This window comes from Hirundo rustica, chromosome 12 (genome assembly GCF_015227805.2).
Source record: "Hirundo rustica isolate bHirRus1 chromosome 12, bHirRus1.pri.v3, whole genome shotgun sequence".
NCBI lineage: Eukaryota > Metazoa > Chordata > Aves > Passeriformes > Hirundinidae > Hirundo > Hirundo rustica.
Genome location: NC_053461.1, coordinates 18,434,003 through 18,698,290, shown reverse-complemented (window position 1 = coordinate 18,698,290; position 264,288 = coordinate 18,434,003). Strand labels below are relative to the sequence as shown.

The 264,288-nt window shown below is 43.8% G+C and overlaps 1 protein-coding gene across 2 annotated transcripts; it reads right to left on the bottom strand.

The window, feature by feature from the left end:
• Positions 1 to 21,275: 21,275 nt before the first annotated feature.
• CNTN6 (contactin 6) lies at positions 21,276 to 144,660 on the bottom strand. 2 transcript variants are annotated; one of them, XM_040076140.2, is made up of 23 exons: positions 144,324 to 144,660; positions 122,155 to 122,292; positions 101,628 to 101,754; positions 96,212 to 96,336; positions 79,888 to 79,983; positions 73,039 to 73,242; positions 70,915 to 71,017; positions 62,210 to 62,394; positions 59,748 to 59,884; positions 55,761 to 55,890; positions 54,644 to 54,794; positions 39,157 to 39,284; positions 36,937 to 37,112; positions 36,472 to 36,589; positions 35,518 to 35,676; positions 35,276 to 35,425; positions 31,684 to 31,754; positions 29,309 to 29,543; positions 28,688 to 28,803; positions 26,619 to 26,805; positions 23,351 to 23,463; positions 22,446 to 22,614; positions 21,276 to 21,752 (listed from the first exon to the last, which is right to left on the bottom strand). In XM_040076140.2, the coding sequence occupies exons 2-23, from the start codon at positions 122,207 to 122,209 to the stop codon at positions 21,619 to 21,621; spliced, it is 3,069 nt and encodes a 1,022-aa protein (XP_039932074.1). In that variant the 5' UTR covers positions 122,210 to 122,292; positions 144,324 to 144,660; the 3' UTR covers positions 21,276 to 21,618. The 2 variants fall into 2 exon arrangements, with proteins under 2 accessions (XP_039932074.1, XP_039932073.1); XM_040076139.2 differs by having other exon boundaries at positions 21,282 to 21,752; positions 96,212 to 96,387.
• Positions 144,661 to 264,288: the final 119,628 nt, after the last annotated feature.

Sequence of the window (264,288 nt, the reverse complement as noted above, 5' to 3'; positions counted from 1 at the left end):
CCTCAGTTCTGCACGACAAACTCAAGGCGATTCTGCAAATTCTGGCTGAAATTTATAAACTTTTTTTTTTTTAAAGTTTGAACCAATCCCAATGAGCCATTTTATTCGGATTTCTAAAGCTTCTGGCCAGCAGGACAGGGCACTTGGTTTGTCCTAGGAATGGTCACCTGGAGTTTTTCCCTCAGAGGAGCCTCCTGGGTGAGGGATTGCCCAGCTGGTGGGTGTGGGGTCACCCCAGGGCCACACCTTTGTCTCAACAGGGTTTTTGTGTGGTCAGCTGTTGCACCCAGAGCTGTTTGTGTTCAGTGACTCCTGGGGAACACAAAGGGACTCCAAAATTATGGATAATGTGTAATAAAAGTAAGAAATTCCTCCTTTTTGTAAAGAAAAAAACGCCGTGCAGAGAAGTCCAAGGATAAACTTGTCAGAGCTCTTGGCTGAGCTTCTCTGAGCCCAAGGTTGGATTTGAGACCTCCTGAGGCCTCATCCACTCTCACTTATTTTGTGCTCCCAAAAAAGTGGCAGAAGAAGGACAATTCATGATTTTTAAAACCCTAAGAAGCTCTGAGAAGAAACATTGTGTTGGCTCTTCAAGAAAATGCAAATTGTTGTGATTCATCTCAAGTCTCCCCTTCCAGAGCAGCACACAGCTCAAACCAATTAACTTCAATCATTCAGAATTTAAGAAATGAGCTTTCATGATTAAAAAAAAAAAAATTTGGTTAAAAGTTTTAATTTAGTTCACCTCTTCTCTCTCAGGAGATGCATTCCACAGAGCACTGAATTATGCATGTACACGGACAAGGGGGATTCATTAACTGGGTGAGGTTTGGGGACTTTCCTCTGTGTTGTTGACACTTCCTTTCATATGGAAAATCCAAGCGCCAAGTCCTCATCTATTCATGTTGTGGCACCCCTTGTAAAAGTCGATATGTCACTATTTTCTGTGTGTCAGCCCAGACTGATGGCAGCGCTGACTTTCAAGACAGGTCAGGAAGGCACCAGAAAAAAAATAAGCAACAACCTTTGCTGAAGCAGAGCGATGCTAAATGTCACAGAACAAAGATTTAGCTGCAGATTTTGAGAGCTGACATGCAAAAAGTGGCCATCGTGGAGCGCAGGGGCTTGCTTAAATCCCAAAAAACTCCGCAGTGTTGTGCCCAGACACCTCAGTGCTTCCTCATTCCCCTCCAAAGCCTCAGTCCATCTTTGAAGGACTGGGATCCCTGCATCACCCAGGGCAGTGCTCCCTGGAGTTCTGCAGCTCTTGTTCATCCCTCCCCAGCAGCTGGGAGTGCATCCACTCACACTCACTTTGGGATATGGTCTCCTATCCCATTAGCCCTTCCCTGCCAGTGGATCCAGACTAAAAGTTTGCCTCAAAACCTGATTTTGGCTCCCCAGTCCAGCAGCTTGAGCAGAGAGCAGAGGCATGGGCAGGAAGTGCCTCAGACCCGGGAATTCTGTGCTGGCATCAGCTCCATTTCCATTCCCTGTCTCCTGCTATTTTTTTAAAATTCATGCACTACCATAATGCTGCGAAGCACTGCAGAAATCCATCCTCTGGCTTGCCTCCAGCACACGGAAACTCGAGGCAGGGAGCTGAGCTGAGCCTCATTTTCACAAGCAATTGTCATCAGAGCGAGCCATCCTCCTTGCCGGGATTGGGAGGCAGAGATCCCTGCCTGGGACATCCCAGGTTTGGGATCGATTGATTGATTATTGATTGATGGATTGGGAACCAGAGGATCTGCAGAAATCCCTGCCTGGGACCTCCCAGGTTTGGGACTGATGATTGATTGATTGATTGATTGATTGATGGATTGGGAACCAGAGGATCTGCAGAAATCCCTGCCTGGGACAATCCAGAGGTCACTGTTTGGGACTGATGGTTTGGGAACCAGAGGATCTGCAGAGATCCCTGCCTGGAACATTCCAGAGGTCACTGTTTGGGACTGATTGATTGACTGATTGATTGGGAACCAGAGGATCTGCCTGGGTACAGTTTCAGATCTGTTTTTTGTCTGCTCTTGCCTGTGACCTCTGCTGTGGTGCCCCTATTGTTGCTTCAGTATTGGAAATCAAAGGACAAGCACAGCCTAAAATTGCTTGAGCAGAAAAAAATGAGCTTTAATAACTTGGTCTTGCCTTTGCATTTCAAAGGATCTGTCACATCACTCCAAGAGCCACACGTATTTGTGATAATGCCACCTTATACCAGAGACAGGATTCAATTCACCCCAAAATTATTGATTTTTTAAACTGAGCTGGAGTGAAAATAGAGGTGAACAAGATGCTCTCCAGTCCAGTGATACATTGTAGTATACATCAGTTGGAGGTCACATGATTTTATATGTATGTATGTATGTATACATGCATACATATATATATATGTGTGTGTGAATCTATATAAAATATGTACAACCAAGCCTGGAAGTGGCAGAGCAGCTTTGTCACCTGAGTGTCATTAGTTCCCAAAGTTTTCCTGGATATTAATGTAGGATTCTATGAGATCCTACTTGCAGGAGCATTCAATAATTCCTAACAGTATTCTGTCTTTTCTAGTTCCATGCTTCACCTTATTGGGAAAGTATGAGAACAAACCCAGTCATTTAAAACTTAAAAAATCAACTTTTAGCTTCTTCTAACATTCCATTCCTCGCATCTTATATCCAACATTTTGAGAACTTTGATCAGCACAACAACATCTGTGAGATTTTCTGGAACTGGAGGATAATTTCTAGTTGCAACTTGGTTCTTAAGATACAACAGATTGAATAATTGTGAGTGACAGCCATAATTATTTAAACTATTGCACTGTGTAGCCCCACCTCCCCTTTAATGGTTCAGGGAAGAATATATGTATCAAATTAGCATAAATTTAATTTAGTGTCTCATAGAAAATGCAAATCAAGAAGGCAAAACTTTAAGTAGCATTCATTTAGTTTTTCATGCAGGACAAGGATTCTTACCTAGGGTGAGGCAGAAACAAATCAGCATAAACTTTGTGAGTAATTTGAATTTATCTGTGATGGTGGAGCAGAGCACTGAGTGTTCCCTTTATGGTCTGGCTGATGCTTTTTTGGGAATCCTGAGTTTCTTGTTCTTTCTCTACCGGTTTTCTCAAAAGTGCTGGGGTTCGTCCCTCCTCAAATTCTTTTCTAAAACCCCTTTTATATTTTTATTTTAGTTCTGCTCTTCAGCAACACCAGTGAGCTCTAACTGAGGGTGAGAATTCCCCAAATATTTCCAATCTGAGACCAAGATTCATCCTTAACTCTCAGTGGATGATCCATTTCCTTGCTGGGGATGATGAACTCAGAGCAGTTATCAGGGACAGGGGGGTCAGCAGCCAGGTCAGCACCTCACCATCCCCACTCAAACCTCCCTGGGCAGATGCTGCTCTCCTGTACACAAAAATTCCCCTCAGAGCATCTTTTTCTGGCAAATCTGGGAAAATAAACAGGCTTTGAAGCACACCCTGAAGTTCTCTCCAAACTGCAAGTCAAGTACGACTTGCTACAGCATGACAAGATTTTAACATGATTCCTATGTTTATAGAGATCTATATTTTAAGTCAGAGTTCCTTATTTATCATAGGATTTGAGAAACAAAGGTCTCCTGCCTTTGATTTCCTGGGAGAAAACATTTTACAGATGCCTCTAGAGAGTTCTGAGGGTTGTTTAAAGTCATCTGCTGTTTTTAAAGATGGGAGTTCAAGGGAGATGATTTCAAAGGAGCTCAGAGAAGAGAAGCTGAAGTTGGCACATCTTCTCATTTGTGTATTCCTCAGCTCTGATTTGAAGGAAGGAAAAGCCTGGTTGTTTTGTAAAGACAGAAGGACTGAAATTGCCAACAAAATAAATCGGCTCTGAAGAAAGGAAGGTTTTCTTCTTTCTATCACCTGGGTGTAGATCCCACACAGATGGAACAGCAAGCAGAGGTTAAAGGAAGAATGCAATGGCTGAACCTCTGCAGCCCCATCAATTCTCTATTACGGATGCAATTCAAGGAGAGGCACTGGAATAAAATCTCTCAGGGAAGCATCAAACAAGGCTGAAATGTTTATGGAAAACAGTGGGAAACAGCTGTTTGTTTTTTTTTTTTTTTTTTAATTTTCTCAGCAGTTTTCACTGTACATCCCCATCTGCGTTCAAAACACTCTTCTTATTATTTCCCCCCATTTTTAAAAATTTTTTGGAGATGTTGGGAATGCCTGGTAACATCTAGGAGATTTCCTAGGGTTGGAGGATAATTTCTGCTTCTCATTTACTTTTTTAACATACAAATAACACTTCTGGAGCAGAAGAAGTGGGAAAGAGCATCCTGCAATCCTGTAATCCCTTTCCCCAGGAATCACTTGACCTTTGGAGCAGACCCAGTCTGAGAGGTTGCTTCTCTTCAGGGCTCTGCTTAGAAACAAATGCTGCACAAAGGTTCCTGAAAAATGTTTATTTAATTCACCTGCAGCAGCAGCAAGAGACTTTATAAACAGCCTGCAAGAGGCCTTGCTGATAATTTCTGCTTAGAACATCACCTTAAATTGTTATATCACACCGTACTTGCAAAAATAAGGAAAGAGCTTAAGTTAATTAAAATAAATTGATTGCCTTTCATTTACCGCTGGCGTGTTTACAGTTCCCTCATCTTGTGGCACCTCCTGAACCGCTCACAACACGACACAATCCTTTCAAAGAGGGGGAAGCGATTGTGTTATCTCATTTAGAACACAGTGGAATCACGGGAAGGCGGATTATCACACAAAATGGTGTGCCAGCTTCATTCCTGAGAAAGAAGAGTTCTGGAGATGATATTTTCCATCAGATCTGATATCTGCTGTTCACAGCAAGCAGCTGCATTTTTTGCTTGATCACAGTTGATTTTTTTCAGCCTTGGCCATAATTTCTTGATTGCCACAGAAATATCTTTGTTATTCTATTATCTGTAAAGCTGAGATTGTCTCTCAACTCCATTTATTTGTGTCTTCATCTAGCTCCATGTTTTTCCCCGACATATTTAGGGCTCAGTGACTTCAGAATCCTCTCCAGAACACTCAAGGCAAGGGTTTGACTCAAGCAAGGGTTTGACAGCTCATTTTAGACCTCTCCAAGCCAATCTTCTCCAGCCTGCACATCAGGAACCTCTTGTCCAACAGCCTGGATCAAGCCAGACCCTCTTTGAATTAAGTTGTTAAAGACACCGTGGGCAGGAAATGCCTTTGACAAAAATTTGTGTAATTTACAGTGATGGTCATAAATGCAGTTTAAGGATTCCATTTTTCAGAGATCATTTTACAGAATTTTACCAGCACAACAATGTCCAAGGAGTGGTTTTGCTCAGAGCCCTCACTCATTGCTTTCCTGAGCCCCACTTGTCATCTCACCCTCTTGCACCTGATGTTAGATCGATATTATGGGAAACCTGATCTGGTTGTCATTGAAAACACAGCAAAACTTTTTGTATGTATTTTATTTTATTTAACAAGAGAGTTTAGAGATAAGTCTGTATGTGGCTTTATTTGATGTGGTGGTGCCTTTCCTGGAACTCTCACAGCCACATCTCTGAGCCCTTTCCATGGGAACCAGGGAGCAAAGCAAGAGAAGGATAAAACAGCTCTGAAAATGTCCCCAAAACAACCAAAAGTACAACTAATTAAATTACTTTATGGCAGTGTTTAATCTTTTCAATTGATTTGAGGTTTGTTTTCCATCTCCTTCCCTGGTGGTTTCTCTGAGCTATTCGACATCAGTGAATTCTTTGTCCGTGTTCTTCCCCAGACTGAATAAAACCCTGGTGAAAGTGTCTAACCCTGACTTTTATAATCCACTTTTGCAGATTAATATCTGAACTGAGCGGTGCTTTCTGCCCAGCCTGTCTGGCATTCTGTCTGCTGCTTTCAGTACACCTTCAAATAATCACTGGTCCCAAGGAAAGGATTAATCTGTCATTTCTTATTTAAATCCTTTATCAATAAATATTTGAAATTTAGACAAATGTGATAAATAAGGGATTTAATTAACAATGGCGTTTTAGTGTTCATTTCCTTTCAGGCTGGGTTTGGCCTTTATGCTTTCTGAAATCTGTGGAGATTATTCAGGTTCCCTTGCAATCTTTTAATCTCTTCTATATGAAATATTTAAACTTTCAACATGTAATAATTACTAATAAGATTAAGATTGGATCTTGGAGCTACCTAAGGTAAATTCTTTCATTTCAGCTAGTGATGGCCTGAGAGCATTCAAGTTGCAAAATCCACATTCTCCTGTTTCCTTTAAGGCAATATTTTCTCTGCCTCTCTTATTTCAGTGTTCTCATTAAATATTAGACTTCCTGACTGAAAGAGCCAAACTCCACTTGCTTGATTTGCCTGTAAAACCTGATTCTTTAATTTTTTATTTATTTTTTTTTTCCCCTGAGATCTGGGTTTAGGAGTCGTTGGGTTTCTGAGTCAAGTTCTAACTGGACTGTGAAAGGGCACAGAAAATTCTGTTGCAGAAAATGGGACTGAGGTCCTCAAAATTGCAGTGCATCCCTCCCTCCCTCCCTCCCTCCCTCCCTCCCTTTCTTCCTTCCTTCCTTCTTGCCTTCCCCTTTTTTCCTCATGAACAGCCTGAACACATCATTATGCCAAGACAAGGCTCCTTTGATGCTCCTTTTTAGCACCTCAGAACTTTTTACGGTGTGGATCGTTCCTTCAGCAGGAGCCTTCCTTATTCCAGCTCCGAGGCAGAAACACACCATTGAGTTTACACAGAGTTTTAGTTCCTCTTTCGTTCTCCTTTACCTTCACTTCAAATTGGGGATGTAAAAACAGCAAATGTCTTCTTTTTGTTGATGCCAGTTCCAGCTCCGTGTAGGGAAAATTCTCCCTGGTTTTGTGGCTTCATTTGAGATCTCAGTCAATATTCTGCTGTTTGATCTTTTTTTTGGTCAATAACAGGAGTAGCTTTGGTGACCCTCTCTCTGCTCCTTATCACGTGCTGTTTAATATTTGCGATCCCGTGGCTTTGCTGCAGAAAATGCAAAGGACAACAAGGCACATTCAGAACACCAAACCACCAAAACGGGGTAAGGGGAACCTCCTGAACAACACTCCCTCTTCTGCTGTGACCCTCACTCTCCTTTTGCCCAAAAAGCAGGGGGAAAAGAGGAAAAAAATATCTAAAAGTTTCCCTTTTTTCCCCTTTTTTTGGTAAACTTTGTTTCTCCCTGCCTGGCAGGAGGCAGAAGCAGCTAATGTCTCCCTGCTGAAAGCATTAACTGATTGCATTGTTGCTTGAGCACAGCAGCTGTCCTTATACATTTAGACTCCCAGTGACAACAAAATTAAGGCAGCCTCCCCTTCTGTCAGGCAATAAAATGATTTTCTCAACTTCTTTATTTCTTCTGAGAACTTCTCAGTGCCTGCCTTCCTCTGGCTGCAGCGAGAGGTTACATCCGAACTGATCAGGACGGAGGAGACCTTTTGCTCAAATCTTTCCAAAAAGGAAGAACAAAAAACCCCAGCTGTATTCCAGTGCATCCTGAAGGTTGATTTCCTCCACTTTTCCACTTGCTTGGTATACGTGGGTGGGTGTTTAATCTCATTTATGCCACCAGTGCTCTGCTCAGTAATTGCCCGTGGCCCTCTGGTGCCTGATGAAATGGATCCCGCTGTGACGCCCATGGAAAAGAGCACATCCCTGTCTGGGAGGACGGAGGGTGCTCCTGGAGGGGCTTAACTCTTTCATTTTGGAGTCTGGAAGGCTCCTAAAGCTTTCTGCAAGATGATAAAATGCAGTACCCAGGGCTGTCTGGCAGGCTTTGTGTGCCAGCGTTGGCAGCTCAGCCTGGCACGGGAAGGGCTCCAAAGGAGCCAAAAGCCGCCTGCTCTCGCTCTCCTCAAGGAGACAGGGAAGGGCTAAGCGGGCTTTGGGATGTCCTGTGTCACTGAGACGTGCAAAGCAATCACACGTAGACAAGAAATTTCGCAGGGCAGAGAGGTTCCTCCGTGCCAGCTTAAGGCTGAGTCAGGGCGGAGAGAGACCTCCTAGTTTATTTCTTACTTCTTATACATTTATGGGTCTGGCTAAAGATTGGCTTCTGGGGTTAAACACCCCTCAGCCTCAGTGGCCAGACCAGCTGTCAGTTACAATTGTTTTCAGGTTAGAAATATGCAAACAAAGGACAGAGAATGAAAAACAAAGGATTTGTTTATGTTACATCTGTGGGAAAAAGGTAGAAACTGCTCATAATATTGTACAGTAACTAAAGATCTGACTCCATTTTATGAACATTCAAAAGGCTATAAAAAACTCAGAAAAAACAGGGTAACAGTCCTGCGACGGCCGTGCTGGTCTCCTGGGCTCTGTCAGAACGCACCCAGTCAGGCAGGTTTGGGTTTTCTGTCACGTCCCCGCCGGCAGCAGTGCCAGAGCTCTCGGAGGCACACCAGGCCAGGCCTGGGCTTGGAAATCATCTCCAACATCCCACATCCCACCTCCAACATTCCTGCTCAGCAATTTTCGCCCTCTGTTTTTCAGGGCCAAAGGCTCACTCTGACTCACCCAGAAATCTGGGCTTTTTTCTTTCCATTTTGCCCTTTTTGCCTGACAATGGTGTGACAACAAGGCCGCCCTCAAAGGACAGGGAGAGGTCCCACATAGTTTCCCCTGCCGGGATCTTAGGATGACATGGAAGCAGAGCTGAGCAAGAAAATAATTTTAAACTCGGTCTTTTCTTCTTTCAATGACCTATTTTGGGTGCTCCTCCTGCAGCAGCCAGCCCACCTGCAAGAAGAGCACTGAAGGTGTCTCCCTGTTGCTGAATTGCTGATTTCCGTGGTGAAGAGACCTCTGCATTCTCAGCTGCTGATGCTATGCATATTTAAACTTAAATATTCATTGTTTTAAATGGGAAAATCACCCTCCAGTGTTTTAATAACTTTTTTTTTCCCCAGGTCTGATTGTGTCTCTTTACAAGCAGTTGCCGCTTCCAACTCAAAAAACACCAACTCTGCTATAACTTATAGACTACAGGGCAAAAAACCCACAGCACCAGGCTACATCATCCAAATTTGCCACAGCAGGATCCTTCACCTATTTTCAGAAACATTTAGTTTTATTTTTTCCTCTCCATCTGACCCTTGCAGCTCAGCATTGGTAATTAGCCCCCTGCTTCTCCCGTAGCTACTAAAAACCAGGGAAAAATAAATGTTTCCATTTGAAACTATTATTGCAAAGGCACTGCCGTGGAACACTGGAGACTCACTCCTGATCTAAGGGAGATTTTCATAAAATGACACTCAGGCATTTGGGGTTTAGCCTTCAGAATTAAGAACAGTATATTTTCTTTGTTTTGCTTTTTTTTTTTTTTTTTTTTTTTTTTTTTAATGAAAACTTGAGGCAGTGCCACTTCTGTGCTTCAGAGTCTGAACTCAGCTGTTAAAATCTCAGCTTGAGGTGCTTTCATCCTAAAATCCCTAATAGAGACCTCTCCATTTTGAAATAATCAAAATTACTATCAATGTAAGCAACAAAAAAAGTCTCTGGGAGCATCATCTCTTCTGCAATGGTACCCAAAGGAAAGGATGTTTATATGGAAGAACGGTCAAGCAATGATTTTCTTTTTTTAAACTGGTACTGCAGGAGATCTGCGAAACAATTTCCCATCACACGTGGTCCTAAAAGTGCTTGGAGATTTTTGTAGCAGCTCCCTTCCCCAAAACATCCTTCCAATTATTCCAACTGCACCTCTCAGATCAAACTCAATGTTTAAGGATCCAGGAAAAAGTTGCATCAGCTGCTCAGAGCTTTCTGCAGACGGATACAATCAAGCTGAGATTTATCATTAAATAACCAAATCAAACCCGAATTTGCCAAAGCCTCACAGGAAGTGTTGAACCTTGTTAGCACCAAATCTGCCACTCTGCCTCTTGTTCAATCTATGGATTTAAATTTAAATCCTGTTTTCTTCTTTCTGCAAGGGGTATATTAGAACAGATGTTATTGACTGAGATCCTAATCCTGCAATGACACTGTGGCCAACTCATCCAATTTTCTTATGAAATCTGATGGTTTTCTTTAAGCTTCAGCTGCTTGTATCAACCACTTGTTTAAGGAGCTCGGCCTTTCGTTCATTTCAAGGGGATTTCTGACAGGCAGGATTGAGGGCTGGGGTTCACACTGAAGGTTTAAAACCCCCACATGTCCAAACATCAAAATTATTGCCTGCTTTGGGTAGCAATTGTGATCTTTTTAATACTTTCACCCAGAAATAAAGGGGGCTGACAGTTCAGTGCTTGCTGGTTGGGGCTGAGGAGGAGCAGCACGGCCCTGAGAGCCAAAAATGGGTGTTAATTCTTGGAAGAGACTGAAACAACAACCAGAAAATCATGATGAGGGAAGGCTGGGAGAACTGGGATTGTTCAGCCTGGACAGGAGAAGCTTTGGGGTGACCTCACTGTGGCCTTCCAGAGCCTGAAGGGGATGCAAGGAAGAGGGAGAGGGACAATTTATTAGGGATGGAGCGATAGGACAAGGAGGAATGGCTTCACACTGCCAGAGAGAGGGTTTAGATGGGATTTTGGGAAGAAATTCCTCCCTGGGAGGGGAGCAGGCCCTGGCACAGGGTGCCCAGAGCAGCTGTGGCTGCCCCTGGATCCCTGGCAGTGTCCAAGGCCAGGTTGGACATTGGGAACAGCCTGGGACAGTGGGAGGTGTCCCTGCCCATGGCACTGGATGGCCTTTAAGGTCCCTTCAAAACCCAAATCTTTTGGAAATCCTGTTTCTCTCTGCTGAGAGTTGCTCCAGAGCGCCTGAGCAAGACCATGGGTTTGGGTGTGAATGCCACAACCCCATAATTTCACAGTGCCCATGGCTTTTCTTGAAGGCTCTGGTTCCAGTTCTCTCTTCTACACTTTGGATTACCAGAGACAAACCCAGACCTAACGTCTCTTTGTGTGTTTTATTGAGTTCCCCCTTTCCCCATAAAGGTTTTATTTACTCCACTCCTGACTTGGTGCCACTTTACCTCAGAAATTCTCCTCAACTTCGACTTTTCTTGCAGCACAAAGGCAGCGGGAGAGCCCCTAAAGACATCATCAAAATCTTTATTTTCATGCCTTCCAAAGCCCCTGGAAATAGATACTACACATCATTGTAAATAGTATTTCTCTTAATGCAATGATCTCGTTCTAATCTTCCAGTGGTGTGAATATGCTTAGAGAGATGGATGCTAAATAAATTAAAATGAGCTAAGAGAAGATGCTTCATAACCCTGGAAATATTGCAAGCATTATTTAAAGTAGTTAATATTTTTACTGCCTCGTGAATGCTAATCTCTGAGAAATCTCAGGTACCAAATATAGTTTTAATTCTCAATTTTAGTTCTCACAAACTGGAACTGTAAATTAATTTCAACACTATAAAAAGTAATAGAGACGTTTATTTTCTTAAGCAATCTGCCTCATTCAGCTGCAGACTGGATCTGAATTAATGGTCCTGGAATGCTGAATACAAAATTAGTGATAATGTGAAATGAATGTAATGATAATATCTGCTGCAAGAGTTATAGTGCTGGGGTCCAAATTTTTTCTCATTAATCTTCTCCATTACTATTAAAATAAATGATACTGAGCATCCTCTCTGGCACTTGAGTGCTTTTATGGGGGTTTCTTTATAAAAAATTGTTCCTTTTGCGGGATGAGTGTAGCCCCAGCGCGCTTCAATCTTTTGGGGATGTTTTAAGTGTAGAATTAAAGTGCCTGTAGCATTTCCATAATCCAATGTCAGGACAAGATAAAACTTGGGAGAAGTCACTGGATGTGACTCTGAAGTTCAGTCTGGGGAAAGAAGAGGAGTTGCTAAACACTTCTTTTACTCAGAAAAATTGGGAAGAACAGAGATCCACAGCGAAGGCCCGTGCAGCTCAGTGGCAGCACCCACATTCCCTGCCCCACAAGTTCCTTGGATTACAGCCTGAGGGTTCACATGGATCTGCAGGAATGTTTGCAGAAGCGCCAGGACAAGAGGTGAGAAGCAGAGGAGTGCAGGAGGGGACTGAAAATGTGATCAGGGAAGGAAGTGAAGAGAATCAGAGGCTGTGGGAAGTACACGAGAAGAAAAAGTGGCTTCCAGTGATCCTGTTGCACCAGAAACCAAATAAAAAACATTTTATTTCCTCTTTTGTTTTATTCATTTTGTCTTTTCATATTTCCTGTGAGTGATTGGGCATTGCCAAAGAGATTCAGTGCTTGGTTTCTGTCCCTAGCAGGAGCACCAGGCTTCCACTGTCCCAGATCATGTTTATTAAGGAGTTTTACTGCAGTCATGGGGTTTATCTCACTGTACCTCTGGCAGTGTCCGGGTGAGGCTGGGAGGTGTTGGACCTGTGCAGACCCGGTGGAGGGGGTGGGATCAGGAGCCCAGATCCCCCCAGGGTGGGCTCAGCCCACGGTGCCTCCTCCAGGACCTCCAGGGCTGTTGGGCAGCTCTGGCAGCAAGGCTGTGAATAACTCAGTGCCTGTGGCATTAAACAGAACTCAAAGCAAATAGCAAAGCGAGAACAAACTTCTGCTCCAGCATGAAAGGGGAGCTGCTTTAACCTGAGAGTGTGCAGAGATTCCCAGGGTCACTGGGGCTGGAAAAACCCCCCAGGGTCATCGAGTCCGACCTGTGCGCAATCCTGGAGCTCCGAGTGCCACCTCCAGGAATTCCTTGGACACCTCCAGGGATGGGCACTCCAAACCTCCCTGGGCAGCACCTGACCACCCTTTCCGTGGGGAAATCCCTGCTGATGTCCACCCTGAGCCTCCCGTGGTGCAGCTTGAGGTCATCTCCTCTTGTCCTGTCTCTTGTTCTCAGAGACAAGAGACTGATCTCTGTCTTCTTTCATTTTTTCTTGCTGTGGGAGCAACTGATAGCCCCAAAAAATTCCAGGGATGATGCTGGGGAGACTGGGCTGGAGGTGGGGATGGCTGCCTGATGCAGTGGTGGCACCTTCTGCCTAGAACACAGTGGCTTCAAAAGGGTTTTATACCTTACGTGCTGAAAGTGAAATATTTTGTGCTCAGCAGCGTTTATTTTGTTTTCTTACCTTTGGACTAACGAGCCTGAGTCAGGAAACCATGCGGGGAAAATCAGTATGCAGAGTGCAAGCATCAATTTAAATCTACAAAGTTGCAGTGGGCTATATAAAGATTTATTAATCAAAACATTTGCAAAATATTGACTGTGTGCGTACGCTGCGAGGCCTGAGAGATCATCTGCAAAGCAAAGCTTGAATTAATCACTTCTTCTCACCCATTAATCTTTAAAGAATTAAAAAATTATCTAGAAGATATTTATGGGTATTTCCAGAACTAATTTCATTCTCTAATCTCAATTTTTTTTTTTTTTTTTCCACTCAACAGTGGTTGTGTAGAGGGAGGAAAGAATAGCTCATGGCAATCAGCCATATTTTGGCTCCCAGAACAGGGGATGTTTTGGAGAAGGTTATTCCTGGATCCTTCCCATCCTGAGATGTCCCTGAGCCCAAAAATCCTGAGGGGACAAAACACAACCACAGCATCACACCAAGAGCATTTTGGCTTAAATAGCTCTGGAAAACAGATTTGGGGAAATCTGGTTAGAAGAACTTGGCAGCCCCCGTCCTCTGCAAAAATAGATGTATTACAAGAGGGAAAAACAGAAGACAATGTGGTTTCGTTGGAGGAAAAACCCCCTCATGCTTTAGTACCCAAGCAAAGAATACCAATGGATCCACAGTCAGCATCCTGCCCACCTGGAATGATGCTGAAAGCCTTGTCAGCCACTGGATATCACAGCGATTAAAACCCAGAGGCATAATTTGGGCTGGGCTCTTTTATTTCCTGAAATGCCCAGGTAGGTACCAGCACAGCCCAGAGGGCCCATGAATCAATAAATGCTGGCAGGCTTATTTTACTTAAAGTTGTGAAGTGCCACAAAGCAGCCCTGCTGTGGTTGATGGCTTTAATTTAAAGAAAATAATCAATTTGTAGGGCTGGCAGGATGGGGAGCACCGGCCATGATTTCATTTCAGATGTTTCTCTGAGTGGGTTTATGAGGATGTTTTATAAACAAGGCTTTAAAGCGCAAGGCATGTTGTTATTTTATTTCCTCCAACAACCAATAAGTGAGAGAGCCAGGGCTGTATTTATGGCAGGATGTGTTTATGGAGGAAATCTTGCAGCGGCAGGAGGAAGGAACACACAGATCTCCTGATGCAGAGGAATGATTGGGAGCTCCTGCTTAGGAATGTGGTGCCAGAGCTGAATTAGATAAATTATTCTGGGTCCTAGATAGCAATGTCTGTGCTCTGCCCTGCCTGCTAGGGCAGGATCCCTCCTGCGATTCCCCTCCTCTGGCAGCCAGGGAAAATCAGAAATGTGCTGCTGCTTTCATTACACAGCTCTCTATTTCTTGCTCCTCATGTATATATATATATACATTTCTGAGTTTGCATATAACTATATTTATATCTATCTATCTATAAAAATTGTATTTTATATACTTATTTTATATATATGTATGTTATGTATTTTATATATTTATATGTATGTGTGTGTGACAGATCACTCATTTTCTGACCTTTATTTTTTAATTTTATGCTTTTGTCCTGAATTTCCTTTTTGCTAAGTGCACTCACGTCCCCTGTGTGAGCCAGTGTTGGAGGTGGTTGTGCACCACATCTTGCCCCAGGTTATGGATTTACATTCCACGACCCCAGGCTATCCCCTGCCTCAAATCCATTGCTCCATGGAATAAACTTCACCTTTTGCCAAAATTACAGCAGCAGAAGGCGAAGCTCCCTCCTAACTGTGGTGCTTGGATATGGGGAGAGAGGCATGTGCATGTTAAATAGGAGAAAAGGTTTATTTTACAAGTCAAGATTTTAAGAGAGATTTTAAAAGCCTTGTGAAACTAAATGGCCTGGAAGAATTTTTCTGTTGGAGGGTGTTTCTGAACTGCAGCAGTGTGGGTTTTCATGGATGATTTCTATAGGAGCTCTTAATTGATCTGTGTTAATTTTATTTTACGTATTTCACTAGAAAATGCAAACATACAAATGCATAAATATGTCTAAAAAAAAGATGAGTATAGCAATTCTGACTTGTAAACTGAAAGCAGCACAGTTGATGACATAAAGTAAAAGTGTTTCACCCTCCAGAGAGGGAACTGAGATGTTTGAAGGGCTGTGGGGAAGATGCAGCTCTGCACCCTGGTACTTGTTAAAAACTGGAATTTCCTTGGCCTGATGGAGCAGTTCCACCAGAACAGCTCAGAGCTGATGTGATTAACAGCCCAATGCTTCATGGGCACAGGGCTCTTCCCTCAAACTGGGGAATCCTTGGAACAGCCAGGCTCAGTGGCTGTTGAATTCACTTTGTGGCGCTGCAAAGCCAGGAGATGCTGCAAAAAGCAACTGCAGACAGCACCTTCCCTAAAACAGCAGGAAAAGCACCTTTGGGGGCACAAAGGATTTTTAGCCCTTCCTAGGGGCCCACCTGCAGCTCCCGTGCCTGGGGGACAGTGACATCAACTTTAGGAGCAGCAGAAACCTCCCAAAATCTCGTTCAGGCATTGAAATGAGAAGAAGGAAGAGCAGGTTCATCCTCCTCCTCCAAATCCAGATGCCTGCCTGCCTGCCTTTTTGCCATCCCAGCCTTCCAGCTTCTCACCTGGCCAAGTCTGGGGGCTGGACTCAGCCCAGGCAGGGTAATTCCAGAGGGGTTAAGCCTTGGAACTTCTTTCCTCTGCTCTGCAGCAGCGTTTGTCTCCTACTTTGCTCTGCTGGAAGCAGGAATACAAAATAAAGCACTTCCAGCTCAGCCAGTGGATGATTTTTATCAGCTCATTTTGGTCAATAAAGAAAGAAGTCAATCACTCCTGGAAAATAGCACTTTCCAGCGCTGTATAAACCTGGCCAGTACAATTGCAGAATAAATCAATAACTGCATTAATCAATACGATGTAAACTGCTGATCTCTGTGGATAAATTGTACCGGTGTAAGAAGGCTTTCAAATAAATTCTAAACCCACTCAAACTACACAGGCTTTAAATCTGCTGAGGGCACTGGGACCCGGGGAAGATTTGTGCTGTTCCTCTTTAAAGGCTCTGGGACAGCAGGGCTGCAGAGAAATGTAATTAAATCATGGTAGCGGTGCTCCCACAGACCACTGCAGTGAGAGCTCCAGAAAAGATCTCTCAAATTTGCCAGGAAAAGGAGATTTCAGGGCGAGTAGGGTGGGCAGGCCCGGGCACAGGGTGCCCAGAGCAGCTGTGGCTGCCCCTGGATCCCTGGCAGTGCACAAGGCCAGGCTGGACAGAATTTGGAGCAGCGGAAGGTGTCCCACCATGGCAGGGGTGGCACTGGACGGGATTTGAGGTTCCTCCCAACCCAAACCATTCCATGATTTCCACAATTCCTGTTCCTGTGATTCTAAGAACAGCAAATGGTGCACAGGGGCTGCTCTGCCAACTCCTCACCTGACAGCCCCAGGAGCTGTAGGAGGTTTGGCCTCTCCAGACACCTCCATTTTTTTATAAAACACTTCATTCAAGCTCCTCAGTTTTTATTTTGCTTCTTACCATACCAGTAACCCAGTGCAAGGCCACCAGCAGAGCCTATGGGTGGTTTAGAAGGGAAAAATTGGATTATACCTGAGGAGATGGGACCCATGGCAGCAGAGTGAGCGGAGCAGAGGGATGTGGCTGGAAAACCAGCGCAAGGAGACAAACAGGAACGTGGACGGGGAAAGTTTGTGTTGGACATCTCACTGAAGGCAATCTGGAGAAAACAATTCTTAGGAGGTGCTGTCTCAAGTGCAACAAATCCATTTATCTTATTGAACACACCTAAAAAACTTCTGCTCTTCTGGCATCCCTTAGCCTTTCAGAATTATTCCGGTTCATTCCATAAAGATGACAAACACTTGTAGCTGCTTTTCAGTACTGGAATATATTGGTGCCTATAAAATAGGTTAAGTAAAGAAACTGTGCACACCAGTATGATTAATATGACATTTTAATTGCTACGTCAGACCTATTTTCAAGTATTTAGTGCTAGGAAGTGACAAAAGAAGACCCTAATAAAGAAGCCGGAATGATTGAAGCCATTTAGAGGCCCTCATTGTACTGTGCTGTCAAAATGTCCAACTGACCTTTTCCTCATGGTAAATTTTTCCAAGGAAGATTTTATACAGGCTATTTTAATAGTGCTGATTCCCCACGCTCTCCCTCTGTTTTTAGATGAGATAATGGTCAGAGCCAGACAAATGTCAAATCCTTACCTAGACTCCGGATTTGGCCAGGGGCATTCCGTGGGAAGTCTGTGGAACCTCATTTAAATTTTTAGGTAGATGTTTCTGAATGCATCACTTGTCATTATTTTATATTTTCGGGTCAGAGCAATCCTGGAAGTGTTGGAAGTGTTATGTCCCATAAATTCAGCCAGGAGCAGAAGGAGCATATGGAAGATAGCTCATTGGAGGGAGGCTGGAATAATGAACAGGTAGTGTGGGAGTCCTGCTGTACCTGGGAGAGCTCATCATCCCTGTGGGAATAACTCTGTGACTGCCACCAGACCTCAATCCACCCATTCCTAAGGCCAGCACGCCCCTGGAAGCGTCCAAGGCCGGGCTGGACAGGGTTTGGAGCACCCTGGGACAGTGGAAGGTGTCCCTGCCACGGCAGGTGATTTTTAAGGCCTTTAATTTTGTGATTTCAAACAAACCCAGTGTACCACATTTCATAGTGCAACTAACCGCATAAAAGCACAGTGGAAAGTGCAAACCCGGTTTCATTGCGGGAATTAGACAAACAAAACGTGTCCTTTAGGCATAATTCTGCTCCTTTGGTGTAAATCAAAGACTGACTTAACAAAGAAATGTAGATAAAACCCAGGTGAGAATCAGAGCTGGTCATAGAGCGGAAAATCCTTTTTCCCAAGGGCATGCCTCCTTTGGGACATGGACTGGGAGTGGATCACCCATGGCACTGGGTGATCTTTAAGGTCCATCCAACCCAAACCATTCTGGGATTCTGTGCTTCCATGACATTGTGGCTGAGCCTGCAGAGGCACCTGGAACCTCATTTTTGGGAGCACTGAGATGCAGCAACCCTTGGGCACATCCTGGGCAATTTTATGGGATGGTGTCTTGGACATATCACTGCTGGAGGGGAATAAACACGTTGGTTTATGCAAACTCTGACATCTTTTGAGCAGGGAAAGCAAAAAACCCCTTTGGTTTATTGAAGTGCTTACATCTTCTGTGTTCCCTGAGCAGACAAAAATCCATGGAGGGGGGCACGGAGGGAGCCAGGATCCCCTGGCCCCACCCACAGCACCCCAGCGAGTCCCAAACCCCCAGGAGCAGATCAATCCTCTCCTCCTCACGGACCCTGCAAACCACTGCAGGGGGAATTCTCCACGACTGAGGCACAGGCAGAGATTAATAAAATCTTCCTTGCACATTTACAACACATTTGTTCACGGGTGTGATTTAGAGCTCGGCGTCGAGGCGTCACCTGGGCTGCATTCCAAGGACCCACAGAAAACAGGGAGCTTCTGCACTCCGGGATAATGTTGATTTAGGGGCCGGTACAATAACACACGTGGGCTATTTTATTTTGTTTCTTGGCATTCCTATTCAAAAATTGCCCCATAAAGAAGGGAGAAGATGTTAAATAAAGTTTAAATGCTCATAAATCACGAAGAAACATTGTGCTTGGAGTGAACGGAAACATTTGGAGAGGCTCAAAATTGCTTTTTTCATGGGGAAATATTTTGTTGATGTGTTAAATTCAAAATGAAAATCCCTGACTGTGAGTCTCTTTCATGTTTTGGTACTTTGCTTAGGTTATCAAAAGAAAATAGGTATTATTTTCCCAGCTGTCTGAAAACTTTGGCTAGTCAGTGATTTTCTCTAAAATCTGCTAAGTCTGGGCCCAAAATTCCTTTTATTGGGCACCTTTAAATGGGGTTTTTTAATTCATTTTTTTCAGGTTCTTGGCTGTTAAAAATCAGGAGCACTGCAGGATTTTTTTGTTGTTTTCATTTCAACTTCTGGTTTTTGGGGATTTGTGCTGTTCCTATTTCCAAAGTTTTTCCTGCAACTCTAAGTGACAAAACTCCTTTTTGACCCTTTCTCTTTTCTTTTTAATGAAAGCTGCCAGCCATGTGAACTCTTTCCATTTCAGCATCAGCTGCTTTAATAACATTTTCACATAAAAAAGAGTCGGACTTTCAGTGCTTTGGGCTGCTCAGGCTCAATTTGTCCTGGTGAAACAGCAAAAAAAAAGACTGGGGAGCTGAAGAGGAGAAACTGAACCTGAACAGGTTCTGCAGTGATTAAGGGAGGAAGAGGGGAGCTGGATTTAAAGTTTTTCGCCTTAAGACTGCTTAGTACCGCTCCTGAGGCAGAATATTCACCCTGGAAGCTCCAGCTCCAAGGGAATTCAGCAGGGGAACAATCACTCGTATTCCTGAGATTTCTCAGTTGTCCCTTTTTGTAAAAAGGGCTGCTCCCATGGGAGTGACAAAATGGAGAAATGCCGAGGTTAAAGAGTCTGATTTGGATCTTCCACAGTGAGAAAAGAGCATCAGTGCTGCACAGAAATGAGAAAAAATCTGAAGAAGTGGTTCATTGTTGACTTCCACAGCAAAGAAAATTGTTTCTACTTTGTTAAGGTATTATCAGAATTTTTAATAGCACATTCCCTTATTTCTAAACCATTCTCCTCTTTTGAAAGCTGTGTTAAACCTCTTCCTAATAACTCCTGTGATTAGCAACTTTGTAGAAATCCCAGAGGACAGACTTCTGAAAGTGACATTTTATTTCCAGAGCCTTCCTGTAATTAAGCACCTCTCAGACCTTCAATTGAGCTGCAACTGCTCTGCAGAAAATCTCTTTTCACTTGAATAAAAAGATGTTTTGGGTAAATCTAGCAAAGAATTACGTTTATGCTATGAAGTATAGGAATTTCAGATTCAGTTTAATGAAGGGAAATTAAAGGTACCTGTTGTTTAATGGGCACAGAAGGTCTGGGAATGAGCAGAGGTCCTGCTGGACATGTGCTGGGAAGGGATGATGCAAAAAAGCTCTCTCAAAACCAAATAGGAGTGACCTCCATAAAATATTTTATTGAATTCGTGTGGGGGTTATTAAATATCACTAGCTGTAAGTGATCTTTAATGTCCCTTTCAACCCAGACCATTCCATGATTCTGTGAAGGGTTATTTGCTTGGACATCAATCTCTACCGTGTGGTTTCGCAATGATTTTATAATTTTTGAGTTTATTTTCTGCCAGACGATCCCTTGGGCTCTGTGAGGAACCAGAGAATCAGAGAAAGGTTTGGTTTGGCAGGGACCTTGAGGAGGTACCAAAGTTTTGGAGCTTCCTCTATGGATTCATATTCCCAAGCCCATGGATAACAAACATGGTTTCACGTGTTCTTTGAAGGATTTCCACGCATGTTCATGCGCTGACACATCCTCACCCCCATTCCAACAGTCCCCTTTTCAAAAATACTTGGGGTGTTCGGTTATCTTGTACTTATAAATGTTTACAAAGGTGACACAACATGGATCTGAAAGTGGAGAAAAGAAAAAGAACTTCAGAGCAAAGTGAGAAGGAAGAAAAGATTTCTCAGTAATGACGTCAGGCAAGGAACAGCTTTCATCAGTTCAAGTTGGCAGGAGCGTGGCTTCAAGTGTTAAGCCGCATCTCCTGACTTAAAAGCCAAGCTCTGGGGTTTAATTTGTCATTCTGGGGACTCAGGAGATTGAAAAGCTTAATTAGCTGCTTTTATTTATATTTCAAGATGATGAAAACCAATGTTCTTCTAATTTACCTTCACACCCAACCCAAAGATGAATCTATGCTTTAAAGCCACAGCAAAAACCAACAAAATCAGGAGAGACCAACAGATCCTGCTGAATGAAAGATACATTTCAACCTTCCCTCAAAAAATATTCAGTATCTCTGGAAGTTTTGCTCGTCAGAACAGTCTTTGCATGGAAAAGATCAAGGCCTGCTGATGCCACTGAAATTTTTTCTGTGGAACTCACTGAGCTTTGAGTTGGTCCATAGGAGACTCCTTTTATTTAAGTTTCCCTTTTCTGCAGAAAATTGCACAGGGCACTTCAAAGAATGAGTTTTACGACACCTCCTCCAATACAGACCAGTGCAAAAAGTAAACAAATAGCTTTTATTTAATCGAAAGTGTGTTTTTTTAACAGGATACATTGATGAGCATGAGATAAACAATATACACATCACAAGAGTTTTAAATCTCTTCTCCCCTCCGTGGCGTCAGCTTACAGAGGTTGACATTCCATTAAAACGCTGCTCCACTAAAATAACAACTACTTGGAAAAAATTTGAGACCACCCGCGTGTCAATCCCAAATTAGGTTTGGCACCACTCCATTTAATTAATGCATGTTGATTTATCCTTTCATTTCCAAGCCTATTTTTAAAAATTCATGGAATATCGATACCTAATATTTTCTTAATGACAGACAACTTCCACCTCCCTCCCCCTCCCCAGTGCTGCTTTTGCTCAGGAATGTTGGTTATGGTGAAGAATTAAGATAAAAACTACACTTTTTATTTTTAAAAGTCCACAGCTGAACATTGCTTGAACCAGCAAGGAAAAGGGTTTAGAAGAACAGAACTCAACAGCAGGATCCCAGATGTCAATGTATGGTTTATCCTTTGGGATAATTTCATTGCTCCAGAGCTTAAACCTGTAAAAATATAAACAGACAGAGGGAAATATGTGTCAAAAATTAGCTTTTCTTTGCATTTTAGTTTAACAGCAATCCCTGTTCTCTTTTCAAGATGAAACATTATCTACAAATGTTATTTCTATTTATTTATACATTAAGTTTTAGTGGCCATTTTGTGGAGTAGGGTTTGGGATCAACATCCAACCTTTCCTGTGAGTATCTTCTTTAAGAGGGTGCTGACTATTTTGTTGCAAAACAAACTATGATACGTAAATATAAAAATACTCCTTCTTCCATGAATAATAAGTTATTTATGAGAGCAGAGGCTGCACCCTGGACCACCACACCCCAGCCATGCGACAGGGCTGAGATCTCTGTCCCAGCAGCAGCTCCAGAGCAGATTTAGGGTCACATTATGTGTGAGAACTTTGACTTTCCCAAGAAATCTTATCCCTGTGTCCTTCCCTGAGCTCTGCCTGCCAGGGCAGTGGAGACCTGCATGAAAAATAAAGTGCGGAGCAAAACGTTTCCTCCTCTAATTAATGTGAGAGTATCAGAGACGAATTTATAGGAGCCAGCACCAAAGAGCACCAGGAGGGAGGACACCTATGGCAAGGGAAAAGCTGGGAATCTGTTGTGCTTAGAGGCACAGATTTCTCCTTATGCAACAGCATTCAGAGAGGGGGGAAAAAAAAAAAATCTCTCACTTACTCGATATTTTTGGAATCCTAATTTCCTCACTGCTGCTGCCATCGCCACCGTCGCTGACGGTTCTTATCTCGATGAGATAATCTTCTTCAAACGGGACCAGGAGTTCAGCTGAAGTGTTGTTTGTCTCCAGGATATGGGCTTTGCTGTGCCTGTTCTGTCTGTACAGAATCTAAGCAGAAAGGGATTGGAAAACAAGAGTTATTTCATTTAGTTTTAAGTTTTAATGGATTTTTTTTTTTTCTTTTTTTTGGGGGGGTGGAACTGAGAGATTCTTCTGTTGTGTCCCAAAGTTTTCTGAGCACTCTCAGCATCCTACAGGGCGTTATGAGCAATTTAAAACAGGGGAATAAATTCTGCAGGGTTTTGGGGTGGGTACCACTGCAGGAGGTTTCCTGGAACCTGAGGATAATCAAAGAATTCTGCACTGTAACCAAACTTTAAAATATATTTGTGTTTCCTTTAAAAGTAGATTTATGGGAGTGCTTTGTAGTTCATTCACACAGATCTTTGTGTATCTTCCAGACTCTTTTTTAAAGGTACATTTATGAACCGCCAGAGAGTGAGAATATTTAAATGTGGTTTATGGCTGCCTTTAATGCTTAAAAGACTGTTCTCTATTTCTTATATATTTGTGAAACTCCTTCCCTGGAGATGTGAAAGCAAGAAACTTTTGGTAAGTAAGATTGCAAGGCTACAAGAGAAATGCAGGACTGGGGACAGAAAATCCCTCTGTTGGAATAAAGAAGTCCTACTCTGAACGAATATTTGCATAAACATCAGCCAACCAGCCCAATAAATCCAGAAAAAAATCTGTGTTCCGGGTAATAAACCCTCACCTTCCACCAAATCTCTGTACCTGCATTGTAACCAAAATATCTGATTAGTGAGATGAAGAAATCACTTACTTTGTAGCCCAACACCTCAGACTCATTCTCCATTGTTTTCACATGCTCCCAGTTCAGGCAGATTTTGGAATTTGTCAGCTTCCAAGCGATGTTCGCTGGAGGTTGACTTGGTGCTTTCAAAAAAAAAAAAAAAAAAAAAAAAGGATGATGATAATAACGAGATAAACTGAATATTAATTTTCATGGCGTAGCTGAATGAGCTGCTGATATGGGAGGAGCAAATGCTTGGGTGATTCAAACCTAAAAGAGCAAAAAACCATTTTCCAGTCCATCATTGCTCTGGTATTAGTCAGAATAAGGATCTATTCATAGCACAGAGCCTCTCACTGTGAGACTTCATTTGCAAAATTAGGCACAGCCTGACAGTGTCTGACAGTTCAAGTTAAATTTGAGAGATTTTGTGGAAGGAAAATGTTGTTCCTCTCTGTACTTCCATGTCCTAGAGGATGTTTTGCTGTCTGGATCTCAGAAAAAGCTGAAACTGAGAGCATGCTACAGAAGCCAAGGTTTCCATCAGCCGGGACAGGTTACAAAGAGCTGCACATGAAAGCCTCCATGTGATCCACCATGAAACATCGCAGGATTTTAGAAATTCTCAGCACAATAGGCTGAGAGCAGCTTTTTTCAAAGGCTTTTTATGGCTAAGTGTGAGGACTTTGAAAATTTGCCTACAAGTGACTGGAATCGAATCCCGTGTGAACATGAGAGGGTGGAACTGTGCCTTTGAACTGGAGCTCGGATTTAGGCCAACAAATTCTCTCCTGTTCAACGGCACGTCCTCCTGGGCCCTGCTGGGTGGTGGCACAGGAAAGAAGGGTTGAAAGAGAGCCAAAAATGAGGAGAGTTTGGGAGAAACACATTCCGGCCCTGATTTTAAATTGTTTAACTCTGGGATCCTTCTCTTCCCCCCTATATGTCGGTGATTGATGGATGTCGCTTGGAAGGAAGAGTTGATTTGGTGACAATTTATTTAATTTCCCACAGAGATAAAACAAATTGATGGGCCCTGCTGTTTCATATCCCTCTGCATCACGACTCTGGAGAAGTTTAATCCACCCCTCTGGTAGGGTATGAGGTGTTGGTGGAGCTCCCAGGTGAATATCCAGGGATGTCCTTCCATCAGCCACACTGTCAGTGTTGGAAAAGATTCCTTTCATTGTGAAGATATTTCTCTACTCTCACATATATCTAACTGCAAATTTATTTAAATATGGCTTGGAAGATCTTTGTTGCTTTCAGGAAACATTTTATATAAGGAATTGGATAACAAAATAGTCACAAGAGGCAAAGTATGTCAAATACTTCATTGGCTGTGCACTCTGAAGAGGTTTGAAATCACTCAAGAATGGGTGAATTATGGCCTTGTCCAAAGCTTTTTGACATAGAAACTTAAAACCATCTTAATTCATGATCTTGGGGCAGAGAAAACACCACAGGGGGATCTGCAAAACAAAATTATCTGGGTTTTTTTTCAGCTGGAAAATGGAATAAGCGGTAAGAGCATTTTCCCAAATCCATAGGAATATCTGAAACAAAACCAAACAGTTCCAGGTCTAAGACTGGAAGATTTTTCCCTCAATTAATTTCTTGTAATCAACGCTATCAAGAATAATAGAAATCCCAAATATCTGCTTAAGTTTATTGAGGTGCTGATGTAATTGTCATGGTTTAGATAACACTTGGCTTTGCTGCTTGCACTGAGCTGAGGTTTATCCATGCAAGTATTTCTAATGTCTACATTGATATATTTTGTGTGTATACAGATCTATTTGTAAGGGAAAAGAAGGAAGAGGAAGGGGAAGGGGAAAGAGGAAAGAGGAAATCCATGCCATATAATTAAAGAACCAGAAGAGAGCAGCTCCTCATGGAGCCATGTCCATGGTTTGAGGTCATCAATTCCACCTCCCTAAGTACTTTTAACTTAAACCAGGATGTCACCCTAGACCTTACATCGATCTCAGAGAAGCACATTTCAATCAGAATTGCACCTCTTGGGCAGAAAGATCATTTCAGCTTTGCTGAGTCCCTGCAATAATGGGATGAGCAGAAGGCTGCAGGAATCCTGGATGCTGAGCAGGAAGACAGAGCTATTACTTTGGAGCTCCATCTCCTGCTCCAGATGCACATTGTTTATATTCTCTTGACATATTATCTCTTCTCTTATTGCAAGTGCTTGCATCTTCCACAGACAGAGCTTGAAATTTTAATCTATATATTTAAATATTAAAAAGGTTATTTTGACTTTAATTTTTAAATGAGCCATTAGCACAATCCTGAATTTGACAGAAGATAAAGTAGATGTAAAACAAAAGCAAATTTATTCCTTCTCTGTTTTGTCATTTGACTGCCATGTCTTTAACTTGTCTTTCATACAGATGCACATAGGAATAGAGGGAAGAATTCCCAGGGATGAATCTATTTTCCATTGAAAAATGGACTGTGAGAAAACTCACAGAATCACAGAATGCTTTGGGTTGGAACAGCACTTAAATTTCATTTCCTTCAGCCCCCTGCCATGGTCACAGGCACCTTCCACCATGCCAGGTTTCTCCAAACCTCATCCAGCCTAGTCTTGGACACTTCCAGGGACGGGTCCTGTTTGAGCCCTTCAGAAATATCTTCTCTGGCTTTATCTTTGATTGTTTTATTTACAATAAATATTGGTTTTGTGGCAATTAAAAATCAATTAGCTCATTCCCCGAGTTGTTCCTGTCTTGCACTTGGAGTAATGGCATGGAACAGCATATAGAAAAGAGGAAAATTCATGCTAAAGGGCTGATCAATAATTTACTGGGAAAACTGAGTTCAAGGAAAACAGAACAGCAGAGGGCTTCACTTCTAGTATTACCAAAAAAAAAAAAAAAAAGGCGCTAAATTGCATTTCTATCAATGTATCCGTTATGCTGCCCTCTGCAATGCAAAGTTCAGAGGCCTCAAAACCCCTCTGTATTTGGTGCATTCAAAAGCTTCCTTTCAAACCCCCAAACACCAGAGGCTCTTGTTCAACCTGTGGAACACCCTTCCTTTATCGACTCTTCACCTCTGAAATCCCCTGAAATCAAGGGGGCTGCTATTCCAAGGAAAACAGAAACCCTTCCTCGCGGGCACTGATTTAGGACAAGAGGAAGTTTCCCAGCCGCAGATTTTGTTGTCTGATTTACGCAGAAATTTGGGATTTAGGTTCTCTTTGCTACTGAAGCATTTGGCAGCAGTGGGTCACGGTGAGCTGGGAATTTGGGACACTTGTAGCACCAAATCCAATACTCACGGGATTTTTTGGTGGTGACATTCACCGGGGTGCTGGAGGGCCCTGTCCCGGCAGTGTTGTAGGCTCGGACTGTTGCAAAATACACCGTGTTAGGTCTCAGGCCCGTGATGTTTTTGGCTGTCACGTTCCCACTGACTCTGACCTTCCCAGCTGTGCTCTCCTTGGGATCATCTATCCAATATAAAACCTAAAAAGCGAGAACAAAGAACAGGCAATTCGTTGTGTTCCAGCAATTAGAGGCTTGGCTGGGAAGCAGGCATGCTGACAAGGAAGATTTCGAGGAATACAGGATTTTTTTTGTACTCCAATCTAGCAGGATGTAGACCCAGGCATGAATATTTATAGAGCAGAAATAACATTTCAGAGACTGAATCCCAATTAAGGAACTAAATGAAATCCCTAAATTTACAGATGTCCAGAAGGAAACCTTTGATAAGGTAAGGAATGATAAAAGCTTTGTTGGTTTTATGGTTGAACGCAATGAAAGAAAACCTGAAGTGATACAAAAGAACATTTATCTCAATCATCTAAAAGGTTTTTAATTATTTTGTATCCTGGTTCTAATTCGTTGCAGTGGCACCTATTTAGACCTGCTATTTTTTTCAGTGAGTAATTTATTTAGGAAGGTTTGTGGACTGCACATGGCACTTATTACCTACATTTGTACATTGCAGTGATAGGACAGAATTTAAAGTGGTTCTGACTTGTTTTCCTCTTATCTACAAATTAAAAAAAAAAAAAAAAAAAAAAGAAAAGAAAAGAAAAAAAAAAAAATTGCTTCACTGTGCAAGTAAAATGACCAGGAATGATATCTGACATTACTTAACCTTAAAATCACAGAATCATTTAAGTTGGAAAATATCTTAAAGTCCAACCAACAATGCCAAGGCCAGCACTAAACCAAGTGCCGCATCTACACAGCCTTTAAATCCCTGCAGGAGTGGGAACTCCACCACTGCCCTCTTCAAATATTTGAGTGAATGATTGGACCTGATGGTCTTAAAAGTCCTTTCCAGCCTAAATTATTTTATGATTCTAAGAAGAGGAAGAAGTTAAAACCTATCAATGCCCCTCAGCACAAGCTCTGGGTAGCGCTGGAGGTTGTTTATCCTGTCCTGATCTGTCAGCAGTGCCACATGTGCCTGACCCCAAATCTGAGCACAAAAATCTGGGACAGTGCTGCAGGTCTGGGCTGTAAATCTCCTGATTATCTCAGGTGGGTTGCTGTTAATGAGCATCAGGGGAAGAGCTCCACGCTCTGTTGACTTGGAAGCAGCGGTTTGTCAATTGGGAGGAGGAACCAGGAGATCAAAAGGATTCTGGACAGGAAAGGGACACCTTCAAGGTGTCAGAGCCCCTCAGCTCGCAGCCCAGCCCCTCACCTTGTAGCTTCCTGGGGTGACTTATGATGCCTGTATCCCCAGCTGTCTGTTCTCTTTATGTCAGATATTGTGTCCTGTACCTTTCAGACTGGTTCACAGAACAAAGGGAGAGACAGAAGCAGCACGGAGTTAGTTTTGAGAAACTGCTCACTCCTACACATTCTGCTCCTGGAGTGTGCTCATCTGCAGCATGGACGGAGAGCGGGACAGAGATTGCCTTTGCTTTTAGTTAGTTTTTAGCTATCTGAGGCAGAGAAGTTCCCTGGACTGTTTTTTTTTTTTTTTTTTCTTTTTTCTTGGGACTGTTTAAACTTGCCCTGCACTGAAAAACCCAGAAGAGCACCAGGAGCTCACACCTGTGGCCCACCAGGGTCCAGGACGGCATTTCCCAGCACTGGGAGAGGCTGATAAGAGACTGGCTGAGCTGAGCTACAACCCACACCAAGGACTTTCTCAATTTACCATCTCTCTTCAGAATGAGATGTTCTATTTTTCTATATTATTCATTATTTATGCTCGTGGGAAACTTTATTTGCTAAAGAAATATTTTCCCACTTTTCTCTAAGGAGATTTTTTTCCGGGACCAGCAGGGGGAGAGGATGCTTGTGTTCGCTTCTCCAGAGGGACCCCATTCAGAGGTTTCCTCCTGGATTTGCCCTGAGCCAGGACAGCAGCCCAGCCCCTCACCTCGTAGCCCAGCACCCTGCCCGTGTGCCGGTTCCAGGGGATGGGCAGCCAGGACACCTCCACCGCCGCCGCCGACACGCTCAGCGCCGAGGCTCCGGCCGGGGCCATCTGTGGCTCTGGGACAGGGAAAACACAGCTGCTGGGTCATGGCTGTCACCTCAGAGACCGTGCAAGGGCAGGAGATGCTGCGGGGAGCAGCGGGAAGAGCCCCTGGTGTAACCGTGGGCTTTAAGCTCTGCTGGAATGCCAGCAAAACCCGTGTTCAAAATTGGTCATTCCCCGTCTGCTGGAGCAGATTTTCAGAAATAGCTGCACTGAGTGGTCTGAGGAACCAAACCCTCTCAGAGCAACACCTTGGAGTGTCTCCCTGTTTTCCCAACACACTCAGTAGAAACACCTTGGGGACAAAGTAGATGAAACAGGCCCTCTACTGAAAATCATCCTGAAAATTTGCCCCTTGCTATTTTCACTTCAGATTCCCATCTCCCGCCTCACGTCTGTTATGAATATCCAAGGAGCAGGTCTGAGCAGGGTCCTTAAAACCCCTGTGAGACCTGCCTGATCATATCCGTGACCTGCTGCTGCTGCACACCCATTACTACTAAGAGTAACTCGTGTTACCATCCTCTCCCGAGTAGATGATGGAAATGGAGCTCAGGGTGCCTTCTCCTTCGTTGTTGTAGACACCAACTTTCACCTCGAAAGGAGAGAGGGGTGTGATACTCTCATTCCTGTACACGTATTTTCTGGATTCCACCGAGGCCACCGCAGCTTTGGTCCAGGTTGTGGAGCCAAGGGGACGGAACATGACGATGTAGCCAAAACCTTCCCCGTTTTGGAGCTCTTCTGACACTGGCTGTGGTGACAAGGCAGTCAATAAAGGTCTGCATGTATCCATGGTTCTAATTGAATCTTCATTCCCTGAGTATATTTTAGTGGTATTGATTTAGCTGGCTGTGCCTCGGAGAAGATAATAATGTTTGCCCCATCCGTCAATGTAATATTGAAATGAAAAATCAAAATAATAAATCTATCGGGGCAATCAATTTAGAAACAAAAGATCAGATCAGCTCCATTAAAGCTGTCTCTTTCAGGCATGAAGTTTGCAAAATTAAAAGCATTTCACTCAGTACAAGTTGTAGCTTGTAGATTTCCCCCCCCCCCCCCCCAAAGGGGCATAGGAATGCTAATTTTAAATAAATGATTTTAAAGGGAAAAAAGAGTTGGGAAGGAGAAAATGTGTACAAAGAAATGCATGTCAGTTGTATAATTGCCTGCCTCTGAGTACAGTACTGATGTATTTTTTTCAGCAAGAAGAAAGCCTCAAATGCATGAACATATTCTTATTTAAGTTCTCGGAACAGAAATGTTCCTGCAAGTCAACATGGCAAAATTAATGTTTCTATTAATAAAATCTCATGTCAAGATACGTATGAAAGGCTTAAACTGAAAAGGCAATTACAGCAACACCGTGTCCAGCATTAAGTTTGGTTTTTCATGGGATAAAAATACCTCCACATTCTCAAAGCAAAAGGACACTTAGGAAACAAAATCAGGATTAAATGGAGAGAGGAAGTGGTTCTCAGTGAAACTGCATTTATTTCAGAGGCTTGCGACAAAGGAAGGGGCATGGAAAAGAAGGCATGGAAAACGGTGCAAAAAGACGGAAAAAGGGTCAGGATCTGACCCTGGCTCCAATCTCTTCTGCAAACTCTTGGGAGCACAAACAGTGTGAGATGATAGGAGAGCATCTGGAAGCACTTCAGAGGATTTCAGGGCACTTATGTTATTTTTATCATAAATTCCTTCTAATTCTAATAATGAAACAATGATTATAAGCCTGCCCCAGCATTTATAACACGTGCATTTCCTTCAGTGTTGTACAAACACCCAATATTCAATTTTTCATCTCTTTTCCAGTCCTGAGAGAGTTAAATGTAAGGGATGATGGCTCATTGGGGATTTATAGGAGTTCAAGCTACTTTCTAGAGCATTTAATTTGTTTTTGAGGCTTCTGTGACCTCAGATTTAATCAAGACATTTAGTGAGTTCATCACAGAAAGCCGCAGAGTCTTGTTCAGTGTTGTTAGCCGGCCATAATTAGGATTTCTTCTGATTGTTTTTCGGGACACACTATGGAGTCCAACAGGATAATTTGATTGAGATCTCTCAGGTTGTTTTCGATTTTCATGTTCTTCTGCTCCCAAAGAGGAGGAAATGAAACAAAAGAGTGAAAGGTGCAGATGGAGGAAAACTTAGTTCAGGGAAGGTGGAATTTCACTGTTGGCAGCACGGGGAGGGGAAAACATCAGCAGTGTTATTTATCTTGTAGGGATTTTTTTAAAAAAATTCTTTTGATCTGATTTTTCACTTTTTGACCAAGCAGCTGCCTCATCTCTTCCCCGGCTTTGCCAGAGGCTGTCTACCTTCATTCCCTGTGGGAAGCTGCTGGGAGTCTGGGAAAGGAGGCTCCTTCCCGCAGCACTCACTTTCTACTCTCTGAAATGACCTGCACTCACCCTTTGCAACTTGTCTGGCATTAACTGCTCTGAAAATGTGTATTCTTTGCTCTTGCTGGAGTGCTGGAGAATTAAAGGGCTCATCTCCTTTAACGCATAATAGGATATGTCTTGTCAGCACCGCGTTCCAGAATGGAAAACATGTAAACAAAAGTAGGAAAAATGTAAATGCAGAAAATGGCCAAGCAGATTAATGTGTTAAGCACCTCCTGTACAATGGAGATAAGAGGGTTATGCAGACTTCTAAACATCTTTACAACACGCCTCTTAAACTGTTTATTTTTATAAATTGTTCCCTGTAACACAGAAAACTTGCTGTGCATCTTACTGTTTGCTGTTTGCTCTCCACATCCGGGGTGAAATCCAGGCTTGACCGAAGCCAGTGACCAAAAGCCTCTCTGGATTTCAGCAGGGCTGTGGTTTCCCCGGTGGATTCTCCCCCCTTAGAGAACTGAGGTTAATTGGGCTAAGAATTACCTCCCAGGTGATGACCAGCTCGGAGCGGCTCCCTCCTCCTCCGCTGACATTCGTGGGTGCCACCACAGGAACTGGGGAAGGAAAGATGTTGGTGCTTGCAGCTGGTTCCCCAAGGCTCAGTCCTGGGGCCAGCCTGTTCAGTGTCTTTACGGCTGATCTGGACAAAGGGACTCGGGAAGTTGGCACTGATTTCGGCGGGAGAGTGGATCTGCTGGAAGGAGGGATCTGGGCAGGCTGGATCCATGGGCTGGGGTCAGTGGAGTGAGGCTCAACAAGGTGAAATGCAGGGTCCTGCTCTCGGGTCACAACAGCCTCATGGAGAGCTCCAAGATGGGGGAAGAGTGGCCGGAAAGTTGCCCGGCAAAAAAAGGACTAGGGAGTGTTGGTGACAGCAGCTAAAGATGAGGCCAGGTGTGCCCAGGTGGGCAAGAAGGCCAAGGTCACCTGACCTGGATCAGCAACAGTGAGGCCACAGGACCAGGGCAGTGTTTGTCCCTCTGCACTGGCCACACCTCCAGTGCTGTGTCCAGCTCTGGACAAAGCTGTGATGGGCCAAAGGTTGGACTCAGTGATCCTGGACGCCTTTCCAAGAGGGTGATCAGAGCATTTCTGACCTCACCTGCAGCCATTCCACTTCTTAACAGGTGGGACAGGGATTGCACTGCACAGCAGCCCATTTGAAATGAACTGAGATGATGTTTACACATTTTCTAAGGCTGAAGCCATAGATGCATTTGATACACGAGTACCCTGGTTCAAAAAATTAATTAAAGAGCTGGGAGCATCAAGTATCTGACATTATTATGCCTCATCAACTAATTGGCAAAATGATGTTCCATTCAGACTGTAGCTGCAACACTACTGATTTACTAATTATGCATTTGTTCAGTAAACATGTTGTTGGAGCAATATATTAATTTTTTTTAATTGGTTGTATGCTTTTCTGAGAAAATTCAAAACTCACAATTTGCTTTTCTGCTTCTCCCAAGATTGTCAGTGTCCAAAAGTTGGTTGATTAGAGTTGGATTTCTCCAGCATTCCACAGGTGTGTGGCACCAAAGGGAGAGGATTGAGATCAGGGAACTTTGCTGAGGCTGAAGGGGCTCATGGTGGAGAGGCAAGGAAAATATCAGCATTTCCGGCCTCTTACTTTATGTTTCTTCTTTAAGGTCCCTTCCAACCCAAACCATTCTATGATATCTGTTCTTTTTCAGCTGCTGGAGAAGTATAAGAGAAGAGGACATCCCTGGAACGGACAGAGACAGGAACCCTCTACAGGACATTTGTTGGTGCCACCTCCAAACCCTATTTTCAGAAATTTCAAGATTGTTTTGTCGTCTTCATTCAGCGCTCACTATCTGAAAAGCTGATGTGTAGGGTGAGAATTAGGTGGGACATTTACATCTCAGAAGCTATTTTTCAGAGATTTTTGGCAGGTTTTGCCATATCTGCTTGTCCTTCCCACTGACAAATGCATTGACCCCGCTCCAGGGGTGGCAATAAAGGCAACAGTGCTTAAAATTCACCAAAACAAATGATGCCAACCCATTATCATTTCCAGATTCTGGTCCACATATAAACATTTATCTGATTTCTTCTTCTAGAAATGGGAGGACTTTCAGGATAACTTTGCTGTGCAGCCATGAGAGTGAGTGCAAGTGCAAACAGCCTGGGCTCTTCTGGAGGGTTTTGCAGTGCTGGTAGTTTTTGTCACCCACAATCGATGTCTTTGGGCATATCAGAGGCCAATAATGTCAGACTGACAAGAACTGCATGGAAACAGGCAAAAGAAACCTTCAAGCCTGGTGTTTCACTGCTTCATGAACCAAGTGATGCTCAATTAGCTCATGTGTTAAATGTGTTTGGTACTTACTACATTTGCACGGGGAAATTTTTTTTTGTGCTGCGGCTCAGCAGAGCCTCAACTGGGTCAGGGCTGAGAAACAGATGAAAATTTACAGCTGAGTGCACCAACAGAGGCTCAATTAATTCTCAGCTCTATTTTAATGAAATGAACAGTGGCTCATTTGCATCCACAAATCTACTAATGCTCAGGTTTCAGCTGGCAAAGTAGTTATTACAACAGCAGAGCTCAAATTCACCCCTTCCTGGGCATGTATTTGCTGTCCACACTGCCCTGCTGATTTCAGTTTCCTATCTTGATTGAAAAATTAATAAAAGCTGACATTGTCCCACTGCACTGCGAAGTTTTGAGACAGAAGGATTTACAGCAGTGCAGGAGTTAAGCAGCTAAAACCTGAAGTGAGTCTTTCTGTCCCTTTTGTTAAACTTCAGACAGAGCTGTGCTGTAAGGAAATAATCTTCCTTGTGTTATTGCCATGATAAATAACAACAATTTTATTGTTTCTTTCTCCTCGTCGCCCCAGTCTAGTGAATCCCTCTAATAAATAAATAAAAGCTTTAAAAGATGAAAGCTTTCACTGACTGTCTGGTTTTGAATATCCCACTTTACAAAGCCCCACGGTGTTAACAGCAACAAAAACCTTCACAAGATTAATTTGGTCTTCATGATCAATCATGTAATGGAGATTTTTTTTTAAGATACTCTGCTGGGAAATTTAAAAAATCTGACCTTCTCTGGAAGGTGCTGGGGGTTGGAACTAGATGGTCTTTAAGGTCCCTACCAATCCAAACCATTCTGGGATTCTATTCCCAGAAACAAATGGATTCCACATTCGAAAAGAAATGTATTTCCTTTTGTATAATGTACAATACTGTATTTTGAGTTCTGTCCTGAAATGCAGCTTTCCAAACTTCAGAGCTTGGCAAATGAGATAAACAAAGAGAAAGTGGACTATAAAAGCTGCTTCCATTTTACTGCTTTCCATCCTATAAACACTGATTTTATAGGTGGGAGAGAGTTGATAAGCAGGAGGCTGGGAGGAACATAAAACAAGCCACAGGTTTGGGCTGCAAATAAATTGTACCAAACTGAGCAGGTCAAAGGACTGACAGTGCTGGTCACCCAGGAATGAAGCAGCTTCCCGTGAGGTTCCAAGTCCCAGAAGATAAATGAGTAAAGGTGAGGCAAACAGAAAGGATTCCACTCTGGAGTCAGTAGAAGCTGTTGGTATCACTGGGCTTTGGATGCTGTCATTTATTTCCTCCAATGTCCAAAATTAAAATTATCCCGTTCCTCTAGATGCTCAGATATCAAACACCTCTGCAGCCAAGGGATATTCAGAGAGTGGTTATCACTCCACGTGCCCGACTCTGAGCAGGGTAAAAAACTTGGATTTAATTGGGAGAACAAAACTTGTTCTCCCAATGAATTGCCTGAGTGAAAGGTTGGTTGGGACACAACCAAGGTAGGAACATGGGCTAACTCCAGCTTTTCTCATGGAATGCCAGGATGGTTCAGGCTGGAAGGGACCTCAAAGCCCACGCAGCAGGGACACCTTCCACGGTGCCAGGGTGCTCCAAGCCCCACCCAGTAACCCCTTCACGTGGATCACAATGGTTCCCTGCCTGTGGAATTGGATAAATAACCCTGCAGGAATGAGTGGCTCTGCTGCAGTGAAATTCCCACAGCTGGGAGGTGGGAAAACCTGGCAGGAAGCAGGGCCCTTACCTGCTGCTTTGGTTTTCAGGAGAGCCGAGGGCCTGCTGGGCTCCCCAATCCCAACGCTGTTGCTGGCAACCACGCGGAACTCGTACTCAACCCAGGGGCTCAAATCCACCACGGTGGCCTTGTGAGTCCTGCCATTAATGACCTCGGGAGCTGAAGGCAAACAGGACACCAGCAGTGGGTTTTTGAGGTTATTAACGGCACATACAAAATAAAAAGTCCAAGAGAACTCCCGGATTGCTCACCTGTAGCAACCGCCTGCCATCCCACCGAGAAGGGAGTCCTGGTCTGGACACTGTAGATCTGCACTGGGCTGTTGTTATCTGCTCCAGGCTTCCAGGACAGCCCAGCAGTCGTGCTAGAAACATGTTCAACTTTAACATCTTCTGGTGGACCTGGGGGGCCTGACATGACCAGCATTTTAAGAGGAAGGCATTGGGAAGAGAAGATTCACCGCTGGAATGGGTGGGGCAACTCTTACTTTCTCAAGTCAGAGGAATTATTCATGAAGCTGCAGTGTCATAGAAACTGCACAATCCCTAAATGATGGCTCCATGCCTGGATTACATCTTTATGAGTCAGGAAAATTAATGTCTTGATGTCGCTAACATGAAAACTACAAACAAAGGAATGATTTCTTTTTTGTGTCTGTCAAAGCAAGGCACCCAATGTTGTGTTTTGTTGAACCATCGAACATTTTGAGAATTCCTACTGAATGCAATCAAGAAAGAATGCAGGATGGTGCACTACACGTATTTCTGATTTCTCTTGGGGTTTACAGATCTGCTCCCGTGACAGCCTTTCCTCACTGCAGGCAGTAAAAAGCTGAGTTAGAAAATATTATTTTATATTATCTCCAAACAGGGGAAAGGAATGAGGTCTTTTGATTTTCCCAGCCTGCACGGTGACCCAGAGATGCCTGAAGAGAATAACAACACTGCTGAGATTATAGGATTTCCCTCTGATCTGTGTGGCCCAAAATTTTTGCCAAAGAGACCAGGGCAGGACTGTAGAGGTTCTCCTGGGTTGGCTGAACACCAGGATCATGCTGGCCACAATTTTGGGACCAAGAGTAAAAGAAAGAAAGCACTTCACTATTGAGATGTGGAATGGACATCCTGAGAATCATTTAAACAAGAGCTGATGTTAAAAATTCCTGATTCCTCTAGAAGATATGCGTGTCTCCATCACAGACATACCTCTCACAATTATATCTGCTGCTGCAGATTGTCTGTCTAAAGAAGTTTGCACCGTGCACATGTATTTCCCAGAATGGTGCAGCTGAATATTTCTTATCATCAAATCTCCAGAAGATCCCTGGAGAGATACAAAAAAAAAAAAAAAAAAGTAAACTAATCACTCACAACATGCTTTCTTGTAGTGGGTATTTTAATAAATTGCTCAATATTAATAAAAAATTCAGCTTTTAAATTAAAATATTCATAGCTCTCATCAGTTTCTTTCATGGGGACATTTTTATTATGGCTTCACAAATAACTCAAGCGCCTTTATGAAATTTGGGGAAGAAAAATAAATGGCTGCAGCCCTTCTAAAGAAACAGTGATTTGCCAGGCATATAAGCAGCGAGGGAGGAATTATGATAAACATTGGTGTCGTGTAAAGGCGGTGGCAAAGAGTTTCATCAAGGAGCTTGGGAAACTCACTCTTCCAATCCTTTCAAAGTGGTGGATTCCCCTGCTCAAGTCAATCCTCTGGCCATTGAATGACCACGAGAAGACCACGTCCAGGGAGGGGTCGTGGGACACCTGGCATGGCAGGACAATGCTCTCTCCAACTGTTGCGTCTGTGTCAGAGGGTGGAATAGTGATGACAGTCCTTTCTGAGGAGACAAAAAAAATGAGACCTTTTTAAATTCAAATGCTCACAGAAATGGTGGTTATTGAAGGAGGTTTGTGCCATTCGGGAAATGATTTCAAATTGGCCCAAATGTTCTGTAATAAAGGGGATTCTCTCTAATACAGTGATGATTTTAGACCATCCTATGGCAGCACCAGCCCCACGACCAGGTTTTGTGCCTGAGAGTGAGCAGATGTGAGAGAAACACCTTAAATCAATTTATATTTATATTAGGAACACCCTAAATTATATTACTTCATAAAGCCCATAAGCAATAGTTATGATTTCAGTCCAAAGGTACAGTCTCCTCTTAAAAACGTGTCCATGGTTCTTCAAAGCTGAAGAATTCTCCTGGCCGAAAACTGCAGCAAAAAACCAAAATTGCTGCTCACCTCCACTTACTTTAGACATCAACATCCTTAATCTATATTAACGTCAGTGGTACTTCACTCCACAGCGCTACTCGAGTTACAGCTTCAAAGACGTTCCCAGGCAGGAACATTATTTATTTGATCGTTTTTAACCCATTACATCGAGACCCAAACTTGCAGCTCGCTGAAGGGGAAAGAAATGGGTTTGTATGGCTTCACTTTTGTTGATATGACTGGCAAGACAGATTAGAGATAACAACCACTTTGTTGTAGGCAATTCCCTTGAATAAAGCTTTTGTGCATGCAAGTGTTATAAAGTGGTGAGAATTTAGACACATGTAGAAAATGAGAGCAGAATCACTTCAACAATATTAATGTGATCTGAAAATAATCTGGGAGGGGGAGAAGGAAAAGTGCACGAGCTGGGTTGGTTCAATGCTCATCACAGTTTAGCTCCAGAATTTAGGTGATTCTTAAACCAGAGAATTCTGGGAAGGTTTGGGTTGGGAAGGACCTTAAATCCCATCCAGTGCCACTCCTGCCATGGCAGGGACTCCTTCCACTGTCCCAGGCTGCTCCAAGCCCCAGTGTCCAACCTGGCCTTGGACACTGCTGTTATCATAAGAAATCTCCTTTATTACTGGCCTGAACCTGTTTATCTCCCCCAAATAAATATTGAAAACTGTCCTTTTGAGAATTACACTGGATTTGGGCATGAGGTGTGTTTTTTCGCAGTGATAACGAAAAATAAATTAATTTATTATGGTATTCCCATCCTCTTACACCTCTGGCTATATCCTCCTTATCCCCACTACTGCAGAATGTTCACTTGGGTGATATTTTTACTTCTTTTATGGGCTTGTCTTCAAAACTTCCACCTCAAATATTTTTAAAAGCTTCTTAAAAGCTCTTGGTTCTGCCTTATCCATCTATCTTGCTTAGCAACAGCAAACATGCATTATATGACAAACTCCATTCCAGAGGAGAAAAGAGGGGAGATGTGAGTGCTGGAGGTGTAATAAAGACTTCTCCCACAAAGAATAAACAACTCAATGAGCAGCAATAAACTTAATTTGCACATTAGCTATGCTTTCCCAAGTTCTGACATTTCAGTTGAAAATAATGCTGAAGCAATGAGGCCTATAATTGAACAGCCCAAACTTCTCCAGAGGGGAAACAAAAACAAATGTTCCCTGCAAACAAGATCATTTTTATACCGTGTAGTTATTCGGTGTTTTAATAAACTTCCTAAATGCCAAACAAAATAATGGGTTTTTTTTCATGTTTTAATGGGAGGTTTCCATATTGCCACAATGCATGGGACATGTGAAAGGGGGAAGAACCTTAATGAAGTCAGAGCTGCTGAAACCCTGAAGTTCTCGGTGTTCTCACTGCCGGCTGTGCTGCAGCACCATCACAGGTCACACTCTGAGCTGTGTCAGTGCTAATTGCTCTGTCAGAAGGTGAATATTAAAAAGATTTTTGCCAGATTTGCAAAGTTAAGGATGAGGTCTCACCGCAGGCCACGTCAAACATTCTGACACCACTGAAAATGAGGATATTTTTTAAAAAAATAGTTACAAAATCAGAGAGTCTTGGGTTGGAAGGGTCTTTAAAGCTCATCTCATTGCACAAAAGAAGGAAATGCTGAAATACCTTTCACAATCAGGTTCCCTGAGTTTCTGGCAGTTCCAAACTGGTTCGTGGCAACACAAGTGTAAACCCCAGCATCCACCTTGGAGATGTTGGAGATCCTGAGGCTGCCATCCTCCAGGAACACCACCCTGGGGAAAAACAAACCAAATGGAATCCCAGAATTCCAGACGGGCTTGGACTGGATGGGATCTTAAAGCTCATCCCTCCCCCTGCATGGACAGGGACAGCTTCAAGCATCCCAGGCTGCCCCAAGCCCCGTCCAACCTGGCCCTGGGCACTGCCAGGGATGGGAAATCCACAGCTTTCCTGGGCAACAACAGAAAAACAGAAATTAAGAAAAGACTTCTGGAAGGGGAACAGTAACAGAAATGAAGCACTGCTTTTAATATTTAAACACTGACATTATGATTTTTCTCTTCTACGGCAAGCTGAACATGTGTTAACCAATTTTCACCTCTGCTGCTTATTAATTTCTGTATTAGAGATGTTTTATTGGTGAACTGGGGTTGATCATTCACTTTTCCATGTGACTTTCTTACAGCAAAAGCTGGAATCTCAAGACAAAGTCAAAAGACTCAACTTGCTACTTACTTGTGTTCCATTTTACCATGGTTTTGTGAGGTTTTTTTATAGATCCCAGTGCTCCTAAGCCAAGCTAAGGTTGTCTGTGAGCCCAGCTGCCCGTGGAGTGCTGTCAGGTTTATTAAAAGATATTATCAGACTGGCTGAGATGCTCAAATGCCACCTCGCAAGCCAAGGAACCAAATCAAATCCATCACTGTCTCACAGAGCCCTCAAAGCACCTTGGAGTCACTGAGCTGTTTGTATCAGTTTGCAGAGTACTGGGGAAATTGCATTTAATGGTAATTTCAGGACCACTCCTGGGTTTTATGGACAAAGTTTTGGTTTGGTTTTTTTTTTAATGTTAACAAGATGCTTTGGGGTGTAAGTCAGGACAAGGATTGGATATGATTTCCTTGGATAAGCTGTGCTTGGCACCCTTCTGCTGTCACATACAAGGGTAGAACTTCAGGATTTGGGGGATTTCCTACAGAATCACATAGAACACTCATCTTAAAATAGATTTTCAAATCAAAGCTGAATTAGCAATGAACTTTAGCACAGAAAATATAATTCTGTAATATTTTGGGGTCTTTTTTCCCCAGTTCTTCAACATCCACCTCCTGCACTTGGTAAATGTAGAACTTGTACAATTTTTTTTTCCTGAGTTTAGAAGAAATTTAGGACATAAAGGTCCTGGAATTTTCATGAAAATGGGGTCAGGGTCTCTATGTGCATCTCCTCTTGCCACAAAGCTCAGTCCTCAATAGGCATCAGAGAATCTGCCTACCCAAATGCCACATTTCCTTACACTCAAAAAAATTCACTGCAAGCCACAACTCCACAGAAAACCAGGCTCCATTCACTCACAGCAGCACTGCATCATTTTTTATATCCCTCATTTAACTGACATTTAACTCTAATACAAGGCTCCTTTCATAAAATAGAAAATATCTAATTCATGCATCACAGCTTGGGTATTTAATATTTATTACTAACAACATAAGATTGGGTGATGTACTGAATTATTAAAGGAAATGAACAATCACAAGAGCAGAAGTCAGAGCTGGCAGTGGCATCAGAACCATTAAGCACACAAAAAAACCAACTCCATCACAGTGTGTTTCTGTTTCCCATTCTGGCATTTCTACATTTGTAACTGCAAGTGGAACACGCGTCAGACCTTGTCCTGCTCCTGTTACACCCTCCCAACATCTCAGCTGGGGAGGAGGAGCACTAAGCTCAGATTTCTGGGGATCTTCTCGCTTATATCCCCCTAATTTCGTGTCTCCCACACTCAGCTGACCTTTCCCTGCACGAAGACCTGCTCCTGAGCAGGGCAGGGTGGCTCCAGGACCGGGACAGGCAGAGATGTCCCCGTGGTGCTGGGCACGCTGTCACCGGGGTGTGCAGCTGAGAGGGGAAGGGATTTAGGCTTGAGTGAAAAATCTTTGTTTCCTTGGCAATAATCACCAGGTACTGCAGCAGCTCTGGGTTTGCCACTTGTGGTGCAGCCAGGAAATAAGTTCAGGTTTAATAATCCGCCGTGTGGAACTGGAGCAGAGCGAAACAGGAAGGAGCAAAGTGCCTTCCTCAATCCAGGGATGCATCAGCTCAATGAGAGGTTTTGGGCAAGGAAGGATGAATGAAGCTGTGTCAGGTCAGGGACAGGTTGGATTTTTGGGAAAGGTTCTTCCCCCAGAGAATGCCCAGGCTCCCCAGGGAATGGGAACATTCCCAAGGCTGCCACAGCTCCAGAAGCATTTGGCCACTGCTCCAGGGGATGCCCAGGGTGGGATCTGAGGTGTCTGTGCATGGCCAGGGCTGGATCCACCATCCCAGTGGGTCCCTCCCAGCTCAGGATATTCCACAATCCTCTGACCCCATGAACAGAGCTGGTGTCACCTCAGTGCATCAACACAGCAGCCCTGGGTCCTCTCCCTCTCTGTGGGGACACACCCATGACTCTGTTCCAAAGGCAGCTTTGAATATGAAGAAACATTTCCAAGTATTCCCCTTCAGCCTCTGCAATATTTTTTGCATTAATGATGCATTTCTTCCCATCAGCTTGCACCAACCACCAGAAAAACTGCTGGTGATAAAAGAGGGGATGCAATCGAGTGGCTGGGTAACGTATGGTGTTCATCAGGCAGTATCCAAAGAGATTCCAGTGTGAATCAGCAAACGTTCATGAATTGGCTACCTGAATAATAATTCATAACAAGCCACCTCCGTGTCTTTCTCTCCATCAAATATTGATGACCTGTTACTTTTACTAAAAGATCTTAGGTGCAAATTAAAATCCAGAAGTGGCATAAAGGATTAAAAAAAAAAAAAAAAAAAAAAAAAAAAAAAAAAAAAAAAAAGGACAATCTCCATTGCCAAAAGCTTCAATGTAGGTAAACACACAGGAAAAAAAAAAAAAAAAAAAAAAAGAAAAAGAAAACACTCTGTAAAATACAGAATAGCAAAGGGGAGAAGCTTTGAAAGCTCTGTGTTAGCCCCTGTGGATTCTGGTTACAGCTTTTTCACTGAAGTTTGGTCATGCCTCCGATTTTTCATCCCTGCGTTCTTCACGATGAATTGAGACCTTGATAATTCCCATCTCTCTCATTTAGCCACTGAGAGGGGTTTGTACCCACACAAGAGCTGACAGTGTCACGTTTGATCTGAGGAAATGCTGTTCTGAAACAATATTTCAATGGCTGGGCAGGCTGAGGATGGAATGGCTCTTTCAATGGATCAAAATGGAGCTTAGCAGAGAGGAAATCTGCTAAATAAAAGCTCCTGAGTTGTTTGAAACAGGTCACGCTACCTAACGACAATTAGAGCGAGCAGTAAATAAGACACTCAGGCAGAGTTTGTGTAAGAGCACAAAGGATCCAGAGTAATTAGTTTAGTGGGGAAGAGAATTTAAAAAACAAAACATTAAAAAAAAAGTGAGAAATTTCCAGCTGTCCTGAGGTCTGTGTCAGGAGAGGGATGGGAAGACAGAGCAGAGCAGAAAATCAAGGCGATGTATTTCAGATGCAGGAATAAAAACAACAACGCCCTGTGAAACGCTGCCCCTGGTGCCAAGAACAGCAAAGTTGCCCCAAACTCCCTCAGAGCCAGGACTTTGTGCCGTGGGTGTGTTCAGAGGGGCTGCACTTTGTGCTCTCCCATTTCTCTCTCCAATCAGGGAGCTGTGATGCAGAAGGCAATGGGAATATTGCCCTTAATGGGCTTTGGATCAAGCTCTGACAAATGGTTTAAGAAGAAACTGTGAAAGGCACGTCTCACCTGCTGAAAGACTTGCTAGAAACCATTCCTTTTCGCATTTGAGGCTGTGTGAAGGCAATAGATAATACTTCTTAGCAGCTGCATCACAAGACAAGGTAATTCCAAGTGCTGTGAGGAGACAGAAAAGTTTAACTTGTCCAACACAATGCGAGGAGAATATTTTGTCTGCCAGGAAGACCGGACTTCTCTCAATAAGTAAATAAACGCCTGTCAAAGGCCCAAAAGCACAAGACCTGAAGCAGATTTGACAAATGCAGCCCTGTGAAAGAGGGAGGAGAAGGAGGAACTCAGGGCCCAGCTGTTCATAAAGCCCTGAGGCAGCAAGGGATTGCCTAAGAGGGGCCTAACTCTAGGCATCTCCGACTTACAAAATCCTTAAATCCTGATCAGATTCCTGCTGCCTCCTGCCTGGTGCTACCTCTGGGTGAACAGCTCAATTGAACCACGCTGCTGTGAGCAAAAGAAGAGATGGAAATCCAGCTCTGACTGTTCCTGCAGAGTTCCAGGGAGAAATTGGAACACACAGAAACGTTATTCCGTATAGAATCATGGAATGGTTTGGGTTGGAAAGGACCTCAAAGATCATCCCGTTCTACAGGCAGGGACACCTTCCACTGTCCCAAGCTCCAAGCCACAATTTCCAGCCTGGCCTTGGACACTTCCAGGGATCCAGGGACAACCACAGCTGCTCTGGGCACCCTGTGCCAGTGTTTTGTCACCAGCAATGTAAAATATTTCTCCTTCATTCTTAATCTAACCTGTCCCTCTTTTCCTTCAAACCCGTCAAATATAAATATTGAAATTCCCCTCTGAGTGGCTCCACCAGGAGATGAGACGAGCACCAGGTGCAGGGAGGGAAAACAAACATCTTCCCTGGGATCTGCTGGAGTCAGAGCTCCGTGTGATGTTCAAAAAGAAGAGTTTGCAAAGTTTGTGCAGGAGCCACGAAGCTGTGGGGAAGAAGTGAGAGCTCATTAAAATTGTCACACATACTTTTTAAGTAAAGAACTTGAGAAATCAAGCAGGGATGATAGGTACAGCTTTTAATTAACCAGGCCAAACAAACCATCTCCGAACGTGTTGTCTCATGTGAACAAAAGATTGTTGATGGCTATTTGCTTTGATCTTAAGAGCATGAAAGAGTAATATGTATTTAGAAAGGCTGATAGAAGAAATAAAATCAGAGAAAAGAAAGAGGTGTCAAGTCATTAGATTTAAAAGTGCAGCAGGGGTAGCTTTGTGCACTGCTGCATTGTTCAGACAATCTGTTTTTTGGGAGAGAGGCGTTGTTAATTCATGGATATGAAATGCATGGATTCGAACAGAAAAGGGCTTTGAAATCCCCATCACCACCTTGAGCTGGATCGGTGGAAAACTGGGTGAATTCTGCAGGTTTCAGCACTGCCAGAGGGACAGCTCTCCCTTCAAGGGTGAAATTCTTTTCCAAATAAAGTAACCCGGATACTTTGTAAAGATTCCCTGTCCTTGTCTCCCGCCTGCCTCTGACATCTGACACCTCCCAGAGTTATTGAAGCCTCATCGCGGCGCTGCGTTGATAAAAAGGGAGGAATCTGGATCTGATGAAATCAGAGGCAAAGTAATTTTTATTATCTGAGAAATCCGATTTGAAACCATGTCTGCTCAGCCTCCCTCTGCTGCTCAGGAGCAAACCCCCTCTTTTATTTCCAGGCTGTGCAAAGATATATTGTTTATAAATTTCTCCAGACACGCTGCCAGACACTGAGACAATATCTGACTCCTCTAATTTTACCAAGATTGAGGAGCAGGAGAGGCTGCATTAAAAACTACAAAGGGAAGCGAGCGAGGGGCAGAAAGATGAGCGCAACTCCCGGGTGACTCGGAATTAGCAGTGATTTATGCAGATGGAAATGTGAGTAAAGTTTGGCTGAGTGAATGACTTGTCCCTGCTGCTGACAGCCCTGGTATTTTTGAAAAGGTCCCATTGAATCCCATCTGAGATCTGACTGTCTGTATCATATGTTAATGATCTTTGTACCTGTTTATTCTATTCTGAGCACAATTTGTATGCTAATGGTGTTGCCATTTAATAAACTGTGCTTAAAAGATTTTCCTTATCTGCATGCTGATATAAATGAGCTTCAGGGTTGACTGACAATTAACTGGAAATCAAATAAATGCCATTATAATATTTTAACTATTTGGATCAAAACAAAATTACACAATCCAGCTGAATAGTCTTATTAAAATATTGTGGAAAAGAAAATTATTAGAAATTATAAAACATGACGCTAGAATTCTTCCATCCTATATCTTAAAACTCTCCTGTCATCCTAAAAATAGAATTATTTTTGCATCCAATCCCTGCAATTGGGACCACAAATATTTATTTATGTAAATATATACAGCCATCTGAACAGAACTATACTCCATCATACAGATTCCAGAGAAAACAGAGGATTTTTCAGGAGCTGTTACTGCCTTTAACACAAAAATAGCAAAAAAATTGTTTTACCCTGTCTGTAACGCACTCAAGGATTAAATGTGAGGCAGATGTTCCTCTGTGATGGCCAAAGAAGAAAGGGACAAAACCACCCTGTGCCCAAATGTCTTGTAGTGACACATCCCAGAACTGGCAGCCAGGGAATACTGGGCAACAGCACCTCTGTGTGCATGGGGAAGAAAAGCAGAAAAGGAACAGAACTGCCAAGTAAAACAGCTGCCAATTTCTTTATCTTCCAAGTTCTGCTGGTTTTACGAAATCTTTGTAACTCTGCTACATCACACAAAAGCTCTTCCAGAGCTGGATGGGATGGCCACACTGCCGCTTTCCTAATCCCGCCATTGATCATCATTTTTATGATCCAGACACCGTCAGGAGCTCTGACTCAGCCCTTCACACAACTAAATTCACTCCAGATGTAAAACTAAGCCCTTAATATGGGATTTAAGTAGAATTTAAACAGTACAGGAGGCCCTCAATTGCCCTCTGTGTGGGAGTTTCATTCACTTGCAGGAAGCTGCTTCCCTCTCTGCCTGTCAGAACACATTTCAGAAGCACAAGGACAATAAAATCTGCTGGTAATCTTAAAGAATTCTGTCCAGACAACAAGCAGCTGACACCAGCATGGCCCTGGTTGGATTTCAGAAACCCTGGAATAGAATCAGAGACCAAAAACCCCCCAAATGGAATCAGAGAATGCCAGGATGGTTCGGGGTGGAAGGGACCTTAAAGCTGATCCCATTCCACGCCCTGCCATGGGCAAGGACACCTTCCACTATCCTGGCTTGCTCCAAACCCCATGGTGATGAGACCCCAGCCAGGTCTCATCACCTCTAATTTCTTGTGCCTGTTGGTTGGGCTCCCCGTGGACCTGCAGGAAACCTGGGACAATCCTCCCTGGGCTGGTGAATTTAACCCCAGGCTGAGTGACAGTGATGGGGACTGGGTGTGGTTCACTGAAGCCCCAGACCCACATCCCTGCTCCAAATAGCACAGAGCATAGAGAATTCCTGTCTTTTTGATGTGTTAGTCGCATTCTGCCACTTGTGCGTGACCCTTCAGCTTTTCCTTTTCTTTCCCAGATTTCCCTGTCACTGAAAATCCGAGAAGAATTTTAGCTCTTGGTGAACAGGAGCAATGAAAGAGCAATATTCCTTAGTCCCAGAATCCCATGGCTAAACCAGAGTTGTTTGTGGCCTCATCTTTCAAGTTGGCCAAGCATCAGCCACTTTTCCAAGGTGCTCTCACCCACATGAACCTTCCCACTCCAAATAACCCCAGAAATCCCTCCATGGAGGATTCTTTGTTCCTCATGCCTGGAAATTGCCTGGCTCCAGTCCCTGTGCCCACCACGCTTGTCCCGTGCAGGGTCAGCAGCTGGACTTCAACGCTCCTGGTGCATCCCTTCCAACCTGGGACATTCTGTGATTCCTTGCTAATCAATCTTACTTTATATCACCTCCTCCACATACCTTGATCTTCCCAAATTTGGAGCATGTTTTCCATATTTGGAGCATGTTTTCCAAATTTGGTGCAAGTTTTCCATATTTGATGCATGTTTTCCAACCCAAACAGGCATTTTTGATCCTGCAGCAATTCCCCCAGCAGATGTGCATGGCAGCACAACTTGGACTGCAAGAGAAGCACAGAAGGTTGCATTCTCTCGTTACTTTTTTTCCTGCAAACTCCTAATTAGGAACTTTGATTCCCAGCCTGCTCAGTGGAAAAAAATCCAGCGAGATTATCTGGCTTTGGATGGAGTCCTCAGCATCCATCAGAAAATGTGCATGGAGCAGGGACAGGACATGAGCTGGAAGGGGGAGAGGGCAGAGCGCTAACGCTCCCTGGGGTCGGGATTATTGCAATTCCTTGTGGCAGGGAGGAGTGACAGATTTCCTGGGACACCTCAGCATGCAGGACAGCCCCTTGGAAAGGCTCCTTTTAGCAAGGCTGCCATGACTTGAGTGGGAACGATTTCAAATTGCATTAGAGAGGTGCCCTGCGGAGGGGAGTTGTAATAAATCCTTCTTTTTTTCACGTGAGAACATCTGCTTCATTTCCTTCCTCCATGCTCGCATTATCTGCTGTGCTAAACACTGGCACTGAGCACGCAGCAGTACAGGGTGAAATTAGTTTTTTTTTGGCTTGTTCCACTGTGAAGCTCTCCAAGAAGAGAGAAAAGAAAGGAAAATCCCTTTTCTCCTGCCTTCCCCTGCACCGGTATCCTCTGGCTGCTGCCTGGGTCAGGTAGCAATGGGGGTCCCCTTCTGCCTCCTCATTACTCTGCAGTGCCTTGACTTCAAATAGAAGCAGGACAGAGAGAGAAGAAAGAGAGGAAACAAAGGAAAATAAGATGAAGAAGGAAAAATAAAGTATTTTTTTTTCTCCCATCATCTGTGCTTGTTCTTCCTTTTCCTTATCTCTCTCCTCATCTCTCAGTCAAGTTTTCCATTCCCCTGCCTTCACTCTCAGCGTGGGGAACAAGAACAAAATAACCAAAAAGACGGAGGAGACTGAAGGTACTTCAGGAGAGTTTGGGGAGTTTTCTGACAGCCCTTTGGTTGTAAAACTTCTCTTATGTCAGTATCACCAGTTCTGGAGATTCCTGTGGGTGCTGCCATGTGTGATGTTCCTCCCAGATCCAGTGGCATTGTTCAGGGGGTAGCACTGGAAAATGCCTGCAACCAACACCAAAGCCAGACAAACCCCTAAACCAGGCAAACTTTCCTGCTGAGAGCAAATAAATCCTCAGTAAATACATTGGAGCTGCCTCTCCCAGTTCTCTGCAATTCCCTTCTCTTTTCTGTCTCAAACCAGGACCACTGTGGTGCCAGCACTGGATATTTTTAGCTAGAAAATACTTCCTGCAGCTCTCAGCATTCACTGAGGAATGGTGTGATGGTGAGGCTTGTCTGGTTAGCACCAAATGTGCTGTGACACTCGGGCTTCAAAGATTAAAAGCACCTCTAAACAGCAACCCCAGGCTTTGTAGGAGTTTTCGTGTCTTAGAGTGTAACTTCAGACCAAACACTGAATGCAAGCAGGTAAATCTGTGCTTTGGATTCCTGTCAATCTGTTCGTAAGCAAGGAATGCAGCCGAAGTGATTAATCAAATTTAGCAGAGGTGGAATCAATCCCATTGCTTTCTCCAGGCAAAAGTGGAATTTCATCAACAGATAAGCTTAATTTGCATTCGTGTTGACTTTCAGCAGTGGTGTCTGAGATAGCTGGAATTGCTCTGATTGCTGATGCCCACACTTCAAGTGCTCTATTTAAATACTAAAATAGGAAATGAACTTCTTTACAAGCACACAGACACTGATAAGATAGAAGGGTTAAGGCATCTCATCAAAGCTATGCAAAGCTCCTCGTGGTAGAGAAGCAAGGAGGATAAAAACAGAGACCCACTTAATCCAGGCTTCAAAAACCAGAGTTAGAAAATAATATAATGGTAAAATTAATATCCCAGCGCTATTCACCCAACTGCATTGCTGTAGAAAGCTGGAAATAGAATAGTAAGTTCTGGAATATCCTAAGAAAAAAATAGATTTTATACCTGCATGCAAATATCTGGGGTATTTTATGTGCCAGCAGTGGGTGAGGAAAGCAGGGTGGTTTGTGACACTAAGCAGCCTGCCAAGCAAAACTCCTCTTTGCCTCTGCTACTCATCTGCTTTGACTTCAAGGCAGTTGAGGGTTTTTTCAGACCCTGTGGATGGGTTTCATTCCCTCAGCTTTGTTTGTCTAAGTTTGGTGTCTCATTTGAGAGGGAGGCACCTGCCAAGAACAAGTAAATAACTCCCTTAGGCTGCATATTGACTTCAGCTGAAGAATAGTCAAGTGCCATCAATCTCCTCCTTTGTTAGCAGACTAGTGCAAATTTTGGAATTTTCTATCCATTTGGTCTTGATTCCTCCGCAAGCTGATTTTTTTTTTATTTATTTTTAAGGATAACGGACATTCTGAAGCTAAACCAACAGTGTTTGACATTCTGGTAATTGAAATGTTCCCCTGAAGTTTGCTGAACTGTCCTGACACATTTCTGCTCAAATTGGTTGGAGCTGAGATGCTGTGTTCACAGACAATGCATTTTGTGTGTTGTATTTAATCAGGGGATGGAGTGAAGGCTTCTCCTGTTTACCAAATAATCCCAAGAGAAGCTGAGCTGGGAGGGACCCACAAGGATCAGAGTCCAGCCCCAGCAATCCCACCCTGGGCATCCCTGGGAGCTTTGTCCAAACCCTGCTGGAGCTCTGGCAGCCTCAGGGCTGTGCCCATTCCCTCTGGGAATGAAAAACCTTTCAGGGAGAAGAACCTTTCCCTAAAATCCAACCTAACCCTGTCCAGCTCCAGCCATTCCGTGTCCCTGCCACAGGGAACACAGAGTGGAGCTGCCCCTCAGGAGAAACCGCACTTTTTTAGCTCCCTGTTTGTATAATTCCATCCACAGGCACAAAACAATCCTTTTCCCAAATAACAAAATGGTTTAAATGTGTTAAAGTGCTCACGGTTTGGGGATCTGGCTGTGAACGGTGGAGGAGCAGATGGAAAGCACAAGCAGGAGGTGGCCCAGAGTGCTCAGAGGGTGGTGGGAGAGCAGATCCCAAGGAAACCTGCTGGGTCCTGGCTGTTCCCCTGGGAGCAGGAGAACCCCTCGAGACTGACAGCTCCAAGGACTCGGCAATTCCCAGATAATTCCCCCTCCCAGCCACAACATCTGCTCCGTTCTCCTTCCACAGTGTTGATGAAATACAGCTTCCCACATCACTGTTTTCCCATGTTTCCTCTGAGTAATGGCAATAACCTGAGTGTAAAGCCCCGAAACCAAGTGTGCCACAGGGCACAGAATTCACCAGCTTTATTTATGGCAGAGGATCCATTCCCACCCTTCACAGAGCCGGGACTGAACTGTTTCCTACAAGCAAGACTTGGAGCCAACAAGTATTGAGCACATTTTATGATCTCTAAATGTACTTCTTGCCCGGGCCCCCAAAAACAATTTAAATTATGAATATTTGCTTATTACTGATTATTAATGCATGGAAAGTGCTGTATGTGACTAATGCGTTCTCGCAGCCTACCTCATTTCTCAGTTTTCCCTCAGCTCTCCTCATTGAAATTCCAAGTGAAGTGAATCCCATATGTTTCTATGCATTCACTGCAGCGCTCGGGGATCCTCAGCCCAGGCTGGGGGAACAGCACCTCTCTCTGGCAAAGCAAAACCAGCCCCAATTCCCTTTCATTAAAATGCTTTCATCAAAAGGAATTTTGTTGTTAAATAAGATTTCCACGAGGGGCCCGAGTCTGAATTCGCTGAAGGCACGAAGACAGACTTTTGTGATGAGATCGGTGTCTAGACTTGAAAATTTGTTTTATTTAATGTATGAATTGTTCCTTTCTTCTCTTTCATTTCCTCAGTTGGATACGAGAGGATAGAAGCAAGAAGTGAGATGAAGAAAACTCCTGTTGCATGCACTGAGGATGTGACACACATGAAAATAGCTGAAATCTGTGTCAGGCTCCACGGGGAGGGAGTTTGGAGCATAAAGCTTGGGTTTTGTTGTGTTCCTTGCTGCGCTGAGCTAAAACCCCCAGCACACGCCAGGAAAAGTTCTTTATTCCACAAAGGTCAAACTGCTGTCCCTTGGAGAAGAGGCATTGCTCCCCAAACACCATTTCTCCAGATTTTGACCCAAAGGAGAAGGATTATTGCCCAAGAGTGGGGAAAACCAGCCAGGATGAGCCAGCTGTGGGATTTCTTTTGGATTCCTGCAGCTGATAACATCAAATTCCCTCCCTCAGGTGCCAGCACCATGGGCCATGGATAAATCCCATTCCTCAGGGCCTGAGGGTGGAATGGAGATATCTCTGAAAATTTGAAATCTCTCAGTGGAGAGAGATGGAACAATAAACAGATCTGGTAAGGTTGAGGCTTTATTTCACCATTTAATGTTAAAAAAAAAAAAAAAAATCGGCATTTTCTGCAGGATTTACATGTGTGCTTCAAGTGCAATAAAGTATTTTACAGAAATGAGAGCAGACAAGCTGCTGAGGAAGCTGAGTGATGGTGGGTTTGAGCCACAGAAAGGATGGGAAAGACAAGTGGGGCTGGAGAAAACTCTGCCCTGAAAAGGGGACTGAGGGCTGAGAACCTTCACTGCTGAACCCTGGCAAGAGACGCAGAAAATTACCCTTCAAAAACTTGTAAGATATCTTTCAGATAGCAGGGGCCCAAATACTCCAGCTTTGTAAACTTTAAAATGACCTCAAGAACTCAGAGGAAATCTAATTAAAATATTTAATGGTGCATCTATTAATATGGAAAATCTATTAATTAGTGTTCCTATTTAGCATGCTGCTCTTCACACGTTTACAAACTGAATTTAAAATAAAGTTCTCTTGTTGTATCAAGAGTTCAGCTGCTCAGGGAGAGTGGTTACCACATATTCAGGATTATCAAGAATAAACTATTATCAGGAATGAAAGGAAAAAGGTGAAAAAGAAGGAATATTCTTCCCCCTTTGGGAGGAATAGGTCTGGGTTCACTACTTCATTAACAAAGGATTAAATTTATCTAAATAATTGAAAAGAAGCTGTGTGATCTGACTTATTTAGGAGTGAGCCCATCACAGTTCAGCTGCCAGAACTGGATGGGATCGGTATTTCCTTTTTTTAGAAACTATAACCCTACCAAATATTTCTAAAAAAAGGCCAATAAAAGAGCCCATAAAGGTTATAATTGCAGCACGATAAAACGGGAGCAGAAATAAGGCTTTGTCAGGGTTTAATCATATCTGTGGAGAAAGGCAGACCATGTTCCCTCTCTTTTTATGTGTAATTCCAGCACTTTAATTAGCCGTGTACTTTACAGCCACGCAAACCCTTTTCTCATTTTGTTTTCTGTCAGGGAGATCTCTGGACTAACACTGTGCTGATGATTTATCCCCCATCCTTTTAAACCACGGCATTAGCCAGTTTGTCATTTAATAATCAAACAGCCTCATAAATTCCACTTTGCACCAGTGGCCACACTGGCAATAATGTGCATGCAGAGAGTTGAAACTCTGTCTCTTTTGTAAATCCTGCTCCTGTTATTTGCTCCTGCCCAGCAGCAGGAGCCTTCTGGGATACTCAGAAATTACAGTGTGCTCGGAATGATTGTTAGTAAATTAATACAGGAGCACAAGTAAACACTGCACGGAGTGTGTATATATTTCTTTTATCACGAAGTCAGGTGGGGGATGTCAGAGTAGTGGAACCTCAAGATCCAGGCTTAGTTCAGCCTCTGGAATAGGCAATACAATCAAAATGCAGTCAGAAGACAAACAAAGATTTGATTAAACACTGTGTAGAAAAGCGTTTTCTATCGTGAGCGGTTTAAATGAAAATAAAATTGCCACAGCTAAAGTGGGGAAAAGCCATTGTAAAGTTCTCTATGGCCGTGGAATGGATTGCTCACCTAAATTTCCCTGTTCCATTGCCAGCACCTATGTAAAATTCTCAGGTTTGCGCCTTCTTTCATAAATACTCCTGTGATTTATCTCTACTGTGCATCCCTGCAGTGAGGCATAGGGAAACAGCTCCTTGTGTCGCAGTTTGGGATGATGTCCTAGAGAATTATCATCATTTTAAGTCTGATGTGACCCAAAGTAACCTCCTCGAGCAAGTTGTCCTGTGTGAAAATCTGGTGTTCAGTCGCCAGAGCTTTATGAATTACTGATTGTAGATTTTGAAGGCTGACAACAGAATGTGACAAAAGAGGGTTGCTGTTACATTTGTGACCTCAAAGAAATGCTGAGAAGGACTCTCAGACATTCTCAGCACTTCTGAAGGCACTGCTGGCCATTTCATCCATCTGTCTCCGTTTGTGTATGGAAATATCCTCAGGGCTGTATGTTGCATACATCATCCCTCATTTCTGTCAGTAAGACCCTTTGATTTTAATATTACACTATTTAATTGCCATTAGTGTGGAATTACAGAATTATGGAAAAGCCTGAGCTGGAAGGGACCCATAGGGATCATGGAGTCCAACTCCATGGGGCTGTCTGTTGGAACCTGGAGGATGAAAATTTCAGGCTGTCTGTTCTAAAGGGCTCTGACCGTCAAGTAGGCACTGCATTTGACTTGAGGCCACGGAACAAGCTTCCAAAATTGAGTGATGTCACTGGGGTTGTGGGTGGTGTAGTTTGAATAGAATTGTGTGATCGCACAGAGTGAAAAACTTAGATTTGGGATTTTAGTACATAGTAATGTATGGGGTAAGATGGAGGATTCTGCATTGTCTAAGTCCTTGTTTTCCACCTTCTTCCTCCTTCTTCTCCATGGGTTTGGGTGGTTTTCTATAATTGGGTGAAAAAAGCCCACATTTCAGACCTTGGGTGGTCATTGTTGGGTCAGAAGTATAAATAATATAGGTGTCATCTCGTTATTGGTAATTAGCACTTAAATAATCTCGGAAAAAGTTAGAAGCACTCCATTCTACCTCGCTCCTCTAACTTGCTAGTTAGAGCTCAAGGCTTATGAGTCTGTAAATAGATGAGAATTCATAAACATCCAAGTCCGAACACGAACTGCGACTCCAATGCACTAATCCTGACCTTGGCGGAGAAAAAGAAGCCAGAACCCTCACAATCGTCCACCCCAACCATCCCACCCTGTGCCTGAGGACACTGAAATATAATAATGGAGGTGCTTCCTGGCAGCTCAGAAGTAAGGAATTGGTCCTCAGCAAACCCCTCCGGACCCAAACCAGTTGGTGAAGGCGCAATCCTGCCTAAACGCGAGCGACAGGCTGATAGTGCCGGGGGTGATTGTACAGCCAGTACAGCAATTATCCCTCAGCTGGGGGCACATCCTGGGCCTCCAGTGCTGTCTCCTCGTGAAGCTGATTCCCTCCAGCTCCGTGGCTGGCCATGGAGTAAGTGATGATGAGCACAAACGTATGGATCACACGATCGCCCGCGTGGATTCGCTCCAGCTCTGTGCTCGCCGCGCTTTGTACCCACGGAACTCCACGGCCACCCTAAAGGCAAAGAGGCCTCTGGCGTTTCCATCAAGGAGCTGCCAAAAGCAATCCTGAGCCAGCTGTGCCTCAATGGGCTTTAAATGATGTTAAAACAGAAAAAACTCAGCAGACCAGTTGCTGGTTGCTGCCCGTACCTTTTGTTCTGGCGCAGAACGTCCGAGCCCTTTCTCCAGGAAACAACAGCTCTGGGAGAAGCACTGGGCTTACAACTGATTGTAACTTCCCCTCCAACTTGAATAACAGACAGCTTCTTCACAGGATTTCTGGAAAAATCAGGGGCTGCAACTAAAAAGAGAGAAGGAAAGAAGAAACTTCACGAAATGAACTTGCCAAATCCTTCTCTTGGAGTTCAGCCAGAGAATTCAAGAATTGTTTTAGTTTTTAGATTTCTGCAAAAGTAAATAAATCTAACGTTAAAAATGTATCTAAGTACCAAAGAATTCTAATTCTGTTTCTAAAGCTGTCTACCTGAACGGTGTGCTCTGACAAATTTCCCTGAGGAAATCTGGAGACTGGGAGAACTTGTCTATCCATGATGGAAGACAGGATTCCTGAGCAAGATAAACTTCACACTCCTGATCCAGCCACACTCATCTGTAGGGAGTATTCTGTCACAAGCACAGTGCTACTCTGGCTTTCTTTTCACAGACCTACTTTGTTTTCTGAAAATATGTTTATTTTTCCAGCAGTTTATGTGAAAATTCACTCTTGGAGAAGGAGAAAACACAGGACACTGGGCGCTCCTGAAGTCTGTGTTTTACTGGTTTCGCTGATATTTGGCTGTTGAGAAAACTCTTTACATTTTGAAGTCTAGAACAGAATGCTTCTACAATATATGAGCAAATTCCATTCATGTTCATCTGTGGTTATCATTAATGAGATTCCTTTTCCCATGTTATTTGTTTATGTCCACGTTTGCCATATGCTCTTTGTTTATAGCTCAAACTCCTTCCCCTGCTTTCTGAAATAACTTAAAAAACCTGCAGAATAACTATTAATAACTCAAACTAAGTGAGAAAGAACATTCATTAAACCGGTGTATATGTGATAATAAAAAAAAGACCACGTGTGGATTAGATTCTTCCCCAAAACAAGCCATGAAATTAAACTAAAAAAACCCCACATTTCCATGTAGATGAAAAGCAAAGAAATGCCAGGTTTGAACTGCCAGATTTCATTAAATTCAATTTTTTTTTTTTTCAATGAGTGTCCTTTTTTCTTGTACGTTGCATTTTAGTGACATTTACTCACCAATCACCCTCAGCTCAGCATTGGCATAAATGGTGTCATATTTATTTTCTGCCACGCACTGATAGAGGCCCGAGTCTGACAGATTCAGCATGGGGATGAGGAGAGTCCCATTTTCTATTTGAATTCTTTCCTGATAAGAGAAAAACAAGGCAAAACATCGACAGAGCCGATGAGTGAACAAATAAAAGGTTTTTTTAGTATCACACTGATGCACCTGATCAGGATTCAGAAGCAGAAATGTTGTTTTCTTGGCAGCAATGAGGATGGATACATCAGAAATGGGATGTGAGCCTGGCTGTGTGCTGGTGGTTGTATTTCCAGCCCTCTGAGCTCTTCCAGCATTTCAGGAAATCCAAGCACACGTTGCAGTAGTGGCTTTGAGCAGGTTTGTCCGGGTTTTCCATGTGACTTCCATGTGTTTCCATGTGTTTCCATGTGTTTCCATGCACTGCTGAGCCGGGAATCTGAGGTTATCCTCCATGAAGGTGGCACAGAAGAAGCTATCTCAGGGCAGGTAGGGATGCTCCACTGGGAGCCTGGAGCATTTCCACCTGGATCCTGGGAAGCAGCACCTCATCCCTGGCTGGTGGAACATCTATTCCATCATCCCATCAGATAAATCTGATGGTGATAATCCTAGGTGATCAGAAAAGCTCCACAGGAGACAGAGGTGCTCCAATAACAGGAACATTTCGAACATCACCCCACCCCGAGTCCCATCAAAAAGGAGCCACAGGAAAAGCTCCACTGAAAGCCAACACTTCAATTCTACTTGGAGAAGCCCCAGGCAGCTGCTCAGAGCACAGGGAGAGCATTCTACTCCAGGCCTGGATTTCTACACACTCAACTTTCTTCAGCAATTCTGCTGAAATAGAGGAAGCTGCACAGCGGGTAAATTTGGAGCAGAGCTTGGAATTTGGTGTGTTAAAAGAAGTTTTACTTGCTCTGCTTTGGAAAACAGAAAAAAGCCTGTTTCATGCTGCAATCATAACTTAAAGCTAAATATCTTGTGATTTTACAATTGCTACCCTCTGGAGACAATGATAGCTGCACTGCAAAGTGGAGCACTCAGGAGGAGAAAAAAAAACAACATTCCCCCAAACAGATGAGTTTGGAAGATACCCACGGGGGATATAAATCCCATCACCAAGTGCAAGCTTGAACAAAAGATATCACTGGGAGAATGCTGCTACTCATTTAGCCTGGCTCTCCTGCCGCTGGAGCAGGAATGGAAGAGTTTGGAGTACAGTGTTAGGGGATGCAATCCAGTGTTTGATGTATTTGGGAAGTGCTAAGTATCTGTCATTGAATCCTAGATTGGGTTGGGTTGGAGAAATTCTAAAGTTCATCCCCTTCCACCCCCTGCCATGGCAGGGACACCTCCCACTGTCCCAGGCTGTCCTCAATGTCCAACCTGGCCTTGGGCACTGCCAGGGATCCAGGGGCAGCCACAGCTGCTCTGGGCACCCTGTGCCAGGGCTGCCCACACTCACAGGGAGGAATTCCTTCTTTATATCCCACCTAACCCTGCCCTGTGTCAGTGTGAAGCCATTCCCTGTGTCCTGTCCCTCCATCCCTTGCCAGCTGTCTCTCTCCACGTTTCCTGTATCCCCTTCAGGCTCTGCAAGGCCACAGTGAGGTGACCCCAAAGCTCCTCCTGTGCAGGTGAACAATCCCAGCTCTGCCAGCCTTTCCTCCCAGCAGAGCTGCTCCATCCCTCTGCTCATCCTGGAGCCTCCTCTGGGCTCTCTCCAGCAGCTCCAGCTCCTCCCTGGGGCAGCTCTGCAGCTGGGGTCCCACCTGAGAGGGGCAGAATCCCCCCTTTCCTGCCGGGATCAGCCCAGGGCTCGGGCGGTTCTGGGGTCAGCACACATTTCCAGGGCATGTTTTCCACCAGCCCAGCTTTTCCTTGGAGGTCCCCAACACGAGCTGACCCAGGCCAAGCTTGTTTAGCTTGGAAATGTGATGAGAGCACAGCCTGGGGCTGCGAGGCTGGTGTGTGGCAAACTAATTAACAGCATTACATCACTCAGCCACTGATAATTTTTTTCAAGGCTCTCACTACAGATATCTTTTGCATACTTAGTTCTGCCTCCAGGCTGTTTGCCGTCCTCTCAATGCATTCTATTTTTACAAACATCCTTTGAATACAAAACCCCTCTCCGAAGCAAGGCTCGTGTTCCATCCTTATCCCAAATTCCCCACCGTTCTCTGCCGGCCCTTTTGAGCCGTGCAGACAAAGGGAAGAATAAAGCACACGGTGTACACAAGCAGGGAGAATGCTGGCATGACCAGCCAGGTGGTCAGGCAGAGAGGTTTGACAAAGAGGAGACAATCAGGATCAGCCCCAGGGTGAAAAGCATCTGGATGTTATTCTTCCTGGGAGAATTCCGACACACAGGGTGCTGGGACAAACTGAATATTTTATTACATCTCCCTTGTACTTTCCCCTCCAACGTGTCCATCCTGTCCATGGAGCAATAACATCCAGCACTTTGTTGCCTGAAGAATTGCATTTACAGCACGCCGTAAGTACTGAGAAAATGCTGGTTGAAAATGTGTCTGCCGAGCGCTTCATTCCTCTTTATTGAAACTGCACAATTGAAGGGTGACAGACTCTAAATATTGCTGCCTTCAAAGAGAGAGAAACAAGATAATCTCGCTCAGAAGAAGGTGACAATGACTACAATGAGCAGGTTCAGAAAAATTGCAGTCCGGGTAAATTCTGGCTATTTTCCCCAGATGCAGGTTGGGTCTGTTTAGGACTGATCCAGCAGAAAATTATATGGAAGACTGGACCCCATTCCAACTACTTTAAATAAGTACAACTAAATCAAATAAATGCTGGCTCTGCAGCCCAGCAGGTGCTAATTTAGCCCATATGTTTTGGAAATTCTCCTGTACGTGTTCTTGCTAGGCAGGAATTAATCACGGTATTATTTTTTTCCATCCAAGTGAAAATGCCTCGCAGATGAGCCACCGTGTGCCCCAGAGAGGCTGGATCAGCGCCATTAAAAAAAACAAAAAACAAACAAACAAACAAACAAACAAACAAACAAACAAAAAAACCCCACAAACCCAAACAAACCCGAAAAACAAACAAACAAAGAATAACATGGCCTGAGAAGAATGCAAAGGGTTTCTTATCACAGAAATCCTTCTCCCTGAGGCTGAAGGCTGGAGGATGGATGTGCCAGAGCTTGGCCACCACAGGAATGCAGAGGCTGTGCCTGGAGGCTTCGCTCTCAAAGACCTGCCTGATGAAGGATATGATGGTGGTTCTCAAGTGTTTGAGCTCCGAACTTCCCCCCTCTTCCTGCTCTCCTACTTCCCTTTCCACCTGGTCCTTTTCAGTGACATTTTACACTTATCCAGCTCTTCCTTTTACCTTTACACGGCTTTATTTGGATTATCCTTCTACAGAGCACAGAAAACATTGCCTTCAAAATTAGCTGATGTTCAGAGTTGGTTGATTAATTAAGGTAAAGGATTAACTCAGCAGGAGAGCAGCCACACTGCATGTGACCAAAGGTCCACCCTGCTACTGATTTGGAACAGAAACAGAAGAAAAGTGCACTTCAACGCTGAGCATTTTGCAATTCCAGCTCCGGAATCCTCTTCCAGTCCTTTGGCATCCTACCAGCTCCCCAAACTGCAGATTAGGTCTACAAATGTATTTAGTGTTTCTTTCACCAATCATAATTCATATTCTTAAGCCCTTCTACACCTACAGCCATATCTAGTGGCAATTAGATAATTCACGTGGAGAAATTGGTGTTTTTCTCTCTCCCTAAACCCCAACATTCCCAATAAAGATGAAGCCCAAGAACTGAGTGTTGCAAAGAGTTCGTGCTATTATATTTATTTTTATATATTAATCTTCAGCTATTTTTAAAGCTTATTGTGAAATTAATATAATGACTAAATATTTTTTTAAAAAATGCAACAAAAAGATGGGGAAGAAATCAAAGGAGATGGGAATCTTACCTCTGACAGGAGGGGTTGGCCATTTTTTAACCAGCTGTAGGAAGGGCTTGGTTTTCCTCTTGCCTTACATTCCCAAAATAAACTGTCATAGAGGGACAGAAAGGCATTTTGGATTCTTTTATCCCATTCGGGGGGTGCTGAAAAAAATATGCAGAGCATTTTAAGCAGGAGAAAAGTGATTTTTCTTGAGGTATGCTGACATTAATAAATGAACTGAGCAGGGCTAATTAATATCTGTTCAACACATTTTTATTATGCGGCAAGTGAGTTCTGAACAACAATTCCCTGGCATGAAACTTTGGGGCAAGCTTGGGAAAAAGTTAGAAGTGGTTCACGGGTAGGGAGTTTGGTTGGGATTTTATCCATTTTTGGAGCAAAAATGTGAAGAAATGGTGATTTTAGATGCCTGGAATCCAGGATATCTGTGTTGAAAGCACCAAGACACGCAATTTCTGCAAAATCTTCCTCTGAAGAAACTTGCTGAGGTGTAAAAAGCAGAATTTGCAGGAATCACCCAAGAGCTCTGTAAACAACCGAGCCCCAAGTGCCGAGCTGAGCAGGAATTCCCCTGGGGAAGGCTGACATTTACATAGAGGATAGAGATGGAGAGATGGAGATGGAGAGAATAAATAACACCTCATTCCATGGGCAGGGACACCTCCCCAGTCCCAACCTGGCCTTGGGCACTGCCGGGGATCCAGGGGCAGCCACAGCTCCTCTGGGAATTCCATCCCAGGGCCTCATCACCCTCATAGGGAATGATTTCCCCCAAAGTCCCATCCATCCCTGCCCTCTGGCAGTGGAAGCCATTCCCTGTGTCCTGTCCCTCCATCCCTTGTCCCCAGTCCCTCTCCAGCTCTCCTGGAGCCCCTTCAGGGGCTCTGAGTTCCTGTGAGGATGAGGTTCACCCTGCTTAAAAGCACTTCTAATTACATCTAATTTTTGCTGCTCTGGAGGCATGACACACAAAGCAGTGTCCAGGAAAGAATCCCTATTTTTTGTGGAGACAACTTTCCTCCAGAGGAAAACCCCCAGAGAGCAGAAAAGGAGCAAGAGGAAATCAATTACAGAGATAATTCACCAGCACACTCCTAATATGACAAAAAAACCTCATGCCAAGGCTTCATGAGTGCTGTTTATACATTGCACTATCAACGGCTATTAATTAATGTACAAAGCACAGCTAATAAGCACATTGTTTTAGATTGAATTAACTGATCGTAATTTTATAATTGCCTGTGCTGTTATCAATCACGGCCAGGTAATCTACTGAACTTAATTTTAATGGAACTGCCTGATTGACTTGGTGAAAAAATTAGTGAGCCACGAGAGCAAAATCTACCCCCTGAAAGCAAGGAAATAATCAAATATTTAAACCAGCAGCAGACTGTTCTATTCCTGGCATACATCTTGATATTAGCCATGGCTGCAGGAGCCTGGTAGCTTATCAGCAAACCCTGCATCTCTTCATTAGAAGAGACTTAGTTAAAAAAAAGAAAAAAGGAAAATAATTGCCAGAGTCTTCTCAACAGATGTTAACTGGAGGCTCAGTCTCACTTGCTGTGGTTTTTGTTTTTTTTTTTTTTTTCCTCCTCTCTGTTATGTTTATTTATTTTATTTTTTTTTTTTCCTTTCTCCTTTGAAAGATTTATGAAGTAAAGAAAAGATCTCTCCTCTTATTCCTGTCAAAGTATGTTCACAATTCCACTAAAGAGGCATAATTCACCCCGGCTATGAGGGACCATCCCGTGTGACTGGGACTGCAGGGAATCGATGCACACTGGGAGGGACAAGGACAGGGAGAAGATTCCCGGATTATTCTCCACTCTTAGCCAAGCTGGAAGGACAGGGAGGAATGGAAGGAGTTCCCCCTGTTTTGTACTTTCTGTTGCCCTATACTATTGGAAGCTGGATTGTTTATTTCTGGTCACCTCTCATACTTTTCCAGAGTGCTATCCCGACTGGAAAAGCTGTCACTGAGCTCGTGCCTGCACCTGCAGACAGCTCTATTCAACAGGAATTTCAGCAATTTTTTTTTTTTTTAATGTCAACAGAGGAGGTGAAATCCAAAACAGACAAAAGGTTCCTGAATCCTCCCCTGCTCCGCATCTGCTGCTGAATGCTGATCCTCCCCTCATTTCACACAGATGTACAGGGATTCCTTTCTTCCCTTCATTAACTTTTCCCACTTCTCACATTTCCAATCTGAGCTTTGATGTGAAATATCTTTATTTGCTGAGGCTGTAAATCAGGGAAGGTCACCGAGAGCCCCTTATCAGTTTTTTTATCATTTTTAAATCAGCTTTAATCAGTTTTTTATCAGTTTTTTATCAGTTTTTTATCAGTTTAACCTGACCTGCACCTTCTACCTCCAGGAAGGGGCTGAGAGACTTCATCTGCCCCATACAGCTGAACACCAACCTGCTCTCCAATAAAATTCAAAATTCAATAAATCTGCTTACCATAGACAAATAATTGACCTCTTGCCACATTTATTCCTCGAGTGTTTCCTGCGATGCACTCGTAGGAACCTTCATCTTCCTGCTCAACGTTGGGGATTTCAAGAACTCCTCTGCTCCTGTTGTGTTGGATTTTCTTTGCCAAGGAGTTTCCATCAGACCTCTTCCAGCTAATACTCGGGACAGGACTAAGGAATTGCATTTATTGGAGAAAAAAGAGACGGCATTGGTTACAGCAGGGGAAAAAAGAATGTAAAATCCTTTCTTGAGAGTAGTAATATTTTTTTAAAAAAGGAAAGATTTCTAAGCATGACATACAGAGGTTCATATAAGACTGAGATTTTATAGCATGTCAAATTTATTTAAGGGCACAGGTTCAAAGTGGGATGAAATCCTCAGTCAATTCTATCATTTCTCCTTGGGCCAATTTGTATTTTCCCTTAGCACCTCTTACTCGGGGCTCTAACCTGTTTTTAAAGCCTGTGACACTGAAGCAATGACTTTGCAAGTCCAAATAAACACCACAGAAGTACTGAATTATTGACTGCTTCTCCCAGCGCACAAATTCCCTGTGGCAGTAAAGGTATTTTCATACCCCAAAATAGGAAATATTGGGCAAGATTTCAAAAGATCTAAAAATACCAGTAAATCTAAATATAAATAATGGGAGCCAAAGTAGAAGAGAGCAGACAGAGATTTGTGTGAGGAGAGGAAAGAACAAAACATTGAGGCTGGAAGGAGATAGATACAAAGAAAAAGAATATTCCTTTTTTCATGTTTTTGAAGCTTCCTATCATTTTCATATATATTTGGATCAATGTATCCCATACAACACAAAGCAGTGAAGTGTGAAGGCAGCTATAAATACATCTTGGATTTCTGGTAATATCACAAACCATAGGAGCCTCACTTTTGTGATCTATTATGTCACCAAGACATTTTGAAATATTAATAGTCATGGGTTTCACAGTTGTTTGCTGTTTCTGCAAATAAAAGTAACTAGCTTTTTCTAACAAATTCAAAATTTGAGCTTTTTACAGAAGCTTTTGCTAAATGCTGAATTTTTTTTCCGCTGGAGGTAACATCCACAGCAGCTGAAAATGCAACTTTCATGGAAATTACAAAAGTCCTTGTTTCCAGTCTCCAAGGTCTCTGCCTGCAGTGCTGACTTACAAAGGATTTATTCCTTTTTAGCAGAGACTGGAACTGCTCACACCTTAAATTATTTAAGTTCAAGTCCTTGTTTAATGAACAAAGAAATCAAGTCACAAATACAGAATGGATTAATTTCTTAATAATTCAGGAAGTCTGGGCCAGATTTCTGCATTTTGAGTCTGTGTGTCTGTGATGTTCACAACTTCCCTCTAATCGAGAAGAGCCAGGATTTGGGAGAAATGTGAGTTCTCTGAACAATTTCCTACAAGCAGGAGTGACTGGGACATGTCAGATATTGTTAACTAGTGAAAGGACTGCAAAGCAAAACTGAGATTTTATTCTACTTTTCCCCACTTTGGTTCAAGTTGTAAAAAATTCCAGATCTTTCCGGACAACATCCACTGTCACCAGTGTCCTTTCCAACAAGACCAAAAGTTATTCCAGATGTTGTTTAACACCATTCCTTCCTAGGGGATTTATAAGGGTTTGTTTTTCCTGAGTGAACGGTTAAAAGGCGCTGTCTCCTCCAGAAACCTTGGCACAGAATCACAGGATCACTCAGGCTGGAGAAGACCTCCAAGATCATCAAGTCCAACCTCCCACCTGCTCACTAAGCCATGCCAGGAGGTGCCACATCTGCTCGTGGTTTGAAGCTTCCCAGGGCTGGTGGTTGTCGGAATTCTGGGAAATTAGAGTTTTGAGGTTTGGTATATTGTGGTGTGTGCGAGGCAATGTGGAGGACTTAAGGCGTTGTCTGTCTCCTTCTTCTTCACCTTCTTTTTCCCTCTTCTTCACCTTCTTTTTCCCTCTTCTTCATGGTTTTGGGTGGTTTTTTGTAATTGGTTAGTAAAGTTCTCATTGCGGACTTCAAGTAGTTAGATATTGGGTTTAAAGTAAAAATAATTTAGATGACATTCCATAATTGGGTGGATTGTCCTTGAAAAGACCTTGTAGAGACAGAGAAATGTTCCATTTTACCTCAGTTTTCTAATCTGCTAGTTAGAGCTCACAACTCGTGAGGCCGTAATACAGATAAGAATTAATAGACATCGAGTCCAAACATGAAACTGTGACTCCAGTGTATTAATCCTGGTTCTAACACGAAGAAAAGAAGATGTGAAACCAGCAGGTAACTCCATTGCTTCCCTGGGCAGCCCTTCCCAATGTTCCTCTGCTTTTTCAATGAACCAATTTTCCTTAAAATCCAATCCAAGCCACTCCTGGTGCAGGTAGAGGCTGTTGTCATGTCAGAAAAACTCATCCTCATGTGGCTCAAGTTCCCTTCAAGCGTTTGGAGAGGGCAAGGCTCCCGTCGAGCCTTCTTTCCTCCAGACTAATCCTGCATGCCAGCATTCCCATGGGATTTCTCCACAGCCAGTCAGTTTCAGCTATTTATTCAGGTATTTACTCAGGTATTTATTCAGTTATTACAAAGTAAGCTGCTTTCAGCTGTTTAAAAGGAGCACAGCTCCAGTGCAGACTGAGTCTGGCTCACGATTGCCATGCTTCAGGCAGGAAAATGGCCAGGGGAGCTTCCCATCCTGATCCACAGCAAGGAGAGCGATCCACAGCAAGCAGAGCACGGCTGGCTCTTCAAATCCTCCGGCATATTCCACACTGGGTGAGCAGCAACTCTACAGCAGCCTGCAGAATGCCAGGAGTGATTAACTATTTTCTTTAAAGGAGTCTCTCCTGGATTTAATTTTATTTTATTTTTAATGTAACAAAGGGAACCAACAGGCATATGGGAGAAGGTAACAATAATTAGATGCATTCTGCCACCTGAAAGAGCTTCATCTCCATGTTTCCTGTTCTCTCAGCCATTTGTTTTCTCTCAGCACTGGCTGTTCATGAACAAGGGAATTCTGTGCTGACACTGAGGCCAGAGGCAGCGCTGGGTGGGAAAAGGCCCCTTCCGTCAGCTTGGCCCAGGTTTGAGCAGAAGGCACTGCCCTGTTCTCCTCCACACCACAGGCTTCTATCCACATCCTTGAGGATGTTCCCAGGCAAGCTCAGCTCACTTTTGGCCAAACATGGAGGCGTTTGAAACTCACTCCTGAGGTCAGCGGAGTAGAAGGGCAGAGCAAGCTCAGAGTTCATCAGCTCTGCTGTGTTTAAAGACAATAAATAGTTAAAAACGGTTTGTTGTCCCACCAGGGAGCCTGGATTTTATATGGAGAAGGAATTCCTGTGTCAGGACAGCAGCTCCACCTGAGCTACAGATAAAGGAGCAGAATCCGGGAGGATCCATAACTCAGCCAGTTCCATGGGATGGACATTTCTAGAGAATATCTGCATTTCTTCATTGACACCACATGGCCACAGAATTCCCAGCATTTCAGTCACTGTATTTTGGAGAAAAGGTTTTTTTGGCTGGTTTCACTTTTTTCTGCTGCTAGTTTTCATCTTTATAACCAAATCTCTTAGTTGCAACTCTTGCTCAGGCCATGTGAAACGTTTCAAGGTTAAAAAAAAGGAATAAATAAAACCAGTTCAATTAAATTGGGTTTTGGAACAAATAATTTATTTAGAAATTGATGCTTTAAGGAGTGAAACTTTCCTTTAGATGTAGGTAATTGTGTATAAAACCTAGTCCAATAAATGCAGCCTTGTGAATTTTTGAATTTTTGTGGGATTATTTTGCATGCTCATGTTCCTTGAGTGGTCAGGAGCTGACTTTACTGCACAGAGCAGTGCCTGCCCATGCAGGTTAGGGGTGGCCCTGCCCCTCATGGGACTTTCTGTCATCCATTCCCTTCCAAAAACCAGATTAAAAACAATGACTGCTCGGGTCTAAAAAGTTTTGGAATACATAAAAAAACAATGAGTGCACTTCCCAAATTTATTACACTTCATGGACAAAGTCTGGCTTTCTCCCGAGTAAATAAGAAAACAGTGCATAAATATGAGAGTGTCTTAGTACATAAATCTGCAGTTTATTTGAAACCTTCAGAGCATCCAGGAGCACTAATTTAATTTATATTCCACCATACAGGCAGCAGAATCACAAAACCATAAGTTACTAACTGGGAAAGAAAAGGAGATGGAAAATATTTTGTGGTTGGTGACAAGCTCTTGTCACAGCGAACGCGAAATTAATTTGTCTGCAGAATTAGAACCCACACCGTGAGGGAGGTTTCACCCTTTTCAGTAAAGATGATGCATTGGGACCGTGCCTCATCTTTTGTCCTGTGCATCTGGGGGCTCTTCAGAGGGAAATTCAATCTGCATTTGGGATAATGAAGCCTGTGGTTCGTTAGACAAATGAGCCCGAGCTGAGCTCTGAAAGCCGCATCGCTGCTGACACCAGGAAGAATTAGGATGCGAGGAGCACCATAATTAAAGCGTTTAATTTTGGACCCTCCTGATGGATTACCTGAAAACAGCAGCTTTCTGCAAGGTGTTGAGCGCCACTCTCCTGGAGGCCCAACCTGAACTGTGTGAGAGGGGATCTGCTCATCCCCAAAGGGACAAATCCTCAGGCCTTGCTTTGATCAGGGATGGGGCTGGAAACGTCACTTGTGGTGCCAAAATATCATCCCCATATCTGGGATTTCAGAATCCCGTAACTGACCCTTTTAAAGCCTCCTACATAAACAGCTTGAGAATGTACCAGAGGTGAAGCCTGGGATTTTTTTATGTAAATTTAGTAAAAATGGTTATTTGGAACCCCCTTGGAGCTGTGTGATTATCTACTTATTCCAAGAGCTGCTATAAAAAAACTGCTTCCATGAATACACTTAGGAGAATAGGTGGGATCTTTGAAAAGTGAATATTCTAGGGCTAAAGGAATTTTGTTTTATATTATTCACATATGCTTTTTACAACCTGAGCTGGCAACAGCCCATCTGCAGGGATTGTGAACTGATTATTTCCTTTTCTTTGAGAAGGGAATGAAGAAAAATATAAACCACAGACGGAGTTTAATAAATACGTGCACCAGACATGGAAACTACTTTGCTTATTTTCATTCCAGGGACTATTCTCATTTGTGCAACAGGAAAAAAAAATAAAGTTATTTTGAGAGAAATCTACAGAAAGCAGCACAGCATAACTCAACGGAACATAATTCTTTCCATGGTACTCAATCCCCTGAAAGACAGGGAACAATAATTTGGATATATGGCATGATTAATAGAGCTTGATCCAAAGCAGGACTTTTAATCCTGGCATAATATTAAACACTGTCATCGTAATGAATATTGGTGCAGAACACAAAGTCTCATCTCTTCTATTAAACTGCCACAGGCTGCAGGAGTTGAAATAGTGGAGCCACTATTTCATATTTCAGTTTTCCCTCTTTCAAAGGATTAAGTATAAGGTGCAGTTTTTTGCCTGTTTAGATTCATCAGAGAGATGCACTTTATGTTGCATTTCCATCACAGCGAGCACTAATTTGCTTTTCAAAATCTTCTATTTGTGGTGTCTGCTCTATAAAATAAGGTTCAAAGCCAAGGACTGGCCTGAGATCCTTTGTCCAGTTCTTATTTAACCCTTTATTTTCCTCAAAACAAGGAGAATTTCTAAGGGTGGTGGACGATTTGTAAAAATCATCAGTGATATTTTAACGTGAAGCAACAAAAGAGCTTTGCAACAGATCTGTGGGAAATCTACCTACCCCAGGGTGCCCCACAGGAGCATATTTTGGGTGGCTTTGAGCTCTCCCACGTTAAAAAAAAAAAGGCATCTTTAAGACATTTTAAACCAAGTTTTAAACTCGGCCGTGCGTCCAGCCTCTCCTAGCGGCGTTTGAACCGCGGAAGCGCCTTTTGAGCGAGGCCCAATTGGTGTGATTTGCTGTTCCACGCAGAAAAAGAGATGCTATTTCTCTAAATACCGCAAAACTGCTCTCATTTAAGACTTCTGCAGACCAAAAACCCCAGCGGGTTGCCTATGATCTGCCTTCAGCGTGACGGATTTCTGCTATTCACCGTGCCCAGGTAGCGGCAGCCGCGGCATCGGCGGAGCCGGCGGCCTAACAGTGTGAGTACAGAAAATTACGGATAATGGGAAAGCGGTTCTGAAATCCGAGCGAGATAATAACCACCGGTGCTTGTGGCGGATCAGAGGTACAGCTCAACAAACGCTGGGCTGAATTGATTTTAACATAAACAGACAATAGCGGGGGCCAGGGTTTTAGCGGAATTCGGGAGTCTGAAGGCGCGGGCGGCCCCGCATTTAGATGGTTCTGCCTGCAATTGTAAACAGTTGGAGGCAGGAAACTTCCAGCTTTTCACAATGCCGCTAATCACCTGCATACCTCTAGAAATCTGGCCTTATCTAATAAGTTGAGAGTGTTTCACCGGCAGTCTGTTTCGCTTGCTCTATTCATGTCTAAATGCCAGCTCTGAGATAAAGCTTTTCCACTGATGGACATGTTGGTGAAAATGTGGTTTAAGGTGGTTTTTTTTTCTCACTCTGTTTAGAGGAAAAAGAAACAAAAACAAACAAAAAAACCACCACAGACTGAAACCTGTGCAGTTCTATACGAGACATGTAACTTCTGAAAATAAAATTTAAGAAGAGGAATCCTGAGAAGTTCTCCAGTATCACCACCCAAGAGCCTCTGCTCCCAAGCAGCGCCTCCAATACGGGCTGCACATCAGCAGTGTGACCCCAGAGGGTGTGTGGAAAATGGATTTTGGCCCATGGATCCCTGGTGTCTAGGCAGGATAACTCCAGGGAAGTCTGGCAGCACTGCTTTCAGCTGCAGTCCTGCACATGAAGAAGAAAATCTACATTAAAGCTGCATTAAACCTCTCAGGCATTCCTAAGCACTGCATACAAGGGTCTCCCTGAGGGACCTCATTATCCATATGTCCTTTCAGTCCCCTTTTTTCTCCTTAAGATGTTCTTAAAATGGCAAAATCTGTTCATCACATTAACATGACCCATCTTTACCCCTTCACTGAGATGTCAGTGCTTTGTACATCTCATTTCCCATTTTTTTCTCTATCATTGTTCAATGCTTTCCATGCAGCAGATGGAAATAAGAAATGACAACTTGAAATGCAAAACCTGCACAGGCCAACACACAATTAAGGATATATTTAAAAAGAAGTAGCTAGACAGTATTTGGGAAAGAAAATCAGCTTTACCCAGAGTGCTAAAGCCTGGTACTGCTTTTGGGCCAAAAAAGTGCATATACCTTTAATAAAAATTAGCTCTAGTATTAGTTTGTATAGAAATCTCGTCTGAAAGGCAAGGCCATTTCAATCTTATTAACTTTGTATTTGCTTTATTTTTCTACTTGCCAGCATAGGTTCCAGAGGAACATTTGATTAATTTGTGCTGTCTGCAAGTCAGGCTTTTAACCTCTGGGAAAGCTCTAAACACTTTAAAAGCTTACAGCCTTAAAATGGATTGTCAAAGTGAACTTAAACTAAATAGAGGTCAACAATCTAAGGGTTATTTGGGCTTTTCCAGGGAAAATGATGCTCGTTGGAAAGACTGGGGTTTGTGGGCTGGTTACAGTGATTCAGTCCTCCGGCTGCTCCCTGAATGCAGAGCAGCTGCCTGGGCTGCCACTGCAGCTGGGGAACACGCACAGCAGTGCAGGAAAACACAGAAAAACGCAGGAAAATGGATTTTTGGAAGGAAGGGCTGCTGCTGGGTCTTCCCAGGGCTCCTCAGCACTGCTTTGGAGACAGGAGGGTCAGGAGATCCACCCCACACACTCTTCAAACATAACCTGATTCCCCACGTTTGATTTTTAGCAATGAGAGAACCCAGAGGAGGCTCCAGGATGAGCAGAGGGTGGAGCAGCTCTGCTGGGAGGAAAGGCTGGCAGAGCTGGAATTGTTCAGCCTGGAGCTGTGGCCTTCCAGGACCTGAAGGGGATACAGGAAACATGGAGAGAGACAATTGGCAAGGGATGGAGTGATGGGACACAGGGAATGGCTTCACACTGACAGAGTGGGTTTAGATTGGGTATCAGGAAGAAATTCCTCCCTGTGAGGGTGGGCAGCCCTGGCACAGGGTCCCAGGGCAGCTGTGGCTGTCCCTGGATCCCTGGAAGTGTCCAGGGGCCAGGTTGGACACTGGGGATTGGAGCAGCCTGGGACAGTGGAAGATGTTCTTGCTGAGAGCAGGGGGCTTGAAACTTGATGAGCTGCATGAGCTTTAAGTTCATCAACCAAGCCAAACCCAAAATCCAAACCAGTCTGTGATTCTGTGATGTCACACAAGTGAAAAAACCCCATTCCTATTGTGATATCTCTCAGGCGTGAGTGTGCAGTTACACTGAGAGCTGTCGCCTGGGGTCTGGTCCCATCTCAGAGTCAAAACTACTCTCAAGAAAGAAAATCTTTGTTGCAGTTTTCCCTCCTCTTCCCACATTCCTTCCCCCTGCTTCAAGCTGTGCCCAAGTGAGCTTCAGCTACAGCACAGTGCTCTCTCTCATCTCCTTGGGAACACATGGCACAGAAACAATCAAAGCAAGGTTAAAAAACCCCACAAGATTCACAAATCCCATTCTGACCAGAATAATTCTAAGGAGAATTATTGAAAGGAGCAGTGTGAGACCCCACGTTTAATAAAAACAGAGCTCTTACTTTCCCAGGGCGAAGCATTCCAGTCTGACAGAGGAGCCCTCCGCCGCGTAGGTTGTTTCTGGAAAACGCACCTCAATCTTCGGCTCATACTCCCCCATCACACCTGTGGAACATCAAAACAGCTCACTCCAGCTGAGCCCCAGACCTCGCGGTGCAACAGAACTTCAGGGTGAAAGGAAGGGTGGCATGAATCACTTCAGAGCCTTATGTTCCACCCGTGGTGAGCGGCACATGAGGGAGCAGCTTTAACCTCCTGGGTGGGGTTCAACCCCGTGCTGAAAATTCTGTGAATTCTCTCCGTTCCCTGCATTCAGGAGTTGAAGAGCGTGACATTATACGAATTTTACATCACAAGCCTGCCGTGCGTCAAGGTTTTGGAGATAATTTTGGGTTCACGCCTCTTATCGAGCAACGCTTCTGCCACTAGTCACTCTCAGGACACTATGCTGATCCTATGTGCAAGAAAATTAGAAATTCCCATGTCTAAACTATTTGAAATACTCTTAAAATTTCTTTAAAACATCGAAATGTGAGTTGCAGGCTTGAGGAAGGCCGATGTAATTAGATGGAATTATCATATTTGAAAATCTGGCTGAGCATCTGATAAATCACAGATAATCCAGTATTAATTTAGGGCATTTAATTTTGCAGCAGGTTTGGGATGGATTTAGGAAACTAAACTTTTAGCTGAACTTCTTGAATATCTTTCATGTGTCTCACAGCGGAACTCATTCCAGCCGTAGGGATGAAGATAAATCAGGTATGTTCCTGCAGTGTCTTTGCCCAGATCCCTCACAGAAAATGAACCAATTCTTGTTTTATATTTAACAGGCATCTGGATAATATTGCATATGCAACTTCCACTGCTGTCTCAGATGCTGCCAGCATTGGAACCAGTCCAGAGGCCACCGCAGTGAATGGGAGAAGATAAAGAGACTGATAGAAGGAGTCTGAGAAAAGGAATAGCGTGATGGAAAGAAGAAAAAAGGAATCAGAAAAGATCTTAAGCATTTGCAATCAGAGTTTGTGCCAAATTATTAACTTTGGAGCTGAGGAAGCGCAGCTTTGCTTTGTGTGATGTGCTGATGCTATTGAACAGCACAGCCTCGCAGTGAAAGCGCTATTCCAGAAGGCACAGCTGAGTTTTGTTTATACTCCAAATCCAACTCTGCGCAGACTTTTGTCACTGATTGTCGCCGCTGCTTTGCAAACACCACGAGTATATTGAAATTTGGGTGGGCAAACTCACAAAACAAACTTTGTGCACGGATTTCCAGGTCTGTATTTCTCCCCGTGAACATTTAATTACAAATGTTGCCAGGAAGGTGTTTGTACATGTGCAGGGGACTTTCTCACCTTGAAGCAGCTCTCTGGATTTGATATTTGAGCTATACTTAGATGACAAATTTAGAAAGATTTGTCGGATTTAAACCTCAACACAGGCACGAGGTGGGAAATATTAAAGTGCCACGTGACATTCTCTTGTTGTTCAGTGACATTGAGAACTTTCTTTGTGTGTTCATCTCCTCACCCCTGTCCCTGACAGCTCAAACGTCAATGATGCCTCAGGATTTCAGCTTTTGTATTTTTCATATATTTGTAATCCTGCAGTTCTTTAGTGTAGAACTCTAAACTCCATACAGAGTGTTAGGTACTGATTTCCCATTTTGGACACAAGAGTTCAGGCCTGGGAATAAAGGACACCTCACTGCCTCAGGCCCGAGAGATGGAAACAAAAGTGAGTTGGGGGCAGCAAACTTGGGGTGAATGACTTCATTACCTGGAGCTGTAATTGGGAGATGAACCCCCAATGTGCAAATGGACCAAACTGATCAAAGTGTGAAAACCCCTGAGCCAGGGTCCATTTTTGGGTGCAGCCCCTGGAGGGCTTTGTCTTCCCTAAATGTACCTGAAGGCCCTTCAATAAATAGAACAGCTTTTTATTTCCTTAATTCTGTCCGGCCTCTGTTTTTAGGTAGTCCCAAAAGGCATCATCAATGTGGAGCCGTGTCCTGCTGCACAACTTTCCCCGGGGGACTTTTCCCTCCCTGGGGGTGAATTCCCAGTGCCTGGAGCAGGAGCAGTTGGGTGTTTTGGGGCAGCCAAGCCCCGCTGTGGACTCACCATCCCCTCGCAGGGTGAGGGCAGTGGGGGGCCCCCAGACCCGGCGCTGCGCCTGGGCGCTGCTCACGGCGCACGTGTAATTCCCCACGTCCCACGGCTCCACCTTGGCCAGGTACAGGTTTCCCGTTGCCTGGGAGACAAAGCGCCGGCTGTCTTCCTGAAGATCCAAGGTGTTATTGTTGAAGATCCACATGTAGGACAAGCCTGGAAAACACCAGACACGCGTCGCGCATCCCTTCCAGCGGAACCCGCTGCCCCGCGGGGCCGGCGGGAAGAACGAGGGAAAACTGCTGGGGAGGCACAAATTAGCACGTGCCACGTTAGCGTTGCTCAAGTTTTTGACTCATTTCAAGCCGCTTCAGGAGGTCACAGCAGTTTCTGTCCCTTGCTACTTCTCATTTTCCTGCTTAGCCTTCTCCTAAGCAGGAATGGCAGCGTTGCAATGGCACGGGAAAGCTGCTTTAGTAAATAATTTCTGTTTATGGCAGTTTCCCTCTGAAAATCCAGAGGGCAAGTTGCTGCTCGGTGCTACAGCTCCTCTCTTCACTCTCAACATGGAAAAATTAAACTGGTAACATGGAGCTTGATAGCTGGATTTTCAGGGAGGGATGTGAGCTGAGCTGCACAAGAGTATTTTGGAGATGACTTAAAATTTGATCCTGTTGCACATTTGATAATGAACATCCCTTTATCTTCCATACTTCTTGCCCCATTCTCACTTCCTGTCCCTTTTCTCACACGTTGCTCCACCATGCAAATCTTCATAATGTAGATCTATAAGACCAGGCAACTTAAAACTGATTTAGTTGACCAGTCCACTCTGGAAAAACAGATATCCTTACGAGTTTACCATTCCCTGTTTTTGGGAAAGACTTTTGGGCCAAGTCTCAGGCACTGAGGAGCAGGGTCAGAGCTGATCCTCCAGTGTGAGGTCACTCAGGGTGTCCTGCCACCCTCTCTGCAGCTGCTCCACACCCAACAGCAGGGGCAGGACTCAAACCCTGTCTTTTACAAGCCACGGTAAATCAAAACTTTCCAAATCTACCAGTTTAGCCCCTCTTAATTAAATGCATAATTCATAAGCCAACAGTCTTCTGCCAACAGCTTCATTTTTACACATTTCCCCCATCAACCACGCCGTTCCAAAAAGATTATTTACGTTGCTTGCCCCCCTTCAGCTCCGGCTTGGGAGCAGTATGGTAATAAGTCTGCAAACTCCAGTAGTTTTGTGGAGTTTTATGTTATCAGCTTCCAGCATTTTAGGACTCTCATTAGAAATGATGCATCTCCAGGGAGCAATCAATGACACTTTCTATACTTGGCTAAACCCTGCGACAGGCTCCGTTTTACTGCAGATAAGGCGAAACTTTCCCGTGCTCTGCAGTAAGCCTGGGACATGCGGCGATTAATTCTCAGTGTCACGCGAGGTGTGTGCAGGTCTGTGTGCTCACCCACGAGATCAAAGCCCCACGCTGGCACATTTACCTGCCCATGGACTTTGAGGTGCTTAAAGCATTTATTTACAGAGGAACATCTGGACAAGGAGGGGTTTTCCTACAGGAAGGATGAGAAATAAGGGCTGTAGCCACGACCTGCTCTGTCTTGAAGAGATGCACAGACTGTTTCCCTGTCTCAGGAACAGATTTTGCTGACTGCAGACTGTCTGGGCAAACAGACCAAAGTGTGCAAAATTCTGATTTCAACTCATTTTTTGAATGCTTCTAAGCTGCAGAAAAGGGCTTTTTCTCCTTTTCTGCAGAAAAGGCTGAAGATTCACAAGGTAAATACTCTAATCTACACTCAGTTAAATGTTGTCTGCATTTCTGTGGAAGAAATACTCTGGATCTGCCCTCTCCCCAGGTTTCCCAAAGCACTGAGGGCTGGTACCCCAATGTGCTTTTCCTGCCAGCTGGAATTCTTGCCTTCCTCCTTACTGAGACCTGCCCTAAGGCACCTCTGGGCAGTAAAGCCACTCCAGGTGCTTGAACCTGATGTTTGGATGCCCAGATTTCCGTGCCAGGATAGTATATCCACGAGAATCTGGAAATAATTTCAAGAATGAGTAACGGGGAGAAAGCAGTTTGGAATTTCTTTGCCAGGGTTCTGGTGGTGGCAATTACAGAGCTGAAGAAAGTCCTGATCCCCTCTAAGGGCATCCCTGTACCTGCCAAGACTCCAAAAGGATTCCCAGGAAAGATCTTTTAAACATTTTCTGGCATGGAACCAAAACCCAGACTCCAGCCGTGGGAGTAGGTGATGCAGCTGAATTCTCTGTGCAAGACAGAATAAAATAAAACTCTATTAAAGCCAACTTTGTGCTGCACAGACATTCTTCAGGAGGTCAATCTGTGAATTAATTAATCACTAGAAGAGAACCAGACCTTTTCTGTCCTGATTTCTGTTCTCAGGGGGCTCCAGCTGACTTCATTTTGTGCAGTTTCTCCCTGCCTGCTCCCCACCATCGCTTCAGGGACTATTGATGAATTTCCCCATCAACAGGGAACAAGCACAGGGCCCTCTTAGTCATATTTAAATCCATTTCCCCCCCCCAGTATGAGGGATATAAACACTCGTAACTGCAGGTTCATCATCACCCATCCGCAGGCCATCCTTGCCTAGAGCCTCATTCAGCTCCACTAAATTCTGTAGAAACCCTAATTTTAATTGACTTCAGTGGGAGTTGGATGAAATCTCGAGAGGAAGGAGCCAAACTTTGGAGACTGAACTTTTTTTTTTTTCATGCTTTTAAGGCATAATACCAGCAACCTACTCCCTTACTCAGTATCTTTTCTTGGAAAGTTACTACAGCAACAGGTAATAGAGTAAAAAATCCAGAACTGTGTTATAAAATCTTCCATTTTGGGTCACTTGGAATAAATCAGATGAGCACATCCACTGAATGAGCCAAAAAAAAAAAGGAGAAAAAGCCCTTTTCTCTGGCTTTTGTAGCAGAGCAGGAGTTATTTTATAGGGCTGCAACATTGGGGTGTGTTTGTTTGGTTTTTTTTTTTTTTAAATCCAAGGGAAGTGATTGTGGTGTCAGTGTCCCTTCTCACCCCAGAGACCCCAAAAGCTGGTTAATCCACCTCGCCTTCCAGGTGGGCAATTCCTGAGCTTGGCCAGGCTGGAGAGCATCTCCCACCTCTGTCATTCCTGAGAGTTTTCCTTCAGAGCTCGGCTGGGAAGGAGGAGCAGCTGATAATCACCCCTGAAACACTGATCTGGGGCACCGAACATCTCAGTGCTTCCCTCAGCCCAAGCAAACCCAAATCGATGCTGCTGGATGTGCAGCAGAGCAGCTCCAGGCTGGGCTCAGGAGCTGGGGGGAAGCTGGATTAAAGATTCCCAGGAGTAGAGAGAAAAGGACTCTCAGCCCATGACTGAGGCACTGGGTTCTCTGAAGGGACAGACACTTCAAACCCTCCCCTGCAGATTATGCACTTTATCAAGGGCATCCTTTAATGGGAAACGCAGAAATCAAAGGCCCTTTCCCAGCGCTGCTCGTCTCATCGCATCCCATCCTCTGCACACACCCAGATTCGAGCTTCACCTCCTTCCCCAGCCTTCTGCAGACCGAGAATTCGGAATTTTTACCCGCCCAAGCAGGTCCACAGGGCTCCTACATCCTTAGGAGTGTTTTGGGGTTTGTTTAGCCTCCCTACAGCAACGTCAGCACAGAGGAAAGCTCAGAGCCTCCGTCCCTCTCCCAGCCCTGGCGCATCTTCCACACAAATAAATGCAAATGCAGAGCGATCCTGCTGCTCCTAACAAGATTAGCAACTTCCTTAAAGCTCTGCAGGGAGCCAGCTCGGAGGAAACAGCCTTTAGATCAAGCTTCACTTCTAAGGAAATAAATGAACAACAGTCCACCCCACAGTCTTGTGTCAAGCATTACCATTTAGGCAGCAGCTTCTTAAGCACAGGAAGGTCAAGCTCGTGTGTAGCTGCAGAAATTAAACCTTCTCCCAGCTTCCTCCCTACCTCAGAGCTCTCTAAAAAGCAATTTTTTTTTTTTTTTTCCCCCACTGGTAAAATATTACTGTGTGCTGATTACACAGAGGGAAAGGGCTGACTTAAAGAACTGCAAGCAGAGACGGGATGAGGTTCAGGAAAAAAACATCCAGCTCACCTGGTCCCCTCTGCCCTGCTGAGCCCCGCTAACAAGCAGAGGGATGGCAGAGCTCTGTAAGGTGTGGTAATGAGCTTCATAAATAACAACAGAGACACCAGCGCACATCTCACCGAGCAGGGGCAGGCTGAGGGAATAAAAGTGGTTTTTTTGGAGGGGCAGCCTTGCTCTTGCTTTAAAAACTAACTACAGGCTGTGATTCTTTTTTTTTTTTTTTTTTTTTCTTTTAACTGTAATTTTTAATGTCCTAACTGATAAGCACGGGTGGATTCTTTTTTTTTTTTTTTCTTTCATGCTTGTGTTTGATCCATCCTGAAAGTCCTAATATTAGCTCACAGCAATATGGAATTCTCTTTTTGTTCTCCGAGGTGGTTTGAAGCTGATGTGAAAGCTGCTGGAGCAGCCTTTTTGTACGTTTGTTTGTTTGTTTATTTTTGGTTCATAGCTGACTAATATATTTCTGTCCTCTATTTAAGTGAATCGCTCATTTCTCTTGTGCAGAAATAGGTTAGCAGTGCTCTCAGTTAAGAAACCAGCACACAGAAAAAGAAGCAGCACATCTTTCCTCCCGTCAACTGTATTGGGAAATTAATTCCAACTGAGCTTTAAATATTTTAAATATTGTTGGCCATGGACCAACACTTTTGGTGTCTGATAAGCAGCTGAGTGTCCTGATGAGCTCTGCAGAGGTTTCCTGTGAGCTGGAGGTTTAACTCCAGTGCTGTGGCGCAGGACCTGATAAACTTGGCAAGGTGAGAAAGGGAAGTGAGACACTGCACTTCCCTATGGACTTCTGCAGCCCTCGTTCCATCTTCTTGGTGTTGTATGGGAGGAATTGAATTAATGAATGCTCCTTGTTTTCCAGTCTATTATTTCTATTCCTCTTCTTCTATTGTTATGCTGACTTTTAGAGGCTGGCAGGAGGTTTTACCCAGTGCTTCCTATTTCAAATTTCCTATATTAATAGCAGCTGCTTCAAACAACTGCTGTACAGAGGGTTCCTGTCTTCCTTCAAGTCATTACATCACAGGAAAGGCAACTCTTTCCCTGCTGGCAGGGCTTATCTCCCAAATTCCTTGACATCTCTCTAATTCCTGACACATTTAAAGTGCTGCACAGAACTCTTGTAACGTGAAGCACAGTTTGTAATCCTTCCTCCTGCAGGTATTGTGCGGTGGAGGCAAGGGTTTCAATTAAAAAAATACCTATATATACTAAATATATAACCCTTTTCAACAAAAACAACTTCCCAAGCACCTTGAAACAGTCTCCGACTTATCGTGGCTTGCACCACATACTTCATCCCCGTGGCATATAATTTTGGATCCTAAACAGGGTGCTTAGGGAGGACAAAAGGACTCAGGCTCTGCTCTCTGGGGAGTTGTTTTTGCAGGGAATGGATTTTCCAGGCCTGTTGGTCAGCAGCTCCCAGCCCCAGCTGCAGGAACGCTCTGGGACCGGCTTTGCTCGGGGATACCATTTTGTCAGGTCAATTAATCTGGGGGGAACTCACCTGGTAACGATTTATTTGCTCTGAATGTTTTCTTCTCCTCTTCCCTCTTTGTCAAATCATAATTTTTACCCTGCGGCAGGAGGGGAATAGATAGCTCACTGGCTCCAGGATGGATGTGTTGTCTTTCTGCCTGTCCCACTGATACATTTGAGGAACTCTTTGAAGCATTTTGTGCCCTTAAGGACCAGGTTTCAGTTGTCTCCTTGATTATATCCTCCTTTCATATGGCTGTAAACACCCAGTGAACTGACACTTCCTCTCTCAATAGGGCTGGAGGGGTTTCTATTGATTGATGGGATTTTCTCGCCCTCTGAAACGCTGCGTCCTCTTTCTACATCACTATTTACCTTCTCCTGGGGGTTTGGCTTATAACTCTGTTTCTTTAGGAAGGATTGAGGGTGGCTGGGGAGCAGGACATGGAAAACTGCAGCTCCTGTGGGTGTGTGGTCGCTGCTGCCAAAAGCAGGATGTGAGTCATCCAAGAACTGCTCGGTGTTTAAGTCCGAAACGAGACAATTTGGTAACTGTGTCATTGATATATCCCCTCTCTTAATAAACATTTGCTTTACTTGGGTAAAATTTTCACCTGGGTTTACCCCACCCAGAAAGGAAGATCTCCAGTTGAACACCCCCAAATAATTCATCAGAAAACTCCTTTTCATTCCCCATCTGAAGCACTGACAATAACTATGAAACCCGATCTAAGCTCTCTTTAATCAGGCAGTTCACCTCTCCAGAAACCCCTTCCAATCTAAACAATTCTCTGATTATCAGGAAGGAATAAAATCAGGGATTCAAGAGCAGCAGCCAAACCTTCATGAAAAACCCATCGCGTCTGATGAAGGATTCAAAGGGGAAAGGAGCCAATGCATGCAGGCCTGGAGTAGTTTTGGTGCAGGAAATATTGCTGGGGGCTGCTTTTCTGCCATTCCATGAGGACCAAAGCCCTGGGATAACCAGGAAGGTCAGCAGAGAGTCTTGGACACCTTCATGCTGTGTCCCAAGGAATGACAGATGCTACCCCCTAACAAAATAATAAAAAAGGGCCTCCAAAAAAGGGTGAACCCCGTGTCTTTTGAAGAAAAAAAATCCAAATTTTTTGTAAACCCAGGTAACCGACGCACAGGCAAATTCCAGTGCTGACCCCATGGGGAATTCTGCTCGTCCCGAGGCAGAGCAGGGCTGCTCAGGCTGTCCCTCACCGTACCTCCGTGGTGGGGGGGAGTTCCACAGAGCAGGACCACTCCTTGTCCCTCTCTCACTGACACCGGGCTTCTCGCTCTCGTCTCGAAGTCTTCCAGGTCTTGAGGGCGAAGGAGAAAACAAGGCCTGGTTATTATCCATGATTTATTCCTGACTGCATCCCAATTCACCCAATTTATTAACTCGAGAGCGGTCACGTATCGGAAGGCGGAATTTAATTCCATTGAGAAATTGTACACAAAAATAGCTCGTCCAACCTGATCTCATGGAATTACAGGATCATTAAGGTTGGAGAAGACCTCCCAAATCATCCAGTCCAACTGTTACTGAGTCTTTTGGCATTCACAAAATATTTATTCCTGCAGCAGCTCTGCTGCAGCTCTGGGAATTTGTGTTTACAATTTCTATTTGCAAAGCCAGTCTATTATTCCGCGACTTTTTTTCCAGCATCATTTTTTCGAACTTGCAAGACTTAATCTACATGAGTTGGGAAAAAAAAAACCCACAACATTTTTTAGTGTTTCCTTTTCTATAGAAATAGAGAACAGCTGTGTTCTATATATACAAGTGATAATTAAAGATCAGCAGGACTCCCACAGAGTGTAGGTTTAAATGATGATAAAAATATGTTGTTTTCTTTAAGATTCTGGTCTGGCCTAAACTGGCTGCAGTGCTTGGATATGTTTTGATTTCTGGTTTTAAAAGGGAGGAAGAGGAGATTTTCAGTGGGAAATCTCCTGTCCATGCCCATCTCCCACAGGTGATTTTTATGGCTCTTAATGTCTATTTTTCACCATGTCTAATGCCACACTCAATCTGCTGCTTCCTCACGTTTCACTGAGGTGTTGAAGAATTATCAGCCTGATTCCTGGTAATTCAATTACAAAACATGACACAGAAGATGAGCTTAAAAAAAAAAAAAAAAAAAAAAAAAAGTTTATTTACTTTTTGATCCAGTTCTCATCCTAATGAGAAGCCTTCCCATTTTCTTAGAGCCATTTGGGAAATGATTGCTTGTAACACATTCAAAATATGCTTTAATACAATAAATATCAGCTTCCCCCTAAACCTCTTTATACCACAGAGCTGTAAACTGCCTGCCCTAAGCTCATTTTATTTACCTTGCTGCAGATTCTTGTTTCAAGCAATTGTTCCATTTTTCATCAGCTGAACACCAACCCGAGCCAGAGTTCAATAGAGAGAAACAGCCCTCGTTGGTCAGAGCAATAACGATTACTACCTGTACAGCCTCAGCTATTTATGTCAATATATCAATTTTCTCCCCCTTAGCTGAACTTTACACAGTTAATTTTTTCTTTTCCTCCTCTTCATCTCCTGGAAATTGGTCTCCTATGAAGACATTGTCTGCTCAGAGGGGGCTGGATTGAATTAAAGCACCTGTAGCACCTCCTCGTGCTGTCATAGCACAATAGATGGGGCCTGTCAATACACGGGGAAAGGGTTTTAAACTCTGATGTTCTTTTAATTGCCTGCTGGCTACAGCTCTGCCATGGATTATGGGTAGGCCAAGGGGAAAAAAAAAAAAGACAGAGAAAAGGACAAGAAAAAATAGAGGAAAAAAAATTATTTAGTTGTATTCCATACTGTAATTGTAAATGAAATATAGTAGAGAGAGGGCGTATTATGATTAATTAGAGTTTGGCTTCATACTTAGTCCAGTCTCTGAATTTGTGGGTTTATTTGTTCATTTTCAAAATTCCGTTTGAGAAAATTTGCCACATTTTCTTTCTTTCCTGGCAGTTGTTTTCTGAGAAGAAGAAGGCCAGCACCAAATATCTGTGTGGAAAAGGTATCCCTGGTATTCCTGTCAAGATTTGCTTGGGATGCCTGGTCTAAGGCTTTGTGCTCTGGGACAAGGGGAAAAAAGTCCCTCAAATTCTCATATTTATTATATTAATTAAAAAAAAATAGAAAAATTCAGATTTTCTTAGGATTCAGGTGCTAACAACAAAAATTATCACAGTTCCCTTTCCTATCTCTTTTCCTCAGCTGTTAATATGAAACAAACTGCAATTTCTGCTTAAAAATAATTAACCCCCCAAAAAACTCTGGGTCAGTATGGAAAATCTGTGCAGTCTAAGTAATTCTTCCCAATTTTCACTGCAGAAAATCAGCCCCTTTTTTTTTTTTTTTTTTTTTTTTTTTTTTTTTTTCCTGAGAACAAAATTTCAGTTGTTATGAGACATCCGAGAAAGGAGGGAGAGAAAATAAAGGAAGCGCAGTGCAGCAGGAGGAAAAGGTTTTCCTGACAATTGAGAATTAACCGTGTAATACCTCGCTCTGAAATGGGAATAGATTTTGGAAAGTAATGAGCTGCTGGTAGCAATTTTTAGTTTAATGACACAATATGTCATGTTTTCAGTTTTACTCTCATTTCAGGTGCTGTGTCACCTGTCCGTGTCTCTCCATTAAAACCGTGACAAGTGTCCCTGACTTGAATAATTAAAAGGAGGAGGATGAGATCTCTTAGGGATCCACTGCTTTATAGGGAGCAGGACCATTTTTTGGTTGTATCACAGAATCATGGAATGGTTTGGGTTGGGAGGGACCTTGAAGCCCATCCAGCCCTACCTGAGACATCTTCCTCTGTCCCAGGCTGCTCCAAGCCCTGTCCAGCCTGGCCTTGGGCACTTCCAGGGATGGGACTGCCACAATTTCTTAGGGCACGCTCTGCCAGAGCCTCCCCACCCTCACAGGGAACGATCTTTTCCTAAAACCCCATCGAAACCCACTCGCTTTCAGTTGAATCCATGTGGAGAAGAAGTTGGCTGTGCCTTTTCAATCTCCACTTTTCGACCTTGAGGATCAAAATCCGTTGGTGGGAGTTTGGGCCCTTTCATGGCACGTTTGTAGTTCTGTTGTACAAAGCAACTCAGCTTTTCCAGTGCTGGAGAGGAGATTTCCATCCCTTTATGCTTATTAATCATAGGCATAAAAAAAGCAGTTGTGGAGGCACATAAATCATCATTTAATCTCTTCATCTCACCCACGACAGGGACAAATATGCAATGTCCTTATTTAACCCAGTTTTTAAAGACCTTTAGGAAAAGACATTTTCTTTAAAGAATACATTCCACTGTTTAACTCTGAGATCTTAATCGCTCTGCATCCTTTGGAAACCCTCACCTCCTCAAAATTTCACAGGCCAAGCCAGAAATGATCTTTTGCTTTGATTGGTTTTGATAGATAATTGTACAAAGTAAATTTATTCTGTGCCTCTCTCTGCAATAAAGAATCATTGAAGAACAAAAGAACCCCAAACCTCTGAGAGACCAAACCAAGGCAAAACAGATAAAGAGAATTCATCAGCTGAGTTGGTGTTGCTTCTGTTTTCATCTTTATTGGACTCCTCCTCCAGGCACGCAGCATCTCCCACGGAATATTGTGACATCTCATTCAAATGGGTTCAATAATGAGCTATAAAATAATCTCCTTTTGCTTTGCATCCAGGTGGATGAGAGAGGGAAGAGGTGGACCCTGAGAAATAATTTTTGTCTTTGCCACATCTATTAGATGGATTTCTCCATCTATTTTCCAACCTACAGGGTTGTATTTTCAATGACATATTGCAATTCAAAATGTGTTAAGTGCATACACGTTGGGAAAAAAAAAAAATATTACTTGATTATACAGATACAAATACAGATATTCTACTTTGTTCTTGTTATTCTGAAATTCTGGCTGCTGTCAAAACCCCTTCTCCTTGCCCTGGGTGTTCATTGACACCAAGAGAGCACAACCACTGTGTTCTTCCAGCTCCTGTTCCCTAGCACAGCTCTATAACGTAACATGACATAACCTAATAAAGCAGAATGTTGCCTGTCAAAAAGAGTATCAGCTAAGAAGGCTAAGATCAGGTGTTTGGCACACATTTAGATTGCTAATATGCACTTAGGAATAAGATGACTATTTAACAGATGGTATATTTGCTAACTTCAGTGTTTCTGCAGAGATCTATAAATAAATTATCACCTAGTTCCTACATAATTCCTTTCATTCTTTGTCTGTATTTATCTCACTTGAAGAACAACGAGTTCCCTCACACTCCATTGCTCTCTCAGCTGCGAGTTTTAACAAAAAGCCACTTTTTTTTTCCCCCTCCCCGGATCTGTGCACGTTGGCAGACTGCTCTTGGTAGAGCACGAATAATCAGTTGGATGTGATAATGAGGTCGTGGAGGCCAAGCAAAATGCTCAGATGCACAAGTGATCCTTCCCAGGGAAGAGTGGGAATGCATGGACTCAGCTGCGTGTGGCACGGCCTCGTCCCTGGCTGGGAACGCTGCAGAGCTGAGCGAGGAGGGGCTGTGCTCACAGCACCCCAAACATATGGCATTTTGTGGGGTGGAGATAGGGAATGGCACGGATGGTGTCAGAGGCTGTCAGCTCCTTGCTGGGAATGAGGGCAGGAACGGGGAGAAGGGATGGGTGAGAGCATTTTTCACCTGGTGTAACCCAGCTTTACCCACTGGGGTCAAGGATGTTCTCATGGAAGTACTGAAGGTTTGGGTTTGAAGGACCTTAAAGCCCGTCCCATTCCACTCCTCACATGGGCAGGGGCACCTTCCACTATCCCAGGGTGCTCCAAACCCCATCCAGCTTGCCTTTATCCTGATTTATGGCCTGAAATCTTCCAGGTTGATTTTAAACAGAATAAAACCAGAGGTTGAGAAGAATATCAGTGTTGGATGAAGGTGACCATCGGTGTCACTTTGCTGAGCACAAACCTGACAGTGACAGAAGCAAACCCAGGCTGGGTGAGGTAAAAAGTGTCCACTGGAGGTGGAAACAAAATGGAAGTGATGGACAGAAATCTTTCCTGCTGAGGCACTTCCATCAATTAATAGGTTAATTAATAGGTTCAGCCACACATTATTTTTTCCTTAATGTTTCAAAGCTCATAATAATCAAGCAAATCATAAATCCCAGAGTGTTTCGGTTTGGAAGGGGCCTTAAAGCCCATCCTGTTCCACCCCCTGCCATGGGCAGGGACACCTTCCACTAGACCAGGTACCTCCAAGCAACAACCAGTTGCTGACTGCTCATTAATATATTTGTTCTAATTTCCCCACTGCCACTGTTCCCCATACATCTGGGGTTTTGTTTGGTTTATTTTAATATAAAACTGCCTTACATGTGCCAGAGTAGCAGATTTAACTAGAGAACAGAGTGAAAGGTCAGTTTTCCTGGGATTAGGGAACGGCTTTTTAAAAATGTCAGGTAGGAACAAAAACAAAGTCACAAGCAGCAACTCGTCCATTTCAACCTCTCAGTCATGTGTTTGAAATTCCTGAACCTGCTCAGGGGCAGTCCATCCAAACCCATCCATTCCAAGCCAGTCCATCTTAAGAAGGAGCACAGAACTTCTCCAAGGAAACCAGGGAAACTTGGGTGTTTTAATATATAAAATTGTTACAGGCAATTAGAGAAACTCCAATTTATCACCTTGCATAATTACCACAGTTCATCTGAATTAATGTGATTTCATGCTTTCTTGAACTTTTGATTCCCCTCCCCCCAATAAATGTTTTGTCATTACATAATCTCAAATATAATGGTTGTAATTACTTGGTATTGAAATGTGCAATGAATGTTAAGGCATGAGGAGCAAGAGCTCCTTACAAATTAGCCATGCTCCTGAGGACAAATCAATACAATTCCTCACATTTCCACGTGCCTGTGTCAAATTGTGATAGATCACTTCTATTCCTTTTTATTTTAATTTTTTTTTTCTCTGTCTCTTATTGCCTGTGATATATTGCAATGGGAGAGGTGCTCCTGCAGTGATGCAGCAGAACAGGAATTTCCTCACAGGGAAATGGGGTGCAAAGGACAAGCTCAGCACTTTTCCAAGGAAGCTCCTGGTTATGATTTGCTGTGAGAATTTCCAGCAGTTGTGTTATCAGCTGACCATTAGTTACCTTCTTTTGCTCTGGCTCTGATGAATTAGGGGCCCCATTTGGGCCTGAATTTGGTGCCCGAATCAGAGAATTTAGGTCTGTTATAACTACAGATAATAAAAATGAACCCTACTGAATATTTTAAATTATCTCATATTCCGGAAGGCCCCACAATTCCAGATTTTGGGGTTTTTTTTGCTTTGTGTTTTTTTTTAATTCTCTCACATCGAGGAAGTCCCAAAAAAATTGGGGTTAAAGCTCTTTTAGCTACAGGCTGTGCTTATCCAGACCACCCCAGACCTCTCCTGGACATCAATCCCAGGTTTTATTGCTTCCCCTCAGTATTTTTGTACTGAATTGCTTCACAGGAGATGAGCACCAGTCTCTTGCAGCCTGGATACTACAGGGTGTGTTATGGAAATATCCTTCTCTCTCCAAATATCTCCCAAAGGAATAGCTAATCTCCTTCCCTGCAACTTCCACTGCAAAGTAAACTCTCTTTTTCAGCTTTCCAAACAGCACTAAACTTGCTGAACAAACCCTCTGACGGTTCCTTTGTCTTGATAATACTGTCAATACATTAATCTTTTCCCGTTAGCATCTAATCTCAATTTTTTAAATGTTCTAATTGATTTTCTATGAATTCAATGCTGAGATTAAGAGCGGTGTTATCTCTAATTAAGGTGTCTGAAAGCTGCTTAGTATTTCCCATTTCCTGCCTTTTAAAAACTTGGATTTTCTCCTGAACGCCTGCTGAGTTGTACTGCTCCATTTGAAACACTCGTGAGCCTTTAACACGTCAGGTCTGGAAGATCTGGAGCTCAGTCAGCCTGGACAATGTCTGAGTGTCTCACCAGCACAGGTTAAAAATCCACTGGAATTCCCACTTTTGTTCCCACTTCCACCTTAGGGGAACACTGCATCCATCCCAGTGTGGGTAAAGGGAAAGCAGCCCTGTCCCCCAAAATTCCCTGATGGAGCTGCTTGTCAAAAAGGAGAGGGAAAACCACAATCACCGGGTCCTGTCCTTCTCCAAAGCTGTGTAATCATCCAAGGACCTTCATCAGCGCTTCCTTATTTCGTTAAATTACTTTGGAGCTTCCAAGGGAAAGGACCTGTAATTTACACTTCGGGATGAACACAGGCCCCGGGTCCTCAATTCAGCTTAAATGATCTGAATGGCCAATCCAGGCACTAATTTTCAAGGTGGGGAACAATAATTCCTGCCACAGGCTGATTGTCTTATTCAATTAAGGAGTGAAAATGCCCTTTACAAAGTAATATCAAGCTTCTCTAGAGGAAAAAAGTGGAAGGTCACAATTAAATTAAAGAGGGAGGGTGAGGTGAGGGAGAGAAAAACCCTGAGCTGGCTTGGTTTTTGTTCGTGCACCGAGAAACCCAGAGCACAGAAACATGCTGGGAAGCTGTAGAGCTGGTCCACATCTGGCCTTTGTTATTTTTCCCCCTGCTTTTACAGAGTTAGCAGCATAAAATATTAAATTTCTCTTCTGAGCTGAGCACAGGACTTGCTCTGAGCAGTAAGTGTTGACACAGCCTTAGAGCTCCTGCTCCCAAGCCCATCTGCAGGCCAGAGGCACCGCTGAGGAGCTGCCCCTCTCCCAGGGAGGGGCACAGAGGGAGTATTTGCTTAATATTTTATATTCCTGAACAGTTTTCTCACTTGTCATGGCACGGTTCATTTGTCACCTGTCATCACCAGAGTCACTTCGCCGTCTGCAGGAGTTTTCTCCAGATTGGAGAGCTCTTAAAGACAGATTTCTCTTTCTGGGCTGAACCTCGAGGGTCGGATTTATCCCTGCCACAACTACACTGACTTCCACAGGAGACAACCCTGGCTGCTGGGGAAAATGTCCTTTTGGCAGGGGGCTTAATTCTTATCCAAACTCTCTTCTCCTTCATATTTCCCGCTGCTCCCACAAAAACATGTTTTTAACTTCATGGAGATGGTTCAGGAACTTCTCCCTTCCCTCAGACCTTGACCTTGTTTTGGGGGTCAGGTAGCTGTACCCTGGTCCTGCAGAAGAACCTCTCGCATCCCTGCACTGGGTTCTGATGGACACAGTCCCACTTCAGGCCACTAATTCTTTTTATAATGTTTCTACCAACAAAATAATAATCAAGGCTCGTAATACACACAATTAAAAATGGCAAGGAGGAGAGGAAAAGTGGCAAGGAAGAGAGAGCTCTCACACACTGCTGTCAATGTCCCTGCCTATTTCAGCTCTTCCCAAATTCCTGCCCAGCCCTTTGGAGATCTTGATCCAGCACAGAATTAATTCTTGTAGAATTACCCTGAACTACCCCCAGCCCCTTCTTTACCTCCCTCATTCCAGCTGCAAAGCCCTCAAAGAATTCCTTGCAATGGGAATTTCAAGATTTACCCGAGCAATTGATGAAGGGGATCTTGTCAGTGGGATTTCAGGTGTAGGTTACACTATTTGTTCTTGCTGTAGCATTTAGAAATGGATATTTACAGCTCAGTGCATTCTCTGTGCCAGATGTGGTTTTCCTGTTGAAAAAGGCAACGCCTGTGACCTCATTCCTTCACTCCATGAAAAGTCAAAATGTTACACGCTGTTCCTCCTTCTTCAATATCAGCTACAGAATAGACGACAGCTACCTTAAAACATTACACAGGATCAACCTTCACTGCAAAAATAACTGCTCAATTAATTTCATTATTTTTATTAGGGAAAAAAAAAAAAAAAAGCCAATCATTTATTCCAAATAATTTAGTTCTTTTTTTTCTCCTTGCAAACCTCCACCATAACTCCTTTTGTCACGGCAAAAAATGAAGGATCTCACGTGAACATCATGGATATTTCACTCAACAATCTATTGGAATCTACATCACCTTGTCTGTAATGAAAGGAGAGCAGATAAAATAGCAAATCACCCAAACTGCAAACATAGACCGGTTTTATCCTTCCCAAGTATTAAATTTTATCAATCAGAATCTATCAGCTCCGGGACCTGTGGATGCTTTGTTCCCCACCATATCTCAATCACATATATTGCTTTTCCAATACAACTGGCAATGGGTTGATTTAGGATAAACACTTTTAAAGGATCTAAAGAAGAGTAAGTAATATAGAACTAAAAGATAATCTTCAAATACTTCTGTGTTCCTTATTACTACTTTATCTGCCTGGTTCACTGCCTGTAATGCTCCTTACAACCACTCTGCAATGTAGATCTCTGTTTCACAGATAAAAAAACTCCTTTTACAATAAAAGTCTGAGGAACTAACCTGGAATAAAGCAGCTTTAACCAAGAGCTGATAGAGCAGAGCCTTGAACACAGTGGTGAAGTACTTTGAGAGAGATGCTTAAACCGTTGGAGGGGCAGAAAAGTGGAATTTCTGATGTGCCTGGTCTGCTCCAACATAAAATAAACAGGGAATGTTGCTGCCATCATCTTCAGGATGTGTTTAACAGGAGAGAGGAGGCCATGAAGACAGCTCCTGGTGTCAAAGGACATCACACCGGCTCTGAGGATGCAGAGGAGACTTAAAGAGGGAACGATGGAAAAGCAAACCCCTTCCTTATGGAGACACACCCACATCTTCTGGTTTTAAGACTCCAGGCTGTTCTTTGTGTCTTCAGGAATGTCAGGAGATTTGCATAATCCCATTCTTGTGATATCAGGGCTCTAAAATAGAAGCTGTATTATCACCCTGCCTTGTCCTGTCAGCAGGCAGGTGAAACCCTTCCACGCTTCCTGCTTCATCACTGCTGACTGGTGGATCCTGCTTTTCCTGGGGCCTGTGAGAGGCTCTGTGTGCACAGAATTCTGCAAAGAAATAAACTCTGGGAAGCTCAGCGGGGTTACGGGAAGATGAGCTGAGCGTGGTGAGGTCTTACAGCAGTTCTGGTCTTGGAGTGATTAAATTCCATCATTTTAGAGGGAATCTCTGCATGTGTTCTGCTCAAAGTAGCCTTGAAGGATGCCCAGTGCCCCAATTTGGGGTGGGTAGAGCAGGATAAGGACCCCTTAGAGATCCCTCCCTGCTGGAACCAGCCCAGAGGAGGCCACCAAGTTGATCAGAGGGCTGGAGCACTTCTCCTGCGAAGACAGCTGGGAGAGGTGGGGCTGTTACCCCTGGAAATACGGTATTCCTCACAGCAGTGGTTCTCACCAGGTTTTTACTGATTTTCTGAGGAAACTGTGAAGTAAAGGGGCAGAAAAAGGAAAACTTGCCTGAGGCTGCTGGGTCTGCTCTCCATGGAGAGCATCCATTAAGGAAAGACCTTGGCGTGGTCTCCTGCCACGGGAACTGCTGCAGAGAGAGCTGCAGCATTGGTACAGAGTGTCCATAACAATCAGAAGTGAAAAATGAGAGTTCTCCTTCTTTTCACTCCAAGCAGAATTTTGTCAAAATATGAGGTTTATTCCCTGTATCTCCTTCTCTCCGAGCCTGGCCCTCAGCTCCCCACACCAGGCAGGGTGGCTGCTGCTGCTGCTGCAGTGCTATTGGATTCTACCTGTGCTTAGAAGCCCAAAAGGCAATTTTGAGCTGTGAGCCTGTTTCGTGACATATGGAAGAGATGACAGCAGCACTTCCATCCTCCAGACAGGATCGATCCACAGCAAGTGCTCCCACTGCACGCTGCATTTTTTCCTCACCCACTGAAGGGAAGATGCAGACTGGGAGGTGTTACCAGGATCACCAGGAGGGCTGTGCAGAGCATGCAAAGGAGAATTTTGTGGCTGATTCTCCACACATCTGCAGCTGAGATGTGTTTCTGCATCAGAGGAAGATGTTCCTGCCTGTGGGAGTGGGGCTGAAATGAGACGAGCTTTAAGGTCCCTCCCAAACCATTCGTGGATTATATAAAGTCCACCCTTTTAAAACAGAGAGCTGGGGTCAGTGCATGACTCAGCATGTGTAGGGCAGAGAGTGGTGTTAGAATGAGGATAGAGACTGAGAGAATCGGGATTGTCCAGCCTGGAGAGGAGAAGCTTTGGGGTCACCTCACTGTGGCCTTCCAGAGCCTGAAGGAAGCTACAAGAGAGATGGAGAGAGAGATTTTGGAAAGGTCCTGGAGGGCCCAGACAAGGGGGAATGGCTTCAAACTGACAGAGGGTAGGGTTAGATGGGATATTGGGAAGAAATTCCTCCCTGTGAGGGTGGGGAGACTCTGGCATGGGGTGCCCAGGGAAGATGTGGCTGCCCCTGGATCCCTGGAAGTATCCGAGGTCAGGCTGGAGAGGCTTGGAGCAGCCTGGGACAGTGGGAGGTGGCAGAGAGTGGAACAGGGTGATCTTTAACGCCCCTTCCAACCAGGCCATTCCATGACTCTCTGTGGACAGAGGAAAGTCTGTGGCTTTACCTGATACCTCCCTCAAGCAGAAAAGGGAATCTAGAAAACCAAGTCAAACTTTTGGAGATGCATTTCGTACTTTTGATGATGACCTTTTCCTGGCTCTGGCAAGCTGAGCTCTTCCTCCTTCCTCAGTTATCAGCTGGTCATCCCTGAGTGCCTGTTGGGCACTGAACTGAGCAGTTTATGCCTCCTTTCGAGAAAGACAGGCGCTGCCAGAGTTCATTCCTGCAATCCAACTGCCAGGGAGCCTGATCAGTATTCCAGCCCTCATGTGCTGTGATGAATTAACAATCAGCTTAAAGACCCAGAGAGCTTTACTCCAGGTGGTAGTTACAACAGCTAGCACACCTTTTAATCAAATACAATTGTTACAGAGGGATTTCTGGACACACACAGCACCACAACACAACCCAGCCAGGAGTGTAGGTGCCATTTAGCCTTAAATTCATGCATGTCCAGACCTTGCAAATTCAGCCTATCTGATCCAAGCCTATTGATTTTTCCATTTTCTGTTTCAAAGCATACACTGCCAGTGAAAAGGGTTATGACATCCCGAGGCTGCCGGATTGCTTTGTGATGTTTCTGTAATTTGTGTGCACTCGAAGGTAAATAACACGATGAAGTAATCAGATGAAAAGTGGGCTTTCATGCTGGCTGAGCATCTCCCAGCCAGCTCCTCCAACAGGGCTCTGCTAAAGCTCAGCCTGTCACCATCCAGCAAACACTAAATGGGTTTGATTTGGTTTTATATATTCCTCCCTGAAATGGTTAAATGCTAATGGTGGACTGTTATTTTTTGGGTTTCAGAATGGCAGAAACTCAGTCCAGGAGGAATTATTGCCTCTAATTTGTTATTTCAGCAAAACTGTGTCTTCTGTCTCTGTCAAAAAGCACGTAGAAGCTCTTGGGAGCTGCAGATTTCATTCCAAGTGCTCCAGCACTGTCACTCTCAGCCACATTGCTGTGAGCACATCAGCACTGGCCAAGAGCAGGGAGGGTGGCAGTGTTGGGAAAATGCTACTCAGAATAAGCAGCAAGCAAAACCCTTGAGCACCACTTTGAAAACCAGGAGAATGTGGTTGGAGCCCAAAAACTCTGAGGAGAAATCCTTCCTGGGTCTGTAGCATTGTGCAGAACTTTAAAATATGGGATCTAATGGCTCCACCGTGTGCCCTTCTGTGTGGTTCAGGGCGAAGTGACCAATTTGAGGCATGGAATTAGATTGTTGTCGTTGTTTCTCAGAATTTCAGGTCTGAGAAACCTGCAGTCATCATGCCTTTTATCATCAAAGGTAGAATTATTTGACTGAGAATCTAATTTAAGATCCCTAAGCTACAAGATGCTCTCAATTGATACTGAATTTTCTGGGTTTAGGCCCTGAATAATTATGAATTAGTTTTGAATTTGATTCTTTTTTCATTGTGGAATCCTTTTTTATTCTAGTTTGCTTAATTGCACTTCTTATTTCTCCTGCATGTCCCTTAATGCCTCTGCTATAGATGTTTTTGAGAACTAAAAGAACAAGTAACGGGCCTGGACAAGCTGTTTCATGCAGCCTGTTACGGGGATTTCCCTCAAGACCAGTTGTTTGCACACAGTTATTTTTGCTTAAAACTGAGGAAATAATTAAAGCAAATCCCCTGTGTGCCTTGGGAGAAAGTTCTGGTTGAAGCCGTATTGAAGCAGTTTTCCCTAACAGGTTTTTTGTTTGTCTTTTTTTCGGAGGCATGAAGTGCCTCAAATAAAAATGCCTTAGGAAAAATTTCATCACTGAAAGAGTGGCCAAGCTTTGGAACTGGCTGCTCATGGAAGTGATGGAGTCCCCATCCTCAGAAGCATTCAAAAAATGAGTAGATGCTGCGTTTTGTGATGTGGTTTACAAGCAGGGGGAGATTGGGCAAAGGCTGGACTTGATCTCAAAGGTCTTTTCCAACCCTGTTAATTCTGTGATTTTGTGATTCTATGATTCGAGATGGAAATGACCTCCAACCTATGACCTAACACCACCTTATGAGCCACACAATGGCGTTGTGTATCTCACCCAGTCTGATTTTAAACACCTCCAGCGACAGTGACTCCACCACCTCCCATTCCAATCCAAACCAGTCCTTCTGTGAAGAACTTTTTTCCCAATGTCCAGCTTAAACTTCCCCTGGTGCAGCTTAGAACTGAATCCTCTACTGGTTCCGTGGCTCTCAGTTGTGCAAAAGCCGAAGGAAAAGCTCTCATGTCCTCATCCCCTCCCTCAAGCTGACTCGGGCCTACTTCCAAGATGAACTTCCCAAGGCTTTGACTTCCCTTTAGGCTGGCCTAAAGTGTTCCAGGTGACCTTGTGCTGGGTGTCAGCACTGACCAGGAAGAGGAAAAGCCCTGTGGATGGCGGCCGTGACTCCAGAGTCCAGCCTGGACAAGGGCCCCGCTCCTGCGTTTGGCTCCGGCTGCACAAGCCGAGCCCTGACACCAAAGCTTTACAACAGCTTCCACCTCGACAAAACACGCGTGGGCTGCTCCAAATGTGCTGCTGGCAGGGGAGCGGGAGACGTGCGGGGTTTATAAGGAGCTTTCAAGTTTATTTATGACAAAACAACCCTTGTGCAGGGAGCTGGGATGCCAAGGGCCTGCCATCCTTGCATCCCGCTAATGCATTTACGTGCTCCCTCTGCCTGACGCTGTCTCTCATTTTCAGCTTGTAGCTTTAATAATCTATGCCGCTGCCTTCTGTACAATATTCCTCCTGCAGCTTTCCTTTGACAGCTCTGGTTTTAATACAGGATAAGCACCAAACTCCAGCTGAACCTGAAGACATATTTCTAATCTTGTCCCGCATTTTATTTTGCTTCTCGGAGAACTTCCCGACTCGAACCGAGGAAAAAAGTATTTTTCACGTATTAAGCTGACATGTTGAATAGGTTTCTGGGGGTATCATTAATTCAAACTCCAACTCAGAGTTAGTTGCCTTGTAGTAAAGAGACAAATACACATAAACCCTGGTACTTGGATAATAGGTTTGATTCAATTGTTTATCAGGCAGATTGCAACAATATGCCAAGCATTCCAGTCCAGGGAAGAATCCCGTTTTTTGAGGTGTTGAATGGAAGTGTCAGAACAGCAACGTGCCTGCCTGCCTGGATTTTAAGATATAGCCTGAAGTACTGGTTGAAACAAAGAATTAAATTGGATGGCAACATGAAAATAAGAAACAAGGAAATGCTGACTGTGAAATAAGTGTTTCAAGGTAATTTGTTCCGCTATTCTCATCAGGTCATTATGACATTTTCCATGTGCTGTGGTTTGTTGGCTTTTTTTTCCCTATTGTAAGACAACTTAAAACTCCCAGTTCTGCAGTGATGCTGCTAAATTGAAGCATTTTCCTGTAAATTTGTGCTTGTCAGTGTAAATAACAGCCTTTGATTTGTCTGTCCTCTCTCTTCTCCATGGGGAAGGATGTAAATATCTGTCACCACTAGTGGAAAAGTGGTGCAGTGCTTGATTATGGGATAAATTTAGCATTCCATGGTGCTGTTTGAGCTGGAGGACTGGAGCAGGCTGAGCTGGGGGCAAAGCTCGCCCAGCTCTGGGATCTGCTCCCTGCAGGAACTTTGGGAAGTGTTTGGTGGGGGTATAAAGCTTAAATAAAGGAACTGCTTGATATAAATTGCTGAATAATCCCCAGAGCTTGCTTTCTGCCGGAGATATTCTTGCTTTCTTTTCTCCCCCCTGTTTTTTTTTTGTTTTGTTTTTTTTCACCTTGTTTGTGCCTTCATTTAAGGATATTCCCATTCCTTAGGTCTCTTCCTGGCTCTCTCCCTGGCCTGCCTTGGTTCCTGGGGGATTCCAGACTCCATGGACAATTTTGAGGTGGCTGTCTATTCTTGCTCCTTTCTAAAACGGAATTTGTTCTGTCACCAAACAACTCCCACCTCCAAATCTCGAAAAATTTTCCCACACAGGAAGTCTGGCTTGAAGAAATGTTTCAGCAGAAAAAGTGGTAAAATAATGATTCGAATTTTTATTCTTTTTACATTTGACCAGCTCTTGGAAATCAAAGCTGTTTGAGGAATTCAGGGTAAAACATTATTAAGTGAGGTACCAGTGATACACCTTTTGATCAGCTCTGCTGAAAGAGACTCTGTGAACCAGCCTGACCTCTGGTGTCCCCTTTGTGTAACCCCTGTGACACCAGGTTTGCTATGAGAAATGGAACAAGATGAATAATTAATCCATTTGCTGGTGTCTGAAACAGTGACACAAGGTTGGCTTTAGTCACATGTTTTATTAATGAGCTTTGAAAACAATTGCTTTCTCCCAGCAATAGACTGCTCTGAGCTTTAGACTGCAAAAAAAACCAAACAAAAAAAGGGCTGGAGGGAATATCTGGAGTTTTTTTGGTTGTCACTGTTGTTCCCCCCCGTCCCCAAGGCATTCACAGAATTCGGTCACTGCGTCCAAACCTTGTGAAAAAAGGTTGTGAAGTTGTGAAGAAGTGAAACGGGGAGCAAAGATGAAATAAATTTTAAATCATCTCAAGACATTCAACGTGCTCAACCTGAGGGAGCTGAAATATGAAATATTTTGGAAAGCAGCTCACACTTTTACACATTGGGTAAGGAGAAAGAGTGTTTCTTTGGTAATGTAAAAATCAGCGTGCCAATTAGGGGAACAATGTTTCTGTGTCTCAGTTAGACCTCATTAGCTACAGAAAACTCAAAGCCCAACTTTTTGCAGCAATTCCCCCCCCCAGCTGTAGCTACCTGTGGGATAACAACAAAACCACTGTCCTAAAAAGTGAAAACACCTTTATTAAGTGAAGATAATTGTGCTCATCTTCCTTGACCTTTCAATTTCCTGATTTTTATTCTGGCTCCCAAGGGCAGCAGCCATCAGATGTCTGGTTTTGTTATTAATATTTACTAGGAACATCCTGGTTTCTTTAGGAATAAGCAGTGCTGAAGGAAGTAATTTTGGACAGAATCCCCAATGATCCTTTAATCACCCAATAAATTACAGTGCAGAATTATTAGGAAAATAATGCTCCAATAAATATGATCTTCCCAACTTACATGCAAATTGAAGCTTTGCCTTCCTGCTCAGAATTGTTCCAAATGAATTTGTGGCCAAACACTGGTATGTTCCAATATCCTGATTTTTATGTGGGTTATTGATTGCCAAGCTGCCTCCAACCAACCTGTAGTGATAACTCATGGTAAGATCAATATCTGTGCCATTTTGCTTCCACCTTTGAGGGGAAAAAAATCAAATTATGCTTATAATTTACAGAGCCTATTCATATTTATCTAAAATAGTGTGCTGTAGCATACCTGTAATGATAAAAATGTAGTTAAATATCACAAAATTAGATCATTTTTCACACACGACTGCTTCTTACATCAATCTTAATGGTAGCAATAATGGTATTCTTTGGAAAATCTTTACTTTAGTCACCAGTCTTCACCCAAATGTCCACAAAATGTAATTATAACTTATTCACACAAAAATATCCACTCAGTCAGGAGGGGGTTTTATACCTTGTCTACAGCTACATTATTTTTTACAATATGAGTGGTACCTGAGTATGCTTTGCAGTCCCTTGCAAATGATTAATCAGGGATTTGGCAACAAAAATGCTTTGGAGATGTAGATCAGGAAGGATTGCACTTCAGAGGGCAGAACAAAAGCTGAGGGGGAAGTTTTTATACAGCAAGTCCGAGACTGATCATTTAATGATGAGAATACTGCTATTTTAAATCATGATTTGTCCCTCTTAGTCCACTAAGCAGAAAATGGATTGTGTCTGCAACATTACCCAGCTGTTTACAGATGTCAGAATACAATTTCTCTTTCAAAGAAAATAACTATAATGTGTTTCAGGAAGGGAATTTTTGTGGCTTTGCCATTAGTCATGCTAGGGTTGAATTTTCCTTGCTCATGTGAGGGCCAAAGGAAGGATAAGGGACTTGGGTTTGGGGTTTGTTAATGCCACTTTTTTAGGTGGTCAGCAACCCCAAAACTGCGCAACCAGGTATTTTCTTCTCCTGGTTTTATATCAGAGCCACAAATTTATTTGTTAATTTGATTTTATCAAATTTTATCCTTTGATCTCTGGGTGTGATTCCAAGCCCTCCATCGGGTGGAAGGTTCATACAAAAACTGCCAATGGGCTCCTGGCAGTGCCCAGACCAAGGGCAGTCATCTCCTTCTTAATTATCTGAAGGATCACAGCATAAAAATGATCCATTTCTGCTTTTTTGCAGAGCTCCTGACAGTGAGGGCAGTTTCCCCAGGTAACAGATTGAAGCAAACTCACACTTTACCCCTGGAAATCTGACCTGGATGCACAGGACTTTGTCGGTCCCCTCCCAGACCTCTCTCCACATGCTCACACTGCTCGGGAGTTGTTTTTGGGCAGGAAAATTTCCACACTGGGCTGTGGAATGCAATTCTGTGCTCCAAGGGAAATCTCCACAAGTACAGGGAGTGCCCTGACCTCCAAGTGAGCACTCGTTGTTTTGAAAGGTAATGGCATGATAAATACGAAATCAATGGAATTCTGTGAGCAGATTCTAATGACATGAAATGGTTTCTTTGGGTTGCTGTCTCCCCTTTCATGGCTGCATCCACACTGAAAAATTTGGGTGCAACACTCAACTCTCTGGAATTCTTCCTACAAATTCCAGCTGAGTTCTGGTGTTTCTGCACCTCTCCTCGATTCCTTTTTAATATTTGCTTCAGTTGGCCCAGGTTTTGCTGTTATTTTAGAGGATTAGCATTCACATTTTGCCATATTTCAGGATTTACATATGCTCCAAGTTGTCTAAAGCTTTCCATTTTCTAATCTAAGATATTCTGGTATTTAATTTGCCAGTTCTCTTTAATTTCAGAATCAATCACTGAAATAACTGCTGTCATCATTGCATGGCTCCCAATTAAGGCCTATAATTGTTTTTCCAAACAAATGCAAAGACGTTGGCTTAGTTGCAGCAAATGAATTCTTCACAGTATCCCCATAATCATTCTAATCACCATGGTACAATGATTATTAAACTTTGCATATAGATCAGGGGTTCAGCTCCTGGTGTGGGCTTTTTCCCTAATTAATATGTTTACATCACTGAAGGAAGCGAATTAATGAATTCATGTGGTTGACAATGATTTAATGACTTTGTGTGTTCTGCAGTGTATTAAATCACAGAAATCTGGGTAATTATTTTAGGGAATTTTTAAGGTAAGCCCACCAAGGCAAAGATCATCTACGTATTTTTCTGAGTTTTTTCATGCAACCATTGGAAAATATTTCCCCTCAATTACAGGAAATACATCCTGGATTGTTTTTCTTTGACAAATTGTTTCAGAGCCTAAACTTTAAAAAAAAAAATTCCTGTATTCTGATGGTGAATTGATCAGTTCCCCAGGAGCCCAAGGACTGTGAGTGGGTATATGCTCACACGATTTAATAAATCATCTTTTCGGTGTGCCTCTGTAACAAAAATATCAATATCTTTATGACTTCATTGTGTTCTATATTTCTTAGATTATTTGCATCCAAATGGAAATGTCCTGCCAAGCCACCTGAGGCTTTCTGGTAATTGGGAAGAGGACTTGCAAAACCCCCGTCCCTGTGCAGCACTTCCAGTGAGGAGGAAAATGGGAAGCTGAAAAACTCTTCCCTGGAAACAAGGCAGCAGGAGGTGAAGGAGCTTTTAATCCCACCCCACTTCTGAGGGAGAATCTGCGCTAATCCAAGGAACAGCATTCCAGGGAACAAGGACATGAGAGCAGGGCTGCAATTTCTTTGCCAAGGGTGGATTTTTGGGATTACTGGGAATCGTTCTCCAGCCTGATGCAATGATTACTAACATATTTGATGCCATTTGCAATCCTTGTAGACTTTGTGCACTGTTTCCTCCCTTTCATTTTTGTGTTCCAGTTATCCTCGTGCGGCTTGGATTTGGATTGGATTTGAATCTCTTTATCTCCTTTTAGTGCAGCACTCTGTGTTGGGCTGAAATATTAAAATGTTGTTCTGACGAATGCTGCTTGTGCTGCCTTTGGATTTATTTATTGGTTCCATTGACTCCTCTCAGAAGATTATTGAGGAGAAAACACCCTCAATTTCCAACCTGCATGAAAATTCAGGATTGTGGGATTGCTCTGGATATTGAATGGAAGTGAAGGAAAAGAGAGCACCTGAAATCAAACAAAAAAGGTCAAAATACTGCTGGATGCACTGCAGGGTGTTCATGGATAGGCTGGAAGTAAAAAAAAATGTTTGTAAAATTCATTGAGTTGGTGATAAACCCTCTGGTGACTATAACCAAAGGAGCTTAAGTGCCAAAAATGATAAATCTAATTTAAAAGTTGTGTTTATTTACCACCAACATCACACCAGGAAACACCTGGAATAATGTACCTGATATTACAGACAATTTTGACTTCATGAAAAAGGCATAAGAGATAAAATTATATTTCTCAGAACATTTATATGGATCTCTTAATGGTTTCAGAGATGCTTCCACCCATATTTTTGTTTCCAGTGTAATCTGTGTTCTCTGTTACTTCCAAAGGGAAAACTGTGTCTCATTTTTATTACTCAGCCCTTCCACCTACAGCTGTACACAACTCTTGCACTGTGCTTCTCAGACACACAATATTTTGAGGAGGAGTTGCAAAAAATTATCACCACATTCGACAGGTCCATAAGAATAAATGAGTACCTAGTAAAATAAAACTTTTAGGAAATGCTAAGCATTCTTTTTTATTATTATTTCAAGTAAAGACATTTATCAGCATATTTCTTGATGTAAAAAAAATGCTAAATAGCAAATTAACTTGTATCTAACTTTCTTCCTGTTGGAGTGGTTCTATATTTCTGAATCAAAGAGAAACCTCCAGCAGTCCTTGCTGTTCTTTGCCATCACTCAGCAAAGCAGACGATTAAAATTTCATACTGGGCTTGATTTATCTAAAATTGTTGGAACTTTAGAAATGTGGACTCAGACCTTATCTGACAAAGCCAGCATTAGCTGTGGTGAAATCAAAGAAAAGTGAAAATCTCCCTGCTCCTTCCAAGTCGTGGTGTAATTGCAGCCGTGATTGCCTGATAACTTTTAATTGACCTCGGGGCTCCAGGATCCACCCCCAGATTCTGATCTCGTGTCCCCGGAGCCCCTGAGGTTTTGCAAATAAAAAAAAAAAAAAAAGAGTAATGATGAAAAAAACCCCGACAATTTAATTAATGGGTGGGTAGAAAAAAATTAAAGGTTATGGATAAAATTATGGATCTCAAATATGGGATGGGGGACACTTCCCAACTCTCCGGCCTGATAGAAGCTGCTGCCTCTGCTCTTTGTGGATGTGAGGAATCCAGGGGAGGATACAAGAGTCCAGGAATTTTCTAGGAAGCTGCTCAAATATGAAACAGAAGGGTGGATGATCTGGAAAGACTTGAAATTCATAGCCTGAACCAGCTGATGTTCATGTTGAGGACAGGGAGAGCAAATGGGTTGGGAAATACATGAGGATTTCTACTTGTAGGAGGAGAAGTTGCACTGTGAAAAGGAAATTAAGGGCTCCTTTCACAAAGGAAAATAAAGAAAATAAGGGTTCCTTTCATAGCACAGTGTCTGGGGACAAATCAAGCCATGAAGTCCAAAAACCAAGCTGATAACCAGAGATGGCACTTTCCAGGGAAGGCTGTGGCAGGAGCAGTTAAAATCTCTTCAATAAAATATTCTCTAAGAATTTGATAGGACAAGATTTTCTTTCATGTCTTGCTTGAATGATTTATTTTTATATGTATAATTTTCCTTCACCTCCATCATTACTCTCCTCATTATTTTCTGAAGAAAGCACAACGTCTTTTTGTTTTGTTTTGTTTCCTTTTCCCCCTAGATTCTCAGCTTTTCCTCTTATCCAACTTGGATTTCCAGATCCTTGGGGCACCAAGTTATATAATAAATGATGAGTCCATAATTACTGAATAAACAAAAAATCCTCTGTACCACGGGTTTTTTAAGTGACTCTTCTAAGGTGTTGGAGCTGTTTCTCTAAACAAACACCATAAATAAGCACATGGAAGGCTGAAATTAGAAAAGGGGAAGGATGCTGCTTTTCTGCTTTCCAAGCATTTATTAATAAATGGAAAATTATAAATTTTATCAAGTGCAGATACTCCATGCTTCCATTTTCCCATTTTCCACAGCTGCTCTGTGGATGCAGAATTAATTCTGTATATACTTTTTTTTTTTTTTTTTAACACTTTGGGGATGATTTTCAATTCCTTTCTTTTCCTGTGTTAATTTTCTTTACAGCAAAGCGGCAAAAATATTTTTCCTTCATTCCTCAGATTTACTCTAAACTTTGTATGTCCTTGCTGTGAGCACTCACCAGATTTTGGGGTGTTTATTTCTGGTGGTGCAGTGACTAAAACACAACTCAAAGAGCCACAGTGAGACAGTATTTCCCCAAGGTTGACTTCACCTGTAGTACGGCAGTGGATATCCTTTAGCTGTGCAGTTCAGGAGGATCTCTGCATTTGCTGAGCCCATGGAATAAGTGATATCATATGGCTCTTGGATAAAAATAGGCCCGTGAAGGGTTTCTTCGCCTGCGAAAGAAAAACAATAATTTAAGATTAGATGTCTTTAGCGTGTCCTTCCACATAAAATTGTCCTTTGGAGTCCTTTGCTTTCAGCTGCAAGTTAAAGTCTGCTATTACATTCAGCAGAGAATCCGCCTCCAGACACTGGACTGTTAAGGGGGAAATATTTCAAGGCTGATTGATAATAAAATCCCAGAGCTCAGGTGCTGCTGATTTATTTTGCAGGTGGCAGTGAAGCTTCTTTGCATATTTCCCAGGGAAGCACTCTGGCCAGCTGTTTAAAGGTGCCCATCCACCTCCTCCTCGTGCTGGACTGGCAGCAGGAATTGTGGAATTGCGGTATTGTGGAACTGTGGTCTCTGTCACAGCACAGTCATAGGGAAACACTCACCTCCTCCTCCTCTAACCCTTCCCATCCCTTGAGAGATTATTTTTGTATATTTGATGTCTACTTTTTTTTATACAGGGTTTAGGATTCTTGATTTTTTGTTTTGTTTTGTTTTGTTGTTGTTTGTTGGTGGTTTTTTTTTTCCCCTTCCCTTTTTCAATCCTTTTAAAATAGGAATAGCATTACATAATCAACTTTTATTTCATATCCAAAGCTAAATGACTGATTGAAGGAAAAGCAGAACTATTTCTATATTTCATGGTGATCTCCATTGTTCTGAGGAGCAGGGGAGAAGACAATTTGTTCAGCAAACCACGAGGGCAAGGCAGAGCAGCTCTCTGGGATGGTGGCTGGGAATTTGAAGACTTCTTTTTTCACTCTCTCTACAATTGACCCTTTGACTTGTCTTTTCTTTGGGAGGAATTTTCTTCCCTTCTGGGTTCATTTCCTCAGTCCTTCTCGTTACCTTCCCAGAACTGCCAGGGGAGAAGTTGTTCTGAAGTCACAAAATGACCCAGGGATCATCATTCTGCATTTTAAATTCCTGTACCAGCCTGGGCCAGTAGTGAACTGCCTGATGTACATAAAAACACCTACTTCACCTCATAAAAATGTAAATATTTTGGTAAACCTGGGATTAATTTCCCATGTTTTATCCTAAATGGAATTTTGACTCATTTTTCATTTGCAGAATATTGAATACCTTCATTTTATATCCCCTTTCCCATGTCCTTAATGCAGCAGGCCCTTAAAGTGTGGAATAGGAACACAATATTTTACAGCTCCTTTCCAGTGGACATGTCACAAAAATACTGCCCGTGAATTTTAGTAAAGGCAGCTTCTTGCTGTTGTTTTGTTTTCTCTTTAATATCCTTTCCTCGCTGGCTGATCCGCAGCAGAGAATAACATCAAATTTGTGAGAAATGATGTGCACTCTCAGAGCCAATGGTGTCCTAGGAGTCCATCTCTTATTTATAGAAAAGGTCAGGCTGGTCATTTCTAATTTCCTGATGCATCCTTTTGTGTTTCCTATAGAGAATGGCCATATATTTCTTCTCCATCCTCCAGGTTCAATACAATCCCCATTATTTCTCCAGAGATACACATGACAAATGCGTTTTTGTGGGGCTGTTTGCTTTTGTTAAGATTTAAATAGTTCAGATTTTTTTGAAAAATCGATTGGAATATGAATATTTGATTAAATGTATTGTTTCCATACATAAAAATCATGTGTGAGTCCTCAGAGTGGTGCTTGAAAGTAAATATAAACTCTAGTTATGGAATGTTTGATGAGAAGTTAAAATGTATTTATTTCTTTACGATGCCAAATCAGTTTGATCACCATAAAGACCATAATTACGCCAGCCTGAATTCAAAGCTGAAGCAGGAAAATGAATCATCATTCCTTCTTTCATTACATGATATTGTCTTCAGCCAATGCGGGGATGAACACAGCGCTAATGGAAGAGGAGGAACGCTGGGTTTTCCATAATTATGGAAGAACAGGGGGTGTCCCAGTGCTTCCCAGTCCCTGGGCAGCGGGTGGAGATGTCACACCCTGATATTCCTGTCCAGTGCAGTTTAGGAGGTTTTAGTCAGCCATAATAAATATTTAAATATTTATGCTCTGCCTCATCCAGGCAGGGAGGAAGAAGAACAAATCTGGAGTTGCACTTGAATCAACTTAATTTCCTAGCAAATCCTGCTCCCTGTTCTTCCCTGGTTCTGCCTCTGGTTGGATTCACATCCAGCTCCTTGTGAGGTCTCTGCCCAGCTGGAAATGCAAAGGAGAACATCCCAAGAGCAGTTTAGGCTGGCCCAGGCCCAGCCTCTAGTGTGAGTGTGGATAACTCCACAGGCCAATACTCTAAATTAGCTTTTATCCCTTTCCTGCACAGATCTCCCTTCCCACTGGGATTTTTTTGCAAAGTGGAGATGGAATTACCATTACTCCAAGCTGCTCGGTGATAATAGCAGATAAAATCTCTTTGGTGAATCTTAGAGCATCCCAGTAACTTCATGATCTACTTGCAGAGAAAGAGTTTAGATTTGCCTGGGAGAATCAGCTCCGAGGAGCCAAACTCCAGAAGATTCACTGCTCCAGGACCAGGAATGGGGAATTCTGGTGGGTTGGGAGCACAGAGAAGCTGTGCCTGCCCCATCCCTGGACATGTCCAAGGCCAGGTTGAACAAGATTTGGAGCAACTTGGAATAGATCCTTAGGAAAGATCATAAGGAGAAGCTTCTAAATGCAAAACTGTCATAATTCACATAAGCAAACCAGATAAGGAGGAATTTATCCAGGCTATTAAGTTCCAGGAAGGCTGTAAATTCCAGGGGTAGTGAGTTTCTAATGAATCTTTCTTAATGTGCCTTAGATAGAGCTTCATATCTGATCCAAAACATTAATATGACTTTATGGGCCAAAGCTGACACCTGATTAAGAGGCGTCTTTTAAATCAGTGTGTTAATAAAACACCTGTCAGCTCCAGCAAAAGGGATGGGACAGGTGAATTTGACCCTTCCCCCTTCTAATGACAGCAGAAAAATTATGAAAGATCCAGCTTATTCAAAGTCAGTTTAATTTTCCAGCTGAAGATATGGGTAAATTTTAATTGGAAGACAGGGAGTTGATGGGGTCCACAGATTTTTGAAAGCCATGGAGTATTTCCCTGCAAAGAGCACCGGGGTCTTTGATTGAATCTTGTCAGAAGCAGAATGAAATTATTATTTCCCTTCTCAAAGGCCTGGACCAGGGAGTTCAAGGACTTTAAAAGGAGCCTGAAAACGAGAGGTAGTGGATGAGACGCTGCTTGGTACCACCTAAAGCAACACACATCCCTTCAAGGAGCCGGATTTTTACACTGGGAGAGAAAGATGGGAAAAGATGAAGCATAAAAAATGGCCATGAAAATGTTCTGTGGGAAGAGAGCACAGGAAGGATTCCCTCTGCCCATCCCCATGCCACACAACTCTCTGAGAGTGAAGCAGCCACGCACAGAAAGGCAGATCAGATCTCATGGGTTTGAGCAGGAAGCAGCAACCTAAGACCCGTAGGATTTTTCCCAAAGGGCCTTGGACTTTCATGTGTTTTCTCCCTTCAGATGTTGATGTGCAGAGCTCCAGAGACACGGGGCTCCTTTCAAGTCTCAGCTTCTATGGAAAGAGTCAAATCGGGGGTACTGGTGGAATTCCACGGTGTCTCTGTTAGCAGACACCAAACCAGGGAGACATTGATCTCCCTGTGATGTTGGGAGAAGGGCAGGCAGTGGCAAGGCACACGGGGGGAAGCCCTGGCACTGCTGAAGTCGGAAAAACCTCTCAGTAATGATGGGAATCTGGCACTCAAGCCCAGGGTTTATAAACGAAACTGTCTTTAAAATGACAGCCAGGAGCACAAGGGTTCCCTTTGACAGAATCCTGGATTCATTGCAGCTGGAAAAGACTTCCAAAGCAGCAGATCCATCCATCCCAGCACCACCACCACCGCCTTCACCAGTCTCCAAGCGCCGCATCCACACTTTTGTTTGAACACTTCCAATGCTGGTGATGCCACCACTGCCCTGGGCAGCCTGTTCCGATCCTTCAGAACCCTTTCCGCAAAGAAATTTCCTCTAATACCCAATCTAAACCTCCCCTGTCTCAGCTTGAGGGAGTGGGAAAATCGTGCCACTTCCTTAAGATCTGAAAAATAATGAGAGCAAGCAGATGAAAGGAGGCACAGCTGGAATCTGGCATTTCCCAGGAGCTGGCACTCCAAGTGTCCCTTCCTTTGTCCCCTCTTCCCATGTGGGATGGATGGAAGTTGCCCTTGACTCACACGGAGAATCCCATTCTTGATTTGGGTTTGGAGATACAACTTTTATTTAATCAGGGCTCCTCCAGCACTAAATGGCACAAAAACTTGAAGCGTTCTCAATTAGTTGGTTCTGCATCCTGTCAATTGTATTCCTGGAGAAATGAGTCAATTTTTCCTGTTATTTAAACAGGATCTCTGTGGTGGGGCAGGCAGGGTGAGCTGAGGTAGATGCGGCAAAAAACTTGCTCTGGTTATGGACTGACTGCACATTTTCCTTAGGTGTGGAAACAAGTAATCAAGCTGTAAAATACAGATTTAATTCCTAATATAACTGTTATTGTCAGAACCTAACACAGAAATTTAAGGTGTAATATATCACAGGTGATAATTAAGGAAGTATTGTGCAAAACCCATGATAGTCATGAGAATTATGAGTCTTATTCAATTAAATATATATAGTGACAAAAGATTTTGTCAAAATGTGATACTCCCAACTTTTTTTTTTTTTTTTTTAAGAGTTCTATAATAACTAGTATTGCTTCAACACTTTCTAGGAATATATTTGGGTAGCAGGGAATTTATTACTCATCTAACAGACACACACATTCCAATCCCAAAATAATTTAGGATGGATCCCTGAATGCCAAAACACGACGTTTTCGCCCCGAGCACAGCAATCAAACCTCGGATTTACAGGATACCGTGCTGCACACAAACCCCCAAATATTCCCTAAAGATTCCAGACCAGGAGTTCAAGTTGCAGAGAAGGAAAATTGCTCCTAATGGATGGGTTGTGGAGAGCACGCAGTGGAGCTGCACTGATTTAAGCTTTCGACGGGAGATGAGCACAGATTTATGAACAATTCATTGTGGGGATGTGTGGAACAGTGCTCCAGGAGAGGGGCTATAAATACACAATGTGTCACCTGCATTAATAATGGAATATTTCACTGAAAAATAAACAAACATGTGAGCAACAGTGCTGAAAATCCTACCTGGGCCTGACTTCTTTTGGCTTCATGAAAAGATTTCCCGAAGACTTTGTGCTGTTGTGGGAGATGCAGACAAGTGAAATAAGAGGTGAAAACCAGCTTTTCATTAGTGTGGGTGATTTGTTTCATGTCATGAACTTGGGCATGTCCTTCAGATGGAAAACTCTGGTGGAACAGACACCTAATTATGGAGACAAATATCCCTGATGAAGTTGGAGGGATGTGCCCTTCTGATGGATACTAATCCTGACGTGCCCCCTTCTCAATGAAATTTCATCTTTTTTTGTGTTGCTGGGCAAGATGAATAAATAATAATGAACCTTTTCCAATCTAGCGCACGAGCATTTTGTTCCCTGTAATTTCAGTTCTAAGGGAGCCCCAGATTCAATGACAGATTCTGTTTGCTGCATTGTGCTCCTGTAATATTCATTTGGCACCGCTGCCAAGCTGACTGAAGGCTTAATTCAATAATTTATACTACAGGAAAAGATAACAGCTATATCATTTAATATCCTGCCACTTAAATAAAGCCAGCACTTTGTTTTCTTCCTAAATTTCTCTGTTTAAAATGTGACTGTGCTTTGCTCTTTTAGAGGACGGGGAGTAATTAAGCTCAGATGATTTTTGTCACTGGAATTTTGTGCGACGACTCCCAAATTTCACTGATAGATGCTCCGTCTTATTAATGTGAGAGAGTGAAACATTGTCTTGAATGAGCACATAACAACTTGAGAAACTGCAGTTCTGCTTATACAGAAAACAAGGAAGGAAAACAAAAAAAAGGAATTGGGGGATATTTCGGACCCATTTGAGTCTTTATAACATTTTGCTCCCACCAAGTGACTCTGGAGACAGAGGGGGACAAAGGAAAAATGCTGCACTCAAAGATCCAGCCACTCTGGAATGGAGAGAAAACATGGAAAAGGCTGGTTTGCAAACGGTTTGGAATTACTAAAGCAAGCAGGGATACATCTTTGTTTCCAGAGGCCACACTTGGTAATTCCCACTTACGCTCGACAGGAAAATTGTTGTAATGTGAAGTTGTACTTAGGTTCTGCAGCACTGAGAGTCCCAGACCCTGTAGAAATCCAGATACAATCTCCATTCTACAGCACTATAATGCAGGTGGGTGTTTAAGCTGCTTGTACAAGTTGTTTAAATTTGGTTTATTTATTTTGAATAACTGGAACAAAATGGCTCCTTCGCAGATGCTTGTTTTTCTCACTAGGGCTGAAGTTAGAGGCATGAATTAAACCAGGCAGGAATTAGCTGTAAGACCCTGACATAAGCAGTGATTTTATATGTAGATAACAAGGTTTTTATCCTGGGATAACACTTAGAAATAATTGAGATCATGAAGATAATAGAAAAACATGTGGAGACCATTTATTTTTGTAGCCCAAATTACTGCCACGGCAAAAACTCCTCAGGACACAGAAAGATCTGATATAGGAATTTCAGGCTGCCACCTACTTCTTGCTTTCAGATGATTGATAGCTCAGGAAGAAAATCTTGGGATATAAATCATCTCAAGCAATGATCCAGGCAAGATTAAGAAACTCTTTATTATCTTACATATAATTGAAGAGGAATGCGAGGGATATTTAAAACATTTTAAACCTAAGGCAGGTCCTGATTTAAATTAGATTATTCAGGCAGGATATTATCAAAATATTTATTGTATTGACTGACTGATTTGCATACATTTGTCACCACAGGACTGGCATCCACTTAAAGGACCAAAACTAAATCTGGAACTTAAACTTTTAGAAAAAAAATGGTCTTTCTTAACCAAAAATCAGGTTGTGAAATTGACAACTGGCTAGTGAAGATCTACATGCGATAGATCAGATCTTGTGTGGCTCTGTTGTGGGTGTTTGGGTAAGATGAATTTTCCTGGCCAGCAGCACTTGCAGATGTGAGAATATTTATGTTTAATTCTTATTTTGGCATCCTGGAAAAAAAAAAAAAAAAAAAAAAAAAAAAACCCAAAACAAAACAAAAAAAAACCAAAAAAAACCCCAACACCACAAAACAACAACAAACAAAACCAAAAAAACCCCACCTCAACTATCATGAGCAGCAGAAGAGAGAGAGAGATTTAAACAGCAAAATGTGGTTGGGATTTCAGAGGATATGTTTTTTATCCTTTGACTCTTCCTGCATTCCAGAAACCAGCTGAAAACAGGGAGCTGCAATCGCTCCCCAGGAAAAAGCAGCAGCATCCTCTGTTGTGGAAAATATCAGGCAAGGAAAATATAATTAGCATTGTATATTCTGTTATTGTGTCTGGCACGCTGAAAGCTCCCAGGCACTTTCAAAATAAATAGAATAAACAGAGATGAATGAAACTGAACTCTGCTAAATATCATCAATGAGGATCTGCTTTATTACTGGCAATTAAGAAGGGAAAGTCAAAACACAAGCTCTCATTATCACTCATTGATTAAAACCCAGTTAGAACATTGCCATCCCAACCAGCCCACTGCTCTGCTCGTTCCGCATTTCAGCACAGAAAGCAGCACAATACTTCAGAAATAATTAGGAACACAGAGTTAGTGATCAGCCTTAATGTCCCCCAATAAAATTGCCAAGGCAAATGATTATGGATCAGCCAGAAGACACCATTTGAAGTAATCATCTTTTGTGGCTGTTTAATACCTTCCTGATGATTTTTTTTTTTTTTTTTTTTTTCCCTGAGCAAACACAAATTAAGTTAAAATCCTTCCAGTAATGGCACCCTGGAATTTAGCAGAAGCTACAAGCATAACTTTGCAAATGTTCTTTTTTTGGGAAATGACTGCCAGCCATTGAGTTGCTCAGGCAGTTTTTTGTCTCCACCCTCTATTTTAAAGGAGCTAATATCAACATTTCTGGTGCGGAGCAAGCTTGGGATGTCTCACTGTCAAAATTACTGTGCTTTTCCATTCAAGGAAAAATGACCTTTATCTGACGTGCTCTCCAAAAAAAAAAAAAATAGAATTGACAGCATAAACAACAAAACAAAACCCAGCTGAAAGGAGGGGAGGAAATGTAGGCTGATAGGGCTGCACTGAAATTCTGCCTTGGAGCAGAGAGGGAAAGGGAAGGGATCAGCAGGAAGAGCTGCCAGCCAGGCACACTGGAGGTGGAAATGTTGCTGGCCGCGTCAGCAGGCTGAAAATCCAGGGAAAAGTAGAAATTATCCCATCTAGACACTGCCTTTCCTCTCCTAATGCCGATGCTTGGCACCGTTTTAAAGCTGCACAGAAACAGCAGCAGCCCAAAAGTGGGGTTTGAGGTGCCCCTGTCGACACTTCCCGAGGCTCTCACCCCCGAGAGGAGCCTGGAGAGCCTGGAATGCCAGGCCATGGGAAGAGTTTGCACCACTTGTCCTTCTGTGTCTCCTGTGCAAGTTTCCAGAGGGAAACCACAACCTGAAATGCTTTTCATAGGCAGATATGAAAAATTCCATAACTCTGGCAGCTGTTCCGTGGCCAGCGCCGGTTCAGCTGCTCCGTCACCCTCTTGCCTCCTCCTTTTTATCTCTACTTTATTATTTGTTCACATCCAGCCATTTTTAGGAAACAGGAATTATTTATTATTACAAATTTTCTTCAGCTTTTACAAGTTGTAATTTCCATTCAAGCCTTTGCCTATTCTACCATCAAAACTATTCTGCAAACCCATTTTTTTTTCCAGCTGGGATTTACCTTGATCCCTCTACACTTCGGTTTCTACCCTTGCCCATTATTTCACTTCAACTCCCTGCCTTTTAAGAAGCTCTAAAAAATTAATTTATGTCTTTTTCCCCAGATGGAAATACTCAGAAAGGACACGAGTGCGGGAGAAAAAGTGAGTCCAGGTTTAGGACTTCTCAGTCCATTGAGTTCTCGGTGATTTTGTAGAATTTTGCTGCTTGGGTTGGAAACAGAAATAAAAACCAGACAATCTACAGTCAGAATGGCCTGATGGGAGCTTTAGCACCGGGCCAATAATGAAATGCAGGGAAAACATTTCATATCTATTACTTGGGGGTAATTTTTCTCTAATCCAAAAATCACAAAACCGCTGTAATTCTGCGGAAATCTCGCATACTTGGCTGGCATATTTTCCCCAGCTCTAGTAAGAACCGATAACAGGCTGCTGAATTACTGCTTAATAAACCACTAAATGAGTGCCATCCAAGATAACGGGGCATTAAATGACGGCTATTCAGGGAAAAAGTAGAAGTGCAGAGAGAAATGCAAGAGGACTCTCTGCATAGAGGGAAATTGGATCAGTCATCTCATCCCTGCCAGTGGTGGAATTCCAACTGCAGCAGATTGGAAAAAATAAAAAAAGGGGAAAAAAAAAAAAAGGGAAAGTGTTTTGATGCCAAAGAAAGGAGGACACTCGATGTAGGGGCTGCTTCTCGTCGCTTGAGCTGGGACAGAGTGTTTAAATTGTGGGGGTAATGTGAGCAGTGAAATGTAAAAATGCAAAGACAAAAATGAAATGCAAAGATGAAATCCAAAAAAGTGAAAATAATATTTGGATGAGATTATAAATCCAAATAAATTGAGAGATGTAGAGGTGGTGGAGAATTTCAGGACGTGAAGACAAAAGGGCAAGCGTTGAATTCAGGCTGGATCATAGAATCATTGAACACAGAATGGTTTGGGCTGGGAAGGACCTCAGTTCCATCCAGTCCCACCCTCCTGTCGTGGGCAGGGACACCTTCCATTATCCCAAGCTGCTCCAATCTCTATCCAGCCTGTCCTTGGGCACTTCAGGGATGGGCAGCCAGCACTTCCCTTCTCCCCATATTTCCAGGGCATTTCAGAGTAGAAGCACCTGTCCTTCCCTGAGGATTAAACCCTGATCACAGCACAGAGGTGTGTGAGGAGCTGCCCTGTTCCTGCCATCCATCACAGCCTGGTGCCATCCATCTCCAGCAGAACTTGTCCCACAAGGCTGGCAACACATTTGCTTGACTTGTGGTCGTTGGGAAATCGTCTGCTCCTGACTGATGGTCGCCGTGCCCACGGCGCAGCTTCGCCAGCAGAGTTATGACAAATCTGCTCAAGGCCATATTTCTGGGGAATGACATAATCAATGATGGATTCAGCTCTAATTTCAGGAGATTCACACTGCAGAGTGTTAAAGCGAAGAGAGGAGAGTGTTCCATGTCCCCTCTCCTCAGTAATTGCATCTGGCTGAATCTACAGCACGTAATTTCACTGCCTTCGTTTTCTTTGTGTTGGTGTTTTCACATCCCTAATATCTTGTAAACTATGCAGACATCTGGGTAAAATGTCAGTGCAATACAATAAACGCTTTTTTCGTTATTTTGACTAGCAGTGGACATCCACCTTCGGGCTGACAACAATTCTCTTGTCTCAGTTCCTCCTATAAATTAGTTGTGCATATGCACGAGCATCTTACACATATCAAACTGGGACAGAAATCTCGATTCAGGTTTGGTTTCCTTAAAGCTTGCATGAATTTCTGTTGATCATGTGGCTCGGATTTTTATCCGAAACTCTTAACCCGAGTTATTTCAAGGTACAAAATGTGAATCAGGCTGGATTCTGTTCAGAGCATTTTGTTCTTTTCCATACAAATTCTAGGTGCTCACCTTTCAGGTCACTCTTAATCTGTAAATATATATATATATATATTTTTAATTAAAAACTTGGGCATTTCTCTGGGAAGGAGAGGTTTAATAACACATAGGTATTTCTGCTCTCTAAATCTCACTGTGCGCTCTTAGTTTTATGTGATTATTCTCAGATTCTCTGAAGAAAAGACATTGTTGTTCCCTGCCAGCGAGCGCTGAAAGTCAGTGGCATCACTGGCAATAAAGCCATGTTAATTTGCAGTCAGGCTGGTGGGATATTAATGAGGTTTACCTTTCTTTAAGGCAAATTTGTGGAGTACATGTGCGGCACCATTTTAATTGCAGCACCGCACATAATTTTGTGTATCGCCAACTTATCTCCTGGCGAGGCTGGGGGTTAATTGAGTGAATAAAATAAATGTAGACTAATTAGGAGATGACAAGTTATAGCTGATAAGGTCACTTGTCAGGCAAATATGAATTCAATATCTGTTGCATAAATGGTTACATTTTCTCCGGCCTGGAGCAAACTATTTGTGTTTTGCAAACTCACAAATGTACAAGGAAGACCCAGAGAAAAGTCTTTTATTTCTACCATATGCAGTGTAAATCAGAATAAATCTAAATAGAAACAGCAGCTGGAGGTATCACATCATATTCTGATTTAAGTTCCTTTATATCATCAGTGATTTTAGTAGCTTTAGACTAATACTACTGAAATATGAATCTGATTAATGCTCAATAAGTTACTAGAAATTAACCTCTACAGTTCTGTTGACATTGCATTGATACCCATTTTTTTTATAAGCCGTAGGAAATATAATAAATCATCAAAAACTATTTGGCATAAATGTATGAAGTGAGACAATGTTAGAGGATGAAGAAATTGCATTCCATAAATCACATTGGGGCTGGGGGGAAAGGTTTTCTGAGCACGTGAGCCCAAGTTTTGATAGATTTTACTCCAAAGTACTCGAGATTTTCCTGTGTGAGCTCAGGGCACTGAGCTGGAGACACTCCTAAGGTTTGGGAGGGAGGAGAAGCAGCAGCCTGGGATGTGCTGGGCAGTGGAACAAAACAAACCCCAGTCTGGCCAAGGGCACCCAGCAATTCCACAAAGGAGAGGGACAACGTGCTCTGATTTTCTGACAGGCTGCTGTTTCCCCACACAATTCTCCCAAACGATAATGAGCTTTGCATCTGCTCTGAAGGAAATCTGGTGGCAAACAACCCACCCAGAACGTCCAGAAATGACCTCCCATGGAAATAACCTTCCATTGGCTCCGGAATGATGCTGGAGTGATGCCTGAATCCCTGCCTGCCTCGGAGCTTTCCTCCCGGGGATGCAGGGATGCTGTTGGAGCTGGGGGTGCTGAGGCCCTAGCACAGAGCAGCTGTGGCTGCCCCTGGATCCCTGGAAGTGTCCAAGGCCAGGTTGGACACTGGGGCTTGGAGCACCTGGGACAGTGGGAGGTGTCCCTGCCTGTGGCAGGGAGTGGCTCTGGATGAGTTTTAGATCCCTCCCAACCCAAACCACTCCATCACTCTGTGATTCCACCACAAAAGAGAGGTGAAGCTGCCCATGTGTGCACGGGTTTGTTGCAGAGGAGCTCCAGCACAGATATCTGCACTTTGTACCCTCCCCTAGAATAGCTGCACAGAAAGAATTGCACAGAAATAACCCCTTTTTTTTTTTTTCTGCTTTTCCTCAGACTGCTGCACTATTCAGGATATGTCAGAGGTTCTGTCACTGAGAGAGTCCTGCTAATGCCTGACACACACCAGGAAGCCCCTGGCCATTAATGCGAGTTTTCACCCGTGGCTCAAGCGTGACCTTCATGCATCTTCTGTTTGTTTGGCAGCCAAAGTGAGTAAAGTTCCCAGGCAAATAACGAAGTGATGTTGCTTCTCCAAAGGAAATATTACCCCAGCAAACAGTGTGACAGATCTGATCTCACAGACGTTCTCTGCAGAGAAGACAATTTAAAGCCACAGCGATTTCCTTGCTGATACCTTGAAGAGTTGGAATTTCTCAGCCATCTTTCACTTTTCCCTCAGAACCCTCCTCCTTCTATTGTGTTTGGAAGCACTGGGGACAATTATTCTGTTTCTAAGGAGCTCCAGGGCTGCAGTGAAAGGTGCATTTGTCATTACAAATATCTTTGTCCATGAGAACTTTTCATTCCCGCCAAGAGCAGCTCCCACCACGGCAAAGCTCAAAGGAGTTTGATTAAAAGACCTGATTTCTAAGTGGAAATGAATGAGTTACAGGTAATTAGAGCAGGCTGAAAAGCAGGACGATGATGTTTGGAGCTAAACAATGTCACACACGGTGCCTTAATTAGCAGCAAAAGTGATTTAGCAAAGTAATATTGTAATTCCAATGCAATTGCTACAAGTTATTAATAACAATAAGCATGGAATAACCAAGATGCACTAACGATGAGATGCAATATCTGCCACAGGAAAACATAGGGCCCCTTTAATAATGAGATTGTAATTAGAATAGAACAATAAAGCAGATATTAATATCGGACACAGGACAAAATACTGGTTGTGCTATGCAGAAAGGGGAAAAGTGCTATCACAAAAATCCTACAAGGGTCTAAAAATCATATACATCAAAATCAAGTTTATGAATTTTCCTCCTGCTGCAAACCAGGAATTTAGGCAGTGTCTGACCCACAGGACAAGAATTGGCACCTCTGGGTGACCTGGCACACAAAGGGAAGCAGAGAGACCCAGGGAAATGGGGGCTGCAGGTCCCCTGTGTGCCTCAACTCTCCCTCCACACCCAAAATTTGCCCTCTCCTTCCCCTCTCACCTCCTGCAAGAGAAGCCTCAGAGAGCCTTTTCTGCCTCTGGATGTTAATTGTGGTAACTGTGCCAGCAACCACAGCAATTACTGACATAAATCCTTGCACGGTGTGCGTGAGGCTGTTCCTCCAGTTCCTCAAGCTGTGTGATTCCGTGCCAATTAAACATTGCTTTTCATTTTTAACTTTTCTTAAGAGTTTAATCGCAAATATGAATGGAGTAATAGAGAAAAGGGGTGTTCTGGAGGGTGAAAAACAAACAAAAAATAATCCATTCACGTTATTACGGGCTGGTGCAGGACTACAGCTCAGTCTCCTGGGAAATGTGTGGTTGGCCTGCGATTTTGATTGTTTTTGGAGCCAAAACTGGGAAAACTGTGGGATTTGAATATCACAAGAGCCATGAAAGGAGTGCTTTCCACGTGGCCCAGCTCTGACAGCTCCAGTCAGAGAACAGCTCAGAGTTATCCGGGATATTTCCATCCATCCAGCCCTCACACACGGCCCCTCAGGACCAATCCATCCCCATCCCCACCAGATTGTCCCAGAGCTGCTTTCCCATCCACACTCCACAAAGCAATTTTTTGTGGCACTCACAAGATTTCCTCTTGCAGACAGGGATGAAAAAACGCCTCCCAACCCCAAGAGGTTTGTTTTTGTAAAGGAGGCACGATAACCACGGCCTAAATCATCCTGAGGGCTTGGAAATGACTCCGGGAGCTCAAACCCTGTGACAACCACTTTTTCTGTCCCAGGCAAGTGCCAACCATAATAATAATACATTAAAAAAAAAAAAAAAAAAAAAAAAAAAAAAGCTTTTTGGGTATGATTTTTTTTTCTGCCAAGAGGGCAGAGGAGAAAACACCGATTTTGAACCCCCCCCCCAGTTGGAGTAGGATTGTGGCAGCAAGATTTCCCCAGGAATGTCGAGTAGGTGGGAACGCAGTGAATTCCAAGAAGTTTTCAACGTTAATTCCTGCCCAACAAAAAAACACCCACACAAGCGGCAATCAATAGGCGCTCAATGAAAAAGAAGTGACAAATCAATAACCCCAGACGTTTGATTTTCCAGCTTCTGCAAACAATGGGTGGGATGACCAGCCTGTGATTACGTGGACATCGCAGATATTGCTGCAAAAAAGCTTGTGGGCAAGGTCTTCACCAGTGTCAGGGGTTTTTGGTTGTTTTTTTTTGGTTTGGGTTGTTTTGGGTTTTTTGGTTTTTTTGGGGGGAGGTGGTTTTTTTGTGTGTGGTTTGGGGTTTTTTTGGGTTTTTTTTCTTCTCCCCAGGATGTGATTTCTGGGAAAAAAAAACCCAAACAAAATTCTCATTTCTGTTAGTGGAAAATTAGATTTCGGCTGAGTTTCTCTCTATTTCATGTAGGATGTAGATGATCCTTGAGGTCCCTTCTTCCAACCCAAACCCTTCAGTGATTCCATGATTTTATGGCCATCATTCTCTCCATAATAAAATCTAAGCTTTCAAGTGTCAGATCTTTAACTGAGGCATTGGTTGTGGAGATAAGAAGGGAGTGGACTTGGCTCTTAAACTCCAAAAAAATCCATGTTGGTAATTCTGAAACAGGGAATCTCAAAATTCAGCTTCTGTGGGCAGCCTGTGCCAGGGCCTCAACCCTTTTCAGGGAACAATTTATCTCTAAAATCTGATCTAAACCTACTCTTTGTTCAAGCAATTACTTAAAACCAGCAATTTTCCTTGAAAATTTTGTGCTTCAATAAACTGTTTGAGTAATATATTATCGTGCCTTCTTAAGTTTAATTTCTTTATACTTAAATTTGCCATTGTTGACAATAGAAAATGCTCAAAATATTTGAAGTGCTTAATCACCTGCTAATTTCAACTTCTTGGCAGTGATAATAAAGTAAAATTGAATTGTCTTTGAAGCTGTTGCAACAAAAAAAGTGGGAAAAAAAAAAATACTTCTGAAGTACCAGGATGTTATTTTAAAAAGTTAATGAGCCTTTTGTGCTGGGAGATGAAATGGTTTGATATGAAACAGGAAGACTCGTGTAAAATTTAAATAAAAGAGGAAAAAAATAATGTAAAGCAACTTAATTGAAAAGATTGGGAAGAAATAATTATTTAAACCTGTGTAAAAATAGACAAGGCCTTTCAGACTGGAGAATTTGGAGACTAAAACCACACAGAAAACATAAAACTCTGGTGAATTCACACCCATGAATCCCAGCATCTCCCCCTCACTCCAGGAAGTGTAAATAACATTTCCCTGACAGCGAAATCGATGCAGGCTCCAATCTCAAAGCTCTCACCTCTTCTCCACCACTTTTCTGCACTCAAGGGAATTCCAAAAAAAGGGTTTTTCTGGGAGGTGAAGCACAATGAGGAGATTCTGCTGTGGAGCGAGTCTAGCCCGTGGTAGGGAGCATTAAACACAATTCCCTGTCTCCAGGTTTGGGGCGGTGTGGAGCCCTTGGGAGATATGAGAGTGGCACTGGGGTGCACTCAGGGCAAAGCTCGGAGGTGGGTTCATGGCTGTCTGGTGGAAAGCTCCAAACCCCTTCACATTCCCTAAATGCAATAAAATTCTGAAATAGTGATGTAATAAATGCAGTGGTGCATCTTCAGGGCATGAGGTTCCCCTCTTTGCTGGCTTTGTTGCACCAGAAGAGGATGGTGGCTCACTGATGTTGGGGAATGAGCTGAACCCCCTGGAACCCCACAGCATGGAAACAAAAGTTCTTCAAACCTCACCGCCCCCTCTCCTGGGAAGGCCATTGCATGTCCTGCCACAGCCTTGTGAGTCATTTACAGAAATCCAGCTTTTTATTTCCCAGCACCACGAAAACCTCCATGCTGTCTAAGGGACACCTAATTATTCCCAGTGTCTGACTCATCAGCAGATCTCCAAATGCCTCTGGTTGCTGGGGGAAGCCTTAACATTTCCAGGCTGGACTAGTTCATCTCCACATTCCGCTGTTAGAAATAGCAAAGATGTCACTTGTCTTAAAATATATGGTCTGCTGTTCCATCCCTAAAGGTGCTGTTATGCCAACAATAAATCTGCGAGACACTGCAGGCAGAGTGTGGGATGCGATGTATTCAATATTCATCCTGCTGTGACCCAGAGGAGGACCGGGACACTTTACATCAGGAAATGTCTCTCTCTCTAATTTAACAGTTTCAAAAATGATGGGGCCAAAAAATCCAGCCCGGGAGGTTGTGGCTGCATCTTCGATTGATTTGGAGGCAAGAAGCCAAAGGGCTGTGTAAAGACACAGTTGATGCCTCGTTTCCAAAATGCAGCTCAGACTGGCTGGGAGTATTCCTGCTGCCCACAGCCTGATAGAATTCAGTGTTATCCTGCTTTTTCCTTGTATTTAATCCTGGAAATCCCCTTTGCTTCCACGGTGGGGCCGAGACCACCAGCAGAACAAAGGACAGTCACAAAGGCCACCTCTCCTTGCGTGGGTTTATTTGAAGGGAGGAATCCTCCAGGAGTCAGGTCAAAGAGGTAAAATTCCCTTTAGGAACAGGAGGGACACAGGAAATTTGGATCAGCTGTCCAGGAGGAAGATAGACCCTTGAAATAATCAGAACTTAATTCCGTATTGACAGAGGAGAGAATGGAGGGACCAGAGAGAGAGAGGTGAGGAAATTTCCTCCAACCTGGTGGAGAACCTGACCTGGCATCCACACCCAAAAAGCAGCCTAAGGGGCATCTGATGGATGCTTAGGACAGAAATATGGTATTAAAAAGGAAAATAAAAATTTCCCTCATTCAGATATTCTTGGCAACAACTCCAGAGGAAGCAGCACAATCCAGGAGAAGCCACAGGAGGAAAACGTGAGAGAGTTTTGGTGTCAAGAGAAAATTATTATATTTTATTGAGCACTTTGGACAGGTCTGTTCATTTCAACTCCCCAAAACCCTGTCTTCATCTTTAATCCAGAAAGTGAAGGCTCTTTCCTAACATATTCATATAAAATAATGTTTAAATTTCAACGATGTCTGGGGATGGTTGTTGTACATCCCAATAGCAAGTACACAGAATTTAAAGTAATGATCTCTGAGTTTATCTTCATCACCCTTCTTGCCTCTGGGGCTCTGCTTAGATCAGATTATCTCATTTAAATAGCAATGGGTTATGGAAATAAAAAAAAAATCTAATCTCGCTGTGTCACCGTGCATGCATTACTTCATTTTATTTTGTCCCCTAAGGCACTGCAAGAAAACCCTAAAGACCCTCGTTGAGACACATAAAAAAGCTCTGATGGAAAATAAGAGTTGGAGGGAACATTATTCTTTCCACGATTTTTGCCTACAAAGAGAATATAGAGGGCAGTTTGATTTTTGAGTAATCGAATTACCATTTTGGGGGGTTGTAATACCCAGCTCTTCTGCACGGCACACTGAATCCTGAGATTTAAAAATTAATTTATGGGTCAAAATCATTTTCACTCCACACGTCAGGTAGAGGTGAGGTAGAAACAAGGAGGAAATGAGTGACCAATGCCATCCAACACCCTGAATTACCTTTCCATCCCCGGCCCACAAAACTGCTCTGCTCAGCATCGGGGCTGGCTCCTCATCTTCCCACTGCTCTCTGATATCCCCAAACTGATGTGAAGCTTCCACGAGGTAATTCAGAGGAGTTTTGCCATAAGTGCTGTTTGACTGTTGCCATCAGACATATTGCAGAATGCCGTGGGGCGAAAATCAGCGGAGATCCGCCGAAATCAATGGAGTTAATTTATACCCAGGCATAAATTAACTTATCCCAGTGAAGTCAGTGGGAGATTCTGCTGTTCCTTTAATTAAGGAACAGGCCAAAAGTGCCGTTGTGAGCTACTCCTGGTCCCTGGGAATATGGAACATTTACATTTTTAGCTATTTTTAAGTCTTTAAAAGCTGAACATGTTCATCTAGGAGTGAGCTCCCTGTACATTTTAGCTCAGGTTTAAAGCCCAGGACTGGGCTTGTTAAAGATGATCCTCTGGCAAGAATGATGAAGATGACAAAAAGTTTCAAAAATGAAAGCCTGGGGGGAAGAAAAAGGAAAAAAAAAAAAAGGATAAAAAGGGGGAAAGGGAGAGGAGGGGAAGGAAAATGTTCTTTTTGGAGACACAAATAATGGGTGTAAGAATATCTTGTCCCTCGCACAGCTGCCCTGCTCCTCCAGTGATTCAGATTCCAGGACCACCATCTATTTCCCAAGAAATCAAGGAACTGCAGGGGAATCCTGCGCTCTCAAATGCTGGTACAAGTGCTTTACTCGGAGTAGTAAAGAAGGGAATTATCTGTGAGCGGTGCTCGAGAGGACTGAGTGGGGCAGTGGGGAATTAAAGGGAAGATTTGGGTCCTGAACATGTGGTTGTTGAGATTAGTTCAGCAAAGCTGGGCTTAAATGAGTGACTGCTCACTTGAAATATCTTATATATCACAGTATTTTATATATTCCAACATTTTTAGTCCTTAACACGCCAGTTGTTTGTTATTGAAATAGCAACTTTGTATTGATTTAACAGAAAGTCTGATCCTGAGATTTACGATTTTTTAAATTTCTTTTTTTTTTATCCTGAGGTTTACATTTCACATTTAGATAAAACAGCATCGAGTTTCATTTAAATTGTATTTTAAAATGCTACTGAAGTCTGCCCTCTGCTCTGTTTCTTCACTTCAAACAGCTGCTGACTCATGCACTACATAATTAATTTAAGTATCATTTGAGGTTACTTTAATACAATTTCCTTGTAAGTACATGAGTAATATCCTGGCTATTTGGAGTTCAATGCATTAATTGGAGACAAAAGTCAGTTGTCATGGTTTCTATCACAGCCAATTCAAAGGGTCAGTCCATCCCCAAATTCATTATAACCTCAAAGAGTTCAGTTCCCATTCAGTGCCTGTTTGGAGACGAGGCTGTAATGAGCCACATGAGTTAATCCCATTTTTATGGCTTTATGAAGCAGGGTTGTCAAGTTATATGCTTTTAATTGGAAGAAAGGTTCAGAGAAGGAATGAACTCAGAGTACCAAACCCTCACCGTGAGCAATGCCCAGCCAGGCAGAAAAGAACATTTTACCTCACAATATGTTGCAAACTGTTGATATTTTAATTAAGCGTAAGGGATATTCAAGAAGGAGAATGGGGGGACTCATTCCTGCTTCCCCCAACCGCACTTTGTCCTCTGATCCCAGCCTGAGGAGTGTCAGGATGCCCAGGGTGGGACGATGAGGGTCCATCAGCACTCCGGCAGGAGGCAAAGAAGGAATGCTTGTATTTGCTTTGGGCTTTAAGCAAGATTTTCCTTCCTTTTTCTGTATTTTTATTGATAGTCCTTATGATTCTCACACTTTTTTTTTTGACTTCATAAATAAATACTTTAATTTGCCTTTCAGTTCACTGTGATTTTAGGACATTTCATTCGTATGGAAGTGCTTGAAGGGTGTGATGTGAAATGTGGAATCCAAACTGTTAATTCAGTGCTCCCAAACAGGTTTGGTTTTCAATCCAGCTTCATTTGCTGATATTGTGACCAAGAAATGTTTTCATGATGCTGTCACCCAAGTAACAATTGTTTTTTTCTTTCTCATTGTTACAGCTTAGGCTATTTTTTTAAAGTTTTACCTGGATTCCAGCTTTCTTATGATCTTGTAAAGTGTTTTCCTGGTTCAAAGGCAGCACCTGGAGTTCTTTAAAATTAAATTGTGTCCTAATGAAAAGCTCCTTTGTCACTTGTTCATACAAAAAAGGGCTGTTAATTTAGGTAATTGCTTCTGCTTTCTCCAAGAATTATGACACTGATAGAGATTTATCAATCACAAACACTAATAGTGGAACATTTTACCTGTGCTGCAGCTCATGAATGGCAGCAGACTTATTAGTTTCCATAGCAACACCATCTCCACTTTCCAAGGTCAAAAATTCCTCCCATCCAATCAGTGGAAGAAAGTAAAGTGTGTCTTCCTGTGACTACCTGGATATTCTGCAAAAACAGGAAGAGATATTGGGCAATTAAAGCACAGACTCCAAAAAAAAAGTACCCCAAATTTCCCCAGGTAAAATCACGTTCTACTGCAGCATTTGGAGACTCAGAAGCTACAAATGCCATAGGATAGGATCATCCCGACCTTAAAATAATTCCAAAAGGACACAAGGCTGGAATGGAAATCAGAGGTAATGTTGGGGTTCCTCCCATCTGCTCCACGTGGCACAGAGATCTCCTGGATGGGAGGGAGCTTCTCCAGGAAACAAAAATCTGCCTGTGGTCCCTCTGCCACGCAGTGCTGGGATGGAAGAAGAGGTGTTTGGGAAAATGGGCTTTCCCCAACTCCTAAATGTTCATCAAACATTAAGATATTTCTTGTTCCATCACTCCTTTCCATGGACCCAGGCTGGGAGAGCTGGGAATGTTCACCTGGAGAGGAAAGTTCCAGGGAGAGCTCAGAGCCCCTGCCAGGACCTAAAGGGGCTCCAGGAGAGCTGGAGAGGGGCTGGGGACAGGGGGTGGAGGGACAGGACACAGGGAATGGCTTCCAGTGCCAGAGGGCAGGGATGGGTGGGATGTTGGGAAGAAATTGTTCTCTGGAAGGGTGGGGAGGGTTTGAGATGGAATTCCCAGAGCAGCTGTGGCTGCCTCTGGATCCCTGGAAGTGCCCAAGGCCAGGTTGGACACTGGGGCTTGGAGCAGCCTGGGACAGTGGGAGGTGTCCCTGCCATGGCAGGGGGTGGCACTGGATCTTTAAGGTTCCTCCCAACCCAAACCAGTCTGGGATTCTACAGCTCCACAGTGGTCTGGTTCTGATCCCAGCCAGGATCCTTTGGTGAGTGTGCTGCAACGAGAGCAGATCCCGATGCAAAATGATTGATCTCCCACGGGAGGAGAAGGGATCACTGTGTCACACACACCCCATGTGAAAAGAAAAACCCCACCTTTTCTGTGTGAAGTTTTATCCTTCAGAAATTAACCATCCCCCCCGTAAGGATTTACATAACAATCTCCTCTAATTTCCTCGGGCATTTCAGTCAACTGAGGATGAATTGAGCCAGGAGAAAGGATCTGTTTGCCTGTACTCCCAAAGGGCAAACCCGAGATTTACTGGGGGGGATCAGTTCATAAAGCAGCTGAAACCAGAAATCACTTAATGAAACGAGTTTACAAAATTGTCAAATCATCCCAAACCTTTTAAGTGCTGAAAATTTTCCGCTGAGAGATTACAATTATGAGCCACACTTATGGATCCATATTCTCTTCTCACTTGTCTCATTTTTCACGGCAGTGTGAAAAATCTCAGCCAGGGTTGCCCTGGAACTTATTGCTGACAGGAGCGGGAGAGATGTTTTTTAGAAAATTAAGAAATCCAAATCTTCTGGAAGTCATCCCACTTCTCTAAGGGACTTAATTTTGTTAATATTTTCTATAAACATCACCTAAAAAATTGCAGGTGGTCTCTTAAAAACCCGAGGAATGACCAAAACCTGACAAGCTTCTAAGTTTTGGGAAAAAAAAGGATGGAAAAACCGCAGAGTTTCTTTTGGCCTTTCATGATGTCCCACTTCTCACACAGCTGTGATCTACTGAAGAACATCTGCAAAATTTATAAGTGTTTGAAAGGAAAAGGATTAAAAAAGCACTAAATTATAATTCTGTCAAAGTAGAAACAGAGAAGGATGAGCTGGGTTGTACCTTTTTATATCAACCCAGCCCCAAGCAGCAGTAACTGCACCTAAATACCCTCAATTGATATTTCCTTTATTTTTTTAATACTTTTGGGTGCTCTTTTAGATCACTTGCCTTGGGTTCAGGTTCCACTCCAACCCCTCCTTTAAACCACCTGTCGATACTGAAGGCAGGCATTGATTATTTCTGCTTCAGTGGAAAAACCTGGTGCTTTTCCTTATTGAATCACATCATATTTATTTCACACCCTTTCTCCTGCTTGTCAATATTTGTCTCGAGGCTCGTGTACATATCTGTGATATCTGAGACCAGAAAAAAAAAACCAAACAAACCTCTTTAAATTTGTTTTCCCTTGTCCTTCCTGAACAGAATGTATCCCTTCAGATCAAAAAATGTAACTTAGGATTCTAATTAATTACTTAGATATCATGGTACGCCTGTACTAATTTTGTGACTTTACCTGTGGCCCAGTTTTAGCTTTTTTTTTCGTGGTTCTAGCTTAGCAGGAGCAAAAATATTCCCCAAGCACGCCGGACCTGTGTGTGCAGCAGCACCACGGGGTGAGGGGGCTCAAATTGAGCATTTGCTGAGAAAACATCCTGGTGGATGCCAAGCTGGCTGTTAGCAGATAACAACCAGCCTTTGTCTGCAGTTTATCCCCTTTTGCTGGAGTTCTTGCTGCAAGTTCTGCACATTCCCACATGTTTTCCTTGGCATTTCTCTTTGGATTTGCCTGGTATTTTTCTGTGGTTGTTTTCTTGGACAGGGAGCATTTCCCAGCGTTGGTCCCACCCAGCTCCTTTTCCTCGAGATCTCTCAAATATATCCAGTTCCTGGTCCTTGCACATTGGGTGTGTGAGTTGTTTAGTGCAGAAATCCCTTCCAAAGGTGCAAGGGTTGCCAGAGGAAATTGGGAATGGACTTTGACCATCCGGAGTTACTCACATGCTTCCTGATAATCCCAAGAAAAAATTATCAATAAAAGCCAAATAACTGACCAGCCCCTGCCTTTTCCAGGAGGACAGATCCTTTTGTTTTGCAAAGAAATATCCTTTTGAAACCCTCCCTGCTTTCTATTCTCCTCTTGTTGTGTTCTGGACAAGTCTTTTGGAACCCTGAAACGAGAACCTGCAGCTGCCAATATCCAGAATATACAACCCCAAACTCTTTGTATTCTCACAAAGTATTGATCAGTCCTCAGAACTGTAATTCTTCTGCCCTCAGGACTGCAAATTATGGGGCATTACTGTAAATACACACACACAAACACACATATTTCCTTTAAGTTACCCAACTGTTTTACTCCCTTCCCTTTGACAAACACAAGGACCGAACGGGCGAGCAGACACTTAATAATTTTTACAACATCTTTCCAACAGCAGCTTCCATGGGATTATTTACTGTCAAACTAAATCAAGAATAAATGAAAAAACTGAAATATTTATAGCATAAGAAAAATCTGGTTCAGACCAGAAATCCCAGACTGGCGTTAAATCAAGAAATGTAACAAGATAAATTCTGCCATCATACCCTTTGTTTTCTGGATGTGCTGCTATCACTTATTCTAATTGTTATGCCACAGTTTGAGCAGGGAGATGGATGGAAAACAAAATATGTTAAATATGATCATGGGGGAAACATTACATTTCCCCCTAAAAATCCCGATTGCGTGTCCATTTGTCAGCAGGATGTAATTTATACAAATATGTTTGTTACAGAAGTAGGCAACATCATTTTTTTGTTGTTTTCCCATTAAAGAAAACAAGTCCATGGGAAAGAACTCAGTCCTCAGATAGTTTATATCTATCATTTTCACTCCTTATCAGTGGGGGAAGGAGAGATGTCTGCCCCTGAGACACCCAAATGTGTGGGACACCCAGGGATATACGGGAGGTGAAAGAATGGAAAAAGGTGGGGAAAAGGTCAGCAATGGCTCCGTGTGGATGAGTTGTGCAGCACCTGCTTCTCCTTGCAGGAGTAATATCATGGAAAGAAAGCACACAGAACTATTGCTGTCATCAAACATTCCCTCCTGGACCTCTGGGGTATTGAAAAATTCAGTCTAAAAGTGGGGTTTGAGCGCTGACTTGGCACTTAGCACACGGAGGAAAAGGCTGCTCTGTTGTGAGGCTAAAGGCTGTGGTTGTACAGCTGTTTTCCTCGGAATTTGGAAGGGAATAGGCTGTGGATTCATTTATTAATTAAAATAATCTGACGTATATTTAACACATTAATGTGAGTGCCAATTTTGCTCTTTGCTGAGCCCAACCTGGCGCTGAAGCTTTGGTTTTCAAGACCCTTAATTCCTACAACCACTTATTTTTTTGAGTAACAAAACATTTCCGAGACCAAATCTGTGACGAAAGACAAAACGCTTTTCTGGTGCCATCTGAATTTTCATGAAAATAGGCCCCATTTCCCACTCCTGCCACAGTTTTCTGTCAAGTTTTCTGAAAGCAAAAGTTGGCTCAGGTGGTGATGTGACCTTGAGCTGGGGTAAAACCTGTCAGGCGCTGGGAATGATGAGATTTTGCTCTCAGCTAAATTCCAGCAAGCTGACATTTTTACCCATGGCAAAATGTAGCTGTGTTTGCAGAAAAAGCAACTTTTTGACCCGGTGGAAGGCAAAATGTTTAACAACAGGGACTTGGGGCCAAATTCCCCAGTGGTGCTGGCCGAGGAGCTTCACTCCAGGACGGGTTTATTGGGGTAACCACCTGCAGAATGAGATCTGCTGCACGGACGGGAGGAGAAAGGAATGGGAATGGGGAGGGAAAGGCTCTAATCCAGGGAGTGCATGCATGGCCTTTTCACCCTGCAGCCTCAGCTCTCCCTCCCACCGGCTTCCACACATCTATATTATCTTCTGAATTTGGCCTTCCACACTTCTGCATTCCTCCTGTGCCAGGAAATCTGCCGAGCCTGTCCCAGCCAGGCTTGTATTCCTGGCACACCCTTGCTCCTGATCTCTCTATTGTCTCCTGAGCGCCCGATTCGAAGGCATCTAATGTGAATTTTCTCATGAATGCCAATGATATACAGCTACATTTTTCTTTTCAAACTTTTTACCCCTGAGGCGCTTTCTGCACTCAAACTATTTTCCGGATATCCATAACAGAGTGAATAGCAAACACTTGCAACTACCAGAGCAGGAGCAGAAGCCACCAGTTTTCCAGGCTCCAGCAAGATTTACGTATGCTGTTGGAGTGCTTACTGCTTATTTAGAATTATTGAACCATATTTTGAGGGAGAAAAGCACCCCGTGCTATTTAACAAAGGTTTCCGATACCGATCACTCCTATTTTTCCTCTTTCACAAAAGGACTTGGATTTTCATTTGGTTTTCACTCCTGACTGCTATTGCTTACTTTTCCTAGGGAAACTGAAAGTACTGTGGCTCATTTGCAATTCAAATTCGGGGCATAAAGCCTTCGGGGAGGGTTTAAATCTTGTGTTTTCAAAACATTTTCCTGAACCCCAGCAAACAGCTCTGTTGTGTTTCAGGTGACATTGAGATCCTACATGGTGGGACATTACAGAGCCTTTTGTTGTCTTAAACTCCCCAAAGTAAGACACTTGAGGAGAAGCTAGATGGACTTTGTTCCTGATGAGGCCTCACTCGCTGTCCCAGATGGATTCACCAGCACTGAAATGGCCCTGGTACAGGGAATTTGTGGATGCCCATCCCTGGAAGTGCCTTGGAGCAGCCTGGGACACTGGAAGGTGTCCCTGACATGGCAGAGGTGGAACTGGATGAGCTTTAAGGTCCTCCCCAACCCCAACCATTTTAAGCATCCTTGTAAGGATTCGCATGTTCATTAACACACAGGTACAAGACACAGCAGGATTTAAATTTCTTTAATTTTTTTTTTTTTTTTTTTTTTTTTTTTTTTTTTTTTTTTTTTTTTTTTTACTCCCCGTGTTTTTATTTTCACAGCAGCAATTAGGGAGCTTAAAGCAGGATGCAGAAAAAGAGGAATCCTCCTCTGCCATCAGTGCACTGCAGAACGTGTCCGTGTGCCCCAGGATCCCACTGGAATTGCTGGAAAGGTCTCAGGGGGAGCCACTCTTTCATTCTTTCATGAGCTTCTGAACTGCTTCAGTGCAGTAGCCAAACATTGCGTGGCCATTCCCAGGTGTGAACATCCCTGTCTCTACAGGCAAGAGCCAGTGAGAGAATTTGCTGAATTTTACCCAAACAGAAAGACCAAAAGATAGAAAACCCAGTGGGTTTTGCTGTTGACAAATCAGCACTAAAATGTCTTTCAACAGCAAAGTGCTTCAGTGATAATGAATGTAACAGAGCACAACCCAATCCCAGCCCTCGTGCTGGACCCAGGTGCAGCTATCTCACACAACCACCTTTGGAGCTGTGTCTTGACACTCCTTTTTAAAATTTATACACTGTGCAATGCCAGTAATCAGCCTGAAAGGGCAGAATGCTCATTCTGTGGCTAAAACACTGCTGCTCTCATTTTAATCCCTAAATATATGGGAATGGACCTCCAACACCTGTGTGAAATCTGTCCTGGGAGTGTTGGTGGGATGAAACCATCAGTTCAGCCCTCAGAGGTTTGTGCGGGCTGCAGAAGAGAATGTTTTCCGTGAAAATTAGAATTTGGAAGTTTTCATCATAAAGATAATTTCCAACAAGAAGATTTAATGCAGTCTGCAGCAATTTTTGAGCAAACATAGAGTTGGAAGAAGTCTGATAAAAAGGCTTCCAAGGTTTAGCTGGAAGTGGAAGCGTGGGTCAATTTTCAATTGAATACATTATGAAATACAGTTTTTGAAGAGATCTGAAAGTGTGAAATTCACCAAATCTGACAGTATCACTTTTAAACCAACTATCACATTTCTTTTAAGATGTTCACAAACACTAAAGCTGCAGATCTTGATGGCACCCAAACACTGGGAATGAAGAGCACACATTGTTCTTCCCAGGTGAAAAGTTTAATATCTACTTCACATCTATGAGTAAAAGCACAGGAAAACTTCCTTCCAAGTGTTATCAGTGTAATAATGATTTTTAAAAAAAAATGATTCTCTTTCAACTGAAGTCAGCCACAAAATTCCCATTTCTTCAGCAAAAAGAGGATCTAAATTAGAATATCATCAAAAGACAGTGAGCAGGTTTCTTCAAAGACACGGAGGTTAATAAAGGAATTGTTGATAAACTTACAATGGTATCTTGAAGACTTCATCTCTTTCAAGATCTCAGTTGTTTCTCTGTGAGCCTGATATCCCAGCAATGCTTTCTTTTGTGCCACCCTGAAGTCTCTTATTGGGTATTTACAGTTTAATCTTCTGCTTCTTCACATTCAATATCCCGGATCTTTTTATTAAAATCCATATTAAAGGCATTGTGATATCTTTATGGGGCTCTGCTTTCAGATAAAAACAATATCTTTAGTATTTATTATTTTTGCTGCTCCGTTTCTTACACATCTGGCCTTCCAGCTGGTGGCCTTCACAACACTTTAAAAATAAAAAAAATGGCAATTTCTTTCTCCACTGGACACAGAGAACTCACCAATCCACCAAACTTTCTTCCTAAAGGGAATGTGGAGTCGAGCAAAACATCCCTGGAGTTTTGGAGTCGGAGCAATGCTCTTTTGAACCAGGGGGTTCAAAGTTTGGACAAGCACCTGCAGAAGAGGACCAGGGCATCCACCTGCCACTTCCACCTCAGAAATTTCTGGATCAGGGGTTAAGATTTGCAAAAACAACAACAACAACAACAAAAAAAAAAAACCCCTCCCAAAAAACCCAGAAGTGAAACTGAAGATAACTTTAGACAAGAACCTGGAAATCTGCCAGATTATTAACAACTGGCTTTCAGCCTGTCAGGAAGTATTAATAGTACCATGAAAGGAAATTATGAGCTGTAGATTTCCCCCGAGAGCTGTCAGGAAATATTTGGATTTTTTTTATTTTTTTTTTTAATACCCCTGTACTGCAGTGCAGCAATAAATAGAGAGGCCAGGGCTAGTTCTGGGCTGACCTGGATGGCCACGGATTTAAACCACCATCAGGTGGAATTCTAACCAATATAAATAGGAACCAGCAAGGCTGCAGTTCCAGGGTGACTTTAAGATTAGCTGAACCATCCATGACCATTATTTTTGGCCAAGATGAATGAAGCCTGTAATCATTTTATTTGCATTTGTGCGTGCTGGGGTGTCAGGAGGGAAAGATAATTTCAAGGCTTATTGTTTAACAAGTAAATGATTCGGTGTGAAATGAGGACCATTCCCTTCCTCCTTGGTGATGCTGCTCCTGTTTATTGCTATCATTTAGAATCTTTTGGATAATGAGGGAAAGGAAGGAAATAATCAGTTGGTTTCTGGATGAAATTGGACTTAATTCAGCATAATCTATGCATTTTAACATAGGAGGTACAGCCAAGTGGAATAATCAGTGCAGCAAGCAGATCGCTTTGATGTCTGAACAGGTTTCAAGATGATCTGGGGATGGGAAGAGGAATACAAATGATTTACCTCTTCTGCTGAAGCTCCAGAGCTGGGTGCTGCTGGAATGCAGGAGAGGAAGAGGAGGAAGTCCTTTAAACAGCAGCCAAGGGGAAAAGCTGGAGCTTCTAAAGGATCCCTCATGGAAAATCCAGAAGTGTTTGGGCGATCCAAGAGGAAGGAGCAAGGGAGGAGGAAGGACAAGGACTGGAAATTAGGAAAGCTTCCCTGCCCAGAGTGAACTGCTGCATAAAATTGAGAGTCCAGTGCTCTCAATTAAAATTACTGAGTTATTAGGGTTTAACAAATATAAATAACCGTGTCTTTTTTTACCAATTCTAACATTAACCACTGCTTTGATTTTGAGAGGATGGCTGTGTTTCAAGTCAGGGAATAACTCGTAGATTTATTATTCTGTATTTAAATTGTCAATTTGAGAAGGAAACTTGATTATAAGCTGCGTACTTGAGTATATCAGAGAAGAACATGTCAGTGTGAGCTAAATAGAAGTACAACTTTAGAGATTCATTTTATTACAGAGACTCTTCTGGTGCATTTAAAGCAAGACTTATCTAGTTTTCCCTTTTTGCACGTTAAATACGTTTTTATTTTTGCTACAAGCTCCGTATGACCATCTAAATCCCCTCAAAGTCACTTCAAAGTCAGTTCACACGACATAGACCAATCGTATCAAGTTCCTTGAAAATCATGATGTAATCCTAGGCCTAAAATGAATTGATTTGTGATCATTTTGTTTTTTATTAATTAATTTCCTCTGCACTTCATGCTCTTTCCTAGAACTCATGTATGAGCTGCTTTTACCAGTGGGTAAAAGAAAGAGATAGAGAGAAACATTAATCCATTTTATGACTTTAATTACTATTAGAGTCCTGCTTTGCACGCGGCAGATGATTTGTTAGAAATTGATTTTATTCCTGGATAATTGCCCTGCACTCCAAACAAGTCACACACGCAGGGATTGATGCATTTGCATCTGCTGGATAAGCAGCAGACGATTCCTACAAACTCGGAGCAGGTTAGAAAAGCAAAATGTTAGCTGGAATAGCAATCAGGAATTAGGAATGTTTTCCCTTCCTGGGTACACTGAAGAACCTGAACTTGCTATTCTGGAGGTGTTCTGGGGTTTTAGCAGGTAAACAGGGTTGGCTGCTCCAGGGTGAGAGCAGGAAAACTTCGACCTTCACGGAAAAATGTGAATTTGCACCGGCTGGGAACCAGGACCAAACATATTTGGAAGAAGAACTCATTAAATTTATCTGCTTTGTGATAAAAAAGAATAATTTTACTTAGAGTCTCCTAATACACAGATATATTTAGGATGCACTTATTTACGTATGCAATTATTTAAAATAAATCAATCCTAAAATTCAAAACCGTGAAGGGCAGTGAAAAGCCAGGACTGGATATAAATATTTAGCAAGAGATTTTTCCTGGCAGTGCATATTTTTTCTTTTTTTTTTTTTTTTTTTTCCCCAGAGGCAGAAAATTTCCTTTTCATTTCTGCTTTGTTTCCTCGTCCATTAAACTGGACATTGAAATCTAACTGGGCTTTCACCTGTTGCCTTTCAACTTCAGCTCTCCAAGGAGCCTCTTTTATCCCCTTCCATTCAGTGCTTTCATTCCCACTCTCTTGATGCACCAAAATGTGTTGTTGGAATGGCAGAGAATAACTGAGAGGAGACAATGCCAAAGGGTCCGTTAGAATACAGAGAAGAAAAAGCGAATTAAACGCTGCTGTCTCACCCAAGGCCGTGCTGAGGAGCAAAGTCCTGATGCAAATGATTTTGCTGATTAAGTGCCCAAATTACAACGGGGTGCTGGGGAATTATTCCCATCACCACCACGGTGCTGAGCACCCAGGGAAAGCGCAGGGAAAACTCACAAATACCCAGAGAAATGTCCAGAGTGAGAAATCCGGAGGGTTTGGTGAAAATTCACCTCCAGTTCAGCTGGTTCTCCTCCCCTTTGCGTCCCCCTGCTCTGTATTTCCCATCCCATGTCTATATCCTGTGCACTTCCCAAGCAGTTCCTGCATCCCTAATCCATCCCTGGCTGTGTTTTCATGGTGGCACAAAAGTGAAATTTTCCTGCTTTCATTCCTGCATCAAACTGTTTGTTGTAAACTCTTACAGTGGTTGTTTCAGCAGAATTTAAAATTTAAGAATATCAAAATCTGTCTTTCCACAGCAAAGGGGATCTTTCTTCACCCTCTTATCATCCCTTTATGCTTTATCAAAAGCAACTTTTGCCTTTTGGAGTCTCCACTAAAGCACATGATATCTCCAAAGCTCTTACAAAGGTTGTCCTTTGTTTTAAGCCAAGACCACCGCATTTAGAACATGGGGGGGAAAAAAAAAAAAGAAGTTCTGTCCCAAGAAATCCACAAGTGCATTCATTATCAAGGAATCACACTTTCATTTTCCACATCATTAAAGTCAAAACAGGTCAACATCCCAAATTTCCCCTCCATTTTTAAAGGTGCCCAGGGTAAACTGCCTTCAAAACTACAGCCTGGTGATTTAACATTGCTGATAGTCCAGAGAAAAATAAGGATTTTTTTCAAGGAAAACATTAAATTTAAGGGTTCTTTGGACTTTAAGCTCCCTGCTCCAGGGTCTGTCTAATGCCAGAATTGTGGAATGGTTGCTCCATAGCAGAAATTGCTAATTAACATATTTTCAGGTGCATTCCTTGCTGCAGGATCACTCTCATATCAACTGCAAAAGATGGATTCAGGTGTTTTGCTGAATTTGGGCTACAAATTAAAAGGGAAAAATAAAACAAATCCTTTGAAATAGTTTGACGACAAACCTGAACAGTGAAACTCCCACGGTTACATCGTTCCTCCCCCTCTGCTGAGCGTTTCCATGGGACAAGGATCTAAAACATTTAATAATGAAGGTTCCTTTTCAAAGTCTTCCTTCAGGCACTCAGGAAGCTGTGCTGGTTTTGCCCCATTTCAGGGAGGTTCAGACCAGTTTCCCTCCAACACTGACACCAGTTCAGAGCCACCTTTGGAGCCTTGGACAACCCCAACCTGGTGCTTTCCCAGGGCAATCAAATCCACCCCAACAACTGCAGAAATAAACATTGCAAAAGCCTCATTTTCAGCCTCACATCCCTGCAAAGCTGCTCCATCAACGAGTTTCTACACATTTCCTTGGAACTGCAGTGGTAAAACTTCCAAAACAGAGTTTGGTCTCTAATGGGCTTGAAAGTGCTTCTGGTTTTGAGGAAGAGACTCCGAGGAGGATCCCGGAGTGAAGGCTCTGCACTTTGTCAAGCTCATCACACCTTCCCTGGAGTTCTGCTCTCAATAATGCAGATTGCTTCCTGGGATACTGCAGCTCTTCCCCAGCTCCTTGTCATCCCCTGATTGTGCTCATAAATTCCTCTAATAACTCCTGTGGTGTCACTCTGTGTCACTCTGAGCCCTGGCTCGCTCTGTCTCGCAGCCCAGGCTCTGCTACAGGTTCAGCAAGAGTTTAGGAGATTGAATGGAGATGATAAGGAGGAGATGGCCTCGCTTTTCAGTCTTAAAAACATCCATTTACTGGTGCTGATCTAAATAATGGACTATTCCTCTTTCTCCCTTGACACATAAAACAATGTTGTTACCTCACAGTGACACAAATCCATTTTTTTCACCAGCGCTGTGCTAAGAGCAGCACAGAGATTATTTCCATTCCTCTCTTGGCCTGCTCCTCTCACAAAAATCTGTCATCCTTTAAGGGAAATAGCAAGTTTGGGGTCTGAAGGGCTCCACTGCCTTTAGCTTTTCTTTCTTTAATAGCCAAATCAGTCCTCACCAGAGTGCCAGCTCATCACCACGCATTTCAATCCCTGTGCCCAGGCAAACCCCACGGCCACAACTGCATGGTGTGGAGGGGAAATCACCCCGGAATTAACGGTGCTAATAAGCAGCATGCAAGGGCTGATCCAAGGGAAACACATCCCACTGATTCCAGCAAGATTTAGATCAGCTTTCCAAAGGCTTGGAGCTTCACTGAACTTATGAGACGGCATCAAATGGGTTTTTACTCCGTGTGTATCTCCAGGTCAGTGCACCCATACCTCAAGCAGGACCTACTGAGTAAAAGCTCCTTTTATGTTTTGTGTGTCTGGCTCAGAAAAAAAAAAAAACCCAAAACATAAAAAAGAAAAGTCGCGCTTGCTCCGAGGTTTCGCTGCTTTGCTTTGAAATTACACCGGGGAAAAATGATGTGTACAGGCCAAAGGAGATTGCAAAGAGAAAAGTTGTATTAGAGAAAGAACACCTTAGTCATAAGCGCCAGGCATTGCAGTGAATTTCCTCGCTGGGGTGAGGGGATCATTCTTCCTGAGAGCTTTTCCAGCCCCCTGGTCCAAATCCCCAAAGCCATGCTGCTCTCTGTTGGAGCAGCCCCCAGGCTGCTGCTCTGACTTCCCTCCCTTCCCTCCATTACTCACATCCAGCAGGAAATTCCTGCCAGGAAATAACCTGAACATCTCCTCTGCACTCAATCCCTGTCCCAAGCTTTATGTCCTCACCGTTTTCACGTGTTATTTTTTTATTATATTATCTGACGTTATCGGCTGTGACATGCACGTGGCCAATCTGGGAAGCTAGGGGCCTGATGGAAATAAAAGTTGTCCCTTCAAGAAAAGTCCAGGCAGTTTGTTTCTGTTTCCTTTGGTCTCATTAGGCTGCCACCACAAGATAAATGGCTTGGGTTAAGAGTAATTTAGTTTATGGCACAATAGGTATGAAAGGTTATTCCTTCTTATGCCCTCCTCACATAAAATCTCCCTTAAAGAAAGCAAAGTCTTTATGTCTCAATAAACACAAGCCACAGAGAAATTGTGTAACAAATTACATATTGGATAACCATCTATAAAATTTTATTGGCTTATGAGGTTTGCATTGATTTGAATTTTACCCAAAGCATTACTGCTCCTCCAAAACACCGGAATAAAAGCAAAAACAGAAACATCCATTACGGGGTTTTTTAACAGCGTGGCCACCAGAAACACCCCTGAAGAATGTGAATTCCTGGGGCCAGCCTGGAGATCCCCTTGTCCCTTCCCTGCTCTTCCTTCCACTCTCCCAGGCTGCTCCAAGCCCTGCCCAGCCTGGGGTTAGGCAGAGCTTCAGAGCAAAGCCAGAGTTTAACCCAGAGCTCTGGGGGCTGCTTGGAGCAGCAGCACCTCCGAGACCCTCCTGGAAGCATCTCTTGCACCTTGTGTTGGCTGTTCATGGCCAGCCCAGGCAGGCTTGGGCACAGCAGGTGGGGAGAACCCCAAATTTGCACCGTGACAGGACAAACACCCCCCTCAAATGGCCCAAAACTTGAGTGTGGCAGCACCAGGAGCGACCTGAGGACCCCGCTGCCACCCTCCTGCGTTTATGCAGAGCGAGGTTAATTCTCAGTCTCTCATGCCAGGTCAACAACCACGGCCTAAGTAGATTTTTAGCTTCATTTCTGATTATTTTTACACATATTTTAGTACCTCTTTTTTTTATTATTTTGCATTTAATAGCTGCAATAGCCCATTACAAACGCTTTGCTACCTGTCACACCCTTGATCCCAGCTCGTTTATTCCGAGCCATCCCCGGGCTGGGCTGTAATTCATCAGAGCCAGGCACTGATTATTGGAGTGGCTAATTGCACAGGCAGTGATCCAGGGATCAGCCACGGGCAAGGCCTGGCCTGAGCTGGGATCAAGCACAAGGAATGGCGCCGCAGGGAAGGTTTGCTGCTCACAGGTTGCCTTTGCCATGCTCCATCCATCCCCGGGGCACAGAGGGCAAAATGTCGGTGCCTCACCTGCCCACTGGCGTGCAAATGGTGCTGCTCCAAAGCACCCTGCAAGCCACAGGATCCTGGAATGGTTTGGGATGGGAGGGACCTTAAAGTTCCTCTCATCCCACCCCTGCCATGGCAGGGACACCCTCCACTGCCCCAGGGTGCTCCAAGCCCCGTCCAGCCTGGCCTTGGAGAGAGTAATGTTCATTAACACCAGTAATAACGGATTGTTTGTACCTCACCTCCTTGCTTTAAGGGTCAGGGGTTTTTATTGCAGGTGTCTGAATAAGCATGACTGCGGAAATTCCACTTTATTTAAAGTCCATCCACTTTCAGTATATATATACACATACATTTGTATAAATTCAGGCAAATATAAAACTCTGAGTATCCCCACGAATCCAAGCCAGAGCCTTTCTCTGGATGAATCCTTCCTGCTCCTGGCTATGAGAAGGGTCAGTGCGACTTTTTGGAAAGGCATGGAAAGACAGGACAAGGGGGAACAGCTTGAGCTGAAGGAGAGCAGGGTTAGAAGGGATATTGGGAAGGAATTCCTCCCTGGGAGGGTGCTGAGGCCCTGGCACAGGGTGCCCAGAGCAGCTGTGGCTGCCCCTGGATCCCTGGCAGTGCCCAAGGCCAGGTTGGACAGGGCTTGGAGCAGCCTGGGACAGTGGGAGGTGTCCCTGCCATGGCAGAGGGTAGCACTGGGTGATCCCTAATGTCCCTCCCACTCAGTGTTCTCTGATATTGCGATCTCACAAACGCCTTCTCACCTGCTTTTTATGCTCTCAAAGCGTCGCTTTTGCCTCTGTGGATTCAAGTGAGAGGTTTCACGACTTACTCATGCTCCAGTGAACCCAACAGGGCCCCCTGGTTACTCAGAGCTGGGGCTTCATTTCTGGGTATTGCTGCTGCTTCCCCGGCTGCTCAACCCACCCCCTCAGCATCCTCCAACAAAGCAGTTTCCTGCTAATTCCTTTCAGGGCTTAGCTGGATTTGGAATCAATCTCGCTGAGAAAGTCAGCCAGACAAAGAGGTAAAATCGTGACAGGCTTAGTCATTTTTATTTTGCCTGAATCGGTGAGAAAAGTGCTTTTCTTCCCCCTCAGCTCTTGCACTTCAAACGTAACTTTCATTCTGCTAATTTTTGACAGGAGTTTGATTTTTGGGGATGTCTCACCTGTGTCTTCCAAATCAATCCCCTGAATCCCTAACCCAAAGTTTAATATCATCCATTATTCAACACCTTGGGTAAGACTAAATTGAAAATGAGTAATCTCTGAGCAAAGCTGTGCAATTAATGCTGAAACACCTCAAGTACAGAATAATTCCAAACAGCACACCCCACAACTTTCCTCAGAGCATCCCAAAATACCTCTGGAGTCTCTTGCTAATCAAGATTTCTCTAAGATCCAGCGGTAGATCCTGGCTCACCTCAGTGGGCGTGTCTGCATTGAAGTGAAAAAAATCTTTTTCCCGCAAGTTTAACTCCACGCTGAGCTTTGCCTACTTGGCTCTATCATTTTTATCACTCTGTCATTTCCCATCTCAACCACTCCATGGGTGCTGCTCCCTGTGGTGCCCAGCACCGACCACAGCCTCTCCTCACCCTCGCTATGGAGAAGATTTTGACACACTGGAGTTTCCCTTCTCCTCCAGGTGTTTTTTTGGGCTGCCTTTGGACAAATCTCTCACTTTGGCAGCCTTTTTACTCTTTGCAGCTCCACAGTCTGTGTTTTATTAGGAAACACTGCATTTGCTGCAATCTGAAGTGGTCATTATTGCTCAGCTGCGTTCACCACTGTTCTCCTTTCCCTCCCCTCTTTTTCCAGCAGCTTTCCCGAGTTATCCAGCGTGTCCAGGCTCACTCATCCCTGCTTGCACCAGATCCAGCACAGTTATGCCTCTTCCCCCAAGCTCAGCGTCCTCAGAGGAGTATTTAGGTTAAGAACAGTTTATTCCTGGCTGGAACTGCAGCAGTTGTGAGCAGGTTCATAAGCCAGGATTCTCCCTGGCTTCAGGCAGTGGAGTAAAAGCTGAGGTGATGTCTCAGACCTGGAGAGGGGCAGCAGAGGGGGATGGAGCAGCGCTGGCACCAGGACAGACCTGCAGCACAGGGGGTGGATAATCACACTGACAGGCAGGAAAAAAACCATGGAAAAGTGCCCAAGCTCTGCATTAAACCTCCAGCCCCGTGTTCAGCACACAGGGAACAGCAAGGGCTGCGTGGGACCTGAGCAGGAGTCCTGGACTCAGGGAGCCCCACCTGAGCAAGGGGCATTTCACAGAATCCCAGGATCACCCAGCTTGGAAAAAGCCCCTGAGACCATCAAGTCCAAGCTGTGCCCATCGCCCACCTTGTCCCCAGAGCCCTGAGTGCCACCTCCAGCCCGTCCTCGGACACCTCCAGGGCTGGGACCGCTGTTTTTCCTGGGAATGTTAGCACAGGTACCCAGCCTGACTTTATCTTGCTCAAAATCTGTTTGGTGCTTAAACAGCAACCGCAAATATTTAGAGGGGGCATTCAGCTCTAGGAGAATCCTCTCCTTAAAAAAAAAAAAAAAAAAAAAAAAAAAAAAAAAAAAAAAAAAAAAAAAAAAAGGAAAAAAAAGGGTCTGTTTGCTTATTTTTTACATAAAGTTTTTCAGAGGATTGCAGAATGCCTTGGATCAGAAAAGACCATAAAAAAAATCTTGTCCCAACCCCCTGCCATGAGCAGGGACAGCTTCTACTAGCCCAGGCTTTTGCAATGAAATCCACGAATACCTGCTCCTGTTTCAATGATGCAGGATACAAAGGTTTTCCTTGTAAGTGGAAGATCCCTCTGACAAGTGTTTCCCCTGTGGCTCTGCCCTCATAGACAGACCAGAGTCCAGCTGCCCAGGCATTAGAGTTTTATACCAAATATTGGTATTTAATTGGATTTTGGGGTGGGAAAATTGAGCCAGGACTGAAAACACAAACCTAACTCGTGGATTTGGTGGAATAGAGGAGTTCGGGGCAGAAATTAGACCTGCACCTCCAGTGGGTTTGGAGTAACACAGGGAAGGAGGGGGTTAAATATGATATTTATGGCTTTTAGCTTTGTGTGATAGCTCCAGAAAGGGCTGGGTGACCTCTGTGGAGAGGCTGCGGCAGCGTGTCACCACTAATGATATCAGTGCTGAGGGAAAGGTGGCAGTTTAAGTGACTTTAACGGGGGTAAAACCTCTAACCCGCTGCACAGCCCAAGTGCTCCCGCTAAACCAGCAGGCAAAACAATTTCTGGGAGAGGAATTCCCTCGCTGGGGAGTGCAGAGCCTCCCTGCCGTTATCAGGAAAACAAACCCGTTTGGAAAGGGTAAATTAAGGGAATTGGCAGAACGGCGTCAGCGTGAGGAGAGGCTGGATGCTGCCCTGCCAGGGACAAGTGACAGTGCCGTGGATGAAACAGCTCCCAGCTGCCACCAGCCAGGGTTATCCCACTCCAAAGCATCGGGAGCAGCTGGAAGAGTGGCTGCCAGCTGATAGATCCGAGCAGGGAAACTGAGGCGCTAGGGGGAATCAGCAGCTCTGCGGGAGGCGGCGGTGTGGGAATGTTGGGTTTGTTTCTCTTCCTTTGGCTCAAGGACAAACGCCCTGGGGAAGGCAGGGATGCAGGGATGCGCTGCACACCAGCCCGAATCCTGTCCTGAGTGCGGGTTTTCAGCTGAGGGGTGGGACACCGGGTAGAACATGTGACACAGCTCTCTCATTTAGCTGATAAAAATCTGCACCTTATCAGGCTTCCCTTACAAATGGAGGCAGCACAGTTTCCAGGGAGGTTTGCTCTGGTCCCGCTGGTTTTGTAATTTCATGGTAGGATTATCAGAAACTGCTGGAAGAGATGGAGCTGCAGAAACTTCCGCGCTTTTAATCCCCGTTCCTCTCACCAAAGGCGCCGCTCGCGCTCTGCACGCACCCAACTCGCTGAGGGAACGTCTGGGAGAAATGGATTTACGCTGATCAAGTGCATCCTGTGATCCAGGCAGGCCCATTCCTGAATTCCTGACCCTACAAAGGACCAGGCAGTGGGGCGTGGTGAAACCTCAAACACACACGCGAGGAAGAGGGGTGTTTGAAGCAGAAAGGATCACTAAATGTCTGGAAATTCGCTCATTTCAGTGAGAAACTTGGTGCAGAACTTCATGCCAAGCCAGGTTCTACATTCCCAGTGTGCATCACAAGGATGGGAACTAAAATCAGGTGCTGCTCACGGGTACACACTTGATATTTACAGGTGATCCTTGTTTTCCAGCCAGTCTTCCCATATTTAATAAGAGATAAGTTTAATAGGAGAATTTTAATAAAAGATTCCTTGCAGGCATCACCACTAAGAGGGATTTGGGATCCTCATGCTCTGGTTGCAGCCATGGGAGAGCTGGATTCATTACCAAATATAAAACAATTTTGGGGTTTTTTTAGAATCTTATTTTAAAAAAAGGATCTTATTGGTGATCACATCAGGGCATCCTGAAGAGAAGTCAGGATTTATTGCGGGAAAAGTCAGCAGCATGTTTTTATTTGTTTGAGCTGCCTCTGGTGGGAGTTGGGATCAGAACCCTGGGAGGGTTTTTGTGCACCTGGGTCACTCGTGTTTGGATACAGCCAATAAAACCAGTTATTGGGAAGCCAATTACACCCCTTTCCATATGATTATGTTGTGTACAGAGAAGGACGGAACACGGCTGCTCTCATCTTTCTGGCGCGTTCCATCTCTTCTAACAAGAGCTTTGCGGCAGATGCTGTCAGGAATTTTAATAAAACAAACTGCCTTTCTGACTCACTTGGTCCATTCCTTCTGGTCCTTGTAGGCTGAAAATACATTCCAGGCTCTGAGTGAGGGAGATTCCTCTTCTCCCAGCTCCTTCCTCCCCATCCCTCTCTCTCAGTGGTTCCCCTGAGCACTGAGAGCTCTGGAGGTTTAACTCTTGCAGGAAACCCAGAACACAAAGACCCCCAAAAATAAATAAAGGAGACTGTAGAACAGTGAAATGTCTTGGGTTGGGAGGGACCTTAAAGCTCATCTCAATCCCCTGGGCAGAGACATCTTCCACTGCCCCAGGCTGCTCCAAGCCCCAATGTCCAGCCTGGCCTTGGGCACTGCCAGGGGTCCAGGGGCAGCCACAGCTGCTCTGGGAATTCCATCCCAGCCAGGAATTCCTTCCCAATCTCCCTTCCATCCTGCCCCTGGGACAGTGGGAAGCCATTCCCTGTGTCCTGTCCCTCCATCCCTTGTCCCCATGCCCTCTCCAGCTCTCCCTCAGGGCCTGGAAGGCTGCTCAGATCAATCGTTTCTGTCATATCGATAAGACAGATCAATCATTCGTTCAGTCCCAAAAGATGTGACAAGAGGCCCCTGTGCCCTCAGGAATAAAAGCAGCAGGAAGTGCTGACCAGCTGCTCCTCATCCACCAGGAAAAACCACGGCTGGAGCTTCTTGGAGGAGAGGAGACAGAGCTGAGAGCAGAAAGGGAGGGAAAAATTCCAGCTTTTCCTCACTGCTTCTCCTCCAGCCTCTGAAACCGATGAGTTCAAGTCCCCAGAGGGTTTTTTCCACAAAAATATCTTGCTGGCTCTTTACTCCGTGCTGACCTGGTGTGTTTAGCACTTCCCCAGCTCGGGGTAGGGTTTCCATACCTCTGGTGCTCTGTCTCACACCTGTGTGTGGATTTTTCCTCCAAGAGATGGAGAAATGTTAAACCCAGTGCCCAGATCTCTTGGGATTTGGGTTGTTCTTGTTTAGTGTGATGAGGGCACTTGAAGGTGCTTTGTTCTCTTTCTAAGGCGTGTTTGTTTTTTCTTTTCACATTCCGCACTTGTGGAAAGCCTTTGTGTAAATAAAGAGATCTGTGCAGCCGGATCGGTTTTGGATGCAAATAAGGTCCCCATATCACCTAAATTCTTCTGTGTCTGGGGTTTTTTTTGTGAGTCCCAGAGGTGGTTTTTACCATGCAGGGAGCAGTAGCCTGAATTTCTTTGTGTCTGCGTTTGTCCTGGAGAGATTCCCTCCTGCACACACGAGGCTACAGACTTGGCCAAGCACAGAGTTATGACCAGCTCTGGGTGCAGCCTTTGGGAAGAAGGAATAAATGACTTTTTGGGCCAGACTTTGCTGGTTTTCCTCCTCCTCCGCAAGAATCTCCCCTGCTCCAGACACAGGGTGAGAGGCTGGGGACAAGCAGGGCGTCATTAGGATGGTTTCTGTGTCTCTTTGTCCCTGAGGACGGTGAGCAGAGGCCAATCTGAGGCAATCTTCTGCAATAAACTCAGTTTTTAACAGAAGGAATATTGTAGTAACATGAAGCTAACATAGTTTTGGGGGAAAATACAAATTTGCTGCTGTTTCATAGAGCTGATCTATTGCCACATGCTGACAAAATACCTTCTAATGAAAATTCTCATTTCAAACACAAATAGTGCTTTGAGCCACCCAGCTTCGTGTTTTAAGGCCCCTTGGGCGCACTGGCACCTTGTTCTGTGAGGGAAATACTTGCTTCAATGGCAAGAAATTAATTTTAGGGTAGCTTATTATGCGCCACAAACCCTTTTAATAGTGGTCATAAAGCTGGAAGCAGAGGAAAAGAGACATGGCTCCTGCTTGATTTAAAGCACTTAAGTTGTTATGGATTATTCATAATTTTTTCCTCAGTGTGGAAGGTGAAACTTGTAATCCACGGCCAGCAGCACCTCAGCAGCATCTGAAACCCACGGCTGCAAACATTGGGGGGCTTTATTTTTCTTTTTTTCCACAATAAAATGTGATCTATGGTTGTTGCTAACTTCATAGAGGTACTGATTTGGGACTTTTCGGTGTCATAAAACCCGTGAAGCAGAGACTTCTGGAATGTGAAACACTGACACAGTGCCTCTGGAGCACCACGGGCGAGGCTGGCTGATGGAGATGGGTTATTTGTGGGGATTCGGTGCCTGGAATTACAAACACCGCAGGGTTCAGTGGCACGCGCAGAGAAAAATTCTCTGAACTTTCAGAACTTTGTGTGGAAGTCGCAGGTCTCCTCTCTTTGGGGGAGAAATATAGAAGGGGAGGTGGGAATGCTACTTCAGAGGAGTAAATATTTTGGATGTTAACTCACAATATTTATCTGCAAAGGGTTGCATTGCTGCCAGAAGGATGAGTAACTGTTATTTACAGTGTTTGCATCTTGCTTGATCATTCAGCTCCATAAGTGCTGCAGGAAATGGTCAGCTTGGAGCATCCTGCTCCTGCAAAAGCTGCTGGAGGAGCCCCTTTCCTCAAACAGTCTGAATCCAAGGATTCACCCCAAAAGCACCACGGGGATATCTGATTTACCAGAAAGTTCTAGCCAGGCGCTTGCTTCTGGAAGCGCAGACTCCCCAAACTTTGGATATGGAATCCTGTCCTCTAAAGCTGTGTCATTCAGTGTAAATAAAAACAATATCCAAACAACCCCTCCTGCAGGTCTCAGGATGCAGACCTAAAGTTCAGTACATGCTGTGAACTTGCTTTGTATCTTCCCCTGATGATTCAAGCGAGCAACAGGGGAAAAAAAAAAAAAAAAACGACCAAAACCTTTCCTTTTAGGGCTCACCTACATTTTCCTGCAGATTTATGTCTATTGCTTTCCCCACCTTCGGCTGGCAGAAACGAGGTTAGGCTCTCAGTACCCACTTCAGCTTTCAATATGCTGCAGAAAGTCGTCTGGAAGTGGCAGAATTAGCACTGTCATGCTCCGTGCTGCCCGTTGCACTGCAGCACGGGGCTGTGATCGCCTCACTCGTGTACCTGTGGTGCCTGTGGCCAGCACAGCCTGGGCTCCCTTCGCCCCAGCCCTGGCACGCACACAAATCCACCCCACACGTCCCTTGTCCACCCGGAACGCGCAGGTTTGGAGCATCAGCCATTTCCACGCACGCAGAAGAAGCCAAGCAGCAGAATTTGTTTTTTTTCTTTTCCCCCCCTTCTCTCCCCGTTATGCAAATGAAAAGGAGCGAGGAAGGATAAAAACCCGGCGGCTCCCCATCCACACTGCAGCAGGCAGCGCGGCTCTGTACTTACAGCTCCGAGCAGGGAGATGTCTCGGGGTCTCTACAATTTCCTGCAGGACTGTTCGGAGCTCTCAGCGAGGCAGAGCGTTCAGCGAGGCAGAACGGAGCCGTGTGGAAGGTCTGTGCAGCTGGGAGATAATGGAACTGTTTTCCCAGCTGGGACCACGAGCCTTTTATCCGCCGAGCGTTGCGCGTCTCTTCCCTGGTGTTAGGCGTGAAACGCGCTGCCTTCCCCGCGCTGCTCCAGCTAGGACCCACACAATCAGTGCCTCGATCAGATAAACAGCTCCTACGGCCCCTGCATATCCCTGTCTGGAAATTTGGGATGTGTAAAAATCAGCTCTGCCTCGCTCATCCTTCAAGAAAGCTGAGCGAGCGAAAGCGCAGCTGTCAGAGCAGAGCATGAAAGATTAAATGTGCTCTTGCTGTTCCTCTCGTGCAAATACGAGCTCCTGTCAGGTAATCGCAAACCTCTCTCCTCAAAAACTGGGTCACTACACGGGCTTAGGTTTGGAGCAGGAGTGGGAATAGTTTTGTTGAGTCCCGGTCCCCACAAGCGCGTCCTGAGCTCCGGCAGGTTCAGCTCGTGGGGTGGGAGCTGGCGCTTGAACCAGACCCCAGCGCTGAGTGACCCCTTCAGACACTCAACTGCCCCTTCGTGTGTTACATATTCAACAAATCAAAAAGAAAAGGAAAAAAAATGGAGGGCAGATTAGCTTGTCTGAAGTAGCACAGACACAAATTCTGATTGAACTTCAAACCTCCTTGGATTTCCATTTTCCCTCTTGGGACTGGATCAGCAGAGAAAAGGCAGAGTCGGGCAAGGGAGTGTCCTTCCCTTAGGGAGAAAAGTTCCTTGAATTCATCGCTGAATCCCAGAGGGGTTTGGGTTGGAAGGACCTTAAATCCCATCCGGTTCCATGGCAGGGGCACCCGCCACTATCCCAGACTGCTCCAAGCCCAAATGTCCAACCTGGGACACTTCCAGGGATCCAGGGGCAGCCACAGCTTCTCTGGGAATTCCATCCCAGCCAGGAATTCCTTCCCAACCTCCCATCCATCCCTGCCCTGGGACAGTCCCTGCATCCCCAGCCCCTCTCCAGCGCTCCTGGAGGTTTCTCTGGTGACGTTGGAAGCACCTGAGCTGTGCTGGTCTGCTCTTGGCTTGGGAAGTGGGCACAGCAGGAGGTGCCAGCTCCTGGAATGTGCCCACCGGTGCCCAGCAGCCCCTGCCAGCCCCATTCAGGAGCTCCCCGAGCCTCCTCCTGATTAACATAAACAATTTTGCACTTCCACCCTGTGAGCTCCTAAAATGAGCTTTGCCGACAATTAATTAAGCCTTGCAGCACCTTCTAAAGGAGATAGGCATTATAATTAGCGGCTCCATTTTTAATTAGGAATAAAATTTTAAATGGAATTTTAGGTATTTCCTCTTTTTTTTTTTTTTTTAATAATTATGGGGCTCTTTCTAAGTGGTATCAGGAGTAAATAGACAAAAAGTTGCTTGCAACAGATTAACCCAAGCTTCTTGTAGCCAATTTTAAAAGTTTATTAAAAATTTAGCCTTTTCTATCTCAAAATAAAAGAATTTCCTGATGTGTTTCTTGTCTAGCAAGACTGGGAACAGAATTTTTCACTTGCTGAGGAAATTAATGCTGTAAAAACTTTTCAATTTCCATCTGAGAATGTAAATATATGTGTGTGTGTGTGTGTGTATATATATACATATATATATATATATTAGAGAAATGTCTCTTCAAAAGGTTAATTGTTCACTTCAAGAATTCTGTGGAGCCAGGCTGAGAGAACTGGGAATGTTCACCTGGAGAGGAGAAGGCTCTGGAGAGAGCTCAGAGCCCCTTCCAGAGCCTAAAGGGGCTCCAGGAGAGCTGGAGAGGGGCTGGGGACAAGGGATGGAGGGACAGGACACAGGGAATGGCTTCCACTGCCAGAGGGCAGGGAAAATGAGATTTTGGGAAGGAATTCCTGGCAGTGAGGGTGAGAAGGGTTTGAGATGGAATTCCCAGAGCAGCTGTGGCTGTCACTGGATCCCTGGCAGTGCCCAAGGCCAGGTTGGACACTGGGGCTTGGAGCAGCCTGGGACAGTAGGAGGTGTCCCTGCCGTGGCCCTGGATGGGATTTAAGGTCCAACCTTTCCAACCCAAACCTTTCTATGGTCCCTTTTTTTTTTTTTTTTTTTTTTTTTTTTACAATCAGCAAAGACTGTAACACTTCAGAATTTTGAACTTTTGAACATCTGCGTTTTCTTTTTATTAGAACTTGTAAAGCTCTGATTTAGATTTTTCTGAACTATCTTATACCCTATTAAATATTCTGCCCATATCTTTGAGAAATGACGCAGAAAGTGATGATGAATTTGAATATTAAACCAGTCTTTTCCTAGAGGTCAGGATGAAACATTTGCATGTTACCCAAATGTTGTGGCTTTGCCTGGTGCCCTGTCAAAACAAAAACTCATTGAGATCAACATTTCTTTGTCAAATATTTGGCTTTTGAAGAATTATGATATTCTATCAGAAATAAAATTAAAAAAGACATTTAAAAAAACCCTTAAGAAACAAGACCAAAGCAAACATTGATGATTTAAAAAAAAAAAAAAATAAAAATAAATAAATAAATAAATAAAAATCAACCTTTGTTTTGTGTTTCCAGCTGTCAGAAACCCATTAAATAAAACTTTTCCACCATTAAGGAAGGGCTGCTCCTCTTAAGTGTCAGAGCACAGAGAACTCCTGCAAACTGGGGCAACCTCAGCAGCCTGGGATGGGCCCCCAGCCACCTCGAAAGTTGGCTCTGGAGTGACAAAAGCTTCCCTGTCTCAGGATGAAGTGCACAATGTCCTTGTGTAGCTTTCAGGACGCTGTCGTGGGCTAAAAATACCTGGGAGATAGGATCAGGTCTGTAAAGCAGACAGGAGAGCATCAGGAGCACAGGCTGGGAGACAGAAGGGAATTGGAAGTTGAGCCAAGGTGTCTCTTGCAAAACCTCGGGCTGGAAGGCACCTTCTCCTCTGTTTGCTTGGTGAAATTGGAGATGCCTTGGGATGATACACGCCGGGATTTGTCCCTGTGCCTTCAGGAGCCGGAGCTTTCCGGCTCCCTCTGGCTCGGTCAGCTCTTCTATCTCTCCTTCAGACAGAGGAGATAAACCCAGGATGTCTTTATCAAGTTTTTAACTGAGTGAGATCAAGGACTAATACGATCTAAACTCTCCACTGTGCACAAGCATCAACCTGCTCAAGGGCAAATCGCTGCGGCCACAAAGACAAAATTTAAAGCCCGAGATGAGTTTTTGTTTTGTTTTTTTTTTTTAAACAAAGGAATACGTTTCCATCCCATGAGGTGCTTTGCTCAATCAGTGCCACCTTCTGCTCTCACTTTCATCCATTGGCCCACCTAAACTGCAGTTTGGTGTTGACTCCATGCATGGTTACTCTAAAATTCTCTAAATCACGGAATTGCAGAATTCTTTGGGTTGGAAGGGACCTAAAAGATCCATTCATTTTGGATCAAGTTGGATTTCATTCCAACTTCCTGCCGTGGGCAGGGACACCTTCCCCTATCCCAGGTTGCTCACCTTTATGAATCCAGGGCACTGCTCAAGCAAGATTGAATGAATTACTTTTAAAGTGCTAATTCAGTACCCATTTCCCAAATTATTGGCTTTGTTTCCCCTCAGTCCTGTTAGACACATTCTGAAGCAAATTTCGACGTGATTTTTCATGAATGCAACCTTGCAATTGCTTTTCGATACAGAGGTGATGCAATTTCAGATTCATGGAGTTACACCACCTTCGTCTGGTGAATATTCCTTGAAGTCTTGTCAGAGACAGATATTGGAAACCTGTGAGCAAAAATCCATCATAATTCACTTGCACTGTAAGAATTAAAATGCTCTGTGGAGTAAATTGAGCTGCTGGACAGGCTGGGAAGTTGAACAGCGCAGGCACTGGGGAGTGATCTGCTCTTGCATGAAAGAAGTCCTGAAATCCCACAGAAACGGATTATTGCACTCTGAATTCCCCAAAAAGTTTGCTGCTGGAGCAGAGAAACCAATAAAACCAAACCAGCCTGAATTCTTGATGACTTCTGGGCAGGTGACCACCACGAGGAAGGCTGGTGGTACAAACATTCCAGCAGCGAAGCTCCAGGAAAAGGATCCTTCCCTTTGGATCCTTTTCCAAGACGCAGCCTTCCAAATATAGGAAAGGGATTAGCTCTGGAAGCAATGTTCACAATTTTTACCATTTTGTGTAAGGATTTTTTCAAATATTATTATTAAATCCTTGTTTTGGTATTGCCCTGCAGCTGGAGAGAGGACCAAGTGCTTTCTCCGTGTGTTTTAGCACGGTGTGTTAGACTGAAGAATATTAATACAGAAAAAAATATTGTCAATTATAGGAAATACGCCTTCATATAGAATAGCTGTTTCTTCTGCAGTTTTTGTAGATTCTGTTTTACCTGGGACACGCACACGTGATGGAGACTCAAAAAAAAAAAGAAACCTGCGGATTTGACTGATGAGTGTTCAGACAGGTTTTCTGCTGAGTGTAAAGAAGACACGATTCAAAGTATAAAGCTTATCGGTCTTCTTTTTCACACCAGATCCATCAAAGAACCAGAATTAGGCAACTTTATCCCTTGCTTGTATTCCACAAAGCTCTTCCCTCTGCCTGAACTTCAGGCTTTGTCTCCATGTGGTTTGTTCAGGGCTCCACTTCAGAGTCACGGACAACCCCAGTCAGAGGCTCTGCTTTGATAACAAGGGGATTAATCAGCTCCCAGCTCCACAAATAAACCAGAAAACAAACCCTCTGAACGGCTGCCTCTGTAACCCCCCCACCAAAGATGATTAAAGAGGGAAGGAAGCAGCTCAGGGAATGTTGTTAGTCCTGCTCTAAAGTGCCCCATTGATCTCCGTCTCTGGAATAAACGCCAAGGTTTAGTGGGTGTTAATCCTTGCAAAATGCGCAGCTTATTAACGATCCCCCCAGCAAAGGTGACCTCTGGAGCCAGCAATGATGCTCTGAGAGGAGCCTGCATAGCTCCTCTGCTTCCAGCTGCTCTGCTCCCACAGAAAACACAGGTTTCAAACCCGCGTCCTGGTTCTTGGGGTGGGAGATGCTCTGATCAATAGCTGGAGGTTTATCTGTAATGGGACTGGAATCTCCTTAACACCGGGACAGCCCCTGACTGGAAATGATTGGACAAGGAAATCCAAAAAGTAAAAGCAGAAAGAAGGTGTGAAAGGTTTTACTGGAGCTATTTTTGCTACAGCTGGTGGTGTTATTGGATGTGGTTTGTGTTTTGAGGCGCAATCACTGTTGAACAACCTTTGCTCTCCAGACAATCACAGTGACCTCAGTGAGACTTTCTAACGGCTTTGTGGCTAATCCTGCCGCGATCTTCTGCTCATAAAAATGTGGGGAGCTTGCTTATCTCTTTGTTTCTTCAGGGGTTTTGTGTGAGGTGTGGGGTTTTGCTTTTGTTTTTGTGTCTGTATTTCTTTTGCTATATTTTAAATTTATTTTTTAAAGAAAAAAGCCACCCGAGGAAACACCAGCTGCGCGTTACCAGATTTCCAGGGTGGTGTTCGTGCTTGTACCTTCCTGGATTGTGAAATATCTGATAAGTGGCTGGCATTTTGCATTGATTTTCCTCAAGGGAGAGAAAACCTTGGAGCAGGGAGCCTGGGAATTGCAGTGTCCTTCCATTACTCCCCCTCGCAGTGGTGCTAAATGGTCACTGGATCGATGTCCACCATCTGTGCCCTGCGGAGGAGGAGACCGCAGGGGCATCACTGCCTGCAAGCCCAGGGCACCAGATGTCACCTAAGGGTGTCAGCTGAGAGAGGGGGGGCTCAGAAACCCAGACTGGAACAGAAAAATGCACAAAACCTCTCCTTTTACAGAAACTGGTGCAGCTGCAAACCAAGTGACTCCTTGCAGGACTTTGATGTGACACTTGGCAGGCTCTCCAGAGGGGACAGCGTGAGAGGGAACGGCCTCAGGCTGGCCCAGGGGAGGCTCAGGGTGGACACCAGCAGGAATTTCCCCTTGGAAAGGGTGCTCAGGAACTGCCCAGGGAGGTTTGGAGTGCCCATCCCTGGAGGCGTCACCTGGATGTGGCACTCAGTGCTCTGGGATGCGGACAGGGTGGGGATTGGTCACAGGTTGGACTCGATGATCTCAGAGGGCTTTTCCCACCTCAGGGATTCTGGGATTCTGTAGCTACACTTGACCAGATAAATATCTAAGTGTCATAGTTAATGGTAAGGCATTAAGAATTAAAATCCCTGAGTGCTGCATCATAGGCACAGTTCTTGCAGAGATGGATAAAAAAGTGGATAAAACCCAGCGAATATGTTCAATTTTCTCTGTGATTTTTGCATCCTTTAAAGACTTGTGCCTCACTGCTCAGTACATTTCAGCCCTGAGTGAAAATGCTGGGTGTAAACATTAAAAAAAATCCTAAAAGAAGGAAAGGGAAAATATGGATATTTCATCAGGAACTGTAGGGACAGGACAAGGAGAACGGCTTCAAACTGAGAGAGAGTAGGTTTATATGGGATATTGGGAGGAAATTGTTCCCCGTGAGGGTGATGAGGCCCTGGGATGGAATTCCCAGAGCAGCTGTGGCTGCCTCTGGATCCCTGGAAATGTCCCAGGCTGGACACTGGGGCTTGGAGCAGCCTGGGGCAGTGGAAGGTGTCCCTGCCCGTGGCACTGGATGGGATTTAAGGCCACTCCCAACCCACACTAGTCTGGGATTTTGTAATAATGAGTTCAGAAAATGGTAGAAAAACCCTTCAAATGCTGTTGCTCCCTCCTGGTTCCTCTGGTTCCTTCGTTTCCAGCCAGGTGTTTATGCCAGTGGGATCAGATCCACGGCAGAGGGAACTTCACCAGCTCTTTTTCCAGCCAGTCTCCCCAGGGCTCACCAGGATGATCTCTGAGCATCTCTGCCCTCATCGCAGCTCGGGCTGATTGAAAACGTGAACGGTGCAGTGTCTGTGGTCTAACAGTGGCTGTACTATCAGCCCTTCCTTCAGGGAACCGCTGCGTAAAATCCACCTATTAAAAATGCATACGTGAGAAGAGTGAGTGGAATTTTATAGATCTGGTTTTACTGCAGAAAATGTCGTTATTTGGGGCCCACAAAAGCTGTAAAGCTGCACCTAGGTTTTTACAGCACCTGGTGAACTTAGATGAATTAAAACATAACATTTTCCTGCATCCTTCTTTGGATTATGTTTGAGGACGTTTTTCATTCCGGTTATTATTAATTTATTTTTTTTTTTTAATTACCAATGGCAAACAGAAAATATTCCTGTTTCCAGCTGTAGATAGAATTAATGAGGAATATAATATTCAGACAGGGATCGTCTGTATGAAGTCACTTGCTGGATGCTCTGTACAGAAATATCCTCGTGTTTTGACACACTGATTTCTTGTTCTCTGACAGGGCTATAATTTGCTCTAAGAATTGTTTCAGTCGCTTCCCAAATATTTTTCATGCTGCGTTGGGAAGAAATAATTGAATTTGGTAAAGTTACACCAACTTTCATTACGCTGAAAAAGAGCTCTCTTTATGTAATCCCATCAACTTCCTCCTCAAAGATCAGCTTAATTAAAACTCCACTCTCTTAAAACAGACCATTGCTTATGACTGTAATGAAGTTGAATGAAAACGAATGAAAATTAACCAGTGTAGGTTGGTTTTTGCATCTCACAGGGTGATTTTTGTATTGCTGTTGCCTCACAGGACTATAATGAGAGGGGCTGTACACAAGGATCAACCTAACTTTGTGTTTTAATACCCAATATATTTCAGGGGTGCGTAAAAGCGGACAAGGATAAACCTTGCAAAGGAGGCAGCTCAGCGAGAGGCAAAGCTCAGCTCAGGAAGGGTTTTATCTGCTCAGAATCTTCCCAAAATGTTGGGGAAACCTACAGGAGGTTTGCTCTGGATGCTCCTTGCCCTGTTTGGAGATGTTTACGGGGCTGATATTGGTAGATAACAAACCTGACAAAGAACAGCTTTACTGGAGTCAGATACTTTCATATTTTTCACAGAATCACAGGACCATTAAGGCTGGAAAAGATCTCTGAGATCACCAAGTCCAACCTCAGCCCAAACATCACCATCCCCACTAAAGCATATCACCAAGAGTATTTTTAGAATGTACTTTTGCCCACCTTTAGGACCCAGTTTTAGAGTGAATGTTGCAGAATCTGGTTTTCATGTCCTCCTTAAAATGAGAGTATTTAGCCCATTCTATTTAGCTCTTACCCAACCAGTTCCCAGCAGTTTAACACCCCGTATCTCTTCCCATAACACAGTCATCACATAAATCTTTCTAGGGAGAGTCCTCTCCACTATCCAAATCTTTGTGCATCTTCCACCCATGCAAGGGGATTTATCAGACTATTAAAAATAAATTATGCAGGCTTTGTGCCACACAATCAAATCTCTGCCTGTTAAGCATTTACTGCCAGTGATCAAACCCCCTAAATGTCAGTGAGGTCAGAGCTGGGTTGTGTTCCCTGCATAAAAGAAAAGCTTGGCTGATGTGCGTTTTCCTGTACGGAAATGTACCAGGTAAAACAATTATGTGAAACTTTCCCTTGGAAACTGTGGTGCTTCTTCCATCAGTTTGCAGTTTCAACTGTTGGGAAAAAATGTGTGAGGAGAGGTTGGACCTGATGATCTTGGTTTTTACAGACCTTAATTGTTCTATTAAATGAAGGACATTTTATAAATTTTTATTATTATTATTCCTGAGACTAAGTCCAGACCTTTCCTTTTGGTTCCAGCATTGAGCACTGAAATCCAGAGGAATCCATCTCCTTGAATAATCTGCCTTCAGCCCATGCCACTGCTATCCTGGAAAGCTGCTCCCCACATTTCTGCCTGATTTAATGGAATTTTACATTTTGGGGAAGTCAGCCCTGCATCTGGTCTATTTAAAAAATTGCAACTTCAACCTGAAATGTTGAAGAGCCCCTTGAGGGGTTTGAAGCACCCTGAGATAGTGGGAGATGTCCCTGCCCAAGTGGAGAGTTGGAACTGGGGGGGTCTTTAAGCTCCCTTCCAACCCCAATCATTCCATAACTGTGAAATGGCACAAGGAGTTATTAGCCACTCTTAAATACCAAAAACATTGATTTAAATTCTACCAGTGCATTAATCCTGGATGAAATCTCCCAGCTCCTCAGCCTACTGAGAAGGAGAAGACAAGAATGATTTACCAGATCCTTTTCCACACAGAGATCTCCCTGTTATCTCCTGAACACCAGCGATTTCTACTTGCTTATGAAAATTGTTCCACCAATTTTTCTCCTCTTGGTGTAGTGAAAAAAAAAACACAACAAAAAAACCCCCAAAACAGCAAACCCCAAACATCTCAAATTAACTTCACAGTAGCTAGTTTTAATTTTGCCTTGTGCTATAAGTGAGCTGATAACCTAAATCAGCCTGATTGTAATTTCAGCTGGTAAAGAGCATATTTTATCCTCTGTGAATCTCTGGTAATAGCTGGTGCTCAATCCCTAGGATCTGCTTATTCATCTAATTATTAATTTATTAACATCACCCTTGTTGGAACTACAGGAATGGTTTGGGTTGGAAAAGACCTTCAAGTCCATCTTGTTCCACACCTTCCACTACCCCGGGGTGCTCCAAGCCCTGTCCAGCCTGGCCTGGAACTCTCTCAGGGATGGGGGCACCAAGTGGAGGAAGAACAAGAGGAGTCATTGACATCCCCTGTGTCCAAACCCCTCATTAAGAACACCCCAGAGGAGCGCAATTAGCGCAGGGGAAATGATCGCTCAGGCTATCCCCGGGTACGGCCCCCCACTTACACCCTTTGTTTGCACCTTGTGATGGCTTAGAGTGAAATTAAGCTGTGTAAGAGTAGAATTATCTCAGGAAGGAGAGTTTTTACTGTGGTCTTTCAGCAGCAAAACACCCTTTAAAGACAGAGCCCAATAGGGTGGTTTTGGGTAGGGTGTGGGAAGGGCAGAGGAAAGGCAGCAGTGGAAGGAGAATCAGAGAATTCCAAATTCTGGTAAGAAAAGCCCTTGGAAGTCACAGGTCCCAGCAGTGACTCCCCCATCCGGCCCCCCGTGTCCTGCCCTGCCCCAGCAGCGCTCCTGGAAGTCACTGGGGAAGGATTTTCTGGATTCCCTTACAGAGGCTCGTGTGCATTAAAGATAAACTGTCCATTATTGCCCCCAGGAATGGATTACTCCTTTACCCCCAGTAACAAATGTCTGTAATTTGGACCTGTGGTTGAAACCACTGGTTGGGGAAAAAGTCAGCGTTGTGGAGGTCGTAATTGTCACCACAAAGGGTGACTGTCCTGGTGCGGGGAGCCTTTAGCTGATATTGATCACTGGGTTCTCTACCCTCCTGTAAATACACGAGATTTTCCACAGATTCTGACCAAAGCACCTCATCCTTTCGTTCACTGGAAGGACAACCTCTCTTGGTTGCTCAACTTCCCCTTGCACTTGTAGAAAATTAGAATTAAATATTTAAAGTGGAATTAAATCAATTGGGGGGGGGGGGGGGGGAAGGTGTTTCTGTTGTTTTATGTTGGTGAGAATAAATACAAAGTTAAAACCCCAGTCTGACTGACAGTAATGGTGAACTGGAGAGCAGTTAGGACTGATGATGCTGGTATGGAAGATCTTGGGTTATTCAGTCCAACCTGGAACACGAGGGGACAGGAGGGAAGAAATGTGGGGCTGTGTTATTGCTGTGCTTCGTGCGGAATTAAATTTTGTATGCATTGTATGGAATTAAATTCATTTTCCACCACCGGTTTCTGGGAAATAAATCTGTTTAAACATCAGACCTGTGCCCAGGTCAGCCACCAGCACCAGGCAGGAGTAAATCCTGGGAAATACCCCACTAAGGACGGGAGATGGAGCCTTTTGTGAGTGCTGTGTGTGACAGCTCTGCAGCTGCAGCTGCACCCAGAGGCCGTTCCCATACGGAGCCACATTGTTCCTCAAGTGCTTGCCATGAATAGCTTTTATCACTCTCAATCCCACAGCGGAAAAAAAAAAACCACCAAAAAAAAATCCCAAATGTGTCTACTGAAAAGCTGCTGTTTGACATCCAGCTGGTCTGGCTGGAGCTCCCAGCAGCTGGGGGATGGCTGCACGGGGCTCACAGGGATGGCTTTTCCCTTTTCCTGGGCTCCACATCTCCGGTTCTCCCTGGGATCACACCCAGTGTGGAGCAGCTTCCTTTAGGGGCAGCTGTGGGCTCTGTGCAGTCGCCCAGATGTGGGGCAAATCCAGCAGTGCTGGCTCTGTCCTGCCCCAGGAGAACCCCTTGGTCCTCAGGGATCATCCCTTGGGATCATCCCTTGGGATCATCTCGCTGCTGGAGAGCTGCCAGCTCTGCCCCTTGGTGACTTCTTACGACAAAGACACAAGAACTGCCACTGCATCCCCCAGAGCTCGATCTTGCTTTTGCCACTGACAAATCTGACGGATTCAGAGGTTTCAAGGTCAAAACACTGGATAAAAATCCGAACTCTGAGCTTCATACGCTGCCCAGGATTTTCCAACGCCGGGGCAGCGCCTTTCGGGATCATTGGTAAAGCTGTGGTCTTAGGGAGGTCGAGACGACTTGTGAAATGTTGATTGGAAAAGTTGATTAGTTGGCTGATGAGATGTGAGGTTTAGATGTGGATTATATTTAAGGATCAGCAGCAGTTAAGGGAAATTTATAGCACACCCTGAGCGCCTCAGTCATAGCAGCTAATGATATTTTAGCCATAAAACCTTCCTTTCAGGTGATAGTCCTCACCATTAGAGCAAAAGTAGAATCAAAGGATTTAAGACTCTTTCTTCTTGGTTTACAATCTTCAATTCTCTTTTTCCCCTCTGGAAGCCTTAAAAAGAACTGCAAGAAATATATATTTGAGGAAAGGAAATCAAGCTCCAGTTTGAATCCCAATGAAATTACTGAGAGCAATCCACAAACTTTATCCACGAATACATCACGACACCTTGTAAGTGTTATTTATCTTCACAATAGACCCATGAAATAGGAATCTTCCAATTTTACAGGGAAAACCTGGCCCTTCCAGGGGAAAGGCTCGGGATCTGGATCTTTAGGAGGACTTTTTTTCCCAAAATAACCAGGGCAAAATGCAACCAGGCAATGAAGAACCAACATTCAACCTCCCATGGAATGTTTTGGCAGAGCCATGGTCACAACGTGTAATTCACTGATTCCCGAGCCCACTGATTATTTCCTCCTCTAAAGACCAGGAGATGTTTTAAAATACCAAAAAATATTGACCAGAACACCAGAGTGAAAGGTAAAGGAGTAAAATCCTATTGTTTGATTTAGGTAAATCCAGTTTTTATTTCAGCAAAGCATCGCTTCCCTCTCAATAATGCCAAATAAGGTATCAGCACATCAAAATGTCTGTTGCCTCATGGAATAACCATTCATTAGTGCAAATGGTGCACAGTGCTGATTTGTAGGGCGCTGGCATGCAAAGAAACCCATTTCAATTCTTTTATTGCAAATCTAAATTTCCATTTTTAGTGTTGCAGGTTCCTATAACTTTGTCACTTGCAGCCGAGAGCTGTGGGATGCACCAGAGGCTGAATTCTTCTGTATTTGACTTTATAAATGCCACCTATATTTGTTTCTTTTTTTTTTACTATTATTCTATTTCTCCTATAGGTATTTTTCTACCTGCGTAATTCATGGCTTTAAATAGAATTACATGAACATTTTTGCAATAGCACTTAATCCCCTCTATACCTTAAAGGAGATATTTGATCTTGAGAAGGATTTGTTTCTTCAGACAGCTATAGCAGTATTTAATTATTTCTGTTTAAAATCAAACAAACTTCATAGACAACATTTTTTAATGTTAACCTTGGTGGATTTGCTGTTAATAGCATAAAAGCAGTGTGGCTAAAGATAAGGCTCTTAAATTCTTCTGTTTTAATCCTTTTCTGACCTTCTTGTCTTCTGTAGTCTTAGGTAACTGCGCCCCCCCCCAAAAAAAGCTTCCTCCATTTCTTCTGCTGTAATGCAGTAAAATCTGCAAATTACAGTGATTTTGATCCATAATTTCCCGGGCATTCCTGTTTCTGGTTCTGTTCATGTTGGAAATGCTGGAATGTTTGAAGATCCAGCCTGGTTTGTGTTGGACTACGGGCAAGATTTAATGTAGACCGCAGTTCACCCATCACTTCCCATCCGCAGTTATGGTTTAAAAATCCCCAAATTCGTTGGACAACTTCAGGCACGAATTAGGCCTGAGAGAAGCTGATTTCTGCCCTCACAACCAAACACCCACCTTGGAAAATGAGGAGTTCATGGAGTGCTCTCAGTGAAATCCCAGCTCTGGTGACACCATAGGCGAAGTCTCTTGCTGTGCATATTTAAGTTGAAATTGTCTCTTTGTGGTGGGAAAAAACCCAAAAAACAATAAACAAAAAAAACCTTCTCACTTATTAATGGTTGTGGGATCATATTGATACGAAATGTTTTCAAAATCTTGCTTCCTGCCTTTTAAAATCAGTAGTAAATGCCCGTGTAGTGATCCCAGGCACCACAACTTGTTTTAGTACATGTGGGAACAAAGCCAGTATAAAGTGATTTAGGATTGATTCATTACAACATTTTATCTGTAAAAAAAAAAAAAAAAAATCATTTTTATGTCATTCCTGGTGATTAGAACATAAACAGGCACAATACACTCCAAAAATCCAATTCTCAAGGACCTCAAAAACAGCTTCTTTCTCTCTGTTTACTCACTTTTATTCAGAAAACCTGCCAAAAAAAAGTATTTAGAGGGACCGAAAAAGGTGTTCAAAGACATCAAAAAAAGTATTCATTCAAAGACACCAAAAAAAAGCATTCAAAGACACCAAAAGAGGTATTCAAAGACACCAAAAAAAAACAAAACAAAAAACCAGTAGCATTGTATTTCAAACAAAAGCAGAAAACAAACCCAGGCTGCTGTTTCCACCCCTCGTTTGTTTTGCTTTGGCTCTTTAAACCCATCCTTTCCCAAGGGGAAAGAAAAAAATCCATACTGTCCAATTGTCTTTCCATTAGAATCTGCAACAAACTCCTACAGCTCTATAGGGCAGCGAGCTCAGGGTAGGAATATTTGTCCAGGTATTGATCACTCCTGCGGGATGCGGTGCCTTTTCCCCGCGTTGGGAATCTCCCATCGCTTTCCGATCCCGTGATTTCTGCTCCCTGGGCGAGGGGAGATTGCTGCTCTTCGTCTGCGTAATTGCTTTGAAGATTTAGGTCTAGATTTTAATCTCAGAAGGGCAATATATCTGGGAGAATCCCAGGAGAAGGAGGGGAAAAAGTGTGGCTAATGGACACGCGGGGAGCATCACAGCGGCGTTTTCCGTGGAACAAACAAGGCATGACATGGAGCTGAGATTGGGATCGGGCAGTCGTGAAGTTCAGATGGAGAACCCTGCAAGGAGCTCTTAATTCCGCTGCCAGTGGTCACAATCTGTCATACAACAACCTCGATAATGCTGTAAGCTTATTTATTTGAGGATCTTTAAACATTTTCTCATCCAAGTCCAGGTTTTACCTTTATTCTTTCCCGCACAAAATGTGAAATTATTTCCCTTTCCTGAAACAGCAACACTTTAACCACAGAGCCCCTATCTGGAGTTATAATGGCATTATTTTTATTTTTTACTTATATTTTTTTACCATTTCCTTAGATTTAGCCATGGTCTGGTGGTGTAGTGGAAGGTGGCAGGGAGTTTTGGATAAGATGGGCTTTAAGTTCCTTCATATGAGTCTATGAAATAGCAGTGGTAGAATAAATTACTTAAAATGATAACTGTGACCCCTCAGAAACAGGATATCTGCCCTCCCCACACTTCGAGTTCAGAAAGTTTAAGAACTTTGAAGTCACCAGAAGGATTTGTGAGCCTGCGTTTGAATTTTCGCTTTCAGGCCAGATTTTTTTCTTCTTTGCTCTTACAATCATTAAGCAGAAACAAGAAAACTCCACTGCTTTTCTTGGCATGATTATTGTAATCTATCCTCTCAATACCTTGTCTTTTCCATTGATTATCGATTCACTCCACGGGTAATTCACTCCTAATGCCCTGCCTGGGCTGAGGTGAAATCCCCTGGGGAAAATCAAGGTTGTGTGGTTCTCGACTGCAGTGGAACGTAATTTATATTTTTCCCCCCTCTAAACATTTGTGTTGCCTGTAGGGAATTATTTCAGCTGGAATTTCAGCCCTAGCTTTGGAATTAGTCACGGATGACACTGCTTTCCTCATGTTTTGTTGTCTTCTCTGTTGCATTGTTTGCCTTGAAACCTCTCTGTATCCGTATCTGTAATAAAATGATCATTAATATGGCTAAAGCAGAAAATACAGCTGGAATTGAGGCCCTTTTTGGCAATTTTCAGTGTTCCCCATAAGGCCACCAAATATTCCACCCCTGGGGTCGTGCTCCACCTTGAGGGATCCACCAACAGCATCACAAATATCCCGGAACAACAGAACGATTTGGGTTGGAAAGGTTATTAAAGATGATCTTATATAAAGGATATTAAACATCTAATGCCATGGGCAGGGACACCTTCCACTGTCCCACGTTGCTCCAAGCCCATCCACCCTTGCTTTGGACCTTTCCAGGGATCCAGGGAAAGTCACAGCTGCTCTGGGAATTCCATTCCTGACCCTTACCACCCTCAGAGGGGAGAATTTCTTGCAAATACCAAACCTCTTTTGGTTTGAACCCATTCCCCTGGTCCTGCCACCCCAGTTCCTGCTGCAGAGTCCCTCCTTGGCTTCCTCGTGGTACCTTCAGACACTGTGAGGTTTCCATGAGTTCTCCACAGAACCTTCCCCTCCCCAGGATGAACATCCCCAGTTTCCTCAGCCTTTCTCCGTAGGGGAGCTGCTCCATTCCTCCTGGACTTCAGGCTGTGTTTGGTCCTGTGCCAAACTCCCCCTTCGTGTCGTACTGCACCTAAAACTGGGAACCTAATGAAGAATCCTAGAATTTCTCCAGCCCATAACGTTAACAAGCCTGGAGAAATTTGATAAAACACTTTTGGATGTTTTGTAAGAACACTGAAGCTTTTGCTTCCCCCCAATTGTTGCTACTGAAGTCGGAGAGCGTTTGAAGATCTGAAACTTTCCTTTTGAGGCAGAAGTCGCCTCCTTGTTCTTCCCCTCATGCTGTGTTGATGTGTTTTCATCAGCTACATCGTGTTACCTCTTCTGCATTAAAGCCTCATCACAGCCTTGGAGTTTGCAGTCACCAGCTACAAACAGAAAGATTTCTCCCTGTGAGACCAGAGCATTCCTCAAGGAATTTTCCACCTTTGTGTGGGGTTTTGTTTCATCAGGGTTGATTTTTTTTTTTTTTTTTGGGGGGGGGTGTTGTTTCTTACCATCTGCCTCGCAATTAAGCTGTTTAAGAGCACCCGCATCAAAGAAGGGCTCTGGTTCTCTACAAATAGGCCCCTCTGCTGCACTGCAGAAGAGACAAAAATAATCCACCCAGTTGCATGGTTTATAATGGTTTATGAAGGAAATATTTTTTTCCTGATTTTTTTTTTAATTGACTTATTAAAAAAAAAAAATCAGAAGAAAACACATGTTCAATATGTCTAAATTAAGCAATTCTTTACTGGAGAAAATCTAACCAGCAACATCTTTATTCTGTCTAAGTATTTCCATGCAGACACAATGATATTATAACATTAATGGTAAATTCTTGTGTTTTTTCCAATTTTTTTTCAATTCATTGCCTCTATTAAAACCACGATGATAAGATCCTTATCCCTCTATTACATTTAAAGTTATTTTTTTCTGGAAAGAGCTAACTGTGGTCTGAATCTTATTTCTAGTGCTCTGGGTTTCTGGAGTGTGGAGAACAGGAAGTTTGAAGGAAGAGGTGGGAGACAAGGGTTGAAGAGCAAACTTAATTCTGAGCCAGGCAGTGCTTCATTTAAATTATTGAGGGATGAGTTCCTCAAAAGATTCAATATTTATGCAAAAATGGAATAATGTGTGTAAAGGGGGAAAAAAAAAATCAGAGAAGCTGTTTAAAATAAATAGCATTTTATTTTTGTGGCTTTTCCCCCTCACTTCATAGAATGAATGGTTGGGAAGGGACCATAAAGTTCACGCAGTTCCAAACTTCTTCCACGGGCAGGGACACCTTCCAAGCTGGCCTTGGGCACTTCCAGAAATGGGGAAACCACAGCTTCACCACGTAATTTATTATTATTAATAATAATTTGTTATAATTTTGTGATTCTGGGCTTATAATTATAATAGAATTGAAGCTTATAGAGGAAAAAGAAACAGTGAAAATCCAGTGTCTGAGGAAAAAGAAAGAATTCCAAAGGAGCAAACGTGGTTTCCATGATGTGACAACAAAAGCAGCTGGATAAAAAGTGGCCAGGACTTGCAGGTAATTTGAGGTAACGTTTCAGTGCCCAGGTGGGTGATTGCTCGCAGTGACCTCCCTAAACAACCCGAAACCACGCTGAGAAAATGGGATTTTCTGTTGTCTTCCTCGCTGACCTCTGCTGTCAACTCAGAAAGCAAGCAAATTAATCAGAGTGTGTTTGCTTTGTTCAGGGAGTAATGTTTTCTTCTTCACGTGTTGTGTTTTATTTCAGCAGCTAATGGTCCAATTTATTAAGAGAAAGCCAGAAATTTTGCAAAAGCCGTTTCTCTCGTGAGAGCCTGATGAGGAGCCCTGAACGGGGCTGCTCCAGTGCAGAGGCACAGCCCAGCAGGTTTTTAACCTGATATTCCACTCTCAGGTGGAGAATTTCACATCAGCTCTGTCTGTAGGCTGTTCCTAAACTGGGAATGAGCTGAGCCTAGAGAGGCAAACCCCAAATCCTTTGCTGTCCCGTGCACTGCAGAGTGAGTGACACCACCATTTCTTCCTACTTGGAGATTTGTTTTGGAGCTTTGACCTCCCTCTTTGTTTCTAATTTAAATTCTCCTGGATGTATTCATGCACACAGCTCTCCAGAATTTCCCCTGATTTATCCAAAGGAGCCAAGGAATTATTTCCCCACGACAGCTTTTTTTTTTCCTAGCCAGCAATTAAAATTTCTGCCATCCTTCTGCAAGGCAAGTGCAGAGGCCTTTTGACCCTGAGAGCAAAACTTCGGCTTTAGAAGTAACTTAAAACTCTTTCACCTCCCAGACATTTATTTCTTCTCTACATTTCAAAAACTTCAGCTCTCTTCTGTACCCTCAGGTGTGAAATCAGTGCTCAGCAAAGCCCCATCCCTCTCCCTGCTGCTGGGATTGATCCATCCAGGCTCTCCTTGATGGAAATCACACTTTTCTCCCTGTGCAGTGGCTGAGCAGAGATCAGTGCGTGGAAATCCAGCACGTGGTGCTGGGAGGGATTTATCCAGCTCTGTCCAGTTTCTGGGGATGGTCCCTCACTGCCTCAGCCGGCTGGAATCACCATTCCTGGGGATTTCACCCAGTTGGGGATTCCTGTCTTTCCATGGACATTCGGCTCCTAGGTGCCACCAAAAGGCTCATCAGCTCTGAAGCAATTAAAACAGAGGGTTTGCAATTAATTTATCACCCTGTTACACTTTTCCCCTTTTTGCTTTCATTCCAGTAAATGTCAATTAATTGTCAAATTTTGAGAGAATTGGGCTGAGTGTTTTCAGAGGGATGTCGGGGCTGTGGCAATCACTTTGTTGCTGCCTGGTGCTGTCTCAGAAGCTTCCCTGAGACGCAACTTTCATGCAAATGCAGGAGCCGGTGTTTGAAGAGCTCCGTGAGGGCTCAGATCAGCGGTGCTGTCTCTGGGCTCTTCTCATCTAACGTCACTTCACAGTGAATTTGTTTGCACACATTTATTTACCTTTGGATTCCTCCTTTTCACTCCAGGACTGATCCAAAGCTTGTGTCAGGCAGTAGGGGGGGGAAATTAAAAAAAAAATCGTGTCAGGTAGAAAAATTTCTGTTGATTTCAGAGGAACTTCACGTGAAGGGAAAGGAGTCAGATTTTCAGTCGTTTTCCATTCCTGGAAATGTTGGTGATCCTTTCCTGTCCCATCACCCTGCCAGGCTGACCCATAGCGAATTATCCTCCTCCTCTGCTGAGTTTTCCTCTTATGAAACTCTCTTAACCCCTAGAGGGGGCCTATAAAGAGAAATGTATTAATTGGGAGAGGTTTAATTAGCAAAAGAAAGATATCACAGCCTTTGTACTAATAATATTAATAATATCCTCATTTGAAATCAACGGGGCTGGAATCTGTGGAGCTGAAAGTGTGGAAGGAAGAGCAGGATTTCCACCTCTGCTGCCTGTGACACAGAGTGCACCAGGTGAATTTTCATCTCTCCTTCAGCCAAGTTTTACAAAATTATAAGTAAAGGTCGCCAGGATGAGGGCCATCAAGTTTAGCAGCTCTGAATAATGTAAATGAACTCGTATTTTTAAATCACATTATGGCTAAAAGTCACGTAGCATCACCGTGGCCCAGTGCTGGACTCATCATATCCTTGTCAAGAGGGAGGGAATGAAGTCACTCTTCAGAGTCCTCCTCCAGGGCTGCATTTATTACAGGACAGCAGAATGGAGATGAAAGCACAAAGCTGTCAGCAAACCTGGAAATTCACCCCCAAAAAACCTTCTCAGGGGAAATATTCAGAGTGAGCTCTGCGGTGCCTCTGTGTTACTGTCTGAAATTTACACTTTAATGGGCAGGTGTTAATGAGCAACAGCTAAAGCCCGATCTGTTCTCTCAAGAACTGCTTCAGAAATAAAGTCTTTCCACTTAAACAGAGAAAAAAAACCCTTAAATTTTGACTGGATGTGGAGCTGCAGCCTGTGTGGGGAAGAATAAACCCAGTATAGAAAAAGTTGAACAGATTTAAACAATGCAGAAACCAGGAGGGATCGGGAGGGCTGGATGCCCTGACAAATTCTGAATTTGTCAATGAATTGAGAGATTCATTTTCTAAGAGGAAAACTCAGAACGGGATCTGAAGGAGCCAACAGGGAAAATGGGGAGAGACTGGAGGGAGAGGAAAAGGAGAATGGCTTCCACTGTCAGAGGGCAGGGATGGGTGGGATATTGGGAAGGAATTGTTCCTAGGAGGTGGGAAGGGGCTGGGATGGAATTCCCAGAGCAGCTGTGGCTGCCCCTGGATCTCTGAAAGTGTTCAAGGCTGGGTTGGACAGGGTTTGGAGCAACCTGGGACAGTGGAAGGTGTTCCTGCCACGGCAGAGGGTGGAATGGGATAAACTTTAGGGTCCTTCAAACCCATTCCATGTTCCTGTGATTTATGACTTATCAGAGCTATGTAGATTGTGCTGTTTTGACTTTTCTTTCAAGGTTAATTTTGACTCCGAACACATAAAGGTCGTTTTCACACAACTCTTTCAAAAATGAACCGCTGCAAATCCCAAGTAGACGTGGCTCCAAGCAGAGCTTGAGCAGGCAGAGCAACAGCCACAATTCATCACGAAAAGCAGGTGTGAAAGGGAGAGTAAAACCATAATCAAAATGAAAAACGACCAGGGTTTGTTAGGAAAATTGTTATCGCTAATATAATGAAAATATTATATTTTTATGCACATTTTTCGGTGGGTTCTTCTTATTCCCTCTTAAGCAATCTCAATTTTCAGGATAGCCCAGTCTGTGGTAATAACAGACATTATATATCTTCCGTCTATGCAGTCTCTGTAAAGATTCTCAGGAGATTCATCAACTTTACAAGCTGTAGATATATGATACAGAAACGAGTCCTATACAAATTGCATATCCCCGGGTTATCACCGATCACATCCTAGGGGAAAAAAAATAAAATAAAATAAAATAAATAAATAAATAAATAAATAAATAAATAAATAAATAAATATATATATATATATCCCCGCCTTTCCATTTAAAAAAAAACCTTAATGGAGAAATTTCCGAAAGTAGAAGACCTGCAGGAGTGAAGGGTTAATAAATTCCATTGCGCTGTGGAGCCAGAAAACAAGATTGCAGGCAGAGCTGTGAGAGCTGTCTTCCTTCCCTGATAAGGGAATAAACAAGGTGATTTCGGCACAACTAATTGTCAGAGATAAGCAGCAAATGTCAGGCGCGGAGGTGAATCCGGGCTCTGACACTCGGAACATGTTAAACACCTTTACCTGCCTGAGCTCAGCGAGATCAGAGCACAGAGATTAAGCCTCGTTTGCTTAAATAAAACACTCCCAGTTCAGGAATGCGCTTCAATAATGGCCCGAAAAAAGAGGCAGGTTCAATACCCTTCTCCCCAGGGTTTGCCTGTTTGGGAAGAAGTCTTTTCCCAGCTCCAGAATAAATCAGAGGGCTGTGTAAATAAAGCCTTCACAAAAGTATGTTTGCTGTCATTAGCCAAACCACTCGTTGTTGCGAGTATTCCTAAGTATTCCTTGGAGAACCATTTCATCCCAGCCTCAGCAACGTGTTTGTGCTCCACGAGCCTTCCACAAGCACTTATTAAAGTCAACTATCCAAGGAGTTAAGTGGAGTCTATTTATAAAAATAGAATCTGGGAGTTAAATGCCATTAGTCATTTTGAAAGTATTGATAGAGCCTCTTATCAGAATGATTAGAGATATTCATTATCCAGGCATTACTTATCCGTGGGATTGAGGGATGGAGCAGGAGTCGTGCTGCTCTGCTCTGCTCTGCTCTGCTCAGGAGAGGTTTTACTGTTCCACAGCATTCATCTGCAAGCAGCTTTTGATTTAACAGATTCCCAAGGTGTTGGATGCGTGCAGAGCAGCCCCGGGTATGGCTGTTCCATTTGGGACATTCAGGAATCCCAGGATCATTGAGGTTGGAGAAGATCTCCAAGAGCATCAAGTCCAACCCTGTCCCCAGCCCAGAGTTCCGAGTCCCACGTCCAGGAATTCCTTGGACACCACCGGGGATGGGCACTCCAAACCTCCCTGGGCAGTTCCAAGGCCTGAGCACCCTCTCCATAGGGGAACTCTTCCTGAATTTCTCCATGGAAAGGCAGGAGAAGCGCTGCATTTGCCTTCGCCCTATTTACACAAAGTAAGGTTGAAACATTGTAAATGATCAATGGGAGAACTGAAAGCAATTCCGATTTTTAATGTTTCTGACTATTCCAGAGCCAACTGCTGTCAGGCAGGGAGGGAAGGGAGCATTTTCCCAGGCAGAATTCTTCCTCAAATGCAATTAAAAGTAGTAGAAGGTTAAAATAAAAGTTATAAGAGAGCACAGCACTGCAGGACCGGGAGGAGCAGGGCAGCAAACAGCAATTCCCTCTGGACTACGAAATGAAAAAGGCTTACTAATTCATAAACTGGAGGTGTCTGAGCTTTAAAAGAGAGAACTTGTGGGACCATAGCTTCGATTTTTCCATTTTATTAACCATATGATGTGCTGTAGGCATGTAATTTCGTGAGTTTGGAATTCACTCACTTGCTCGACTCTGTCTTACAATCCCTGCCAGCACCTTGAAATAAGAGCATTTCACAGCAGCAATATCCACTGGCAGAGGCTCCCAGCTGGGGGGGGAAAATCCATTTCATGTTCTGCAGGGCTGGCGGGGAGGAGAAGAATGAGGGAGCAGGGAAAGGGAACAGTGATGAAAAGGGAGGAGAAGCAGGATTTTCAAAACTGTACTGATTATACATTTTTTTTTCTTTTTAAAGAGGTATTTTTATTAAACTTGTTGTTGTTGTTATTATTGTTGCTATTATTTTGGTGTGTTGTTGCAAGAGCAGCACCCTGCCATGATGCGAGGTGCTCTCCCTTCATGTGCACTTCTGTGTCCTTAGAAAAGGGCTTGGAAGTAAAAAGAGAACAACAAAAAACAACGCATGGAACACAGGAAGTGTTGTTATCACCTTTCTCCAGGCAGGGCCACAGAAGTGAGTGCAGGGAGAAGAGAGGAAAAGGTGGGAGCAGCACGGATCAACGCCACTCTCCTGGGTCAGAGTCTGGATTCATTCCCTACGACAACTCCAAAAGGACAAAATGTGCCAGGGACGATTTCCAAGAGGGGAAAGGATTATTCTTTACCTGTCAGGTTATTAAATCCTTCCATAATCATCACTGCCACAGAGCAGGATCTTGCTAAACGCATCCTTAGCCCGGCCAGCTGTGCTCTTCTTGTGTTCTTTATATTCCTTGGGAGCAGCAGCATCAGAAACAAGGTATTTCCCTTCTGCTTGAACCCTGGTTAATTTTTAACCCTGGCTTTCAAACCGGCCGTGGGATGAGCTAATAAACTGCTTTAATTGTCTGAATTCTGCTCTCTAATCCGTGCCTGAGGAACGATGTGTTCAAGGAACTGTTTCGCTGGGGTACGACTGGGAAGAGCTACAGGTGAGACCGGGGTTGTTCAGCAGGTGATTTACGGAGCCTCCTGGCCAAAGTAGTGTCAGCAGTAAAAAGCAGCCCTCTGGGGAAGAGTAAAGCCGGAGCAGGGACTGGGGAATTGAAAGACACAGTGAAGAAAGATTATTTCACTTAATTACTCTCCTCAGTGCGAGGCCTGGCTCCCTCCGCTGAGCGCAGGGTGAGACACGCACAGAGCAGCTGCCGGTCCCTGGGGAGGTGCCTTGAAAAAAGGAGCAGACACAGCTCGTCCGAGGAGCTGTGAGAATTCCCAATCCTCCTCATTCATCTGTGCACCCAGATGGCCACCTGAAGGCGTGGGAAACCCCCGAGGTGCGGGCAGGTCTGCGGCAGGGAACCGTCCCACCGCCGCGCATCTAACACGGGATGGGGAACAGAGCCGGAGAAAACGTCTTTGGGACATTACTCCGAGGCTGGTGCCTTCGGGAAAGGAGTCCTGACGTGGGAATTGTCAAGGCCCAAGCAATGCACGAAGGAGGGGGATGAGTTCTGCGCTTGGAGCTGCTCCCAAGTGTGCCTCCTCAGCCAGAGCAGGACCTCTGCGTTTAAACTCTGTCCCAAAAGATGCAACACCCTCGTTTTCAGCCCTTCACGCCTCGTCATCTGCTCCAGGCGGGTCAATTCTGGCTTAAGGACTTGCTTCAAAACAAAGGAGTTGCGTTGAGGATGATTGCCTGGCTGGTCTCAGAATCCCAGAATGGTTTGTCAATTTGGTCCATCAATTTTGCTTTGATCCAAAATCCCTTTGGATTTTAAGGGACCTTAAAGCCCCTCTCCTTCCACCCTAGGGCAGGGACTCCTTCCAGCATCCCAGGTTGCTCCAAACCCTGTCCAACCTGGCCATGGATTTACAGTTTTCTTGGATTTAGTTTTCTTGGATTTACAGTTTTCAGTTTGGAAAGTCTCAGTTGAAGTCTTTGGACAAAGTGTCCAAAGGCACCCCAGTTTAGACGGCAAGTTAAATAATTGCCTTGCCAATTAAAAATAATTTTTAAGCATCTTCGTGCATTGTCTTGCCCGATTAAACTTTGCTGTGACATTTCAAACTGCTAGTGTGTGCTGCTTGTAAAAGTTTGCCAGTTAAATGGAAATTGAGACCTTCAGGCTGAATTGTAACTAATTATTCCAAATATTGCTATTAGTAGGCGAGAGTAAATGATATGAAAACGACAGTGTGGCTCAGATGTCTAAATTTTGTGCTGTGCAAGTGGAGATCTTGGAGATTTCCATGCACACGAATTCATAGTACTCGATATTGCTGGATAAGCTGCAATTCCATCCAGGAGATTTTGCAGGAATAAAGTTCCTCTTGCTGATAGCAGAGCAATAATAAACCCCACATATTCCAGGTGCTCAGATTTGACACGTAACATCCACTGGGTCAATAAAGGGTGAGTTTTATGAGTTCTGCTGGAGTGGGGAGAGAGGCAAAAAGTCTTCATCCTGATTTTATGGGACTGGATCAGTCTTTAAGTACCAGCAAAGCTCCTTGCAAGGGTGACCCTAAAAACTTCAGATCAGGGTATGGAAAAGGCATTTTCACTACGAGGAGCAGCTGCAACTTTAATGTAACTTTAAATCAGCTCTATAGAGATGGATTTATACTATTTCAGACTTGACCTTGAGAGTGTACATAATCTTCAGCCTTTATTTTCACTCCGTGAACCACAGCCACCTTTCCAGTGGCCAACAAATTCATGGCCCAGTGGCTTTGAAAAGAAAAAGCAGCAGAAATTGTTCTGAAGTCACCAAACATCAAAACTTGGTGAGATTTAACTGAGTTTAGTAAAAACAAAAACAAAAACAAAAACAAAAACAAAACCATATTGAAGAAGTAACAATTGTAAAGATTTTAACATTTCTAATTCCACTCTCTGTAAAGACAATCCCTGAAACCATTTTGAAATGCTCCTGAAAATACTTAATGAACTGTGAACTCTTCTGTTATGGAGTTTAGAAATTCATCCCTTTTTAGCTTTCCTTAGTTCACATGGGTTTTATTCTGTGTGTATCTAAAAGGGAACAGGGATTTCTGCACAAAGACACAGCCCAATATTTATGTGCCAACAGCAAAGGCAGGCTAAGTCTAATTACAAGAGAAATTTGAGTGATTTCCATACCCTAACGGCAAATCCTTGCTTTTTGCACTGTTGCAAAGCTGATGGAGAAAATGAACTGCCATAATCCAATTACATCTCAGGAGCTGTCTGGTGATTTTAGAAAAACAACATTTACTAATCTGTTAAGTAAGTCACTGATACGATAAAAATTATGCTTAATATGATAAGGCTTCATTCTGCATTAAATCACGGTCACATCTGGGAATTCCCGTCCCAGTAACACTCTCCAGGAGCTTTGTGATTTTTAAATGACTTTAGGTTAAGGAAAACAAGAGATGCTTAATGATTTTACAGCCATTTCAGTGCGGCAGCATTACGGGTTTCAGTCCAGCCCCAGTAAAAAGTGACGTGCTCGGGTAAGGAGCAGGACGGGAGCTGATCCAGTTCCAGGATGGTGAGGATGGGAAGGTGGCACTCAGAGCTGGAAGCCCCTCTCTGGACAGCGCTTGACCTTCAGCTCAACTTCCCCTGCGAGCTGGGATGAACCCCTTAAAAAGATAAATTGCCCCCGTGGTTCGAACAGAAGAGATCTGAGTTTTCCTTGAAATGTGGAAAATTTTTACAGCCAGAAGCCAGCACAATAACGTCAGGATATTTACTAAGAGGCAGTTTCTGCTGGTGTTTTCCACACCTGACAAATGTCCTGTGTTATGGGCCACCAGTTTGCTGCGGGGACATGCCAGCTTTCTCCCTGTGTAGATGCAGGAATTCATTTCCTTCACATCCGTAGTCTTTCACTTCCACATTTGCTCTTTGACAAGGAGCTGGCACAGGATGCTTTGGAAAGAAGTAGGTGTCTGGAACACGCCAATTTGGACTGTTAGGCACTCCATCTTCATTCATAATCATTAACGAGGTGGCTCTAAACCCAGATGTGCGAAGCTTCGTGTCTCTTTTAAAATTTCCAGCTAAATATGCTCTAAATATATGCATGTCTTTCTATTAAAGCACAAAAAAGATAAAACGGTATCATTAGAGTCTGGCTGCTTCTGCCATCCCTAGCAATGACCAGCTTTTAGAATCCATCTCCATTTTTTGCATCAATTAACTCTTCTAACTAATCAGGCACTCCATGAAAACAGCTCCTTTTTATCCACTTGGGTTAAAGTGGATAATGTTCAATGATCCCTCATTTGCACAATCTGAGGTGGTGAGAACCTCTCTCAGCCATTCATTATTGGATATAATGCCCCTACTTTTTTTCCGTATCCAAAGTGAACAGCTTTGATTTTTGCAAATTCCTAATCCCCATCGTCACACCAAAGTTTTTTCCGTAACGAAACCAGAAATACCAGCAAGTGCTCAGCAAACCTTCATCCAGTTGCTGGATTGTTTTTCCGACCAATTTATGACATTGAAAATTCATGCCGTGCCTTATTCTACATATCCTTCTTAGATATGATTCCCAGTAAATATCCTGTTGGAGAGATGGGGAGGGATAAGACAGATAAAATTAATATTAATAATAATGGAACAGCAGGACGATTAAAGGAGAATTTTGCTTTGAACTCTAACACAAGGGGACCAGAAACACCACCCCAATCCTGAGTGTGAGCAGCTGGAGCTGCCAAATCCTTGGGAGTTTTTCCCAGATTTGGGACTCGGCTGCACCAACCAAAACAAAGTGAAGTTTATCCAAACTCCAGGCTGGGAAAGGCAGACGCCACACAGACCTGTGGCACTTTCTTTGTCCAAAAAGGCTGAGGAGAACTGCAAAGGTTATGTTGGATAAGGAAGATGAGGAGGCAGACAGTCGTCATTCTGTCAGATAAATAAGTCATAATTCCTCCTCGAGAAAGGAGTCTAAGAATAACTCAGCCTAGGGCTTAGAGAGGGAAATGCTAATGAGTTTAAATCAAAGCTCATTTGCATTTGAAAAGGCAGAGGCTTTAGGGAGCGGCTCTGCAGGGTGGACAACGCCTGGCGCTGTGTTTGGGGTCAGGCAGCGCCGGAGCCCCGAGGTTTTGTGCGCTCGGAGCAGAGACATCGGCAGCGCTGCCAAACCATGGAATCCCTGAGGATGGAAAACCCCTCCGAGATCACCAAACCCGACTTTCCACCACGTCCCCCATTCCAACCACCCCAGGCTGTGCAGGGCCACATCTGCTCGTGGTTTGAGCTCTCCCAGCGATTCCTTGGGGTTACCTAAAAACAGGGGCCAGACAGAATTAAGGGAATAAAAAGCTGTTCTATGTATTGAAGGACCTTCAGGTGCATTTTGGGCAGGCAAAGCCACCCAGGGGCTGCACCCAAAATGGTCACGGATTTTCACACTTTGATCAGTTCGGACCATTTGCACATTGGGGTTCATCTCCCAATTACAGCTCCAGGTAATGAAGTCATTCACCCCAAGTTTGCTGCCCCCAACTCACTTTTGTTTCCATCTCTCAGGCCTGAGGCAGTGAGGTGTCCTTGATCCCCAGCCTGCAGAGGAATTGCTGTGTCTGACCAAAATGGGGAAGCAGCAGCTCACACTGTGTGTGGAGTTTGGAGTTACACACTAAAGAACTGCAGGGGTACAAATACATGGAAATATAAAAGCTGAAATCCTAAGGCACCACCAGGGAGGGCATCATTGCATCCCTGGGACTGGGCACCCCGAGTCACCCCATCCCTCCTCCTGCATTTATTGCAGACAAATCTGGTTTCTGCCATTTGTTTACCCTTGGACTCTGCCTCCCTGCCTCGGCATGCATTTTTAATTAGGCGCACTCCAATTCCTTCCCTGCTTGCTCGCACTTTAATTTGGGAAGCGCCGTTTTCATTAGCTCTGCAAATATCCACTGTTCTTTGCAAAGTCAAATCTATTACTCGCAAAATAACCTTGCTTAGCCCTGGTTATCAGTTATCCCAATAATACTGGGCTCTCTAATTAGTCCAGCTGTTAACTGTTCAAATTCCCAGGGCTTAGCTGCATCCGGCAGCTCCGGATCCACACCATCAATGCTGTCACTTGGCAGGTATTTTCTTGCAGGCTTTTCCAAGCTCCGGGGAAAGGACAGGATTGGGCATTTTTTTTTTTTTTTTTTTTAATTTCAGAACGTTTTTCTGGTGCTGTTTGCACCTTCCCTTGTAATCCCTCAGTGATGCACTGCCTGCTCCTAATGCCTGCCACCCACACCTGGGGATTTCCCTGGCTTCGGGATCTCCTCAGAACACCTCAGTTCCCATGGAAAATATGAGTGCTGCAATCTTCTCTTCCAGTCCTGGGCCACGATCAGCTCCTGCCTCGGAAATTCGGGTGGCTTCACCTCCTGCCAGGAGTTTCCTTGCTCCCAACACTCCATAACGACCTGGGGACATTGTGGGGATCAGGGGGTTTGGGATTTCTGGAGCCAAGAGGTAAAACAGGACCCTATTTCACTGGAAATTTGGGATACCACTGATGAGGGACTCAGTGCAGGTCTTCCACAGTTACCATTTTTTATCAACCAGTTTAGATTTTTAAGAGCATTCTCAAAAAAAATCTCAGAAGTTTTTTTTTCTGTTAACTTCTCTACCCTGAGCATCGAAGATCAGTGTAACCCTTCTTACATTGCAGAAAATCTGAGAATCTGAAACTTTTATTGAACTACTCATTTTTGCCAGGTTTATTCAGTCAAAAGAAACTGTGGGGAATAAATCTCCCAAAGAGCAAACCCCAAACCACAGGTATGTCCAAACTTCCTGCCATAAATCAACGTAATTTTTAATTCAATATTTACCTCCTAAATGTATTTTTATCTCTTTTGTAGATATTTAAGCAAGCTTTCAAGTAGAAAAAGGTGTTTAATTTTGGATTTGAAAGGAACATTCTGTTCAACTCCAAGAGAAAGCTTAATTATTATTTTTAAGTCTGCCAAAAGCTCAGACAAATTTTCATGTCATGTTGACGGAGTTAGGTTGGGCTTTTTTTTTTTTTTTTTTTTTAAATACAAAAATCTTTTCTCAGGCTGTACCTCCAATTCTTCTTTTTGGTTGGAAATGAGATGCAGTGTAAGAGGGGTCAATTTTCATCCCTTTTTCATCCTTGTGTGGGGTCGCAGGCTGAGAACTGGTCTGAGCAGAACCTGTGTGCAAAATCAAATGAAATCAAGGGGGAGCTCCACTCTCCAGAGCTCCTCGTGTGAATTAACTGGGGAAAAGTTAACCACAACAGAAAACAAATGGAAGGAGAAATTGAAACTCTTTTGAAACAGCCCGAGAGCATAAAGGGATAATTTTGCACGTTTGCTCACTGAAGTTTTTTCAGATGGTGTTCAGCAGCACAGAAGATAAAGGTCTGCCTTGCCTTTGATGTAGCCAGGGAGTGTGATGGAGTTCCCAGGAGATCTGAAAAGTGGATCTGATTTGAATTTAAAGGGGAGTCCAGCAGCGTTCCCTGTGGATGGAGGTTTCACCCGGACCCGTGGTGGTGACCAAGGCACCGCTCGCTGTCCGGTCCCCTCCAAAGCCCACGGGTCCATCAGGACAATTCAGGGCACATTATTAAACATAATCTTTCAAGATCATCATTTCTCCATAGCAATATCTCCCTCTTTGAACTTTGATTTACTGCGACAAGCAAGAAAGGATGAAAGTTACTGCGGTAACTTAAATAAATTCCCAAAAATTCTAATACTCAGCAGAGACTCTGCAGGTCAGAGGGAATTCCTGCAGTCTGGAAGAAGACAGGGGAAAGCTGTTTTCCACGTCCTTCAGGTAAAAACAGAGGGATTTTTGTGGCAGAACAGAGGCCTCTCCTCACCACTCCTTCCTTTCTCCACGGTGTGGAACATCTCAGGAAGGTTGGAGCAGCATCACCCAGTTGGGTGCCTTTATTCGGGAAGACCCAGATCTCCCGTGTTCCTCTTTCCTAAAACCACTGTTGTAGATGGTTTAGACAAAGCCACATCTGAATTTGGGCCAGATCAAGGCTCTGCATGAGTAGAAAAATTTAAGATTTTCAGGGATAAGATGCAGAAGTGCTCTGGAGAGAGTCGGATGGAAAATGTCAGTTAAGAAAAGCAAATTGCCATAATTCATCTGAGGTACAGCCAGGTGAAAAATAAAAGGTTTGGAGATGAAGAATTTGAGAGAAGTTTATGGGTGGAAATACAGAGAACTTAAGCAAAAGCAATCCTTGCCCCGAGAAAGCAGTGGGTGCATAAATGAGTTCTGAACAGGAAAGAACCATCCCGATATTCCAGATAATTTATTTATACCAAAATAGCTCAGGCAGCACAAAAGATGTACTCTTCTTTCCTCAGTCCAGAGAAATACCTTCAAAAAGCTTTATTATACAATATTAAACTTCTGAATAATGCTGGCCAGTGGTTTCACACCCTTCTGAGCCCACAAAGAGACCTTGGTATTCCACAGAGACCTCCTAAAATTTATTCTGGACAAGGAAGGTCTCCAGCCCAAACTGTATCAATAATCGGTGTCTACCATCACTAATTGTCCTTCAGGCATTGCTGCAACAACTCCCTGCTCTCAGGATCCAATCCAGCTCTGACAAATCTTCCTGAGGGATCTCTGCAGAGGGCAGAGAAACCAGGGAATGTCAGTGACAGCTCCACGGAAACACAAAAATCAGAGCTTGGGCAGTTTTAGAACCCCAGTGATCAGCTCAGCTTCGGTATCGAATTAGCAAATGTAAATATCTTTATCTCTTTCTTTGTCAAGTTAACTCTTGGTTAATGAATAATGCATGGAATTTACGTTCCAGTCTCTCTCTTTGCATCAGTCCAGGTAGGGAGTAAAGTAATATTTGCTGCAGCATTTTCCTGGAGCTTCCAGAAAGTTATCCTTGCAATAAATAAATAAATAAGGCAATGAATAAATACATATTAATTGGGAAGGCTGATTTTCAGCAGGGAAACACTGGCTTGGCAAACAGACATTGTACTCAATCTCAGGGACCATTTAAAGCCAGGTTTAGAATTCATTCTCAATTCACCCCATGGAACGAAAGAAAAAAAATCCCAGAAAGAATGAAAACATAAATTTCCAAGATACAACTTCCATTACCTTGCTAGAACTATGACCCAGTTAGAGTTCAGGTGGATAACTCCTTACCTGAAACTACAGATGTGTTTTTAAATCTTCTAATACTTCCACTTCAGGTTGGATTCTTAAGGAAAAATCTCACTGGAGAACACCTCAGGAGCCCAGAGAATGTCTCCTCTCCAAAAATTTCAATTTCATTCCCACTCTTTCCATGAGTCAAAGAGCTTTATTCCCGTTATTTTGACACTGCAAAGGCCCCTGGTGTCATCTCCTGATATTTCCCACTGGATCAAGGAAAGATATAGGAACAGGTGCTCCCTTCTTTGTTGTCCTTCAGGATCAGGAGTTTTCCTGGCTGTGGTTTGGATTGCTGGGCAGGACAGTGATTTACACATCCAGAAAGCTGGAAATAGGATTTCAATTATTTGTAGGTTGTATATAGATTTCTTTTCTTTTTTTTTTTATGAGTGATCCTAATGAGAGATTTTTAGCAGTGGACAGGCAGAAGTGTGGGTGGTTTTAGCCCGGAAATCAGCTGGGGGAAAGGAAAGGACTTTGATTCCACCTGGTGGGAGGCAGGTGACTCATGGGCACAGAAAGGACGAGACCAGGTACAAAACGCAGGTGCCAAATGGCAGATTCTGTAACTCCTCCCTTCCCTGCCTTGGAGGAGAGGCTGCAGAACCGCTGGTCTCCCTGGAATCATGGAATGTTTCAGGCTGGAAAAGCCCTGTAAGATCACCAAGTCCAGCCATCAACCCAGCACTGCCGAGGCCAGCCCTAAGCCAGGTCCCCAAGGGCGGCAGTACACCACCACCAGAGAATTCTCTGTACCGGAGGAAAAGAGCACCTGAGGGTCAGGGACTGAGTGCAGGAACAACACAAGTGCACGTGCTTGTAGCTCAGGGGATCCTGCACCTGACTGCTGAGCAGGAGAATTCCCAAAAAAAACCCCAAGGTCATCAGATCCACAGAGAAATCGGAGTGCACAAGCAAAGTTTGAACTCTGAGAGAGCTCCTTCAGGGCTGCAGCAAAGAGGTGCTTGAAGGTGTCCTTAAAGGTCTTTTCTATCCCAAATGGTGCTGTGGTGATGCCTTGGGAAGGCTGAGCTGGAACAGAGCTGGAAAATAAAGTGGGTATTTATTAAAAGACCTTTAGGATCCACCTTGGGCAGGACAAGAGCCTGGCCAGGGCTGCACCCAAGGTGGGCTAAAAATGGTCCCAAAATGGACAAAGGGTCACGAGGTCTCACACTTGGATCAGTTTTGGTCCATTTGCAACTTTGGGGTTGAATTGTCCCATTCCAGCTCCAGGCTGTGAGGTCCCATCCTTCTTGTTCCTCCCTCCAGCCACCCTTGTTTATGCTTTTGGGGCTGGGAGTTGTCCTTGGTGTGCAGCAGGAGCAGGATTTGTTTTGTGTGGCTGCTGTGTGCAGAGAGCTGAGTGACCCTGAGTGTGAGCTCAGAGCTGCACCCTGGGCAGCACAGAACCTGAAACACAGGAAAGATAAAACTGAAGGCATCATTTCCCCCCTTTGGAGCACCTCTTTGGAAACAGGGGGTTTCTTTAAGCACCAGCTGTGGGAGGACAAACTTTTTACCAGATCCTGCTGTGGGCCAAGGGTTATTGGTTTTAAACTAAAAGAGGGTTGATTTAGATTGCTGTAAGGGATAAGTGTTTGGCCATGAGGGTGGGCAGACCCTGGCAGAGAAGCTGTGGCTGCCCCTGGATCCTTGGGAGTGTCCAAGGCCAGGCTGGACAGGATTTGGAAGCCATTCCCAGGGCTCCTGCAACCCCAAGAGCTCAGGTGTGTCTGTATCAGACCCAAAGTTCTCCCCACCAATGCTCAGTGTTCACGGGGCTCCTGGGAAAACATTTCCTTGCTGAAGTCAGGCTCCAGGCTGGAGAAAACCCTTGGACACTTTCCAGAACTGGTATCTAGGGCTGGAGCGAGGAAGAAACCTCTCTGCAGGGTTTGGGGCAGCAGCTTTTGGGAGTGGTGCTGGTACCATCAGGTAGGACAAGGGGCTGTGCACAACTGAGGAACAGCTCCAAGGAGCGAGGGCAGAGATTTTTGTGTTTTCAGGATGCGTTTTTGCTCCTCATAGCCACCCACACAGAAGCAAAATGCCAGCAGGGACAGGTTGTATTTCTCTTTTATGTAAGATAGATGCTCCCGTGGTCCTGTTACCTAAACGTCTCAGCACCTCCTAAATCTGTCATTTCCCTCACAGTACCATATGAAATGGATATTATGGACTGTGCATGAGCAGCACAAACAGCTCTGCACAGGGGGTCTGGAGTCCACGGAGCAGGGAATTGGTCCTTCGTTTTCTTCATTTCCTGACCATCCAAAAGCATTTCCCTCTGTGTTTCCATCCCTTGCCCAAGATCTGCAAAAGTGCAGATGCTTCCATTTCTTTCTGCTGTTTCCTCTGAAAACTTCAAATTTTACCCATGAGCTTCACAAATTCGAAGTTTATTTGCTCTAGAGAGGCAAGATCAAAGGCTTCTTTATTTATGTGCCTCGTGACGTGAAAACAAAGCATTTTGCTTTGCCCTTAATTTATCACACTGCTACCCAGAAACACATCAGTGAAAGGGAAACCTGGGAAAAGGTAAATTCCCAACACAAATGCCTTCCCAGACCCCAAGTGACAGCCTACCCGGGGAATAAATCACCTTTACACCACTCATTAATGTCCATGATTTGGTACTGCAGGGGAAATCGACCTCTCTCCTCTGAAGACAGGATCTTTATGATGTTCTTTGTGCGAGGAAATAGTGGGGGCAGTTTGTCCGTGCTGCCCTGGGAAGATGTCAGAAAGCTTTGGAAAAACCTCTCCAGCCAGCCCTGGTGGCAGATTTGTTACGCCCATGAGTTCATGGGTGAAACAAAGGAATCATTGTCACGGGTGTTGTAAATATCCAGCGCTGCACAAAGCTCTCCCTCCACTCCAGCCTTGGTGTCGTGGCTCTTTGTCAGTCAGCCCAAACCCTTCAGTGATTCCATGACTTGGTGGCCTTGTTCCCTCCAAAATGAAATCTAAGGTTTCACGTGTCTGTTCTTTGATTAAGCCGTTGGCTGTGAAGACGAAAAGGGAGTGGATTTGGCTCTTAAACTCCAGGAAAATCCATTCTGGCAGCTCCGAAATGGGGGCTCACAAAATCCAGCTCGCAGAATAAACCTGGGAGCATCATCGGGTGGGAGCTTAGGAAAAGCTGGGTTATCTCCAGCCAGCTTGGGAGAGATTTCACCACCTCATATATTTATATTTATTCTCCTCTGACGAGAACACAGACCCCTGCACCCAGCTCCAGACCCAGAGAGGAGAACAGATGTGTTACAGGGCTGTCACTCAGCGTGTTGGGGAGGTGGATGAATAAAAAGAAGGACGCAGGAGCAGAGGGGCCCTGAGCATCCTGGGCACAGCTTTATTGCTGGGGGCAGTGTTTGGTAGACTCTGTTTGCCTCTAAAAGATGGGGCACAGAGCTGATCTGACAGCCCTTGCTGGAAATAGTTTAGAAAATATTTCAGGGCAAAAGGCGCTTCCATCTGCGGAGTCCATAAGCCTGAGAGGAAGTTGCCATTAGGCTTGTTCTGGTCTGGGTAATTTTCTTTTCACTCCCCTAAAGGCAGAACTATTAACCAGCCATGAGATCTTTATTGTTTTCGTGTCAGTGCTGGAGGAAAGGATCCTGCACAAAATACTTGTTAAGAGGGAGGCTGTTCTTGTGTTGCTGTGTAAGGGTTTATACATTTTTTTTGTTGCCGTTGTTTCGTTTTTATTGAGTTGTTCGTTGTTTATTTTTAATGTAGACTTTGCAGAACATGGTTCTGCAGCTACAGATCTACTTTTCTCTTGTGTAATTGAATTATTAAGCTGCTCCAGGGTCAGCAGAATGGCTGATTTCTGTGCAGCCCAAATCCTGGTGTCATCACTCACGTTGAGAAGCACCACACTCAGCACGAGGCCTCAGTGAAGGGTCTACCTGCAAAGTCTGCTGCTGCTGGGAATTAAATTGGTGCTCCCTAATAAATGGAATCACAGCACAGGCTGCAGAAAATCCAGAGGGGTAAAACAGGTCTGGGTGGATGGAAAAAATCCAGGTGCACTTGGCTGCAAATGACCTCAAGCTCTGCTTATTCCAAAAGAGCAAACCAAAAAGAAAACACCCCAAACCAGCAGTAAACTTTAGGAAAACCTCTAATGGATGGGCTGAATTCCTGTGCATTAATATAATCCCTTTTTTGTTCCAAATGGCTGCTGCAAAAGTTTTGCCACCCAGAATGAAACTGTTCACTTCCTAAAACTGATTTTTTTCAGTTTCAAGCGCTGAAATTTCTCAAGACTTTGCGTGTGCTCTAAGAGAAGATTCCCTGCAACACATCAGTGTTATATCCTGATTCTTTATATGTCCTGGCTCTCCTGGATGCTCTGTTCTGCACTGCTTGCCTTAGGGGAAAAGAAAAAAAAAAAAGAAAAAAAGAAAAAAAAAAAAGAAAAAAAGGAAAAAAAAAGAAAAAAAAAAAAAGGAAAAAAAGAAAGAAAAAAAGAAAAAAAAAAAAAGAGGGGAAAAAAAAAAAAAATCAGGTCTGGTCTCTGCAGCCTTTTTTCCACAAATAAAAAAGGGATAATGATGGAGTAAATCACGTATGTCAGATCATGTCACTGTGCTACTTTGAGAAGGGAAATGTGGTGTTAACCAGGGAGCTTACAAGTCATACAAGCTAGAGGGCAATTAAACATGAGGCTTGCTAATCAGGCATGGAGTAATAAAGCAATGAATGAACCAGAGGAGATGTGGGAACCCCAAGCACGTTGTGTACACTCACCTGGAGCTCCCTGAGAACAGGAATCCGGCACTGACATCATTTTTGTCCCGTGTAAAGCAAACATCTGCACTGCTGGAATTAAGAAAGTAGCACTGCACGCTGTGGGTAGGATTTATTCCAGGGAATATTATCCAGAAAAATATTGGAATTTGTCCCCCTGACTTGACTGCTCCAGTTTCCCTGGCAGTCCTTGGAAGCAAAGAGATCCTCCAAGGGTACAGTGAAATGTCCCTCGCCACCAAAGTGTCTGCACTTCAGGAAGGAAAAGCTTTGGGGGTTTTTACATCTTCCCTCTAACTCGAACTTTGGCATAAATAATGCTCAGAGTTCGGGAGTCCTTACTCCCAGTTTACACCCTGGAATGGGAATTACACCCTGTGTTAGTTATTCAGGCTGCCTAGAGCACCTCTGGGAGGTGTTCAGCCCCTGTCAGGACACTGGTGGTGAACTTCCAGCTGGCTGGATTTTCCTGACAAACCTCTCACACTGGGGAATGTTGGTACATCACAAATACCCTCAAAATTGCCATTATTATAACTGGTTTTAATTAGCATTAGTAATATTAATTGTGCTTACTGCTGGTGAGTTTGCTCCCTATTACATCCCAAGGAGAAAGACTGATCTAATTTTTTTCTTTTTTAAATTTAAAAATGTCTCTTGGACGTAAAACCTCTTCTCTGCTGTGGTCTCTGTGAGCTGGAGCAGATGGCTGAGGGCTATTTCCTGCCCAAGGAGGAATATTTTGGGATGGGTGTCACCCACAGCACCTCTGAGGTGAGGGGTGTGGCAGTGAGCTTTTAATTTAATTCAAGGTCCAAGTATTAAAGTGTTCTGAGATTCTTTTTGATATCCTCAGAAGGAATTTCGCTACATGGACGGAATTCTCAGACAAAAAAAAAAAAACCAAAAAACCCTGTCCAGAGACTTCCACGGCGTTTTCTGATTTCAGAATCTTGCTCTACCTTAAAAATAATTGCGTTTTTTCGTGACTCCTGCTGAATTTCCTCCCCATTCAGCCGAGGTAGAGCCATGGAAGGAGCAATTAAAGCAAGCTGAGAGGAAGAGCAACGTGGGCTCTGTGTGTGGGATGGTTTCCAGGTGGGATGGCTTTCATAAGTGCCTCAAAAAACATTCTGCCACATGGTTCTTTAGAGGCCTCTCCACAGAAGCAGCTCAATTATTCATTCAGAGCAGAAACTGTTTTATTACATGTCTTGTAGTTCGAATGGTTCCACTGAAATGTGGGACACTCTGCTCTCAACAAGGTTCTGGTATTTGCATTTGTACTTGCACTTGTCCTGTGGAGCAGTAAAAGAGTTGCCAGCACCAGCTGGGAGAGAGGAATATCATTAGCACATATTTTGTTTTGTATCTTCAAGGTTAGTACAAATCACAAAAATCTCTGCAGCTGAAAGAGAGATTAAAAAAAAAAAAAAAAAAGAAAAAAGAAAAAAGAAAAAAAAGAAAAAGCACAGCTCAGGAACCAAACTTATCATTTAAATCAGTCAAAAAAAAAAAAAAAAAAAAATTGGAGATTTAGACAGAACATTTGCCCGTGGTCCAGGGGAAGATCACTGCCCTGCGGCACAGTCTCACTCAGAGCCTGTTCTCATCCTTGCTGCAAAACGGCTTTTTCTGCCCCAAAATCTGTATTTTCCACTCTCAGGCTGTCAGAAAGGCTGATGAAGACCTGAGGAGCGCAGAGCCCATCCCTGCTGTCCCTCTGCCACCTCTCCCCACCCGGGGGGACACCGAGGACCTGCACTCAGGGTCCTGCCTTCCCCTCCACGTGCTGCCAGGGTCATGTCCAGCTTTCACGGGGATATTCAGCTGAGGATTTATACCTGATTTGGGTTAAAAGAAATATTAAAAAAAAAAAATAGGTGAAGAAAAATGAAGCTTCCCCTTTCATATCAGGCGGGAAGCTGTGGAAATCCAAATGAATTTAGCGCCAGGGTTGGCTGTGGGGCTGTGAGGTCCCACAACCTGGCGCTGCACGAGCAGTGAATGATTTCCAAAGGTTTTCCTTGAGCTAACATTGACTTAATTGTGTAACACATTCCATATTACCATATGTACACATCACCAAGGCTCTTGATTATTTTCTAATTTGAATTTCTCCAGCGGTTCTCCAAAGGGCACTAATGCGGGATCACTGGAAAGATGGAAGTGACCGAGCACCAGGACAGCCTGGATACATCCTCATTTATCCAGAACCGCGAAGAATGCCCTGTTAATTGCGCTCAGTGTTTACAGAGGCAACGAGGGTGGTTTCAAACGGCTCTGTTCTATTTCAAAATGGGATTAATTAGGTCACGATTCTTCACAAAGCCGCTGCCTTCATTTGTGGACAAACCAGCAAATGAATCATCTCATCAAACACATCAGTTAATTTTGCCAGGCCGTGTCCTGCAGGGAGGCTGGAGCCTCCATCTCAAGGACAAGGCTGAGCTAGGGGTTCTTCCAGGGGGATGTGGTGGCCTCCAGTTGGGATAACACCCTGGAGGGAGCAGGGATGGGTTTGCTGCTGTGCTACACCTCATCTTATATCCCTGGGGAAAAGTTATCCCAGCTCTGGGACAGCACAACATCTCCCTTCTCCCGTGTTTGAGAGGAAATGCATAATCCCAGCGTGGCTCAGAGTGGCCACTCACGATCCCATTCCCTTCCTGCCATCCCAGACCAAAGGGATCCCTGAGATTTGGGAGGCTGTGCCCATTCTGCTCCGTTATTCTGGTTTCGTCTCCAGTGTTTGTCACGAGGAACAAAAGCTCCAGGGACTCTCCATGCATCCAAAGAATGAACCAACAGAAGGAATTCTGCAGGGATCTGGGCACGCAGCACTGCCTGGAGCTCGGCAGCTCTGGCTCCCCTGTGAATGCCATTTTCCAGCCTGATCCTCCCGAAATCACCTCCCACTCCCTGATCTGCCGTTGAGGAGATCAGCAGGATGTCCCTGTCTGGAATTCAGGCTGCAGGTTCATTGGAAGAAGAGAGGTCCCCTCGTCCTGCACATCAGCTCCGGGGCGATGGGATCTCTGGCGCAGCCACAACACAAAATACCAGCAAATTAACACAGACAGAGACGAACCTCCATGAATTTTTCAAAGACTGGCCCGAGGTTTTAATTTACAATCTAATCCAAGTTCAGCCGAGCTGCAGCTCCAGGATTTCTTGCCCAGCATGGGAGCAGCGCAGTCAGCACCTCCCGGTTAATGAATATGCTAATTGGGCATTTAGGGAGGGAAGGGAAGATGGGAAACCTCTGGCTAAAAGCAGCTCGGAATTGAGATGCCCTCTTCTCTGCCGGTGCTGACACAGCTTTGCTGCCACTCCTTCCCCTCCTCGTCTGGAGCAATCTCCTCGGAAAGGGAAATCATCATAATGAAGGAAAATAAGTGTGAATTTCAATACGGATAAAGAGCTGAGCGACCTCAAGAGAGTCCAGACCCCAATTCAGATTAGAGACACGGGAGCTCCTTACCTGGGGCAGGTTTCAGCTCCATCCTCCTGAACTCCAGCGCTGAGCAGCCCCTGCTCCTGCCTGGAGCTGCTGAGAGCTGCAAAACAGAGCAGGGTCAGGGAACACATTTTAAATGGAGACATAAATGTGTGTACAACTGGTAACGTGATTATTTGGGGACGGCAGGTCTGACCTGAACTGATCTCCTGAAATGCACAGAGGGAGAATGGCCCATGGGTGAAACTCCAGGAACTGTTATCTTTTGGGGAAGAGAACTCGATTAACACAGAGCAACTCCTGCATTTTTGCATGACCCAGACATTCCCTGGATGCAGACGCATTCGTAGCTGTACGTGCACAGGCATTTTTTTTGTGCTTTATCACTTTCTTCCTGTCATATTTTACTAAATTTCTAATGAAGTGTGTACTGGAATGTTCTCCTGTCGCTAAAGCATACCCAGACAGGGCTCTCTCAGAAATGCATTTAATTTTTAACCACTCTCCTTGCTTTCAGACAAGTGTTTTTAGACGCTGGTGAATATCAGGTTAAATAATCCACGTGAAACAGGAATGTTTGGCCTGTGGTGCATTCAGAGCCCTCAGTGTCCGAAGTGAGTCTTTCCAGAGGATTCTGTTCATACATGAGGAATGGTTCTGATCAACCACCGGGTACCCAGGGATCAGAGAAACACTGGATCTCATTTTAACCCTTCAGTGAAAGCAAGGGGACACTACAAGGGAGCTGCTGGATGTTCTGCAAGGCGTCTACAACTCATTTTGTATATTCCCTCCCTTTTACATCCCCCAATTCCCTCAAAATGATATAAAAACATCATGTTTCGATTATTGTTTCCTCCCTATTAAGTCTTCCTCTCTAGGAGATTTTTTTTTCTTTTTTTTTTAATTTTACGAGTCTGTATTTTTAGCAGCTTTATTTAAAATCACATTGCAGAGACAAATGTATCCAACCCCCCCTGTCCATGGGTCCTATAAATCTGTCCCGGGGACAGCGTGGGTGACATAAAGACAGTGCTGGGGAGCAGAAGGCAGAGACAAAACCCAGCTCTGCTTGGAACCCATTGGGACAATTTTGGGAACTCAATTAATGCTGTAACTGTGAGGCTGGAGAGGCTCAGCCACGTCCCCGGAGTGTGGGCACTGCACCACTCCAAAATTAAAATATTTTTAATTGGCAGCTCTGGAGGCCGAAAGGGAGGTTGTAACCAACCCCAAATGTCTCTTTTTGTCACAACAGCATCCGGCACCTCAGTCCACCACAGAGAGATGCTCTTGCTATTACCCTGAGCTCAAAACCCTGATTTTACAGCCAGATGCTCCAGAGAAACACATTCCAAGGAATGACTACAAAGACACAGAGTGAGGATCCTGGGTTTTTTCTCTGTGAAATATTTCATTTTTCCATGCAGAGAGCAGCAATTCTCACGGAGGCCATAAAGTGGACAAGGAGAAAACAAGAGAAGGGAATTCTTTGCCACACTTATTTAGCGCTTCCTCCCACGGAGGGGAAGGAGGAGGATCCTGACGTTCTATCACTCCTTGTGGCAGTGCTGATATGGAAATGAAGACATTTCCCAGCAGGGGGATATAGGATTAATGAGGATAGTGCTGGAATTGTCTGGGAGAGGCCTCGGGAGGGGAAAGGCTGCAGGATTAACTGGTTTCTATTAGAGTTCTCTTTCTTCAGCTGGGGGATGGAATTGTGGCCATGAGAGGAGATGTTTGGTGCAGATTAATTCGGTGTCCCAGGCTGGGTAAGAGGGTTTGGGACCAAGGATGAACTGTCAGCTCCCCAAAAGCTCATTGCTGCCCTCTCCCAGTGTGGGGTAATTAATCAGGTAATTAATCAGCCTGGGTGGGGACCCTGGGATCCCCTTACCACGAGCACAGGATTTGCACACAGAGGTACAAACACAGCAGGGGCAAACTCTGATACCTTGGAAGAAATTGCAAACAGAATTCTTTGTACCAAAATCCCAGCTCCTGCAGTAGGAATTGTACCTTGGAAAAATTGCTGGCACAATTCCTGTTGCAGGAGCTGGGATTTTTGTACAAAAAACCCCCTGTTTGCAATTTTCCCAAGGTACAATTCCTACTGCAGGAGCTGGGATTTTTGTACAAAAAAACCCCTGTTTGCAATTTTCCCAAGGTACAATTCCTACTGCAGGAGCTGGGATTTTTGTACAAAAAAACCCATTTGCAATTCTCCCAAGGTACAATTCCTATTGCAGGAGCTGGGATTTTTTTACAAAAAAAAACAGTGTTTGCAATTTTTCCAAGGTAAAATTCCCATTGCAGGAGCTAGGATTTTTGTACAAAGAATTCTGTTTGCAATTTTCCCAAGGTACAATTCCTACTGCAGGAGCTGGGATTTTTTTACAAAAAAAAAATCTATTTGCACTTTTCCCCAGGTATTAGCTTGGCTTGGAGCTCAGATTCCCTATGCACAAATCCAGCATGGAATTCAGAGTTCCCATTGATTCAGGATTTTGACCTGTTCCTTGAATTGCAGATTCTCACTTTGGGATGTTTTTAACCCCTAATGTGCCAAGGCAGTCCTGACTGAGATCTGGGGCTTCCTGGGAAAGCAGCTCCAGACACAGCAGAGCACATCCAGGAGGATTTGCTGCTCCTGTCCTCTCACTCCCCACTCCAGAGACTCAGAAACTCAAAACTTGAAGCACAGACTGAAATATATTTGGAAAGACTCCGTTCTTTTTCAGCATCCCTGTTTTGCCTCCTCCAGTGGAGTATTTAGAGGACTCTCAGAATCAAACTGAGCCGTGGCTGTGAGGGTTTCCAAGAGCCACTGGCCCCGGCCAAGCCATTCCCAACCTCCCACTGGTGCCCAAATTTGCAGCAGACTCAGAGATTTGAACATTGCCTGGCTACTTTGTGGTGCTCATAAATGATTCATGTAGTACAGCTAAACAAGCCAGCTTTCCCAACAAAGAAAACCACGACCACAAACAAACCCCCAACCCAAACTAACCCCCAAAACAAGCTTTGTGATGTCGTGGGTTGTGTTTTCCAGCCCCCGTCCGCTGGCGCTGTGGTGCAGGGCGTGGAGCACACACAGACCTGGATTTGCCAACCCCTGAAATGGAAAAAAAGAGGGATTTGCTGACCAGAGCAGCAGGAGCCATCTGGGTCCTGGGTCCTGAGCCAGTTCTGGGTCCAAATGTGCCTCCTGCACATTCCCAGTGTCACTCCAGTGCTGGGGAGCAGTTGGATAATCTGAATTTCTGGCTGTGGGAACAAGAGCTGTGTCCAAGGCTGTGATTACCCTGCCGTGGGCAGTGGACTCCCCACTCCTCTCCAGCCCTTTCCAGAGCTGGAATCTGCCATTCCCATGGCTCATCAAACCCCTCGGCACTCCAAGATGCTCAGCCAGAGGGTCAGGAGCTGTCACCGGCTCTCTGCTGTCACCCGGGCTGGGAGCTGGCAGGAAAAGGTCAGGGAAATCGGAGTTTCACGGATTTAATTCGCCTGCCTCATAACTCTTCAAAGGGGGAAAAAAAAAAGAAAACACCAAAAAAAACCCCTCACCACAAGCCTTAATTAACATGCCATGAGCTGACTGCTCAAAGAAGCACTTTAGGATATTGTCTGGACCTGAGCACTTAATGGGGCACCAGGTGAAGAGCAGGGAGCTTTTGGAAGGGAAATTCAGGCTCTTCCTTCCCAGAGGAGCTGGTGGCAGCAAGGTCGGGGCTGTTTGGCATTTTGCTGGCTCCCGGTGAGATGCTGCACCATTAAAACCTTCCCGTGTGGAAAACGTCATTTGTAGGAATGAGCCCTGATGTCGTCGGTGCTACAAAAATGAGGTTTTTATGCAGCCATACCTCAAAACTTTCATAGGTCTATATTTCCATTGGTTTTTATACCCCTAGTTTTTTGCTATTAAAATTCATGATTTCTATGTACACAGAGCTGCACAATTCCCCTTTTCCCTTGCACCGCACAGTTTTCACACGCATCCCTTCGCTTCAAACCCCCCCAAAAATCACTGTTTGAGTGCGCGTTCTCCTCCTTCCCACCCTGCCCTCCAGCCGGGACATCACTGCTGCATTTCCAGCTCCTGCCCAGGCATCCAGGCGGCTGCACAAACAGAGATAAAGAGAAGCACCAGCTCCGGAGAGATCAAATCCCCCCGGGGCAGGGTTGGTGCCCTCGGGGTGAGCCGTGCTCCTGCAGGGTGGCCTTGCAGAGGTGAAACCCCATCTGCAGAGACACCTGGAGTTGGGAGGTGACAATCTGGCCTCGGGGGACTTGGTGGGGACAAGCAGCCGCAGTTTTGCCTTTTTATCATCCTCGTGTTCCAGCTTAACGTCGGGCTCTGTTTGCAGGTGGAAGGACACTTAAACTTTACACCGTCTGTTTGTACTAAACTAAGTGGAAAAGCCCCAAACAAACCAGCAAAAAAAACCCCCAATTAATTAAAATACTTTGTATTTAAGCAACAAAAGCAACACAAAAGTAAAGAATAAAGTAAAAAGGAGGGAGAGGGGCTTTTTATGTGGCGAGATAGCGAAAGGGCAAGGGCAATGGTTTTAAAGTGATAGAGGGAAGGTTTAAATCATATTTTGGGAAGAAAATCTTTACTCAGAGGGTGGGCAGGCCCTGGCACAGGGTGCCCAGAGCAGCTGTGGCTGCCCCTGGATCCCTGGAAGTGCCAAGGCCAGGAGGGACATTGGGGCTTGGATAGATCTGGGGTAGTGGAAGGTGTCCCACCATGGCAGGGGTGGCACCGGATGGGATTTAAGGTCCCTCACAACCCAAAAATCTCTGTGATTCTATAAAAAAATTAAGTGTAAAAATTAAGTATAAAAAACTCAGTGCCTGAACAATTTCTGAGGAGTTCAGAGAATAAATAAATAAATAGATAAATAAATAAATAAAATAATTAAATAGATAAATAAATAAAAGAAGCACATATCTGTTAGTAGACTTCATGGCTATTATAATAACTCCTAATAGAAAATAAATAGGTGTTTTGTTCAAAGAAAATACCAACAACTCAGCGTTTTGCAGTGGGCACCGAGTTCCTGCAGAGATTAGGGATAAATCCATCTCCGCTCCCAGCTCGAGAGGTTTGTGTTTGTGTCACCCACCCCGGCGCAGGGATTAGAGTTTAGAGCCTGAACTGATGGTGCTCGATGCTCGTGCTTTGAAGGGCAGCACTCGAGAGGTGTTTGTTTAACAAACATCGCCTGCAAACCATCTTTAGGAAGCTTTAATGAGGGATCACCCGCCCGCTCTGCTGCTCCTGCGAAAAAAACTCAACAAGTTCCCAACGTGAGGCTCGTTTATAGGAGTCCTGGATGCCCATGGGCTGCTGCTAACCCCTAATCCATCCCCGATTTTAATGGCCAGTAATCATAAAATCCCTCAAGGAAAACTTCCGCCTTCATTGTCAGTTTTATTTCAGCTATCGATTAAAAAGGGACAAATATTAATTAACACTATTAGGTTGATACTCCCATAATTAAATTAGAGGATTGGCCTAAAGATGCCCCAGGAACTTTAAGAGGGGGTTTTGTCCCTTATCCCTTATTTTCCCCTTATTTTTCCCCCTAATCCATCCCCGATTTTAATGACCAGTAATCATAAAATCCCTCAAGGAAAACTTTTGCCTCCATTGTAAGTTTTATTTCAGATATCGATTGAAAAGGGACAAACATTAATCAACATTGTTATTATATTGTTAATATATATATTAATATGTATCTATTTAATATATTAATATACGAGGTTGATTTTCCCATAATTAAGTGAGAGTTTGGCAGGTGTGCTCCTCTTCCAGTTCCTTTCCCATTGATGTGTTTAAATATTCCAAGTTCTTTTTTTTTATTATTGTTGATGGGGGGGGGAGGTGTTTGTTTGTTTGTTTGACTGGTTGGTTTTGGTTGGTTGATTGGGTTTTTGTGGGTTTGGTTGTTTGGGGGGTGGTGGTTTTTTTGGGTTTTTTTTGTTTTTTTTTTTTTTGTGTGTGTGTGCGTGTGTGTGTGGTTTTTTCTTTTTTTTCTTCTTCTTTCTTTTCTTTCTTTCTTTCTTTCTTTCTTTCTTTCTTTCTTTCTTTCTTTCTTTCTTTCTTTCTTTCTTTCTTTCTTTCTTTCTTTCTTTCTTTCTTTCTTTCTTTCTTTCTTTCTTTCGTTTTTCTTTTCCTCGGACAGATGCAGCACTGGAATCAGGCTGTGGATGCTGGAGAGCTTCGCTCAAAGAGAAATGACCCAAGAAAGATCACCGTGGCAACTCATGAGCAGACGGGCGTGGAAAAAAAGGTAATACACGCTCAAAAATGCATGGAAGCCCTTTGGGCTCTGCACTTTTAGCTTGGTTTAGAGCAAAGTTTCCAGCTGGCGCTGTCTCATTTCCCATCCTGGACCCTTCCTGCTCCAGGCATCGCCCCCAGGAGTCAACCCGGGCTCGCCGCTGCTGGGATTTCCCAGCTAACTCAGCTCTTCCTTAGGCGGAACATCCCCAAGGAACATTTGGTACTCCACAGGCTGCAGTTGCTCGGCCGGGTTCGATGGAAGCGACCTTTGCTCGTGCCAAGTGTGTTTTCATCCCGAGATGTCGGGACTGCAAGCTGAATATCGCGACATGAAATCCTAATGGAGCGAGATACGAGGTTTTATTCTCGCGGCTGTGATTAGATCGATGATGCATCTGCCCCCTCTGATCTATTCAGCCTCGGAGGTTAAAAAACAAGCAGCGTCGTGTCTCGCAAGGATTTTATATCAAAATGGACTCAAAGACACGGCGAGGCTCCCAAATCACCTGGGGGAGCTTGGCTTCCACTCGTGCCCATCCCCCTGGGTTTATTCGTGTGTAAACCTGTTGGAGAATCGCAGAGATTGGTGAATTTTTGGGTTGCTTTTCTGCCTCCATCTCACCTGCGATGGGGGGATGCTTATGTGCGAATCTTCTGGGGATGGAAGGTGCTTCACAGCCAGAGCCGCGCAGAATTTGCATTACAACAGAGCTAAACGCCGGGGGAAAGGCGCTGGAAATCGGGGTTTGAGCGTGTTCTGTAGAATAGTTCGATATTTTGATAATTGAGGGGTTTAATTAGAAAAGATGAGACTAGACACCACCATGTGCCTTTTTATATTTAATTTTTTTAAGTGACTCTCAGTGTGCTTTAATTACTGAAGCATCGTGACGTTGGTGATGACCCTGGTGTGTGCAGAGCTCGTTGCCAGAGAGATGCTCTGAAAGGTTTTAATAGATGAAAATCATTGTTTTGTCCCTAAAACCACTTCTGGAGGGGGGCTGAATCAGGGACGAGCCTGATTATGTCCTTTCCCCCCAAATTCCACCCCGCCTGCAGCTCATGCCAGGTACAGGTGAGGCAGCAAAGTCCCGCTTAATTCAGCACTTAGTTCTCAACTCAGACTTAAGGTCCCATCAGTTTTCAGGGTGAATGGCTCTGAAAGCTTCACCTGCAGTAGGTTCCTTGCTTTTTTCCACCCTGGAGGGAGCGGGACAGAGCTTCCCCGGCCTCCTTGAAATCCCAAATTCTGCTCCACACCTCCTGGGATGGCCCCAAACCTGGCCACGCAAAACCCCCTCCGCCGCTCTCTCACGGTAATTTTTAGCTGTGTATTGAAGCGCTGGCTGCATAAATCCTGCTTAAAAATATTTTAGCAAATTAAAACGTCATGTCTGTGTGAGCCCGTTAGGCTGGGCTGTCACTTGTGAGATTAATTATTGCATAAACAGGGGCTGGGCAGGGGGGCTGGCCTCGGGTGACCTCGGCGAGTCAAACCTGAATCGGTAAGAAGGACAATGACTCCCTGCATTAATCTAAAGAAAATAACCCTGGTTTTAATCCCAGCAAAAGGGAATCTGCACCTTCTCCCCAGCTCCGGTGTCACTGCTGGAATCCCAAAGCAAAGATGCTTTTGCCAAAACCTCGCAGAAGTTGGGAGGTTTGGGGACAATCCATCACGGTCATTTTTAACTTGGAATTTTTTTGCGTTTTCGGCTAAGGGTTTTGATTGGAATTCATTGAGATGGAACAGGTTTTACTACAGACCTCTGTGTGATTCTTTTATAACATGAGATATTCCGACAGATCTTACAACAGAGGGAACGCTGCAGTATTTTAATCAGCATTTCATTCCTTCGTTTGGAAAAGTATCCAAGGAAAGGCTCATTCCAGCAGCCCAAAACATTGTGCTGGTGGAGATGGCTGAACCCCAGGGATGTTCCTGCTCTGTTGGTTTCAAAGAATATATACATATATATGTATATACATATATATTTAAGCACATATTTTTGCAGCAAGGACACAGAAAAAAATCAAGACTTTCATCACTTCAAATTAAAACCCACCAAACAAAAGATTAGACAATACGGTATTTTAAGGGTTTCTCCTCTGAAGCACAGATGCTATAGCAATAGAAAGGGACCAGAAGCACAATCTTTGTTTTCAAAGGCATTAAAAAGAAGATGTTGAACAGCTTCGTTTGTGCTCTCTCCCCATAATTACAGGAAATAATTAAAATTATATCACACCTGCATATTCTTCTACTCAGCTGCTCTGAAATACATTTGCAAACATGAGAAGGGGAGCACAATTTGCCCTTTTAATCTGGAGCCCAGACAAGTCCAGCTCCCTGTGGCCTCAGTTTAGTTGGGAATTTTGTCTGGAGACCGTAAGAGGCACAAAAGGCACCCCCACAAAATGGGAACAGGGGATCCCACAGGGCATTTTATTTAGGATAACACCCCCCAGCCTGGTTGGAGGTGCCTATGGCACATCCCAAATGAGTCCAGGATTGATTCCTTGTGCCTCATCCCATTGGGAAGAGGGAGGAGGGAGGGAGGCTCCATCCAACACCACCAGCAGCAGGAGCCACCCTCAGGTTGGGAATTCTGTGCCTGCAGAAAGGCAACTTCCATGGAGGAACTCGGGTGGAAACTGAATTAATTCATAATCAGGCTCTCCAGGGCCTTGTTTCCTAGGATATGTTTGATCTTGGAATAACTCAGGGAGGCTGTAGCTGATCACATCATATTAAAACATTATTTCCCCACTAATAAAATCACTGAGTTCAGCTCCCTGCTTCAGGCACAGCTGATAAAATCAGTCGCTGGCTTTTAGCTCAAGCATGTCTTGTTTTGATATTTCTTGTGGAAAACAGTTCATTTACTAAAGGAATGAAAGACCCTCCTATTGCAGTAGTTGGAGCTTCTCTTGAGCAACACTTGGGGATCCTGAAAAGCTGTGCAGAAATAGATATTTTTGGAGCTAAGTGAATAATCTAATGATCACAAAATCCAGTTTAGCTCTTGGCAGCTGTGTTCAGTTCAGTTACCCTTCCCTTCCTTTGTCACGCATCCTGAGATCCTGGGAAAGCTCCGATGGGCTGCTTTATTTATTAAGCATTTATTAAAATCAAGCAGCTTGAAATTTCTGAAGTTCTGTCTAAAAGGAAGATGAGCAGCCTGTGTTTGCAAGGAAGGGATGGGATAAAGCTGAGCAACAAAGAGGGAATAATCTAACGGAGAGATTTTGGACAGAATTGCTTCTCTAATTACTGCATCGCGTATTTATTTTACAAATCATTGTGCCCAAATCTTTCACTGCAATACAGCTGAGAAATGCAGACTTGGAAAGACAAATATTTTCAGAAAGTGGGAGCTGCTCCTTGTTGACTTCTGTATTTAAATAAAAGCACTCCCACTAATCTGTGGCAAAAACCTAAGCAAACAAATGAACACAAAACTTAGCAAAAAAACCAAAAATACCAAACACATTTTCAAACAATGTTTCTTTCAAGTAAGAAAACATGATTGTATCTAGTTCAAGTGAGCTCTTCCTGCTGCTACTTTAATGGCTGAGGCAAAATCTGCTTTACAAATAATGCATTACCCACAAAAAGTTTACATTTTTGTAAATAATGCCATTATTTTTATGCCGGAGAAAACCCCCAGTAAGAGAGAAGCAACACAACCCAGCAGGAGGGACAGGCAGGGAGGAGGTAATGGATTCTTTAACTGAAAGAAAACTTCCACCAGTGATTCAAGGAATGAAAAGAAATAGGAGGATTTATTTTATCTCACGCAGTTGTGGAGAACTGAGTGTTTTGATGGATTTAAAGCAATGCCTGTCCTTATGCTAATACAGAATAATTCCTTTCCTCTACCTTGGCCCTGTGGAATTGTTCTTCAGGGAAGGAAGAGAAGGGAAACTTTTTAATCAGGGAAAGAAACTCTTTCTGTGCTGTCCTAGCACTGAATAAAGGCGTTTTTGCAATGATATTTGGTTTTATTTTTTAGGACAGAGTAGTGGAAGCACTGACAGATCTGAATCCTGGCGAAATCTCAGGAAAACAGTGATGAGAGACCTTGGGTTGGTGCTGGTGGCAACCATGGGCCCAGGGCTTTACTCTTGGCTCTTGGTAACTTTTCCAGAATCAACACTGATGTGATAGTAGTTACACAGAACTTCTAATTCCCAAAACTCCCAAAGCTCAGGGTGAGGAGAAAGAATGAGGACAACTGAGAAACTGCTTATTTTATTAAAAAAAAAAGAAAAGAAAAGAACCCTCAGGAATGTCTTTGGTGACTGTGGCTGAGCCAAAATTTGCTTGGATTATCCAAATCTTCGTTGTCCACCTAGAACAGTGTGTTCTAGAAGCTGCACTTCTCCACTGGTGCCAGAATTCATCACTGGTCTTAGTTTTATAAAAACCAGTGTGCTGGAAACCACAGATTGATGAAATAAGGCACGAGCATCTCACCGTCAGGGCTTCAAATTGTCCTCTGAGGCACAACCCCAATTCCTCCTAAATGTGGGTCCCTCCTCTGTCAGGATTCCATAAGGCTTTTCAGTCCTTTGTTTGTTTGTTTGTTTGTTTTGTTTTGTTTTTGTTTTGTTAGAAAGCTCTTTCTGGTGGTTTTGTTTCTGTGTGAGCTTTGGAGAACACGGAGAGGCTTTGGTGTCTGTTCTGGAGCTGCCGTTCCAGGAGGCAGTGGAATGAATATTTGCTGAAAGCTCTGCCTGAACCCTCCTCTGCTGGGCTGGAGGGGTTTCACATGAGGAAATGCTAGGGTAGGACTGAGGCAGAGACACTCCTGAGGCTCTGGCAGTGACAGAGGAAACCATGGAACTGTTCAGGTTGGAAAAGCCCACTAAGACTGAGTCCAGCTGTTCCCCCAGCACTCCCAAGACCGCCACGAAGCCACATCCCCAAGTGCCACATCTGCACAGTTTTCAGTCCCTCCAGGAAGGAAAGAGGACAAGGAATTTTGCTCTTTATTGGTGTTTTTGGCCACTTTTAGAAGTTTGTGAACCCCTTGGAGAGCTTTAGGTAGTCTCTGGTTAGCCCAGATCAAAAGCTGCTTTAGCAGGATCCTTCATCTTGAACTTTATGGATTTCCTCTCAACTCCATTTACCCTCAGAGACAACTTTTTGTAACATACCAATATTCCCTCCTCTAATTCAAAGACCCACTGGAGAATGCTTGTGAACCTTTTAATCTACAAGGAGCAACCCCGTCATCAAGAGTTATCTGAAGGTCTGGAACCTCACCACGATGAAAGCGTTCCTGTCTGACTGGAATCCAAATCTGTAATCTGGTTTAAAAACCCCTGGGTTTATCATTTCAGTAAATGAAAAGTAACAGAATACACTAATTAACCATTCCTCGTGGCCCTTCACTGCAAGAAACGACATTGACTCTGAAAGCTTCCTCGTATTTGAATTTATTTCCTGACAGAACACTGGCAGCATTTAAAAGGTCTGGGGTGCTTTGAGTTCCTGATTGGTTTGACAGCTTGACAGGGATCTGTAAACCGAAGGTGTTGGCACAGCTTGTGCTGCTGGCAGAGCAGGGGCAAAGTTCAGGCTCCAGAGCAGCCCCTGCTGCAGCACAGAGATGAAAAACTGCTCTGATAAACGTTTGCTCTGCAGGAAGATAAAAGGTCCTGCTCCTGAAAATAAGAAGATCTGGTCCAAAAAGGAGTCAAACCAATGGAAAGGTTTCTGTTAATTCTGGTGGCCGTTGAATCAATCGCTCTTTTCACATATATCCCATTTCGCGGCATATTGGGTTTGTGTTTGAGGTTTTTCCAGAGCTAAAACCCCACGACCTACATCAAAAGGAGTGATTTCACCAACATTAAAGAGGCAGCAATGCTTAACAAGATGAAGCAGGTAGATGGAGTGATTTATATTCTGTAATCATTTAAAACAGGCTGAACATCAAATCTCAGTGTCCTTTTCCCCTCTTTCCCAATCTCGCGAATTCGTATTTTCTATCCACACCAAAATCTCAAAGCAAAATATTTTCATTTCGCTGGGATTCCTCTTGTGCACACCTGAGGTGCAACTCTACCAGCAGCACTTCAGCTGGCCATATCTGCAATTTCCAGGCAAAAACCCTAATTTTCAAAGATGGCTGGTTTCACGATCTTCTGCTGGGATCTCCACGAACCGAGAAATAATTAAACGGGGCAGCTGAGCATGAAACGCCACACCTGCAAACTTTGCTAGCCATGAAAATTTGCAGTTGTTTCCCTTGCAGCGCTGTATTTTACCCATTAAACCGAACCCACGCTCCGTTATGAAACCATAAATTTTCAGGGCTTGCAAACTTTGCGGGTGTGGCGCTCGCCGCTCAATTGCGCCGGTTAATTATTCCTGGGATTTTTTATTTTTTTTCCCACCCCCCAGCCTTGCAGGACTCTTGGAAGCTGCACATGTGGTCAGTAAAAGTCCTTTTCCAGGAAAAAAAAAAAAAAAGTGGAAATATTCCGGTTAAAATCACTAGTTTTGTTTTTTTGTTTTTTTTTTGTTTTTTTTTCAGTGCTCTATTTTTAGCTAAGCTCCAGGAATGCTGCAAGGCACCGATGCTCTGTAGGGTGTCGAGGAATCTTTTTCCGAGGGGAAGCACTGGAATGAAGAGGTGTTAAGAGCCACTCCACGAACTGAGCTGTCTGCTTGGCTTCTGACTCCTGAGAGGTGGCAGAACCATTCTCAGCAGCTTCGGGAACCTCTCGTTCTCCGAGTTTTCCTCCTGAAGGGTTTTCTCAGCTTCTCCCTCTCCCAGGGCTGTCCCTGAGAGCTCCCCAGCAGGGAAAGCTGAGCTGGGATGTGCTCCTGGAAGCTGCTGCTCAAGATCAACTGAATATCCAGGGAAAATGGCCCAAACATGGGAAAATGGCCCAAAATCACCTGGTGAGGTCCCTCCCAGCCTCACTCGTTTTTGACACTGTGTCAGAGGGACAGAGAATAAACATTTTGGTGTGTGACCCATCTGACACAGTCAAATGCAGACTCCTGCACTGCTGTGATTGCCAAAGCCCCGGTAACTTTGCATAGAACTTCATCATTTTTTCCTGTAACTTTTTTTTTTTAAGCTAATGTAGTTTAATTTGCTCTATTTTAGCAGCCTGGGAAGCAGATGCAAACAGAGACCCATCCCTGTTCTCTCAGCATTAGCTGTGACTCCTCAATTTGTGTCAGTCACGTCCTGATTTGATGTGATTTACCCACAAAAAAAAAAAAAAAAAAAAAAGCCACCGGTGCAGCTAAAAATAGAATCAGCGTCCTAAATCCCAGCCCCGCCCCTATCCCAAAAGATTCAGACTCGGGGACAGGGATGCTCAGCATTTAAGGACATGGCAAACTCTCATTTAAGGACATGGAAACCCTGGGGTAAAAAAAAAAAAGAAAAAAAAAAAAGAAAAAAAAAAGAAAAAAAATAAAAGGGATTTTACGGCGAGGAAAATGGAGAAGGTCACTGGAAACGTGCCATGTGGAAAATGCTGTTGGTGTGCCGGGTTCTGCTGCCTCACACATCCCTCAGCTTTCCATTAGGCTAATGCAGAACAATATTAATGAGGGAATCAAGGTGTAATGTTCTTGCAAGGATGCTGACAGGAGGGAGCCCGAGTTTTAAGCAGGGATTGCTTGCTTTAGCATTATCTCCATTGCTGTTAAACATGCTCTACATTTTCTGGGCAAATATCATTTGGAATTAATTGAATGGAAAAGAGGATGTTCAGAAAATGCATCTTCAGAGCTGTTGAAGTATGACTTTTTAATCAAACTGAGTGATTGTAAACATAAATTAGTTCTTGTTCTTCCTGCTGACTTGGAAAGGGAGAAATGTGAACGCTTTGAGGTTAAAATCTTTTTCTCCTGAGCTTGCAGTTTCAAGCCTTGTAGATGTTTTGCTGGTCTGGTTGAACCATTATGTAATGATTATTACTGGAATGTTACTTGAAGCACAGACTCTCTGTATATAAATTGATTTTTTTTTTAAGCTTTCGCTATATTCTATCATTCTCCATGTTCCCAAAACGTCGTCTTGTGGCAAAATTCTTCTTGTCCTTCTATCTCCTTCCTCTGGGAGGACATTTCAGGGTGTCCCTAACAACAATTTCTGATATATTTTCTTCATAAGGAGTGACCTTCTTCTTTAGGACAACAGCGAGCAAACCCACCGAGTGCACAGTTTCTCCATGCAATTTTTATAGGGCGTAAATAAAGCTTTGGAGTCTTGTAGGTCTTCAGCCTCTGTGGAGTTCTGAGAGAGGAAAAGAACAGGATGCGGATGTTCTGAGGATCCAGCAGCCTAATTAGTCTAAGCTGTAAAGCTGAATGATCTCATTTAATATCTGCTGGATGGTCTGATTAGAGTTTGGGCTGGAGCTTGATGGGAGCAGAGGGAAATCTGAGCATCAGTGCCTGGAAGGAAGGAAGGTACAGCATCCCAGGCATACTCGGGGATTTTATACTGAAGTGTAATTCCTTCCATTTGCACAGTCCCAGTTATGGAAAGGGGAATTAAAAGAGCTTAGATATGTAACTGCTGCATTCACAGAACAGCATAAAACCCTCTGCAAGGTGTTTAAACCCCTCAGCCTGCAGCACACAGGAGCAATGAGCGAAATGTTAGTGAATAAAAATAATGGGAAAATCAGAGACCATCCTTGAGCCGTTTCAAACATTTCCCCTGATGTGCCCTGAGTGCCTCTGCGTGTGGTGAACGCTCAGAAATGGCAGTTCAAAGGGACCAACAGCACAAATTGGTTTAATAGAAAATACTTCTGCTGGAGGTTCAGAAGACCACTCACTCTGAATTTTGATGACCGTGCCTGTCTGAAGTTTAAGGGCTTCTTTAAATGTGTAGTTTAGCAATGATTGTTACTCCCCACATAAAAAGACTGTAAAAAACATAGTTGAACAAAAGAGAACGACTTTAAAAACTGAGAGGGCAGCTTCCCATTTTGTTCTTTAGGAGGGAAAAAAAAAACAGATCTCCTTTCCACCCTTCCTAATGGACAAGTCAAATGAGAGTGTGGTGGGCAGCAGCTGCAGTCCACAGAGTTCTCTGTTCACTGCTGAAAAATAAATTAATTGTCTGCTGTCCTGTGCTTGTTGCTTCTGTTTCTGTGCTTGGAGAGATCCAGGGGCTCAGACTGGGGACCAGATTTTCATTCCACGTCTGTAAGGTGTCTGTCATTAGCTGCCTCCAGGTGTGTTTCACTTTGTTGCTGCTTTTTATTCAGAGTCTTAAAAGATGTGGCCTTCTTTCTGTTCTGTTTTTTAAGCCAATTTTAGAATCAGGCTTTTTTAGGGAGTTTAAGAGTGTTCTGAAGGTGCTTCTGACTCAGTATTTTATTACATAGGGGCTCCTAGAGATATTAAAAAAAAAGCTCAGTCTGTTACAAGGATTCATGTAAGAAACTGGCCAACAAATCCCAGCAGGAGAAAGCAGGAGAAAATCTTTCACCCTCCTTTAGGAATTTAGCTAGAACTGGTGTGGCTATTACAGTACATAAAGTCCTGGCTTTAATAATTCGCTCCAGGGCTTTACCTCTGCCCAGACAGGATCTGTGGGATGCTCTAGGCCATCCTTCTGTTTACTGTGTCAGAAAATTATGTCAGAAAAACCTAATTTTCTTCTGGTTTGAGCAATGCGCTTAAAATGTGACTCTTGTAATTTGTGTTAGTTTAAAATCATTAAAATCCGTTTGTGCTTCAGCTTAGTCCTATTTTTTTCCTGTTTTAGGAAGATCTTTGTCCCCAAACCCTATTGAACCAAGCAGAGCATGACCTGTTTATCCAGTAGCTGTGCCATTAAATGACGGGTGGCACTGCAGCACTGAGTTTTATTTCTTTATTTTCGTTGTCTTAACACTGGGACACGTCAGAGTCACCAGGGGCACGTTGTGTTCATTGCCTTTCTGAGACTGGGGGAGAATTTGTGTCAGTGTTGTGCTTGGCAGCGCTGGGGTAACAGCAGGAATTGAGGATCTTGGGGGGCTTTTCCAACCTCAATGATCCCGTGATTCTGTACTTGCCAAGCCGCACCAGGAATTGGAAAGTTTGAAACGACAGAACGGTCTGAGTGCAAAATGTGCCGCTGTCCTTTCCCTTTCAGCCTCCCACCATGGTGATTTCTCCCCTCTCAAACCGTGTTCTCACCAACTGGCAAATCCCAAAAGATCAAGCCCAGGCCTTTCTGTGTCTCTCAGAGCCGGTGCAGGTCACCTTTCTGGAGCCTCTGGTGAGTCCTGGGTGGTGTTTGAAACACAAATTGCCTTCTCTTTATCTCATTATCTTTATTCTCAAGCAACAACAAGGATATCACTCCCATCTTCGGGACAACCATCAAGTGGAGGCATTGTCTCTATCTCTTTGTGTCAGGGCAGAGTGAAACAAAACAGAATTCGCTGTTTACTAACACGTCAAAGCTCCTTATTTTGCCTACAACAAAATCAATGTCATCCCTTGGGCCCCAGCTCCTGATAAGAGAATGCAAACAGGACAGAAACTCAAGAACTGCTTTCCACAGACACCTTTGATGGATGCGGCCAAGAAACTTTTCAGCTGAAAGCTGCTTTACCCTTTTTTACAAAGGGCGGGTGGGGTTTGCCTGTTTTAGGAGAGTCAACAGTGTGTGTCCCCAGCAAAACCCCTTCTACCCTTAATTCTCCTCCCACCTTCCCCCCACGCTGCTATGGGACACCTGCAGATGCGGAGATGTGGCAAACGTGAAGGAAAAAAAGGCTTTGCCTTTCCAAAAGGAATACCTCTGCCTGCGCTAATTAATGTGTGTAAATGCTGTTGTTTGACCCTCCAGCAGAGGAACTAAAATCCCATTAACTCGAACAAGAGCTGCAAGGCTAAAGGGCCCATCTAAAGCGAAGGTGACGTTGTTAATTCCTTTTTTCCCCCCCTCATTTTAATGGACCTGAACATAAAAGAGAATGAAGCAGAACTGGAAACTCAGAGAGGGTCTGTCCACAACAGGAATTGGTGTTAGAGGGTGAAAGGAGAGAGCTGAGGGTGTGGAGTAACCGGGGGAACAGGAACAGCACAGCTCTCACAGCGTGAGGAACCTCTTAAAAATACCAGAGAATATTCGGATATTTTGTGGGTGATAGCAGTATAAGAACATCCCTAAAAACTGAGAGGATTCACGGTTCTTCTGCATTAAAACAAACTAAATTGGAGTAATTTAGGAGTCAGAGGAGTAAAACGGATTCAGAGACTGAGCCAGCTTTAGTTTGAGAGCGTGGAGACAAACCCCAAAAAAATCACCTGACAGTACAGAACCAATCAACCCCCCTCATTCCTGCTTTCATTATTCCCAAAAAATAATTCAGATTGTTTCCAGTTCAGGTCGTGAGTTTACTTTCAACAATTCCCAGCTTTGCTTTTGGTAGGGGAGATCATAAATTAACCCCCGGACTGTTAGTATCACACAGAACTCATCAGACATAGAAGCATGTATGATATATTAAAGTTCCCCTCTACTGAAATAATGTTAATTATGAGGATTTCATTTATTATTAGCGTGGCAATACGTAGTAGTTCTACTGTGTAACTGAAATTAATGGACTGTAAATTTTGACAGGTTGCTAACATCATCTTTAGTGGTTCCTTAATTAGTCACGTGTTGTTTCTTTTTTGGCCGCTGTGTTTGTGTCACAGCCTCTTTATTGCCACAAATCAGAGCTAAAAGGTCGAACCCAAAGACTTAGGGACAGAATTCATTCTTTAGTGGAGATCTTCTTTCAAAGGAAAGAATTTCTCTTACTTCGACAGGGACTGAAGCTAAAGAAAATAAGAACAGATATATTACAATTTTTTTTGTAAAAAAGCAATAATGTGATTATTGGTCTTGAATGAAGAAACACTGTTTGGAGAACTAAAAAAAAAAAAAAAAAAAAAAAAAAAAAAGTTATTTTCAATTCCAGGAGTGACTGCTTCAAAGGAAAACCAGAAAACACAAGGAATATAGAAAAGTTATTTGTAAACAGCCACAGTACAAAGCAAAATAAACCTGACTTAATTCCTGTTTGAAACACACCATGATCTTCCATTTCTACAGCAAATAATGAGAAAATAATTTAAATTATATCTATTATTAGTTCACCAAGGAATGTGGTCCTTTCAAACCCTGATGCTTATGGTTATAACTGGAGTTGCTGAATTCTGTAGGACTTGGCTTTGGTAGGGAACTCCCACTCTTGGAAGACCAAACAACTCTTTCTCTGCTGTGCTGGTTTTCCAGGGATATTTTCATTTCTTGGAGGAAAAAAAAAAAAAAAAAAAAAAAAAAAAAAAAAAAAACCACCAACCAACTTAGAAAAAAACCAACTCTGCTCTCCTTGGGAGCTGAGAGCTCTTTATTCCTGGAGCCTTTGGTCACGGAGGACACCTGTGCCTGTAGATTGCTTTGGGGTGGTGAGGGATGAAAACTCCTTCTGTCAAATGCACCCCCCCGTGCAATTATAGAAAGAAATCAATCAGGGCAGAAATGCATCAAAAACTTTTGTGTAAAAGAATCGAGAGTGACAGATGGTCTGAGCCGGGAACATATGGATTTTGTCAGACAACAGGGAAAAAATACATAAGATCATGTTGTGAAAAAGTAGGTGTAACCTCTGTGTGTGCGACCTCAGAGGGAAAAGAAGCGGCAGAGTGTTTCAAAACTTATAATTTTTTTCTTTGACAATGATTTAGAGGAAAGCAGAGGAGAAAATACTTGGTCCTCCACCTCTGTAACTTCCCGAGGAATGCTGGCACAAAGAAAAACAGATGGCACTCGGGTCTCTCCTGAAATGATAGTTATTCCTCTCCTGCCAGATCGCCGTGGTGTGCAAAATGTATGGTGTAAGTCACCATCAGAAAACAAGCCATTAATTAATAACATCTCAGTGCTCAAGGATCAGGCAGGTGAGGGTGCCAGGCAGCTGCCTCCAAGAAACCTGGCCGGCAGAGCAGGAGAATGGCACTGGAGATCACACTCCATCCCTGCCTGCAACGCAGGCATCCATCATTACAAGTAATCAAGCCTAAAAGTACTTGTCATCCCCAGGGCATGGAGCTGTTTGAGGTGCAGAGTATAAAGAGAACATCAGCGCAAACAACAAAACGATCAGTCAAGTGGGGGAAAAAAAAAAAAAAAAAAAGGTGGAAAAAACAGATAGAATAACAGAAACATTCTAATTAAATCCTTACTGTAATTAAATTCGGTGTGACGAGACAAACAGCACTTGCAGAGTGATTTTTTGCTGTTGATGCTCTTGCTGTACAACATTCACGAGTTCTTTCTCCATGGCTCTCACTCTTTTGGTGAGGCTCAAGCAGGAGCACCAATGCCACCTTCATTTCACCCCAGGATTTTCAGTGGGTGCAGCTCCACAGGTGGTCTGAAACCAGCCAGGGAAACCAGGACCCTTCACCAAAGCAGAGACCAAGACATTTCTCATCATCTTCCCCGCACTGACACTTCATCACTACAAGCAGAGCACAGTAGGCTTGGCTGCAAATCAGGAATTTACTAATAACAGCATAATTAAAACGAGAATTCCTTGAAGATCACTTTAAAGGTACCTTTGGCAGTGACTGTTCCTAATTAAATGGAACAAGTCTGTTGAAAAGGAGTAGGTTTAGAGGGGATATTAGGAGAAAATTGTTCTCTGTGAGGGTGGGGAGTCCCTGAGGTTGCCCGGAGCAGCTGTGGCTGCCCCTGGATCCCTGGAATTGCCCAAGGCCAGGCTGGACAGGTTTGGAACAGCTTGGGACAGTGGAAGGTGTCCCTGCCCATGGCACTGGATGATCTTTAATGTTCCCCCAACACAAATTTTTGTGGTTTTATGAACCTCAGGGTGGCTGTGGCAGGCAGAACGGGGTTAGAAGGATATTTGTTTCACAGGGGAAAAAAATTTCATGAGTGAGCAGAAATGAATTTCCCTTCATTTTGCTCAGCCTTAACCAGGAATTAAAACGACGGCGAGCACTCAAGAAATATAAGCTCGTTATAATGAACAGATGGCAGCTCAGCGAAGATTGGTGTGAAGAAGATCACCAGTCCTTTTGTTTACAACACATACATGTCCTGTTTTGTTTTAATTATAGCGTTGTTTTTCTACCCAGGCTCTTCACTTAACAAAACAGCAAAAAACATCCCCCCCCCTTTCCAACCACTGTGTTTGTATCAGCAAAGCTAATAAGCAATCCACAGACTGGAACTGGGGGGAAGCAAATGCTCATGAATATTGAGAACTCCCTGATAGATGTGGTGTCTGCCTGTGTCGTTCGGATCCATCTTGATGTCCCCTGTGAAGTCAAAGGAAGCAAGAAAGAAAATCATCTTCGGGAGCTCAGGGCTTTGCTACCTGGTTTTATGTTAGGCTTTGTTAAATCCATTTAAGGGTCTTATGTTCACGAGACTGAAATATGTAAGGGAGGAAAACCCAAATGCTTCCCCTTTTGTCAGAGGCTGGAGGTTCAAGAGAGGATTTAAGCACTTTCTAACTCTTTTATTGTCTTGTATACCTCGCACTGGAAATGGCAACGTTTAATTACAGGTAATAAACACAGAAGCCCTTAATAGGATTATCACCAGCAGCTTTCAGTGCCTGGTGGGACAGGGAAAAGTGCAATATCTGACTGGAACCTCAGCAGAGGCTCCCAGAACAGGGAAAAACCACCACGGCTGGCTCTGAAGGGCGTGCGCTTGGCAAGAAAAAAACTATCGCAGCTCTTCACTGAGCTTGGTTGGAGCCTCGCTCGCAAGAACCTTGCTCTGCTTCCTTCCCATGGCTGTGACACCCTCTAGTGACACAGAGCCTGTGATTCAAGGGTTTGTCATTCCGTGCCAGCAGCTGCTGGGACTCAGCTTTGTGCCACTGCCCAGCCCGATGCCCACCCTGCAGGAGCCACCAGCAGCGGGGGCTGAGCGGAGTCTGACAGCTGAAAAATTAACCTACAAAAATGCCACCAGCAGGCTAAAACTCGCAGTAAATTCGGGAATAAATCAGGTGAAAGCCATACCTTTCCAGGACCTTGGTTTTCTTTTTTTTTTTTTTTTTTTTTTTTTTTTTTTTTTTAAATTATTTTCTTAATACAGTGCCCAGTTTAAAAAAAACCCAAACAACAACAACAACAACAAACCCCAAAAAACCCCACCCGAAACAAAACAAACAAACAAACAAACAAAAAAACCCCCACAACCCCCCCCCACACACCCAAAAAACCCCACCCCAAAAATCCTCCAAAAACCCAAAAAGCCAAGCCTATCAATCTTCTACTTCATTTCTAACTCTTCTACTTCATTTCTAACTTTTCTCAGTGTTTTATAATAAACCCCTGAGCTGCTTCAGTCTAGAAATACCCAAATTCTAACAGCCCTGCACCTCAGCTGTCAGCTGCTAATACTCTTCAGTCAGTCAGTATTAAGCGAGGTTTAACAATGTTCTCTCACATTAAAAAAAAAAACCCAAAAATACCAAACCCCAGAGCAAATTACTGGTTATGTTTGACTTAAACCACCATCCTCGCTGAAACAAAAATGTGGAGCCACCGGCGCTCTTACGATGATAAACTTCTGGTGGTGCATTATGTATTACTGAAATTAAAATAATTTACTGCTCCGGAGGAAGCCCTGGGAGCCTGCAAAGTTGCAGGACTCGTTCGTGTCAGCATTACTGTCAGCACTATATATACACAGCAGCCCGTGCCTGCGCTGTATTTCTGCTCTCCTCGGTGAACGGGAGGGACAGAGCCCATAAAATTAACAGCTACTTACTCCAATCTCTGGCTCCAGACCCTGTGGAGGCTGTAATGGAAGCCCAAGTGCAAAACTGTTTGGTTTCCATCACCTTTCTGACTGCTTGGCAGCGGTTTGGGGAAGGGGGCAGTGGGTGCGGATTTGGCGGCTGAGGCACGGGGTTTTGACACTGATGCCAGAAACGTGCTCCAATTCCAACAGCCAGCGTGGAAGGTGTTTGGAGCGATTTTTTTTCAGAGTATTTAGCATTTCCCAGGGCTGTGGGAATAATTTTAGTGTGCTTCAGCTGCTCTGTTCTTCTGAAATACGACCTCAGATGTGAAGCTGGGAACATGTAAAATACAGGGTCCGTGCTCAGAGGCCATCCTTCAGAACTTAGTTCCAGTCATTTACTTGTCATCACACAGTTAATCTGAGTTCCTTCAGCTGCCTCCCTCACACAGGCAACCTTCCTCCTCCAAAAATCCCCTGCTTTTGGGAAGTTTGTTCTCAGGCCTCATGGCCAAGCTTGGGAATTTATATGCTTGGGTTTGGTCAAACACAAGTCCCTGTTTTTGACACTGATTTAACTTCTCGGGGGTACCTCAGCTGTATATCCACAGCTGTAGTGGAAAAGTGCTTTTACCTCTGTACCCTATGAACTCGCAGTTGTCTGAGGTGTAGGACCATGGTGATGTGGTGAACTGCTGAAACTGAAGGCAAAATTTCTCTATTATTCATTTTGCAAACAGATTCTTGCTGTAAGAAGCCTTCAGGATTAGCTCACTTGTAGATTACTCCCAAAAATAAGAAATGGATCATTTACAGCGCTGACTTGTGGTCAATGTTGAGGAAAAAAACAAAACAAAACAAAACAGCAAGTTGCTCTTCATGTCGCAATATTCCTTAAATTTCCCATCAAATTGTGTGGGGAGGAAAAGGTTTGGTTGTGAATATCGGGGACATAAAACTGGATTTTTCTGTCAGCGGCTTTCAGCGGACAGTGAGGGACGAGCAGGTTTTTTCAGGGAACCAACAGCAAACATTCCTCATCAAAGCTCTGTTTTTCATCACATCTCAGCCAGTTACTCGATTCAATCACCCCTTTGGCACTCCCCACAGAGAAGACTCGAAATGACCCTTCAGCTTTGTCCCCACGGCTCTCAAAGCCTTTCCACACTTCCACTGCTGTTTGCAGTGTCAGATGAAGAAAACAAGCTTTGGTGAGGTTGTCTCTCATTACAAGTGCTGGTTTTAGGGAAGGCACAGCACTTGACCTGCTTTATTCTCTCAGCTGCTGCCTTCACTTCCCTGCTTTGGTGAGCTGGTGTGAGGCCATCACGTGAGGCTTCACAAGAGCAGCCCAGCCTGCGAGATCTTTATCAAAAAATCCCAGTAACTCCTACTAAAAGCTTGCTTAGGCTCTCTTGCTCCTCAACAACGCCACAGTCCGAGCCTGCTGCTGTTCTGCATCGATTTTTGCCTCAAAATGTGATTTCTCCTTGCCCACCCGCCTTTGTGAGCCCCCACGCTCGTGTCTGACCCTGCAGAGCGGCAGCACCTGGTGTCAGCTGAGATTTTTAATAAACCTTGCTGCTTGCTAAGCCAGACACAATGAATAACTTCAGGTTTCACACCCTGGGACCTCCAAAAATCCAGATCAAAGCGGCCTTTGAGATTTCGCTGAGGTCTTGCAACTCTCCTGTGAGCGTTGCTGCTGTTGGGAGCAGGAGAAATGCTGTCCTAAAATGGAACAAATGAGGAGAATGTCATTGCATTTGATGATATATGCCTTTTTTAGTAGCTTAAAATATCTGGATGAAGCATGAATTAGTAAATAAAGAAGATGAAATTTTCGGTATCATTAAAGATTTCATTAAAAAAGAAGAAAAAAGATCACTGTTTTCCAGTGTGGCACGACGGCCATAGGATTAAGTGTGATTTTTGATTTATTTTTTTTTAAACATTTGCATAAAACCAACTGAACAGTTGGCTGGGTTAAGCCATGTAGCTGTGGCAGTATTGCTGGAGACAACAATAATCACTGTGGAGATTAAACCATTTTGTGAGATGAGTGTTTAACCTGCTCCAGCCCATTCTGAATTGGTGAATTGAAACGAGCTTTATGAGGAGTCATTAGAAAATGAATAAATAAGGTATGGGGACGCCTAAGGTGATGCTGCTGCATTGATCCCTGCTGCTGCTGGCATAATGATGTCACTAAAGCATCGAGTGTAGATCAGGTCTAAAAAATACTGCAAAATTGGAAAGTTGATGTGGTAAAGTGGTGCTAAATGTTCATTTCAGAGCCAGAACCTGCTGGGACCCAGAACCCCCCGAGCCCTGGGCTGATCCCGGCAGGAAAGGGGGGATTCTGCCCCTCTCAGGTGGGACCCCACCTGCAGAGCTGCCCCAGGGAGGAGCTGGAGCTGCTGGAGAGAGCCCAGAGGAGGCTCCAGGATGAGCAGAGGGATGGAGCAGCTCTGCTGGGAGGAAAGGCTGGCAGAGCTGGGATTGTTCACCTGCACAGGAGGAGCTTTGGGGTCACCTCACTGTGGCCTTGCAGAGCCTGAAGGGGATACAGGAAACGTGGAGAGAGACAGCTGGCAAGGGATGGAGGGACAGGACACAGGGAATGGCTTCACACTGACAGAGGGCAGGGCTAGATGGGATTTTGGGAAAAAATTGCTGCCTGTGAGGGTTCTGAGGCTCTGGCACGGGGTGCCCAGAGCAGCTGTGGCTGCCCCTGGATCCCTGGCAGTGCCCAAGGTTGGACATTGGGGCTTGGGACAGTGGGAGGCGTCCCTGCCATGGCAGGAGTGGCACTGGATGGGATTTTAGGTCCCTCCCAACACAAACCAACCTGGAGTTCTGTGGTATCTCATGAATCAATACCAGGCAGTGGAGCACGCTCATGGCTTGAGGGATTTCTCCTCCGCCTTTTGTTTATATTCTCATATTCTGGTGAGATTTTGAGCCCGACATGTGGTGATGCTAAAGAGAGATTTTTTTTTCACTTGATAAAAATTGGATCAGCACAGCATTTTGCTTTAAGCTGCACCAACACAATTCTTCTGGCACTTCTGGAAAAAAACAGCGTACAATAATGACGGGTTTTACTAAGTGTAGTCATCTGCTTGTGTAGCCCCTCCCACATGAATAACTTTGCATTCCTATCCATCTAGATGACATTAAAAGCATATTAATGCATTGTTTTTACCCTGCAAAAAACAGAGAATGTCAAAGGAGACCTGAACTATTTATTTTCATAAATGCACTTTTCTTGCTCTCGGAACGCAGCGTTTCACAAACCTCAATTTTCTCCCCAGTCACAAGTAGTAAATAACTTAACTGTATCACATTATAGCCATTTAACAAATATTCCCAGACCAGCAGCAACACTTAGCTGTGTGAAATAGATTTGTTCTGGATGTGAAGCGGGGAGAGCAGGATACACACTCCTCGGCCCTCGTGGGCTGACGTGCTGGAGGCGTGCGAGGTGACTTGAATGAAGATGGAGAGTGTGCAGAACGAGTATTCCCCCGGACAGGGATGTTTATACACATTTCCTCCCAACCTCCCCTTTTCCCTCCCTCCAAAATGCAGCTGATTATGCCTGGTTTTCCCCCCTGATAAATGGATTTTAAAGTTGTGTCGCCGTTTTCTCACTCCCGGATAAATGCGTGTAATATATCTCTCATAAAATGTTACTACACAGATGGGACTGAGAAAACTCTTTTTTTTTTTTCCTTTTCCTTCTCTCAGTTTATGGAGCCACTGTTGGTAATATCTACCACTTATGAATAGTAAAAGAAAATGGCCTTTGGTGAGTTTTAGGGTTTTGTTTTGCTTTCTGTGGGAATCCTTGAAGGAAAGGAAAGCTCTGAAATCAAAGGATCAAAGGCTGTGCTACACAATTTCCTCAGGTGCAGTGCAGCCCCTTGATTCACATGGGTGATATCTCTGGCATGTGCAGCAAATCCTTTTCTTGTCTCTTTTTCTTTTTGCTATCACTCTTTTACCAACAGCAAATCTCAGCTGCTGTCAGCTCTCAATCTGTATTTTTAATGAGTAAACAGAGATAAGCTTGGGCACTACTTTCATTTGGCGTGATGAATGTGCCATAAATCCTCGTCTCTCTTTGGGGTGGCAAGTGCAAGAAGGTTTTGTTAATAAATGGGAATCAACACAATCTGGAGTAAAGACTGGCCGGAGGAAGAGATGTTAAGAAGATAAAGTTTCATTTTATTAGGAAATGAATGGTGGTGAAGGGTAATTGTTTCCCCTATAACCGGAGCTGTAAAAAATGGGAAAATCTGTCTGTTCTGGGCTATCAGTGCCTCAGGGAGCTGCCAGGGGCTGCTCTGAGCATAGTGTCCTGTTCAGATAGAATCATGCAATCTCCTGAGTGGGAAGGGACCCGCAGGGATCATCAAATCCAACCCCTATCCCTGCACAGACACCCCAAAATCTCACCCTGGGCATTCCTGGAGCGGTGTCCAAGCGCTCCTGGAGCTCTGGAAGCCTTGGGAATATTCCCATTCCCTGGGGAGCCTGGGCAGTGCCCAGCACCCTCTGGGGAAGAACTTTGGAATGTGTAAAGGCTGAAAACATCCTTGGATATTACTGAGCATTAATGCTTCAGCAGGAAGGAAAATGATAAAGGGACTGGGATTTACATCATCATTCTCAAGGACTGGTAATTTTTAAGGTCAAACGGAGCTTTGGTCTAGTAAAATGCATCCATGCCCACAGCAGAGTGGAACTGGAGGAACCTCAAGGTCAATTCCAACCCAAACATTCCATCTTTCTGTGGTTCTCTGAACTGGAAAATGACGAACGGGAATTTTACACAGCATGCAAAAACATGGGAGCCAGACAGGAATTTTCCTGCGGGCTCAGGAGACTTCAGCAAGTTTGAGATTTGGCCCAAAGTCTTCAGTTTCTAAAAGGAAAATGAAATATTTGTCTCATTGTGTCTCTGGCAGTGCTCAGAGTTGCTTTTGTTCATGTTTTGATTTACAGAGCGAGTCTCTATCAGGCATCTGCTGCTGGATGGATTAACAACACACAGTATTTATTTCTCAGCATGTGATGTAAACTTCTCAGTAAAACAAGAGAGAACAACAGTGACTATAAATTGATGCAGTATTTCAAGTGAGGAAAAAAACCCTAAGTTCGCTAATCAAACAGTAAATTATTAAAACATTCCTTTCACTTATCATAACAACAAAGGACAAGAGGCAAAATGATATATATTTCTGAAAAAAGAAATATATTTATGTCTATATTTATATTGGCATGTTCTGCTCCTAATTTACTGAGCACTGTCATGGAACCTGTGAGCAAATCCAAGCCATAACTCTGCAGAGACAGGATCTGAACCTGATTTTAAGCATATGAGTAACGCGATTGACTCAAGTGGGCTTACCTGGAGGTTGAAAATTGTCTTGCAACTTCTTGTCATAGCTGGAGCCTTATTTTCTTGCTAATCCACAAGTAGATCAAATATCAAACCTTCGTCTAATTTGATTTAATTAGTAAGTGGTGAAATGAATGGCGTGAATACATGAGGTAAGAGGAGGGAGAGTTAAAAATATGGCACTTGAGACAGGCACCTGAGTGCTCTGACTGAGAATTCAGAGGGATTTGAAAAAGTGCAGCAGGATGCTATTGACTCCTGATTTATGTCTTGTTGGGGCTTGTCAGAAATGGATTTTCAGGACCAGGATTTACTCAGTTCTGTCCAAACAGTAAGGAAATCTTAAGCTCCCATTAATTGAATGCAAACAGAAAAAAATAAATACCACAGACGAAATGACTTTTGCAAAGTTGGATGCTTGCTGCTGAGAGCCGCCAGATCAGGTAAAGACAACACAAACCACTTCTTTATGTCATCTTTCTCCCAATAAAAGAAAATGAAACCTAATAACTTCTATAAAATTACTGATGATGCAAAAATTCAGCTTTATCTGTATATACACAGGTGGGTGCAGGCAAACCTCAGCTCTTCATTCCGAGCTGGTTAAACTCCGACAGCTCCAGTCTGAAAAACACGTAATAATGGAAATGGAATGAATTAAAATCTCATCAGCCCAAGGACATTTGAACAAAATATTTTCACATGAGACTCTGGAGAAAAGGAGGCTCGGAGAGCTCCTTATCCCTGAAAGGAGGCTGTGGACAGGTCTGGGCTCTTCTCCCAGGTAACAAGAGACAGGAGGAGGGGAAGCAGCCTCAGGCTGCACCACGGGAGGTTCAGGTCGGATATCAGGAGATAATCATAACTAGAAGTGTGGTTAAACAGAGAATGGTGGAATCACCATTCCTGGAAATGTCAAAATATCCCAAGTAAATGTGTTGATTCGTGATATGGTTTGGTGGCCACGGAGGTGTTTGGTCAAAGGATGCACTTGATGACTTTGGGGATCTTTTCCAGCCTTAATGATCCTGTGATTTTCTGAAGGCAGTTGGGATGCTGGGCCACCTGTATGAATTATCCTGAAAATTTCTAATCATAAATGATACACAACTGGGGTTCAACTTTCTGTCCTGAACTTTTGTGGGTTGTAACGCTGAAGACCTTGAACAACGGCAAATGGCTTCATGGTGGAGGCAGAGTTTGGCTCTCGAAGGGGCAATGGACAAGATTTTTTCTCGCTTGAACTTTCAGTTGTCTACTCTGTTTTAAAAGTCCTGATATAAAATTGGTGAAGTGCAACCTCCTTTCTTCCTTACCAGCAAGGTTCTGAAACAAATCCCTGCCAGTGACTCAGTAAATATAAATAACCTAATATTGAAACCTCAGAACTGCAACTTGCTCTCTTGTTGCTTTGCATATTTATAAATACACCCAACCCTGTGTGTTGACCCTTTTTGAGCCCTTCTCTGGCAGCCAGGGCATGAAGCTGATGCAGAATCATACTGGGCATGCCTGGAATTATTGATCCATCAGGAATCCAAGGAGGATTCCACCATCAGCTGAATCAAAGGAGTTGAGGCACACCTAATTGTGCTGCTTGATCTGTGTTCTCTGCGTACAGAGCAGTGTGCAGAGCAGGGTGACTTTTCAGGATTTCTCGTAATCCACCTTCTCCATTCTGCTACAGATGATTTGTAGCAGAACAAAATTGTTTTCAAGAAAGGCTCCCTATATTGTTTCTAGTCAGTCTTTAATCACCTTTAGGTTTCCTGGATGTCTCGGTATAAATTTTCAGCCCTGAGAAGATTTATCTACTAAAGGTTGAGAGTTACTTGTATAATGAATTCCCATGTTCTTTAAAACTCCTAATCAATGAAGACACATTTCCAGAATGACTTCCCATAACATACCTTGCGTGCTGCTGGCTCCTGAGAGATCCTGGAGATTTATGGCAAACATAATTTTCAGACCTCACAAACTTCCAAAGTTACAGATTGCCTTGGGAGAGAGTTTCTGTTACCCCCGTTGTGCTGCAGCCCTGTGTCTTTCTTGTGGATAAACATAAGCAGAAGCCAAAGAATATTGCACCTGGCTTTGATAAACTCCATTCCAATTGAGCAGTAGTGAAAAGAACGGGAAATTATTGCTTATTTTATTAATTTCTAGCCCAGCTAATAAGAAAGAAATCTCCTTCCTGGAACCTGCATTATTTTGTTACCACAGCAATTCTTTAACAGCATTTCTCTGAAATATTAACCAGAAATTGAACACTCAGTTGACACATTAGGTTTTGATTCCAGAATAATTTTTAATTTCAAACCACAGGGATTATTTTTGGAGACAAATCCACCCCTCTAGGTAGGTACAAGTGACAGTGAGAGTGACAGGAAAAGAGGAAATGCTTCTCACATCCCATAAAGCAGCTGACTTTTACTTGTCCTTGACCCTGTACGTCTGTTTTAATGGGAATTCATCATTACGGTGCCTCATTTTGCTGCTTCTAATTCAATTGAAAAGGCAGTTTTCTTTGATGATGCATGTTATTTATTCACTGTAGAAAAGAAAGCAAACAACTATTTTGGGAAGCAGGTACTTTTCCAAGAAACTGGGCACGAGGGATTCATTTACATGAGCAAAACAAATCTGCTTTCTGAAAGAGAAGTAAGAGTAACTTTCCATAATTTTCTCAAAGCACAGCTGCTAAATTTAGTTCTGAAGACTTTCAAGTTTCTGGAACTTTCAAAGCCAGGACTTTCATTTTATCGTGAAGGGTCTTCAAGATCTATTCAAAGCAGAGTTAATTGCATCCTGCTTTTGTTTGTCACTGTGGAGAAGAGGCTTTTTACAGGACATTTACAGGACATTTAAGGTACTTACTCGCTACCAGAGAGTAGAGATCAGTGCCAATTAGAGTGAGTTAAAGATCTTTTTGTTCATCTAAGTTCAAACGTCTAAAACCGGGAGGTTTTTAATCTTAGCCCACAAACAGCAGCTTCAATGTGTAGAGCAAATGAGCTTGAACTGCACTGAACTGAAATGCCAAAATCAGCATGTGCTGCTTTGAGAGGCATCTCATGATTTCAGAGAATCTCAGAAGGGTTTGTGTTGGGAGGGAAATTAAATCCCGTCCAGTGCCACCCTGCCATGGCGGGGACACCTTCCACTGTCCCAGGCTGTCCCCAATGTGCAGCCTGGCCTTGGGCACTGCCAGGGATCCAGGGGCAGCCACAGCTGCTCTGGGCACCCTGTGCCAGGGCTGCCCACCCTCACAGGGATGTTTTTTTTCCCCTTATATCTCATCTAAACCTATTTTCTTCCAGTTTTAAACCAATTTCAGAGAATCCTGCTTCAAGGAGTGTTGGCAGCACTAGAGATCCATCAACCTTCCTTCATCCCTCCTCCCTCTGGTCTCCATCCAGGTCTAGCAATGGAATAAAGGTCAAGCAATGCTTTTCTTCCCATCCTGGAAGGTACCTGCCATGGGAAGGTTCCTGTCTCTCACCCTCCTGCATTACCTCAAAGATCCACTTACATCCAACCTCGTAATATCAATAATAAAAGATCCAGTCTGAGCTCACAGGAGCTCCATGCAGAGGAATTATCCCTGAATGCAGGTGGGCCCAGAGGAAAGGCTGTGATCAAACCCTTCTCATGTCTCCGTGAGCGCTTTAAATCCCACCACTGGTAACTGCAGGTGGAGGCTTTGCTCCAAAATTCCCTCTCCCACCCCACGCGTGACTGAGAGCTCTGAAACGCAACAAACCCTGCAAGGATGGGTTGGGACACACAGGTGGAAGCAAGCAAGTCACGTTTCATTGAGAAAAGTGCCACCTTGAATAGTGTGGGAATATATTAGCAGTCAGGTCAGGCCGGGAGCTAAAGCCTAGGAAGTGAGATGGAAGTGTGATGCTGAGAGCAGCAACAACTGTTCTTTTCCCATTTGCTGCAAGCCTAATGAATGTATTAGTGGAAATCATGTGGAATTTTAAGCGTGGAGAAACGGGTGCAGGCAGAATATTCCCGGGGAAAGTGCTTCTAGAAATAGGCCAGGTGATGTAATGGTACAGAGAGATTTGCAGGTTAATCTGTGTGTCACCACTGGCATTCTGTGTCCAGTTTTATGGGCTAAGGCACAGAATCACTTAGGGATTCTCCCTGTTATCATTGTCTAAATGCCTTTAAATTTCTATTTACTATTTCTCTGTGAGTTTGTACTTTAAAAGTTTTTCTCGGAATTTCGTCAGCCCCTTATGCTATTCATTTTGCTGGAAGTGTTCAGTCCCAGGCTGGATGGGCTTGGAGTGGAAGGTGTCCTTGACAGGGGGTGGAACTGGGCAGGCTTTGAGGACCCATCCAACCCAAACCATTCTGGGATTCTGTGGAAAACACTGTACAAAACCCTGTAGCAAAGCAATCCCTATAAAGCATCGGAAAAGAGTGTCCTGATTACAGAGATCATCAAAACATTCCTCGGTGCAGCTTTGGAAAGGGGTTCATTGAGTTTTAAAATTATTTATTGGTATCATTTTTCATCATCCCAGTTATTTCACATTTAGCCAGCCAAACACTGGTATTTTTAATTAAAACTGTTAATTAAATTCTTAATAAAAAATGTGGCATATGTGGAAATATGCTGATGCTTCAGCAGTTTGCACTGGAATGTTAAAAAAAAATAGCATTTCACAATTCCCTGCTGAACAGAAATTCTGATTTTCAGCTCTAATCAATATTTGCATGTTTCCAAATTCCTTCTTAAATTTATCTGAAAGAGTTGTGGAGGGATTTCTTTCCCAGGTAGAATGGTTAAATATTCAAGATATGAATTTTTCAGCTTTCTTGTGTTGGATTTGGTGCCTTTTGAGGTACTTTCCTTATGTGGAAAAAAAAAAAAAAATCTATTCACTGCAAAAATGTACTCAGTTTTAGAAATTGGTTTTATGTCAAGGATTTGCATGGGTTTAATTGAGATTTATGCCAACAAAGGTGAAAGAAGAACAGGGAGAATCTTTGTAGAAGAATGTAAAAGGCTGAATTCTCCAGATGGGGAGTTACACTCCAAGCCCTGCCCTGTTCAGCAGAGAGTGACACATTGAACAGAACAGATCATCTTAGGGTGGAACAAATCACTCTGGAGGGTTTATTCATGTCTTCACCCAGAACAAAGACGTTCACACTGTGGAGGAAACACGTGAGGAGTTTAAGCTCCAAGCATGTAATTGAGTGAAGTCAGGTGAAATGAATCCAAGTCATCATCTTTAGCCCAAAATCTGCTATTGTCGTGTTTCAGCAATAGACTCTTGGAGTATCAAAGGATCACAGAATTACTGAGGCCAAAAAAGAGCTCCAGGATCATTGAATCCAAGCTGTGACCATCCCTTTTGGAGTTTCAGAGGATCACAGGATCACTGAGGTTGGAAAAGAGCTCCAGGATCATTCAATCCAAGCTGTGACTGTCCCTTTTTGGAGTTTCAAAGGATCAAAGGATTACTGAGGTTGGAAAAGAGCTCCAGGATCATTGAATCCAAGCTGTGACCATCCCTTTTGGAGTTTCAGAGGATCACAGGATCACTGAGGTTGGAAAAGCTGTCCCAACCCATCGAATCCGAGCTGTGCCCCATCCCCACCTTGTCCCCAGCCCAGAGCACTGAGTGACACGTTCAGTTCTTCCTTGGACACCTTCAGGGATGGGGGCTCCCAGTAGGATGCTGCTGTTGCTCCCTTGATTTCAGGGCTTTACTCCTTGCCTACATCCAGACCCACCAGAAGGAATCCAATTCTACCTTTCTAGCTGAGCTTTCATCTGCTCAATCGGACCTTTAGCTTCAGTTTTTCCAGCTTCTCTTATTTCTTGAAGTACAGGTTTATGATTAGAGAACAACAGAAATGTTCAGGGAAATAGAAGCACCGGCTCTAACCTTTGGTGCTCTGGTACCAAGAGGTTTTTAGATCTTCAGATGTTCTGTGACTCGTTTTAGAGGAAAAGTCCTACCTAAAATTCTTAATAAAGTTTGAATAAGCAGTGATTTTGCAAAAAAAAATCTTCAAAAAAAGCCTGGACCCTGGGAAACCTTCCCATCCCTAATTGGGATTCAGCAGTTCCTTCACTGTCAAATGTGTGATAAATGCCAAAGCAGCAAGAGCACGTTCTGCTCAGTGTGAAGTTAAAGGCATGTTTGCCTTTAGACCTCAGAATTTAATATACAAGTTTCTAAGCCAGCCCTATTCTTTCTGCCTTGGTCTGAGAGAAAAATCTCAGGATTTTATTTTTTTTCCCCCTTTTTTCCCCACCACACACTATTAGCTTGTCTGCTGGGAACAAAACCACAGCTTGTTCACCAAGTGAAAAAAATATATATCTTTTTTTTGCTACCCTAAATTGTGGGGTTTTAATAACATGGTATTGAAAGTTCAGTGTCAGCAGCATTTACTCCCCAGATGACTGAGAGCTCAAACAATACACTGCACCTATTTGCATCTGTAATGGACAAAAATGTCATATCATCTGTCCCAACAAAGGAAAGAAAAGATTTGAACATTAATTTGTGCTTTTTGAAAAAGAAAAATCTTTTGTGGTGCTCCCATTAATACACAGAAAATGAACTGAAGTTTTTCAGCTTTTTATTCACCTTTTCACTCCTTTTTTTTTTTTTTTTTTTTTTTTTTTTTTTTTTTTTTTAATGTCAAGGAATATTGTGAAAATAAAATGAGAACATCAGAGGCTGATCTCCAGGTACTTAAACTTTTGTTATCCCTTATTCACCTTGTTAGAGGCAGGCAAGAAGTAAAAAGAAAGACACAGATTCTCTTGCGCGAGCGCCCTTTCTGAAGGCAGAGGACCCTTCCTGCATCTGTTTTTCTGGGCATTTATCCTCCTGTAGGAGAACCTCTGATCAAAGAGAGAGAGTCCTCCCCAAATCCTCAGGAACAAAAGGTTACAGGGGAACCGGGTTCAAATCCAGGCTTTGTTACTGGTGGAAGAGACTTGACCTTGAATATTCTCCATCTCGGGTAAGAAAAACATGAGGTTTTCAGAGTCCTTGGGGTATCCAGAGAGAGAGAGAGAGCAAAAAGCAAATAACTCAGCCGCAGTCCTTGCTGATATAAACCTCCCTGGTCCCCTTCTCCATCTTTGCCCCGTATTTTAAGAACATGTGCAAAAGAGCTTCTCTCTTTGCTGAAAAAAGGGGTGCACTTCAAAGCTACCAACACTTTACAACCGCAATCAATAACTCTTGCTTCCCTCGAAACATCTGGCTCGAGAAGCTTTGGGAAAAATGCTATTTTGAGTCTGAAAATTCACTCAGGAGCAGCGTCCTTGGGAGATGCTCTGTGGTTCTTGTGTTTAGTGTCGATCAGCCTCTGTCAGCGCTGCTGAGCGATTTGGGCCAGACAGGGTTGGGAAGCCTCAGCCAAGGTGTTCCCCCAGCGCAGTGTACCCAAAAAAAACCCGTTTAATGCAAATTAAGAATGAAGACTGATTTCTACGGGCTCGTAGCAATTAAAAACTTAATTGAGGTCTTGACTGGCCTAAGCCACAGGAGTTGTGCGTTATTAACCCTGGCCATAAAATCATAGAATTGTTTGGGTAGATGATCATCCCGTTCCACCCCCTGCCATGGGCAGGGACACCTTTTGCTATCCCAGGGTGATCCAAACCCCGTCCAACTTGGCCTTGGACATTTCCAGGGATCCAGAGCCTCACCACCTCCTCATCATCCACCACTTTCCCTTTTCTTTTGTCCTTGTTCCATCTCTACTTTGCCAGAGGAAGCTGTTTTCACCTTGAATTGTGGTGTGATGCGGCACTTGGCAGCTGTTATCGCTGCCTGGATTTCACCCTTAGAGCCCTCAGTGATTAGAGAAGCTAAATGTTACAGACAGGTTCGGGGAGTGTTTTGGAGATAAGAATGAGATAAGCTGCTAACTACCCGGCAGATTAATAGCCTGTGCACTTGGAAAACCAGATATTCTACAAAGTGCCACCTGATTTGCAGGCAATCTTGGTGCCATTCTCTGTTTTAAGGTATTCAGTAAATTTACTGCTTAAGTGAGAGTTAATTTAAGCTGCTGCTCTAGATTTTCTAGCGGAGAAAGCGCTTGTTGTTTCCTGGTAGATTTCGTGAAGATCTAGGGGGCAAAGTGGTTTTATGTTTGTTTGGTTGTTTATTTTTTCTCTCTTCTTGGGTTGCACTAGGCATGTCACTTCCATCCTGACCCGAGGGGATGTTGGCACCGAGGGCGATCACCGGACCTGTCCTTGTCAGGAAGCTCCAGCTGCCGAGATGAGCCCCAGGGCTCAACAATCCATCCCCGAGGCTTCCCTCTGGGAATTCTTTTATTTTTCCCTTCCGAAGAAGTTTTCTCGTCTGTCTCAGCTGACTCCCTGGAAGTTTAACTCTGCTGCAGACCAAAATCAATTCAGAGATTCAATAACACAACACAGACCACTCAGCAAACAGGCTGACGCTTGAACGTGCGCTTACACGAGCCCCAAACCCCGATTTTCCTGTATTTTTTCCCTCTGTCACAACAGTCAGAGTGTGAAAGCCTGAGAAGGCAGATCGGATGAAGGAGAGGATGCTGAAAGTGAAGAGCTCAGTAGGAAAATAAAGGCAGGTTGTTAAGGCAGGGGCAAGGCGGGTGCCAGCCTCCCCCAAAGCCGTCACCTCGGGCTCGCTGGGTCCCTGTGGGCCGAGCTGACTGATAAAAGCAGACACACGCTCTGCTCCTGCCAAAGGAAAAGCAAGGAATGGGAAAAGTTTGTCTCCTCTGATTACCTGAGAAACCCCGCAGAGCAATGTTCATTGCCAGGCTCGAGTTCAGAATTAATCCACAGAGGGGTGAAGCATCCTGGCTGTGGGCAATGGGCGCATTTTTCCTCGCTTGATCCTCTGACATTTCTGATCTTTTCCACAAAGCGGTTTCAAAAAACAGGGGAGTAAAATACAACTAACAGCACCTCCACAAACCTGTTAAATTGTTTATCAGAATCACTGAATTATAGAATCACAGAATGGTTTGGGTTGGGAGGGATTTTAAATCCCATCCTGTGCCACTCTATACCATGGGCAGGGAAACCTTCCACCACCCCAGGGTGCTCCAAGCTCCAATGTCCAACCTGGCCTTGGACACTTCCAGGGATCCAGGGGCAGCCACAGCTTTTCTGGGAAACTTGTGCCACTCCACTATCCCAGCTATGCCCACGGAACCAGGTCTGAGCATTTCTAGCATTTCTCTCCAGCTCAGCCCTTTGTGTTATCACCTCCCTTCCCTTCAGCTCAAGGAATGGCCTCAAGACTTCATTAACAAATGAAAACCGAGATCGTTTTATTTTAGTCCCGAGCAGGAAAGAAACATCCAAAACCTTCCACAGCTTGCTCTCCTACAGACAAAACTTCCCCAGGCGGTGTGGAAAGCGGGGAGAGGAAGGGTCCTTGGCCCTGTGCTTTTCCTTTGGCTCCAGCACAGTGAGGGTGACGGGAACTGCTGTAACCACACCAGGGCAGTTTGTCACCATGGGCAGGTTGGGATCTCTGTGGGGAAAAGCAGCATTTCCCAACTCCCTGCCTCCCCCCCAGCCTGGGGGCGGCTGCCAGCTGAGGGCAGGGAGGAAGTCCAGCCCCATTCGGGGTTAGGGAGCAGGGTGAGTGGTGGGGTGGAGTTCCTCAGGGATTTCATTTTCTGCATTTGCAGCTTGAAGTGTCCCGGGAAGGGCTGCCCTGCTGGGAGCAGCGGTGCTGAGGGGTGAGTAACCTGACTGGGCTTCTGGTTGGCTTTTTGGGGGCCTGTTTTAAGAATTAAGTTTCACTTTTGGACTCGGTCGCTGTTAAATTGGGGGCTGTGCGATGCTTTGTATTCCAATGCGCTTTTCCTCTGCTGCTCTCGAAGTGACTGGGTAACAATTGTAATCCCCTCGAGGTTTAAAAAAAAACCCAAAACCTCTGTCAATTCTCTTTTATAAGGTAATGAGAGAAAATGTAGCCACAGGAAGCGGTATCCTGGTTATTCTCCTTTGGGATTAATGACCCCGGTGACGATATGTGGAAAGGCAGGAATTGGAATTGTAGAAGCAATGAAGCCTTAGGTTACCTTTACCTCTGAATTCCTGCCTTCCCTGGAACTGCCTCCTTCTATATCATGGCTAAAATTTTCATTATCCACTCCAAGTTTTGTCAGCAGCGCGTTCAGAACCACAAAATGCCCCAATTATGCGGATTCTGCACTGCCTTTACCCTTTGCATGTTTAAGGAGAATGCAGTAAGTTGTTCAAGTGTTCACAGAAATCAGAGATGATCTCCCTTGACCCAGCTGGGCACAGCCGTAAAAGCCTGTGGGAAGCATCTTACTGAAAAAAAAGGGGTGCTTGCTAAAGAGAGATCGCTTTGGATCCCAAAAGTAAAATAATCTCGTGTGTGAAAGCGCTGCAGACCTCGGGGATTTGTTTGTGTCCAGCTCAGTGCAGGCAAGGCAGCTGTGGTGCTTAAGGGCTGTTGATTTTGCCATGAGAACTTGCACTTTCTGCTCTCTGCCGGGGCATTTTTGCCTTCCCTGCGGTGCCTGGGAAGCGGGAATGATCAGAAGGGGGTTTATTTCACCCTTGGGTATAGGAGAGCTCAGGGGGGCTCTGTGATCCTGCGAGGAAATGGTGATGGGAGAAGACAGGTCCCTGTTGCTCTGGAATGGTGAGCTCCTTGTGGAGCCTCTGCTGGGTGAAAGGCTTGGCCACGGGGCTGAGCCTGCAGCAGCTCACGCACAGCACTGGGTTAGAGGGTTTCCATCCTAGAAAAACCCTGGGATAAATCTTAAATCATCTCTGAGCTCTCAGGAGCTGCCCCAAGTGCGGGGTTTTAGGAAGGGCTGAGCCTTGCTGCCTCCCACAGTTATCTGCTCTAAGCTGGATCCAGATTTGCTCAAAACTCTGTGGAAAAAAACCTCCGTCCTCTCCATGCCACTAAATCAAGTTTCAATTTGCAAAGAGACCTGACAAGCAGCTGAATTTTATCTTGTTTTATATTTGATTTCATCTTAACTTCGAGATTCTGCTTGCTGCACCATTCAGTTTTGAAAGAACCATCAAACACCTCTCGCAAATAATTCAATAGAGCAGAGTCACATGCGAAAAGATCTCAGCAGACATATTTAACCTTGTGAATCAGTTTCATTTCCTACATGTTTAGTGCTTTATGAAAATTCATGTTTTTATCTGCATCTCGCAAATTCTTCATTGTATCGAGGCTTTTTCATTGAAAAAAAGAAGTTCAAAAAGCTTGACTGATATTCTAATGAGTTCTTCTGCTGAATGCTGATCGGCATTAATGGGCAGACATTCCTTGTAGCTGCTGTTTGACTTGAATGCTGTCAAAATAATCGAGGTTGTTACTCCTGCACCTCCAATTTACTCTCGTTAATGGTGCTTTAGTTGTTTCTGAAGTCATCCTTCAAAGATGATTTTAAGTGACATCTGTGTAGGCCTAAAGACCTGAATTGCTTTCTAAATCATATCCACTTGTGCCCAGGGATTTAATTAAAATATTTTGAAATACAGAAAGAGGGAAGAAAGCTTTGGAAGAGCTGGAAATAAGATTTCCCCTTACCCCCAGTCAGCAGCCGTGCTTGGAGAGACGGGGGACTGCTCATAAATATGCTCTAATTGACTTAATGAAGTACATAATCACATGATATTGGAAAAATAGGATGGAGGTGATGTTTAATGGGATGAAAGAGTCTTTGCTAGTTCTAATTACAAGCTACATTTCCAGGCTCTCATATCTGTCTTGAAATTTCTGAATTCTGGGTGTAGGACTGACATTTTGTACCTCTGGGTTTTACTATTTAATAAAACACACAAGCAGCTCAGCAGGGTTTTACCCCTTTTAAACAATCCCCAACTCCACTGCCAAAGCAGATTATTTAGATTTAGAGGAGAAATAAGGGACAATTAGACAAGTGCTGGTATGGGTTAGGAATTTAAAATAGCTCAGAACTTTACTGTCCTATAAACTCAGGTAAAGCATTGACCAGAATGTGGGGGTTTTTTTTGTTATTTAAGAGCTATTTAAAGGCTATTTAAAAGCAATTTAAAGGCTATTTAAAAGGAGAGCGATGCTATTTAGTGGGAATGTTGGCATTCATGGAAGGTTGGACTTCGTGATCTCTTTTCAAACCTTAATGATTCTGCGGAAAAAAAGAAGAGTCAAGATGCAGGACTGGGTTCTTAATTAACCCTTGCTGGGTTAAGGGCAACAAATACAGAATTTCTGTTCAAGTGATCAAGTTCAGAGTGGAACCTTCCTACTGCAGTTGTCCCGAATTGCCGAGAATTTGCATGATTAAGGAGGAAAAAGTCCTTAAGGGACTGTTGCCAGGGGAACTGGCACCTTTCCATTCCCCTGGTGAGAACAAATGTGTCCCTTTTATTCCAAGCAAAGGGATGTGATGGATCAATCCAAATCCATGTTCTGCTTGGAATATTACACTTTCCTTGCCGTGCTCCGTGGCAGGAAATAATGGGAATGACCTCACTGTGTTTTTAGAAGCAGAGAAGAGAAATTCGAGGTAAACAGAGGAAAAAAAAAAAAAAAATCTTTCTGTATTTACATGACATTCTTGGGAGTTACTGTTTATCCTTCATCCCAGGTGAAATATCTCTAGAAGTTTCCAAGGAAAACATTTAATGTTGTGCACTGAGCTGGATCCACTGCAAAGGGTGTCCTCCTTCTTCTGGGAAGGACCTGTCTGCTCCAGCCCCTCATTTCATGTTCTTTGGTTTAAACTCTCATCAATGGAGAAATTGCCACTGAATGCTCTGGAAGTTCTTAAATTTTGGGTTGTTCCTTAAAATTCTGTATTGCTTCAGTTAAGTTTTCTTCTTATCCCTTTACTGGGTTTTGCCCTTTTTTTTTTTTTTTTTTAGCTATTTTTTTGTTTTGTTTTGTTTTGTTTTGTTTTTGTGAAGCTGAAGAACTTTTCATCAGCTTCTTCCTGGTCACAGTAGATGTAATGGATAGATCACAGCCAGGAGCAGCTGGACAATGTCTCGGTGAAACTTGCCAGAAAGTGACAAAAATCTTCAACTTCATTGAGGAAATAAAAACCAAATAAAAATTAAAAACAAACAAATAAAAACACGAAAAGGAAACCCAAACTAACAGCAACCAGCCCCCCCCCCACAGCCCCTTCCTAAACATTTCCTTCATCCTTTCCTTAAGGAGACATCTCATGGGTATCCTCTGTCACAGCATCCACTGGTGGTTGTAGCCTGTAAAAGGTCTTTTCTCTACTCTTTGACAAAGAAATGAGAAGGAAAAATGCAAATAATTTTTCTTTGCACTCTCATCATGTTTCCAAGATTACATCTGCCCCTTTCCTTTTTTCTTCTCTAATGGTCTTGAGCACTAAAACTTCCATGATTGTGTTTTTCAGGCACTAACTATTGGTTTAACAGAAGCCCTCCCAGGGTATTATATTTCTGAAATATATATTTTGACCAATATCAATATAACAACATTAATTTTTCAAAAGTTTGGATGTTCATCTTATCAGAGGAGTGCTTGAAATAAAATAGAATAAAAGATTCAAACTTGAGATACAGAACACTTTTTGTAGAAAATGGGACAAAGAAGGATATTAATGTTTGAAGTGATTTTAGCTTTCCTGCACTCTTTGTGTGTCTTTAGCATTCTCCCCTCTCTCTAATCTCCACTGCATCAGTCAGTTCTTTTAATCCTTTGTGCTGCACTTTCTGGGTATCCAATGTGCTTTTTGATGCTCAAAACCCTTCACTCTCAGACATTTGCTCTTCAACAGAACAGTTTTGATACATGGATAGGGAACAAGAATAAAGAAGTGCAAACAGTGTAAGGAAAGTCAGGAGTGAAGACAGAAGAAAGGGCCTCTAATGAGAAAGACGGCGAAGGTAGAGGTGAAGGAACAGTGTCGGCATTCAGAGGAGATAAAAGTCTCCGCAAAGCCGAAATAACAAAGTGTTTGTTATTCTAAGGAGCTCAGCATCTAATGGCAGGCAGTGGTCTTGGAGCCCTCCAAGGCCCACCCCCAGGATTTCAGTTCCTTCTCATCTCCTTAAGGAAGGCAGTGATTTGCTGAGGCGTGAGCAAAGCTGTGAAATTGTAAACGTGTCCCACCATGATCTGAGAGGGGCCAAGGCAAACTCTGCATCTGCCCATGGCCACGGCTCTGGTCCTCGTCAGGGCTTTGCTCTGGGATGATGGGCGCTCGCTGCAGTTACCTTGGAGTTCCCTTGGTCTCTTCATGGAATCACAGAGTGCTTTGGATGGAAGGGACCTTCCAGACCATCTCGTTCCACGCCTTGCCACGGGCAGGGACACCTTCCACTATCCCAGGGTGCTGAACATCCCACCCAGCCTGGCCTTGGACGCTCTCTCCAGCTCTTTGGGTACCCTTAACAAAGCTAAGCAGTTTTACATCCCTTGGTTCTACATCCCTCCCTAAACAGAGGGAGCCTCATTATTCGGGGAGCAGCTGGTTTTACCCTGAATTCCTTCCCTTGTAGTTTCTGAGGTGACCTGTGCTGCTCTACTCCAGGGATTCTTCCTTCAAATAACGTCCTAAAATAGCGTTGTTATCTTTGGAGACTTAACATCTCAGTAACCGAATAACTTCTCAACAACTTTTCACTGCACAGCCCAAACCCTCCTGGAGCTCTGGCAGCCTTGGGGCCATTCCCTGAGGAGCCTGGGCAGCGTCCAGCACCCTCTGAGGGAAGAACCTTTCCCAAAAATCCAACCTAAACCACCTCTGACGCAGCTCCGGCCATCCGTGAGTGTGGATTAGCACTTTGCTAATTTTAGCCACTGAAACACTGTTGTCTCTGTCGGTATTTCTACCTTGAAAAGCTGACGTCTCTCTTGCAAAGATTCTTTTATGAAAAATGGACCTGAAATTAAGATCTTAGGCAACTTTTAGGGACCTAATTACGGGCACCAGAAAAGGGGTATCAACTTGATTAGAAAGCTGATGGTGGTAGTCGTACAAGGAGAAAATCTGAATTAACTGAGGGAGCTATAGTTTTTAATTGTACTTTTTATCACTCAGAAGACTCATTAAAGAAGTCATAAAGACTGTAAAAACCATTCCAGGAGATTTCGCTTTTTAAAATTGAAAAAGGAGCAAGACATGGGGGGAAAAAAAAAAAAAAAAAAGCCAATGAAGCTTTTTTTTTGTCTGAGCTTGTTATCTGCAGGTAAATTTTTTACTGGGTTCATTTCACTTTTAATTCTTAATCTATATTCAAGCCTAAGTATAATAGCAAGTGGAAAAGAGGGGAATCATGGAAGATAGGTCTTTGAAAAAAAAAAAAAAAGCCACTTGGTGGATTTTTTTTTCCCCCCTCATCTGGAGTGAGAATTTGTCTATAAACCAAAGAAGCTTCAAAACTTTTGGATTCAATTTGATGCCAGATTTTATAATGTATATGAAATAAAGCAACGATATGGGGAAAGTGTCGCAATAACACACATTATGTTTTAGAAAGCAAGAGGAGCAGAGGAATTTTTCCTCTTCCAGGAGCAAAGAATGATCCTAAATTGAACACCTACTGGAAAAGGAGGCAGTCACTTGATTCCCGGAGTCAGGATGTTCCCCTGGGAGGGATATCTTGGAGCAGGAAGGTTGGAGGAGCAGCTGCGGAAGGCAGGGGAGTCACAGCAGGAGAAACAAACATTCCTGCAGGAGGGGATGGAGCATCTGAGCGCCTGCAGCTCCTGGTGATTCCAGCGGCAGCTGGAGGCACTTGGCGAGGTTTCTGAAACTGCTGAGCATCATTCAAGGCGAGCAGCGTGCTTTGAATAGGCTTTGGCTCAGGCTGAGAGCACGAGCTGAGCTGCAAAGAGCCCTTCCCTTGAAAAGGTCATTTTGGAGCCGGGTTTTAATGTGAGGCGCTCCTGGGGTTGTGCACGTTTGAACACCTTCATGCCAGCCCTGAAGAACACGACTGATTCTTCCCAAAAGTAGCAAATAGGTTGTTCTTGGTCGTGTATCATCCTCCTGTTCCATCCATGGACCTGTGGGAAGTGCAGGATGTGGGGTTTGGAATGAAGTTGTGCCCAGCAGCATCCTCAGAGTGTTGAGTACAGGGATGTTATAGAGGGAATTTATTCTCTAAAGTCAGCCAGGAGTTGCTTCTTTTCCAAGCATTCTGCTGTAATACGGAAGAATTTTGTAGATGAGGATTCAATTAACCAGAGCCTTTCAAAATTCAGCAAGGCTTGAAGTCAACCCAAATCATATTTCTTGGGCTTGGGGTGTTTTTAGTTGGCTCTGCTCAGAGTGGCTGGAAATAGAGAGGCTTGGGGGTGGTGAGGGAGCTTTGTGCTGAGAGATGTGATGGTAAAGATTTTGTGCAAATTCCTCGCACAGCGTGAATAAATGTCAGAAAAATATCCAGCACAGGACAAACATGGCAATATTCTTATCCATGGTATCATCATGGAATCCTGGAATGGTTTGGGTTGGAAAGGACCTTAAAGAACACCTCATTCCAGTCTCCCACCATGGGAAGGGACACCTCCCACCAGACCAGGTCGCTCAGAAAGGCCAAAAGAGAAAGACTCTGTTGGTTCCTCAAGGGGAATATCAACTTGAGTATTAAGTTAGTAAAAACCTCTAGGTATTGTCAGACATTAACCAAACTTTCTGGAAAACTGGGTACTGTTTTTATATTAATAAAAGCAAGGGATAATTGGAAATTCCTTTGATGTTTTGCTTGCTGATCATTAAAATAAGACACTTCAGGAAAGCCTACCCTGCTGAAACTTCAACCTGTTGCATAAACAAGAATGCTCCCGCTGTTTTCCAGACTCTGACATTCTCCATTCCTTCACATTTCTGCTTTTGTTTGCAGAACAAAAAGAAAATTTCAAGCTGATTCATAAAGGGCTGGCTTTTCTACCCATGAGCAGCCGTGTATTAATTGACTGCACTGGGATTCCTCTTGGTGCCAGAGAAGACTTTGTGTGTGCAAAGGAAATTGTTCAAGGAGAAAGTTACTCTTCACTTAGTTGCCTATATGTTGTGTTGCAATACTTTGTCAACAGCTGGTTAAAAATACTTCAGGAAAAAATATTTTAAATGAGTAAAATTGGTGACCTTTCAGTGTGTTAAATCCAGTGGAGCTAAATATAAAGATGAGTATGGAGTATGAATTGGGGTTTTCACTTGCTTTAGGAGCTTCCAGATCATAATGCTCAGCATTCAAATGTATGAGAAATAAAAAGATAGAGTGCTACAATTCTGGTTTAGATCATTATTGCTTAATTTCTAGTTTACACCAATAATTGAATAGTGTTACCTTTTTATTTATTAGTGGGACAAAGGGACATCACAGGATTTTCTAGAAATACTACTGGAGATTGATTCTCTGTGACCAATTTCAGGTGTTCAGAGATGATTCCAAATGTATATTACACCTATTTTTTGGATACTGCCTTTGCTACTCAGAGTCCTCCTTCCCCTCTCCGTTCGTTATTCCAGGGTGCCTGAAACCAAAGCAGCAAACAGTACCCAAAGCTTGTTCTTTCTGCATAAATAAAAAGGCAAAGGGCTGCAGATTTCAAAGGAAACTTCTCTACTTAACAATCTGGGAATATGTAGAAAGGTATTTGAAACTATAGCTCAAGGCAAGGAGGAACAGGATTTCAGTCTGCTCGCAATCCCTTCTGAGTGTCAGGCTGGGCTTGAGATGTGTTTTCATCCTGGGCTCTCAAATATGCAAAATCACCACCTTGTGAAGCAAAATAATGATGAATAAACAGAAATTAATGTGCTGGAACTTAAAATCTTGTACCTGGCTAAGCTACCTATAGTGAAATGGCTGCCGTTGTTTTCCATACATATAGGGTAGCCATATCTGAGTCTTAAAAAATAAAATTTGAAGCAGGGACGTAGCCAGAAACTCCAGTGCAGAGTGTAAATTAAGAATATGTTACAAGCTGGATGTCTGGGGGGTGGACCAAGAATTCTATTTATGGCCCACCAGATGACAATTAATTCTGTTTTTCCCAGTGTTCCTCCAAGCAGACATTTTGTGTCTCCAGGTCTGTCTTGGTGCAGTGTTTGAGAGGAGATGCCAAACTTTGCCCCGTGGGGCTGGGTGTGACTCGCAGTGCTTTTGTGTGCTGCTAACAAAGGACTCTTCCTCCTTCTGCCGTGGAACAGAACAGGTATTATGTTGATGTGAATTGTATCTAACGCAGGCAGTGCAGTCCTCAGTGAGGACTGAATGTGTTATTGTGCACCTGAAGCCGCTGGATAAATGGGCATTTTTAAATTAATATGTGGCCTTCTGCTCTGCACCGTGGCCTTTGCACCGTGGCTTTTGTGCCTTAAGAAGGCAGAGCCCTAATGCTGAAAAATTTCCTGTATAAAAGAGACTGTTGCTATCACCTTAATTTCTGCTTCTGATTAAACAAGTAAAATTGCGCAACTGGTTACGTTTGAGATGGTTTAGGACCTTGTAAATATTGGCTGCCTGTTGCCAGTCTGTTGTATCAGGTTTGTCCCAGCTGGGTTTGAGTGTGGTTCTCACTTGTTCTAAAGTGTTAACATTTCTCCAGGATAGGCTTAAAAAGCTGAACGAGTTTTTAGGTCATGGAATCATTAAGGTTGGAAAAGACCTTTAAGACTGAGCTCAGCCATTAAATCACCATTAAAGCATGGCCCTAGGAACCATATCCCCACTGTTGTGTGAACACTTCCAGGGATGGGACTCCACCACTGCGCTGGGCAGTTCCAATGCTTGACCACCCCTTCAGGGAAGAAATTTCCCCTGATATCCAATCTAAACCTCCCCTGGCTCAGCTTCAGACCATTCCCTCTTGTCCCATTCCTTATTGAGTGGGGTGTTTTACTTGGGGTTGTTGGAAGGCTTTCTTTGCATTTTTAAGAATCTGCAGATCAGACCAAGACCCTAAATTCAGATGCTCCCATTTCTTAGGGAATGTGTTGAAAAAGCCAGTGGCTTTTTCACTCACTGCACCAGGTGCCCTGTGTTCATGGGAAGTGTGTTTTCCACGGCTCTGATCCTGCTGGAGTGGTTAAATTTAGCTGATGGTAGACTGTTTGTTCTTAAGGATTCTTTTTTTTTTTTTTCCTTTCCACCCCCCCTTGTTGTGTAGATTCGTGGTACAAGATTGAACACGACTGTTTTATAGTGGTCTAACAAGTTCCCGCTCGCCAGCTGAGCTTCTCTCCCTGATTCTGCAAGTGCTGGGAGCTGCACTTGGCTGAGCAATAAATGCACTCCCCTAAAACCTCTCTGGCCATGCCACAGTGAATGTATTTCACCTCCCAGTTGTACTGGGCGAGTACTGGCCATGGGATGAGTAAAGGCAGCTCAGCAGGCAGACAACTGTGTGGAATCCTTTTGCCTCCACTTTCATGGACTGAAGCATCTTGATTTTTTTTTTTTTTTTTTTTTTTTTTTTTTTTTTTTTTTTTTTTGGGAGAAAAGAAGTGTTTTCTCTTTTAAAAATTAGCTTTTTTTTTTGCTTTTAATTCTGAATCTGGAGCGCTGAGAAATCCAGATGCAGTTGCTAGAAGAATGTAGGCAGCTGGCATCTGAGCTCTGACACCAGCAGCTCTGCTCCATATGGCCCAGCTTCAGCACCAGAGAATTTTAACAAGTGAGGAGAACAAACAATCCATCAAGCCTAAGTACTGTTCATTTCTTATTTTTTTAAGGGAAGCAATTTGTACAGCATCAAGACACATTGTTGTTCCCAGCCACTTCTCTTCAGGAGCATTTCTTCCAGCCTGACTTGGAGCAGAAACACTGCTATGATTTTCTTCGCAAAACATCCAGAGGTCTGCTGGAACGAGCAATTATTGGGAGACTTCTTCATTTTGGATGGAATGCACAAATTAACCCCGTGGTTGAGTGAGCACTGGGGGCTGGCTGGGGCTGATGCAGCTTCAGCACAGCAGCTCGGGTGTTCAGAGGCAAAATGTCCTGGTGAGGGGCTCAAGCTGTGCCAGGGAAGGTTCAGGCTGGATATCAGGAGGAATTCTTCTTGGAAGGGGCTGTCCAGGGATGTGGTGGAGTCCCAGCCCTGGAGATGTCCAAGGAAGCCCTGGATGTGGCACTCAGTGCTCTGGGCTGGGGACAAGACGAGGATCAGGCACACATTGTCACTTCTCTGCCCCATCATCATGAAAAACAGCCAGTGTGAAGTGGAACGCCCAGTAAAGCTGTTGAGAGTTAGAATTTGCTACAGGTAAAACACGACAAGTAATTTTTGTTCCCCTGCTCCAATGTAAAGGCATTAAAAACAAACGAAGAAACAAAAACATAAAAAAGGCACCAACAAAAGCAAAAATGCCACAACTAAACCTGTGAAAATCCTTGGTTTTTTGAGCCTTCATTAAGCCAAAAGCACAAATTCTTTACAAATTTGAGATTAATTATTAAATCTAAAAGTCCTGTCATGGTTGGTATGTGGGAGCTGTCATTGCCTGACTGATCTCTCTTCTGACTGGTTTTTGAAAGACCCAGGTGTTGTTTTGGGCATTTCCCTTATCTTTCTAAAACTCTGTTTGAACATTATCTTAACTACTAAGGAGACAAAACTCTACAATGCAAATTCGTCCTAAATCGACAGATGGAAAACAGAGTTTAAAGTTCCCAAATTAAGCAGCATCTCTTCAGCAGCAATAGCACAAAGAAAGTGTTATTGTGTGAGAGAATCTATGTTCTGTAATTTACAATAACCGAGTAATGATGTGGTAAGGATGCAATTAGATCTCATTTGCTTATGTAAGTGAGCTGAATAAAAAGATCAATAGTCAGTCTACACCTAGTGTGAAGAACAATTAGTTTAATTGACAAAAAACCTTCTGCTTCAGCTAATTACATAAAAATGACCTAATACTCGTGCAAATTAAGATTATTAATAGTACATGAGTATTTTTAATTGCTTAAATCATCTTACCTGGGATGTGGTATTTTCTCTGTAAATGTAAAGATTTTCATTTTAGAAAAAATTACATTTATCCTTGTTTTTGAAAAATTCTATATTGCTTCTAAATTAGAAACTAAGTCGTTTCTCTGACACTGGAGTGCTATGGAAACAGCAGTGCTTCAAAATTTACTGTTCTGATCATCCAACTAATAATTAATCCAGAAACAAAGAGGACATGCAAATCTGATGTCCTGAGATGTTTGATGTGGATGACACGGATAGTTTCCCATTATTGCCAGAGCAGACAGTGATGTGAAGGGGGACGGGACAGAAAATTCAGGGCACAAAAATTAGATTTCTGTTCTGAATTATCTCCGAAGGAAACTCTTGAGTCAATGAGCGGAGACACCTTCATTTGTGATTTTTATCTCTAATGAGGCTGCGCTGGCCTCTCCATGGCGTGATGGAGTGTCAGGACTGCAGCTTTAAATTATTTTCTAATTTAAAGATAACTGCCGCACATTGCCTGGCCGTGGCTGGTGTCGAGGACACGGAGGTACAACCTTGCACCTCCTCGTGGCAGGAGGACAAGGATGGAGGCAGTGGCATCTTCAGCCTGCTGGGGCAGTAGGGAACAAGCTCCTGGCCCAGCTCTTCCTTCCAACTTTGTGTGGAAAACAGAAATACAGAATACAGGAATACAGCTCATCCAGAGCTGCTGCCCTGGAACTTCCTGAGCTGCTGGAGCAGCCATTGCCTGGCCAAGGCCTCCTCCCTTCTCTGCTGATTGCCCCTTCTCTAGTGCAAGGAAGGACTCCTCATGGAATCTTTGGATTGGGAGGGACCCTCAGGATAATCCATTTCTATCCTCTGCCACCTCCCACTGTCCCAGGCTGCTCCAAGCCCCAGTGTCCAGCCTGGCCTTGGACACTGCCAGGGATCCAGGGGCAGCCACAGCTGCTCTGGGCACCCTGTGCCAGTTCTTCCCAGTTTCTGGCCAGGAGGAATAGTCCTCTGGAGACCTCAGTGGTTGCCCTGCGGATATTTGGGCCCCCACATCAGCTGAGAAATTAATTAAGAGGTGATGGCACCCAGTGCCATGAGTGAGGGTGGGAGTGTTCCATCCCCGTTCTATCCCTGTTCCATCCTCACTTCTCAGGATGAGAGCACACCAGGCTCAAGGCAGAGGGAATGAAAGGTGCTTGGACTTTGGGGAATGTCCCTTTGCCATGAGGGAAAAGCTGGTGCTGCTCACGCCCTTCTCCCCTGAGTGCTCAGGGCATGGTTTGGATTGGGAAATGCTGCGGCTCTGAGGGGCAGCAAAAGTGAGGATTTAGCATTTTACAGAAGTCATTCATCAGTCCAGTGAGAATTGGAAGAAGGAGTGCTGCTCCAAGCTCTTCCCAATCCCTGCTGAATGTCACTGGGATGCTGAGAAGGGTGCAGAGTTTGGGAGGGGATTGATTAAATCGGTGTGCAGAGACAGGGCTCTGGGTCACCCTTGGAGGTGAGACCTTGCTTGGGGGGTTGGAGGGTTTGGAGTAAGTCCCAGCCTTTAATTCCCACCTTATCGTCCTCTTTCATGGGCACAGTCTCTAGATTTCAGGAAGTGATGGCAATATGGAACAGTGCAGTATTTCTGACCATTTCACAGATCTACACACATTTCTAGGACTGCTCAGACCTTTGCACCGAGAAGTACAGAAAACCAGGAATGGATCTTAAATTTTGTTACATTTTTCCAACCCCTTCCTGAGTATGGGCCTCCTGGAATTGAGGACTTCATAAAACCCCTTTAACCCTTCCAAATCCACCATCATTCCTTGATCCATACTATGCAACTCCACACGGAGTTCAGCCTCCAAGCTCTCCCAATCCTGCAAACCACCAGTGTAGTTTGTTTTTTTCTCTTCTTTTTTTATAATATATATACAAGTCTGAATGCAGTTAATAGATTTTTTACCCTGCAGAGAACAAAACCCTCTGCAGAACAGTTGGTATTTTCTGGCTTTCAGCACTGTATGGTAATGTAAATGTCAGGACAGCATAAGGTAATAATTATGAAATCATATTTTGCCGCTTTAAGGAACTAAAAGGTTTCTAAAAAGTAAATAAAACTTGTCTTTTCCACTGCAAGCTCTCTCAGCCAGTGACTCTGTTTTCATGTGTTTGTGGACATTATTTAGTGCTGTCTGAATGCAAATGGTATTTATTGGAATAATAAAACCTGTTTCCTAATTATCCTCTCATAAAAGCTTACTGTGTTCACTACCTGCAGCATTCCAGCTTCCCAGCAGGACAAAAGAAGCAGCTTTGGATGCAATGCCTGTCTCATAAAATCATCACAGAATCATAGAGTGGTTTGGGCTGGAAGAACCTTCATTCCCATCCCATTCCACCCCTGTCATGGGCAGGGACACCTTCCACCATTCCAGGCTGCTCCAAGCCCTGTCCAACCTTGCCAGGGCTTCACCACCTTCACAGGGAAGGATTTCTTCTTCATATCTGTGTGCCCAATACCTCGGTATTAAATATATACATTAAATTAGTTAACTCACTCTTTATTCCAGAAGAGCTGATCCAGGCAGTTAGGTTCTCCTCCGGTGGATTGAGTGCTGTTTACAGCATTTTCACCTTTTATTAAAGGCTGGCAGCAGTACTTTACAGCTTGATATCTCCCCCCCAAAAAGGGACAAAAATGGTAAATCTCTTCCAATATTGTTTGTCTTATTAGATTAGACCAAGCAATTCAGGTAGAAATGTTAGGTGGAGTGTAAGAGGCAAGAAATCAGGTAAATGTGATCTTTAAGTCGTGCTTCTTGTATTTCGTATGCTGGAGACGCTGCCCATCACTGTCAGTGCCATACAAATGAGAGCACCTTGAAATTAGAGCCATCCCTGCAGAGTTAAATGGGATCCGTACTGGAGCAGAGACTGCTGCTACCATTCACCAACATTTTTGTGATCACAGGCAGGTGAAAGGGTCTTTTCCTTCCATTTCTGCTCCTCATTTTTTCCCCTCTTGATCATCCAAACATCTTTTACTCTGTGCCATCTATCTCTTCTGCGTGGAACACGTCATTAGTATGCAGGGGAGATGGGGAGAACATTCCCACAAATTGCAGGAAGGCAATTCACACCGAGCGTGAATCCTCACAATGCCCAGGTGCCTTCGCCTGGGAGCTGTGTGAGGTTCTTGTTCTGGAGGGCTGTTCCTGGGAAGAGGGAGAGGAAGGGATGGGCTGTCAAAAAGCCTTGATGTGTTCCTAGCCAGGGATTTCACACTTGGAAAAACAGAGCGAGAAGTTTGCTGGGAATGCCCTGACCTTGGACAGGGACAAAGGGGTGCCGAGGAGGAGTGACCTGATGGTAAAACCCTTGGGTTGGGTAGTGATGCCTTTTGGGGCTACCTAAAAACAGAGACCAGGCAGAGTTAAGGGAATAAAAAGCTGTTCTGTTTATGGAAGGGTCTTCAGGTACATTTTGGGCAGGCAAAGCCCCCCAGGGCCTGCACCCAAAATGGACCCTGGCTCACGGGTTTTCACACCTTGATCAGTTCGGACCATTTGCACATTGGGGTTCATCTTCCAATTACAGCTTCAGATAATGAAGTCATTCACCCCAAGTTTGCTGCCCCCAACTCACTTTTGTTTCCATCTCTCAGGCCTGAGGCAGTGAGGTGTCCTTGATCCCCAGCCTGCAGAGGAATTGCTGTGTGTGACCAAAATGGGGAAGCAGCAGCTCCCACTGTGTGTGGAGTTTGGAGTTACACACTAAAGAACTGCAGGGGTACAGATACAAGGAAAATATAAAAGCTGAAATAGGCATCAGTAGAACCTTAAGGAGATGAGCAAAGCAGTGCCACAGAGGTGTCTCACCAGTATTAAACACCTTCTCTCCAGCTCAGCAAGCCGTGGTACCATTCCAGGCACACTGTTTAATTCCTCCTCCTGTTTATGGTAAATATTTTTCCCATACCTGCCAGTCTCCCAAATATTGACATTCTTTGAATGCATTTGAGTAATTCCTTGTCGGTGTCAGTGGAGCTGTGACCTGATGCACTTCATGCTGCGCTGTCTCTGGGGATGCTGCATTTCTCAGATGAATCCAAACACTCCTTCAGCTGCTTTGCAGGCTTCAGGTGCTGAAAAATCCCCAGCTTCTCTTCCCACTGGGATTGTAAAGCTCTTTGCTTCCTCTTGATTGTGGTGCTGAACAGGGGTTTGGGGGTTAAAGCTGGCACTTGGAGTTAAACTAATTAACGGGGCAGACACCCATGTCCTGCTTTTCCCAACATGTGGAGCACAGATACCAGTAACACCTTCCCTGTCACCATCACTAATTGTGTCTGGTTTGATTTTTACGTCTGCATCTCTAAAATACTTTTAACTGCCTAACCATGGGTTCTTTGTGGGGAAAAAAAGGTCACAAGTACATGACCACTGACTGAAGGTTGGAGTGAGGTGACACTTTTCCTGAGTGACAGGACAGGAGAAAACTGTCTCAAGGGAGGTTTGGATTGCATACTAGGAAAAAAATTCATCATGGAAGGTGTTTTCGAGCTCTGGAACAGGCTGCCCAGGGAAGTCCCCATCCCTGGAAGTGTTCAAAAAATGTCTGGTTATGCCACTTGAGGACAAGGTTTGATGGTGGACATCCTGGTGGTGCTGGGTTGATGGTTGGACTCTGTAATCTTAGAGGGCTTTTCCAACCCTGCTGATTTTTGATTGTCCTGTTGCACTTTTTCCTCCTTGTGACATCTGTGTAAGGTTGGGTCAGTCAGGAATGGGCAGCAGGGGCCTGTGGCTGTTCCTTGGAGCTGTGCCTTGAAGCAGAGCAGTCATTGATCATCAGTGATCGTTAAAAATACCCTAAAGCTCTTCACAAGCGATGGCTCATCCAAATTCTGAGCCAGGGATTTCCTGATTATCTCCCAAGCATGAAAATAAATACCCTCAGCTGTTTAAAAAGACAAAGTATTCACATGTTTCATACCCAGGGGGAGTTTCTGCCATTTGGATTCAAGGCTGGAGATGAACCTGTGCAGATGCTCTGGGCAGTGAAATCTGCTTTGCTCTTCTGTGAACACTTTCAAGTTGCACAAAGCTGTAACGTAATTGGAGGAACCATTAATCTGTGGTTTGAACCCCCTCAATTGTGTATGCAAAAACACTTTAAAATGCAAACCAGACTGATTCTGAAGGCACAAACAATATCTTATGGAGGTGAAAAGATCAGCAAGAAGATTTTGGCCAAGGTATTTCTCCGTCCAGAGTTGAAGGTTTTTAGAAACAGTGGAGGGGGGAGAGTTTGTGTGAATGGGGAGGGGGTGGCCTCTAAAACGCTTCTAGAGCCTGCAAAGAGTAAATCAGAATTAATGACTCTGCTTGTTGATGGGGAGCTGCATCTTTTTATGTCTGTAAATAAGAACAGATGTGTTGTTGCTTGGAACGGTCTTGATGAGGGGTTTCCCAAACATAATCTATGTTTGTGGGTATGTTGGTTGTGAGAAAACGGCGTTTTCTGTCAAATCAAGAATTGTCAGATCTGTGTGCTGCCTTGCGCATCACCAAAATGGAAAATGCAGATTTCATGTGCATTTAAAAAGAAAACGAAATCATTAATAAAATACATTAGTCAAATAATAATAATAAAAAAGGCAGAGCAGGTCAGAGTAACACTTAATTGCTCTTACTCATTAAAAAGATGTTCAGTCAATAGAAATGTTTGATTCAACTATCTCCTTATCTTCCAGAGCGACTATTCTTCCTTTGTGGTTTCATTCATCAGGGCTCTGTTCTGACAAATAACTGTTCTCTGTAGAGAAATACCCAAAACTCAGACTTGCTTACTGAAAACTTGAGATTGCGGCCAAGTTCCCAGTCAGCATAAAGTACGAGCTGCTGTGTGCCTGGTTTTCCCGACTTAACCTCTGAAATCACTCTTGGACCTTTGAGATTTGTGGAATCTTTTGAGAATAGTAGGTATTTAGATATTGAGTATTAGTGGGATTAGTAATAGCGGATATTAAGAAAAAAATACCTCAAGATTTCCTTTTTCATGCTGAAAGTTTTGCTTGGAAAAGGCAGATTTAAGGCAGATGGAAGTGGGGACTGCAGGACGCTGTTCCTGCGTTCCTGAGTCCATCCTAATGCTTTCTGCAGCTCCTCTGTATCCCACTCGCTCCTTAAAGGTTCTTGCAATGCTCTTCCCTCTCTTTCCACGAACATTTGGCTGGATTTCGGCGCTGCAGCCTGCAGTGAGCTCTCCCTGTGTGCATCAGCATGCAGCTCACATCAGCCTTTCCACATGGAGGTGCAGGGAAGGCAGCCCTTAATGGGAATTGTCAAAGTGAGGGAAGAGAACGTTGTTGTGAGCAAATTCCAGGGCGAGCTGATTAGAAAGGACTCTGCTCCTTCAGGTGTTCTTGCAGGCTGGTAGGTGCTGAAGGCAAGCTTGGAAGCTCACTGCACAGATGATTGCTTTGCAGCCAGCATTTTTTGCTGGAGATAAACTGTGGATTTGGCTTGTTCCACCACCCCAAGCTGGGTTGTTTTGAAGATGTGGGGATGTGGCATTCGGGGACGTGGTTTAATGGGGGGCTTGGCAGTGGTTGGACTCACTGATCTTAAAGGGCTTTTCCACCCTAAATGGTTCTGTGATTCCATGTGGGTGTTCAGGCTGGGAACTGGAACATCTTGGAGGGGATGGTGAGGGGATTTTATCTGGACTGATCCCTCCTTGAGAGCATTTTCCATCCCCACTGCTCCTGGGAAGGCATCTGAGCTCCAGCCGTGTCCCAGAAAACGTTGGGAGCGTTCCAGTAAGTGGAAAATTCAGGTTTGTTTGATCACAAGGAGTTCAGTTCAAAGCTCTCCCCCAAAAAACTTGGGTTTTCATGGCCTTTGTACTGTCTCTGGTCTGGTGGAAAACTTGGAAAACTGTGCACAGCCTAAAATCCAATCTATGGATTGGAGATGTGCATTCCTAAATGATGAACATGATGGGTAGATTTAGGTGGGATATTAGGAACAAATTCTTCCCTGTGAGGATGATAATACCCTGGAACTCCTTCCATTCTCTCTTGTAATAATCACCCTGAAAATAGCAAGGAAATATTTCTTAATCTTGCTTTAAAAAGTATGGTTTATTTTAGGGATATCTGTTTAGTAGAAATCACAAAAAAAAAAAAAAAAAAAAAAAAAAAAAAAAACCACAAAACAACTTAATATTCACATTCTGGATTTTCATCGGAATGTTTCTATTCCATGGTAATTTTTAAAGATTATGATTATTATTTTTTAACAAAACCCCAAAAATGTTTTCTTTTCAATTAGTTTTATATGCATATTGGTCAAGCTCAGTGGACATGGCTGTCATAAGACACAAAGCTTTTGGCAGCAGTCACAAATAAAAGGCTTAAATTCATTTAAAATGGATGCTTTTCAATGAAAATAGATCTGTTCTTTTGAAATCTTGTGGCTGATGTGGCATGGGAGCATACAATGACAATTCCCTTTATCCAGAGGGAATTCTGCTCATCCATTACAGTGTATTTCCAGAGGACTTAGGGGTTTTTCGTAATTTTTATTACTGAACTGATCTGCATGAGAACAGGGCCTTTGTTCCGTGGGGATTCATTGGATCCAGATGTTTGTCACAATTTCATTTGTGCCATTGCACTGGGCTGTGACAAAACGGTGCTGGTGACAAAGACAGGATTATCACTCCTGCAAGGGATGAACAGCAGCCACTCAGAGATCCCAGTAAAACAATGGCCTCGATTCCCTGCAAATTTATTCTCTAACAGGAAATTTTGCCTCGTGGGTGAGAGGAAGGAAAGAACTAAGAGCTTGTGTGAAGAGAGCAGAGATGAGCAGGGCCTGCAGAAACCTCTCTGCTGCTTGGTGGGTCCTTGCCACCCACTCAGCTTTTCCAGACTTCCTCATTCCGAGCTCATCCTGCGCTGGGAAGTTTGTCCCCAGAGCTCTGGACTCCCCCAGTCCCCTTCCAGCAGCTCTTTCCAATGTCCAGCTCAGTCCTTCTGCTTTCCATCCAGATCTGGGCAGATCTTATGATTCAGTCCCATTCCTGTTATTCCAGCTCTGGGATTTCATCTCTTATTTCAGAGGAATTATGTCTGGAATGTTCTGTGAGGCACACAGGGAAATTTGCCTTCAAATGGTGGAGTTTTGAGGGATTTTTGCCTCAGGAGTTTTGCCAGCAAGACCTTTCGTTATTCCCTGCATTCCTTGCAGACATCTCCAGGAATGCTGAACCAGAATTAGAGGCTTGCTTTCCCTTTCCTTGAGGTATTGCCTGGTTCAGCTGGGACAAACCCTTTTCCCCTTAATAAAACAGACAAACTCCACATAAATTTTAGCAGGAAGTGGGAATTCTCTTCATATCCATGTGGTCCTATATAACAGAAATCTGTTTCTTCGTGGATTCTTTTCAGGGTATTTTGAGACACAGGATCTTAGTAGAAAAAAATAAGATTGTGGATTCTTGAATGATTCCATCCTATTTTGTTTTTCAATGCTGTCACATTCCAGAATTAGTAAAAATATGAGTTCATGCAATCTTAATTAATTTTTAGCCTTTAAATATGTTTGCAATAGCTGTTAGTTTGGACACAAGACTATGTTTAGAGTTGATAAAGGCAGCTTAGTACCGTTATGCTGAAGATAAATCTTGGGGTATAATTTGTAATCCTGGATATTTCATCTTTACTAGGTTTAATGATATCAGATATTCTGATTATTTTAACAGGTTTGGTCAACTGTCAAGTCTAGTTAGCATCATTTATCAATTTTTTTTTTTTTTTTTTTGCCTCCAGCTTTGGACTGGCAATTTTACATGTGTTCATGTCTGTGTATGACTTAGAGAGATTCATTGGGAGCTGTAGAAGAGCAGAGATTGAGGTTTTTACATATAAAATAAGAAATCACACTCTACAGAAGGCTCGAGGGAATGTTAGAAACAAGGAGTATTTGTCACTTACAAGCTGAAGCAAAGTGGTTATAAATACATGGCTCACATTAACATCCCACTTCCTTTTGGGTACTCTGCATGAAGGCTGGAAAGAATTGAAATGGAGAAACCAAGGGGCCAGGAGCAGCAGAACTGCTGATCACAGGTGGAAGGGAGTTTTTAGGGAATAGCAGACTTTGGGTGACTGTCACTGCGGAAATGTAAAGTCCTACCCAAAGAGGGGGCTGAGAGGTTACACTCCGTAAATAATGCAAATAACGAAGGGAATGAAAACATCACCTTAACTGCATATTTTTTATAAATATAACAGACCAGGAGGATGATTTGGGGTTTTTTTGTGCTCAGCCACTTGCTGCTTCATAAAACATGAGGATAATTGTGGCAGGAAAAGGAAGCGGAATGAATGGAATCTAATGAATGGAATCTAATGCTCAAAGGACATTAAATCACCCCCGCCTCATATTTCTCCTACACTGTTGTCCCTGAAAAAGCTCATAGCATGCCTTAAAGGGAGCTTTCCAGTGCTGAATGAATAAAAAAATAAATCTGTAAATGGAGCTGAAGTACCACCCATGATGGTGGAATGTGGAAGACTGAGGAATGTGTTTAGGAAGGGTTTAGGAATCATTGGAATCTCAGTTTCTTGGAGCACTGCAGCTGCTGAGTGAATCCTGCCTCAAAGCCCAGCACACACTTGGCTCCTGCACAGATCAATGTCAGGGCATCCTCAGCTTTCCCCAACTTCAGACACAAAAGTGAGTCTGACTCTCTTAATCCCCCATCAGGTCCGGAATGATTAACATTTATTATGGAGCCACTTAATAGCCAGTGGCCATCCAGTCAGAGGAGATTTATATCTCCTTACAGCAGCTTAATGTGGACTTACGCTCCCCCAGGGTCCCTTGTCCAGCTGAGCGGCCAAAATGAACATGTTCAGAACTCTCTTAGTCTCAGCAAACTCCAGACCCAGTGGCTACTTGCGCATTTTAATCTGATTTATCTTGTCAAGGGTAACGCCAATGCCGAACTGAGCTGCACCAGCAGATCCTGTGCAGGGTCCTGCCTGCCAGAAACTGCTCGCAGAGGCTGCCCTGAGCTGTCAGACCTGGTGGCTCTGCTGTGCAGAGCTTTCTCTGACACTGGGTTAACATCTGGGGACAGATTGAAGCAGATCTCGGTCAAACTTTGGCTTTGGGGCATTCCTGAGCAGCACTCGCTGCTCTCGTTTAGGGTTAGGAAATGTTTAATGCAAAACCTTCAGGTGTCCTTGTGTGGAGCCCAGATTCCGAGCCCTGAGAATAATGTTGGCATTGGGTGTACAGGACATGGAACTGTTGGTATTTTATGCTGAGCATAAATTCACAATATTTTAAGTCCAGAGGTAATAGCTGAGCATCACAGCTACACGGCATGGTAAACAACGCAGCTAAGATGAAAGTACTTCAAGAAATCAGCAAGGGACAACATTTTTTTCAAGCCCTACTCTGAAAGTCTCTGTATTTGCTTATTTTTGCACTCTTTACAGTGAGGGAATCATCCTTATTTGTGATGGAAACATTCTTCAGTCAAAGCCTCTAACTTTTTATGTGAAAAAAGAGCCACTAAAAATATTTTAGGTTTCTTTTTCTGTATCTGATATTTGACAAAAGCAGCTGACCTGTGTTTTCTCTTTGGCTCAGAAGACAGGGAAGAAATCTCTACTTCCATGGACAAGCAAGTAGATGAAAGCTTCCTTCCTTCTGTTGTCTTTGGCTTGTGCTTCTCGAGCAGCAAAGGGTGAATCTGATCCTTCCACAGGAGCTCGGTAACGCGAGGAGTGATTTCTAAATCATTCCCTTGCCCTGATTCAGCAGTCTCAGCAGATGAGCTGACTGCTCTTGCATTTAGATTGTTACCCAGGAATGCTTCTCTGCTCTTTGCCTGCTCTCCTGCATGCAGCTGCAGAGGAGAATGTCTTGAAATCCCTGCAGAAGTTGCCTGTTCCACCCCATCTTGTCTGCAGTCGAGTTCCCTGTGGAATTATTTGAATCCCAAGCCTTTCTCATTAGTGCAGCCCAATCAGCAGGACTCCAGGAGCTTCCTGGCTCCTTCATTTCGCCTCTCTCTTGTCCCACAAAGTGCCTTGACTTCCCCAGCAGTCGGGGAAAGCTGTGGCAGTTCCACCTGAGATGTTTTTTTCTGGGAAGCAGGCAGGATCCCCAAAGCGCCTATTCCTGCGCCGCCCAGAGCGGAGCTGCTTTCACGTGAGGCATAAACGACATCAGGTTGGATTAAAAAAGGCAGGAGCTGTCCTGATTCCCCACGTTAAGTGAATGTGTCGAGCCTCAGTGCTCAGAAGGAAAGCAGGGTGTGCTTTGTGCCCATAATCAGCGTGTTCCCCAGCAGCCTGGCAAATGGTTTATGATATTACTCACAACCGTCGCACCATCAGGAGCGGTCCTGCATTTCAACTTAATTGAGCCACTGCGACGACACAGCCAAGCTTTTCAAGTGGTAAAATTGTAATTACAGAGAGTGCTTCTCTGGCATTTTCCGTTGGGTAGATGCTTGCGAAACATGAAGCCCTCGGAATGCATCTGTGAGGGAGATTTTCCTGGGGAATCTTTGCGTTAGTGTTTTCTGTGCCACGCTCCTGACTCCTTAGGAGGGATGACTGGGGGCTGGAGTTGCTGATCTTGGAGTTCTTTTCCAGCTCCAGTGATTCTCTGTGCCTTGAGCTGGAGCATTCTTAACCCATTTCCTCCCATTCCTACCACGAGGTCACCCTTCCCTGCAAGGAGGAGCTCAGAGCTGAGGGGACACCCCCTGTATTCCACACCCAGGCCCAGGGAAAAGTGGAAAACTGGTGGAAAATTTGCCATGGGCTCACTCTTCTCTGGTGTAATAGACTCTTGAGCAGCCAGTTACGGAGTGTGGCATTTTCTGAACGTTAGTGATGCACTTCCCACTGCGAGGGAGCAGCACGGAGCTGGCAGTGGGGCTGGAGCTGCAGTTAATTATAGATTTGTCCCAGGAAAGGTGCATTCAACCAAAGGTCACAATTTAAAGCTATCAGTGGTTGATTCTGCAGAATCTATCCATCAGGTGTAGCTTTCAGGGGGAAGCATAGTGGCCAAAGTGCCTGTTTACATCAGGAAACATGGAATAAAAATGAGTGGTTTCTCTCCCTTTCTGCTGCAGTGAGCCAGGAGTAGAGCTGGGATAGCCATGCAGAGGTACAATAATGAGAAGGGGGAAGAAGGGGCTGGCTGTGTAACCAAGGAGCTCCTTCCTTTGCTTCATCAGTTTGTGCTGGAGAACAGAACTGTTGGGCAAGGCTGGATTTCCAGGACACAACCGGATTTACTGAGTTCCTTAGAGCACAGGCAGCATGGAGACAGTTCCCCACAGCAGCTGCCCCCACATGACAACCCACTCTCTCCTGTTTCCAAATACTCTCCAGCTTTTGCTGTTTGGGTGTGGATTTTGATGCCAGTTGTTTTTTATCCCTCTTTACCTTCAGCTGCTGCGTGCTCTGCTGTTCCAGTGCTGCGAAAAGCTCTGGGATATCGCCTGACACGCTCCACTCCTGGTGCTGCGTCGATGCAAATCATTGCTGGCTCTGCCTGCCTTTCATCCCAGACAGTCTGGCACTATAATTGCTTGGTTCTAATATTTCCTCTCCCAAGGCTATCAATTTGTTTTCAATTTCTCCACCTGTTGGGTTGGCTCAGGTATCCCACAGGGTTTTGTCCTAGGCATCCACTCCTCCATTTGTTATGCTCCCAGCTCTGGAACACGGGCACCCTGAAGCATTTTTACAAGCAGGATTCTATTACGGGGTTGTTTTGTTTGCCAGAGATTTTGGCAGGAACAGAGGAGAGTTTTCATCTTTATTTGCTCCGTGCAAGCCTTGCTGTGAAGCTGGTTATCATTGCACTGCATAAATATGAATTCTTTGCTGGATTTTCTGGTCAGGAGTGTGCTGTGAGTGTCCAGTGGCACAGCACAGGCTGAGCAAATGGTCAGGGATGGGGAGAGCACCTGAAAAAAAAAAGGGCTTTGCAGGTGATGGCTTCCATATAATTCATCTGCCTTTCCTCTGCTTAACCTTGACAATTACTTTGGGAGAAGATGGGGAGAGGCTAGATTTCAAAAAGCAGAATTTAACTTAGCGGCAGGCACTGGGAAATAGGCTGGAATCCCATGGATAAAGAGAGTAGGAGAAAAAAAAGTCAGTCCTCTTAGCCAGGGCTCAGGGGCTGCTGCTGTACTGTCCTCGTGGAGACTGGAATGAGAATAGCAGGAAAAGCAGCACTGAATCACTTCTGTGCTTGGCATTTGAGGCTTCTTAGCCATGCATCTGAAATATGCAGCTAAAATACCATGTAAATTAGTGCTCTAAAAGTTGGTATTGCAGGTTGCTGGCTGGAAAAGCCCTGAAAAGTAGCAGTAGATAAAATCCAGAAGCATGAGAGCCACACAGCTGTTTCACCACCCCGTTCCACTGAGAGATTTTCCCTTTCCAGAGGATGTAAAAGGTGCTTTGGCATGAGGGTTGTCTCTCAGGGCAGTGTTCTCCAGGAGAGGGGCAGAAGCAGGTGGTGTCATCCTTGAACAATTTAAGACATCCATCACAGAGTTCCAGACTTTCTTCTGAGCTCTGTGTAGGTGTTTCATTGTTTGGATGAGCCATCTAAGGAGAAATTTTAGTCTTTATGGGTTTAATAAGGACTGAAAAGGGGTTTTAGGGCAGCCTTTAATCCTGTAGTTGTGAGTACGGGTAAGCACAGCAGAGGTGGATAAGCAGCAAAACCTCTGTTTATATGAAAAGCAGTGAAAAAAGAACCAAATCCCCACTCTTTTCAGGGTCTGCTCCATTGTCTCTTGATCAAAATGTTAAGAAAATAACTTCTGTCTAAGACAAAGCTCAGTCACCTTGGTGACGGAGTGGCCGCTGCTAAATTGCACTCTGCATTACCTACAATTTTTTACTCCATCTACTCTGATAAATTAATACTAAAATATTGATGAGTACTTTGTCTTACCTGTCTTGCCTTCCTTCTGGCAGACGGAGAAAGTAAAAATAGCTGGAGCAGTGGGTTTTCTGGTTCTGCTGTGGTTCAGGCAATTCAGCCTTTGATTTGTGTGACCCAGCAACGTTTGGGGCAGAAGGGCTGAGTAAGAGAGGGAGTGAAATCAAACCTTAAATCTCTCAGTAAAATGCTTGTTCTGCTCTTTCTGCTGAGGGGGATAAAGGAAGAAAAAGAAAGAAAGAAAAAAAAAGATAAACAGCAGAGCCATTACAAGTTGGCCAGAGTCCAATCCCTTAGTTACATCTATGCCTTTAACTCTGCCTGAGAAAGTCATTTTAAAGAAATACAGTTATTACATGCATTAGTCCTCACGTCCTGGGAGGTACATCTGTACTCTTCAATCTTTCTGGATTACCTCGAATGTTTCCTGAAGGCTTTTAAATCCAGGGAAGACCAATCTGAGAGAAGTCTCGCTGCTATCCTTTTCTTTTTCTGGCTCTGCGGGCAGAAAAAAACAATCTGCAAGAGGCTTGCAAACGATGTTTTTTATAAAACCAGGAAAGCTGAGACAGAAATTTCAGAATGGTCTATTAAAAACACTGCAGACAGGGAATTTGACAGGAGCAGAGCTTCCCCCTGGAGCAAAGTGTGATTAACTTCTGGGACTCTGGTCTCTAATCAGTGTTTTCTGAGAATACAGGCCACGGGCTCAGCTGGGCAGAATTATTGTGGCTTCCCTGATTTCAGTGGATATGTCCCAGTTTACTGCTGCTGGAAATGGGACTGAGCAGGATCACTGTGCACAGCCCTCAAAACACGCCCTGCATCAGCCACTTGATTCTGATAATGCCTTATTTAGCCTTTCACTGATGAAGCTCAGTGCTGCTGTTCCCACTTTACATCAATGAGAACTGAGACAGAAGCAAGTCCAGCACCACTAATCGCTTGGATTCTGGTTTTGGGCACAGGGCTGCAATGTGATCAGAGATAATTGCCCAGTGTTTGGTGTTCTGAGATTCAAAATAAGCTGAAATGGAACTCTTTGTCCTAAAGCATTTCTCTGTAAAGGCCTCTCTATTTGCTTGGACTCAGAACAAGACCCCAGTTGTGTTTTGTAAAGTGATTAATCCAAAGGCCACTAGTCAGCTGATGCTGCTGGTCCTGCTGATGCCTCTTGGAACGTCTCTGGACCTGCTCCATGAGCCTTCCCCTGCTCCTGGTGTTGGAATTCCAGCTTTGGCCCACGGTGAATGTGCCATCTGTCCGTCCTCTGCTCTGGCTCCTCTCTTCCCCAGGGTGAGGCAGATAATGAGCAGGGCTGGTGATGGTCCTGGTGGAGGTGGTCAGGCCACCAGGTTCCTCCCATGGCCAGAGAGCTGTGCCCTCATCCAAGGCACACCTCCAGGCAGATGGTTTGCCTCAATTAGTGGAGAGATGTGAATTAAAACCCAGCCCTTGGTGCATTATAAATGGAAAGAATGAGGAGATCCATAAAATTGCTTATTTTGGTAAATATTGTGTTTGCTTTTTCTGTGCAGTATTCCCCCAAAAGAGCTGTGAGGGACTGGAATCACAGAATTGATGTGGTTGAAAAAGGACTGTAAGATCATCAAATTCAGCACTAAAAGTTTCACCAGGAAGAAGCTGACCTGTATAATAGGAAATTTCAGGAGTTCATTCCTGACTCTTCTTTCTTTAAACAACACTAAATATTCATTGTAGCAAACAAAATTCATATGTCACAGATAATGTTTTCTTTTGGAGAATTCCTTCAAACCAGCAATGACCTTTCCATGAGAAAAATCCTGTGGCATTGATGTGTGTTCTGTGAGTCCTGGAAGCTCAGGGAGAGCTGCAGTGTGGAAATTGTTCTGGCACCAGGATCAGTCGCTGCAGTTCATCTGTGTGGGATACACAGGAATTAAAATCTCAAGCTCTGAAAGAATGATAGAATTTGCTTTTATATTGTGTGTGGCTTCCCTGCTATTAATTTGAACTTTCAGCTTTACAGACAATTTGCTTTATGATATCAGCATGGAGCTTTCCCCCCCTTTGGTGTTTAGCTTATATGCCAGGCAAAAAAAAATGTTTTTTTTCTCTTATGAATTGTCCAATTCAAAGGTCAATAGTGGTATCATGTATCACAAGTCACTTGCCGTGTCACCCAGAGCTTAAGGGCACGTGTTTTAACGTGATCTGTCAGCCCTTCTGAGCAGATTTAGGACGTACTTGTAATATATGAGTGCTTTCCTTCCTCGACTCGGCTCTCGACCCAAATCCCAGCAGGAGGCTGGCTGCCAGCTCCGTGACTCCCGAACGGAACCAGCTTGTGGGGCATGAGTTACAGCCACAAAAACCGCGGCCACGTCCCGCATGGGGCGTGAAGAACGGGAGGTGCTCTGTGTGTGCCCATAGCTGCTCTCATTAGGGCAGAGCCTGCGTTCCCAGGCTGGGCAGCCAGAATTGCGCTCGTTTGCAGAGCAGAGCCGGGCACCGTTTGCTTCCCTTTGTGCTGCCAGGCAAAGAGCTCTGCACGCAGATCTGCAGCGTGCTGGAAGTCAGGATCAAAACTCCATTCGCTTTCCAGAGGCCAGAACATCCCTGCCTGTGCTTTGCTTTAATAATTGCTCCAATCGAGAGGAACGGCAGAGATCTTTGCCGTGACCTCGGTGTGTCTGCTCGCGTTTGGGTGTGAAAGGGTGGGTTATTTACTAATTGCTGCCGTGGGATCTTAGTTAAAAGGGGGAAGCGTACTCTGCTGGGCTAACTGCTGCTGGAACTTGGCAGTAAAATCACCCCTTGGGGTAAATAAGTGCTAAACTCACCCACAGCTCTGCTTGGGATGTGAGTTCTCTGTTGTAAATTCCGTAGGAGACCGTGAGTCAATCATGTCCCAATGACACTGAAACAGGATGATCAAATTCTTCAGTAGTTCGTCATTATATTCAGCTATTCCTGCTTCTCTTAGGAAGAGCTATTTTTCAGTTCTGACAGATCCCATTTGCCCCCCAAGTCTCAGCTCAGGTATTCAGCAGCAGCTCAGGAGCAGGAATGTTTCTAACAGATGCTGTTACATCTGCAGGAATTGTCTGACACGACCAAAACAAAGTCACTGTAAACTAACACTGGCATATATTTCTCCTAAAATTGTCTCAAAATAGCAATCATTTTATGGAGCATAAATAACTTCAGATTAGCTCACCCTTTCTAGTGGCAGCTGATGTCACCCCACACAGAGTTTTGTGCAGATGTCTGTCTTAACTTACTATTTTTAAATGTTCCCTGACTGTTAAATGCGTCTTTATGTCCTTTCCCAATCGTTATTTGCTGTTCATATTTAGTTTTCCACCACTTCATCATCTGAATTTTGCTACACAGAGGAACTGTTAAAAATAAACATCCTAAATTAATCCTGTTTGTGGAACTCGTAAAATGATCTAAAAGGTGTTCCTGCAGAATGGTTTTAGATTCTTGTCTTGAGAGAACTTATTTTTTTTAATAATCTTGTGAGTTTTAACCCACTCCAAAGCTTCTACTTCTGAGATTATTTAAATAACAGCTCTTAGCTGTTTTCCTCAAGAAGTGCTGACTGATTTAGTTGTTAACATGCTCTTAGAAGAAAATAGGGTTTGTGTTTTGGGTGGACCTTTCTTGTTTATCTGTTGCACAAGACACAATTATAAACACAAACGTAATTCTGTCTTGCCTACAGCCTTCCCACGGGAATGCTGCAGCAGATCTAAGAAACCCTCCCAGAATTACGGATTTCAAATGTTTTATTTAGCTCAGGTTATCAGGGCTGGGATAACAAGGCCCAGTTTTATTTGTTTTGGCTTTTTCTTGGAATACTTGCAACGTAAGAGTAATAAATCTGTGAAAGTGGATGAACTTTTGTCCTACTACAACACTTCCAGCAGAGAAGCTGTGGCTGCTCTGTCCCTGGAAGTGTCCAAGGCCAGGCTGGATGGGGCTTGGAGCACCCTGGGCTGGTGGAGGGCATCCCTGCCTGTGGCAGGGGTGGCACTTTAATGTTTCTTCCAACCCAGACCGTTCTGTGATTGTGGGATTCCGAGATTCTCTGACACGGCAGCGAGGAATCCAGCTTCTCTGCAGTGGGAGCGTGTTTCCCTGGTGGACAGAAGTATCCATCTCAAGAGCTGAACTGTTCTGTTCCCTGATCAAGCACAATTTTAGGTCTCGGTGGTTTGAGAAAAGCCCTTTATCTTCTCTGTGTGGAGCTGAGATCAGAGGGGGTTCCTCCACTGTGAGTATTTTTTCTTGGGGTCATATCTCTGGGTCTCTCTTGTGCCTGCAAAGCTGACACAGAACCCCAGCCTGGATCTCTCCTAAACCTCAGGATTCCTAATTTTCCTGCAGCATAACAAATCCTCCTGTTTACAAAACAAAATAATGTTTTTGGAATCAGTTAAACTGTAAGAAGAAAATTTGTTGCTGTTGTTTTGAGAGGCAAAACGATCGCATTCCAGAGAAGAAAATAGAGATGTTAGAGATGGGCCCATTTTGCTGAAATGAAAAGGCTCTTGGCAAAGTTTACACAGAAGAACGTTCCCCCACAAAGGAGATGCTAGTGCCAAACCCATCCACCGCTTCAAGCTCTGTTTTATCATTTATGCTCTGCTTTCTGCTCTGCCTTTGTACTGTCAGCTCAGCCTCTTCCAGGAGCTGACTGGAGGGCTTGGAAGTCTTGTTAGGAACATAAAATCCTGTATAAATTGTCAGCAAGGAAATATTCTTTGTTTATTTAAGCATGAAAGTCCTCTCACACAGTCAGTCCAGCAGAGCCACACTCCAGCAGTTTCTCAAGCCCTTTTACCCTCTGTCAGTTGTAGTGGCCGGACCTTTCTGGCCTAGCTTTGGCTGAATCTCTGACAAGTTTGGAAGTGACAGATGAGCAGAATTCTTGATTGCAGGTGGTCAGATTGAGCTTCTAATTATTGTGGACAAATTGCGGACTGTTGCTCTGGCTTTGTACTGAAAACACTTTCACTTCTGACTTTGCTGATGAAAGTGATGTGGGACAGTTCAGCTGGAGCTGGTGTGGATGAAGTTCGGCTCTGAGTTAGCAATCAGAGCTGAGCACTAAAAACTCTCTTTGCTTCCCAGTCCCTTCAGTGAGTGACTCAGGCTCCGTGTTTTTAGAGCCCTGACTAATATCTCATGTTTGTTTTGCTTCTGGCTAAAGCACAACCTTTCAAATCCCAGGGCTCTGAGAGGAAATTGGAGAACACTGTTTTTTTCTTGTGTGCCATAGGTGGTTTGTTCTCCCCAGACAAGTCTGTTCAGCAACTTGTAGTCCTTAACTATCAATTATTTAAGAGCTGATGTACCAAAACCATCCTCTAGTGTCCTTAGCATAAGAACCACGAGGCCCAATACAATAAAAGGGAGTCATAAGACAGTGGAGAGAGTCACAAGATATAAGAGTATAGGTAGTTCATAAAAGCATGATGGAATTCATAAATCACTCTTAGACAAGTCCCCCCAATTCATCACACAGCCAAACACTACTAAATAAGATTTTTATATTGTCTTGGGGGGCTGAAGTTCGGAGCTTCAAAGGAGGTGGTGTTTTCTGCTGTCACTGCTGACCTGAATACTTATTAATAATGAATACTGCATGAGGGCCTTGATGGCTCTGAAGTTGTTGTTGCTTTCCTTAGAAATAAACATTGACTTCAACCAAATTGGGTGCTTGCTTATGATAGGAGACAGGGAACAGGCTGAACTTGGGGGAGACTGTGCTTCTTTGTCTTGGAATTAACTCAGTATTACCCCTGATGCAAAATGAGAGAAGTAGGAATGGAATATCTGTTCCAGAAATGAACTCATCCAAAAACATTTATATCTCTCTTTAGAGTGGTAGCCAAGCAGTTTGGAGTTCAGGAGAGAAGGTTTTCCCAATAATTTCTTTAGAGTGGAACTTCCCAAGAGAGCAAGAACCTGCAAAACACAAGTGCCCAGCCCAGGGATCTCGCACACAGAGCAGCCGGGCATTACTCGAGGCACTGAGGGTGGTGGTACAACCTTCCCGTGGGACTGGGAAAGGAAACAGGGCTGCTGAAAGGCTGCTAAAGAAAAACCCCAAACCAGCCAGCTGAATCGTGTCTCAAAATGGGACAGAGCCTGCACCAGAATATGAATTTGTTATCCCTAGACAGCTCCAGCCGCAGCTCAGTGCAAGGCAGCATGAACTAAAATATGTAGAAAACACAGCAGTGCCCTCAGCATCCTTTTGGCCAAAGAAGTGGAGCTGCTGCTTTGGGAAGAGGCAGAAGAGGAAGAGCCTTGGCAGGGAAATGGAGAAGATGCGGCTTTGCAGAGCTCTGTGCCAGAAGGAAACAAAGGCAGGGCAGTTTCACCTTTAGCTATTTACCACCTTTACCTGGAGTTACCTTCCTGCAGACCAGTTCCTTCAATTAACTCAGGCACTGAACAACCTTATTAAATGTGCTCTGAGGTGCTTTTGGAACCGGGAAGGAAGATTTTGGGGAGATTTTTGCCTTGGCAAGTGGCAGCTCCTCTCCACCAACAGGGAGCTAGCTGGTACCGCTGGAGAGACTGGGCCACAAGGAGTGTGTCTGATTGCAAATTTCCTTCTCTTTTAGAAGCACTTATCTCTTATTCAATGCTGCTTCCAGATCCAGTCCATTTTATTGGCACTTGGCTGTGGAATTGCTTCGGTTTCTCCCTTTTATTGTCATTTGTCTGCCACAGGGAGCAGAGGGGTGTGAGGCCATCCCTGAGCGTTGTGTGACGTGGTCTCACAACTAAGAAATTAAAGCCATCAGATTTCCTAGAGGAGCGTGCAGAGAAAGGGGAGGATGGCACATTAAATCTGAGGGGAGTGGAGGTCTCACCTCAAGGGATACTTCCATTGCTCAGCCTGTGATTTAAAATGTGCTGTGTGTGTGGTGTCAGGGATTACCTGTACGAATTACCGCAAAAAAAAAAAAAACCAAAAAAACCCCAAAAAAAACCAAAAAACAAACAACAAAAAAAAAAACCACGAACCAAAAAAAAAAAAAAAAACCAAAAAAAAACAAAAAAACAAAAAAAAAAAACTGAAATAATTTCAAAGAAGAAACCCAGCATGGCCAAAAGCCTTCTCTGTCATTTGTCTTGTGAGCTTTTTAACGTACAGTGTGTATTTACGCTATTTCCCTCGACTTCCTTTGTCCTGACCCAGACCACCTGAGCTAAAAGCCAAGCTTTCAACCCCATGCCAATGGACAAAACTCAGTTTTCCTGAGGTGGCTAATGAAGCTGGGAGCTGGGTGGGCTTTTTCCAGTTACCCCTGGCTTCAGCAGGTGCCACGAGCCTTGTCACAGCAAACCTGGTGCTGCTGCTTCTCTTGTGTCTGCTTTGCACAAGGGGGTTCGCAGGGGGATTTTGGAGAAGGGAAAGACACCTTGGATTTTGGAAAAACAACCTGAATTTGGGACAGACTTAAAATTTGAGAGGTTTTGGGGGATCCTGAGAGGAGTTTGGGGTAATTTTTGAGGGATTTGGGGGATGTTTTGGGCAATTTGGGGACTTCGGAGGGAAAAGGGTGGAGCAGGTTGCTGCCTGGTTTGTGTCAGGTCTGGTTTCCTGTGGTTCTGCTGTAACAGAGATTTCCTGTCCCTGTGACCATGGTAAAAGTGATGCTGCTGCTGACCTGGGCAGCGTAATCCACCCTCAGGGCAGATCTCCTCCTCTAAATAATAACCTGCCTCATCATCATCAAGTGCTTTCCTCAAGGAAACCTGAAGGAGGGAGGGAAATGGAAATCCTGGCTTTAAGTTATGATTCCTTAAAGAGCAGTGGGTGTAGAACGTGCAGTTAAGCTGAAGATGTGATGTAGGGGTAATGTTGCCTTTCTTTTTTTTTTTTTTCCCAAGCAGCAAAATTAACTACCGAGTGCTATCATTTTAAGACTATAAACCAGTGTAACCTATAAAAGATTTACTGAGAATCTAACTCTTCTTTTCGATATCCTAGTGAAAGAAATAAACCTAAAACTGAAATCAGATGCTTTAGGATTTATGAGGCTGATTCAATTTTTTTTTTTTTCTTCTTCTTCCTAGTGACTGTTTTAACAGCCTATTAACATCTTCCCCACAGCAAATATATAACAAAATTGATATTACAGAATCAAGTTGGGATGGGTCCCATGAGTGTACTTAAATATACCGTAAACATCTAGAGCTATTCATCTGTATTATGGACTGGGTGTATAAAGTACATCTCTATAAATTCTCCTCGAGCAAATTCTTCCGAGTTCCTTTTGCGGAATAAAAAATTAAAGCTCTGATTCTGCGGAGGGTTGAGTGCTCCTGCTAAATTCCCAGCTCCCTTGTAAAAGGATGGTTCTCGCTCAGCGCTCTCAGGGCTGCTCACAAAAGACTAATTTTCTCCCTTGCAAGCTGAAATCAGTTGTCACCGTGTTAAAAAGTCTTTTTACAGATGATTTGTGTCGTGCTAATTTCCTAAGTGTCAGACATGAGCGCCTCTAATTCATGGCAAAAAGTGGCGAGGCCATTAAATGTCGTTAATAAAAGGAACTCAAAGGGTGTTGTGCCCAGCTTGCTTTGCCATTTATCTGCATCCTGCCAGCTCTGGAGTGTGACAGCGTGGGGTTCACCAGGGTGGATCGAGTTTTAATCGTGCCTGCTGGGTTTGTGCCTCACTCCTCAAAAAGGAAGGAGCGAACTTTTTAATTAGGTAACCCAGCACCTAGAGAACTGCTTTTTTTAAGAAAAAAAAACCAAAACAACCACTTCTTATTGGGATTTTGAAGGGGTTGAGCTTAGGGAGAGTGTGTTAAAATAATGCCAAAACGTTGTTTGCATCAGTGGATGATTCAGCGCCCGCCTCACCGCTCTCCTTTACCTGCTCTGTTTGTTCTGGTGCCTTTTACTGAGCTAAAGAGAAAACAATCGGAGAGCACCAGAGCTGTTTGGAATAGAAATAGCTGTGCTGCATCCAAAGTGGCCCAGTCGAGTGTTTGAGGAGAGGATTTGTACAAAGGATTTAGCTTTGGCTTAGCTAATTCTGGCGTTTCCAAACAGTATCTTGATTTCTGCACAATTACGGCAGGATAACTTTTGAATCGTTTGTGTTATGATGTCTCAGTTCCATTTTATAATTAAAACTAAACTGCATGACTGAAAGCGTCTAAACTTGGGATGTTTGTGTGGTAAAGCTGAAAAACTCCAGGCCTTTCTCTGAAAATAAATTCTGAATGGGAATTTTTCCCTGTAGCCAAAGTAATTCCATTAATGTCTTCAAGTGTTTTTCTGCAAAATGCTGTTTAATCTGAGCATGGCCTTCCGATGAATTCCTCGCAGTTCATCTCTGATCTGTTGACCATAACAGAGTGAATTTTGAGACAAGATTAATTTGATTTGACAGAGTAAATTAGTGACTCAGTTGGCACCAAAGTATATAAAGTACCCAATGAGGTGGGTTTTTTTCTGTGTAGAATAAGTGCAGCTTCAAACAGCGAGAGAAAGACACTACAACTTAAATAGAAATTGATTTATTCACTTAGGGCAAAAAATTGGAGCCTAAAAGCTCCATACTCAGAATAAATTGAGATTTATTCTGGGTTTTGAAGTGAAAACACATGGTATTTAAAACCTGGGGACTTCAGGGAAGTGTTTATAATGAATAGGTTAGAGTAAAGTGTATTGACAGCAGAGAATGCATCCAGTGGGGAAAGGCTGCGGGCCATGGATCTTTCATCACTTGTATCCTCATGCCTGATCCCGTGTGGAGTTTCCTCCTGATGTTCAGCCAGCTATGAAAAGGTCAAGCAAACCAGAGGAAAAAAAAGAAGAAATGAAAAAGCTGAAAAGATCCCGCTGTTTGTTGTGTCACTGTTTTGGGGTTTTAAGCGGAGTTGTGGAGAGAGATGAGCGGTGGGACTTGACTGGCAGTGCCTCACATCCCTCTGGCAAGGCAAGGGGCCTTTACACCATGAATACTCGGGCATATTTTGGCAAAATTATCATAGGAGATTTTGTGAATTTAATTTAAACCGCAGGATTTACCCTCAGTAAGGTTTAGATTAAGCGCAGTACCTTGGAAAAGGATTTTTATGAGACTGCTCAACAAGGAAAAGTTACAACGAGCCAGGTCTAGCAAAATACTTTAAAGTAATTCTCCAGGTATTGATGGCACAATTTTTTCTGCCTGCAGCTGATGTTTCAGCTGCACCTGTCCTATTTTCCAAATGCAAATGTTCGTGCCATTGCCTCAGAGTGATGTTATTTTGCAGAGTCTAAAAATATTGTGATGTCTCAGTATTCACAGCAGCACAAAACACCCCAAATTAAAATAGCAGCAAAATGAAGATAATAGCTCAGATTTGACTATTCTTAGTGCTTGAGAATGGCAGAATAAATGAAAATTCCGGTAACAGACTCAACCCGTGATTGGGTTGAATTTCCCCTATTCAAAATGTTCAGGTGTTTTATTTTCGGCAGTGATCACATCCACACATTGCTGCACTCTGGTCAGGACAAGATGCTTTCGTTTCAGAGCATTTTCATGGAATCACAGAGCCATTAAAGTTGGAAAGGACCTCGAAGGTCATCGAGTCCAGCCACAAACCCAACACCACCATGTCCCCAGGTGCCACATCCAGGGATGGCGACTCCACCACTTCCCTGATCAGCCTGTTCCAGTGCCTGACCCTTTCAGTGAGAAAATCTTTCCTGATATCTAATCTAGGAAAAAAAAAACATTCTTCACTGAAAGGGTGGCCAGACTTTAGAGACTTTGAGATCCTCCTGGGCTTTGATGGCAGCTGGACTTTGGCAGGGAGGGTGGGGAATCCCAGGCCGTCCACACGATGTTTTGAGGGATGCAGAATCTCTAGAGAGACCTGATAAATCCCTGTCCACCACTCCTGCTCTGCAGGAATAGGAATCACTCCCAAAGCACTTGAGTTTGCTCTTCACTCCTTCCATGGATCATTTCTCAAAAGCCTGGGAGATCCCTCACTGTGTAAAAATCTGGGACCAGGGTGACACCAATGTCACACTCGAGCTGCCTGCACTGGCCGTTTCCACTGCCCTCCAGCAACAGAGGGTTTGTAATTCGGGATTACAAGCTGGGACCCAAAAATAGATTGCTCCAGGGCAAACTAATCTATTTGCAACATGTCCTGCAATCATTCTGGCAGGGAAGGGCGGGATGAGTTGCAGCAGATGGCTCTGAGCGTGGGCCTGGATTCACCCTGGATTGCAAAACGAGGTTGTGTAACCACTTCAAGGTCACCAAATGAGTTCTTCCCGAAAGGTAATGAAGGATTTGCCTCTTCCACCCTACAGTGTTGATTTACAGGAGCCAGCCCTCGGTGATTTGAGGCTGCAGGGGGAGGCAGAGGGGGGATTTAAGCTCTAGGAAGTCAAATGTCCAGAGGGATTAATCCTTCATAACCATCATTTCTGTTATCCCTAATCCCTCACTTGCTCTCTCAAAGCAAGGTCTGGGAGAGATCTGGGGGGATCCAAGGTGTGGCACTGGTTTGCCCTTGTTCCAAAGACTTTGACGTCTTCAGTTCATGCTCTTGTGGCCGACAGGACAACTTGGAAAACTCTTTGCTGGCTCACTAGGAAAATACCAGGGAGCAAAGCTGCTCCAGCAGCTGGAGCTGTGTCAGCAGTGGGGTGGAGGAAGGACACAAGTGATCAAAATAATGATTTTACTGATAATTAGGAGAAGAACAGGCCTGACTGAAATCCATTTTATTAAAAACATAAATTCTTACTTAGATTTAAATATTTTACCTTGCAATGTGCCAGATTTGGCAGAGAAATGAAACTATTCTCTTTCCGTTCAGAAGAAACTTCCAGTTCTCCTCAGTTTTCTGAAGTCTGTGATCTATCAATTCTTATTATCCTAGAAATATATAAACCCTAACATGGTAAAGTTCTCATTTCTGGTGTCTTGTTTCTGATCTTTTCAGAACACACCTTTTATTCTGCTGTCTGAGCATGGCACAGTCTTTAAATATGCTAATTTTTTCAACAGTCAGGGATTATCTTTATTTCACAGGGAAGTCCATGAAAATACCTAAGAGCTACATTTTCAAAATAATCATCGACCTGAACATAAAGAGCTGTCGACTGGAAATTTCAAAGGAGCTCTGGTGCATGGCACCTGTCTGGAGCCCTGCAATGACACTCATTTGCATATGTGGTTGCCTGTGTATCTTTAATTATTTAAGTTTTATTACTCAAATAAAAGCACTGATGCTAACATGAGTTACTCAGGGAGCTCCTTTGAAAGTCCTTTTTGCATTTCTAGTGCCAGGATTCCTTGGAAGATTAGGCTCAGATGATTACTTTGAATAGAGGTGACAGAGTCCAGCTTGTTGGAATACGTGGAAGGAATTCAGCTCCCATGCAGAGCTGCATTTGAATGTTTGATGTGCTTTATGCTAAAATTAAGGCTCAGATTCTTTTTTTTTTTTGCCTTCAGAATTTCTGAATGATTTCAGAGGAAAATGCAAAAAATGGGAAGTCTCAGTGATGCTACCAGGAATGTTTCTACACTCTGAGTTAAGGGGTTATTTGTTGTTTATCTCATGGAATTGTAGAATCCTGGAATGGTTTGGGTTGGAAGGACCTTAAAGCTCATCCTGTCCGACCTGGCCTTGAGTCCAGCACATTGATAAAACACACTCCAAAGACACTTTGGCAAATTCCAGTTCATAGTGGTTTTTGGTTTTGTTTTTATTTTTATTTTTTTAATAAACCAAAAAACTTTTCATTATTTCTCATTAGATTTACCATTGATTCAATTGGGGAAAAAAAATAAATAAATCTGCTGCTCTTAATAAGCTTCAGTACATTCTTTGAAATGATATCACCATCAAATGGGCTTTATTTCTTCCAAGTAAATGAGAATGCTTTCTGTAAGGGATTATAAACCTCACAGGCACATTCCTGGTTTCCAGAATGGCTGTATTGTGAGTCCAGGACAACATGTTAAATCTTTAATCACTGACTGCTTTACATGGCTGTAACTGCCTCACTTTATTGTGAGTGCTTCCTGAAATTGTTGGAGTGCCATAAGCTGCTTCATCCTAACTTCAATTAATAAATCCTGGGAGTTCTGTTCTGTTGAGATATTTATTAAAATTCTGCCCGGATGGAACCTTGGAACAGCACAAAACTCCAGTTTAGATCACTTGGAAGCACACACTGAGATAATTTCTGAAGGAAAAGCTGCACATCTTAGCTGGAAATCAGGAAAATTTCTTCACAGAAAAGGTGGTCGAGCGCTGGAATGGTGCCCAGGGAAGTGGTGGAGTCTCCATCCCCGGAAGTGTTCAAAAACTGAGCAGATGCAACACTTTGTGATATGGTTAATTGGTCTGGAGGTATTTGGTCCAAGGTTGAGCTTGATGATCTTGGAGATTTTTCCCAACATTAACAATACCAAGATCTTGTGCATAAAAGCCTTTAGCCAAGGGTAAACAGAGCAGCCTGAAGGGCGGAAGGAGATCTTTGTTAATTATTTTCAGTGAAGTGTGGCTTTATTTTTATCCACTTCAAACAGAGATGGGCCATAACCCCACATCCCAAGCTCTGCTATCCCGAGGTTGTTCCGTAGCCTCTCCCAGCTCTTTGGGTTGCTTCCCCTGCTTTGTGATGGAAGTTTTTCCTACAATCAAGGCACGCCCTTAGTGTAGCAGCAGTGAGATGGACGTGACAAAGCATTCCTTGGGGCTGGGGGTTGTTTCGAGGAGAGATAAAGGTGGTGATTGCATGAGCAGAAGTGCAAGCTTTCCATCAGCTCAGCTGGAGACCAAGGGGGAAGTTTTGGGGATGATTTGCAGGAATATTGAAAGATTAGCCAGATGAAACTTGTAATCATTTCTAAGGCTGTTTTCACTTGCAAAAACAAACCCTGGAGATGCAGCCTGTGAGGAAGAGTTGTGATTCATCTGCCTAAAACGTGATAATGAATTTTGCTGGTGTAGTGAGCCAGCCATCCTTCATTAACCTGCCATAATCCTCGTGTCAGCTATCACCGTGTCCATCACTTGGTCAGCCGTCAGATTTTTCTGAGAAGATAACTGTCCATCATCTTCCCAATCCATTAGACAAGCTGCCCTTTGGAATGACAAAGATTGCTTCACATCTAGTTTTTCAAAAGACTCCAATGAGGAGTCTTATGAAAAGAATTTTCGTAAGATTTCCATGAGGGACCTGGGGCAAATTCCACAACTAATCCAGTCCTTGGAGCAACTCTTCCCTGTTTTGCCACTTGCTGTGACATTCCCTGTCTGCTCCAAGGGAGGGCTCCCACTGCAAATATCCAATGCAAAAGCAAATTATTAATTACCAAATGTATCATTTCCCAGGAAGCTGTGGAAGCTTTGCATCTGGATTCCTGGAAGTGTCCAAGGCCAGGTTGGACGGGGCTTGGAGCAGCCTGGGATAGTGGAAAGTGTCCCATGACAAGGATTTGGGACCTTAAAGCCCTTTCCAATCCCCCAAATTCTCTAATTCTATGGAAAATGCGTGGGCAGCCATGAGGAGTTTGGTGTTTCTCCCCAGAACAAAGCAGTTGGCCACAGCTCCCAGTGGGAAAAATTATTCTAGTTCTGTTTGTAAAATCAGAGCTGTTGCCGTTTGTGTGAGCTGGGGATGTGGTACATAAAGGATGGAAATTGGGAGACCGAAGGCAATTATAAAATACCTTCCTTTCTAGTGGAAGGTGTCCCTGCCCATGGCAAGGGGATTGAAACTCAATGATCTTTAAGGTTCCTTCCAACCCAAACCATTCTGTGATTCCTGTGGAAAAGGACAGGGAAACATTTTGATATAAAACCCGTAACAGCCACTGTAGTCACAGCTCATTTATAAAGACCTGCAAGACTGAGCACGCCCTCTAACAGATCAACAGTTTAATTTTATTTATGAATTAAGCTTTTGATCTATAAAACAGCCATGTTCAAGCCACATTTTATGTGACCGAAATACAGAAATAACAGGCACTGCTGTTTGGAATGTACTTGCCTTTATCTGAATAAAGAACAGGATTGCTGACAAATCCCCATGTAGTTAGGGTAGTAATTAGCAAAAAAACATGTAATTTAGTTACTTTTATTTACCCAACTGATTGGTGTGAGTGCTTCTAACATATTTTGCTTTTTAATCTGCATCCAGTTAGATGAAAAACAATGTATAAACCACAGCTAAACATGAAAGAAAGGTTTTAAGTTACCTTTTCCTTTCCAATCTCCCATCTCTCCTGCAGAATGTGTAAGAATTTGGGATTTTGCCCTGCTTTTTGAATATGCCTGTGCCAGATTCATCCAAACCTGTCTGAAATTTATTGTAAAGTTGAAATTATATAATTATAGAATGATTTGGGGTGGAGGGGATGTTAAATCCCACCCAGTGCCACCCCTGCCACTGTCCCAGGCTGCTCCAAGCCCCAGTGTCCAACCTGGCCTTGGACACTGCCGGGGATCCAGGGGCTGCCACTGTGGAGTAACAAAAAACTGTATTTTTCTGGGCCAGGCAACAGATCCAGGATGAAGCCAGCTTCAAAATTAAGATGTCAGCACCAATACCTGAAACACCAGTGTCTGGACAAATACCAAACTTGGAAATTAACTCTCTTTGTTATGTGAAATACTCTCAGGTCGTGGAGTTTATACGGAACCACTGAAGGAATTAATCAGCTTTTCTTCCAGATCAGACCCATCTTCTAATCATAGAAATCCATGCTTTTAAATCTGGTAAAAATCCTCTCCCTTTCCCCAACGTGTTAAACAAGACACCTTGGAAAATGCCATGGAAAATCACAAACCTACTGTTTCCCCCCCAAATGATAAATATCTTATTTCCATTGAGTTGCAAGGGTTTGGGGCAGAATTCTTTGCCAATTTCTACTTTTGTTTGCTCATTTTTCTTAAATCCAACAAAACTACCAAAGCAACACTCGGTTTATTTGCCTTTTTTTTTTTTTCCTAGTGAAGTCAATGAGAAGGAGCTTAACAAGTAAAATTAAAAAGTTCTATCATCTCATGTGTGGCTCGGATCTAGACAGCTGCACTTCTCCTTGCTGAGCGCAACTTTCTAATTTAATTTCTCTTTATGTTGTTAAAAAAGTACTCCAGCTGTTGAGGGTGAAATGCTCCTGGAGGAAAGCAGTCCCTCTCTCCAAGGACAAGGAGAACAGAGAGCAGTAATCTGTAAATGCACATGCTGCGGGTCTTATCTCTGCTGTGGGAAATTGGCCAAAGAATCAGGTGGAAAAACTAATTTCCTCAAATATTTTTTTGGGAACGGGGGCAGCTCTCTTGAGTATCCATAAAGAAAGGAGACAAGTCTTACTCCTGGAGTGGGTCCAGGGCTCCTGGATTGTTTTATTTACACCTGATATTAAGGTGTTTTCCTGTGAAGAGCTCTCAGCTCCGCTGAAATCTCTGTAATTAATTCCTTCCACCTTTAGCACACGGATGGGAAGTTCAAGCAGCAGGAAGAAAAGACATTTAGAGGTGTCCTGATCTTGTGGGAAAGGCAGGATTCTCCACCAGGCTGCTGCTGCCTCCTTGTGCCCTGTTTGTGGGACAGAGGGTGGCCAAACACACCAGTTTTCAATCTATTTTTTATTATTTACTGCCTAACTCATGACTCTGAACTGGAGATTCTCTCCTTTAAGGCAGCCAAACCCCTGCCCAGTGGAGCTTCCCAAGTTTTTAAGGCACCCCGTTTCCTTATTCTCTTATGATATAGGATTATACATCGTGTTTTTTCTCCCTTGGGTATTACAGCTCTGGGAATTTTATCCAAATAAGATAGAGCTAAATATGGTTATTTAGAGAGTCACAGAATATCCTGAGCTGGAAGTGACCCACAAGGATCATGGAGTCCAACTCCTGGCCCTGTTTATTTATTGCTCTGCATTTCGTGAGGTAATGCCTTAAATTTAAAAGCTCTTAAATTCATGTGGGTGGGGTTGTGTTGTGGGGTTTTTTTTTTTTGTTTTTGAACACACCTGAGATGGCAGGGCTGGGGCTGTGGAGACCCTGAGCCAGCTCAGGGACCAAACCCTCTTTGTCCAATCCTTTCTGCAGAGGAACTGGGGTGTGATCTAAAATACTAATTACAGCAATGTCTCTGACAGGGAGCTCCAGCACTCACACCAAAGCATAATTCTGTGTTATGTCCACCCCATTTAACAAAGTTACTGAATGTGTGTCAGGGGCTTTATACTCCCTAAAATGTTGGGAGTGAGGAGCAGCCTCTTGAGATGGTGACCATGGCATTTTTTGGGTGGCTGTGACCCACCCTGGTGGACTCTGTGACCTGCACCAGCCCTTTTTGGGTGACTGTAGATTTTCAGTCCTTGTCCTGGTAAATCTGAGATCTGTGATGAGTCCCTACACGTCCAGCACAGCTGCCGGTCCCACTGGATATTCTGAGTATTTAAACAGACAAAATGCTTTGTTTCAACACCTATTAAGGATAATCCTGATCTTTCTTTTGCCCACTGCACAGAGTGGCCGAGTCATGATAATGCTTTTAGGCTCAAAACATAATTTGTAAAACCTTTTGTGAAGCTTGCAGAGTGCTTTAGGGTAACTGCATGATCAGCATCCTATAAATGTTGGTCGTTAAGCAAAAGAATCATGGTAATGATCAGCAGTACAATAACAATTAGCTGTTCCCTGGATGCCGTGGTACCTGCAGACCACTCAT

Bases quoted from the DNA above. Each gene is read 5' to 3' on its own strand.
- CNTN6 (XM_040076139.2), bottom strand. From the start codon at position 122,209: ATGGTGTTGCTATGGAAACTAATAAGTCTGCTGCCATTCATGAGCTGC. The intron at 36,590-36,936 runs GTGAGTTTCCCA...GTATCTCTCCAG, and splicing joins ACTTTGAAAGGATTGGAAGA to GGATCTTCTGGAGATTTGAT. The intron at 26,806-28,687 runs GTGAGGGGCTGG...CTCGCTTTTTAG, and splicing joins GCAGGGTGCTGGGCTACGAG to GTTTTATATTGGATAGATGA.